General features: G+C 37.1%; 7 protein-coding genes across 11 annotated transcripts; 4 read left to right on the plus strand and 3 right to left on the minus strand.

Annotated features, from left to right (window-relative positions):
* The first annotated feature begins 36,584 nt into the window (after positions 1-36,584).
* LOC134741150 (sodium/hydrogen exchanger 9B2-like) lies at positions 36,585-53,563 on the plus strand. Its single transcript, XM_063673921.1, has 10 exons — positions 36,585-36,652; positions 37,045-37,152; positions 38,192-38,429; positions 38,810-38,979; positions 39,622-39,836; positions 40,732-40,903; positions 46,760-46,914; positions 47,089-47,253; positions 52,987-53,173; positions 53,451-53,563. Exons 2-10 carry the CDS (start codon positions 37,089-37,091, stop codon positions 53,474-53,476), a joined length of 1,392 nt encoding a protein of 463 aa, XP_063529991.1. The 5' UTR covers positions 36,585-36,652; positions 37,045-37,088; the 3' UTR covers positions 53,477-53,563.
* Positions 53,564-69,121: 15,558 nt separating this feature from the next.
* LOC134740909 (sodium/hydrogen exchanger 9B2-like) lies at positions 69,122-88,466 on the plus strand. Its single transcript, XM_063673564.1, has 9 exons — positions 69,122-69,171; positions 69,317-69,453; positions 71,918-72,146; positions 73,098-73,267; positions 75,378-75,589; positions 76,677-76,848; positions 77,290-77,444; positions 86,821-86,979; positions 87,726-88,466. Exons 1-9 carry the CDS (start codon positions 69,122-69,124, stop codon positions 87,936-87,938), a joined length of 1,497 nt encoding a protein of 498 aa, XP_063529634.1. The 3' UTR covers positions 87,939-88,466.
* Positions 88,467-93,792: 5,326 nt separating this feature from the next.
* LOC134740570 (uncharacterized) lies at positions 93,793-99,810 on the minus strand. Its single transcript, XM_063673090.1, has one exon. It carries the CDS (start codon positions 99,395-99,397, stop codon positions 94,010-94,012), a length of 5,388 nt encoding a protein of 1,795 aa, XP_063529160.1. The 5' UTR covers positions 99,398-99,810; the 3' UTR covers positions 93,793-94,009.
* Positions 99,520-106,128, minus strand: LOC134740910 (uncharacterized). Its single transcript, XM_063673565.1, has 2 exons — positions 104,403-106,128; positions 99,520-99,530 (listed from the first exon to the last, which is right to left on the minus strand). Exons 1-2 carry the CDS (start codon positions 106,126-106,128, stop codon positions 99,520-99,522), a joined length of 1,737 nt encoding a protein of 578 aa, XP_063529635.1.
* A 473-nt stretch (positions 106,129-106,601) lies between these two features.
* On the plus strand, positions 106,602-111,171 carry LOC134740911 (uncharacterized). Its single transcript, XM_063673566.1, has 2 exons — positions 106,602-107,696; positions 110,905-111,171. The coding sequence occupies exons 1-2, from the start codon at positions 106,602-106,604 to the stop codon at positions 111,169-111,171; spliced, it is 1,362 nt and encodes a 453-aa protein (XP_063529636.1).
* On the plus strand, positions 111,059-183,690 carry LOC134740963 (sodium/hydrogen exchanger 9B2-like). 4 transcript variants are annotated; one of them, XM_063673638.1, is made up of 13 exons: positions 111,059-111,705; positions 139,569-139,813; positions 166,400-166,491; positions 172,167-172,266; positions 172,767-172,915; positions 173,022-173,253; positions 173,597-173,766; positions 175,796-176,010; positions 178,193-178,364; positions 178,928-179,082; positions 180,377-180,541; positions 180,721-180,931; positions 182,435-183,690. In XM_063673638.1, the coding sequence occupies exons 1-13, from the start codon at positions 111,430-111,432 to the stop codon at positions 182,623-182,625; spliced, it is 2,373 nt and encodes a 790-aa protein (XP_063529708.1). In that variant the 5' UTR covers positions 111,059-111,429; the 3' UTR covers positions 182,626-183,690. The 4 variants fall into 4 exon arrangements, with proteins under 4 accessions (XP_063529708.1, XP_063529709.1, XP_063529710.1 ...); XM_063673639.1 differs by lacking the exon at positions 111,059-111,705 and adding an exon at positions 119,381-119,817; XM_063673640.1 differs by lacking the exon at positions 111,059-111,705 and adding an exon at positions 135,408-135,429.
* A 15,901-nt stretch (positions 183,691-199,591) lies between these two features.
* LOC134740970 (probable G-protein coupled receptor Mth-like 3) lies at positions 199,592-241,632 on the minus strand. Of its 2 annotated transcripts, XM_063673651.1 has the most exons (9): positions 240,175-241,632; positions 239,362-239,615; positions 236,769-236,949; positions 229,467-229,545; positions 211,662-211,846; positions 210,926-211,118; positions 205,591-205,781; positions 202,498-202,524; positions 199,592-201,498 (listed from the first exon to the last, which is right to left on the minus strand). In XM_063673651.1, the coding sequence occupies exons 1-9, from the start codon at positions 241,115-241,117 to the stop codon at positions 201,359-201,361; spliced, it is 2,193 nt and encodes a 730-aa protein (XP_063529721.1). In that variant the 5' UTR covers positions 241,118-241,632; the 3' UTR covers positions 199,592-201,358. The 2 variants fall into 2 exon arrangements, with proteins under 2 accessions (XP_063529721.1, XP_063529722.1); XM_063673652.1 differs by lacking the exon at positions 202,498-202,524.
* Between the last annotated feature and the right edge of the window lie 2,161 nt (positions 241,633-243,793).

Below are 243,793 nucleotides of genomic sequence, written 5' to 3' on the forward strand. Positions count from 1 at the left end.
TCGGGTGAAGTCTCGGTGGCTCAGTTGGCAGAGCGATGGGCTTGTAAACCACAGTTGCGAGTTCGAGCCTCGCCAGAGACAGTGAACTTTTCCACTTTTAATTTATTACTAAGGCCAGGATTACACTTGTAAATTTTACTTACGTAAGTAGGGACAAAGCTATTTGCTAGAATGAGATAACGATATTCATATCTCATTCTGTAGCATAGCTGTGTCCCTACTTACGTAAGTAAAACTTACAAGTGTAATCCTGGTCTAATGTCAAAATTTCTATGGCACTGTCAATATGACGTTTATCCACACTCCCTCACTTGTTCTGTTTAAGTCGGTGCAAAGTTAACTTTGCCGGACTATAATTACTATAATTAGCTAAACGTTTTAAAACGTTTTAACGGTTTCTAAATTATGTACCAGATTCAAAATTTCAACACTTACATTTATCCTTACGACCTTGTGTAAATATATATGTACATAGGTACCGTGGAGCAGAAATAAAATGTTTAAGGTAGCGATCGCCTATAATCGTAAAAGAGTGCTATCGTAAACGATTATTCGTTCACCCCATCGAGTTGGTTATCGCCTGTGGTATCGTTGATCTTCCCAATCCCGCTGCACCGTATTTTTTCAATTTTATTGTAGCTACTGCCCATTCCAACTTCCGAATCATTTTGTTTTCGCACCCAATTAAATAAAATGGCGGTCGAATTAAAATATACAAGTAACCGATAAATATTCAAGTACAGTATCCGAACTGACTATTTACTAAAGATACATTTCAATTACGCCTTACCGTGCGCGTGCTACCAGCGCGCCTTACTGTGCGCGTGCTATCTGCGCGCCTTACCGTGCGCGTGCTCCTGCCTTGCGCGTGCTACTAGCGCGACTACAATCGTATTTATTCTTTTTGTAATTAAACCATTTGTTAGCCTGTCATATTGACACAAAGCCGATAAATAAAGAACCTACCCCTGTTATATCTATCCTTTCCTTTTATACCTCCTCACTCCCTGCTCCGTTTCGCACTCCTCCAATATACGTGGAGGAGGGCGTAACGCGACAACGTGAGTCATTCTTTACCCGAAGGGGTAGGCAGAGACCACGGATTTCCACTTGACGATCCTGGCATACCTCTTTCGCTTCCTACACTTTCATAACATTCCTCATACACGCTCGCCGGTTTAGGGTTAATAATGTCACTTTTTGACTTAAACGCACTTTTTAAATTTTATTACAGGTTGTGCATGTACGATATACAACTGTGTTACAATATCGTGGGAGGCTTATTTTTTGATCAACATGGAAGTATTTTTTAAAGCCAATGTAAAGGCCAGTCCGGACGGGACAATTTTTCGCCAATCTGATTAAATTGTCTGATCAAATCAGGTGGTATGGACGGAAAAATATTCTGATCAAATTGGTAAATGATCCCGTCTGGACTAGCCTTTAACAATAATTTATAGGTAGGTACCTAATGACTGGCTTGTCCTATAGTCCGGTCCGATAAAAACGGTGCAAATAATAGCTCTGCTGTTCTAAGTAACAAAATGAAATAACCGACAAAGTGAGCTATTTGTCGGGGAAATCTAACAATGTGACAGGGATGGCCATAATCCAAGCACTGTGCTTTAGGGATGTGGGGTTTAGTGTAGCCAGCGTTTTGCTGTTTTTTTTTTCAGTCAGTGAGCGCTGTTGCATCCGTGCACTAAACTAAACGACGTGCACTGGCTTCGACAATATTTTGCCCGGGTTCTTCTGACAGCAACAAATGACCCTATTAGAGACGGCACGGCAGTCTGAGCTTAATAATTAGAACCTTATTTCCCGCTGCTTTTAGTTAGTGGAACATAATTATGCCTGAAAATATTAATCTGAGTAGGTATCTCGTTAGTTAATGTACTTTGTCACTGCAACCGCCATTTTAATGGGGAGTTTGCTAAAAACGCCTGTGCAAAAATTTAATATTTTGTACATTAGTGCGGTTTTCATTTCATCGCACATGAACTCCATATAAGATCATCTGTTTATAAAGTTTGTACAAAGAAAAGATGTAATTAAATTAACAAAGTTAACAATAAGTAGGTAGTACAGTGGTGGTGATATAGGTACACAGGCAAATTAATTTTTCGTTTCTCATCATGCTCTGAAAGTGGGTCGTTGTTGTTCTAAAAAGCGGGCAGAAAATGATACGCTTCTGCTGTACTTTCTAAGTATGTTTTTTTTTTCTTTTTTTACTGTAAGTACCGAAAATTTTGGTTTTAAATGGATTTGTTGATTAATTTTCATTCCGATAATTAACTCCCTATTCCACAATATCATTACTATTACTATTATTATTTTTACCTAAATTGTTAATTGAAAGTATCTACCTAACCTCAAGAAACACTGTACTGTGAGCTGTGTTTTTTTAATGCACATGTATTTTACTTCCCTCGTATTCGAAATAAAAAGTAGTGTTTTAACTCGGGTGAAAGGCACCATTTCATCCTCTGGTTAACAATCTACTATTTACAACTCGGGTTTTTTAATTATTACGAAGAGATAGATGTCCTAAAGCTGCCTCTGATTTCTATTATTTAATACTGACTGTTACTTTAAGAATGTATCCAGTCCAGTTTTATCGCGTCACCGCTTTGAGTTGTTGAGCCTTATTTTTAGTTACTCCTTACTTTTAGTGATTTTTCCTCGTTGCTCAATAAGCATACATATGGCTAAAGATAAACTATATATGTATATCAGGAAAACAAATATCATTAAGTAAGACCAGACATGTCGAGAGTTAAATAGAAGGATAAACATATCGTGGAACAAGTTCTGGAGCAATAACGAAGTGCTTAAATCAAATCTTCCTATCAACCTTAAAAAGAAAGTTCTCGATACCTGTATACTACCTACCTTGCCTTTCGTATTCTAGCCAGACATGAATATTCAACCTATGCACAAGGAAGAAAATACAAACGTGCCAAAGATCAATGGAACGGAGTATTCTAAAGCTAAAGCGACTAGATAAGAAACGAAACACTGACATAAGAAAAATCACAAAACTGCACGATGCTTAAGTTTGCCACTTTTGTGCATCAGTTTTTGAAGTATAAAAAGAGTCTTTATTAGCTGGTGTGGTGGAAATAACTTTAATTCGGGTACTAATTCACAATCTAAATTATAAGTTTGTCGAATAATTGCTGCTCTACAGCACTGCAAGAGGCAAAAATGGAAATGGGCAGGTCATGTGGCTCGCATGCAGGAGGACAAATAGACAAAACGAGTCAGGACTTGGAAAGGACCGCCTGGCAGAAGACAACAAGGGAAACCTGTAGAAAGATGGATAGACGAAATAAATAAAATAACAAGCAATAACTGGATGACCACAGCAAACAATAGATCTACATGGAGAAAAATGGAGGAGGCCTTCACTCGCTGAGAGGTCCTTGATAATCCCTACACATTTAAATTTGCATGTACTTTGTTCATCTAACTTATATTATTAAGGAAATAAAAGGCTATATTAGTATTTTTATATATATATATAGATCCAACACGTTGAAGCCCCTTGGAGAGCTTTAATGTCATGTAGAACGCCTGCTGGAACCCGTTCACAGGCGCAACAAGACACCCATTAACCGGTGGCAGCAGGCATTGGGACTATTGTAGAAAAAGTGAACAGTATCTATACCGGTCTATGGATTGAAGTTTGGGTGAACAATGAGACTGGGCTATTGTAAAGAAGCCCGGACACCTGCTATAACAATGCTAACACACGTTATCGAGGCAGGTGGTGACTTGCCGCTGACTAGATGGGCCCCTGAAACTGCCGGCGTGACGACGACCAGGAGCAACACCGGTGTGAGCGGCTCAGGGGTATCGAGAGGTGTGCGCCGCTTTCTACCCAGTGACTGATGTTAACAGCCACTGTGCCAACTCGCGTCTTATGCATCTTTCACTTCCACCCCTGGAGCATATAACTCTAACGACTCCTCTCTGGACGGCCAATGAAGGCAAGCCAGAGCCGAGAGTCCTACGGGTCCTTGTGGTCCACTCCGACCGACGAAGACACGCTGGAGACGGAGACCCTGACCGACTATCGGGAGCACTCGGGTCCGTGGGGTCGTTACTCCCCAACAGCTCGCCACATGCTGCCCTGCCCATTGTTATTATTATTATGGCTCATGTAACGAGGGAAGTCTTTCTATACAAAACTTCTATTTATTATATACCAATATTTCTATACAAAAATTTCATCCCCATTTTTCATGTAGCCACCCTAAAAAAATACTTTTTCTAGTTTTTATTTTACGACTTTGTAAGCGTAACTGCTTTATATATTCGTGCCTTTCAGCTCTCTAGCCATGTTCGTCTGTCTGTCTGTCCGTCTGTCCGTCCACGGCTTTACTGGTCGTTTGTGCTAGAGAGCTGAAATTTGGCACCAATATATAAATCAGTTGCGCGGTTTATATACAACGTGCCCACTGGGAACCCGGGAGATTTTAACAGTATATTCCTGATCATATTTCAAAACTAAAACATCCTAAAAACTTTTTAGAATTCGCCTTGTTTTAGACTTAAAGAAAAACATCTTTTTATTGTTACTTAGTGCAAAGCGCCTTTTTGATGGCGATGCTGCCACTATGGGACCTAGTCCAAATAATCCTTATTGATTGATGTCAAAAAGTGACAATTAGTACCTAGAGCTGCAAAAACTAGGTTTTACAAAAAAAATCGAATTCTTTTTGAGTGACAGTTTTTTAAATACAGTTTGAAAAACTGTCACTCATAAAACGTAAATTAAAAAAATGTAGGCGCGATGGGTTATCGTCCCATAGAATATTTGAATTTCGCGCCGTTTTCTACTGACAACATTTTCTTGACCAACTATAGCATTTACGTTTTACTTACAAATAAAAATAAAATAAAAACATTTTCCTTCTCTTTGCCACCGAAATGCATGGTCAGAATCTCTCGGGTTCCTCGTGGGCACCTTGTATGTTACACAGTTGCTTACTTAACACAATTTGGATCATCTACATTATACAGCCACGTCTTTAACCAGTCTATAGCTAACAACTTCTTAACAACCGCCTCACTTAAACGGTAGAATAATAAATGTTCCATGGAACATACAACTTAGGTGCACATTGCACATGTGTATCATACCGAAGTTAAAAACTCCATTCCCAGACACAGATGTATGAAACTTACTGATACAGGCTTTCAGGTTTATAAAATAGTGTTTTGTTTTTGTTAATATTCGTTGAATCATTATCACAGCAAACTCACAAAAGTTTATAATGCCATCTGGCGCTTAAGTCCTTTAGTCATCGTAACAATTAAAATCAAACAAAGACAGGCAAATGTTACAAGTTACAATTCAATATGTTGAACAGGAATAACAGGATTTCCATTCAATCTGCAATGTTATGATTACTTATGACACGGTTTGCAATCAGAAATTCAGTAATTCAGTATCAGTCCAGTTTAGTCGGCTGTAGTAGTTATAGGTAAAGTTAACAACGGTTAGGTTCATTAAGGAATCCCCCTTTTTGTCCAATTCATTTGCCAATCATCAGCACTACCCAAAAGAGCGAACGAATACTCAAAAACAATAATAAAATAAACTTTACAATAATAAAAGGTTTTCCATAAGGTACGATATTTGTCACAGCCTTAGCTATTTAACAAGTCTAACAACCTACTTCTTAGTAGGTACCTATAAATAAAATACATGTTTGACAATGCTATCACAGTTCCATGTAGCGACACGTTAACAGGTGTACGGAGGCAGGTGGGGCGAAGAAGGCACTTTACGGACGCATCGGTGCCGAAATTAAATTCCGTGCCAACCCTCTCACATTTCTACAAATTCAATTTCACAATATATTTTTAAATAATTCAAATAAAATGGAATACCTACCTAACCGCTCTTTCCGATCGTTGAAACAAAACCCAAAGAACAAGTCGTAATATTGAAACAAAAAAACTTATTATAAACCTATATCCATTTTTTGGAGGAATAGCTTAAGGTAAAATGAAGCGAATTACTAAAGCGCTAGCTAAAATTACTTTTTTAAGACTCAGAGTAGCATTCGAACTTTCAAAATCTGTTTTTTATATGTATCTAATAAAATAATATCGCAGCGCTTCTAAGTCGATCAGAATATTTGTAAAACGAGCGACATGCACGGCTGAATGATTTCAAAATGAAATGAAATTCTTAAACCCGGGAGCCCATTTTTTAATTTCGAGCGCTCGATTTTTCACGCGAAAATCTGTAGAAAATGGCAAAATGCTATTTTTGAAATACGAGCGATAGAAATTGGGAATCTAGTGGTATTAACCACTCGTTATCAATTCTCTACAAAATACACGAAATCGAGTGGCCGAAATTCAAAAATCGGCCCCTTGGGCATTCGGTCAAGTCAAAAACCGGCCAAGTGCGAGTCGCCATTACGCAAAAAACGGCAAGAAATATCACGTTTGTTGTATGGGAGCCCCATTTAAATATTTATTTTATTTTTAGTATTTGTAACAGAAATACATCATCTTTGAATCACGGTCGTCTATCTATCACGGTTCATGAGATACAGCCTTATGACAGACAGACGGACAGACAGACGGACGGACAGCGGAGTCTTAGTAACAGGGTTCCGTTTTTACCCTTTGGGTACTGAACCCTGAAATACACGAATTTTGGAGCAAAGTCGGCACATTTTACGGTACCTATGTGATCCCAATTAAGAGTAACTTATAATTTAAATATAATATGGGGCATTTTTTATGAAAAGGGACCTTATTGTCGATGGCGCTTACGCCGCACAGCGTCGCGCGGCATTGTATTTATATCGGAGCATCGTTTATAATGGCGTAAGCGCCATCGACAATAAAGTCCCTTTTTATAGAAAATACCACATATTATACAATACCACTAAAATCTACCTCTGGTTAACATTCGATCGTATTGGATTTCCACACGTCACACGGATTTCGTCTCGAATATTCCAACGACAGATCAATAACACAAGTAAGTTCCTAAACAAGGAATATAACTTATTTAAGCACGGAGTATCATTTTGCAAAGAGCGAAGATTAGAACAAAATAATTCGCCATGAGTTAATTCGGCATCTACTAGTTCTACAAACGATATGAGACGAAAAATGACGTTTCTTTAACCAAAAACGTCTTTTTTGACACTGACATCTAATCCATATCGTTTGTAGAACTAGTAAATGTCGTATCTCATTGTTCGAATTAGCCTGTTAGTTACAGGAGCGGACGTTAATAAAAACCAATGCCTTTTCCGTTTAGGCGACCATTTTACCATCTCTGATGTTTCTTGACAGTTTCATAACGGGCAGTCGAATTAGATTAAATCAAACTTAATCCATATTTTATGGAAACTTTCAGCAGAAATGGAAATGGTAAATCACAATTCATAAAACTATTACGAGTAGGTAGGTACGTATACCTACTACTTTTTTGACGAAGAATAATGTTTGTAGATTATATTAAGTGTCAGTTAGGTATATATTTTTAGATCAATCTACTATAGACACTTGAATCTAATCTACCGAGAAAATGAATAGTTACAAGATTTTTGATATGATTATAATTTAGTTAACACAGTGTAACACATCGTAATGAAACATAGTAAAATCGCTCCTTAATTTAAATTATATAGCACTATCGACCCCACTTTAGACCGGTATTAGACATTATCACCGACTATCAGCAAAATTAATAAAAAATGTTTTGTCACAGTTATTAAAACATTTCAACTTCATAAATTTAAAGATTTGCAGTAGAGTGGTGCCTTGTAATATTTTTTGTTGCTAAAAACCCTTCATTACACAATCATTACGAATCTAATTTTCCTAAAAAAAGCTATACAAATGTCAAAAACACACTTCAAAAATTGACCCATAAATTTTTTAAAAGAGGTATCATAAACGTTAGACCCAAGAAGATCTTACGAATTTTGTATGTAGTCTCCTTGGGACAGAAAGTTTGCGTACATAACGCAGCTTGGCTCTTCCAATGCACTTTGGAGTTGAATAGAGAATCCTAGTGCAATGCATATTGTGAATGCAGCCAGTTCGCCTTCAGCGTAGTGTGCTGAGAGGATGCGATGATTAGAATGACTTTACAATTCGCTATACCCGTACCTGAATTTGAATAATAGGCTCCGCAACTATTTGGATAGTGTAGGTACTTATTAAGATTGAAATAGCAACTTAGGATACTATTTTAGTGTTCCCAAGTTCAAAAGTAAAAGGGACTAAGTTCATGTCGTCACTTACGCCCTTTCATTTAGTTGGTGACCAACGATTCAAAATCAAAATATAAATTTTTATTATGAAACTTTTATGATAACTAATACAAGACGTAGAATAAACACAGAATAGGCCTACAAGAAACAGTCATCATGCTCGAATTATTGTCAGTTTAAATTGTTGACGACAAAATAAGATAATAAGTTCATATAAAATTAACAAGTTTTTTTAACTTGGAGACGTCAATTCCCGTCCTCTATTTCGCAAATAAACGACTATATAAATATACCGGTAGTTAGGGGCATGGCACACTGCGTCCGATTGACACGGCGCTCCGAAGATTGAACGAAACAACGCTATGCGCGTAATATAGCGACAATCGTGCGACGTGCGAATCGGACGCAGTGTGCCATGCCGAGGGCCGCCTTTTAAGTCTTGTCGTTTGCAAATCTCTCACAATTATTAAGTAAAAACGGGCCAAGTGCGAGTCGGACTCGCGCACGAAGGGTTCCGTATCATTACGCAAAAAACGGCAAAAATCACCCACTTAAATATTTATTTTACTCTGTTTTTAGTATTTGTTGTTATAGCGGCAACAGTTCAGTCAGGTCAGTATGCACATAAATCAATCTATATCAAAGGTTTCCATTTATTGTACAGAACATGTCGCAACATTTTTTTACTCTCAGGAGTCTAAGGTATTATTATTTGGAGTCAACTATGTAACTTACTTCAGCAACATAGTTTTTTAGGTGGCTAAAGTTTAAACGTCTCTGTTGTAAAGTTGCTCATATTACAACGTTTTCCCTATACTAAAGAGGGGTTTTCAGGGTACATTACTAATGGTATATGTAATATAAACATGTATCTATTACTATTAGTCTATTACATTACTGTGTATTTTTTGTGTAAACATGTTTATGCGAAATAAAGTGACATAAGTACATACATATTAATGATACTACGTTCTAATTCAATTCTCATTGCGGTCAAATAATAATTGTTTACGTGTAACTAGTGCCAGCTGCCACTCCTCTTCATTTGAAGTTTGCTTCCACTAGCGCTATTACTGCCGTAGAATTCTCACCAGGAAACACAATTCAGTTAGGGTGGTTAGGGAAGTTGCTCACCTGCAATCTGAGCCATGGTCCGTAAACTAGTGCAGACAAAGCTGAAAGGTTTAGTCTTTACCTAGTCAAGTACAGCGCACATTACATTATTAAGCTCCGAACGGAACTAATAAAAACGAATAATAAAGTGTTTATACAGGAAAGTGCTTTAAATTGTATTAGGGTGAATGTTTAACAAGTGCTTCCAGCAAAACTTATTTATTTCATTAAAATTACTCATGCTAAGGTATTGTACGAGAGACATTAAGCCAGCAAAAATTTGAAAATTGTTAAATATCGTCTGTTGTATAGCTATAATATTACTATTCCAGGCATATATTTTTCTGACGTTACTATAATAAACATCTGGACGAAATAAATTGTTTCTAGTCTTCTAGTCTAGTCTTTCAAATTCATTGGCTAGTCTAGAACATATGGTTAAACTTCAGTTGTTTTAGTACCGAAGTACAGATAGCAGTTTTTTCTATCTGATATAGATACTAATGCATTAGTTATATTTTTATTTATTTCAGTTAACCTAATTTATAATTATGAACCTTCAGGGGCCCGTTTCTCAAAAGCTTGTGACTTGTAATACAAGTGGAAGTCCCTTTCTAACAAAAGCTGTCAAAATTGATACCAATATAACTTATATTTATATTTAAATGTATGTTTAGATTGATACTGATACTATTGTATACTGACTTATAACGATGTGTTATTAATAAATTTTCATTTTCATTATTACAAGCTACAAGCTTTTGATAACGGGCCCCTGTGCCCTGTTTATCACAAGGTTGTAGCTTGTAATACAAGTGGAAGTCCCTTTCTAATAGAAGCTGTCAAAAAGTGAGTTCCGCTTGTATTACAAGCTACAAGCTTTTGATAAACAGGGCACTTGTTTTTTTTTGTTGTATTTTTCTTTTGTTGCGGTAAGTATGTACATCTTTTGTACATTGCATTTTTAATATGTTTACATGACTGTTTGGTTTTCTAAATAAATGAAAAGCTATTAATTAAACCCGACCATGTCGGTTTTAATGTTGACATTAAGTTAAAATATATTGATAAGAATGATTATTAAAACCCGTCACAATAAAATGGAATTTATCTGTAGAAAACTTCGCGAATATTTTATTTGTCGATCAAGCGTACTCCAATTTCAGTTATCGCAAAGAAAATTGTGTATTTATCTAACAGTGATATATATTGGCTTTACTTGAATGACAGCACGGGAGGCTCAATAACCGTCCAATTTGCATAACCTAATTTCTTGTGGCTGCGTCAAATTGCTGACAGATCTCGTAGCCCGCACTTGCCCGTAATGAATGGCTTGTCGATCCCGATAAGACGGTAAATTGACGGGAATTAATGTAATCGCTAATGTTAATAAAAGTTGTGACTACGACGAATGCGAGTTAAGTTTGGGCTTAATGGGGCTGTAAAAACAACCCAAATAAGAAACTATAATCATGAATACGGAGTTTAAATTATTAAATGTTTATTATAATGTTAGGCCTCAACGGTAGGCCTAACATTATAGTAAATAGTAGTAGTAGTAGTGTTCTCTTTATTGTACAAATATACATATTAAAAATTACATGGTACAAATAATAAGATGTACAAAGGCGAACTTATCCCTTTGAGGGATCTCTTCCAGTTAACCTTTGAGTAGATGAGAGGAGAAAGTGAAAAGAGGATGTATAATAAACATTTAATAATTTAAACTCGTTGGCCTCAATTATGCTCTAAAAATCAGAGAATCTTAATGAGTATCCTTTTTCCTTTCATTTCCTTTCCACAAAATTAGTATCCAACAGCTCGTTTAATCACCGCCCCAAGAAAATCACCGCCAGGTAATTGTGCTGTGAAAGCAAATTTCCCGCAAATAGCTTCGGAACTAAGTAAAACTTAACCAAGTAATTTCCGTATCGTACCTTTACAGGTGAACTGTGTTTGTATTCGGAGTTGATTGTAAGTAGATGAGCACAGCAAATGCAAAGTTTAACTAGGTATGTACTCACAAATTAACGTTTCTATAGTTACTGTGTTTACTATTTAATAAGAGTACGTTCAAATTTCATCTAACGAAATTATAAATAATTATCAAGTATGTAGATATGTAAGTTATCTACTCATATTGGTGTTTGCTTTTAGTGATTAAGTCATCTCATAATTATTATGACATAATTGTCCTAAATAAAGTTAAGACAATTAATTAATTAGTAATCTTTGTTAGAAGCACTTAAAGTAGAACAAGGCCATACAAGAGCAAAAAACAAAACTTCTTTCTTCTGTTTTTCGTCATCTCTAATTTGTATAAGTAGGTATACAGATGTCTTTATTCATGATAGACTTTGTACACACAATTTATAGTTGGTAATGTGGTAGGTCCCACAATAAAATAGAAAAAATCAATGTGTATATTAAAAAAATATTGAGTTTTAATAGTATTAAGATGATGTTGTGACTTTTATTAATTAAATTGTAGACGTTCGTTTTATTATGTTTAACTTTAAGTTCCCTACAGATAATAAAACAGAAACTAAAGGTGATATTCGGATGATGACTGCATCAGCATTGCTGTTGCATCATTGCAGCAGATGAAAATGTGCGATGCCACTGTCAATTTCCTTTAAAAAAATGAGTGACGAATTGAACGTTTTAGTTGTGACAGCAATACGGTAACGGCAGCAACGCAATTTATCAAGGAAATTGGCAGTGCCATTGCCTGCGTTACGTAGTAAAGGTGACGTTCAGATGGCAACTGCATTACTGTGGTAGCAGCACTGCTGCGGCCTTGACGCGAGGACTGTCACTGTCAATTGCCTAGATAAAATGAATGACGGATTGAACGTTCGAATCGTGACAGTAATGCGGCGCCGAACGTTACTAATTTTTTCAAGGAAATTGGCAGTTACAGCGGCCGCGTCCATGCCGCAGCACTCATGCCGCCACAGTGATGCAGCTGCACTTGCCATCAGAACGTCAACATACGTACGGCGCAATAACATGAACGTTAAGAGTAAGCTCGCTTTATGTAATAGTACATTACGATACAAGTGCGAAAAGTAGGAAATTCGCAACGAGTGGCGATAAATTAAAACACAACCAAAGGGAGTCTTTTAAATCGACACGAGTTGCGAATTACTTTTTCGTACTTGTATTGCACAACGTTTTACAGTACATATGGTTATTTAAACTTTCGACATATGCTCGAAAAGTGCTCTTTTACGCACTAGTGCGAGAAAGTAGCACCATATGTACTGTAAAATACATTACCTTTATGGGGAACGGTGATAAATTTAATCATAGTATGACCCGTTTAATTAGGTACTTGTAGGTAAGTAGGTACTTTTCAGGTATTAACAGTGTGTCTAGTTAGTATTAATAGGGTAAATTTAATGTTTGTAGCTTTTGTACCGAACACAAGTAAACAAAATCCTAACTGCTACCTAGTACAAACTAGCTATGTATGTACTTAGTCATTATAATTGTCGTAACGTCTATATCTATGCAAGGCTGGCAACTAGAGTAATATTCTTCATTACCCTAATATCAAATCATGCCCGAGTTCTAACAAGACATAACGATTCTGATTGTTTGGCGGAGATTCTTTCTCCGCCGCGGGCCTCCACAACTCCCCTTATATAGCCCGACCCTGTCCACTCACAACCATTTGGCTTATTCTTGGCTGTTTCTGTTCTAATTCTCATTCTTCATTCTTGGATATCCCTTCATCTCTCTAGTACAAACAATAATGAAACAACTATATTTCTAACACACACCAACTAAAACCCGCAGGTCTTCTTTCTTTCTACACAACTTACTTCCCGCCACGCTAACATTGTTCCGTTGGAAAAAAACGTTTCTACCTCCTACTGTCAAAGATTTGTTAAACCTTTTAATATTCTTTCAGTGCTGCCAGTATAAACAATTAAAACTGTTTAAGGCATACACTTACCTGCTATTTTGTTGAGGATCGTGTTCGACACGACAATAATATGGCTGTATTATAAAACGCATTTAGTCTTCTGACTGCTGTTGACACAACACATTATACGATTATAATAATCGTATAGTCGTCTAATAATTTGAGTACAACACATCTATACGTGTGTGCGTAGGTATATAAATTCAAATTAACTACCTACGAGAGTACACATAACGGGATTAACCAATAGATTAAATTGGCAATAAACCTGTCTCATGTAAACGGCTGAGTAAGTAGGTACTCGCGATATTGATACGAGTATTTCAGTTCAGTCAGTACCAGCTTATCACATACGTAATGTTAAATACCTACGTGTCTGTACGTGTTTTTCTAATGGTAGATATTTAGGTTAGAGTATATTTTAAATATGATGTCCAAATACATAATAAGACATACTTGCTGATAAATTAAATTTGATTAAATTAAGTACCGTAAGGTCGGGGTCCTTTAGCCCTCCAATCCAAGGTTGCATTGCACACCCATGAAAACCATTTTTATTGAATTGATACATTCTTAACAACGACATTGTGTAATTAATCTGTTTTCGTGTAATCGTTTAGTGTCATTTATAAGAATTTATTAATTCAATAAATGAATTTTCATGAATGGACAAAGTAACCTTGTAAACGTGTACCCCGACCTTACTACATATGACTTACAAAAATATCGCGCCGTTGATGAGCTTTTTACATATTAAGAACAAGGCATTAATCGAAATTCTACGCCTCGTACAAAGGCGGTTTGATAATTGCACAAGTACCTACTTCAACCTCAAGCTCTGTAATATTTACTAGCTTTCACTACTATTCTTCAGGTTAGAAAGCTGCCGACTTTCAACTCCTTTACCCGCGCGCTGTCTGTAGCGGTGGGCGTGGCGCTTGCGCATCACGCGCCTCGCATCCGATGCGCGTCCGCTGTCTGTGTGATATTGCTCATTTACTGCTAGGTAGATAAACAGGACCACCACACCTAAGAGATACATTATAGTGGTAATTTTTCCGTACAAACGTTCTCGACATTTTCCTCTCTGGATTTTGGCCCTAGATGAGTATTTTTTTATGTGAGTTCAATATTACCAGTATCGGTCTTTTTTTAAATATATTTATTTTTATAAGAACTAGGCTACTTCATAGCGCTAAAAACGGCCAAATAAATGCGCCGTAAACAGAAGCCTAGCATACAAAACCGGCAACAATAAACGCAAAAATCAAAACGGTCAGACACTGATAAATTCTTTCTCATTCCGTTTCCAAAACTTCGTTACGATTGGTTAAGTTTTGGAGGAGGAAAATGTCGAGAACGAAACCTCGATTTCTGAGATTTTTACGCAGGATTTTTCGCCTAGGTCTGCTGCAGTTAAGTTGTCCTTATCGCACTAATTGTAGGAGCCGTCCCCGCCAGGGCGAAGGAGATATTTACCTAAAATTATCAAATCTGAAAAGGGGCTCGGCTAATATATCCTCCTAATTACCTACGGGACGACCCGCTCCCGGCCCGCGATCGTCATATGTATGGTTTACGCTTTACTGCTCGGGACAAGCCGAGCGCACCCGAAAATTGAGTGATACACCACTGATGTCACGATATGTTTAGTGTAGGATTCCGTAGTTGCCCGTCTGTCACATAGGCATAGGGGTAGGTATTTTGTCTTTAATTATATGTAAATATTGTTTAATTATATTGTTGTAGGCTAACTTAAAATGACTGGCTTTTTGTAGATTGCATATGGACCTAAGTAACAGGCAAGTTTAATTATTTATTTGTACTAACTAGATCTTCTCTTCTTCAGTCGGTCCCTCAATACTGAGGATCGTGACATCATGTCCTTCTGCTGAAGACCAGGTTCCTCCATAGGGTTCTGTTCCTCGCCAAGCGCATGGCCTCGTGCAGTTTTAATTGCACGTTTGTACTAGATACAAAGACGTAAATGGAAACTTTTTGCGAAAACTCAAAAACGACTTAACCGATCGACACAGTTTTTATTGGCATTTTACTTATGTAATTGCTATGGTTACATTTAAATTCATTTTGCGGTTTTAATTATTGTTTAAGCGCGAGCATCAGATTCACTAGCTCTGTGGTCAGTGCGTGGAGCAACACAATACGTCTAGTTGCCCTGATGATAGCCTATTGATAAACTAACGATAGGCACTGATTTCGTGGTTTCACAAATGTGATGAATTAGTAGAGATCTTTCTCGTATGAGGAAACGTAGCACGTTCACGCATGTTTACTAGAGTAATCATCTATTTTATTTGTTATTTTTTGTAAAATAAAACTATGAAAACGGATTATATCGCGTATATTGAATTTATAATACATCCCGACGTTTTTTTTTTTGTATTTAATCACTGAGTCGTACGAACGAACCAAGAAGATTATAAGTATATCATTTATTTTAAATCAAGCTATACATATATTTAACTTACTTAAAATACAATACAATAAAATACTATTGACTGCATACCGGAATAAAAGAAAACATTACAGAAAAAAAGCAGGAACCAAAGTAGAGGTAAACAACAGGCGGTCTTATCGCTTTCGTGAACATCTGTTATTGGCTATGTTTTCTGTTCACTGTTCTTTTGTATTACTTTTTGTATTGCTGTTGATGCCCCAAATAAATAAAATAAAATAAAAGAATAGCGATCTCTTCCAGACAGCCTTAAGGTAGCGGAAATAAATGAATTTAAAAATATATATATTTGTTTTAACACATAGTTTTTATACAATAAATTAATCTGACAGCGGTCTGCAGTAAATTCCGGTTGTCTAGAAAAATCTGATTATGAGCAGAAAGCCATTTGGTAAGCGCATTCTACTATTTGGTGTTCGACGCTATTGGTACTTTTAATAAAAGTGGAATCAAATCGCTCAGTTTGGATCCATAGATTGTCCACCACAAAATGAAGCAGATGGAATAAGATTAAAATACTGATATTTGAGGCACCACTTACGTACAGAAAAGTATATGCAATAAATTATAAAGCGACTGTACTGTACTAAGACTAGATAAGAATAGTTTGTATCCAGGTAATAGTTTTCTAGACACATGATGTAGCTAAAAAAGCAAGAATGGGAGGAAATTAAATGCAGCGAGTGTCAGGTTGTTGGCATGTCTCGGAAAAATTAAATTCCTCTAAAACACTCCCCGTCTCGACGCCAAGTAGGTATTCCCGCGTTTGCTGCATGATAAGCCCACAATCTTTGCTTGCACTTAAGTTATCAAGTTTATAATAGCTTAGGAGGGACGGTGTTCGTATTTCAAATAAAAATGTATATAAGGTATTTACATATCTAATCCAAAATAAGTCCCCATCACTTTAATCATATTGTCACGACTACATATTTATATTTCAAAAAAAAATATGGGAAATCGATCCTTCGCGCCTTCATTTTTCAAATTTGCTGCCTTTTTGGTTGTGGTATGGCTTTAAAAAGGGACAAAAAATGAAACCATACATTATGCAGATATATTCAAATGTTTATCATGCTATGCTTTTCTAAGCATTTCCCTCTTCGAATCTCAAAACAATAACATGTAATTTATGAAAAGAAAAGTCGTAATCGTAATTATAACGTGGTGTCAATAAGATAAATGACTATAATATTATACATATACAACATTTAATTGTCCGCACCTTTTAGCAAGATGCGTGTTACGTAATCTACTAAAGTTTTTACGTGAATTATTGACATTGACATGGTAGTAAGCTTAGAGGATATAACCAAACGGAGACGCCATGTCTGTAATTTTCTGTACATAACAGTCTGCCGATTTTTGCGGGGGAGAGGCACGTCAAATGTAAACGTAACGTAAAAATAGCCATGTCAGACAAACGTCAGTCCATACATTGTGTATGACCATTGGCCGCCTATTTTCGACAGAGGGGAACGCCTGTTAATGGCTACTCCGTTTGGTTATATCCTCTAAGGTAGTAAGGGATATTCTTTCATCAGACACTACATTGTGAGCTATTGTGCTGAACTGTAATCCGACTTCGGCTACTGAATATACTTTTTCCAACCCGGTAAGGCAAGCAGCTTAGCGCCCGTTTGTAAGTAGTGAGGCGTTGAACAAAATTAATGGGTTTCCAGGAAAGTCCTTCTCACCGAGCACGCCTCGCCTCCTGCTTTAATCTCGCTAAACGTGATGCACTGCCCGCATCCAGTATGTATTACGAGAACTACAATAGAACGAAACTTTTTAACTGCATCTCGATGTCGTATCCAGTGCCATATGACTACAAAGGTATGAAACCAGTATTTGTAGAATTTGCGATGAATCATGTTGTTGGTTGAAAAGTTAAAGGGGGAAAAGGGAAGGCCTATGAAGTGACGTAGGGTAAAGGCACCAGTGCTCAGCCATGCACCAGTGGTCAGCCTTTCTTGCTTATTTTTGGCTGTAATTATCAAACCTTTTCTAATTTTCATGTCTACAGTAGGTGATATTATAGATTGATAAACTATTAATTGAAAAATAGTTTAATTTTTAAAATAATTGTCTGGCATGAACCACAACACTACTTCTTTTGAAGAAGTGCTGTCTTCTGAGATGAAGGATCGTGTGATATGCGCCATTTTTTTGGAGTGTCACATGGTATTTTGATAAGTCGTTAACAGCCGAATTATGATTTCTTGTTAAAAGAATGTAAACTGTATCACATGATTAATACTTATTCTATCTGAATAAAGTGAAAAAAGAATATAAATCCATATAAAAGTATTTTTAAGGCGGCTGACTATTGGGAACTACTTTTTGTGTACGAAATCCAATAGTCAGCAGCCCTTGGCTGACTACTGGGTTTATGGCAGTAATTTTGAAAAGGTCGTACACCCAGAAGTCAGCCGGGGAGGGCTGACCATAGGAATCAGAACTTTTTTATATTTTCTAATGAAATCTAAGTCTTTAAGCCAAGCACCTTTAAATATTTACATTATTATGACTTTATTTGATTGAAATAAGTAACTACCCAGTAGTCAGCCCGTGGCTGACCAGTGGACATTGACATCGCGGAACTCAGAACCCACTAATCAGCCGTTAAAACGGGATGGCTGGGCGCTGGGTACTTAAAGGCTGACATATTGGTACACAGGGGGCTGATTACTGGCAAAAACGCACTTTCATTATATTTAATGAAATATTTCCAAAAGCAACATTTAAAAACTTTTTATTCTTTACAAAAATTAAACTATATGAAATTCTTTAACTGTAAAAACTTTCATAATTCTTATAGGTCAATTAGTAAGCAAATTAAACGATCTTGAACATAGAAATTTCGTAAAAAGGCTGACTACTGGTGCCTTTACCCTATAGGGGATCCCTGCAATTTGTTTTAGATTATAATTATTTTACTACTTTCTCGGTGGGTTTAATATATGTAATATTTTAACTGTTACTGAATGCCCAAGACGGATAGACAGCCAGGTATGGCGAAACTATATGGGTCCCTAGTTGAATATGGAACCATAAAACTCACGCTTATTGGTTTTTGTAGATTTATTTTTAAGTTACGGCGCAGATTATATTATACATTAGTTCTTACGTTACGGTACCGTACAAGCAAGGTGTATTTCTAAATAAATATATATATCTGTAATACGACGACTGGTCTGGCCTAGTTGGTAGTGACCCTGCCTGTGAAACCGATGGTCCTGGGTTCGAATCCCGGTAAGGGCATTTATTTGTGTGATGAGCACAGATATGTTCCTGAGTCTTGGGTGTTTTCTATGTATTTGTATATTATATATATCGTTGTCTGAGTACTCACAACACAAGCCTTCTTGAGCTTACTGTGGGACTTAGTCAATCTGTGTAAAAATGTCCTATAATATTAATACGATTATATGTAGGTATATACATATACCTGTTATCGTTAAACGGAGACGCTTAACTCATCAAAATTGCAAGCCCAATTAGGAAAGGTCCATTTAATTCGAACCCATCCTTTTACCTTCTTTCGTGCGCTGTAAGAAGATTGTGTATTTTACCTGCTTTCATTTTCTCCGGAAGAAATTAGAATTTTCAATGTTTTCTATAAACTTTGTCTGTTACAGTGTTCCTATTATGTTCATTTTATACCTAGGTTTAAACAATAAAGTAAATTTCAGGGTTCTGTGCCCGAAGGATGTCAATAGGAAGCCTATTACTAAGCTAACGCTATCCGTCCGTCTGTCTATCTGTCAACGGGCAAGAGTGTGTTTTTCTATTGCCGCTATAATTACAATATTTATTGTAATACCACAATTATTATTAATTGTGGTATTACGATAAACTTGAAATACCTAATTGTGGAAAAAATACATTGGTAGGTATAGATATTTATGTGTACGGACCTGGGACTCCTATGTAAAGTAAATAGTAGGTAAACTAAGTAGTTACTTTTGGCTTTACATTCGTGTAAATATTACTTTAGAGTTTCTGATGACCCGGATGGTATTGGTTTTTTAACCAACTTTAAGAATTCAAAAGGAGGAGGTTCTCAATTCGGTTGTATGTTTTTTTAAATTTTGTTTCTTTTATATTTGTTACTCCATAACTCCGTCATTTCTGGACCAATTTTGAAAATTATTTTTTTGATTGTAAGTACATACAGATTGGTCCCGTTTTTGTCAAAACGCAGTTCTGATGATGGGATCCATGAAGAATCAAGGGAACTCCTCAAATGTTAAAGGCATACATATAATGATTTTAGTATTTTCATCAACAAATCAATCATTTACATTTAAAAAAGTGACATTTGATGAAGTGGAACTGCTGATGATGAACAGAATGGAACTCTTCAATGACGCATAGTTCACGTTTGGCGATTTGTCCTCTTCGTTATGTTTGTTAAGCAAGTTCAGTTTTTAAGACACGTTTTTGTCAAGCTAGAGTTCTGATGATGGGATCCATGAGGAATCAACGGAACTCCTCAAATGTTAAAGGCATACGTATAGAGATTTTTGTATTTTCATCAGAAAATGAAGCATTTATACATAAAAAACTGTCGCATTTGATGAAGTGGAGCTGCTGCTGATGATCAGAATGGAACTCTTCAACGACGCATAGTACTTGTTTGGCGATGTCGATTTACAGTACAAAGCCTGCACCAACAAACGTCTCTTTTTGGCCCAGTGGTTGACTGGTAGAGAATGCCTTAAGGCATTAAGTCCACCATTTGTACTTATTTTATGTGCAATAAAGTATAAATAAATAAATAAATTTGGACTTGGACTCGGACCCGGACCCGGTTCGGACCCGGACCCGAACCTGGACTCGGACCCGGAGAGTTAGAACTGCGCCCCTTACAGAAACGAAATGCTACTAGATAAGTGGGTTAGGTTACGTTTGAACTGTGATTCTCACAGAACCAAACTGCTATCAGAAATTTGGGTTAGGTTAGAGTTAGAACTGCGATCCTCACAGAAACGTAATGCTTCTAGAAAAGTGGGTGGTTTTACCTCCTTTTCTACATAATTAGGCAAAAGATGTTGTCTTTTTAATTTCATTGAATGGAATCTAAGAGTGCACCATCAACAATATCTTTCACCTGCATCCCTCATTAAAGTTGGGTTTTTTTTTTAATTTATTATTTAGATGCCACTTTTTAATAAGTACTGATCGTACTGATCTATTTACTGCGACGATCAGCCACAACCGAATCAAGCCTATCCGCCTTCAAGCCCTTTTCCATGTAACAATTCATCAGTTTATGAAAAATAAAGAGAGCCTTTACGAGCTGGTGTGGCGAAACATATTTTATTGTGTTTTCGTTTATGACTAGGCTTTTTTCAATTATTATTATATACGTTTGTGTAGGTACACAATTCTCTTCGAAAACGTACCTAATAAAAATATACAAGACCTAGAAAAACGATATAACACGTCACATGATAGAAAATCAATAAACGAAATCTTGGCATGGTAAGTCATTCCGGATACTCACCAGCTTATGTAATAAAAAATGTAAATAACTCTTTCACACTTATGCCGTCACAATGCTGCGGTTCAAGTTTTAAGTCTCGTTTATAAAGTTGAATTCTAGCTCACGTATTTAGCTGCACTGCGGGTTTCAAACAGCTTTCAAGTTAGATAGCTCTTATTCTAAAATTAGAGTGAAGGCTCTTAGGCGTGGTGGGTCTTGGTTTAGACCGCTGTTTGAGACTTGTTTGAATTTAATGCCTTATTCATCCTTGAACTTCAAATAAGTTTTAGGCGTTACCTATGACGGAGATCGTAGGCATATAACATCATCATAAACAAAGATATATGTAACTCCGTATAAAATAAATAAAATCTAAGGAAAAAACGGAAATGAAGAAAAAGTCATTCTCGAATAGATGGCGCCACACCTTTGCCCTACACTCGGCTAGATGGCGTTGACGACATTGTTTGATATTTAACAATTTTAACACATCAGTGAAAGAGGTCAGTCATTTGGCGTTCTAAAAAAAATAAAAAAAACATTTATCCATATACCATATCCAATGTATGTAGAATTTTTTTGATATTTTTATACATTTTTATTTTAGTTTTATTCGTGTGTCGATAGATGACAGTAAATTTACTGTGACTTCAAAATTTACTATGACAATAACCCTCTATGCTATGTATTCTCTTTGCATGTAATGACAGCAGGATTTAAAAAAATAAGTGTCCTTTTTTTCATAGACAGTTCAAACAGCCAACTTTAAGATTGGCAAAATACTTTTAAGGTATATTTATTTATTTATTTTAAACTTTATTGCACAAGAACAAGTACAAAAGGCGGACTTAATGCCTTGAGGCATTCTCTACCAGTCAACCACTGGGCCAAACAGAAATTGTTATTGTTAGGTTGTGTATGTATATTGAGCTTAAAAATATCGTGCGCTTGAATCAGATTCACTTATTACTCTCATTAGTTAAATCACTCAGTACCTACCTTGCAATTATTACCTATTTTATTTATGTACGAGTAGTTGTGTATACTGTATATAATCGTTCACCTAAACTCTCCTTTTTGCTTTTACTCAAAAACAGAAAATGGCTTATTGATAAAACTTGTTGTTATGTAATACTTCCACATTGACAAATGCGTCAAACTCAAAACCATGTTCAGGTCTTTCCTGTGGACATACCTAAAAGTTAAGGGCTATAAAGGTTATTTTTTTATTTAACCCTTATCCACATGAAAGGGTAGGTACTCCTTTTTTTGGATAGGTATGATAAAATCATTACCTGCATGTCCACAAGCTGTTAACTATTGGGCACAGGAGAGAAAACTTGTGTGTTCGTCCGAACTGTAATGTTTATTCATTATCGAAATTAAAATATCGTGAGGCATATTTACCGTACTGATCTAAATGTTTATTCATTATATTCTTTAAATATTACATGTCAACATTACAAAATAAAATAATATCGATACATAACATTTGGGTTACACTCAAAACAAAGAGGGATATAATAAGATAGAGCGGTACTGTCATAGTAAATTTTGTAACTACTGTAAATTCACTGCCATCTATCGACATACTTTAAAACTAAAAATGAAGATTTATAAAAATACGTTAAAACGTATTTAAATATGGATAAATGATTTTTTATTTGCATTAATTATTTTTATATGATTTTGACCCATGTTCTTTAACGGATATGCGTTAAAATTATAAATAACAAACGAAACCGTCAACACCATCTATACGAGAGTAGGCCAAAGCTAGTGGCGCCATCTGATCGAGAATCAAATTTTCGTGATTTTCGAGGCACGTTTTATCCTTAGACTGTATCCATCTATTACGGAGTTATATCTAACTTTGCTCAAAACCATGTTCAGGTCTTTCCTGTGGACATACGCAAAAGTTAAGGGAACAAGTATTCTACTCGTATATTCAATGCCGATGCCTTTCTAAAAAGTAAAAAAAATAGGCGAATTTAAAAATTATTATGCTAAAATGATAAAGTAAATATTTACGAAAATATTCATTCCGAAAATAAAGAAAAAGGTAAATAATCTGGCACACGATAATGTATGACGACATCATCATTAATCGGACACTTTATTACTCTAACTGTGACAGTCAATTTAGTGTCTTTGAAAACGATACTTAGTTGATTTTAATTAGAAATAATTGGTGGTATGGCCTAAAGAAACAATTATCTTTGAACTACAAACGCTTGAATAATTGTTACTGCTAATATACCTAGGTACTTTAGAATAATTCTTAAAGGCTAGTTAACGTTTATAGATTATTTTAACTAAGTATACAAGGAAATATCTTAGTTACACGCAAATCTTTTAAGAAAATCACATTGATATTAGGTATAATCGGGTGCGTAGACAAAATGTCAATCGTTCACTCTCCCTAGCGTAGCGTAGTTATCTCTCTCTATCACTCTTCTATATTAGTGCAACAGAGACAGATGCGCTTCGTTCGCTACGGAGCGTTAACGACTGGTATCTTGTCTACGCACCCAGTACGTTACGAGTAGTATATCAAGACATAAAAAAACACTTTAATAAGTACTGATCGTACTGATCTATTTACTGTGACGATCAGCCACAACCGAATCAAGCCGATCCGCAGTACGTTACGAGTAGTATATCAAGACATAAAAAAAAAACCGACCAAGTGCGAGTCGGACTCGCGCACCGAGGGTTCCGTACTTTTTAGTATTTGTTTTTATAGCGGCAACAGAAATACATCATCTAAATACATAGCTATCACGGTTCATGAGATACAGCCTGGTGACAGACAGACAGACGGACAGCGGAGTCTTAGTAATAGGGTCCGTTTTTACCCTTTGGGTGCGAACCCTAAAAATTAGTACATTATTGTTCGGTATATTCTAAGCTGGAAGTACCAATTCAAAAAGTCAACCTGTTCCTTACATTCTGTTCTAAAAAGGCCAGTGTTTGCTTACGTGAAAGCGAGCTCTGAATAATCCACGAATTTAGTATGTTTGCCGGTTCGGATGCTGCGACTCTAGACGGCACGTTCCGAGCGCCACGATTTACAGCTGGCCTGATCCAAAATATCGTAACCTTCACTTAGATTAACGACCATTGTACACCATCAATAGTTTCCCTTTTTTACTTGACCTATTTTACGTTAATATGATATTCTTATTATGTAAGCACCATATAGTATTACGCAAATTTATCAATAAATTAAAAAGCACCTACCCATTCAAACATTGTAAATTAGAATAGGTAATACTTACCATTTTCCTGAAATTAGTTATTTAACATAAATACTCTAGTATTTAACATAAATTTCTCTAAAATAAACGAAATCCAAAAACGCACTTCGACATATTACAGCTCTTTATGATCATTTCGATAGGTTTTTGTAATAGAGAATAGACGCAATAAAAGCAAAAAATCACATTTCTTTGTAAAAACAGATTTAATTTATTTCTTTTTAATTGTATGACATATGTTCTACAAGATTCTTCCCGCGACTTCATCTGCGTGGCATGATGATAAAAACCGGCCAAGTGCGAGTCGGGCTCGCGCACGAAGGGTTCCGTACCATTACGCAAATGAAACAGCAAAAAATCACGTTTGTTGTATGGGAGCCCCACTTAAACATTAATTTTATTATCTTTTTAGAATTTGTTGTTATAGCGGCAACAGAAATACATCATCTGTGAAAATTTCAACTATCTAGCTATCAAGGTTCGTGAGATACAGCCTGGTGACAAACGGACAGACAGACAGACAGACAGCGGAGTCTTAGTAATATAACAGTCTTATAAGGGTCCCGTTTTTACCCTTTGGGTACGGAACCCTAAAATCTATCCCATGTCCTTTCCCGGACCTCAAACTACCTATCTCTATAACAAATTTCATCTAAATCGGGTCAGAGGTAACCGACAGACAGTTACTTTCGCATTTATAATATTAGTACCTAATAGGGATTGTGTCGAAACTTGTTACTCATACCTATTAATTTGAAAAGTATTTTAGCATTAAATATAATTTTTATATTCATTAAAGGTAGTAAGTAGACCTTTTCCAAATAGTTTTAATCTACCTAACGAAACCAGGAATGTGAAAAATGATGAGGCTCTTATATGAATGCCTTTTACCCAACCCCTGGCGGTCCTCACCTGCGAGTCGCCGATGCCCCGAAGGATTTTTGCGAATATTTATAAGCTGTAATATAAATGCTTCTATTCATATTCGATCTATAACCCCAAGAGGTACGTTCACATTACGAAAAATTTCAAATTAATACAGCCAAGGTATATTTGGTTAACACGCATGTATATTTAGTTAATATCTTTGATAAAAAATGGAGGAATGAAGATTTTTAAGTCGTTTCTTTATTTATTCACTTTGATATGTTTGCGGATAAATATATCCCATCAAAAACATTACATGTAAAAAGATGCCAATCTCGCAACGCAATTCTTCTACTAATAAAAAGTTTTGAGATAATATGTAATGTGATACCAAGTCGGTTATATTAGTTAGTGCCAGGGGGTGTTAAAACCGTATCATTATTAGATATCTCTAATTTTTAGGGTTCCGTACCTCAAAAGGAAAAAACGGAACCCTTATAGGATCACTCGTGCGTCTGTCTGTCCGTCTGTCACAGCCTATTTTCTCCGAAACTACTAGACCAATTAAGTTGAAATTTGATACCCAATTGTAAGTTTGTGACCCAAAGACGGACATGTAACGTAAACAAATTAATTTTAAACATAGGGGCCACTTTGGGGGGGGGGGGGGGGGGGTAAATGAGAAAATTAAAAAAAATACTTTCAAACTATATCGAGTTACATATCAAATGAAAGAGCTCATTGTGCGGATCTCCAATATATTTTTTAAATAATTTTTAGACAAACAACTTAGAAGTTTTTCAAGAAAATAGGCAAAAAATTACCATTCCCCCCCTTTATCTCCGAAACTACTGGGTCTAAACTTAAAAAAAAATACACTAAATAGATCTTTACCTATACATTACAGGAAAACCTATTAAAAATGCACAGTCAAGCGTGAGTCGGACTTAATTACTTAGTTTTTAATCTGACCCCTACGGGTTTTTTAAAGACATTTCACTCACGTTTCACATAAAAAATACATTGTTTGAATTGTGTAATGTACGGAACCCTTGGAACGCGAGTCCGACTCGCACTTGGCCGGTTTTTTAATACGTATAGTGACTTGGCCATCGCATGGCTGCATAATGAAATGACATAAGGATCATCGTCAACTATTAACAATAAATCTACTTAATTGAACATAAAGCGCTTGCGCTAATCCCATGCAGTTTGAGCATTATACATAATTACGAGTACGGTACGAGTAAAGCATTATGTGCGAATGCCAAGTCATTATATGTATTAAAAATAAGAGACATCTAATATTGATACCGTTTTATTTTAACACCCCCTGGCACTGACTAAAATAACCGATTTGGTTTCAAATTACATCTCAAAACTTTTTTTAGGAGAAGAATTGCGTTGCGAGCCTTGCATCTTATTACATATATATAATGATTTTGATGGGATCTCATCTATTTTTTTTTTGTAGGTAGGTAAGTAGTCCTTCTTTTCGGGTACTACTTCTTATACTGTACGTCAGCTACCACTTTTCCCAAAGCTCATACCTATCCCACACTATACTCGTACTCAAACCTATACAATACTCATGGCCATACCAAACTCTACTTGTATTCATACAATACTCATACCCAAGTACCCATCTCACACCATACCCACGCTCATACCTATAGTATATATTCATATCCTTACCATACTCATACTATACAATACCTACATATCTTCATACTCACATACTACATCTTAGACCTTTACCTACTATTTGTAGGAACTGCAAAAGTAACTTTGTAATAGCATATATTTATATGGGACTACCAACTTACTTCTGCAGTGCTTAAATCTTTAAAAAGCGTGTCTGATATTGCAATTTTTTTAGGTTTTTTATGGCTTGATAAGCTAAAAACTACTTATGTTTAAAATTTGAAGCTTGTGGGTCTGCTAAAAGTACCTTAGAATGACGATGATCGGTGAGTGAGTGAGTGTGTCAGTGACAAAACTAACGAACTTTGACGAGCAATAATTCTTAAACTACAAGTTCAAATTGAATGTTCTTGGGAATATATCTAATACATATTATGCCCTTTATGTCACTGAAAATTCAGGGTTCTAGCTTTAGCCAGAACAAAATTACAGGACGTCAAAAATAGCCTGAATGGCTTTGAGAAAAGGACGGTACGACCGTGCCTCTTTTTTTGCTTGACTTGGCGGGGGTACTGCCATGCCCCCAGATATTTGGTGATCAAATTTTGTTTTCATAAATTACATTTACAATCGAGTCTATCGCGAATTTATTTTGTTACCTTTATTTACCGACGTTTCGACACAGGTTTCACTGGTCAAGACGACAACCCAGGACAGGATAGACCCGATTGTAAATGTGATTTAATGTGTTAAAAACGCGAAAGTTATAATGTAAAATTTTGGTTTAAGTACTTGAAAATTTCGGTAACTATTTATTCGACTGAATTCGCCGCAATACCGCTGGTCGTTATTTATTTACTGTCGAGTAATGCTTTACCGCAGTGAGTATGAAAACTAATTTTTAGCTTTCCCCCTAAACTTAGCTAGCTTAGGTAGTACACTTGTCTCTAATATGTGTGTGTGAACATTAAAAATACATTAACTGTACTTAGTACCATTTTTGCTCGGGTTTAAAATTATGCTCATTCTGGACAACTATGAAATATAAACGGAATTATTTGAATTACTTTAGCATGCTTTGCTTATTTGCTTAACGTTGTATAAAATGTAAGCATAAATGTTTTTGAGAAGATTTTTTTTGTTATTATTTTAAACAGTAAGGTGTACCTAAATGAATAAAAAAGTAGATATCAAAAGCGGGATATAAACACGGCTGACATTATTTAGCAACTTATTATTCGGGATTGAACCAAAGGTAAATAGGGCGAAGCCGCGTCAGGTGAAACCAACCGATGTTAATGCTCGTAGCGTAGCCTCAAATTTGCCCCTCATCACTTTGCATTTCTTTAACTCAGCAAAACGCGGTGACGCCAAATTTGCATAGTTTTGATTTAAGGGCTCACACTCGGAGTGTACCTTAGAAATACTTTCACATAAGTATATTTTAATTCATAATTAAGTACTTACCTAATGTGTCTAGGTTCCTATTTAAAAAAAATATTCAGTATGTTCAAGTAAAATGGCGTCTGATTGGCGCCATATTTTTTTTAGTGTTACTGTCATACCTTTAGTGACACTTGGACAATTAATACCAATCGATTAACGTAAGAATCATCAAAATCGGCTCACGTGTTTGGTCTCTAGAGTTATAACGGAATAAACATATACACAAACTGTAAATAAGACACATTACCTACCTTTGCATGGCAATGTTGGGTAAATAACATCATGTTGCTTAATTGTGATTTTCTCGCAAATGCATTAAATAATGTAGTATGATGTACGAGCCCAAGTCATAACCGACTTGCAAAAAGGAGGTTATCAATTTTTTTACAGCTACTCATCCCGTGCCTTTCATTCGCCTATATCTCATGACATCTTGGAACTCGTACCTAATAATGTCATAGGTACCTTGCGCGCTTGCATCAATATGTACTTATTCTACCTATACTCATCAGTAAAAATAAACGTCACGAACACGACAAGTGAGTAGGTTTTTTATATTACTTTTTTAACAGAAGAGTTATTTATTAGACCCGCCAAATTGTCCCGTAGTTCAATGGATGCTAACGATATAGGTAATTCATCACAATTGACCAAAATCAGGCGTAATAGGTCATTTTCTAGGTACAGATACAATGAATATTGTGATTTTCATTACTATGCCTTTGTAATATAAATCATAACTAGCCAAGCATCGGTGAAAATAAGATGTGTTTATTCTAGTAGTAATTTTCTAAGGCTTATTTTTATTTTCCCACGATAAGGTAAATAAACATTTCTGGGCTATTTTGTGTACTCGACGCAACTGAGGATCGAAAACAATGAGCGACCACCGGACGCACCTTTAATTGGCGGTTCCGTTCTCACTGAGCCTGCGACAAACATTACCCGCAGCCTGCCATTAACAGGTACCTAGTTATGAAGTAAAATTGCCGCCAGTAGGAGTAAGAGAAAAGCACTTATCGTGCACAAATTTTTTCATGGAATTTAATTGAAAATACGTATTTATTGAATATGATTTTCCTAACTGCGTATATATGTATACTTTATGCAAAATTATTAATTATTAAATTAAAAGGCGAGACGTTTTAAATGAACATTGCATACTTATTATAGTCACTTACTGCTTTTCTACTTTGTACCTGGTATTTTTATAACATAACGCTTAAATTAATATTTATAAGCATGAATTATAATATTAAACTATTTTTTATATGTAAATATAGTTAATGTTTTACAATATTTTATACACTTACATCAGGAATTTTAGTTTAGGAGTTTCAATATTTATATACTCGGTTTTAATTTCATGTAAATTTCCATGAAATGACGGGTGTGTCAATTTCCACCTGATGGCAGAAAATTTAATAAAATTTTGAGCTCTTGTACGGTTTCAAGAAAGGATACGGCAAACAACTCTCGTGCCGAATGAAACACATCATAGTTCATCCCATTGGTGCCAGAAAGTTACTAGATAATATATTTTAATTTATTAATCTCTCCCATTCGGAAAGTTATATTTCCCGGCCCGGCCGGGCTGAAAACAGCTTTTACCACTGCCAAGGATACATTCAAAATGATCTTTTTTGTGACTTCTAGTATTAGAAACATGCATTCGATTTAAGATATTTATTATACATTTCTAAAACTCCATAAATTACGATCCATTACTTTTATTATACCTACAATAAAAGATCCATAATGCAACTCACTTAATTTATTACATTTCTTATATTATACCTATAGAATGTACATAGGCATTCTACTTTCCTAAATAGTACCTAATTGAAATTAAAAGGAGCATTCCCTGAAATTGTCTACCGTTGTCCCGTACAAACGCTAATTTTCTGAAGATTTGCAGGTATAAGATTCCCTTTTCTATGGCAAATGGTCAAAAATATGCACAGAAAAATAATCAAGTCGCAACACAGCAAATAAAAGGACAGTCCGTGGAATGCTCCAAAAGTAGTTTCACCCTTCGTTCGGGCACCAAAATATTTTGTGCGCAATAGGGCACTTTCAATTGAGTTATGTATTAGAACTAAATAGGTATTTAAATATTACGCGCGTCACATGTTGATCCAGTATTTACATTAAATAAACCTTAGTTAACCTTAGTTAGTCTGTGAGCATGTCATGGATAAAGCCAATCACTCAATCAAGTTTGATAAGCCTCTGGTTCTTGCCAAGGAGAAGCGTTACATACCCAGAATGCTGCGCGAGGCCATTGAGATTAAGAAATATCCAAACTTTAATAGGGAAGATGGCTTTTCTCTACCACCAGCTTGGGATCCTGTAGTCCACCTGATAAAGGAGCAAGCGAGACATAGACTGTGAGACCGTAGTGTTGGATGATGCTGGACATTCTGATGTTTTGAAAAGATGTGTCCCGCCGAGTTTGTTGCCGGTCCCATATTGGGATACCCTCCTACAATTTAGGAGGGAATTAAATCTTCTCGGGTCCGTGGTGTAGGGTTGGAGCCGGCATAGTTTTTTATCGCGTATATATATATATCTTTACTTGAAAAATAATTATAGTGTATAACTAGCCTTATGAACCGATTTTGCATGTACAACCAGCCTTAAAGTTTGTAGTCTATGATTGTTCATTATTTTAGTATGTGGGTATTTTTGCATTTTGTAATTTTTCCTCAGTCACCCGTTGACCACGAACGCTGTAAAGAGTTCGAAACGTCGGGATGTATTATAAATTCAATATACGCGATATAATCCGTTTTCATAGTTTTATTTCATAAACCTTAGTTATTTTAGAGTCCTTATATACTTATTGATTAACCAGGCCAAAGCAAAATAAATACTCACAGGTCAGGTAAACACTCAAAGTTTATCAATATCACAGATGTTATCGCTCGTTGATCATAGAGGACGCACCTCAACAAGGCTTACAAAAGTTTCACGAAGTACAGGGCAAACTACTTTCGAAATCAATAACATTACATTATGCTCCACTTTGTCGCCTATGTAAATACCCGCCGGAGGACTCTTTGGGTACTTTTGATCAATCAGAATACGTTCAAAGATGATGCCGGGTTGTCTATATAACATAAATTCTGTTATTCAGCTCAGATTATTTAAATATTTGTACTTGACGGTACATTCTTGCGATATTATGCAAGGGAACTGGATTTTAAATTCACTTTGTACCTACGTCTTGTTTCATGAGGATATGATTAAAAATTCCCTACAGTGACTCCGACAGCTCATAAATGATCTCATAATTCATGACTTATTTTCACTCTAAAATGCTTTAGAAAAAAATAACTAGTTACATCTCCGCCTTTCTTTTTATTCCGTTTAAAGTGCTTGCGGATTCTAAAGTGCCCATAGCTTGTCTTTCAAAAGTTTACCCCGGCGTCCCTTTTCATATCTCTGCTTCAATTTCGCAGTGCAATTTATATGCACTTTGTAGCGGTGGGCGTTCAAAAGCACCTCGCAGCCGGAGCGTTTATTCGAGGAGAGTGCTACTGTTAAACGCCGTTTTTTTTTGCTGAAGAAGCATCTTGATGACGGCGTTCATAGTTAATGAGCAGCCAGTATCCGGCGGTGTTACAGCGCAAATTGCCCGCTCTTTAGAGGCTCGCGTTTGCCAACTTGGTTGAAGCCGGCCTAGCGTGAAAGACGCTTCCGACCGTGCGTTATTGTTTACTGCCGGAATGACTTCCTTTTGCTGGTGCACCTAGAGACCGCCAAGTTGTTGCACTGCTGAAAGCTATCTTTTACCCTAGGCGAACAAATATCCATTAATACAGAGCGAAATGGCATATCGCTTTATAAGTTATCTACGTTCTCGGCCTAGCTTACAACTGTTTGCATTGAATGCACCGTATCCACAAGTTTATAGTACTTACCTATGTTCGTTTATAGTTAGTTACGATATGCAACAGTCATATAATCGTTAAACTTGTACTCGAAAAAAATATATAATTATCGTGGTATCATTAAGATATAGAACGATGTTTAAAGTAAGTATGTCCGTAGGTCCGTACCTAAAAGGCATAATACTGTAAGTGCACTTTGAGTAATTTTACACCAGAAGCGGTTTTGTGTCAAAATTTTCAAATACGATTGCAAATGCGTTTATTTCATTACTTTTTACAATATAGTTGTTCTTAGGTGTACATATATAAGGTACGGTTAGGTAGGCTTAGGCATTTGTCATTACCTACAACGTTTTTCAAGCAAATGAAATTATATGATATACAAGAGGTTTCAGTTATTGTTTTTTTATTAATCAACAGTAAATATATTTGACATTATTATTTGTTAATTATTGAGATATCATTTAGTAGTGACAGGTGATAAAAATGCAACTATGCTACAACCGCTGGATTTGTTGGTTTTTTATTTGTGATAAAATGCCCTCTGTGATAAAAAATATCAACATCGTACTAATGGCTACAAAACCCTTTCTAGTATAACAAGCATTACCATCTATTAGTCTGTATTTTTCAAAGCTGTCATCTTTATAATTGTACAACCTAATATGTTATTGCTCGATTTACCTACGTAAGTTGAATAGAACAAATCGATACTTAGCTAATATTACACAAAATTAGGCCTGAAATTAATGTTAAAATGCTACTTATATTTATTTCAAGCAATCATCAATATTATAAACTGAAGAAGAAAGTTTATTTATTTTTATTTATTTATTTTATTTTTATTTTATTTTTATTTTAAAATTTGATTCAGGCAACAAGGGGCTTATTACATATACCTGATATACCTTATAACCTAGCATACATATAAATTTAATAAACTTAAAAACTAAACACTATTTTGGCGCCAATACGGGGTGGCTCCGTCGAATCGTCTGGTCTTTTGTCGGATTCGGCAGTTTGCCTCAATATCTTTAGGCAACTGTCGCGACTGCAGAGGACGCTGGTTCGTATCCAGCGTTGGGCACTGGAGGCCTTGGTCAGGTTTTCTTTCGTATATGACATTTATTTCAGTTCTTAATTTAAGCAAATTAGTATTTCTACTTAACAAAAATTAAAATATTTTCATTAAAATAATTATATTTGTGTCGTCACATTTATCATCAATATTATATTTATTTATTAATAGTTAGGTATGTTTTGTATGCAGTGTTGCATTAATCTGTCATAGAAGGCAACATCATATGTCAACCTTGCGCCTTCCGTGTCGTTACACTGCATGTTGAATAACTTTCTTTGCTGTTTTCAAAACTACTTCAATTGTATTGCCTCACTTGATGACTTCGACATCAAGTGATTAATGTATTTTCAATTATGGCAATTGAACACAGTGCGCATGCGACGAAATTTATTATTAGAAGGACGTTAAACGAGATCACACGGCTATACTGACCGCTTAGAGACGGACAATACGGAGTTGAGTTGTTGTGATCTTGAGTGATTAATAAGTATTATACTAAGTACTTATTAGTGTGTGTGACGCCAAAGTGATAGAGTATGTACGATACGGTTCATAGTTGTGCTATGGAACGATGAGTGGCAACAGTCGTAAAACTGGCAAGTATCTCTTTTACGTTATTTATTTATTGCGAATAGGACCCGTAAAATAATTGGCATCTTCCATTGAAGAGATTTAAGTTAAAGCATTTTCATAAAGCCACTAATATCGTGTGTGTTTTGTTAAGTATATTTTATTGCTCTGATTTGAAACAAACAAATGAGAAAAAAAATTTTTTTTTTAATATATAAACGGTGGTTTACAAATATATTATTTTATGACCACTTTATGCGAATTTGCGATATCCCCAGTGAATTGCCAATCGATGTCGATATGATTAAGACATCGAGATATCGCATGATTTTAATACGTGATAGGTACTTTTATTTGTTCACATGTCACATACATGAAGCTATTATAGCATTTAACCCAAGAAAATTAAAGAAATCTGCGGAAATAATTCGTGTAGTTTTGAAAATTGGTATAGTTGTACCTTGTGGTGTCCAGATGAACATACTAAAAGTCCTCGGGGGTGGGGGGCTAGCTAAGGGTGTAGGGGGGGTTGAAGGTATATTTAACAAATTCCAAATAAACGTTTTATCTATCTATCTATCTATCATTTTTTCATATTTTTGCTCGTATCTCGAATATCTGTACGAATAGCATTATAATTACTTCGAGGAAAAGTTTCTACATAAAATTTTCTACAAATTAGGTTATATTTATTTTTACTCTACGATTAATACTTTAGGAGCTACAGGGTGTTTAAGTTAACAAAGAGATGAAAAATAGACGACATAAGAAAACGTCGTTTTTTCGTAGTTGTTCATCATAACTGAAATTTTTAGTATAGAATAAGCAAGTTGAGTCACCTGCTGATCAAAAATAAAAATAAACCGGCCAAGAGCATGTCAGGTCATGCTCAGTGTATGGTTTCGTACTTCCGTAGTTACAAAATATACTTTTTGCAAAAACTCAAAAATGGCTTAACCGATCAGGTTTGCTATAGTTTTCCTTGAAATTCTTTAATAAGCTTTACTTTCACGATTTTTTTCACATTTTTTGGACCCATGGTTCAAAAGTTAGACCATGGTCGAGAAGTGGGGATGAATTTTTGTTTTCGCTCAACCCTATATTGGGGGCATTGAATAGGTTTTTTAAAATAAATATGAGTCTTTAAGAATATTTTTTGATAAACGTGATATTTCCGGAAATATTCGCTTTGAAAAAAAAAAAGTTTGTGAGTAACTTTTGAACCACGAGTCCAAAAAATATGGAAAAAATCGTGAAAGTAGAGCTTAGTAAAGAATTTAATGGAAAACTATAGCGAATCTGATCGGTTAAGCCGTTTTTGAGTTTTTGCAAAAAGTATATTTTGACGGATGGGTAACTACGGAACTCTACACTGAGCATGGCCCGACATGATGTTGGCCGTTTATTTCTATAATTGATCAGCAGGTGACTAAGCTTGCTTATTCTGAACTAAACATTTGAGTTATGATGAACAACGACGAAAAAACGACGTTTTTCTTAAATCGTCTATTTTTTATCTCTTTGTTAATTTAAACAACCTGTAGCTCGTAAAGTATTGACCGTAGAGTATAAATGAATATGACCTAATTTGTAGAAAATTTTATGTAGAATCTTTTGTCCAAAGTAATTATAATGCTATTCGTACAGATATTCGAGATATAAGCAAAAATCTGAAAAAGGTACCTTCAACCCCCCCCCATACACCCTTAGCTAACCCCCCACCCCCGAGGACTTTTAGTATGTTCATCTGTACACCACAAGGTATAACTGTACCAATTTTCAAAACTACACGAATTATTTCCGCAGATCACCAATTTTCGGCTTAATTTGACGTAGCTAATTACAGATATTTCTTGATTAACTACTTAGTAACCGAAAGTTCCTTGACTCTTGGGTAAGCTTTATTGTAAGCAGGACTTAAACCCTCACGAGTAGAGCAAGCACAAGTTTCCAAGATATTTATTAACGTTATTATGCACATCTGCCAACGAATATCCATTAGAAACCCGGTTTAGTTAATGGAGTAAATTACGTTTAACGTTTAATTGAGGTGCTATTATAATTTCAGAATCTATATTCTGTATCACAAGAACTTACCCTATTTAAGTGTGTCTGGAATGTTCAATTTTCGTATAAGCCAATGCTTAGTTAGACAACAATATATACAAAATATAATTAATATAGACAAGTAATTTTCGGTTCCTATATAAGCCTACACAAGTAATTTTTTACTAGCTGTTTGTGAAGTCAACAAACAACACATAACGATCACACGATCGTCCCGGTGACGGGCGCACATCTTACGCACGACTTTCACTTCATTTTACATACACCAATCAGCGTGAGTGATCTTCAAGGTCGTATCAAAATGCGACCAAAACTGTAACAGGTTGTTGAATCTGAATCGGACTCCTTAGCATTATGTACTAAATGGAACATACATAAACAACTCTTTCATTTCTTTCTTTTAAGAGAGTATACAAAATATTATTGGATCACTTAGATATAAATATAGATCAAATAACTAGAATAACTTGCAGGAGTTGCAGGCAAACGAAACTTCAATGTAACGCGGAGTAATAAAGCAACATGTTTTGAGATGGAACGCTCCAAAACGTGAGTAAGTATTAATCTATAATATATTTACAAATTTAAATACTAGTAATAACAGATTTAGTTCCATATGACAGCAAAAATGATAATTATACGCTGAACTTTTTTCTCAATTTTAAGTATGGTACATTTTAAACTTATACTAGGTTCGCCAAACTTACGTTTAACGGCGAAATGATGTACTCATTATCAAGGTTAGTCCCTAATCTAAATTTAATGAATTACTTATATTACTAAGAATAATACATACTTTTATATCACATTAACACAGTATAAGTTGTATATATGCAATATTTACCTATCTTATCTATTTAGTCATGCGTTGTACCTATTTCTTGTGGTGTATCTTGATGTAGGTAATAGACATTGCATATTTATTTGTATGAAGTTATAAGTACATTTTAGGATTATTAATAATGCAAGTAAAGGAGGATCTGGAATGCTAGTCAATGCGGCCCCTTCTGTGACGGAGTTGAAACAATACCTGGGTGTTTTCATATGCGGTAAGTACCTACTTAAATTGTAACAGAAGAATCTTTTGTCCTGAAATTGTAAACAGTTGAAAGCTATACGCCTTCCTTTCAATTTTTTCATTTTTGTAACTGATACGCTGTAAAAATATAATATAGTAGCAAATTTGTATAAATGTTAGTATAATGGGATTTTAAAACCGTGATTGATCAGACGAGATTAGGATCGATTGATAATCAACTTGTTATAATGAATTATAAAACAGTTAATACCCTGTGTTGTTAGACCTCTGTAGGAATGGCTAAACCTAGTGCAGTGTAGCAAGTGTAACTCCAGCGACGGCGTAGAGCCCGGTAAGGCCGGTAACGATTTTGGAGCAAAAATGTAAAATTTATAGATTTAGTCGTTGAAATTATACACGTTTTGTTACGTAATATCTAAATAACAAGTATTGGTTTCTATTAGCACGTCTTCTCATCTTGTCTTTTAATAATGAGGTCGCGAGCGTGCGTCGCCGGTAATATATGAAGAGAAGGGGCAGTTTTTAAAAATTCATCAAAAAATTATGGTGGTAAATTATACAAATTGATGCATGATTGAGAATAGTTTCAGCAAATGTTGTAGATTGTATAAGTATCAAAATTACCTTGAAATTAAGTCGATTATCAAAGAAATTGTCACTTGTTTTGAAGTAATTTTTGAAGAGAATTGATTTTATCTAACTTTCATTCACACTACTTCAAAGTCATATAATAAAAATGTAGTCTGTAAAAGGTGGAGTACAGGATATGTACAATACAAAATACAAAATTACCATTTTTAGCTGTCCAAACTTTACAAAATTTACAAATAAGAGCGACAAAATCAGTGCTCTAAACGCCCATCAGAAAAAAAAACTAATTTAGTGAGTCTGTTTTCAAAAAACGGCAAAATGAGAAGACGTGCTAATAAAAACCAGTACTTGTTATTACTTTTACGTATCAAAAAGTGTACAATTTCAGCGACTAAACCTATCAATTTTACATATTTGCAACTAAAATCAATAACGGGCTCTTAAATGAAATATTTCAGGAGTGACATTGTGGGGGAGCTCGTGGTTTTTATTGCGAGATGCCGTGCTCCCGAGCGGGTATCTGTTCAAGATGGCTGGCGTGGTGGCGGCGGGGTACATCACTGGCCACACTCTGGAGAGATACACCACCCTGAACCCCGTCGTAGGAATGACATTAATCGGCGCATTGTGTAGAAACTTGGGAATGGAAAACTATTTACAAAATCCTGCCGCGGATGCATTGGATTATCATTTAAGGTTAGGTTGAAGAAATAATTATCTACTTAAGAATGAAAATGATAAACTTATTAATGAACTACAAAAAGAATCGAATAAAAAAATACCTACTAATAGACACAGCTTACTTATCCCGACATTATTATTCATCCCCAATTATATTTTCTTCGGATTTGTTTACGGCAGGAAAACAATTCCACTTTAGGGAATAGGTACTTAACAGCGCTAATTAAAATTCCAATCATCAAAAGTACTTTTCATTTCCCCATAAAAGAATAGAAAAGGTTCAATTTTCTCGAATGCTTAAACAATTAATTTGGATCTCGATAACCGCCGGTTGGAATCAATTTTCGGGGTTTATGCTGCAAATAGGAGTGCTTCAGGAGATTCTTTTGTTTCAGGCGGATTTATCCTGTGATTATCTTGTCGAAGGGGCCTTTCAGCTGGAACTGGGAATATATTAAATATAATTCGGTAAAAGTTTTCTCATTGGCAACCCTGCCCTGGATCGTGGAGTGTTTGTCTACGGCCGTCTTTGCCCATGTGCTTCTCAAATATCCTTGGTATTGGGGTGAGTTCGTGTGTAAAGGAAATACAAACAATTTTTCAAATACAAATTTTTATTGTTTGAATGTGAGTGGTTATAAATGGTGGTAGGGTTAGTATTTGGTTACATCATTTAGCTACTTAATACGTATACTATATGTTGTATGTATCTAAATATATATGACAAATTGTCCTGTGTTAAAACTAGTTCATATAAGGGCAACCTTCAAACTCAAGGTGATAGTAAACATAGTCGTTTTTACTTTTAGTAGGTCATAATTAAAATATTTATCAGTACGGTTTTTACTCACTATTATTTTTAGTCGCTTTTGGCGACATGTTTCGGATTCTTCTGATAAATATTTTGAAATATGTCTCACGATAGTTTAAGTGCGATTAGGTCATAATTAATATAATACATCTTGATTGACTTGATTGATTGTTTGCGTCCTCAATCGGAATGGTCGCATAGGGACCTCAAAGTTTAATCGAAAGTTATATTAAGTATCTACCTACAGTGGCATGTTGCACACAATAATTTTAACCTCGACGTGAACGATTTTTAAAGACTTTAACAGAAGTCGAATATCGACTATTCGTCAATCGAATGCCTATCTGGAATATTTATAAAAAAAAACATCAAATTAAATCAAATGCTCCCTTCCAGGTCTACACCTAGGTGCCATATTGTCGTCTGTATCTCCAGCTGTAATAGTACCCACTGCCATGGCATTTCACGGGCGAGGCTTAGGCAATAAGAACCAGGTGGCGAGTCTCGTGGCCAACGCGGGTGGACTGGACACCGCTGTCACTGAAGGACTCTTTGGCGTCATAAATAGTGCCATATTCGTCGCATCCCCTCTGGCATACAAAGTTGTAAAGGTGATGAAAGGAGTGAAAGGAAGTTATTATTAACTCAATGATTTAAATAAGGAATGAATGAATTAGTCCGGCTCATTTCCCTAACAAATTTCTAAAGTATAGTCCCATCCAGAAGAAAGCATGAAACTTCCCATGCATATTAGCTTATGTAGGTTCTAAACATACGCAATTGTATTTTTGATCGAACTCATCCATTATATTTTTTGATAAAACTAACTCATTTGTGATAGTCGAAAATAATATAACTAATCTGTATATGTTTTCGGTTTAAACCAAAACTACAATAATAAGAATACAAAACAACACCGATTAAAAAATTGCATTTGGTGTATAAACAATTATAATATTTATTTATGATGCAATAAAGCACTCTATATTTATCTTGATTATTTTCGAATTTAACCGCTATTACAATAAATAAACACACACAATATACAATACACACAGTTTACAATAAATAAATTACTTACTTACTATTATATTGCATGTATTTCTTTTTCTTGACATTTTCTATAAGATCCTGTTGGAAGTTTTATGACAAATAAAATAAAAGTTTTGCATTGTATGAAAAATGAAAAATGAAAAAAAAATGAAAAATATATTTATTTTGCACACAAAAATGGGAATTTGCAGATTTAGTATACATGAGGTCCAGGTTGCGCGCATACAGCGGTACATTTAAAACAGTATGAACAGGGGTCCCCAAACTAGGCATAGCCTGTATCTTGGGCGACCAGTTAGTGAATTAAAAACTAGATTGAAAAAAAAAAGACAGTATGTCTAAAGATGAAGATAGGTGCTAGTGCTAATAACCTTAGCTACTAGGGATTTACGTTGGTCAGTCTGTCAGTCAAGTCTCTTACATGGTATGGTTAAGAACTTTCGTTTGTTTCAGGCGCTCCTAGCCATATTCGTCGGTATCGGACTAGGGGTATTGTGGGGTATTTTGGTGGATTGGCTGCCGGACCAGAAAGATGTTTACGCACCAACCATTCGAAGTATGTTAATTTTCACAGGAGGTCTTCTACTCAGCTACGTAGGAGGATATATTGGATGGGGCGGCACATGTAAGTATATGCGGATATTCATATATATTAACCGAGTTATAAGAAAGACAAGGTAAAGTCCAACATTTTTGTTTGGGGACCAATTTAAACCTTGGCATATTTAGTTTTTATTAGCATTAAAAGACATGAAACAATCGATAAATACGAATGTACCTAACTGTGATAAAAGTATAAAAATGGTTCATAAATTAGAATCCTTAATCGCACGTGGGCACTTCAATTAAATGTATTTCTTTGTCAAGCTTTACAGCCTAGCAAATGACATCATCGTGTTGTTAAAGCCTGACCAGTAATATATGATCATTGTCAAGAGGGCGCTGTTATTCTCATGTATAGGGTGACAGTTCAGTTTAGTATGAAAACATTAGTTCCAGTGAAATTCCGCAACATGGCGCGTGATCATATATTACTGGTCAGGCTTTAAATTCATATTCATTCTCCTGCGTTGAATAATGGTCTCTATGAAAACTATTTTTAAAGTAAAATGTTTGTAAATATTTTTTGGAAGTTTAGCACGTATTATACGGTAAAAATATATTTCTTCATTTTTAGGGTTCCATATAGAATCCCTTATAGAATCACTCGTGCGGCTGTCTGTCTGTCTGTCTGTCTGTCCGTCTGTCCGTCTGTCCGTCTGTCCGTCTGTCCGTCTGTCCGTCTGTCCGTCTGTCACAGCCCATTTTCTTCAAAATTATATACTGGGCCAATTTAGTTGAAATTTGGTACACATATGTAAGTTTGTAACCCAAAGACGGACATGTAACGTAAACAAATGAATTTTTAACATGGGGGCCAGTTTTGGGGGGTAAATGGGAAAATTAAAAAATAAAGTTTTTCAAACCATATCGTGTTACATATGAAATAAAAGAGCTCATTTTGAGAATCTCAAATATATTTGAAATCCCTTTATCCCGAAAATACTGGGTCTAAAATTAAAAAAAAATAATACAAAATAGTTCTTTACCTATAGATGATAGGAAAACCTATTAGAATTGTGCAGTCAAGCGTGAGTCGGACTTAATTACTTATTTTTTGATTGTTTTTAGACTCACGTTTCACATAAAAAAATACATAAAAATTGTGTACAGAACCCTTGGAACGCGAGTCCGACTCGCACTTGATTTAGATTAGATTTAGATTTATTTATTTCATAATACAGATTACATTATAAATTGCAGGCATGTCAATCTACAAGAATTTTTATTATGATCATCAAAATAGATTTTAAAATAATTTCAAGATCAGTAGAGGATCTCCTATAGAGGATCGTCAAAATCTATACATCGTTCATAAATTCTCTAACAGAAAACAACGGTCTATCCAACAAAAAATCTCTTAATCGGCGTTTGAATATTTGATCACACAGTTCACCTCTTATAACACCGGTTTTTTTTTTAAATATAAATTAAGCCCAACCGAAAGAGATTTGAACGAACTGTCATAGGGAACATTATTCGAATAGGGAATATTACGCGAAACTGCGTAGGGGGCGCCACTACCACAATCTGAGGGTCTATCGCGAAACAAGAAAATCGAAACTTCGTTATCTAACATCTCTGTCACTCTTGCATATTCGAGCAATAAAGAGGCAGATAGCGAAATTTCGGATTCGCGTTTCCCGGTACGTCCTCTGTAAACAAACCGCTTTGATAGTCATATTTTATTATCTCTGAAAACTTGCCAAAAACCTGTTAAAGGTACAGTATGTATAAGTTACTCTATGGTTTACTAAAAAGGCTAGTGTTGCACTCTGGTAACAGAACATTGCAGTAATATCCCCTATTTATAAAATTAATACCGTAAGTAGTACATACCTACAAATAAACCTAACGTTACCTACTTACTTGCTCTATGATACCTACATATATAAAGTATGTTGTTTATGTAGGTACCTTAAGTGCGTACCTACTCAATAATATTTTTATTTACGTTATCTTTTTTTTTCATATATACGCAGAGGTATTTTTGACGATTTGCCTACGCAGAACTGCATGTCTAAGTAGTTAGGTATTATAGTTAGGTATCAAATCAATATTGATTGTTAAAATAGATTTGTAAAACTCATAAATTCGGGCTTTGAATTAACCAGTTAATGTAGATGGCGCTGTGCGGTTCCGTTTATTATGCGGTAACTTAAGCTTGACGGTTGACAATTCAGTGACAATGACATCAGCCACCCACAGAGCAATACACCCAGATTTGAATACCCTCAATTTTAGTAGAATACTACGTTCCTATAATTATATCTTACATAAAATATAATGGTGTTGTGAAACGTCAAAATTGTTACATAAGGACAATCGTGCTATCGCACGAAGAGCCACTTTAATACGAGTAATTAGTCAACCTTCATTTCAATCAAATTCAATCAAGAGTATTACGCCAGGAATGAAGCGTTATAACACTTATAACCACGTTCTGCCCAAGAAAAAAATGCAAGATAAGCTAAACGCCTAGTAAGGTGATGTATGTAACGGCCCACGCATATTAATAGTTTTTTAAGAGTTACAAGAACATAGTCGCCAACATACAATCGAATACGCTCCCACGCTCCCACTTTAAAATGATATGCTGAACCTTGACATGAACATTAAAGTAAAAGTTGCGAATTACCTATTCGCACGTGTATCGTACAACGTTTTACATTACATATGGCCCTTTAAATTCGACATAGACACGAAAAGTGCACGAAAAATTATCTGCTATGATGACGGTATTTAACATTGAGACGTTACGTTAACGATCTCCTAGCCTAGTTGGTAATTAACCTGTTTACGAAGCAGGAACCTCGAGGTCCCAGGTTCGAATCCTGGTAAGGGCATTTATTTGTGTGTTAATCAGAAATATTTGTTCCTGAGTTATTGATGTTTTCTACGTATATATGTATTTATATACCTATATAACTGTGTATTATACTAGTGACTGTAAGCTGTAGGTAGACCTCTTGAACCCCCATGGCACCACCATTTTGATATAATCCCCAAGCCTAAATCGACAAAATAATTCTATATAATTATCGAACCTGCACACCAAGTTTCACGAGACTCGGTTCAAACATACAACCAGGAGAGGAGAACATCCGGACATACGAAATAATTTTTCTTCAAGTTGAAACTAAGATCTACGCTTTCGCTCGGTCAATAATACCCACAACATAAGCCTTTTTGAGCTTGGACAAGGTCGATCTGTGTAAAAAATATATCTTTTTAATACAGTTGCTCAAAAAGTGCTACTTTTCGTGACTGTTTAGCGTGCGGAAAGTTGGTTTTTGCGAACTAGTGCTTTTTACTTTTCCAATTTTTTTAAATTTTTACTCGTTCCAATTCATGACTACTTATTGATGAGTGTTAATATTAGTTTCCTTTGGCCGGCACTGAGACGGCTGCAGTCCGTGCAATGAACACGTGTTGAGTTATTCACTATTTTGTATTTGCAAAGGTCTGAGAGACCTTGCGTAGGAGGTTAAGGATTAATATTTACAATTGTTTCTGTCTTATAGAACATGCATTTGAAAAAAAAACTTACATTGAAGTGGGTTCAATAATAATAACAAAATCTATTCTAGTCGAATAAAAGCTAGAAAACCACTTCTTCATAATGTCAATGTCAATGATGTCACAGAATTAATAATATAAAAGTTTCGAATTCCATTCCTTACTTGTTGCTTTTCTTATTTTTTCGCAACTTTATTAAAAAACGTCGTTCGATACACGTGCGGAAATGTCATTCTTCACATCTCATATCTCGGTACTCGTGGAGTAATGACATACTTTCCGCACTAGCATCAAAATGTACTATTATTAAATGCGTGCTCAAAGTTCCTTTCAATTGGGTCTCTATTGTTTGACATAATTATTGAAAGTCATAATGTCAGAGTCAGAAACGTGTAACTTTTCAGGATTGCCCTAAAACAAACCTTACCTAACCTATCTATATGATAACCCGAAGAAAATCCTGAAAAGTTAACGGTTTCAGAATTATGACTAAGGATAATATGACAATCATTACATTATGACTTTCAATAATTATGTCAAACAAAGGGACCCTTTCAATAATTTGCGCCTATTACAACTACTGACTTAATACACCTACGTTATCCGCAAGATAACTGCATCTCCACTTTCCTTGCGCCCCAGGGCTAAAAGGATACCGACGTCGCAGTCATCTTACTAGGAATAAAAAGAAAAAGGCCGCCCCAAGTTACTATCTACTTAAACGTATTAGATAGCACTGATATCAGTATGTAATACTGTGTGCTCTCTTATTTTGTTTTGCAAGAAGATAATAATAAAAACTAGTATTATTTTTGTGTACTATTTTTTGCCTTATACATACAGATTAGGTACCACATAAAATTCGCGCCTATAAATTTACATTTGTATAAGGTAGTGGAACATCCTAAATAATTAAGCCTTTATTGTATGGTTTACTTCAGTGTACGCGAGATGCACAATAGCACAGCGCGTAAATAAATGCTTTCGTTTGTCCGGATGTTCTCCTCTGCAGCCATATTTTGACCAGTTGTTGATCTGATTATTCTCTGGAGTTGCAGGCGCGTCCATAAGCTACAGTGACTGCTTACCATCAGGCGGACCGTATGCATGTTTGCCACCGACGTCGTATTAAAAAAAATTGGCATATACTTACGTAAGTGTAGAAATAATAATGCAATATTATGATATAATTTATTGTCAATAAAAAAAACCGGCCAAGTGCGAGTCGGACTCGCGTTCCAAGGGTTCCGTACATAACACAATTTAAACAATGTATTTTTTATGTGAAATGTCTTTAAAAAACCCGTAGGGGTCGGATCAAAAACTAAGTAATTAAGTCCGACTCACGCTTGACTGCACATTTCTAATAGGTTTTCTGGTGATCTATAGGTAAAGATCTATTGTGTGTATTTTTATTTTTATTTTGACCCAGTAGTTTCGGAGATAAAGGGGGGGAATAGTTATTTTTTGCCTATTTTCTTAAATAACTTCTAAACTATTTACCATACAATTATAAAAAAAAATATATTTGAGATTCTCACAATAAGCTCTTTCATTTGATATGTAACACGATATAGTTTGACATACTTTATTTTTTAATTTTCTCATTTACCCCCAAAAGTGGCCCCCGTGGGTGGTGGGTGGGGTGGTATTTGTTTACGTTACATATCCATCTTTGGGTCACAAACTTACATATGTGTACCAAATTTTTTTCCTTTTGAGGTACGGAACCCTAAAAATACTACTGACAGACAAAGTACAAACTCAAACGTTCAAGATAGGGCCCTGCAATTTAAAGCTCCAATGGGGGTAAAAATTCGGTGAAAATGAAAGTTTTTAACGAACGACTAGTACGGTTGTTAGTTACATTATTAACTTTCTTCGACTTTCTCTTTACGTCATACTTTTCTTCTCTCCCTGTGCCTAGACGCAACACGATCTTAAATTTTTTTGCCATTAGTAGTCAATGTACTCTAGAAGTAATAAAAAAATGAGACTTTCGTGTACGTTAGTTTTTTTTAGATCTAGGTAATTCAAAAGATTTTCTTTGAGCTATTACTGCAGTTTGAATCATTAATATCACCAAGATACATGCATATTGAGAAATGCATTTGCCATTACTATTGTATGTGGCGCTGCAGTGTTTTCTTGCAAATCTGGCCTTTACGAGGAATTATTAACAGAAATTTAAATTGAAATGCATGAGAACTAGTGATGACTTAGCACTTCGAGCAAAGTTTCGGAATTTGTACAAGTTACATCAAACGTTCGTTTAAACAAGATTTACAAAGTTTTTTTTGTGTTAAGGATGATTTAAATCAGCTATTTTTAGAAATAAATTTCACTTACAAATATTCTACAGCTGGAGTGGCTATCATGGTATGCGCCGTCACCGCAGCAACACGGTGGAATCGGCGCGGCTGGCCAATCAACAACAACCCCGTATCAGAAGTATACAAGCTCCTCTGGCGAATCCTCGAGCCAATGCTCTTCACTCTCAGTGGCTACTATTTAGAGGTAATAATATTCTTTACTAATTATATCTTTTCTAATTTTACATATCCCCTAGATGGATTGACGCTCTTGGTGTTTATTGTTTAGGTATAGGGTTCCGTACCCGAAATACCTATGATGTTAATTTAACAAAATCCTAAAATAATTATGTGGTTGATCTAATTAAATTTGATGCAGGTATCACAAATAACCTTAGAAGAATTCGGGCGTATAGTTACCTGCATCTTCCTGGCTCTGTTTTTGCGCTTGCTGACTGCATTCCTGGTAGCCCTTGCCGGAGAGCTGTCAGTGAAGGAGAGCCTATTCGTGGTGGTCACTTGGATACCCAAAGCTATCGTTGAGGTGACATATTCATTAATATATTACTATGAAATAATTATCGTACTTATTACTAACCGCTCCACCATAAATGTTGAATTATATATTTATTACATTTATTTGTTGTTATACGAATTAAGAGATAGGAATAGGACAGGATCTTTGCTTTCTCATGTTTGATCTACTTTGCAGACACATTTGCCATATGATTTTAAAGTTGTACAGTTTCTTTAGTTTTAAATGGATTTATATAACTCCCGATGTGATGAGATGAAACTAGGACCTAGTTTCATCTGTACAATACCTATTGCTTTAACACCCCTGACCTCTGTTTAGTTACAAATTTACAAGGAAGTAGGTACAAAGTAACCGTCGTCGTCGAGTTTACAAACATCTTGACAAGCCAACGTCCCAAAAATGTATTTACATGACCTTATTGTCAGTGCCTTAGAGGCGTGTACATATACTTTTGGAGTTTAGTATCAGTGCAAGACTGTTTTTTTTTTTTAAATGTTGTTGATCTATTTAAAGGCGGCTATGATATAATCACATAATAGACACAAAAAGTATAGTTGCTTTCACTTTCCATCTAAAACATGACGGCATAATGTTCCTATAAATATTTAACTATAATCGGGTGTTTTCAGGAAAGCGATCTTCCAATATTTACATGGTAAACGGTCCGTTAGTTACATGTGCAAGTCATTAATCATAGTCAAGTGATGCCCCGCCCGCTCCCGCCGCAGCCGCGCCGGCCTTGTCACCGTCCTAATATAACTTTTGAACGATATTTTTCATTAACTAGTGCGGGATAAACCGCCGAGCATCCAACCGACTTCAACTTCAAACTTCCTTCTGCCGAGTTTTACCTACTTTTAACCAACTTTCCTAATTTTTAAAACTTACTAGTACGTAGATACCATAGAGAAATGTAAGTAAAGAAACAGTAGTAACTCCATACATCAGTTTTCTTACCAAAACGCGAGTTATTTCGTAGTCGACACCTAGCGTAGCGGAATTTATCACTGGAGTCTTAGCACGGTACGCTTATCACCATGCCTGTCACGTTCTAACAAGTATGTGAGTGCGAAAGTGACGGACTTAGTGATAGGGGAAACCATGCTGCGCGGGCAGCACTGCTAGTTAACAATAGATGTCGCGACGAACGTAAACTCCAATGCTCAAGAATTTTCAGCTAACCACCCGGATTAACCGAATTAACCGGAACTATCTTCAACTCCTTCTGCTTGTAATATTAGTTGTAAATTGTTTTAGTAGTACATTTTTCGTGAGTAGCGACACTTGTGGCATCTGGTGCCAAGTGTCAAGTAGCGATACTGATAATTCCACTATTTGACATTAGATGTTGCTTGCGTTTTGCTAAGAAAACTGATGTATGGAACTACCATAACAATCATTCTTTACTTATAATATAATAAAATAATAATTATTTCTCTATGGTAGTACGTACGTAGTACAGTACGTATCTAACAAGAAATTAAAAACATAAAAAAAGGCTTTCAAATTGTCTGTTATCATTTAATGTATAGTGATTAATAAGATTCAGCTCATAATGTATCAGTATAATACATTTTTATCGTTTTTTGTTTTGTAAGTAATTATTAGTAGCAGTAAATTTAGTAAGGTTTTTTTGTTGATTGGTCAAGAAGTAGTAGTACTGCATGCAGCAAATAACATCTTTCGTTTTCTCGCTCAAACTATTTAAGTAAACCAATTTTATATAAAATACCTCAACTGTAACTTGTGTAAGTAAAGATGAGGACGAGTAACTTCAACCGCATTGCGCAGGGTTGAGTACGGACTTAAGCCTTGGCGTTATCGTCGCGGTACCCTAAATGCAGCACTCGCTTCTTACTTACAGCTCAGCCATTTATAAAACGTTTTACGATAATGCTTATCTGCAAGTACGTTCATATTACATATATTTGACCTTTAAATCCATAACAACTATGCGGCATTAGAGGCCTGAGACATATACCTACTGATTTACTTGTGGTAAAGAACGCTTCACTTGCAAAGACCATTAACAGTTAGCTCTGCACTGGTTATATTATATCTAGATTTTTGTTCACGTATTTATGAACCCTTCGATAACTCAGCTGGTCCTAGGTTCCCTAGCGTATTAAAAACTTTGGGCAGGCATTGCAATCAACCAATATGGGATAGCCACTAACCTTGAGCCCACGCCGATGATTTTCGGGGATCCTGGTCCTTCTTCAGCTAGCTAGCACTTCCAGGGCCTTGAGAGGTCGTTACACACGCCTTGTAAACTGATTGTTCGCAAACACCACCGAAATACCGAATTTTGGAAATATTAACACACAGAGGAACATACGTTGCAGGCCGCGCCCGAGCCGAAGTCATTGACAATCCGAGGTGTTGAATCTACCTCCGAATTTGCTCCGAAACGGCGTACCCTTATATTAATAATTTTTAAGAAAAAAAACGACTTCAATGGGGGATGCCGTTGAAAGGTTACTTATTGTTGATGGTGCACTCCAGACAATTAAATGAAAAAGACAGGATCTTTTTTCTACCTAAAAGGAGGTAAAACCACCCACTTTTCTAGTAGCATTTCGTTTCTGTAAGGGTCACATTTCTAACCTAACCTAACCCAATGTTCTGATAGCATTTCGTTTCTGTAAGGGTCACAGTTCTAACCTAACCTAACCGACTTTTCTGATAGCAGTTCGGTTCTGTGAGGATCGCAGTTCAAACAAAATTCCAGGTCCAAGTTTGGGTCTGGGTCTATAACGAAGAGAATAAATCGCCAAACGTGAACTATGTGTCGTTGAAGAGTTCCATTCTGATCATCATCAGCAGTTCCACTTCATCAAATGTTACTTTTTTATGTAAATGCGGAATTTGTTGATGAAAATACAAAAATCACTATATGTATACCTTTCACATTTGAGGAGTTCCCTCGGTTCCTTATGGATCCCATCATCAGAACTGGAGCTTGACAAAAATGTGTCGTGAAAACTTAACTTGCTTAACAAACATAAAAAAGAAGACAAATCGCCAAACGTGAACTATGCGCCATTAAAGAGTTCCATTCTGATATTTCTGATTATCATCAGCAGCTCCACTTCATCAAATGTCCACTTTTTTAAATAAAAATGCTGGCTTTGTTGATGAAAATACAAAAATCACTATATGTATGCCTTTCACATTTGAGGAGTTCCCTCGATTCCTCATGGATCCCATCATCAGAACTCGAGCTTGACAAACATGTTTCTTGAAAACCTAACTTGCTTAACAAACATAACGAAGAGGACAAATCGCCAAACGTGAACTATGCGTCATGAAAGAGTTCCGTTCTGATCATCATCAGCAGTTCCACTTCATCAAATGTCACTTTTTTAAATGTAAGCGCTTGATTTGTTGATGAAAATACTAAAATCACTATATGTATGCCTTTAACATTTGAGGAGTTCCCTCGATTCCTCATGGATCCAATTATCAGAACTGCTTTTTGACAAAAATGGGACCAATCTGTATGTATATACTTATAATCAAAAAAAGAATTTTCAAAATCGGTCCAGAAATGACGGAGTTATGGAGTAACAAACATAAAAAAAAACAAAAAAAAAACCATACAACCGAATTAAGAACCTCCTCCTTTGAAATCTTGAAGTCGGTTAAAAATAGGTTTAAATAGATTTTTTTTAATTTGTAAAACATTGACAGATAATGTATAAGAGACTTTTTGTCTGCCGTCACTATTTATTTATTTAAATTTTAAATCAGGCAACAAGGCCCATATTACAAATACCTTACAGACTAACATACATATGTATTTTATACACTTAAAACTAAACAATGCGAATTATTTATTATTCTATGAGGGGGTTCTACAGTACCATGAAATGTAGATACACCGTTATTTTACTTAGGGAAGACACTAATAGGCAGTTATGCAGTTGTGTGAATCAACTTTTAGAACACTTGATTTCGTGTCCCTACTGTCCCTAGACTCCCTAAAAAAATAGACTTTTCAAAAACATCTTGTTTTTTTTTTGTTTACACGGGCATTATTAGATCCATAAGCATTAATTTACACATTAAAATTAACAACTTGATCAGATAAAAGTTACATTTTGTACGGTAACGCAGCAGAAAAAAGTTTCCTCCCATACAAAAATCAGGGACACACCATTTTTATATTTTTTTGCTGCTTTACTGTAAAAAATGTAGCATTTATCAATATGTTAATTTTAATGTGTGAATTAACTACTTATGTATCTAATAACGCCTGTGTAAACAAAAAAAGTACAAAAATCAACATGATTTTTGAAAAATCGATTTTTCTTTACTAGGGAGTCTAAGAACACGAAATCAAGTGTTTTAAAAGTTGATTCACACAACTGCATAACTGCCAATTAGTAAGTATTCCCTAAGTAAAATAACGGTGTACATTTTGATGGTACTGTAAAATGATAAAAAATGGATTCGCAATTCTAAAACACGAAATCAGTGTTCTAAAAGTTGATTCACCCAGTTAACAATTTTATGATGCATTTGAATAGGAAGAAGAAGAAGATTGAAGTGTAGGTCGCTTAAAAAAACTAATCTTATTCTTAAACTACACACTTACATCAGAGTTTTAAAAGGCCTTTACTAGTCCGCCATAACATGACCAATAAACCTTAGTAAAGTTACGACTACCTAATCTAGAATCGACACCGATAATGCATATTTATTTAGCGAAATAAGGCAATTATGATTATCTGCACTTTTAAAGAAAGAACATGATCCCATATCAACATATTGTCTTTTACATTTTTCTTTATTTAATCTGTAAATATTTTTTTCATACTTCACTTAAAACCCGTATCTTTTAAGAGAAACAAACATCTTAGTAATTGTGTAAAACACCAAGACAGCATATAATAACCATTTCAAAAGGTTTTTAGGGTTCCGTAGCCAAATGGCAAAAAACGGAACCCTTATAGATTCGTCATGTCTGTCTGTCTGTCTGTCTGTCTGTCCGTCCGTCCGTATGTCACAACCACTTTTTTCCGAAACTATAAGAACTATACTGTTGAAACTTGGTAAGTAGATGCATTCTGTGAACCGCATTAAGATTTTCACACAAAAAGAGAAAAAATAACAATAATTTTTGGGGTTCCCCATACATAGAACTGAAACTCAAAAATTTTTTTTCCATCAAATCCATACGTGTGGGGTATCTATGGATAGGTCTTTAAAAATGATATTGAGGTTTCTAATATCATTTTTTTCTAAACTGAATAGTTTGCGCGAGAGATACTTCCAAAGTGGTAAAATGTGTGTCGCCGTCCTCCCCCCTCCCCGTAACTTCTAAATTAAGAGAATGATAAAACTAAAAAAATATATGATGCTCATTACCATGCACTTCCACCGAAAATTGGTTTGAACGAGATCTAGTAAGTAGTTTTTTTTTAATACGTCATAAATCGTAAACCGCAATTTACCTTTCACTCACGTTTCACATAAAAAATACATTGTTTAAATTGTGTAATGTACGGAACCCTCGGTGCGCGAGTCCGATTCGCACTTGGCCGGTTTTTACTCTTAAATTTAATAATATGTCAGAATGATTCATTGACTTCCGTATTTATCAATAATACAAAGTATACAGAAATCGGCCGTAAAAACTCGTTGTATTCTTCCGTTTCCGTGCCTTCTAAAACTCAGATTCAAATATATATTATTGTAAATAATGATATGCCCTGAACGATAATATTTTTTCAGGCTGTATTGGTTCGCGTGGCTACAGATTCTCTATGGGAGGATAGCAGCGCCCAAGACAAGAAGATTGCGGAGCAACATTCAAATATCATCGTTATTGCAATACTAATAACGTCGACTTTAGGGTCGGGGCTAACGACTCTCTTAGGACCAATTCTACTTTCACAGGACGCGAGGGTTGCTCCTGAGGGTATCTATTAATTTTAACTGACTAATGTACCATCTCTATCAACTAACTCCACACGTATAAATATGGTATTCTTTAATAAAACATTCAGTCTATGGATATTGACTAATAGTTTTGTCAGTTTTTTTATTAAGAGATCATAAGTCGTATAACTAGTAATAGAATTGTTGTAAAGACAGAATGAAAAAAATATGTAATAAGTTATTTAGGGTAAGGTAATATAAAACATTCCATTGGTTATCTATGTAAAGGTATTAAAATTACTAACCCGTTGTTTCAGAGTTACATCACGCAGACAATCCCTGACGCCGTTTCGGTCCTCGGATCTTATTACAAGAAATACCTCTCCTCTTAATTATCAAATTTATCAAACAACCATAGACGTGTCATTTACTAGGATTGAATATAATATGATTATTATAAAACAAGGTCACTATTATAAAGAACTAGGGGTAAGACAGTTCTTTAATAGTGACCTTCTAAATATACATCTAATATAAATTTAAAAATTACTTTCGATATTACGTGTAACATTTGTGTTACGTCCAAGGGCGAATCCAGCTTTATGGTCAGTTATTATGGACTACTACTATATGGACGGTTATTTTTTCGCAAATAAATATTGAAACTTATTTATTGTAGACCCAGCCCAGGGCCCAAGATCCGCCTATGGTTACGTCCACGTGGTTATAGTTAATATTGTATAAAAATTGAGAGTTTTTAATCGCAAGCGTTTTTAATGATATATATTTTTATTTATATGGCGAAAAATTTTTTTTTATACTACGTCGGTGGCAAACAAGCATACGGCCCGCCTGATGTTAAGCAGTCTCCATAGCCTATGTACGCCTGCAACTCCAAAGGAGTGGCTAAGACCATAAAATTAAGTAAGATGTTTTTTTTATATGAAAAAGTTCATCACAATCTGCCGAGATCCACATAGATTACTCTATCTGGATTGAATGGCGTAATTTTTAATATTACAAAGAATAAACAGTACCTACCTACGGGAACACCCAATAATTCCCAAATATGTTTTTCCGAATTTCATAAGCACGATTTTCATAATCTCGATTTTTTACAAGTCCGAAATATCAAAATTAAGTACGATTTTTAAAAACACGATGGAAGAAAATCACGAATGTTATATTTCCGAAAATTTAAAATCCGATTGTCATTTTACCGAAAGCTTAAAGTTCCGATTTAATACTTTTCCGAAAAATGTTTTTCCGAATTCTTAAATTCCGAAAAACCATTGTCCGATCGGAAATAAAATAATTCGGAATTCAGAAATTCGGTCTTTTGTAAGGTCGGAAATATGAAATTCGTGATATTCAAATGAAGACACGTTTCGTTTGAGTAATTCGGTATTCAGAAATTCGGTTTTTGGTGCCTGTTGTGCCGCATCACGTTAAATTCGGCATTCTTAAATTCGGCATAAAATATTTTTGGCATAAAAATTCGGCATAAATAAATTCGGATTCGGAGATTCGACTTCCAAGAAAACGAACTGTTGCCAGAAAAGTGGGTTAGGTTAGGTTATAACTGCGACCCCGAAATAAACGAACTCTTGCCAGAAGTGGATTATGTTAGGTTAGAACTGTTACCCCCAAGTAAACGAACTGTTGCCAGAAGTGGGTTAGGTTAGGTTTGAACTGCGACCCCCTAGAAAACGAACTGTTGTCAGAAGTGGGTTAGGTTAGGTTAGAACTGCGACCCCCAAGTAAACAAACTGTTGCCAGAAAAGTGGGTTAGGTTAAGTTAGAACTGCGACCCTCAAGAAAAAGAACTTTAACAATATATTCAGGATATCGTTATTCGGAAATTTAAAAATTGGGATATTTAAAAAAGGAATAACGTCAATTCGGAATTAAAAAATTCGGAATAATGGCAATTCTGAACTCGTGATTTCAAAAATCGTAAATTTAATTAATTTCGGCTTTTTTCACTGTCGGAATTATGTGGTTCGGAATTTAAAATTTCGGAATAATGGCAATACGGAATTCGTGATTTCAAAATTCGTAATTGTTAAATTCGGTGTTTGTCACCATCGGAATTGTTATAATCGGAATTATGTGGTTCGGAATTTACAAAATTCAGCTTTTCGGCTTTTCGGAAATATAAATCTTCGTGATTTTCATCATTCGTAATTACGACAGTCGGAATTTTGATAGGTCGAGCATTTAAAATCGGAATAATAAAATTCGGTATTTTGAAATTAGGCATAACATTTTTCGGAATTATGTAGTGTACCCCCTACCTACCTATGCCTAAGAGGCTAAGTAGTAACAAAAAGTAGGTATTACACCTACTTACATTGAACTTTACGACCATAAAAAGTGAAAAAGCATTTTTTGTACCTTTTCACCACCTCTGTTAAACCATGTTTTTTTTTAACAAAATAAGTGCAAAATTAGGTTAGAATTACAAAACCATTCGCAGACAAACCGTAAGGTTAGAGTATCCTTCCACTGCCATCTGCGACTGCCATCTAACCTTCCAACCCACAGGGGAAACTAGGCCTTAGTGGGATTAGTCCGGTTTCCTCATGATGCTTTCATTCACCGAAAAGCAACTGGTAAATGGGTTAATCAACCTTTAGAACACTGATTTCGTGTTTTAGACTCCCTGACAAAGAAAAAACTAACTTTCAAAAACCATGTTGTTTTTTTTTTTGTATACACGGGCATTATTAGATACATAAGTATTTAATTAACACATTAAAATGAACAACTTGAACAGATAAGTTATATTTTGTACGGTACAGCAGCAGAAAAATACAAAAATGGTGTATCCCTGATTTTTGTATGGGAGAAAACTTTTTTCTTAGATAAAGACTTAACAGACATTGACAGAAAATCGGGAAAACCCGGCCAGGTGCGTCGGACCACGCAAAATGGAGGAGGATTCCATACCATGTATATCCATATGAATTTCAAGCCGGGCGACGCACAGAACTCGACGCTAAGCGTGACGTGCTAAAGGCCAGACCACTTGTGGCCATCACATATAATTACATCGGAGGGGTGCTGATCTGCAGCGAGTGTGACCGCACATTTGCTGCAAAGATTGGCTATGTCAGTCACCTGAGAGCACACCAGCGACACTCAGCGGTAGAAAGCAGTCGCTGTGGCCGAAAACGGCTAGGAGATGATGATGATGATATCCATATGACAAACAAAGCAACAAAAAAGCCGAACAAAAATACCGTTTCTTCGCAGCATACACTTCAGTCCTTTTTATTAGAAAAGTAATATGTTTAGGTACCTAAAATGGTGTATCCCTGATTTTTGTATGGGAGAAAACTTTTTTCTTAGATAAAGACTTAACAGACATTGACAGAAAATCGGGAAAACCCGGCCAGGTGCGTCGGACCACGCAAAATGGAGGAGGATTCCATACCATGTATATCCATATGAATTTCAAGCCGGGCGACGCACAGAACTCGACGCTAAGCGTGACGTGCTAAAGGCCAGACCACTTGTGGCCATCACATATAATTACATCGGAGGGGTGCTGATCTGCAGCGAGTGTGACCGCACATTTGCTGCAAAGATTGGCTATGTCAGTCACCTGAGAGCACACCAGCGACACTCAGCGGTAGAAAGCAGTCGCTGTGGCCGAAAACGGCTAGGAGATGATGATGATGATATCCATATGACAAACAAAGCAACAAAAAAGCCGAACAAAAATACCGTTTCTTCGCAGCATACACTTCAGTCCTTTTTATTAGAAAAGTAATATGTTTAGGTACCTATATGTAAGTAATTTTGTTCTGTGAAACTTATAAGTATGTTGTGTTACGAGATTTACGAGTAGGTAACTTTGGCACAATGAAGCCTAGATCCCAATGAGGCCTATTAGTTTACCAGATCCTACCAACCAGGCCTACCAATTCCTCTGGGTTGGAAGGTCAGATGGCATTCGCTTTCGTAAAAAAATAGTGCCTGCGCCAATTCTTGGGATTGGTTGTCAAGCGGATCCCAGGCTCTCATAAGCAGTGGCAAAATGCTGGGATAACGCGAGGAAGGAGACTTTGGCACAATAAAGAATATTTGGCTAAATAAATCCTTATTTTATTACTCTCGTGTATTTAACCTACTCGACGAGTAGTATTTGAGTTGAATTGAGTCGTATTTTGCCACCTAGTAGCATCGAATTGGTTGTTTTATGTGGCTTTCCACAAAAGAAGGGTCCTTATGCTTTAAGTGCAATAAGGACGTTTTCATCTGAAATTCCAATATAAATTGGAAATTGAAAAGCCACATTTTTACAAGCTTTTATTTAGTTTCACCTGTCTCGTTGTCCATCTCTACCAATCAAATCTTGCAAGTTATATTGCTATATGAAGCTGAAAATTTGTATACATGTAATTTGGGTGACGATACAATATTGTTATGGTACCATCGAGCTGATCTGATGATAGAGACAGGAGGTGGTCATTGGAACCTTGTGATAAAACAATGCAACCTAATTGTGTTTGAAAAAATTGAAAGAAAAATACAGTCAGCGATAAAAGTTTGACCAACTCTATAATAAATAATAAATAAGTTTTTTTTTGACATCGTTCTGTTCACAATATGGAGAACTGGCCCCGTAGCCAATATGCCAATCGCTAACGCTACGTAGAGATCGAAACGCAACTGTCACTGTCACACTAATATGGAAGAGTGATAGAGAGACACAAAGCGATTCGATGGCGAAGCGATAGCGATTGTCACTTTATCTAGGCCGGCTGAAAATATCGCGTTATTTACGAATACGACAATACGAGTTCCACCGTGGCACCAGTGCTAAAGAAACGGCTCGCAGGATTAATGATGTGTATGGGGCAGGCACTGTAAAAGAAAATACGGTACGTTTGGTTTGGAACAAAATAGTACAGCGGTGTCAGCATGACCGCCTCTTTATCACCTGTCGCGTCATGCGTCACTTTCGCATTTACCTACTTGTTAGAACGAGACAATTATGTTGACAGACGATTAAGAGGCGGCTATGCTGACATAATAATAAAAATATTTTTTAACCCTTTGAACGCCAAGAATACCTAAATCTAATACCCAGAGCGCCAAGGACAATTGTATGTGTCATGGTGGTCGCTGTCAAAGTAACTATGATTACATAAAAAAAAGCTCGTTGCGACCGGAACCTTGGCTTTTGAGTGATGTTTAGGGATTGGATGGAAGAGTGAAAATGACATGAGGAACAGGACTTATGCCTTGGAGTAGCTATCAGTGTAACATATTTTAAAATACAGTCGATAAATTTGTGACATTTTCAACCAAAAGGTACCACATTATCGCTAGTCAATAAGGTTGATTTCAAATTGAAGCTATACGGAAATAGCGCCTTATTGACAACCGACAATAAGTACCCTTTTGATTGAAAATGGCACATTTTTCGATGTCCTCGTAGATACAATTTTTACATAATTATTTTATCGTTATCAATGGTGATAAATTTCTTCTATAAAAAGTGGGTACAATTTTTTTTTGATATATTGGGTTCTGTATCCACTTTAGTAGGAATAAAGTTTATACCGACTTTTTATAGAAAAAATGTATTTCCAATTCCATTGATAACGATAAAATAATTACGTTGACATTTTATCTACGACGTCATCAACAAATTTATCGACTGTATAAAATATGTTACACTGATAGTTACTCCATTATGAAATAAGTCCTGTTCCTTGTGTCATTTGCACTCATCCGTCCGATCCCTAGTGATGTTTATGGTTATGATTTTGACAAAGCGTTTTAAAAGTTGAACCGTTTAGGATCGATAGTTGGTTAACAAAAACCATTCTCACCTGAGAATGATGAATGATGGTTTTTGATAACCAACTATCACAACAAGGTTTTTGGTAGTAATAATGTAGTTGCTAGGATTTTTTAAAGATTTTTCATTACTTGTTTAAATAAACTTTGAAAAAGCCTGTTCAGATCTTTTATTAGTCATATTTTTATTACAATCTGCATCAAATACATAGTAATTATAGCCAAAATAGCCAAATATAACAGCAAATGGTACAAATAGTGAACGCGGAATACGGTCTCCATATTAATAGAACCAAGACCAAGCTAATGTTTGTGCAAAGGACAAGCCCGTTAATCCGAACTGGAGAACTGTCAGACCTGACACTGTACAGGATTTCATCTACCTCGGTTCACTGATCACCGCGGACGGCGATTGTGAGCGAGAGGTGATCAGAAGAGCTCAGATCGCAAAATCTGCGGTCGCGGTCTGCGGTCTGGGAGGAACAGAGGACTCAGCAAAGCAACTAAAACCAAGCTAATGCGCACCCTGGTCTTCTCTATATGGTTCGGAAACCTGGACTCTGAAAGCGAGTACTCGGAGTAAAATTGACGCATTTGAGATGTGGTGTTGGCGCAAGATATTGGGTATTCCTTGGACGGCGCGCCACACTAATGTGTTAATCCTGACGGAATTGAAAATCCAGTGCTGTTGATCAGCCATTTGCCTCCAGCGGATCCTTAGCTACTTTGGACACGTGGCCAGATGGGAGCCGGGCAACCTTCAAAAGCGTATTATGGTTGGCATGGTGGATGGAGGACGGGGTAGTGGACATCCACCAACCCACTGGGTAACGCTGTAAAGAAGGCCTGCCAGGGATCTACACAGGCGCCTATTATCAGGAAGGCGGAAAATCGTGCAGAATGGATAGCCTTGGGGTGCTCATGTGGTCGTGACCCTCAGCCATGGGGAACCGAGGAAAAAGAAGCCAAATATAACAGGTACTTATTGTATATTTAGAAGTACCTACGCAAAAAAGTTTCAACCTAATATGATCTGTCATTGAAATTAAAATACTGGCATAATAAGTAAAATAAGTACCTAATGAATGCCTAGCATTTGGCGAATGATTTCGATTTGGACGACAGCCTTTTAAAATATAACCCTGAAACTAATAGGATGCAGCTATCTCTTTGCCGCTGGCCGAGGCGCTCGTAAGTATTTAAACACACTTATTGCCAAGGCGTTATAGAGTGCGTGCTCAAATACTTTTGAGCACCTTGGCTGTTTCGATATAATATCTGATGGCGACTGTACAATCGGGTCGCGTATACACCTATAAAGAACTTTAAAATAGTTGGTGACAGGCATAGTTGGTGAAGAACTCTTCGACCTGTGTATACTGCCTATCCTAACATACGGTGCCCAAACTTGGTCATTTACAGAAGCTCAATAGTCCCGACTCAAGATTTGCCAGCGAGCAATAGATCGCAGCATGCTCGGAGTCCGTAGAACCGATCGGATAAGGAACACAAAGCTGCGGCGCTCCAAAACTGGTATCGCAGTTGTGGTTGTGAAGGCCACCAAGCTCAGGAGGGATTGGGCGGAACACATCTGTCACATGCACCCGAACAGGTGGACCAAAATAGCGACCGAATAGGTACCACAGATCACCCGAGGCAGAGGCAGTGCAAAAGGAGATGGCGAGACAACCTGGACTCATTTTGTGACGAATAGCGGGAGCAAGCACAAAGCCGTGGCGAAGACAGGGGAGGTTTTTGCCCAACAGTGGGACTCAATATAGGCCATTTATAAAAAACTTGAAATTATAACGATCGATTCCACAATATCCGTCCGTATAGGTCCGATACCTGAAATGTTCTTTCAGCAGAACTAACTGAAGGATGAATGAATGAATGATTTCATTTGATTTGAATGATTTGATTGATTTCATGGAAGATGCTCAGGTGGGCGGGAGGTGTAACCCGGTTAGACAGAATTCGTAATGCATATATACGTCGTAGCTTCAAGGTTGCACCAATCGCAGAAAAACTTACCAAAAACTGCCTTCGTTGGTATGGCCACGTTAAACGACGGGAAAACGATCCCGTAGTACAAGTAGCCCTCAATCTACCAGAGACCGCAAGAGGCCGCGGCCGCTCGCCATATACCTGGTAGACAAGTATAGAAAGAGACCTCAAGAAAGCCCAGGTGCCCCAACAGACAACCCAAGATCGTAGGACTTGGCGATGGACAGTGAGGAGACCCGACCCCAAATAATGGATCAGGAGAGGAAGAAGAAGAAGACATGTATACGTCCGATTTCATACAGGGGGCCCTAGCGCTTAAGAAAAACCGACTACATAATTATATCCTTCTTTATCTGCCTCTCTATCGCTCTAATATGCAATACGCACGCACCAGTTATTAGGGGGTATTACTGCAATGTTCTGCCGCCAGAGTGCAGTACTAGCACTTATCGCAAATCATAGGGTAACAGTTTTTGACAAGTTTTCACAGATAATTTGTGCCAAATAAATATAACATTAATGGATCAAGGCGGTTTGTTTACACAGCGTCTTACGTAAGCGAACAAATAGGTTTTTGAGAAGTTTTCACACATAATTTGAGCCGAATAAATATGACATTGATAGATTAAGGCGGTTTTTTTAACGCAGCGTCTACGGCGCGGGGCGGCGGGCTCACGGCGTTCGCGTTCGCAACGAGATCGCCCACGTAAGACACTTCTATAGGTATCAAAGGATTGATTTACCCCGCGCCGCATCGCTTCGCTTCGCGTTCGCGTGTTGTTCGCCTACGTAGTACGCTGCGTTACAGAGCCGCCTGCCGCTAAACCCGAAAGTCGAAATTTCGTTATCTGCCACTCTATCGCTCGGATATGCAAGAGTGATCGAGAGGCAGATAACGAAATTTCGAATTTCGTGTTTCACGGTAGGCCCTTTGTTTGTGCTAGTGGCGCCCCCTACGCAGTACGCGTAATAATTACCGTGCACGACGACAGCGCCATATAGCGGTTTCTATTTTTTCCGGAAAGACTGAGTACACACGATAAAGACCAAAAAGTTAGTATTTAAATGTTTACCATATTAATCTAAATCGTCGTAGCCTTCGAGCAACATCGGCTAGCACAATGCCACTATGTAAACTGTGAGGTAGTTCGCTGTATTGCGGACTCAAGTAACGAAAATAATAAACACGTCACACAATGTTATATCCAAAAAAAATTTGCAAAATAGGTATATGTTTTTTTTTTTACTAGCCTAATTTAGTGTCCCACTGCTGGGCAAAGGCCTCCCCTCGTTTCCTCCACTCGACCCTATCGTTTGTAGTGTCCCGCCAATCCGGATAAAATGCGTCTCAGTCGTCCCGCCATCTCCTTTCCGGCCTGCCTGCACCCCGGCCAGCACCATCTATGGTGTTCCGTGGGTCCCGCTCGGTAACCATTTTGGCCCACCTTTCAGGGTGAATGCGGCAGACATGCCCAGCCCAGTCCCACTTAAGCTAGTCTGGACACCTACATCTACAACTCGAGTTCTGGAGCGCAGTTCCGTGTTTCTGATTCTATCAGTTCTGCGAACACCTAGTATACTGCGCTCTATCGCTCGCTGGCAAACCTTGAGTTTGAACTTTAACGCCTCAGTTAATGACCATGTTTGAGCACTGTAGGTTAGGATAGGCAGGATACACATGTCGATGAGTTTGCGCTTGAGACACAGGGGAAGGTCGCCCTTCAATAGCGCCTTCATGGACCAGAAGCTCTTCCAGGCGTTGTCAATACGTCTATTGACCTCTATGGTTTGCCTGTTTTCGAAGGAGGCTATCTGGCCCAAGTAAATGTACTCATCAAAATACTGTATATCCTGCCCATCTACCGTGACCCTGTGTTTTGCTCCATTGGTCATCAACTGAGTTTTCGCTCTGTTCATTGTGAGTCCAACCTCAAGGCTCGCTGTGCTGAGATCTTGTAGCATGTGTTGTAGTTGAGATGCCGTGTGGGAGAAAAGGACGATGTCGTCGGCAAGGTATATGATAAATATGTAAAACATCATTAATTACCGAATTAAAAAAATTATAACTACGAGTTAAAAAAATTCAGGCAAATTATACAGTCCGGTTAAACGGGCTACATTTAAAAAAAAAAGATGATTATCTTGGAAAGAGTAAATATAGACAGGTGAACAAAGGTAGGTACATATAGTAAAATAGGCTCACGCATGCTGTACCTACCACGACCACGGCCCGGCCGTCTCCTAATGCTAACTTTATGCTAATATAATGAGAGCACTCTATCCAGAGTTTTGGTGTGGGGCCGGGAAAATTTAGTCGGATTCAACCCCACCAAGACACAAGTTTGCGGATTTACCGCTAAGAAAACCCCATTCGCTGTGGTCCCACAGTTCGAAGGCACAGCCCTTACCATGTCAGGGAGTATTAGGATCCTCGGTGTCGACATCTCCAGTGACGTCCAATGAGGGCTACCGTTTTTGTGGTCACCAGTTGGCGCCACTGTAGATGTAGGTCCAGAAAAACAGATACCAAAATTCTTCTATGCTTATTTTTATAAAATCAGCGAAGTCTTAGTAATAGGGTACCGTTTTTACCCTTTGGGTACGGAACCATAAAAAGGAAAAAATGGAAAAAAAAAAGAAAAATCTTTATAAGGCTGTATCTCATGAACACACCCGTCACCCGTTATCTTTATCTCCTAAACCGCGCGTAGTAGCGCAAAAATTATAAAATGTTCATTCCGTTTAATACCCCACGCACTGAATAACCTATTACATTAAATTCATTAAAACATGAAACAATCATCATCATCATCATATTTGTATTATTATTTCATAGCATATTTTCGAAAAGCACTATACATACATCGGCGTAAAAAGGGGTTGCCGGCCTCATAACTATCCGGCCTCATAACTATCCGGCCTCACTACGTTCGGCCATATATTCTGTTCGGCCGGCGGCCCCTTCCCGGCCTCTATAGTAATGTATTATTATTAGCCAAAACTTTAAGTAGTACTTTTCAGTTTTGGGGAACAAACAGATGTTAAAGTACTACTAAGTGTAAGTACTGTACTTAGACAGAGGCGGATATACAATTCGGTCCATGACACTCCTGTCGGCCGAAGGCCATGCGCAGTCGTCGTCTTGCGCTCGAGTGTCAACTGACCTCTCGTAGATCGGTAGCACCATGTTCTTTCAAAAAATTAATATTTAATTTGATTTATTTATTATAGTTCAATACTGTGTATTAATTAAAAAAAAAGTGAAAATGGATAGTGGTAAGCAATACCCATTTATTTATATTATTCCTTTTATTCATATTTGTTGTTAGAATAATATGTATATAAAAATAAAATACAAACATGTAACCTATGTAAAAGTGGCGTATATTTTACATCTGTTTATTGGTAAAGATAAGATATGAAATTTAAATCATAAAATTTAAATTTAATTTAGGGCCATGAGTGTTACAGTGATACATTTAAAAAAATGTCCCCTTATTTTTATCAATTTCTTTTGCGGCTACAGCCGTAACAATACAAGTAAAACGTCGAACAAAAAATTATTATGTGTACGCGATACAGTGTATTAATTAAAAAGAAAATTTAAGAAAAGTTTATACCTAAATATATATTTTTTTCATTTATGGAAGAAAAAGGTATAAACTTTATATCAGAAACGCTACAAAACTATAATTAAAAAGGCAGTTTAGTAGTAGACCGTTAGGGTTTTTCACAAGTCCATTAAAACATAGGAACATGGAAAGGAAATGAAAAATACATAGTAACATTTTGTAAATCTTTTCTTGCCACATAATAATTATGTTCTTTCATTGCAAATCAATGAGAATACTTATGACATAAGACTGCAATTTTAAACTGCAATATACATAGGTAGTATGCCTAAATTGTACTTAAGTATATTAACAATCTTTATTGCACCATTAAGTGAGCAATTATATCCAATCAGTTAATAAATTATGCCGGTAACAAAATATGGCTTTACCGATACTCGAAACCTAAAACTAGCTAATCTATTTAATGAAACAATAAATTTATGTCACAAATTAGTCTGAATGAATAGGTACTAAGTAATCAGTTAATCCGGAACACAGGATTTACACTTACCTATAGGTAAATGTAAAGAAGCGAAATATGAGTCGGTATGTATATTTCTTGTGAAATATGAGATAATTCGTGTCTAATGTTTGTAAGTACCTAGTTTATAAATCATGTCTCCCTTCCAGACCAAACTCATAAGAATTATAGTAGGTATAGGTATTTTTCAAACAGCTTGGGTAAGGTGACAGATTTCAATACAATATTCCGTGATTTTGCGTTTTAAGGCATTTATAAATTGTATGGAGATGACAGCTGTCACCGCCCCCAAGTTGTTTGAAAAATACTATAGTATGAAAATGCAGTCTTATTTATATGATTGTCAATTTGAAATTTGAAATTAAAATCATTAATATCATTATTACATCAGTTTCATTTACATATACCATTAATCATTAACCAAAACAAACGAAGACAAGATTTTATTAGAACAATATAACCATTCTGTTCGTGTTTATCTTTTTGACGAGTATCTGTTATAATATGATACTGGGTAGTAAATGTTTCCCAGAGTTGTGGATATCCGACTACCAATTTACCCGTGCGGGTCGTATTTTTCGACAAACCATTCCGCACGAAATAATCCACGCTCCGGTACCCCTCGTGATCATGCAAAAATACTGCTTATAGGATCGTGCGGCGACATAATATATAAAACGTCAATAAGGTCCCTTACACCTGATAAAGTCACATATCTTAATAATCATCTTGAAAAAAATCACCTCAACAGCAAATGCGCCATGCAGTTAAATCGTACTCGTAACTTAGGTTATTGACATTAAGAGTAAATTCCAAAATAAAGGACCACATGCATATATCCTTGTCAAAGCGGACCAGTAGTAACTATTACGCTTACGCAAATTAAACAGTTCAGTACAACTTTCACATTTTTACTGTGCAATCACAAGGATTTTACTACCTAAGTCCCTATATTATAATATATTTAAGAGCGTTCACGCCTGTAATTATTACTGTTTTTGCGGCTTGTCTATATTCCGCAATTATAAGAGAAAATGTTTTCGTAGAAATAGCAACATGCATGATTTTTTGGAAGATGTCAACCGATTCTACTTCCCCTGAAATTGAAATGTTACTAAACTGCTACCCCAGGAACTTCCAAAATTAGAGAAAAAAAAAGTGGCATGTGCACCGTTGATCTGTGGCATCACAGGCCACGCGGCTGCGCCAGATTGTATGGAAGAATCCGTGAAAAATAAGTTTTTCTTTATTTTCGCCTCCAAAAATTCATTTAGGTATGTATATAATTGCAATATATATATTTCTCATTATAACACAAGGAATTTAATAAAATTGTTTAATATACATTTGAGCCAAACAAATTATGTTACAATTTTACGTTTTTAAACTTGAATGTCTTCACGTAGCAAATCAATTGCTAATTTCACATTTTTGCATTCAACTGGTGTTGTTGAACATGTTTGTTAGACAAACATAATACAAATATACAAAAGATAATCACGGTCAATATAAGTCTAGTGAAACTAACCGTGAATCATTCAAAACTCTAAACATAATGATAGTTTAAAATTTGTTTTACAAGGGGGTAAACTTGTTGTTAAACCCTTCGTGCTATAATACTGAAACACGAGCAAGCGAAAGTTTCCTAGAAAAAACCACGAACATAGCAAGAGTGGAATGTGGAATCTTGAGCGTGGCGAGGGTTCGAGGCATGAGGTTTACCACTTCACGTTTAAACCCCTGAACCGATTTAGTAAAAATTTGGTATAGAGATAGTTTGAGTCCCAGGGAAGGACATAGGGTAGTTTTTATCCCAGAAGTCATTTTTTAAAGGGGGCGAAACGGGGGGGGGGGTGGAAGTTTGTATGGGGAATCGATAAAAAGCAGATTGCATAAAAAATAAGCTATCCAAATTACTAACCACGCAGACGATGTCGCGGGCAAAAACTAGTAAAAAATAATTACAAACCCCGAAAAAAACGTTCGAAATTACATACTAAAAATCACCAAATTTTGGATTTCATGGAAATCTACATTAATACGAAGTAGTTATAAATACAAGTTAGTAAACTTGCTTGCTCTGGGATGCAACCTGCGTGAGTACGTTTGCGCCTACTCATATTGCTCCTGCTAGCAGGTTGGCAGGTGCAGCCGCGGAAAATGCAGCGAGGCTCAAACGCTTAAAGTACGCCAACCTGGAACCAGCGTACGATTTTGTTCCGGTCGCGGTGGAAACGGCTGGGCCGAGTGGGCCGTGGTGTTCGGAGGCAAAGAGGTTGGTTAGAGACTTGGGGCGGCGTCTACGTGACAGAGGGTGCGATCCCCGTTCAGGCTCCTACTTGGTCCAATAGATATCGCTTGCCATCCAGCGCGGTAATGCCGCTAGCATATTTGGCACTTTTGGGCTGGGTGGGGGTCGGAATGGGGTTGATAGTATAAGTAGGATAGTATATCAGTAATGTGCTTATTTTTAGTTAGTTAGTTTTAGTGTATTTTTATGTGCATACGTTTGTGTTTTAGGTTTTAAGGTTTGACGTATATTTTGATCTTTGTAACTTGATTTGAAATAAATAGTGTACTTACACTTATCGTTAATACTTATATACTACTTACTTACGGCTATTTGACATATACTCTAATATTAAAACTTCTAGCAGTTAGTAAAACCTAATATACCACTAGTGACATTCAAATGACTTTTTCTCCTCTAGTATAGTGCCAAATAAACGTATAACAGATTATTTAACTCTTATATAGCAATTTATGCTGTAAAACAAAAATTGTGATGTTTAATATATCACAAATTGAAATCTTTAGCTTCAAGCCAATATCCAAAATTTGCAGGATGGTTCCGTAGGTAGGTACATAAAAAATTACAAGAACCTTGTTCTAGCAACAATGACGATGTGTTTGTGAACTATAATGCAATCCATATCCATTAATATCACCATTTTTTCACGCAATTAAGCTAAAAAAATATCAAAGATATTTTTAATGCCTATAGTCCTACACCGGCAATTATGATTAGAGGTTTTACTTAAGATTTCTTGAGGAACTAAAGATTTATGATGGCGACAGAAAACTGTATATCCGTGATATATCAGTAACCATAACACGCTTTAGATATAAATATTTCAATAAATGTCATATATTTAACTAAATATTTAAAATTCAGAGGGGGCATGAAAATAACACAAATAATATGATATGAGTTAATTAATATTTAATGCGCAAGGTAAAATACCCGTTATATGCACGTACATACAACGTTAAACCATCAAAAAGCATTATATCAGCATCGCGGTTGCTACTATATCATTATTTAGTGCTATAGTGGTCTGGACATCATTGATATACCACCAAACATAACACAACATAACATTGAAACATCGCGGATATACCTACATCCAAATAGTGATAACCGCTACCGAAATACACATGATATACCATGACATAGTGTAAAACTGTGGCCTTTTTCCAGTGATAGAAACATTTATTTTTATGGAATATCTATTTATTATTTATTTTAAACTTAATTGCACATCAAAAAAAACAATATAAAAGTTTTTGAGGCAGTTATAATATTTAATACTCGAGGGTTCCATTTTCATGTAAAGTTTGGAGAACATAAAATTAATGAAGGTAATAAAACCCCCCGTAGAAACGTAAGAGATGACTAAATTTCTATAGTTTAATTTTAAATTGTTGGAAATCCATTATCAAACTGCGCAAATTAAGCAAATGAAAGAGCTTCTATGAACGCGAGGACAATTTATCTTCTTAATAGGCTACTGATTCAAAGATGCTGTGATGTAAATACAATGACCCGCTCAGATTTGATAATGTTTACCTAGCTTAATTACTCTAGATAAGGAGACAGCAGCAGTCATCGATAACGGTATCTACACAGTATGCCTGAATGAGGAAGTTGAAACGTGAGTAAGTATATGTACCATGTATCTACCTGTTCTCAATACGATCCCAAATGGCTGGTTGAGTGATTGTTTGTTAGCGAGATAGCTCCGAGCAATTAAAACTGATGAATGAAGACAAGCGATTATTAGTAATAATGGCAGCCAGGCCAAGGGAAGGCGATGCTTCGAGTACAAGCCAATCATAGTAAGAAGTTTCTTGATACTAGTTTTTCAAAGTGATGGTTCCTAGCTGACTGAGGGGGACGTTAAGAATTATATATTATTTAACTTATACATTTTATTTAAAAAGTAATTATTTATTTTGAATGTTTTGTTATTTTCTTTTTCAGTGGACCGCAATTTCCAATAAAAAATTTAGACAGAATAAATAAAATTGACAGTGTAGAAACTGTGGAAACCAAACCGAACACTAACCAGCCAACAACAGCATCATTATGTATTCAATTATTCACTCTAATAATACTTGGTAAGTAATTATTTCATATTGCCAACTTCATTATTTATAATCAAGGAGCGGAATTCTCATAGCAGAAATCAAACTTCAAGAGGGATTGACCATTGTGTTTCATCGACAATTCCAGTTATCGATGTTATCGAATCTTTTCGCATATTACCGATCACCACCTTTTTACATTATTCTGTAACATTTAAACTCTTTGCATCTCCATATTAAAATAAATCACGTCAACGTTACATCAAGTGATTATATGCTCTTTGGGCTTGAGTTTTCATAAGCCATCCCGGTGCCGTGTTACTAAAATGGTTAATCCTCAAAGAAAAACAATAAAGAAATATCTAAGTTACAATGCAGATTCTTCCACTATATTAAGAGTATATTGCTCCAATTGTGGAGTTCATTTAAAATAACTAAAGAAGCATAAAATAAATATATTTCTATTTTATCCATTATTTTATTAATCCAAAAGTCTAATTTCATTACTTAAACGATGTCGTGTTGTGACAAATATTTATCGATAGTCGATAGTCAATTCCTTACACAGTAGGTAGTCAATTCCTCTTGACATTCTGCTATGAGAATTCCGCTCCTAGTATAATAGTGTTAAATAGTGTTAAAAATGCCAATAAGGTAAGGTACGAGTATTTGTAAGTTGTAAATGTTGCTAATTATTATATGTAAAAGTGTTCCCCCCCTACCCCCCCCCCCCCCCCTTTCTATAAGTCTAATATAGATAATTAAAACCTGATACGACTTAAACTAACGTACCCGTTATATAATGGCCTCCAACCGAATGTGGAAACCAATATTTTTTTAATTTTACTAATTACAAAGTTCCCTATTTGAAATTGCTGAAGATTTCAGATTACAGTTTGATAAATAAATATATATCTACCGCGATTCAGACACGGATTTTTCCTGCAAATATTTATGAGAAGCAGAAGAACCATCAAAAATTTAAGTGAAATATATATTAGACGTATATACCTAGGCTGGTGTGGTGATATAGTTTTCATAATGGATTATTTAGAAAATTTCTAACATTGTTATAGGGAGATTAAAATTTTATATTTCCAATATGCATGAAAATTTTCCAGAATTTTCTAGAAACTCACGCTTTGCTTAGTTTGGGGAGATGGATCTGTGTCAGTTTGAGTGTGTGTATTTATAATAATAGATACTTACCTAACATTTCACAAAAGTAAGTATGAAATGAAATTAAATATCTACGACCGGTAATAGCTTCTTATTCTTATGATTGCTATTACCGATTCCTATGAGTCGGTGATAAAATATGTAAGTACGAACATAAAATGCATTAAAGACTCATCAAAAATATCATTTTTGTTGACTCGTAGAAAAAGAATTGTAAACAATAGTGATATAATCCAGCTTTTCAATCTCGTACCTCAGCCAGCTTCGTTGCCTTAACACGGTACTCGACTGTAAAGCTCTCCATTATATTACGATTGTATAAAATACTATAATTTAATTGGCCTTGTGACTACAAACCAGGTTGTAATTATATAACATAGAAAATATAAGCACAGCAGTTTCAAGTAATAAAAAGTTGTACACGATTGTTGTTACTGCACAACATCGGTCCTTCAAACATACCTATCATAGCTGTGGGTAATTTTACAACGCTAAAATTAGAAAACTAGATAATAACGTGTATGTCGGTAATAGATTTTTTAAAAGACTAATTGTTTGAGTTTAAACGGGTCATAAAAATACTTGTGTAACTATGTTATAATAATATAAAATAATGGAAAACTAAACATTACGTTGTAGCCGTTACCGACTTACAGATCGTTCTATTTTAATTTAAAGTTTTATGGTTTTAAAATGTCTTTTTTTAGATACATTGTGATGTAAAAAGTAAAAACAAGAACTCACAATTGAATTAATACATTTAGTAATTAAAAGTAAAGTAACGTAGCCAATTATTAAGTAAAGTAGCTAAATGTCTGACGTAGCCTGCTTCCACGCCACCCGCGTCGTGATTTGCGTATTTTATCTTTTTTTCGACCACACAAAATAACGTTATGCTACCCGATACCCAAGGAACAAACGCTTGTGGAAGTTTACCTATCTACCGCTGAAATGGTTCTGGCAACGAAAACATATCTAATTACTTGAATAGATCGGTAATACCTGCAGATTTTTGATGGATCGTTGATAGCTGCGTTTATCTTAATTACTAACTTTTAATTAACCATCCTATATAAATTGCAATAAAGATTTTTTCTTATCTTCGCCGAGGTCTTTTCAGATTTAAAAAAATACCTAGGTACTTTACCTATGTGTTTAAATAAATAACAGTAATTATTTTATTTTAGCTAAGGATTTATTCCTTCCATTTACATTTTTTCATTACTGCTGCTCTGTTGCTCGTCCTTTTATAATCAGATCCTTGACCCCTAAAAGTGCACACTATTTGATGAAGATAATAACATGGCACTGTTTACAGGGTTAATGACATGGGGTCTGGTCTGGAGCCAGTGGGGCGACGGCTGGGGGTGGGGCGGGAAGTGGTTCCGGATTGGCCTCGTGGCAGCGGTAGCCTGGGGCAGTGGGCAAGCCCTTCAAGCCCTTACAACTATGCCTGGGATGTTGGCTGCCCTGTTAACTGGCATCCTTGCTCAAAATATCGGTTTTCTTGATATGCGCGATTACATTGAAATAGATGGATTTTTAAGGTTAGTGGCAATAATGTTTCAGTTTATTGCAGTGGATTTATAGTTAACGATGAGCACCTAAGAGCAATGAACAGTGGTTATTTCGTTCGGCAAAAACCCTTATAGTAGACTTATTCATTGCTTCTATTTTATGTAGTCGGTAAGATAAGTAAGTGCATTAGAAATACAGGGTAACCTTAGGCATTGGACAAACTCTGAAATCCCACGTAGGGTTACTTCTCAGGAATGCTCTAACTTCAATAAGAACAAAAAATAAAAAAATATTTTTTCAAACAAGTTATTTCCAATAATCGACAACAAAAAGAAACATACTGTATTAATCATTGGCAGCACTGGCGTTTGACAATTTGTTTGAAAACATGCGGCAATAATGACATTTGTTAAAGGTCAGAATCTTATCAGTGTCATAAATAAAAAATAAAAATAAAATGATAGAAAAGCAATTGTCACAAGCATTCAGATAAAGAAAATGTGCTTGCAATGGAAGTGCATCTAACCTTGGCCATCTATTTGTATTTGTAGAGTCGGTGCATTATTAGTTTCAATTGACCCACTGATGTTATGTTCTCTTTTATTAATTATCTCAGCCCCCAGAAATTGTGTCTCGCCGAATTAAAATAATAACGACGGCCAGTAATTGACGCGAGACCCTTGAGTTAAATTCGTAAGTGTTACGTAGTTTCGTCATACCTAAAAGTAAATATTGTTTGTTTTGGTACGGTATTAATTACCTACGGTAGAAAATAAGTTGAAGGGCATACTTTTGACATACAGGTAATAAATTTGACACGTCAAATCGAAACAAAGTGGTAACATCACAGACCTAAAATTTATGCTTGTGGGTAACATGCATAACAAAATGTTTAATGAGTAGGTACTTACATGTTTTTATATAAGCGTTAAATATTGTTGCCCTATCGAAAATAAAATAACTTACAATGCATGTTGCAGGAAAATATATCCAGTAGTGGTTCTTGGGAAAGGTTCACTGGGATGGAATGTGGACTACATGCGCAGCAACTGGCAACGGGTGGCCACGCTCGGCGGCGGTCCGTGGCTCGTGGAGGTGGTGGCGGTGGCGACGTGTTCGCACTTCCTGCTAAACTTTCCGTGGATTTGGGGTAAGTTTTTGAAGTATAACTTCTTTAGGCGCGACTAGAGGGTAACTCAGTTCCTTTTTTGGCGGAAGTAAGGCTCAGTAGTGACACACGCACAATAGGACACATGTCAAAGTGCTTACATATATAGCGATAAACGTCATCGTCAAAGAAGTTTTACTTCAATCGCGCGTAAAGATTACACGCACACACTTTTTTTAATACCACGTCGGTGGCAAACAAGCATACGGCCCGTCTGGTGGTAAGCAGTCACCGTAGCGTATGGACGCCTGCAACTCCAGAAGTGTTACATGCGCCTTGCCCTTTAGTCTGCTTTCTCAAGCTGGTCCAATTAAATAACTATATTTTTTAATGAGAGCCTACAATTTATTGCACAAAAGTATAAAAGATCGTAACAAAGGCATGCTCTGGTAAGTCAACCTTCGGGCAAAGCAGATAAGTTGTAGCCGGTGCATCATCATGTTATGTATTATATATTGTATTGGTATGAACAACACAATTAGGTACAACTATAAAATATTATTATGATAGGTATACTTATAATGAATTCCGCAGAAAGCTCGGAAGAATTTCACCTTCCCATACAAATGGAATGCCTTATTGTTGTTTGGCCTTGTTGTATTGTATTGTAAATATTGTAATAAAACTTTGCACATACAATGACATGAGGTATATCTATGCCTGTAATTAGTTTATGTAGCTACAGCTTATAAAGCAAACGAAATAGAGCAAAAACAAGTTTTGTATGAAAAACTTAAATTGGCTGTATTTTTTTAACTATGGTATCTGAAGCGACGTAAACTAAGTACAGCCATAGATAATTAGATATACCTTATCCTATTGTAAATACAAAGTTTCAGAGCAATCTAGCTAGTCGTTTTAAAATGAGAACGTAACTCCGTTTGCATGGAGAATCGAGCCTACTGCGGACTCTTAATACCAATAGGTACACACGGACTCAGATGAACCATGTAGATAACATTATTATAAGTAATCAAGATTTCTCCTGTGCAAAATTTCCAATATAAAGTTCCGATTTGCGATCGTTAGTGAATGTCACGCTCCATATACCCAGAGTAATAAAATAAAATTTGTCACGGCCGCAGAACACAATGGGGAGCGTAGTGTGCGGTACAAAGCCAATTCAATAAAATCTGCAGCGGGACTCGTATTGCAAGGGGTTTGAATGCATTTTCACCGCATGGCGTGAATTATTGAAAGCGGCAGAAGCGCTGCTGGCATTCAGGCTCGCTTTGCGCTCGCTCTTTGTACTCAGGACTCACTTCTACAACCTAATTCACAAGAAACTTAGTCTCAACTGTTAGTTCTTCCCTGTTTAACTTGATATCTAGCGCCGTGATAACAATTTGTAATCAGACATTGCGTTTATTGTGGCTTGACGATAAGCGTTGCGAATAACATCCCTGAAGCGCTCACGTTTAACTCATACCTGTCGTTGCTGCCTCAATTACAGCCCTGATTTACAAACAAAACCTCAAAGTGGAAACAGCATTCAATACTCGTTTCGTTTATTATTTTCACATTTAAGTCTTCCTTCAATTTGTTTTGTGGATTTTAAACTGTCGCAAGCAAATAGCCCGTTGAATACTGCGCAGACAATTAAATTGTAGTAGCGTAATGAATGAATTTTCAGGTTCCAGTTTGTTTATCCGTGTTTGTTAAATTGATTTATTCAGTTTTGGAATACCTACATACATACATAGCATGAAGATATCGTAACTTTATTATTTTCCAATGTTTAAAAACAATGAAATGTAGCTTGTTAATTTATGTATACATGTGCTATAGTATACAAAATTGAAGTGGACTTAGATATGGCTAACTATATGTATAATAGTTGCCATAACACAACTCTTTTGAAGTCAGAAGCATCCTAAATACTTAATTTTTAAGAGTTACATATAATAATTCAGTAATACACTCAAGTCAAGGGAAAACAATAAACTATTTAGTGTACATGAATATTAAGCGAAATGCATTGAAGATTAGGAAAATGCAACTAAAAAGGCAAATTATATACAAAGGGGCCCATTTTCAGTTTCGTTTTCTTTATTTATAGGTAGTTAATATAAAGTTAAGAACTATTTTCCAGGTTTCCTACTTGGTTCAGTATACTGCTCGTTGTCGTGGGCGGTGGTGATGCCCGGCGTCGCGAGTCTAAGCGCCGCCAGCGGCTCCGCTCGCAACTGGGCGCAGCTGGTGAGCACCGCGGGCGGCACCGACACCGCGCTCAGCGTCGGCGTCTACGGACTCATCTTCAGCTTTATATTCACGGAAGAAACCGAATTGTATAAATATATCAAGGTATTTTACGCTATGTTGATGACAAATAATGGCACGAACTTTTGTTACTCCTGTACAGCACATCTTGTTTTGTCTTGTGCAATTTCATTTATAAAGCATTAAGCGCAACTTGACGTACAAAGTCTTTTGCGACAAGGCAAGACGTGCTTGCTAGGCTTGCAAGAGTTCTATATGCACGTCAGTGCCTTCTGTATTCCTCTGGGATTTCCCGGAATTGGCAAGCAGCTCATTCCTCATTCGTATTTCGTTTACAATGATACTTATTATGACTATGAATGCTACTCATGCAGCGCGCATATTTTCCACGTGCATGCTTCTGCCTATGTACCTACAACATCAAACTTGCATGCCAGTGACCTTTTAAAAATATCTACCGTACCCCATACCGTACCGTACCGCATTCTACCATATACATGTCGAATCGATAGACTATTTATTTTAAGCCGTTTTATAACTGCAGGCGGTTAGCCACAGCGTTAAACGAACTGTGTCGGTTGGTCTACGAATAATAATTCTCCATCGTCTCCACTCTGCAGTTGAATGCAATTCCAGGAAAATAATTTAGGTAATAAATTAACAATATTATTTTATACCGTTTCTGGTTTTTACTTAAATGTTACAATCTCAAAATATCTACTGAGTTAAAAGACACTCAAGAGCAATGGAAACTGGTCACTTTTCATTGAAATTTCGATACAAAATGTGTTTAATTAGAGCACCAAAATTTCTGTTTATTTTATTTACGTTTGCTTAAATATTATGGTAGGTGAAGTTTCATAACTATCTGCTAAAATACGTCGATGAGTCCGTCGGTTGTACTAAGTTCATAGACAAAAATATCTTAGTCTAAAAACTTGATTCCTTTGTATATTTATTTTCCATATAGATTTTATTTCTATAAGTAAATTTTTAGGACTGTTTTAATGTACCTGCGGATTAAGTCGTAACTTAGAAGAATCGTGAAATGTTAACAGATTAAAATAAATGAATGTAAAGTGGGAGATTAGTCAAATGAATCAGTATGACAAAAATAAAATATACCTCACTAGCCTGTAAATCATGCAGTGTGTTATTTTGTTGTTATCAGGCTGGATCGACTCTGTTCGTGGGCGTGATACTGGGGGTCGCGTGGGGCATCCTGGCAGGGCTAGCACCACACTCGCGGGACTATTACGTCGTGGAGCTCCGGGTTCTGTTTGTGGTGGTCGGTGGACTCTTCGCCAACTTTATCCTCGTGCGCTTAGGATGGGCTGGAACCGGTATGTAGGTACTTCTTAAACCGTCAAAACTTTTTAATTAACGTTTAATTCTAAAATTTTAATTTATTTGCAACTAATATAAAATTTGGATAATGTGAAAGTGAAAGTTATCAGTAAATATGGTTTCCGATAGAACGAAATTCAGAACAATTTTACAATTATGAAGACTAAATTAGACACTTACCTACTAAAAGAGACAACAGCCCGCGACTCCACCGATAGAAAGCAAATTATTGTCTAATGCCTAATTGCACTTTGAGAGAATTACCTGAAGCGTTACGTTACAATAAATATTTTATTTATTTATTTGTACCAAAAGAAAGAATATCACAAGTAGAGCAATGCTTACTTAACTTAAGCTTATATATCTACATCATCCAGCATAACTAGATTTACTAAGTTGTACTCAAGTTAGAAATAATGTTTGATTTGAATGTTTAGCTGGAGTCGCTGTGTTAGCCTGCAACGCAACAGCCGCGATGTTCTGGGCGCGAGACGGGTGGAAACTCAACAACAACTCCGCGTCTACAGCTTACCGGGTGTTTTGGGCTGCCTGTGAGCCTGCTGTGTTTGCTTATACGGGCACTTTCTTTGTGGTAAGTTTCTCTTTAATAGTAAACAGTTTATGTGACTGCTACATCAATACTGCTACAAAATTATGTACAGTCAGATACACTACTTTGTCTACACACATATTATAAGCTCTCTAAGATGTGTTCAGGAACCGCATGCTACGACCGGCATTGCGGCATCGTTGCTCTGTTGCGGAAATCAGGTAGCGTCTCTAAAATATCGCTCACTTATGATCGCTGATTGATCGAACGGTTAACGCACATTTTACACGAAACAAACTATTTTTGCGACGATTCAAACTAAAGGTCACTTGGCGGTAAATGAAAACATTTGTCACGCATGTCGTAGTTCGTTTCGTCGTAGTTTTTTTTTTCAGACATAAACTAGAGTCGGCCCCAATAGCCATATCGTTCGATACCGAGGAACATGCGAGATTTTTCAAAATTGTTTCTTTTGAATAAAACATCTTCACGACTGATGTTGGGATAGAGAGGATAGATGTTTGGAATTTAATAGTAATTGTAAAATCGAATTTAAACAAAACTATTTATCTTTATGCCGGCGCCTGGCCGTAGTTTGCGGTTTTTGAACTTGTCTTAGAATGTAATAGGGTATATGATATAATTATGTATAGATAAAATAAATAAACACACTGCCTTACTATGGCGGCATCATATATCATCATCATCATCAAACATAGCATATTCGTACCTAGACAGGTTTCTGTAAATGGACTTTCGCACCTTGGGGCAACACATAACAACTCAACACGAACAAACAATACAGTTACCGTAAAATGGGGTGAGTAGGAGCAAATCTGACATTCAAACCTCGATAACATTTTATTTTTACATATGCAAACTGAATGGTGTATATATATAATAAGTGTTCCGGACGTTTGTATTTTAGTTTTTATTTTATTTTGGGTAGTTCCATTTCATAACTTTTACGATAAACAGGAAAAACCACCTCACCCCGTAGTCCCTCGTAATTGGGGTGAGATGGGTTTTCATACAATGGTGATTTTGGAAGATTGTTGGATCGATTTTTTTTATATTATGAGTATTACTATAGCTCCATTTTAAATTGGAATACATTATGTTTGTAGCAGTAGCCCTAAAAACCCATCTCACCCCCCTTTAATACCTTCTCTCCCCATTCATAACCCAACTCTCCACGCGAACCCTACTCACCCCATTTTACGGTACTCGTAAATGCCACAAAATGGTCCTCAATTTAGCAAATATACTTGTGTACAACATTATTTTTTATAACAACAAATACGAAAAAAGCAGAATTTGTTCAAGCTCACTCATAGTACTATACAAATATAAATAAACAAAATGGGCAAAAAATTTCAAGAAATGCTCCTAAATTGGACAAGGACGTTTCTAATTGAGTACTTTTTGTGGGTGTTACCCTACAACGGCTACAACGCACATAGCTCGGGTTCTTTTTTTTTGCGAAATGAATTCAACTTCGTTATTAGTTCCCGAAGCTTTCCATACTTTGCAGCATCCGTGGTCTCCGGTAAACTTTGGTGTTTGTCTGATATGAATATAAAATGGTTTAACCGGTATTTTTAAATTCATGCGGCATCTGCATCTTCCAGGCTCCTCCAAGTAGTGTGTCTGACATGCTCAGGTGCATAATAGAGAACTTTCAAGGAATTGCTTAAGTAGGCATGTACCTATTAGGTAATATTCAAGGTGTTAGAGCCAGAGAGCCACTCAAAATGATCAGGTAATTTATTTACTTGGAATCATCTTTAAATATTGTTATGGTAGGTCATCAAAAAGTACCTATTTTATTTTATAGAAAATATGTGGCTTCTATCAAAGAAGAGTTCTTATGCACATAAGTAGGTATAAGGGCCCTTTTCTGTGATGGAAAGCTACATACGGCCTTATTCTGACATGTCAGTGTCAAGGTGACGTTTCTTCAAACAAAAACGTAACTTTTGACACTCACATATGTGGACGGTATAGAAAGGACGACAATCTCTTATGGCAGAATTATGCAAAAGTGACCAGCTTTAGGTAGCTTAGGTAGTAGTTTAGGTAGCGCTAGGTAGGCTCTGGGACATGAGTATGACATGTACCATAGAAGGCAACAAATAACCCGACCAAATTACGTAGGTGGTTTTTGGTATTATTTCGGTGTATGGTGGCGCCGCCTAATTACTGTTTTTTTATCGACACTTTTCATACATAGAGATTTTGCTCCTTTATATAGTTTCCATGCTCAGATATCGTAAAGTTAGAATCAGGCGTTAATAATCGGTGTTAATAAAACTGCTGGTTTATTGAAGACTCCGTTTACCGCCTCTGCATGTTTTGGACTCTGAAGAAACAAAACTACATTGAACACAAAGATTTTTCTTTGTTTTTTTCTTCAATTTCGCTTGTCTAAAAATATTCTTGAGTACTAAATATTCGATTTTATGGATATTTTGTACGACAGACGAGTGTAAGACCTAAAAAAGTTTCCTGAAGAAATGTTATATTAACATTTACTGTATCGACTAGTAGAAAAAAATTGCGTGTTTATTTATTTTTTTGTAATTTTAGTCGGTTCGATTCCCGGGCAAGGCAAGCGAATTTAAAAAACTGAATGCAGTTTTGTTTCTTTTTAGAAACTATATAGTTAAATTATGAAAACAACTGTATGATTATAGGATAGGTTATTTTTGTTTTATTACTTATTCAATTTCAATTGAGTGTCTCGGCAAGTAATCTTCGAATAGGTACAGGAAACACCTAAAGTGGAGGACCCGCGCGAAATCGCCTTTCCATACAAACGTAGTCCTCATTCTCCTCTCTGGATATTGACATTATTGAAAATATTTTAACACAATTTGTTGTATATCAACCACAGCTATTAGATTCTTTCGAATTTTAAATTATTATAAGTTTATAAGCAAAAAATCGAAAAAAGTCAAACATAGGGGCATAGCTATGGTTAATATACCTACATTAAATTATGAAAAAATATTGTACATAATGTCCAGAGAAGAAAATGGGGACTACGTTTGTATGGTGACGCGGCCGTCCACTTTCTTCTTAAAGATAGCTCGGCAAAGGCCATGTCGAGAAAACGTTATTGAACAAGCGGCCACAGCTAATTGAGCGCCGCCACGCGTAATAATCACCAATCACGGCAATCACGCAGTAATCCACCCGTTTACAACATTGACACACAAAGCAATGAATGAACAATCGAAGAATTGAATGAACGAAAAACCACACCGGTTATTATTTTGTTACCCACGCGTGCTTTTTGTTTTGTTGTATTTTTATAATGTGGAAACAAATCAATCAAGGTTTGTTTAACACTGATTTAAACTTTCACGATTTTTACTCATTATTATTCAACGACGGGACTTACTTACGCGATTAAGTCCCGTCGTTGTTGAATAATAACAAAGTTTGTTTAATTGACCACTTTTCCTTGAATATTTGAGAAAACGAAGGGACTTTTGAGCCGGGTACGATGTGGGGTTTTAAGCGCATATTAGACGTTTATAGCGTGTGACAGAGACGGGATGCCTAAGCGTGCGTTAGTACGAGATAGCACGCCTAGTGGGCATCTTCCCAATAGAGCTAATCTAAGTAGACCCCGGCTCGCGTATTAACAGACTAAGCCGCGGGTCAATTTATAGTAGTCGCGTGCGCGGCCATGTTTGAGCATCGCGCGGATGGCAACAGCGCTGCGCGCGAGTTTAGTTCGGTAGCCGGTACCTTTGTGTATAGACGTGTGCGCGTATCCGACCCTACGACTGATCACGAGTATCATAGCATTGAATTGTAATAGTTTTAGTAATTTTAACGTATAGTGGACTGTATTGTATCATAAACCGTGTTCTTTAAGTATAATAAACTGTTTAACTTCAGTGCCGGTTATTATTATACCTACACCCGCTATACGTTTAGTTTATTATTAGTTTTAATTCTTATGTTATTTATTATTAATGTTTGTTTACATACTTCTTATACATTTACTATATCATATAAAATTGGTTATATGATTATAATAGGCTACTTTCTTATAGACAGCTTCAATATTTCATAATAAGTAATGATAGGATTAAACGAACTTACCTGAAGTGAAGTTCAATCCTGATTATATGAAGTATTTAGTCCTGGATAATTTTAACAGTGTAGTAGTCTCGATCGCTGGCCAATCTGACGCGAATTTAGAGTCGCCGAGATGAAAGAAAAAATTACCAACTGTCACGATGACATTCATATAGTTTAGAGTATTCATGCACTAAATGGGAAGTAACCATGGATTCAAGGTTACTCGAGGAGGGTGGGGATACCCCTTATCCAGGACTAAATACTTCATATAATCAGGATTGAACTTCACTTCAGGTAAGTTCGTTTAATCCTATCATTATATTCGTATTTAGTCCTGGATAATTTTAACAGTGTAGATGTTTAGAGAAGATAATTAAATAATTTGTAAAAATAAATGTCTCAAAAATCTACCCAAAAACAAGCACTTGTATTTTTGGCAAGAATATGTATATCTATATATTATCTATCATGGAAACCTATACCTATCTCTATATTTCATAAAAAAATTAAAATTAAGGCAAAATAAACAAGTCGCTATGAGAAATCTCAAAATATCAAAATCGGCTTTTGAGTTTCCTGGCAAAAAGCAGAGAAATTTTAAAAAATTCTCCGACCAATTACATGAGAATTACCAATAATAAAATTAGGTTTTGAACTTATACTACTTTAATGGGTAAATACTCTGAGAATCAGAGATTTACTTACTGCGTTCAAAGTTTTGAACATGTAAAGATAAGAGTTTTGAGTTATGATGTAAAGATAATTCATATCTAACAAGAGCAGCAGACAGTAACAGAGTAGTTATCTGGAGCATCCCTTTATGCTTAAAACATTATGTTCACTGGTGAGACCTACCCATATACTATGATCTTTATCTTGACCAATGTGAGACATCATAATTAGAAAATGTAAAGAAAATATGTAATAATGTACCTATATTGCGGTATATAAATATAAAGCCTCCATAAAAGAAAGAAGACATGAGAACTGTCAAAGATAAAGATAAAAGATATTTATTCGTTACTATTTATCTACCCTTTATTTTCTTGTTGCTTGTCTAAGACACATCAGACAAGGTTTTAAGACATTATGATGTTATAGTTTTCTCTTATATTATATTTGTTTATTCCAATAAATACATATTTCATTTCATTTATTTATTCATAAACAATAATAAATTGAGTCTAGACAGTCATATTTTCGGGGCATTACCCAGTAAAGGAAAAACGTGGCGTGGCAGTCTTTATTATTAATTTCTCTTCTCTAAAGATTTTAAAGAGTATTGCTGTTTTAAATAAACATAAAAATAAAAGGAACTGTATTATTTGTTGAAACATGAAATATCTAAGACTGTAATTTTACTTTCAAAATCTCAAGTTGATTTATTATTTGTAACATACACCCTTAAGAAGACACTCATTGCTTCACATTCACGCAATTAAGCGTAATAGATTGTATCATGTCCATATTTTAAAGTCTGAATACCACTCTTCTTTTCCCAGACCTGGTGTATCTTGGGAGATTAGGACATGCTCGGAGTTGTTTAAACAACTTTCAACAATAGTACTAATAAATGTACATGGTGATTAAACATTAGATAGTTTATGTTGGAAGGGATTTAAGCACCCTTATTTAAAAAGTTGTTAAGTAACCACTTAACTAAGCTAAGTAAGTAATAGTCAATTACTATGCTATAAGGGGTAATATAAATAATACATCCTACACTTAAAATATTCTAAATTGCTTCCCTATCTAAAACAAGCTTCACGTTGTCTTTTAATATATTTTATTTAATGTCTATATACATCTAGGAATATAAAAAGGTGATGCTGTTAGAGATAAAGAATCATATCTTTCAATTATTTGTTCTAGTATTTCTCAACCACTACCTACTGAATCTGACAAAAGATTCTAAATGAGTTAGTAAGTAAGCAATTTGAACCGAAACAACCTATAATTTGGTTCAGATAATATAAATTCTTATTATATTGAAAATGTGTGAAATTACCACCACATATGTATGTGGATCGGTCTGTGGCGTTTCCTGCATAATTCCATAATAAAAACCATGAATCAATTACAACATAAGCATTAGCCTTGAGAATCCGAAATACAATGAAAAACAGAAAATGACTATTCTCATTACATCATAATTATGAGTTATTATGAACAGAAAGTTTGTCTCAAATGCTCTGTTAAATGCCACAAATAACTTCATAGATCAGTTTGGACAGTCTTACTGCTAAAAGGTCTTTCCAACTTCTGTTTTATCTATACTGAACATATTCATACAGAAAGTATATAAAAAACGATATAAATGAAATGCAACAATATGATCTGTTGTGAATTTTATTGTATTTGTGAAATTATTTCAATTCACTACTGATTATATAAATATAATCGATTAATTATATCATTACAAATAAAATAAAAATATATAGGAATTGCTCATTATGGCATAAAGCATATTTTTCTTTTTGGAATCCAATTCTTTTTTCCATTTCAGCTCTATTATCGATAATTGTCTTCATCAGGTCCATCATCATCATCATCCCCCAACCGTTTAAAGTAATTTTACAGTACCAAGAGGTATCAAACATTCGAACACTGGATAAGAATCTTTCTAGTACATACCTAACTAATAATGTTGTTTTATTTAATGTCTTAGGCTTAAAGTTAGTAGACCCTTCAAAACCAAACAATACCAGGTAACGGGGACACTAATGTTTAAATGTTGGGAAATGTGATATGACTATTGCATAATACCTATAAACCTACATTATTATCTACCTACCTACCTACTTATATAACCTACCTACCTATTTAATATTACTTACATATCCATTAAATTTCTATTTCCTTATCACAAATGTATCGAAATCTGAGCTCGTGCTAAATTGAACCCTACCATCTTGTGAAAGGGTTCCAAGCAATTGTAGGAAAAATGTTGCCACAATTTGCCTTGCCTTTATAAAAGGCCCAAAAGTTTGGTAAATAATTTTAATAAATGAGAGTTTGGAGCTTTGGACTTGCTCAGAATTTATAATTTATTGATATTAGACATCCATCCAATGGCTGACTGATTAAAATTTTCTATGTATAGTCTTTGGTATTGTAAGTACCCTTGTTCACCTACAGTTTTGTATTTTATACAACTTACTGTTCATTATCTGTAATTTGAAGGAGGAATAAACTCTTGATTTAATTCAATATATAATTCATATTTCTGGAGGAAATGGTATTGTTTGATTATTTTCACCAAAGGCAATTGGGCTTTGAGAACTTAAAAATTTTAATGCACAACTGACTGGGCTATCCGGGAACATATCAAGAATAAGAATAAGAAATATTATCATAATTTGTTGTGATATTTATGTTTCTTGTGAGAGTGGCTAAAATAAATTAGTATTTATATTTATAATTGAATTGAATTGAGTAACCCTTGAAGGGTTATTTTTCCTTATGATATTAGAAGGAATGTATTAGTCAACATGTATGGCAATTTACCAAACTGCCTGCAAAAGGAAAAAAAATTCGTTCTAACAATATGATATTATGAAATTTATGAAACAAGCTTAAGCTATAGGAAGCTTGTAAGAAGTGTTAATGAAAATAGTATATGCCATGAACCCCCAGATTTGATCTTCATAATAAGGCAGCTGTCTGGATCTTGTCCTTATAAAGGCTGATAGCATTCTTTTGCATATTAGTATAATATGAGTAGGTATGAAGACTATGAAGTGCACTACTGAGTCACTTATTTATTTTATTGTATTAATGCAGCTAGCAGACTGACTGCCTCTCTTCTGGATAAGGCTACAGAATTTTTGATTAGCAAAGGAATAATAAAAATGACATGCCTCAAAAGGATTCAGCATATATTATAAGTGTTTGGTACAGACCTTAATCCAAATATTTTATTCCAGCAGCTTCCAGAATAATGTTATTATTTGTAAACAATAAGTCAGCACTTAATTAGCATACAATACTAGAATAAGCTAGTTGATATTTATGTACATGACACAGGACCCCGTCCATGACTGTGACAAGATGCGCTAAATTTGATCCAGATATTTGGGTTTCTTGTTAGGTCAATCTCAGCTGCTAGTGTCATTATAAGAAATTAATTAGCTATTAAAAGACATTTCGTGTATTATCATCCCACGGATGACGTGTTTCTGGTCATATATTTAATTTTTATTATTGAATAGTCGGTTCTCTTACTTGTCCCACGGACGAAGGGTTTCTTGCTATGCAATGAGCATAGTAATTGAAGTCATTTTAAAAAGATCTGACCCTCGTTCCACGAACGAGGCACAATGTCGCCACGCGACATGTGGATATTTTTAAGCCAACATCTCCCAGAATGTCCCACGGACAAAGATAACATAACACCATGTCGCCACGCGACATATGGGTATTTTCAAGTCAACCCTTAAACAATGTCCCACAAGGACATAGACAAACTCGTCACACGAGAATGTATAAGAACTAGATACAAAATTGTATAGGTATTTTATAATAAAGTGAGGATAAGTACATAAACTATTGTATCACACCTCCAAGTTTCCCCACGGGAACACTTTTAGCACCTTATAGTAGCAAGAATTTGGAAAATGAAGACTGCTTCAATTATCTTGTACTTACGTTCCGATATTTTATAACTTTCACTTTCCATGTGCACTTTGCACCGCATATCGTCTTTTTAGGTATAACTGCATTGATTATTACGGGAAAAACTAAGAATTACTCAATAAAACATAAATTGTTCATAAAGCGACATGTGCGTTATATGGCGCGCGAAAAAGATATGAATGTCATCGTGACAGTTGGTAATTTTTTCTTTCATCTCGGCGACTCTAAATTCGCGTCAGATTGGCCAGCGATCGAGACTACTACACTGTTAAAATTATCCAGGACTAAATACGAATATAATCAAACGTTGTGAGGTTACGTAGGCGTAAACGTATACGAAAACAAGGTCACGCTTATTTTTGCTCTTTCAATTACGAGTAAATATATTTAGAGTAATAAAAACTTAACTTAAAAAGCGCTTTTATCTCAAAAAAATGTAGGTATGTAGTACATACTACGTACATACAATTAAAGATACGAAATCTACTAGTCTGTTTATCTGCCTGTGTTTTGACTTTTCACGGCATGTAGACACTAATCCACAGCTAATCCCTAAAGATTATATATTTTTCGAAACCCACACCAATAACATGTCCGGTTAGTTCTTACCACGTTCTTACGTAAAAAAATCAAAGAAAAATAATTACATTAAATTGACTGAGTTTCATGTTGTTTTTTTTTTCAGATTGACAATCATCTGTGGGATGTTATGTTAATTGGGTTAGCAATTCTACTGATCTGTTTGACTGTGAGACTAACGACGGCAGCGCTCGTCTGCTGGGACATGACCCTCAAGGAAAGACTCTTCGTTTGCTGCACCTGGGTACCCAAATCCATAGTCGAGGTAGATTTGACTGTTTTGATCAATTTATGAAGACATACATATTCATAATACGGACAAGATGTTTTTTTTTTATCTGCCTACCCGCTGACGCTGAAATGACACAGGCTGGGATTCGGCTAAGTGGGCGAAGTGAGGTGTACAACATAAGTAGGTATGCTATATAATCACGTAGATACGCACCGTACCTACCTACTTACGTACAAAATCCTACTAAAAAATGGCTGTTATCAATCTTTAGGGCAGGTTATTATTTTATAGACTAAAATGGAAACAATAAAATAAAATAACAAGCTAGTTACTATTTTACAATATCATATGTACCTTCGGATTGTTTTGAAATTTTACACAAAATATCCAGACAGTAACTGTTGGAATTTTCTAAAATATGAAGTATCCATCTACACTTGTTCTGCACCAACATGGCAGTGACAATGGTCGCGCTGTACTACTTAGGTAACCAAGGATGGTGTGCTGTGTTAGCGTACACGGACTTTATTTCAATGATAATACTTAATATGTCAATACATTTTAATAAATATATTAATTTTCCTTTTTTATTGTGGGTACGTACCATATTGCAATATATAGATTGTATATACAGATGTCAATCACAATGAAAAAAATATACTGTGATCAACTCTGGCCAACTTGGGGATGGGAACGTTGGCCACCGTTGATCACTGTTCACTTTTTCATTGCGACATACAATTTATGGACTCTATTTTTATCTCACAAACTGCTTCCAGGCTGTTTTGGCGCCAACGGCTCTAACGGCGGTCATCTCCCGGGGGCCCCACCAGAATTACGAAAACGATTTGGCGTGCGCAGTCAACATACTGCGACTCCTGGTTCAAGCCATAATCATCACCACCCCCATAGGATACCTACTTACTAATCATTTAGGACCAAAATTACTTAAAGTACCAAAGAAATCCTGTGACGATAAAAACTTAGCATAATCCTAAAGACAATCTACTCTTTATATCTAATATTATATAGGTTGTATTTCTGTTCTCGAGATGTACAGAACATTGACTTTACTCTAACAGTACCGGCCAATAATATATCACCTCCATGTTTTTACGGTATAACTTTATTTATTTATTTATGAGAGACTTCCACCTCACTGTTTTGGAAAATTAGCCTCGTGTAATGGTTTTTTTCATAGAGGTTTTTTTTAATGTATGTGTTAATTTCATTATTTTACTAGAGGTTTTTTAGTAATATGCTGGGTACATATCCTATTGTAATTCACAGTATTTCATTGCAATATTCATTTTATATTTGTATAAAATGACTAGTAAATGAGCAATCTACAAACTAACCTATATTGTTTACTCTATACAAGCTCATACAAAAACACTCAAAGGTGATATATTATTGGCCGGTACGTATATCGTTTTGGGTTGTTTTACAGATACGTGAATTCGAAGTAATCGAATTGACATTTTAATTTAAATACAAGGGTATAGGTACATAAAACTTACATAAAATTGAGTTTATTTTTATTTTAATAGGCAGAACTTATTAGATATGAAGAAAGGAATTAATAAATTTACTATGTATGAATTAACAAAATGTCCATGTAAAATTATCGTTTAAACATTCTGGAGCTATATATGACTTTATATATCTCTATATTGATTTCAACATAATTAAAATAATTGAAGTTTCTACTCGGCCTTAGTCTAGACCTATTCGGGTAGACCTTGCAGAAGTGTTCCTTAAAACCTTACTTTGCTTCACAATCTCAACGAAGAAGACAAATCGCCAAACGACGTCTGATCTTCGTCAGCAGTTCCACTTTAACAAAGGGCACTTTTTGAATGCAAATGATTTTGTATGTTGATAAAAATACAAAAATCGCTATGTAGAGCCTATAATATTTGAGGAGTTCTTTCAATTCCTTATGGATCCCATCATCAGAACTGTCATCAATCTGGAACTATATATATACTTTTATCTACACACATATCATAAACCCTCTATGATGCCTTCAAAATCCGTAAATAATGGCCAACATTAAGATAAACTGTTTTGTTACAGCAAATTTTTTATCTGTGAAAATGTTTGTATTGCTAAATAATAACATCGATTTCGATAATATTATTTTATTCAAATTTCGAACATCTCTGAAAAACAAAGAAATTTGATTTGACCTCTATTCTAATATCAGTCGTGATGACGTTTTATTCGAAATGAAATGTCAATTGCATACAAATTTGACAAATCTCGCTTGTTAGTTGGTATCGAACGATATGGCAATCGACCCCCACTCTAGTTTGTCTGAATAAAAAAAAACTACGGATGCGTGACATGCGTTAAAAAAGTTTTCTTTGCCGCCATTTGACGTGCAGTTTATTTTTTAATTAGTTTGTAGGTAGAAAATAATTTGTTATGTTGTTTTTAAAGTAACTCTAGCAAAAATTTCCTGTAAAATGTGCGATAAAGATATTTCGGAGACGCCACCTCATATCCGCGAATTCCGCCAGAGAGCAACTATGCCCCAATATCGGCTGTAATATGAGGTAAGTGAATATATCATAGAAAGTTTATAATATGTGTGTAGATAAAGCAGTGTATGTAACTGTACATAATAAGGCATTAAAACACTCGTGTGATTCTATTATGAAACTCACTACGTTCGTTTCATAAACCCACACTCGAGTTTTAATGCCTTTCATTATGTAGCAGCCACATAAACTACTATTAATGACGGTGTTCTGACGTAACCTTTATTTTAAAGTCGGGTTATAAAGTAATACATACATTATGGTAATTCCTTTCAAAAGTTCTATTCACCGTTCTGCAATTACGTGAGCTGAAACACCTAATTCAACACTGCTTTACTTGTGTATTTTGGTAATATTTATACCTATATACTCTATGTACACATTTTTATTAATTAATTTAATCAATTCTCCAAATAGGTTAACCATCTTAGGCAGGGGGTAAATAGCAACTAAGCACTAGCACTAAGTAAACGATTTAGAATATAAATATATCAAGTTATTGATTCTTGAGTAATGTAACTGCTACTTAATTAGACGTTAGGATTTATTTAGTCATTAAGATAAACATTATTGTAAGCTCGTAGGTAAGACATTTAATTTGCACTTTTTTATGTAAGTAAGTATTATTTTATTAGACTAAATTTTGTCGAGTACTTATTAGTTTTTGCTGTTTTATAATAATCATCATTATTAAGGTCACTACGGGTAAGCATAATTTAGGGGTAAATGCCCCTTGCAAGGGGTAAATAACTCTCTTGACATTACATACACCTGCAGTCGAGGTCATAGATATAGTCTGTTAAACAACTTTGTCAATATAAAAAGGCGCGAAATTTAAATTTTCTGTGACGATAACACTTCGTGCCAATATTTTTTTAAATTTGCCGCTCTTTTCTACTGACGGAAATGGCTTGATAGACTATATGTATAAGTACCTACGCCTCTTCAACTTACTGAATTAAAATAAATTGAAAAATTGCTACATATTTATGATCTTAATGTACAGTCACCATCAGATATATCGGAACGACCAAGGCGCTCACAAATATCTGAACACGCCTCTATTTGTCAAGGAGATAGAGTGCGCGTTCAGATATTGTGAACACCGTGGCCGCTCCGATATATCTGATGGCGACTCGACTGTACATGATGACTACGGTTTTAAATATGTTTAGATACGTGTGATTTTCTAATATGTAATCACTCTCACCACTATATTACTCGTATATTCGTAATATAATACGATATACCAATTATTACCTATATTGGTACAAGTATGTTGTGTTTATTTATTTAAGCTTATAGCAATAAATCAGTTACTTTACACTTATCTAGTTTTATTTATGGCAACTAATGAAACCGTTGACTTAGTACTTCTATTTCTATTGTGCTGATAAGCTGTGTGTTTAGGGATGTTACATGTAGATAGCACAACATGAGCTTTGTATAGGAAACCATACAAATTATTATGTTTACAGGCTACATTGTAAATTGTATTCTAGTTAGCAGATCCTAGTTAACTATATATTAAGGCGAAAATCTGCATGCACGTGGGTGGTTCATAACATTTGAGCAAGCATATTATAACAGCAAAGCTGAGGAATAGCAACATTTCAAAAAACAAGAAATTATTTTGAGGTAAACCTACGTTGTCATCCGAGTTCATTCTGATATAAATCAGTAATTGTAATTGACAATTGTTTTTAATGGTATCAGTTGATCAGGTTTTTTTTTTTTTATGATGAATAGGCGGGCGTTTGACCACGATCCCACCTGATGGTAAGTGATGATGTGGTCTACGGTGGAGCACGCTTACCTATGAGATACCTATTAACTCTTGCCTTGAAGAGCTCCAAATTGTACTCATGCGGAAACACAGACTCGGGCAGGGCGTTCCACTCCTTGGCAGTTCGCATGAGAAATGTGGAAGCAAAACGCTTCGTGCGTATTTTTGGAGTTCCTACCATGAAGCGATGCCGGAGTGCCGTTTGTCGTGTGGTCCGATGGTAAAAATGGGACGGAGGAATAAGGTTGTGCAGTTCCTCGGCACACTCTCCGAAATGTATCCTATAAAAGATCGACAGGCTGGCAACCTTGCGACTATGCTCCAGACTTTGGAGTCGAGCATTCGTCAGATTGCTGTCATTTATGATTCTCTTGGCCCTCCTCTCAACTGACTCGAGCGCCTCAAGCTGGTACTTTGCAGAGCCATCCCACAGATGAGAACAGTATTCTACACAAGATCGGACTTGTGCTTGGTAAAGATCGAGCAGCTGCCTAGGTGTAAAATACTGCCTCACCTTGTTGAGGATGCCTAGCTTTTTTGCCGCTAACTGTGCTTTCGACTCGAGATTCTCTCGAGACAGCGAGATTCCGAGCAGCTCAAGATGGTCGGTTAACGGAAGGGATACATCTCGGAATGTAGGAGTGAGATGGAATGGACTCCGTTTAGCGGAGATAAGACACGCCTGAGTCTTACTAGCATTGAACGCAACCAGATTGGCTTCGCCCCAATCGGAGACTGCCTTCAGTGACACGTTCATGCGTTCGACCATTGCCTCCCTGCTTTAAGGATCAAATGTCTGTAGGGGACCCATTGTCTTTCAGCAATACAAAAGTCACAAATGATGGTCAAAGTTTGGCACCCGCACTTTACTGACGAAACGCTCTAACAAAATGGCAACACATCGTGACGTCACTGTGTCACTTTGCTTAGAAGCCGCTTTGCTTAGAAATGTGAAATGTTGCGTTTATGTATATTGTTGCTATACAATTAATAAGTATAGCTGTTAACATATTAATCGCATTCCTCATTTTGATATCTAATGGATGAAGTAATTAACGATCAATTGGATAGGGGCATATTATTTAATAACATCGAATTAAATTGTATATACAGATGTCAATCACAATGAAAAAATCAACGAAGATCAATAATAATAATAATATTGATAATGTGGTCCGTCCCACAATAAAAAAGGAAACATATATTAACATTTGACATCGAATTAAATTCAATTGGTACATTTAAAATAAACTCAACGGCTGGGTGTAATTACATGATTTTTTGTGACGTTTTCAACCAAAAGGTACCTACCACATTGTCGCTAGTCGATAAGCTATATGGAAATAGCGCCTTATTGACAACCGACCCTTTTGGTTGAGAATGGCACATTTGCTATATAAGTTATATACTCCTTTTGTTTGCCGAAGAAAGTAAATGGCAAAGATTAGTTTGTTTTGAAGATAGAGAGAGGGAGAGAGAGATCTGTTGAATGTTTGTACGGAACCCTCGGTGCGCGAGTTAAACGAACTCTCACGACCGGTTTTTTATTTTTCTAAGATACGAACCACAGCAGGCATGCATTTAGGCACATACAACCTATATTCCCAGTAACTGACATATTAAAAACAACGCCATCTACATCAGCCTTGTATAACTACATAGCGCCAAGGATGGCACCGCAGTAGCAAAGAGAATATAATACTCGTAGGATAGAGCGGTACTGTGATACTGTCGTTGTAAATTTTGTAGCCACTATAAATTCACTGCCATCTATCGACACACGATTAGAACTAAAAATAAAAATATAAAAAATGTGTTTATATAATGGATAAATGTTTTTTTTTATTTGCTGTATTTGCATTGATTATTTTTATATTTTTTTGACCCAAATTCTTTCACTGATATGCGTTAAAATTGTTAAATTACAAACGAAACCCTCAACGCCATCTATACGAGAGTAGGAAAAAGGTAGTGGCGCCATCTGATCGAGAATTAAATTTTCTTGATTTTCGAGGCACGTTTTTTCCTTAGACTGTATCCATCTATTACGGAGTTATATCTATCTTTAGCAGTAGAAATCAACGCCATCTATTAATTCGAGTAAAAATTAGAAAGAACGAATGAATAGCTTCCTCACTCGAATCAAATAAGCTAGCTTTCAAAGAACGCGTTGTCATTCATTTATGAGAGAGGTTGTTGTTAACTACATTTTTAATACAGGTGCTTAAAAAGTGCTACTTTACGTAGTTGTTTAGCGTTCTCAAAGTTGGTTTTTGCGAACTGTGCTTTTTACTTTTCCAGCTTTTTTAAATTAGTTAACCCTTATATATATACATTTTTTTTTGCCATTAGACATGTATTACGTACAAAAAGTATTGTTACAAGATATAACGTTATAAAATACGATATTTCACTAAAAACTGTGTTCGTGACTAGGCGCTGCGTATTTTGAAAATTCGACTTATTCTTGGATGGTGAAATAAAATCCGAAATTTAACGTGCTTACTCTTATAATTCTAAATGCTTAATCTACTTGTACATGATTCGAGGATATTGGGGTAGAGGGGAACAATATGTCGTGACGTAGGGTGACGAAAGCGTATCTCGGGCTCCGTATTGGCCGCGATAGGTATCACGCGACATACGCAACTGCGTCTCTCCGACAAGGCGACAAGAGATGTCGCTGTGAGTCTCGTACGGAACATGCCCCCGGCCTTGAAAGATCTGGCTTTCAAGAGGATTCTTGAGCGTCTCTCCTCTCTTCATCTGGCTGAGACACCAAGGGGCAGATTTTGGTGTAAGCGCGTCTTATGGTGCCTGATGCAGTATGGATGTCTGCCACTCTTGACACTCCGTCTCGCCCAGGGATAGTCTTGACGACACGTCCTAAATGCCATTTTAGCGGAGGCAGATTGTCGTCCTTTATGAGAACCAGTGTGTTCGGCTTCAGGTCTTCGCAGTGGCTCCTCCACTTGGATCGCGTCTGTAATTCGGAGACGTACTCCTTGGACCAGCGGGCCCAGAAATGCTGCCTAATCTTCTCCACCATCTGGTACCGGTTGAGTCGATGAGCAGGCGCGTGCTGAAGGTCCTCTGAGGCGGGCGACGTCAAAGTGCGCCCGACGAGAAAGTGCGCAGGGCTCAGAGGAAGAAGATCGTGCGGATCCGATGACATGGCGTATAAAGGACGGGAATTTAGGGCCGCCTCAATTTGATTTAATGCCGTGCTAAATTCCTCGAACGTGAGGTGAGCGTTACCAATAACACGGCGTAAATGAAACTTACATGATTTTACTCCAGCTTCCCATAGGGAACCAAAATGGGGTGCGTAAGGTGGAATAAAATGAAATTTAATATTACAACTAGTAGCGTAATCTGTGATGTCGGGACTACATTGCGATAAAAACTTGGCAAAGTCGTGCATCAAACCCACAAAGTTCCTGCCATTATCTGAGTATATTTCGTTAGGCTTTCCGCGTCTCGCTATAAAGCGTTTGAGAGCTAGAAGGTAAGCATCAGTAGTCAGATCGCTGACAAGCTCTAAGTGGATAGCTCGCGTGACGAAACATACAAACAAGCAAATATATGCCTTCACAGTTTGAGCACCTCTGCCTTTGCGGTTCAATATGAAAACTGGCCCTGCATAGTCCACGCCGCAAGTTAAAAAAGGATATGTAGGCGTAATTCTCTCTTCGGGTAGGTTTCCCATAAAAGGAGTAAGGGTTTTCCCTCTTAATCGCTTACAAACAACACAGTCATAAAAAATCTTTCGCGCTAGATTCCTACCACCTAGTGGCCACCAAGCATCATGCAGTTCAAAAAGAAGGGCTTGAGGCGCAGCGTGTAGAAGTTTTTTATGTTCGTGGCGAAATAATAAAAGCGCAAAGTGATGTTTGCTTGTTATTAAAATCGGGTGCCTTTTTTCGTAAGCAAAGTATAGCGAATAACCAATGCGACCGCCGACTCGCATAACGCGATCTTCATCGATAAACAAGTTTAATTTACTTAAATTATGCTTAGTTTTAATTGTTTGTTTATTAGTCAATAGCTTGTACTCATCTGGAAACGATTCCAGTTGAGACAGCCTGACTAATAAATTTGTTGATTCCCGCAGTTCCTCGACGCTAATACTGCCCGTACGCTTATTATTCTTATTGCGCGCGTTATGAATAAAACGTAAAACATAAGCAGCGGTGTGTATCATGCGCGAGAACTGAGAAAACCGCTCGAAAGGAAATAATGCCGCTTGTGTGGTAGCGGTAAGCGCTAAATCTATGTTAGATTTAACCTCCGGCAGTATGTCGTGCGCATCATTCGAACTTGGTAATTTTGGCATGTTTTTAGGGTCAAAATTAACATCCTGCAGAAATTCAGGTCCTTCCCACCATAAACTGGATCCAGCTAGGTCTTCCAATCGAACGCCTCTCGAAACTAAGTCGGCTGGATTAATTTTACCGCTGACGTGGCGCCATGGAAGCCCTTTGGTTAGTTCATGGATCTCAGTGACTCGATTCTGCACAAAAGTTTTTAATAAGTTAGGTGCCATGCGCAACCACCCTAAAACGCAAGTCGAATCGGAATAAAAAACGACGTCATCAAACTTGCAATGAAAACTATTTATGACCTTGTCATATAATTTAGCGCCTAGAAGTGCGCTGCAAAGTTCCAGACGGGGCGTACTAAGGGATTTAATTGGACTTAATTTCCCTTTCGAACATAACAATCGTGAGCATACTTCATCATCATCATTTATTGTGCGAATATAAATGCAAGTGCCGTAAGCAACCTGTGACGCGTCTGTAAAGATATGCATTTCTATGCGCGTATAATTACTGCTACCTATTACATAACGCGGCACTCGGATAGTACTTAGAGCAACTGATAACGATTTAGTAAAATCATTCCAGGTGCGCATGACGTCAGAAGGTACTTCATCGTCCCAATCGAGTTTAAGAAGCCATAAACGCTTGAGTAAGACCTTGGCGAGCATAATTGTTGGACTTAATAAACCTAAGGGATCATAAATTTGCGAGATATGTGATAAAATAATACGTTTGGTTACTTTATCATTGGGTTTCATTAAATCAAGTTGCGAGTTAAAATAAAATTGATCATAGTAATTATTCCAACCTATGCCCAACGTCTTTGAATTGCAGTCTTTATCGAACGTTAGTTTAGTTTGCGCGTCAGACAGTAGTGCGAAATTAGACTCTAACGACGGTTCGCTAAAGTTGAATACCCGCTTTCGTAACGGAAAACAACCCGATTGCAATGTTCGCGCGGTTTCATTGCATAATCGTAACAATTGAAGTTTATCCTGTGACCCAGTTATCATGTCGTCTACGTAAAAATCTTCGTTAATTATTCTTTTAATGTCGGGATCGGTGCATTCAGTGGCTAACTGTTTTAAACAACGGACACTTAAGAAAGCCGCCGACGCCATACCGTAAGTGACACGATTTAAGCGATAAATTTGTATCGGTTCGTCGGGGCTGTCGCGCCAAAGGATCAGTTGAAGGTCACGTTGATTTTCTGCCATTAGTACCTGACGATACATTTTAGCTACGTCCGCGCATGCCACGTAACGATGCTGCCTAAAGCGTAAAAGAATCGACAGAAGGTCGCCCTGGATCGCGGGACCTACCATTTGAATGTCGTTCAAAGACGTACCCGTACTAGATGCCGCACTAGCATCGAAAACTGCCCTTAAACGTGTGGTTGTAGATTCACGAAAAATTCCATGATGTGGCAAAAAGAAATGCGGTGAGTTATATGACGTCACTTTACTCATGTGCCCTAAATCGAGGTACTCATGCATAAAGTCTGTATATAATTTTTTAAACGTTTCTGAACGCTGTAATCGTTTTTCCAGCGCCAGTAAACGACGTTCAGCTTGAGGATACGTTTCTCCTAGCATTTCGGGTGGCTGCTTGAGTGGCATGCTAACACAGAACCTTCCTTCGCTGTCGCGCGTAGTGGTGCGAACGAAATGCTCCTCGCAAGCCTTCTCCTCGTCAGACAATGCGTCCCGAGTGGTAGGTACCTCCTCAATCTCCCAGAACCGCCGTAATAACGAATCTGTTGTTTGCGTAAAATTACATTGGATGTGGCCTTCAATGCGTGCGTTTAAATTGATAGGACCTGCTACTACCCATCCAAATTCGGTATTTAATAAGTAGGGACCGTTACGTAATTTTATTTTTTCCATCGTAAACAAATCCCAGAACTTATCACCACCTATTAAGATATCGAAATCTTTGTAATCTAAAAATTGCGGATCTGCCAGTTGTATATTATCTGGAATATCGAATTTTGCGCAATGTTTATATACAACTGGCATTGCTGTGTTTATTTCCGATAAAACAAAACAATGCAAATTTGTTGTGTAGGCATTAATGCGCGATTTTACTTGGACATTGCAGGTTTGCGTACACTGCGTCACAGTACGACCTACACCGCTTATTTCGTGAGTGGACTGTACTAATCGTGCGCCTAATAAATCACGTAAGGATTCTTTTATAAAACATCGTTGCGAGCCATCATCAAGCAGAGCAACGACCGTATGCGGTTTATTATTTTTATCAATCACGTCGATAAGCGCAGTTGACAACAAGACCGGCTCCAAGATCGGGTACTGCGAAGGAATTCGCTGACAATGCACATTGACCGACACGGCGGCGGCCGAACTAGATGCAGCTGCGGCCGAAGTGGATGCAGCGGGGGTTGTGACGTCAGCGGGGGCAGGGACGCGAGCGCACTCATCACTAGGAGGATGGATAATTGAATTATGTTTATTATTACACTTGCGACACGGGCCGAATACGCATGACTCCACGGAATGTCCCGCTCGGAGGCAGTTAGTGCATAACTTGTTGTCGGCTACAAACTTAAGTTTAGATTCGTAGTTAGTATCGAGAAATTTGACACAAGAATAAAGTGGATGATTTAAGTTACACATAGGACACGCGAATTTTGATTTGTGCTGTGATTTTTGTGGTTTGCTGTTGGTAGAAACATTGCAATTTACTTTGTTATTGTTGTAGTTGTGAGTGGAGCTAGGAGTGATATATTTTTTGTTCACTTCGTGCTTATCGCGTACACTCGTACTTTGTGAATGTGATGCCTGCAATGTTTCTAACATATCAGCACGGTTTCGTAAAAATTGCAATAAATCATCCAATTTAATCTTCATCTGAGTGTCGCCGCTCGTAAGGCTACTTTTATGTTGTTCCCACTCGCGTTCAGTGGTTTTATCGAGCTTTGACACTAAGATGTAAATAATTAGGGTATCCCATGACGATACAGGTTCGCCTAGGACCTTCAAAGCGCGTAAATTCTTTAGTGTTGTGTCAATTAACTTTCGAAGAAGTATGTGTGATTCTTTAGGCAGAGACTGAAGCGTAAATAGTGCCTTGACGTGATTGTGGATTAATAACCTATTGTTATTGTAGCGATTAAGAAGGAGCTCCCATGCCACCGCGTAGTTACTTGACGTTAGTTCGAGCGCTTCTATTACTAACAAAGCACTACCTGTCAGCGATGACTTTAGGTAGTGGAACCTTTGGATGTCACAGAGATCCTTCGCATTGTGAACTAGTGATAAATAAATATCTCTAAAAGCGAGCCAGTTTTCATACGTGCCGTCGAAAGAGGGAAGTGATAAAACTGGCAGTTTAATTGCCTTCATTGTTGTGTTTTGCGAAACAGTGGGACTTTGGCTTTCAGTACTATTAAATTTATTTAGTATAGATTTGGCGAGGGACTGCGCACTGAAATAACTATCCTCAAACTGATCTCGTTGCGTTAACTGATCATCGAGATTTGATTCGTACACATTCGCTTCTATTTGAGTTTGAATATCGTTAAATTCAGTGTACAGGCTCTCTGCTCCTTGTATGCGTAATTTTAAATTGATTCTACAAGGCTCAGTTAAATCGTTTAAATTATCGCTACAGCTTTGAATGTGGGTTGCGAACTTTGTGAGTCTAGCCTTTATAATGCCACGTTTTTTAACCAATTCGCGAACGTGAGGTTCAATCGCGGCGTCACAGATGGCCCTAGATGGCGATTTATCGCGTGATTTACCATCAGTTGGTACCACAATATCATCTTTTCCCATTTTGATTAGGTTTAGTATAGAAAGCTGGAGTACTCACGTGTGGACTTTGGACCCTGATGCAACTCCGCGTTGTGTGGCTGCAAAAAGGAGTCCGAGGGTACCGGTCACGCAATGATTACTCGTCACAGGCTCACTGGAATTGATTAAGCACGGCATTAAGCAACTGAAGACAAAGGGTTAGGTATAGGGTGGCTGGATGTCCGTACCGAAATATGCGCGTTTAAATCGTTGGATGTCCAGTTCTCGTCCTATAGGTATCCGCAGTTTCCCAAATTAGCGCGTCCTTGGGTGTCTTCGTGCTGCATACGCGCCTTCCGTCCAAGAAGAAATGTCGATGTGCGCTTTCTCTTCCAAAGGTGCTGGTTCTCAATGGCCTCTCATTTCGTACTCGACGATTGGCGAAGAAACCTTTGATATATCCGGTTCGAAGGACCAATATGTTCGTGACTAGGCGCTGCGTATTTTGAAAATTCGACTTATTCTTGGATGGTGAAATAAAATCCGAAATTTAACGTGCTTACTCTTATAATTCTAAATGCTTAATCTACTTGTACATGATTCGAGGATATTGGGGTAGAGGGGAACAATATGTCGTGACGTAGGGTGACGAAAGCGTATCTCGGGCTCCGTATTGGCCGCGATAGGTATCACGCGACATACGCAACTGCGTCTCTCCGACAAGGCGACAAGAGATGTCGCTGTGAGTCTCGTACGGAACAAACTGTTTTATTATTTGGCTAAATGAAACTATCATTGGTTGGCTCTGTCGTTAACAGAAAAGTTTAAAAAGTAAAAATTTAAAAATAGAGTTTTGAATGATTCACGGTTTGTTTCACTAGACTTACATTGACCGGGATATAGACCGTGATTACCTTTTGTATTATTCACGGTCTATATCCCGGTCAATGTGTCTAGTGTATCAAAATAATTAACAAATTGCAACTGTTCGCCTGGCTCTTAAGAATAACATTTTATTCAGTAAACGATTACTTCTGCGAAAACCACGATGAAGCATGAAAATAGTACATTTCGATGCTAGTGCGGAAAGTATGTCATTACGTCACGAGTACCGAGATATCTTGCCACGAGCCGTAGGCGAATGGCAAGACTCGGGACGAGTGAAGAATGACATTTCCGCACGTGTATCGAACGACGTTTTTTAATACAGTTGCGAAAAAATAAGAAAAACCAAGTAAGGAATTCGAAACTTTTATATTATTAATTCTGTGACATTATTGACATTGACATTATGAAGAGGTGTTTTTTTAGCTTTTATTCGACTAGAATGGATTTTGTTATTATTATTGAACCCACTTCATACAACATTGTACACATTGTATTGTTTTACAAATATAAAACATTGTACTATTATTACCTAAATATCGTTATTAACGATTATTTGAATATCGTATATTTATAAAAACAATATCGAATGTTGCCTTTGGAAACTTCAAACATTCTTGCAGTAAGAAAAAACGCCTCTTCTTTGACAGGCGTTCCGTTCCATTCCGACAACTTATTAAGAACGGGTTTTCAACGTTTAAAAAATAAACGTGTTATAATACTTATAATGATGAAGAGGTAAGTAATAAAATATGAAATATGCATATTTTTCGTATTCTTACATTAACAGTAGGTTTTTATGTTGATTACGACGTTTAAAGGAAACTAATATTAACACTCATCAATAAGTTAGTCATGAATTGGAACAAATATAAATTTAAAAAAATTGGAAAAGTAAAAAGCACTAGTTCGCGAAAACCAACTTTCGGCACGCTAAACAGCCACGAAAAGTAGCACTTTTTGAGCAACTGTATTAAAAAATATATTTTTGTATAAATTAACGCATGTTAGATTGTAAGTAGAAACTATTAATTTGACATTATTTTTGTATAAACTTTACTGACAATAGAAAACCTACAAACTACAACACTTAAATTATACGAGTATACACATATGTCAACGACTCGGGCAAGTTGAAATATCCAATAAAATTTATATAATTAACATGTTTCACATAAAACATAACTAAAAAAAAATGACAATTAAATTTAAAATACAATAGATAACATTACACATTACACCTACAAAATTTACTTAATACACTCAATATTAATTTAATATAGCATGTCAATCATTTGCACTAGTCATAAATTGCTCTACTGAATTAAGCACTGGTGTAGCAAGATTTTCTTAAGTTTATTAGAAAATATGTATGAATTTACTTCAGACTTTAGACTTATCGGCGGCTGGTAGCCAGCCTTATATCCCTTTCCCCAGGAGATTCTATTTTCTCCTACGGCTCATAAAAGACATCTCGGGACTCGTAAATAATAAAATAACACATTCTCCACACTTGCACTGAAATGTACTATTATGCCGGGGCCAAACTAACAGGAAACGACTTTGATTATCGCGATAATGGACGTTTTATGAGTACATACGGCCACACTGGGATTATCGCGATAGATAATCAACGGCGTTTCCTGTTAGTGTAGCCCAGGCATTAAAATATTTGTAAACCTTAATAACAGCAGCATCGCGATGTCACAAATAAACAAAAACTGTGGTGTGGTGGTGTTTGTATTAGGTAGTTACATATCTAGCCTCCGTAAGTACGATCAAATTTCTGAATTCCGCTCTAAGCTCGTGTGGTTACCGATAATACCGATCCGCCGACGCCGAAACGTGCGTGTCCTGTCGTTGCTTTTCAACGTACTCTATAACCCCTTTTCTCCATCCTACCTAACAGAGAAGATATAAATATCCGGCTGAAGGCAGTGAACACCGCTTACGTTCAAGTGCTGATCTTACGCTTGCTATTCCTTCGAATAAGACACGAACGTATGCGAAATCGTTCACGGTACGCGCTGTGAAGTTGTGAAACGAGTTGCCCCTGTCACAGTCTGTAGCGTAGCGTCACTCGAGGCTAATCTTAAGAAGCTTTGGCTTTCCTACCAAGCGTGATTTAGTTAAGTACCTACTGATGTCTATTTTATTTTTTGTTGACACTATTTTTTTATGTTTGTAATATATGTTCAGTATTTATTTGTTTATGTACGTTAGTATGTATTTTATTTTATTATTTTATTTGTATTTTATTTACTTTTGGAAATTTTGGTTAGTTTACTTTTAAAGTGTTATTGTGCATTCCGTAAGTTTGTCTACCTAATTTGAATTCTCCCCTCATCTACTCGCAGGTTAGCTGAAAGAGATCCCTTATAGGGATAAGTTCGCCGTTGTACCTCTATTTTTGTAAATTGTATGATGTAAGGGTGTGGTTGTGTACAATAAAGTGATTACTACTACTCGTACTAAAACCGGCCAAGTGGGTGTCAGGCCACGGATAATGGAGGTACCTGTACCTTTATACGATATTAAAAGCCATACTAGCATTTTCCCGGCACTTACGTGCTTTTAATAAGAAAATACGTTTTTTGGAATAAACTCATTAATATGTCTACCGGTCATGTTCAAAATAATGTTCGTGGAACGCTTTATTTTCTTGGCTATTTTTTAACCGACTTCAAGATTTCAAAAGGAGGTTCTCTATTCGGTTGTTTTTTTTTTTAATGTTTGTTACTCCATAACCGTCATTTCTGGACCGATTTTGAAAATTCTTTTTTTGATTGTAAGTATATACATACAGATTGGTCCCGTTTTTGTCAAAACGCAGTTCTGATGATGAGATCCATGAGGAATGGAGGGAACTCCTCAAATGTCAAAGGCATACATATAGTGATTTTAGTATTTTCATCAACAAATCAAGCATTTACATTTAAAAAAGTGACATTTGATGAAGTGGAACTGCTGATGATGATCAGAACGGAACTCTTCAATGACGCATAGTTCACGTTTGGCGATTTGTCCTCTTCGTTATGTTTGTTAAGCAAGTTAGGTTTTCAACACATTTTTGTCGAGCTCGAGTTCTGATGATGGGATCCATGAATCGAGGGAACTCCTCAAATGTGAAAGGCATACATATAGTGATTTTTGTATTTTCATCAACAAATCCAGCATTTCCATTTAAAAAAGTGACATTTGATGAAGTGGAACTGCTGATGATCATCAGAACGAAACTCTTCAATGACGCATAGTTCACGTTTGGCGATTTGTCCTCTTCGTTATGTTTGTTAAGCAACTTAAGTTTTCAAGACACATTTTTATCAAGCTCGAGTTCTGATGATGGGATCCATGAGAAACTGAGGGAACTCTTCAAATGTGAAAGGCATACATATCGATACCTCCTAAGTATACTATGACAAGTGACATTTTTGAGAAAATCGTTTTTTTGCATATTTATGTTTAAAATACTTATATTTATCTTCCATAAAATTTTTGAGCTGAAATTCCTGTTAGTTTCGAAAATAAAACTACGCATATGAATACAACTGACACCATCGCACTTAAACTATCGTGAGACATATTTCAAAATATTTATCAGTACGGTTTTTTACTCACTATTATTTTTAGTCGCTTTTGGCGACATGTTTCGGATTCTTTGGGAATCCATCCTCAGGCACGAGTGTCCGCGGCGGTTGTTCGTCGTGCACTGCCCGCGCCGCCCGCCTCGTCGCTCGTTGCGCACGCGCTGATGGGGCGGGGGCGGGGGGCGCGGGGCAGTCCGCAGATGGAGTCGTCAAGTGAAGGTCTGGTAGGGCGGCTGTATCGAACGAAGTCAAGCACACTGCACTCACTATGTCCCCGCGATCGTCACAACACACTTGCCGCTTGACCCTAGGTATTATAGGCTTCCATGCAGGTGGCAACATCCAGCCTCCGTCCCGATTGAAATTAGGGCGGCGTGAAATTTCAATCGCCTCGCGAATCTTACGCGGCACAAAACATTTCTCCCGTACCAGTAATCTCGCTTTATCGAAACGAATGAAATGGGACGCGCCTATATCGTTCGCATGCTCTGCCACAGCTGAGTTCCTGGTGTCCATGTTCTTTACGCTGCGTATGTGTTCCGACAACCTAGTGGAGACATTCCTTCCGGTCTCACCGACATACGCCCTACCACAATCGCAAGGTATCTCGTATACCCCCGGGCTCCCCAGCGGGTCCTTGTCCTTTGGAGAGCGCAGCAACTGCCTGACTTTGGTATGGGGTCGGAAGATTGTCCTAATGCTCAAACTTCGGCGTAATAGGCGTCCAATTCTATCCGTTATCCCCTTAATAAAAGGCAAGACGACAGGTGCTCTCTCGACCGTTTGTACTTGCCTTAATGTACCCGTACTTGCTGCTCGCTGACTCTGTCTCCAATTGTACCCATTGCTCTCTAATACCTGCCTTACATGCTGCAGCTCCTCTTGCACGTACTGCGGGTCACATAGCCGTAAAGCCCTATTGATGAGCGCGCGTGGAACCGAAGACAAATGTGCGGGGTGATGGTGTGAGTCAGCTTGCAGGTACCGCTCAGTGTGTGTGGGCTTCCGATACACTTTATGAGTCAACCGGCCATGCTCGTCCCGCTGCACCAAGACATCCAGAAACGGGAGTGCCCCATTGCACTCCCTCTCAATGGTGAACTTAATCTTGGCATGCCGCGCGTTCAGATGTTCGAGTAACGGGTCCAGATCCTTGTGTGGCACCACAGCAAACACGTCGTCCACATATCGCAGCCACAGTCTGGGTCTATGTGGGCAACTCTCCAAAGCCCTTTGCTCAAAATCCTCCATAAAAATATTGGCCACCACTGGTGCTATCGGAGAACCCATTGCTACCCCTTCTATTTGCAGGTAGTGTTCCCCCCGCCACACAAAGTATCCACTGGTGAGGCAAAACTCGATCAGCCTCATGTACTCGGCGAGTGAGTCGTCGCGGCTTGCCATTCGTTTTATAATCTCAATCGTTTCCGCTACCGGCACATTCGTAAATAAGGAGGCTACATCGAAACTCACCATCAACTCGTCCTCTTGCAACGTAACGCCTTCAAGTAGCTGCACAAAATGTGTAGAGTTTCGTACGAAACTGGACGTTTTACCCGTTAGAGGTTGCAAGAGTCCCGACAAGAAACGGGACGCCTTGTACGTGGGTGAATCTATCTGGCTCACAATGGGTCTCAGGGGCCAGTCGTTTTTATGGATCTTAGGTAGCCCATAAATCTTTGGGGTGGTGGGGTTTAACTGACGCAGCATTTTAGTCTGATCCTTGGCCGATATCGCACCGACTAAACTGTTGAGCCTCGATGTTACACGCGCTGTAGGGTTATACGATACTTTCTTATAAGTGTTTGGATCTCCTACTAGCTGTGTAACCTTCTCCTCGTAGACCACTGTGTCCACGACTACAGTAGCATTCCCCTTATCCGCCGGCAACACCAGAATATCCTCATTCTTTCGCAGTACTGAGAGTGCTAATTTCTCTTGCTTACTGATGTTGGGCTTAGGCAGCTTACTTCGTCGCAACAGCGAAGATACATCCTGTCGGAGGCACTCAGCTTCCCTATTCGGCACTCTATTGCGTATGATAGCGTCCTCTATGCTGGCCACGATGGTCTCAACAGGAAGAGACGACGGAGTCAAAGCGAAATTTAGGCCTTTGGACAACACACTACACATATCGGCCGTTAATGATTGTTGCGACAGGTTAACAACACTCCTGCCACTAGCCTCATTTGTCCGCGACGTATTCTCGAATTTGCTCTGTGTTTTGATCAGGCGCTCGAATTTACTACGGTGTGTGTTTATCGTATTTGCTCTGACGTACTCCGCCCTGCTGAATGTCATAGCGTCAATTTTCTCCCATATATCCGCACGTAAACACTGAGACAGGCCGATATGTAAACCGAACAGCTCCTTGTTTACGTTCGATATTTTACGACGATAATCCCGAACTACCCTCACCATGAGTTTATAATTCGTTGTTTTGAAGAACGTTTCGTAATCCCGGATGCACTTCACAACTTGGATACGCGCAAATTTCGGTATAACATCATGATCCCGGCACTGTATCACATATTGTAGACCACACTCGAGTTTGTTACGTTTTATTCTTAGAGCCGCGAACCGTTTCACTCGCGTTTGCCATACCTCACCGTAAAGGTTTGCAATAATCGCACTTAAACTATCGTGAGACATATTTCAAAATATTTATCAGTACGGTTTTTTACTCACTATTATTTTTAGTCGCTTTTGGCGACATGTTTCGGATTCTTTGGGAATCCATCCTCAGGCACGAGTGTCCGCGGCGGTGCGTCAAAATGCTGCGTCAGTTAAACCCCACCACCCCAAAGATTTATGGGCTACCTAAGATCCATAAAAACGACTGGCCCCTGAGACCCATTGTGAGCCAGATAGATTCACCCACGTACAAGGCGTCCCGTTTCTTGTCGGGACTCTTGCAACCTCTAACGGGTAAAACGTCCAGTTTCGTACGAAACTCTACACATTTTGTGCAGCTACTTGAAGGCGTTACGTTGCAAGAGGACGAGTTGATGGTGAGTTTCGATGTAGCCTCCTTATTTACGAATGTGCCGGTAGCGGAAACGATTGAGATTATAAAACGAATGGCAAGCCGCGACGACTCACTCGCCGAGTACATGAGGCTGATCGAGTTTTGCCTCACCAGTGGATACTTTGTGTGGCGGGGGGAACACTACCTGCAAATAGAAGGGGTAGCAATGGGTTCTCCGATAGCACCAGTGGTGGCCAATATTTTTATGGAGGATTTTGAGCAAAGGGCTTTGGAGAGTTGCCCACATAGACCCAGACTGTGGCTGCGATATGTGGACGACGTGTTTGCTGTGGTGCCACACAAGGATCTGGACCCGTTACTCGAACATCTGAACGCGCGGCATGCCAAGATTAAGTTCACCATTGAGAGGGAGTGCAATGGGGCACTCCCGTTTCTGGATGTCTTGGTGCAGCGGGACGAGCATGGCCGGTTGACTCATAAAGTGTATCGGAAGCCCACACACACTGAGCGGTACCTGCAAGCTGACTCACACCATCACCCCGCACATTTGTCTTCGGTTCCACGCGCGCTCATCAATAGGGCTTTACGGCTATGTGACCCGCAGTACGTGCAAGAGGAGCTGCAGCATGTAAGGCAGGTATTAGAGAGCAATGGGTACAATTGGAGACAGAGTCAGCGAGCAGCAAGTACGGGTACATTAAGGCAAGTACAAACGGTCGAGAGAGCACCTGTCGTCTTGCCTTTTATTAAGGGGATAACGGATAGAATTGGACGCCTATTACGCCGAAGTTTGAGCATTAGGACAATCTTCCGACCCCATACCAAAGTCAGGCAGTTGCTGCGCTCTCCAAAGGACAAGGACCCGCTGGGGAGCCCGGGGGTATACGAGATACCTTGCGATTGTGGTAGGGCGTATGTCGGTGAGACCGGAAGGAATGTCTCCACTAGGTTGTCGGAACACATACGCAGCGTAAAGAACATGGACACCAGGAACTCAGCTGTGGCAGAGCATGCGAACGATATAGGCGCGTCCCATTTCATTCGTTTCGATAAAGCGAGATTACTGGTACGGGAGAAATGTTTTGTGCCGCGTAAGATTCGCGAGGCGATTGAAATTTCACGCCGCCCTAATTTCAATCGGGACGGAGGCTGGATGTTGCCACCTGCATGGAAGCCTATAATACCTAGGGTCAAGCGGCAAGTGTGTTGTGACGATCGCGGGGACATAGTGAGTGCAGTGTGCTTGACTTCGTTCGATACAGCCGCCCTACCAGACCTTCACTTGACGACTCCATCTGCGGACTGCCCCGCGCCCCCCGCCCCCGCCCCATCAGCGCGTGCGCAACGAGCGACGAGGCGGGCGGCGCGGGCAGTGCACGACGAACAACCGCCGCGGACACTCGTGCCTGAGGATGGATTCCCAAAGAATCCGAAACATGTCGCCAAAAGCGACTAAAAATAATAGTGAGTAAAAAACCGTACTGATAAATATTTTGACAACTGACACCATTTTTATAAACAAGAACTTTGTATACTGAGGTAAGTCACTTGCTTCATTGTACGCGGCACAAGTATCGAGCAGTGGCGGCGCAGGAGTGGTGCAACTTGCAGTTGTCACAGTATGCTCGCTTCTCGTCATTGCGTGTGCACGTTGCAACAGTATGCTTGTTGACGCCGCATACGTTTTATATACTTATTACGTACAAAATTAAGCTTATTTATTCAAGCCCACGCCAATAAATTTATTCGACGATTATTTTAAAGATTGTTAATAATTGGAAATAGGGTACCGACTACCGACGGAGAAACTGTAAAGTGGAGTAAATGTGTGAAGTACCTACACGTATCACCTGAAGAGCCATTTACAATAAAATACAAATATACATTTGAAGAGGAAACGCATCGATCAATTGAATGTTTTTCAAGTAAAAACACAAAAAGGCTGAACGTGATCTCTTTTGTGATTTTTAATTAAAAATAACTTAAATAAAACTAGTGAGATACCTATGAATTCCTACATATTAGTCATTAATCAATTTTTTTTTCCTTATAAATCAATTATATTGTATTGACACTCAGGTAATGTGTCATATTTAGTATGCTTAAACAATTTATTGAGACAGATATACAGTTAACATGTACAATTTAACCTTATGCTAACAAAACCCAATCTAACCATTCTATACATAAAATACATACAAAAATTATCTTAACAGACTACAGGTATAAGTCATGCAGTATATTGTTGCACGTAATAAATCCATAGAGATATTACGGATAAAGAGCAAACAAAACAATTTAATTTTTTATGGTACCCTGTTACCCATTCTATATACAAAAAATAATTTTATATTAAACATATACTAAAATTCGTCTTATACCGAGTCACGACGTATATTGGAGCAAGTGGTAGTTGCTCCAGTTTACCAAAAATTACAACACTCCGAGTACACGTAAACTAGTGTATTCTACAGATATTTCAAAAACTACCACTTTTATCAAAATTCTATTTATGCAGTCTGAAGCAAAATATATTCATATAAAATACTTATAAGTTTCATTAAGTTATCTTTACGCATAATTTAGTTACGTCAAATTATACCTTTGCACGGCTCTTCTGTAAAGTTGTGATTTTGTAGTTGTCTGATATAGGGAACGTGGATATCCTAAGGCACGAAAAACAGCCTTATTTTAATAAATCTAACAACATTAAACAATAATACGTTATATTCAGTTATACGTACCCTGTACCTTTTTTCTGATCATATCTGAGAAGTCATAGGAGATGGGGTAAGATAGTAGATCGTTGCGTAGTATATGACGTCGTATTTCATCGGCTGCTACGACCAAGCCTTTCGTCCAGAAGTTGTTATACATTTATATGTTTTATTAATAAAAGATAAAGCTCAGATCAAATCCAGCCTGAAGTGTCACAATATGGAACCATGCAGATTCGAGTAAACCCTTTTCAAGGTTTTTCCTTCTATACAGCCTGTTAAAGAAATATACTAAAAAAGGCCCGCAATACCCTGCGTGTCTAATAAAACAATAGTTTCCGCATGTTGATGACACTGCTACATTATTGTATATTCTCAGGCGAGTTTGCATAGACTAGAGTAGACAGTCTCAGTGCGATATTTCACAATTGCAATACTACTTACTTCATGCGCCGAACGCGTGATAGTTCCAAGTGTTCTAAAAGCCTACTTCATATTAGGTAAGTATCTGAGAGAATCCCACATACACATATATTATAGACATTGTGTATGACATTATATAATTAATAAATCATCAATATTTTTAATAATATGTCGGGTGAGAATACGTTTGTGCCATACGCCGCTTACATTAGTAGCAGAGCGAAAAGAAGTAAAAAAAATATTTTTCGAAAAGTTTTACATTTAGGAAATATTGAACGTATTTGTCATTTAGGCACATATGTTTACTATTTATTGTACCATACAAATATTTTGAATATAGTGGTAATCATGAAATAAAAGCGTTTTTATTATTGCCATATCCGTTTTTAATAAGTAAATTTTAAACGAACAATGTATGACATGACACAGTGTTGTATATGTCACACTCAAAAACCGATTAGTGTCAATAGCATACATATTTTTTTTATTGTTATTTTAGGAATCATTAAAAACGATTTTGCTCAAAAATGGATATGGCACAAACGTATTCTCAGCCGACGAATAACTAGTTTTTTTTAATACATATTAGTTAGGCAGGTATAATCCGTTTTCATAGTTTTATTTCATGAGTGACTATCGTGGTAACTGAAGACAATATTAGGTATAATAAATAAAATTTTATTGGATTGACATTAATTTTACATTTTTGTAATATATCACTATATTATCTCTTTTTTCATACATATAAGTATTTATTATGGACATTACAGTCTAATATATAGGTACGTTTTTGAACCCCAACTCTATATTCATTGCGATAAATAAAATACAGTTACACCTGTGTAACCAGGACTGACCTAGGCCCTAGGCATGTGCACAATATTCTAATAAACATTAGTGTTAATGATCTTGACACAGTGAATCATAATGTACTTCTTCTATCACAAGATTCCTTCAATTAATGCGAGTACGAAGCGATGGCTGCCGCGTGCCGCTTACGGAGCGCGCGCGCGGCAGTTCGATCGGTCCCCGACGCTCGATTGCACACTCGCGTGTATCACACAGAGTCTCAACCGACCTGCAGCCGTAAATAGTGCTCGTGTAAGATCTACTGAAACGCGGATCCTTCGTGTCAGTGGCACGGAGCCGTCCGCCCTCGAGCCGCCGTACCGTGCGTGCGACAACTCGCGACCACCTCGCAGCCGCCTGCGCTGAGGTACCTACTTGGCCCAACTTCGGTTGAAGGCCTTAACGTGACCGCGACGAGGTGCTAACATAAAGACTCTACAGAGTCACGTACTACAAGCAGCTGTGTTATTTTTTATCACTTCGCATTCACCTTCGACGCAAATCTTATCTAAATAAAATACAAGAAGTACTTTTATTCTCATGTTGTTTTTCTATATTTACAGTAAGTAAATATATGACGAGATATTTGAATGGATCTGTTATATATTTTCAAATAATCTAACAATGAAGACGAGAGATCGTCGATTAAAGTACGACTCTCGGGGAGCAAAACAAGAGGTCAAAGGGATTAAGCAAGAAGTGCAAGGATCAAAACAATACAATTATGGAGTGAGTGCAGAGAACCGTGGAAAGAAGCCGGATGTTCGAGGGGACAAACGTTCAGCGAATACTGAAAACTCAGCTGCTTGGACACGTGCCAAGCGGTCTGGGGTGGAAGCTGTCAAATTGCACCTGCAGGCTACTGGGAGCACGGGCCGATCATCCCGCTCGGCTACCTCGGTAAATTTGTTATATTATTATTATTTTCAATTAAGCACTTAAAATGTTCTTGCAAAGTTCGAGAGCAAAGTCATTACAACATTATGTTTTCACAGCCACATCAACAAATAATTTAAGTACTTAGTCACATTTTGCGAGGAGGTGTAATCTATTTGTATAGGTACTGTATATTGATGCAGGTGCTGTATTCGTGATACCTACCCACAGATCTCATGATGCTATAGAAAGATATCCTCTCAGATCACATCACATGATTCACTTATCTTATTTCTCGAGATAGTGCCAAATAATAAATAATCACCATTTCTAAGTGAGTAGCCCATTGTAATCGGATAGTTTTTTTAAAAACATTTCCATAGATTGAATTTTAAATAAGAATAATTCAAGAGCGATATATCTTTAGGTATAACTTTTACGTAACGTTTTGAGAACTTGTATTGTTTATTTTGAGATTTGTCAAAAACCTTTGGGATATTGGAATTTACCTGTAAGTACATAAGTAATAAAAACATATCTGCACAATAAGCCACCGTCTTATACTGGTCTGTCTGTCCAATTACTTTGCAGCTTGTAAAATATATCTCATATGTACTTACTTACTGGTAATTTTGTCAGTAGATTTCTTTGTTTATATCCTCATTGACTTCGAAAGAGTGTGATCCCTTTGTTTACATAACATCGGCAAAGAAGCGCATGTCCGAATTGTCCGACTTGTTGAAAATACGTACTATATACGTAACCTAACCAAACGTACCAAGACTAATCAAGACAAATAAAATGTCTATTATTACTTACGATACCCAACACTACTTGTCAGATATTATTAAACAAGCATTATTTTCATAAGCATTTAGTGATCGATCGTTAGCGTAGGTTTCCATTTCAGCTTGGGCAAAAATGCTTTCTCGTGTCCGGTCCGGGGTCCCGGTGTTCTCCTCCACAGGTCGCAATCCTTAAACGATTCTCGGGAAACGTCTATGGAAATGTTGATACTGATTTTAGCATTACAACAGCAATCTTAATTTTCGAGTAATAGTTGTACTAATTACATTTAGTTTCACAATGTATCACCGAAAAATACTAAGAAATTGAGGGCTAAGTATCTAGTTCAAACGGCCGGCCTTTAATTACGGAAATAGAAGAAATTTTTTGTAGTGCTCTATGGTGCATCTTATGACAACATCAGTGTATCTTGAGCATTTGGGTGAAATGGATTTTAACTCGGCCGTCATGGAAATAAATAAGCTTAGTTAGAGTGCGCACTCCATACATCAGTTTCGTTATTCAATAAATAATAAGTCGTATGGGATGGGATAACAAGTTGTTTATAGAAACATCGACTTCTGAGTGTTGTCTAAGGTCAATTTACACAAATTCTTATGACGATTTTTAAAGACGTCGTTCACGTGATACAAGGAGAACATAAGTAGTCTTACTGTGTGGTCATAGATACTTCATATACCTACTATGATTTTCTGCAATCATCTTCTTGTTGCATGTGATCAAATTGTATGGTTCTGCAACGCCAATACATATACGAACAAGTACAGTCAAGTGTAAAATATGGGTACATATAACTTGCTACAAGCTATGGGACATGTGCACCCATATTTTTACACTTGACTGTACGATCGAATGCAGCGAGAATGATATCATTTTGAAAAAATAATAAAAATGTAATTAGAGTTTTGAATGATTCACGGTTAGTTTCACTAGACAAAAGGTAATCACGGTCTATATCCCGGTCAATATAAGTCTAATAAAAATGTAATTTCGAACGGCATCCAGAAATTGACTTTAATTTTTAAGAAAAAGTATATTGATTGACAAACTGACATAGAAGTGACTATGGATGGTATAGAAAGGATGCCAATCTCTTATGGCAGAATTGTTGCAAAAGTGACCGCTTTCAGCTTTAAATAACAGTTCCTAATCTCTCCGGTGGCGCTAGTTAGGCTCTGGGACATGAGTATAACATGAACCATATAAGGCAACAAATAACCCGACCAAATAACGTAGGTTGTTTTTTGTAGTATTTCAGTGTATGATGGCGCCGCCTAATTACTGTTTTCTGATGGACACTTTTCATACATAGAGATTTGGCTCCTTTATACAGTCTCCATGGAAGTGACCCTATTCTTTTGAAATACTACACAGAGAATCATGACAACAGAATATAAATTAAACGTATACCTTTCTGTTCTGGGAAATAAAATACTTAAGTTATAGTGGATACTTGTAACTAACACCAACCTTCCTATTACCAAAGATTTATATAACTCCGTATAAGATGGATACAGTCTAAGGAAAAAACGTGCCTCTGGAATCAAGAAAATTTGATTCTCGAACAGATGGCGCCACCACGTTTTACCACCTTTGGCCTATTCTCGTTTCGTTTGTTATTTAACAATTTCAACGCAGGCTGATTCATGAGACGTGAGCAGGACTAATCCTGCACACTTAGTAACTTGATTAATCGATCACCGTCGTATTTAGTTGAAACATAGACATCGTATATACAAGTAGTTATAGGCATGAAACCGAGTGACCAGGGGTAAGAGAACGACATATTCATGTATTGATAGTTTCATGTATGGCAGCATTAGCCTTTTTCTCTTTCACTCTTATAAATTTCAGTATTTCGCCATCGCCTCCTTGCTATGATGGTATAACCCGACCATGAAAAAATGCCCGGTCGGTGATAAAGACAAAGCATGGCACTATTTTCTCTTTCCTCTTAAAGGAATCGCAATAAGACTATCTATCCCGGTCAATATAAGTCTAGTGAAGACTATCTTTCTCTATCAAAGACTGTCAGACCCTTGAGTTGAAACACTTTTTTCCAATTTTTTTACTGTTTGGTGAGGACAAATTTAATTCTCTACAATCATGGTTACCCTACAACGCCTAATTAATAAACATAAAACCTATTTAACCGTAATGACAGCATTTTGATTATGAAAAAAATAAACTGTCAAACTTGAGTGAGATACGAGTTTTCGAAAGTAACCAGACTCTGACGACAGTGATGAAATGGTGATGACCATGGAGACTACATAAAGGAGCCAAATCTCTATGTATGAAAAGTGTCCATCAAAAAACAGTAATTAGGCGGCGCCACCATATACCGAAATACTACCAAAAACAACCTACGTAATTTGGTCGGGTTATTTGTTGCCTTATATGGTTCATGTTATACTCATGTCCCAGAGCCTAACTAGCGCTACCGGAGAGATTAGGAACTATTATTTACAGCTGAAAGCTGGTCACTTTTGCAATAGTTCTGCCATAAGAGATTGTCGTCCTTTCTATACCGTCCATAGTGATGACACTCAATTTGACACAGAATATCGGTAGTTTAGTACGTATTCTAATTGTAGGGCGACCATGCATGTCATAAACAAATTAATAACTTTTTTTTAACACGACTAAAAAATTAACGAAACAGTTGCTCATAATACTTATACGAAATGCGCAGTGTTGATCCTGATCGCGTCTTCTGAATCATCTTGTATAAATACATTTTATGGTATTTTTAACCATCTTCATTTTTAGTTTTAATCGTGTGTATATAAATGGCAGTGAATTTACTGTGGCTATAAAATGTACTATGACAGTACTCCTCTATCCTATTCCTTGCTTTTACCAAGTATTCATCAAGTATTACTTATTATGTACTGCTGGCGAGTTTGTGTGGTTGAAAAACTTTCCAAGTAGGTACCGCATCTGGTTTACAAAACCCGAACCAGCATGTATCTCATACCCATACAAAATCGAATCCCATCTGAAATCCTTTGTTATGACGACTTTCACCTCCTTACATAATGATTTCCGATAAACAAGGGTGACTGCTATACGTAGTTATTGGCCCCTCCATTGTTATTGTCTACTCATGGTGGCCCTATATATCTTAATCCAAAGTTATAACTATCAGTCTGCCAAATCTTCCAAACGGGTTTACTCGTATTTACATGACTGAGTAATAAACATTTAAACACATTTACAATTACATACTTACATAAGTCTTGATTTGTGTCAGCAATGGTTACAACCACTTTAAATTTAATATACATACCTACCGAAGGTTTGAGTAGGATATACTCGTAGTTTCTATTGGATTATCCTATTATATATCAGAATTTACGAGTATCATACAAACTGTCAGCAGATAAGGTAAATATGTGACAGCCGGTATAATCCATAACATGTACAATCGCTCGTGGTCGTGACGTAAGATGCATAACGAAACTCATTTCCTCGTCACGTAGTTTTCGTCATTTCCCTACTTGACACCAAACAAGCAGCTCATAATGTACTTATGTACCTAATGTACCTACCAGTTTGACAAACATTTTTACTGTGTAGTCATACCAACAATGTACCACAAGGTAAGTCATGTATCCGATTGAATGAACGTAACTGAATTATTTAAAATTAATGTGTAACTAAAAATACATTTTGAAGAACTTTTAGATACGATAAAGATAAAAGAAATCTATCGTGACGATCACAACACAAGTACGAACATGTACAGACAACAACAGCAAGAAAAGAAAAAATCATCAAGTGTGCATCACAAAATGGACCTAACTAGGCATAATGCTAGCTATAAAGCCAGCGCTGGTCTTCCGTAGGGCCCATTCGGTGATGCCACGACAGATAACACACAAAAATACATATTAAAACATTACAAAAATACACGCAAGGAATAATTACGAACATATTACACAACCAAACCAAAAAATACATTAATAACACAAACAAAAAAAAACAAGTATTCAAGAAAAAAAGAAAAACATTAAGAAACAAACAAATCCATAGAAGCATTTTGAAGCATTAGAAAGTTATTATAAATAACGTTGCTGTCAATGAAATCACTTATTTCAATTCAAATAGATAAGGTAGAGTCGGCTATATTGTACCGCCGGTTAGATCGTACCCCGTCTAAGTATCCCATTAAACGACCTAATTATTTGTACGTGAGGCACCATACAATGCTCCAATGTCAGCACCAAACATTACCCTCAATAATATGTCCAGAAATGGCATAGGGCCATAAACAAATGAAAGAGAGATAAAAATGTGACTTTTAGTCCTATTTTATCTAAGTTTTGATGTGGGTTTGTCATAACATAACTTATGATCTAGATAAGTTCAGATATGATACTGATCTGTCAGTCAGATCCGTCACTTTTGACATTGACAGATCAGTGTATATCATTTCGGAAAGAGATCGAATAACTTAAAATAAAATTCGAATACAACTGAGTCGTTTAAATTGTACTATGAGTTCCTGCGGTGGCAGCATGGTTCCATTTTATCGCCTGTCACTATGCCTGTCACTTTCGCACTTACATACTTGTTAGAACGTGACAGGCATGGTGACAGGTGATAAAAATGCGACCGTGCTACGGCTGCTGGTATAGGTACGATTTAAACGACTGTATTTTATCGGTAATTTCGGTGTTTGGTAATAAATATTTGATATTTAAACCTACAGTAAGCAATACCTAAACATGCAAATATTTTATTGGATAATATATACTACTGTTGCGACGTTACCGGTGCAGCACGACTGCAGCAGCGTGCTGCACCGGCGACTGCGGCTGTTGCGGCGTGCAGTCGCAACAGCGTTCGTTGGTGGCTTTGTCAATGTCAAGTCATAAATAATGTCAGACGTATAAATAAAAATACTAATTTACTTTTGTATTTTTTACGAGAAAAAGCAAGTGACGATAATGCTACATGCTACAGGAAAAAGAAGACCAATTTGACTTTGTACAAGTCAGTCAGTCGAAGACAGCTACGCAATATTAATAAAAAACCTGATATTGAATGGTGATCGTTTATTTAGGAAATGTTGCCGACATTTTGTTTTCTTTTGCACCTGACTGCGACTTGTTTGCCGTATATATAAATATATCATAAACTTTTTAAAGATGTTTTATATTTTTGTGAATCAACATAGGTGGCTTATTAATTACTGTCATATTTCTCGTATAATTTTATTACCTATAGCTTTAATTACTTAATTTTACAGCGCATTGGCGTTAGCTATAATGCTGTAAAATTTTATTTCAATAAATATAAATATCAATTAAATGAAAAGCATGAAACGTTGTATGAGGCTTAATAATTGACGAAATACAACCAAACTACTCAAATGAATTTAATGCAGAGGAAAAATTATTATTAACATTAGGGTAAGTTCACATTTTGAAATTTTCTTTCCAATACAATACAATACTCATGTAGCTCGTACTAACGGGGTGCGCACTTGATCCACCTGCATCACGTGTACAGGTATTCGGCCGTCAGAAACGTGCGGATTTAGAAGTCTGCGATAAACGTCCCCTCAAAACCATAGGTCAGGTAGGCTCTTTTATCAGGTCTTTCATTGATTTCTGTAAAGTGATTCGTGGGTTCCAGAGATTTTAATTCTATAAATAAAGACTTGTTCAATTAATCGTGTTGTGTTGGAATCTCGATCTAATACGGCGGAATTACGGAGTTAAAAAAAATAAGCTAATAATCATAAAAAACAATATACCGTATAATTTTTTCTATATCTATAGTTTTTCTTTTTTTAACACACTGTGTGCCTGCCTAAAAAGTAATAAAAACCGGCCAAGTGCGAGTCGGACTCGCGCACCGAGGGTTCCGTACTTTTTAGTATTTGTTGTTATAGCGGCAACAGAAATACATCATCTGTGAAAATTTCAACTGTCTAGCTATCACGGTTCATGAGATACAGCCTGGTGACAGACATACGAACAGACGGACAGCAAAGTCTTAGTAATAGGGTCCCGTTTTTACCCTTTGGGTACGGAACCCTAAAAACTGGTACGATATAACCGACTTTAACAGACGTAAGGATATTAACTAAGTCAATTGTACTAGTAAATCAACTAGAACATCTGACTGTACTGCATGAAATTGTTGCTAACTATGTCATAAGAACTTTAGCGCACATTATTATTTTATCGTAGACGTCGCCTCATTTCCAAGTTACGGAATTTCATATCCCTGAAATGTCTCTTCATTATATGTTCCTCGGATTCATGTCACACTGGTGTCATTCTAAACACTCGTGATGTTAATATTATACACATACATATCTTTATCTATACCTATTCGTTGTCCACTTTTGAACAACAGTAGGTAAGTTGACTATCGGGTAATCTATCCAATTTGACCTAGCCCATTAGAGACTCGATCCATTGCAAACAATTTAGGGCCAAGGACTTCTTGAAATAAGTGTGTATTCTTTATAAATTGTTCTCTCATTTTTTTTTGTTCTGGTTTTAACTGCCATCAGTCGGCAGCCGGTAACGACTATAATCAGTTTTGCTTTATGTAGATATAATTTATTTGGGTTTTGGAGACCATCGTTCCACTTAACCACTGCTTTCATTTTGCAAAAATAAGACGGAAAAATTGCAAACATACTAGTTTCCTCCATCAAACATATGCAGTCCGAGCATTGGATTTGTTTTAAACACAAACTGGCGGATTCAGTCCCGTGGCGGAGGGTTCATTAACGCTATCGGTATAATCAACGAAACAAAGAGAATTCCTTATTTGCTACATCTTGACGTCATTTCTACTATCGGTAGCCATTCCATATTTGAGTAGAAGGGTGTTTTATGAAAAAAATTGGAGGTCGGCGAATGAATAGTTACGTGAATTATTGTTAAATGCCCTTAGTCGGTTGGTCACGTAGATGACAGACAAGTCAGATTCCGCAGCCGCCACCCGCCGCAATATCGCCAGTCGCCGCCGTCCGCAGCCGCGTGGCGCTCTCATCTTGCCCTTATCCCCTATCAAGAGAAACGGTGGCCACTTGAACCGCGTGACTAGACCATCCTCGATACCTACCACTTTCGGTCGGTAACCGGGCTATCACAATCAGCGATAGTTGAGATACTGCCTTTATTGTGTTGTGACGGTTTTATGTTTTATGTTTTTCGCATTAAAAATGTCATTTTCGACTTCAACTGATGTTATATAGTCGAAAACGCAAATAATATCCGCACTGTGGCTTACGCGGTACGCAGGTTTATAGGTATTGATGTGATCGATAAAACAAAACATTGGAACGTCCACTAATCGGTAAGTGAGCTGCTACAACAGCTATGTTTTTATCTATTTAATATTTTGTTTTTTATATAAGGGCGTTTAGTTAACCGAAATCAAATTTTGATTGTTTTGAATATCATATGCGTTCTTTACAAGGCAGTAATAGCTAAATGTAATCTAAAGGTTTATACATTTATTTTTAATTGCTTCATTGCTGAGGTTACTAGTCGCATATTTTTGTTTTTGTATAACGAACTGTAAGGTCTATAAGAGACAGACAGACGGACATGGCAAAACTACCTAGTTCTATCCTAGTTGACTACGGAACCTTAAATACCATGATACTATTGCTAAACTGCTACCTTAAAGTAGAAACTTGAAACTTCGTAACAAGACATTTTCATAAAATAGAAGTGATTTCAACGTTTTTGAAAATTCATCCATTAATAGGGTTAATAAGGAGTTGAAAGTTTGAGTAGGGACTTGAAATTAGTAGGAAGAGAAAATATTAGAAAACACGAAAAATTATTTTAGTGCTGTTGAAAATTCAGCCCCTAATAGGGTTAAAAAGGGGTTGAAAGTATGTTTCGGGAAATAAATCTACGCGGACGAAGTTTTGGACAACAGCTAGTACTTAAATAAGATCATGCTTTTGATCACAATGGATGCAGCAGGCAACAAAAAATATTAGTCTTCATAAATTGTATTTTACAATATTTTTAGTTAAATGTTAGTTAGTTTTTTATGTCAAATGCTAATAGAACTAAATAATATTTGTCGACTTTTTCTTACTTTACAACTCTACACTATTTACCTCTACACTACTCTGTTCTGCTTTTCTCGTATCGATAGAGCTAGAACAGATTTAGGTACCAAAGTTATTTGAATGAACGCATAATACACTTGTCGCGGTGAGTTTTCCATGTTCAAATAAGTTAATTACTTCATTGTGTCGAATAATTTCAAAAATGGATTCAGTAGGCCGAGCACATGATTGGCGCGACAGTATCTCGCCGTCTTTTGCTAACTGTATGAATTAAAGAGGGACGGGTAGTCTATGTCGCGGCGAGATACTCTCGCGCCAATCATGTGCTAGCCCGGCTGTACTTATACCTATAATATCAAAGTATTTAGAATAAATTTAAAAGTGACAGAATTACTGCCTTGGGTGAGACTAGAACTCACGGCCTCTGGATCGATACTCTAGCGCCCTGCCAGCTGAGCTACGTCTTACCCAAGGCAGTAATTTTTCCACTTTTAAATTTATTCTAAGCTTAATAGCATCAGTCGCAGACGTAAAAATCAAAGTACTTATTCACTTGTGTTTTATTATGATATTCAAAGTACCTACTTATTTACAACGAAGTGATCGTGACGAAGTGAGTGAAAAAAGAATTTACGTTGTAATTATAAACAGCAACTTATTTTCTTATTCCTATTTAAGACACTTTATTCGGATAACAAACACTTGATAAGAAATTATTCTTGATATCCTTGTCTCGTAAGCATTGGTCTTACCGATATGGACTGAACACGAGATAACTATCTATCATGTGACAGTATCCTCTTAAGTTTGATCAAGGGCACTTCCCCCTCAAGGGTTTTGATGACCTCCGCATTTATCACTAGTCTCACAAGATATATTTGGAAAAAAACAAATAAGTAGATGAATAGAAAAGTACGCACTTGGGCCAATCAACTTTTCGATCTACATTTTTACACTGAGCGTTAGCGTGAGCGAGACGGATGCGCGTGCTAATGCTAGGGACCGCGGATATCATGTTTTTAAATTTTAATTTGTTGTAAGTTTTAACAAAAAAAGTAATCGATGTGTTCCCTCAAAAATAAAATTGCGCATTTTTAGAAGCGTGTCATCTTTTTTTCATATCTCATGCTCTGAAAGTGGGTCGTTGTTGTTCTAAAAACTATGCAGAAAGTTATACGTTTCTGCTCTAGTGCAGAAAAGTGGTGTAATCCTGTGCCTCACCGTCCCACGAGCAACTGGGTGGAAACAAAATTGAAAAATATTGTCTTTATTTCTCCGCCTGGAACAATTGGTAATTGTTCTAATTTTACTCGATTTATTTAATCGATTTCATAAGGCGGGAACCAAAAGGAATACACCAAAAATGTATTATAAGATAGAATCTTGTACAACCACAGCTAAACTTTATTACGATATTAAATGGGTTTTTAAAGTTACTGTATACATGAAAATGAAATAAAAAATAAGATAAAAATTACTTATTTTATTCATTAAATTTTTACATTTTTTTAATTTATTTTGCAAACCTGCCTTGTCTTGTTTAGTTTCCTCGCATTCGATATGAAAAGTAGTGTTTAGCTGTAGGCACCATTTCCGTGTCGAACTAACTCGAAACTACCTCGACAGAAGTGGTTGCCTTTCAACCCTTGGTTAACGATCTACTACAGCTTTTGAGCGTAAATTGTTACAAATTGCGCGTTTTTTAACCTATGTTCGTGATTTTTTCTATCAAGTGAAAGTCAATAAATCAGGATTCGAATCGATGAAAAGAGAATCCTCAAGATTGAATTTTTATTTTAAACTCCGCTCTCTGAATCTACGGCACCTTAAATACTATAAAACCAGGATTTTAAAATTGACCAGGAGACCGTAACCATGGCAACGAGTGACATGAAAAAGTTGATTCACCCGTACATATGTATTGGGTATGTAACATAATTTCTAAAATCAAATATCCAAAGTACGAAATTCCTAAAGATGCATCTCCTAATACAGTTTTAATCGAACGATCTCATTTTCTTTGTACCAAATGCCTAATGACAATACTTTGGAAGTTAATATGTCTAGTGCTCAAAATAGCTACGTATAAAAAGCCTAATGGCAGTACTTTGAAACTCAATATTTCCGAGAACATTTCCTTCTTACCCTGAGTCGACGGAGCCCCGCGTAGCTGTATATTTCGTGGTTGGTCCCATAGTAAAAGTTGCTCAGTATAATCCCAAAACCTCCCTGGCAATGGGAATGCACTTATTTTTTAGCCACCCTGTAAATCCTTAAAAAAGTTCAAACGATAACAAAAACGATATCGAAATCTAAACAACTTAATTGACAGTGCTTATCAATGATTTACTTATACAATAAAAAATACTAATTCGAATATTAAATTTTACGATTATTGATATTATACTGTAAAATATTATCCGTAAGTATTAACATTTCTAATCGCCTTGAAAACGTCACTGCGACTGTGACATCAGCACGGTACAGGAATATTAATTAGAGAGGAAAATTATAATAGCGCCTCACGCATCCTAAGTAGATAAACAGGACTTGCATACTGAAGGCCAATTCTACTGGTGGCTCAAACATGTCTCTCCTCTAAATAAAACAAAAAACCTAAATAGCGGTTGTACTTGTTCTTCTTTGTTATGCGAGCCCCCAGTCGCCTTTCTCATTCTCCTTCATTTTCTCAATGTATTTTTAACCCATGTTCGGCAGTGTGTTAATCACATGTTTGCGGTATTGATTAGAAGTACTCACGATAATTTACAGTTCTGAGATGTCGTATTCTAATTGACATTGTCATAGTCACCAGGCTACGCGTGACGTTGAGTAGGTGCCACTTACGCAGGGACGTCGCGCCGGCCAGTGCAGCACACTATCCTTTTAGTATCATAGTTATTATCAATATAACAACAGTAGCACACGCACGACAAAGAAAGCCACTTAGAGTGGCCACAGTTCTACTAGTGACAGTGACTATATAAGGAAGAAAACTACGTGCTTGCATAATGGTCAGTTTTGTTTTGTTTACTTTGACGCTTGTATACATTTTCTGTATGTGTTTTCTATGTTCGGCATATTTATGTAACACGCATACATCAGTTACATTTGACGTGCTATCCATAAAACATTGATTGTGATGTAGTTCAATTGTAAACATTATTTTGTATATAGTTAAACACAGTATTAATACCTTAGCGTTTACTTATAATACGTATGTCGTATCGTATGTGTAATCACATGTGCCGCATGTGCGTACATAGTAGGTTCAGCGTACTCGTTTATTAATCTGGTAAATAATGCAGATCTGTTTTACTTGAAAAAGGCATTAGCTTTTTTTAGACTATCTTTATCGCGTATTTTTATGATTTTTGTAACTGAATTAAAACGCGTTAATTTACATAGGTATACCTATATAAGGACAAATTTTGTATCTTTCTGCAGACATAGTTATATTCGACATATTGTTTTACTAATACTGTACTGTGACATAGTTGCCCTATTCTGCGACCAGCTTTTCAATTAACTAATCTGGCAAAGACTAATATAAAAAAACCGGCCAAGTGCGAGTCGGACTCGCGCACCGAGGGTTCCGTACTTTTTAGTATTTGTTGTTATGGCGGCAACTGAAATACATCATCTGTGAAAATTTCAACTCTCTAGCTATCACGGTTAATGAGATACAGCCTGGTGACAGACGGACAGACGGAGAGGGGACTCTGTAGAAATAGGGTCCCGTTTTTACCCTTTGGGTACGGAACCCTAAAAACTGTAGATTTTATTAAAATTATTAGAACCACACAATAAAGTATACGTAAGTATAAAATGGCACCTATTATTATTATTATTTTATTAGCCTATAAGAGTATCCCGGCTATTATATAAATCAGGTTATTGTTAGAGCTTTTCGAATACTTCATTAGTTTCATTACCGTGATCGCGCTTACAAGTTTAAACTGAATTTTTAAATATTGCTGTATTTTGATGTAAGAAACCATCGGAAGTACAAACTTGTGAAAACAAAATGTTTGTTCAACTCGGTCTCTTTAATGAAGTAGTCACAGTTAGTCACGTTGGTAAAGCTCGAAAAATAATCAAATTTGCTTCCGAGTGCTCCACTTGTGAAAGTTGTGATATATTATCGACCGGTCTGGCCTAGTGGGTATAATGACCCTGCCTGTGAAGCCAATGGTCCTGTGTTCGAATCCCGGTAAGAGCATTTATTTGTGTGATGAACACCAATATTTGTTCCTGAGTCATGGTTGTTTTCTATGTATATAGGTATATAATTGTCTATAGACAGTACAAGCTTTGCTTACTTTGGGGCTAGGTTGATCTGTGTAAGATGTCCTCTAATATTTATTTATTATACGAAGAACCAACAGGAATTCTCAAGACTCGTGATAACTGTGCTAAACACGTGTGCGTGTAACATTGATTCGCCTGTAGTGAGGCGTTCATATTAACTATAAAGCGATACGAATAATAACAATGTTTATAGTAAATTAATCGATGGATTATTGTTTATAGTAAATTAATCGATGAATTCGCATAGATAAATTCGCTTAATACTACTGTAATTACGCTTGATACTGCTGTAATTTAAGCTTGTACCTACTACTGTTTTTTTTTAATATATACTGCGACAATAAATGACTTTTTTAATCAAAAACCGACTGCTTAAAATGAGTTCGTAAGTACCATAGAGTAACTTATACTAGAGCGGTACTGTCATAGTAAATTTTGTAAATTCACTGCCATCTGTCGAGACACTTTAAAACTAAAAATAAATATTTATAAAAATACGATAAAATGTATTTAAATATGGATAAATGATTTTTTTTATTTGCATTAATTATTTTTATGATTTTGACCCATGTTCTTTCACTGATATGCGTTAAAATTATAAATAACAAACGAAACCGTCAACGCCCTCTATACGAGTGTAGGCCAAAACTAGTGGCGCCCTCTGATCGAGAATCAAATTTTCGTGGATTTTCGAGGCACGTTTTTTCCTTAGACTGTATCCATCTATTACGGAGTTATATCTATCTTTGGTAAGTACGTAACATATTTAACATAACATACTGTTACAGTATTTGGTCCACCAGGTAAGTACTGTTTAGCATGGACCGCGCGGGTGCCTCTAGACTAGATACTGGTACACCGTATAATGTGAGTAACAGCCGTTATCGTTATACACTCTAAACAGTAGCTTGCCGGAACAGGCTTTAGGTTACTTTACGCTCATGTCGTCGCAGACATGGGTATATTTGGTATCAGTGCATTCAGTGTGATGTCCTGAACACAAATATATGAGATGACAAGCGCGAAAGTCTAACAAATTATTAGAAAACGATCAAAAATTTTTCAACCCACAGTTGACTTTGAACTGCTCTAAATTGAAAATGACTGAATGAATCAAACCAAAATATATACCAAGTGACTGTAAATATCCTCTATATGTTAAAAACATGTGTGTCTCTCTTTATGTTAAAAAATAATTAACCAGAAAAATAAGAAAAGTACATTAAAAAAAGGATAATTTGCTGTTACATTAAACTGCAACTATTATTAAAACAAACAGAAAACCAGACTGTTTACATATATTTTTGAAATGGTCTTTTCACTAGCTTTTATTTGGTACCCATATTGCTATAGTAAGAAAAACACACAATCCCCCCCTCCTTTTTTTCATTAGCGGGCGCGCTTTCAAAATGTATATAGCCTATGTCACTACCATAATTCTAACAAATTTAACCACACCTCATGTCAAAAACCGTCCAGCCGTTTGGGCTGTAGGGCGTGCCAAATAAATGAACTTAAATACATACCCACGCTCGAAAAACATTACCCTCTTTCTGATTCAGTCGGGTAAAAATACCATTTTATACTATTTTTACTGGAAACGTATTTTTAAGAAAGAAGGAGGAGGAGGGTAATGTTTTTCGAGCATGAGCATGTATTTATTTATCACGCCTAATCGATTTCTAGAATACTGCTAGACCAAAAACCGTCCCTCTAAAAGCTACAGCCCCTATATATACCTCCCTAGAGCTGAACAAGAATATTCTTGTAATTGACTGAAAATAAAAAACTTATACTTATAAGCTTAATGCTTGTGAAAGTACTCAAATGAAAAGCATTTTTATGCAAAATATACTTTGCTTTCAAATTAAAACTGAATCCAATTTTACAACACTTTTTGAAGCAAATATAAAATACTTAACAAAAAGATAAATGCACTTGCACCATTCCACTAACCCGGGTTAACCGGTTAAGCCTGGAGTTACCACGGGTATCAGTACAGTTTGACATATTGTTTCTTCGGCTTCACCTTAGATAATATTATGATTTTAACGCATTTAGTATATTTTCTGACTAGAAATACATACCGGTACGGTGTATATACTATAGCAAATTTTTAACATTTTTAAGTAAGATCCAGTAACACCTTGTATCCACAGACAATGTTGACATGAAAATCTCGTGACGACGCAGTTAGATGCTGGGCGCACGAATGACTTTATGATGGCTCCAGCGCATCAATACCTGGGATCAATTGGTCGAATGTTAAAAACTACTTGCATTAGACATACACCCTATCGATTTTAAAGCTTATTTACTCCCACAAATATGCGCTATTGTTTATTGACGGCCACGGCTGAAAGATATTAACGCCGTGCTGAACGACTAAATGTTACATTAGTACGTTGTTCATAACACACGACTAATAACGACAGCAATTAATGCTTAGGTGTTAATATCACGTTTGAAAGTATTGATGAAACAATTAGTACCTAAAAGAAATACTAATGAGACCTAATGGCGAATGAGTAGGCGATAAATAACATTATTTTATATTTTGTCGTGCAAACGTGGAAACGCTTTGTACGTCCATTCTGCCAAAAGAATGCGTATCCAAAGCAACATACATAGCCAAATTATAAGGTACACTAATTAAAATGTTCAGTCAGCAAAACTATTAGCTTACAGACCCTCAAAGAAAAATATATAATACATAGTTTATTCTATACGCTCTTTTTAGGCCAATAATTTCTGTAAGAGTTAAGGATGATAACACTGTATGAAGACATTAAATTGAGAGCATTAGAGAAGTCGGAAAACTGAACAGATAGGGCTGAATGACAGAAATGTATGGAATATAAAAAATGTTCGTTTTTCGATAGGTATTTCTAGGCATTTAGGTAGGGAAATTGTGATGTATCCATACAGTGTTTTGGCCCTTAAGCCTAATAGAACTGATTGGCGTGAAAAAAGAGCATGTGACAAATTCAACTTATTTTCATACTATATATTATATTACTAGCCTATATGGTGTCCCACTGCTGTGCAAAGGCCTCCCTCCTCGATCTTCATCCGTCTCGGTTTTAATCTCTGGCCAGGTGTTGAGATATGTGTCCAGGTCATCCCACCATCGCCGCCTGGGCCTGCCAGATCCTCGCCCATCTTGTTGTACCCACACCGTGGCTATTTTTGCCCACCTCTGTGGGTGCATGTGGCAGACATGGCCGGCCCAGTCCCATTTCAGCTTGGCAGTCTTAGCTCCAACATCAGTAATGCGCGTTTTTGAGCGCAGCGTAGAGTTGCGGACTCGGTCAATCCGTTTTACTCCTAGCATGCTGCGCTCCATAGCTCTTTGGCAAACCTTCAATATGGCCTTGTGCGCCTCGGTGAGTGACCAGTGACCACATTTGTGCACCATAGGTTAGGACAGGCAGAATGCACATGTCGACGAGTTTCCGCTTTAGGAGGATACATTATTAGTGGCCATTTTTCCACACAAACGTTCTCGACATTTTCCTCAGAATTTTGGCCCTAAATGAGTAATTTTCATACGAGTTCAATTACCAGTATCTGTCTGTACATTTTGATTTTTTGATATTCTTGTTTTTATAAGAACTAGGTTACTTTAAATAGCGCTAGCAAGGGCCAAATAATGCGCTGTAAACAGGCGCCTAACATACAAAATCGGTAGAAATAAACGCATAAATCAAAGCGGTCAGACACAGATAATTTCTTTCTCCTTCCGTTACCAGAAATTCGTTACGATTGGTTAAGTTTTGGAGGAGGAAAATGACGAGAACAAAACCTCGATTTCTGAGATTTTTACGCAGGATTTTTCGCCTAAGCTGCAGTTGTTCTTATCGCACTAATTTTAGGAGCCGTCCCCGTCAGCGCGACGGAGATATTTACCTAAAATCTGAGAAGGGGCTCAGCTAATATATCCTCTCAAGGTTAACGGAAGGTCGCCCTTTATCAGCTCCTTCATACACCAATAGCTTCTCCATGAGTTTTTGATCCGTCGTTCGACTTCTTTATCCTGTCTTCTGCAGATTTCTAATATTTTTTCCTGTGATCTATGGTAAAGAGCAATTTTGTATATTTTTTTCAAAATTTTTGTCCCATTAGTTTCGGAGATAAAGGGGAGGGGGAATATTCATTTTTTGGGTATTTTATTAAATAACTTCTAAACTATTTACATAACGAGCTTTTTCAACAGACAGACAGACAGATGCACGAGTGATCCTATAAAGGTTCCGTTTTTTCCTTTTGAGGTACGGAACCCTAAAAATTCCAATAGTTATTTGTTTTACAATGGGGCAAAGTTGTTGTTTAACCATATTGATACCCGAGCCAGCGAAAGAATCCAAAATTGGAATCTTGAGCGTTACGAGGGTTTCAAGGCACGAGGGATAGAACAAATTTTGCCACCGAGTGAAACACAAAAATTTTCACCACACCAAGACAATGAAAATACCATCTGTAAAATATGAAACAAAATCAAAGCAATTGACCCAAAATAAATGTTATTAGGTATTTATCATTCAAAATCATCATTTAAAAGTAAATTCTACCAGCAAACAACTTGCAAAATTTGCATTTGATTACTTTGCCTCACATGTGGATAAAATGAAACTTTCTTATCAGTTTTTAAACAATCAAGAGAGCCTTTACCAGCTGGTGTGGTGAATTTTTTTTTAACCAAATTTGTAAATTTTGTCGCTGACTGTACTTTCTCCAAAATCATTAAATGTCAACCATAATTTATTAAAACGTTAGGAAAGCTCGTCTAAACCCCATTTCCGTTCATAAATAAACTATAACAGGCTGATAATAGGTAACTGACTTTTAATAAGAAAAAAGGTAAAAAGTAAGTTGTTTGTTGTTTTTGTTTGTTTTTAGTTACTTTCACAAGTTATTAAAACTTATTTTTAGTGTATCCAGACTTCCTAATCCTAGTCAGTGTACACTTCAATTCAAGTCGACCTTGGGTTTAGAAGCAAGTTCATCGTTAATGAATTCAAGAAGTTTTCCGGTCGGAGTAATATAAACAACCTTGTCCATTGTTTAACAACTCTTTTTGAATAAAAAACAAAATAATACCGCCATGTTTGGGTTTCATACTTATAGATACTTATATAATTTCGCTCGGATTGCCCCTGAAAGTTACGTTAAATACGAATCTGAAAAATACTGATACTTACAAACACTTGACTTACTGACACTAACAAACGTATAACATAATAAAGTCAACACTAACCTTGGCCTTTATTTCGATCAGACTCCGACAGAATTTCATCGATCCAAACTGCAATCTGGGAATAAGGAGAATTATTTTAATTGTTATCACAAAATTATGAATTACAATAGTACCTACGAATAAATATGATTGGTGATCGGGAGTATCGGCCCCTGGGCTCCGAAGTACTAGCTGAGCTGAGATAATAGCTTTGGCGGGAATACACATGCCTGTAAAATGGAGCTGTAACGTGCATACTAGTAAACGGCATGTGGAAGCAATGCTTCAAGCAACTGGCACACACACAGTATTCACATTTGCAAGTAAACTTGCATGCAATTTGCGTCTTTGTATCAATGGAAAACATTCGAAATGAATTAAAATAGTATCGTAAATTATAGCTACTAAAAATTAATTATTATAAAAAAACAAAAAAACCCGACTGCACACTAAAAAGACAAAGATTGAAAACTACGAAGCAAGACTGTACATGTCTGCTTTGAGAAATGCGACAAGAAGATGTAGTATAACGAACACAAAACCAACCAAAAAAATGTGCATGCGCTCACCAACAATTGCCACGCGTCACGCTTATATGCAAGTTTGCTAGCTAAAGGCTCGTGTATTCCCTGCTGCTCGTAGCATAGGCAGTTTTAAGTATTTAGTTTCGGAACCCTCCGTGTTCATGTTTATGAGACTTCTCCCAACTAGTAAAATGTATGATTCCATACACTGTAGGTATAGGTACTCGATAGGTAGATCGGGAAGGGAAGTATATGTCAAGCCATGTTGTATGTCAAGCCATTTTTGTCAGTAGAAAAAAGCGGCAAATTTAAAAAATGTAGGCGCAAAGCGTTATCGTCCCATAGAAAATTTGACTTTTGTGCCTTTTTCTACTGACAAAGTTGTTTAACAGACTATAAACACATTGATGTGTAAAGTGTTTTTTTTAATAAATAATAATCCTACTGTTGCATAGTTAGTAAAATAAAAGCATGCACATGTACAACAAAGAAGACACACATGGTACTCATAAGTAAGTAATGGTTAGCATTCTCCTAGAACCATTAACTAAATGTACGGTTGAAGTAGGTAATGTTATTATGTAAAGTGATACATATATTCTTTCATTGGCGGCTAAATATTGTAATTAAAAACAATGTGCCGCCATCAGGTTAAGGATGACTCACGTTAGACTGGGCCGGGTCCGGCCCGGAGCTTCCAGCGCTTCGTTTTCCATGGAAAGCATCACGTGATCATCTGCCACCTGTCATAGAAAATAAGCGCCGGAAGCTCCGGCCCGGACCCGGCCCGGTCTAACGTGAGTCATCCTTTACAATAACTGAGTTAATGTTATTTTGTAGTTCTTTAACTTGAGAACATTGTAACATTTTCAGCCCGTTTATAGGTAGGTAGAATTGATAGGTAGGTAGGTAAACAGCTATCTATGCCTACGGTTATTACAAAAAAAACATTGCCTGGGTCTTACAAATTTTTCGTCAAGTCAATGAGACAGATGTGTGCATACCGTCCGACATAAAACTAAATTATTTAACTCAAAACCGACTGGACCGATGTTAGCTATAGTTTTTATTGAAAGTATTTATTTAGCTTTTATTTTACGATTTTTTCATATTTTTCTAGACCCGTGATTCAAAAGTTAGACGGGGAAGGGGACATTTTTTTTTTCTTTCGAAGCGATGATTTCCGAAAATATTCACTTTATCTAAAAATGTTCTTTAAAGACACTCATTCGTTTTGAAAGACCTATCCAACTATACCCCACACCATTGGATTAAAGCAAAAAAAAAACATCCAAAAAATCAATTTGTTGGGTACCCTATTTTTTTTAGTTTTCTTGGGTTCCTAGTTGACTACGGAACCCTAAAAAGATGTTTTAGCTTTAATACATTTCTATTCATAAATTCTTAAGAGATAACAAGGTATTCGAGTTCCGATACTTGTTCTTTTGTGGAGGCCATTATCCTTTTACGTTTAAATTGGAGTGTCACAACAAGTAAACGGTCACAACTAGCTTCGGGTGTGCAATCCAATTAATGTCGTTTTGGAGCGATAAGCGTGGCGCGGCCGATTGACGGCGCGGGCGCATGTACACAACGCAGCCGATGGGACTCGTAGTCGGATCCTCGTGAGCGATCACATGACTGTGATGAGACCACTTAAGCAAATAAATTACTGGAGTGCTACACAACAAACACTTCTGTCAATAGCTTCATACATTTACTTTTACAATTTAATGCCGATCGTTAAAAGAAACAACTTATAAGCTGTCGTTGCACAGTACTTTGAGATTTTGGACTAAACCAAGCTTATGGTGATCTGAGTATTCTGAGTGTTTAACTGTTTTCGTTTTCGGACTTCGGTAAATGCATTGTTATTAGAATATAAATTATAATACTGGTTCAGTAATTAAGTGATAGTGGATGTGACATTTAGAAATAGTTTGGCCAGTTATCTTAAAACATGCTTAAAAATCAAGTCCATTCATAAAGACTGTATTACACGATAACACGATAAAATCAGATCAGGTATATATTTTTACCGATTGGACATTCAAACAGTTCTTTTATTTTAATAATCTGTGTATATAGTACTATATAATTTAAATACAATCATATTACAATGTATGCGTGTGTGTGAGTTTTCGTCGAATATATTCCATCATATTTTGAATTTTTTGTCCAGGGTTTTTTGACAATGTTCACTCGCTTCCTGCTATATACAAAGCCACAATTGTGTTTATATTTCTACAAGCTGTTTTATGCACATTAAGATGTCGTCTTACAAAAAAAATACTTTTTGAAACTCTTTGCTACTTGAGGTAGTCAGGAAGACGTTCTACTCCAAGCACTGAAAATCGTTTTTGTATGGGAGGCAGTTTTTTGTCAAAAAGTCGAATTCACCAAAGTTAAAACACAGAACTATCTCAATCTGAATACAATTAGAAATATGTTAGCTATTGTGAAAAGATAATTTAATAAGGTATAATTTGGCTTATCTAATTAAAAATAATAAAATGTTATTAACAGGAGAATTTGGTAAAGACTGTCAGAAGACCGTGGACAAAAAAATGTAGGTACTTGTGGAATACATATATAATGCTCAAAGTCACAGACAACCTAATGTTATATGTGTTTGTAATTCTATTGTGAAGTTAATTACTACAAATTATGAAAAAAAAGTGGTGCTTGAAAATGCACATTCTTTTAAAAGATTAACCATATCATGCGTGGCCGGGTTTTATCGTGTACAGTCTTTAGTTCGTGAGCAATGCAGGCTTCGTCAAGTGCTTACAAAAACAAATCACCTACAGGCTTTGTCACCTACTAACAAATGATATAATCCGCAACACACAAAATTAAACTAAGCCAAGCCTCCCCCTCCGGACCGTAGCTGGCCCAAAAGTCCCCAAAAATTGGCGTTTCCCCGTTGAATTGCCAAGGAGATCTGTTGGACCAGATACCATCCAGAGCGAGGATCGCAACCTCTTTCCTTCCCTTTAGTATACTTATTACTTTAATAATAGCATAATTTTATTTTTTAATTTATGTTTATGGCTAAAACGTGCAGCGCTTAATAAGTATTTAACGTTTATTTTAATTATGCTTCAATATCTACATAATTCTTTCTAGTGGCCTGTTAATACATTGATTACTGATTGATTAGTGTTTAGAGCGAGTTTATACACTTGCTAATAAACGCAAGTAGCCAATGGTACCTATAAACTCAAACTAAGCACTTAGTAATGAATGTGTAAACAGGCCCTTATATTAATTCTAAAAACCTTACATGTATTGTATTGAACGTTTTGCTTTTCTTCTACTCATTTTTGCAGTTATGAATTTGGAACTGCGATTATGAATTTGAATCGGGACTTAGGTTATGGGTTTGAAATTCAAAGTCACTTTGAATCGGGATTTGGTTACATGGCCATACGTTTCTTGATCGATCATCAAAAGCAAATCATACCGATGGGTCGTCGTAGAAGCACGTAATACAAAGTTAGTTAGCAACACATTAACGTTGCACATTCATGTTGTGTGAGGAAAATAACACACAACGTGTGTTAACTACGTAAAATGAATATAAACTAGACCAATAATTAAACATATAATTAACTACTAACACTTGTCTTGTCCCAATGTGAGAGATAGCTGCAGTATACAATCTGTATCATTTATTATTAAAGAAATGAAATAAAACACTAGGTACAAAATAGGTGTGGGCAGGAATGAAAATAGATACCTATATATATGTTAAACGCGATTATTCTAAATTTACGATAATCCCATTTACATTGTTCATTTCTTTTATTATTATTATTTTAGGAGTTTGGTAAAACATACTTTTTAATACAGTTGCTCAAAAAGTGCCACTTTTCGTGGCTGTTTAGCGTGCGGAAAGTTGGTTTTCGCGAACTAGTGCTTTTTACTTTTCCATTTTTTTTAAATTTATACTTGTTCCAATTCATGACTACTTATTGATGAGTGTTAATATAGTTTCCTTTAAACGTTGAAATCAACATAAAACCCTACTGTAAATGTAAGAATACGAAAAATATGCATATTTCATATTTTATTACTTACCTCTTCATCATTACAAGTATTATAACACGTTTATTTTTTAACGTTGAAAAACCGTTCTTAATAAGTTGTCTGATTGGAACGGAACATTTGTAAAACAATACAATGTGTACAATGTTGTATGAAGTGGGTTCAATAATAATAACAAAATCCATTCTAGTCGAATAAAAGCTAAAAAAACACCTCTTCATAATGTCAATGTCAATAATGTCACAGAATTAATAATATAAAAGTTTCAAATTCCTTACTTGTTGTTTTTCTTATTTTTTCGCAACTGTATTAAAAAACGTCGTTCGATACACGTGCGGAAATGTCATTCTTAATTCGTAATGACATACTTTCCGCACTAGCATCGAAATGTACTATATCAGTAGTGTCGAATTTTGTTAGATAAAGAATGTATACCAATCAGTCGAAACCGAAAAGTAATAAGCGAGCTTGTATATACAACGTTATTATGCAGACACATAAAACATTATTTGTTTATGAGACGGTCAAGGCGTGTCATGACTTAGTCAAAGCCTTCAGGCAGTTCAGGATTCATGGCTGAAAGCGTGATGCGAATTCAGTCGCAAGACAGTTGTGTCTGTAACTAGACACCGCGTGTGGCCGCGGCGCGCGCAGCTTTTTGAAACCTTCTGCGTTCGCGCATCACCGGCGGGTAGTGATTCATTTTACACCTAATCGATTTGAAAAAATGCTTGTAAAATGGGTAGAAATGGAATGAGGTGCGTAATAAACAACAACAAATAATAATCATACACGGTGATTTATGAATCGTATTTAAATATTTTTTGTGGGACAAACACATTCGCTACTCGTATGTTTTCGTTCGTTCTCTCCAACCATCGTAGTTATTTTTGACGATATGATATATTTCTCTTATTCGATTAATAAAATCAAATCAAGAATCCGCATTACATACGCATGTGTGCCTAAAATATACTAAACACAAATAAATTCGTGATCAGTTAATTTAATTACCCAGCAAAAATGATGAATGAATTTAGTTGTTAAGTTTTTACATACTAAGAAATCGTAGAAACTTACTTAGTATTTATATGTACAAAAACGTAGGTACAGCTGTTGATACAATTTGATTATATAAGGATTGTAAAATGTTATATCCAAATAAGTTCCTAGTAAAAATATTAGTACTCATAAATTACATAGTAACCAGATATATTAACTAAAATCAATTTTCAAATAAAAAATAATTACACATGTTTTTTGTGTCTTACGTGTGGTAGGTTTTTTTGGAGAATTTTCTTAGAATGAAACTGAATGTGTGTAAATCGAGAAGGCTTTTATCACACCTGATTGAAACGATACATTTACAAGGAATCCGGAATGTATGTACTCTCGTAGCTTTTTAAAACGTGTCACATTTATCATAAGTAGGTTCACGGTTCACGTATCAAAGTTGCTCTTGTGGGTGTTGTATGTGCATAATTATTTTGATTCTCAGTCGTGTATATATTTAGCAGAATTATCGGGCACAAAAATTTTTTTTTTTTTTATAGGACATTCTTACACAGATTGAGTAAGTCCCACGGTAAGCCCAAGGCGGCTTGTGTTATGGGTACTCAGAAAACGATATACATAATATATAAATACTTAAATACATAAGAAAACACCCATGACTCAGGAACAAATATCTGTGCTCATCACACAAATAAATGCCCTTACCGGGATTTGAACCCAGGATCATCGGCTTCACAGGCAGGGTCACAACCCACTAGGCCAAACCGGTCGTCGTATATTAACTATCCTGAAAGTGATGAATAACGCTGTTCACGTGTTTATAACACAATCTACAGTGCTGTTGTACAATAACTAAAATTATATTGCTTTACGGTTCAACGATTATTAGTGACCACACTAATCGTGTTTGCATTGTAGTCAACGTAATAAAATAGCGTAAAATGTAGTTAATGTTTGGTATTGGTCATTGGTCAACATGATTTAACATTCAAAAATACGCAAGAAATAAGTATAACTTATTTTTACTAATAGACCGGGATGTTATTATTTATTTAAAACGTAAAATAATAATAATTTTGTAAATTTCCCTGTCTTTCCGCTCCTCCGCAAAGCGACGCCTGATTCAATTTATTACTAATACAGTTGATAAACCCATTTCACAACATCCACTTGACTGTATTCTTGCAAATAAATGATTATTTTTATTTGATATTTAACAATTGCTTATAAAATATAAAAGATAAAACAGAGCTGAGTTTAGAATTCTCCATAAGTACATCATGTACTTATAAAGAATTCTTACATAGTAGGTATTTGGTCCATCTTGGGCCAAATTAAAATGGCAGATGGGTTGGGTGGGCACAAAAATTATTTGGAGGTCTGAGAAAAGATACCTAAAGACCAAACCTATCTGACATTTTAATTTTATTTGTCAAGCGATTAACCAAACAGTCTATTATACAATGTTGTGGACTGTAATAGGAGCAAAAAATTAAACTGTAGGCTTATACTCCTCAAACTGACCAACATTTGTTCAGCGACTTTTAAAAATAATGAAGACTTTAGACTTCGTATTTTTCATACAAAATAAATATTATCTTCAATGTACGCCATTATCATTGTGATTGACGTTGCCTGTCACACCTTAAATATAACAAAATTCGCAATACAAAAAACTTTAAAGTGTATTAAAAATCAAAACACAAGTTATTTTTAAAAGTCGCTGAACAAATGTTGGTCAGTATGAGGAGTACATCCTACAATTTAATTTTTTGCTCCATTACAGGCCACACATTGTATAAATATCATCAGTTCGTTAATCTAAGGTGCATCCTTGTTTTACAATCCTTGGTTCAGTCGAGACGCCAACTTATCGCGAGACTTCATGAAATGTCAATGTCAGCTCTCAGAACAATCGATTAGACATCATCTCTATTGAGGCCAGGAATTAGCGCATAACTACTGCATTTTCAGGGTTCCGTAGTCAACTACGAACCCTTATAGTTTCGCTTCGCCATATCCAAATATATCTCCATATGCCAATATCGAGACTACATGAAATGTCAATGTCAGCTTTCAGAACAATCGATTAGACAGCATCTCTATTGAGACCTGGGGGCCTAGCCAAGAAGACAATCGTTTGCAGAAAACGAAACAAAACGCTATTGTCTCTCTAATCACTCTTCCTTTCTTCCTTCATATTAACTCAATAATCACGAGGATTGTTTAAAAAAATCAGCACTTTATTTTTATGACTTTTTAAAGCATATTAGCAAAGCATAAGCATGCACTATTTGCGATTTTAAATTTTTAGGGTTCCGTACCAAAAAGGTACAAAAGGAACCCTTATGGTGCGACTCTGTCCGTCTGTCTGTCTGTCACATTGCTAAATATCTCGAGAACTACTTAAGCTATCGATTTCAAATTTGGAATAGCCATGAAGAACGCTAATCCAAACACATAGAAAGTGTAAATTTTTAATATTTCTTTTGTTAATTATGGAAAATGCCTAATATAAAGAGGGGGCACAATTTCAAAGTCTAGTTGCTAGGTCGAGTGGGATATCATTTGAAAGAGCTCAAACTGAATATTACAAAACAATTTTTTATTTCTTTTTCATAGTGAAAAAAAAAATACTTATGAAGGGAACTGTAAAAAAAATACCACCCCCCCCCCCCTTATCTCCGAAGTTTACAAACCAAATATTATGAAATTTTTACACAATAATAACATTATCATAAATATTACAGGAAAAATATCACACCTCTTATCTTAATTACTTTTTTTTAATTATCAAAGCACATTTTGTAATTTAATTTGCAATTTAAGCCCCGTTGCGGGTGTTTATTATAGTTGCAATATCTATGAGATTACACTAAAACCAGCTTCTTTCAAATTAAACAAAATTTGTTGTAATCGGTTCACTACAGAAAAACCAACATACATATAGGTCGCGCAAATTAGTTAGCCAATTTGCCGATAGATGGAGCTATACACAATTACGCTTATTCCTTATGATTCTGGTCAAGTCTTTCGTGATTATAGTTACATGAGAAAATTTAAAGTTTGTACGGAAGCCTCGGTGCGCGAGTTAAACGTACTCGCATTTGACCGGTTTTTTTATATGCACTTAAACATGAAATGAACATATTACAGGGGGCCGATTTTTAAATTTCGATCTCTTGTGGCTTCCTTCAATCAAAGATAGATATAACTCCGTAATAGATGGATACAGTCTAAGGAAAAAACGTGCCTCGAAAATCAAGAAAATTTGATTCGAGCTCAGAGGGCGCTACTAGTTTTGGCCTACAGTCGTATAGATGGCGTTGACGGTTTCGTTTGTTATTTAACAATTTTAACGCATATCAGTGAAAGAACATGGGTCAAAATCATAAAAATAATTAATGCAAATAAAAAAAATCATTTATCTATATTTAAATACATTTTATCGTATTTTTATAAATCTTCATTTTTAGTTTTAAAGTGTGTCGACAGATGGCAGTGAATTTACTGGGGTTACAAAATGTTCTATGACAGTACCGCTCTAGTATAAGTTACTCTATGCTTCAATGTATCTCCACTACTAGGCATTTAAATTCTACTAATAAAATTGAAAACGAATGTCAATACCACTGGATTCCCAATTTCTGTTGCCCGTATTTCAAAAATATATATTCGCCGTTTTCCACAATGATATTATATAACTATAGATAGGTTATATGAGTCATATGCTACGTTTTTGCTAGCTTCGTTGCGGGGTTTGCTCATAATAAATGCGCCATAATCTCCGTGGGATTGATCCCCAGGTCTACTGTGAAAATAAAATCAATACGAAAGTGTAGTCGAAAGTGTGGCAATATATTTTTTTCACTGTCACTTCCAGGTTCGAAAAACAAGCATCCGAATGACTGCTATCAAAGAGTATCCATTCGACCTGAGCGACCTACAGAATCAAGAGGCCAACCCTCCCCCGCCGGTGTCCGAGCGCCCAAAACAGCAGGCAGCCCCACTGCCGCTGCGGCCGTCTCTCGTGACTAATCCACACACTTCAAACCCGGACAACAAAAGAAAAGTCTCAATTATGGCCGATGAAAACAGCAAAGACAGAGAAAATGCACCTTCCGAAAGGTAACACGTAACAGCATATTTTTTATATGTAAGGTCAACCGGGGCAAATGCGTTACTATTTTAATATTTTTTTACTCGTCTTTAACCCCATATAATGAAATATTTAATAAGTGTATTGAAATATTGTTTTACTGTGTGCTTTCTACAACTCTTTGCCAAGATAATTCGTGTAGTAACTTTTTCGTTGCACTATAATTTGTTTTTTTTTTTTTTTTTTTTTAACGGAAATTTAGACGCCTTCGACCCAGTTGGGCAAATTGCTGAGTCTTCTTAAAATAATTTATAAACAATTACGATAAGACTTTTCATACCTCATGAAACGTGTTCATAATACAGTATTTTGGATGGTATCATCAAAGACCTATGTAACTCCGTATAAGATGAATAAAGTCTAGGGAAAAAAGTGCCTTGGAAATCAAGAAAAATTGATTCTCGCATAGATTACGCTACCGACTTTGGCCTATTCTCGGCTAAATGGCGTTGACGATTTCGCTTGTTATTGAACAATTTTAACACATATCAGTGAAAGAACATGGGTCAAAATTATATAAAAATGATAAATACAAATAAATAAATCATTTATCCATGTAAAATTTGTATCTTTATACTGTTTTTTTTTTAGTTTTAGTCGTGTGTCGATAGATAGCAGTAAATTTACAGTGACTACAAAATATACTATGACAGTAACCCTCTATCCTATATATTATCTTTGGTATAATCAATACAAGGGGCCAAGAACAGTAATTAACAACATCAAGTAGAAAATAGTATAATTTGGGTAAACGTGTTCCTAATTTGTAGACGCATTTATCCAAACCTAATTTCCAGATGTTGTATACCTTTTTAGTCGATTAAAATACAAATATACAAAATGTTAAAAAGGTGTTACTTAAGTATGGGCGAAAGTTTTTCTGGTAAAAAAAACTGGAAAATGTATTAAAGCCTGACCAGTAATAAATGAGCTTTTTAACCGTTACTGATTTAAGTTTGGTTTTTCTTTCTGATTTTAATAAACCTCAGTTTATCTTTCCTTTGGATGAATAGGATGCATGTTTCCATGTTGTGTTGGCATATATTTTCGGGATAGTTGTAACAATTTAAGATCGCTATATCCAATATTATCCAGCTATTATCTAATTGAACAACAAGTTTACTTTTATATTAAAGGAAAAAATGGAAAAAGTTACACTTCCTATAAAATAATAAAATTTGGAGTATCGCTCGCAGACGTATCTGCATGTTAAAAAATTGAAGTTTACTTTTGTCTAAATTGCTTTTATCAAAACCACAGGCGTTTGCTTTACTGTGCGTTCCTACGTGAAAACTGGAAAAAATGTTAGTATTTAAGTATAGCGAGTTTTAGATTGTTTTAGCGAGTAGACATTTTAAACTGACTATAGCTAAATCGATATTTTCTTAGTAAGATAGGGACATTATTCACCGTAAATATCATCAAAATCATTTGGGCCGTTTTTTGACCACTGGCTTATAATTAAGATATTATGTAAGTACCTACTCTGATAATTCCTAATGTCTTATTATGTGTTGTATAAGGGTTACTATTTGTAATTTTCATTATTATGTACCCAATTACTTACTAGTTACTTATACTTTACTAGCGACCACCGGCTTCGCACGGGTGCAATGCTGATGTATTATACATATAAACCTACCTCTTGAATCACTTTATCTATTTAAAGAAAACCGCATCAAAATCCGTTGCGTAGTTTTAAAGATCTAAGCATACAGCAGACAGACAGACAGCAGGAAGCGACTTTGTTTTATACTATGTAGTGATACACAACGTAGATAGATACCTATCAATCGACAGTGTGGTATTTTTTTTTGTAGAAAGTACTTAAATATAGAAAATAGACGAAACGTGTATGGATCACTTTTAAAGAATTTACTTAATGACCAATTTATCACAAATCATGGCTTCACATTAACGTAGATCATAGTTTTAATAACAACCAAGAACTTCACTGATATTAGTTCATTTTGATACCTATATCTAGATTCTAGGTAATACAAATACAAAATAGTTTATTTGGTTTTAACACATAATACACAAAACATAAATGGCTGGAATCTCCCATTAAGTATGAAGATACTTGTGTCGGGAGACACCGCTCTTCCATTGAAAAATAGGGCACAAACCAACAAACTGAGGTAAGGTAAAGGTTATGTCTTGCAGGAGTAGGGAGGCGTTTTAGTTCTCCGTTGCGTTACTCAATAAAAGAAATACGCACCCAGAGTGCCGTGCCGTCTACGAGTATATAATAGCGTACATTTCACTAGCAAGTCATGCACCGTTCGCAGTAAATTAGTCATCCGTTTCTTGCACACATCACGTGACTACCTTGGGTAAACACTAAGGACCACTTAAAGGAGACCTCTCTCAATACTAAAACAACCTTTATTAAACAAAATAATATGCCTGTCATCGAGGATCTAAGCGAACTATTTAATTTTAATTTCAATTCTTTATTGATAAAATAAAATTCTACTTGTCAGATACAATGCTTCCAATTATAATGAGGTTGAAAAGGATTGTGGACGTTGTGCACCAAAACAGGCATCGTCGAGGTTGGGGTCAAAACCGCCAGGCTAAAGTGGGACTGGGCAGGCCATGTACGACATATGCACCCACAGAGGTGGGCTAAACTGGCTGGTGGGGGTAACGGCACCACTTTTCAGCCTGGCAACATCGGGTTTCTAGGAGCCTATAGGAACCCCACTACAAGGATCAGAAGTCAAACTGCGGTCTTATAGTTCATTAATTATGCATACGACACAGTTCAAGAGATCCTGGTCTATAGTGACACATGTTTATATTTATTTATCAACTAGCGACCCGCCCCGGCTTCGCACGGATAGTTGAACTAATATATACACAAAACGTTTACAAATTATACATATAAACCTTCCTCTTGAATCACTATCTATTTAAAATAAATTGGCCAAGCCCGCAGTCATAACTGCGGTAGCAAGTGTCCCGTGCGTAGGTAATCCATCCAATATCGTACGCATAGTTATGACGGATTAAATTTTAGGCATATCTCAAACACTATGAAATGCAGGGCCTTATTAGCTATAAAGCTTTTATCATTGCTGAAAGGTATTTCGAACAGGTTTTAACACGATAGTGGACGACTGGGTAATTACGACGTATTGGGTTTAATAGAGCTATTAAGTTACAAAAAAATCTTCTAATCAAGCGAGACCAATACAGTGACAGCATTATTCTAGACACCTATGATTATGACTTTCCACTGCCGTTTACTCCTATAATTACTACACCTTATAAAACAAAGTCCCCTGTTTGTGTGTACATACTTATGTTCGCGATAACAAACACTACTGAACGGATTTTCATGCGGTTTTCACCTATCAATAGTGATTCTTGAGGAAGGTTTAAGTGCATAATTTGTTATGGTTTAGTGTAGTGTGTGGCCGTGTGGTGTCGGGCGAGAATAGCACCACCCCCTTTCTTCTCGTGGGTGTCGTAAGAGGCGACTAAGGGATTACGGCTGAAGTGTGTCTTACGAAACACTAAGCCCCGAGACGCTGACACCTAGTCTCAAAAAAGAAGGAAAACTAATAATAAACCCGGATCTGGAGCCACCGTTTAGGCGCAAGCCAGGCACCTGCGGCCAAACCGGCACCACACGTACTGACTTGTCATTCCTGTGGAACATGTCGGGGAGGAGAGAGAGGGTGGTGCGGGTTCTGGGCAAGCCCGTGTTGCCATAAAGTCGTCTGTCCCAGGCGCAGCAGCATCCGCGGAGAGGGCACTTCGCCCACCTGCCTTGCAGGGGGGAAACAACACGGGGAGTGGCAGTTACCGGTTATAAGTCCGCACGAATAGGCGTCGCATGTGCGGGCGCCAGGGGCCACTCCCTACAGTAGGAGGATCCATCGAAGATCCACTGATCAGTTACCGCCTGCTTTAAGTCGGGCAATCCTCGACCAATAAGGTACTGATCCGCCTCAGCGTTAATTTGTCCTGTCTGGGTGAACGGGACACAAGCTTTACGGCTGGACGTTGACGCTGTAACACCAACCACCTGCTCAGAATGGAAACAAAACTTTCAAAAGCGACAAAAATTCTTCCTTCATGCGCTACGCGACATGGAATGTCCGAACAATGAGGACAGGTTTTCCGAACACCTGCGAAAACTTTGATTGCGCGCAAGATCTGCGCAAAACTTACAATATTGACGCGGAACTCAACAGGTTAAACGTCGATATTGCAGCTTTACAGGAAACCAGGATTGAAGATGAGGGCTCTTTGCGCGAAGCTAATTACACTTTTTACTGGAAGGGCAAGAGTTCTTCGGAAACACGGGAGCATGGGGTAGGATTTGCGGTCCGTAATCATCTTCTTGATGCAATAGAGACACCTGTAGGTGTGTCTGAGCGCATCATGGTCTTGCGTCTTAATACGAAAAGCGGCTACGTCACTTTGATCTCCGCTTACGCACCGACGCTCAACTCCCAACCCGAGGCCAAGGACCGATTTTATGACCAGCTCGATGAACTAGTTCGCGGGGTGCGTTCATCCGATAGGCTTCACATTATGGGCGACTTTAACGCTAGGGTCGGCCAGGATAATACTGACTGGCCCGATTGCCTAGGTGCGCATGGTATAGGTAAGCTAAACGACAACGGACAACGACTGCTGGAGTTCTGCTCAAAATATCAGCTGTGCGTCACCAACACATTTTTCAAAGGAAAATTAATGCGAAAAGTCTCCTGGATGCACCCTCGCTCAAAACACTGGCATCAGTTAGACCTTGCTCTTACCAGAAGGAGGGACCTGCGGGAAACGCTCCATACACGGACGTTCCATAGCGCCGATTGCGACACTGACCATAGTCTTGTTTCCACCAAGGTCCGATTAGTCCCAAAAAAGATTCATTCGTCTAAGCCTCTTGGTCGAAGGAAGATCAATCTTTTTAAGACCCGGGACTTGGAGGCATTGGAGTTGTTTGGGGCTACGGTCCGCGACGAAATATCGGCATGGGACAGTTCCGTATCAGCGCAAGTCGAATGGGAAAAAATAAAGTCCCTTCTCACAGACACCGCAGGGAAAGTTTTTGGGTACCAGAAGGCAAAGTCACACGACTGGTTACTTGAAAATGAGGAGCACTTACTACCCCTTATTGACTTAAAACGGCAGGCTTTCTTAAACTTCCGTCTTAATCCTTGCGATGCTGCACGGGCAGAGCTCAAAAAGACGAAAGCCTCACTCCAGCGTAGCTCTCGCTTCTATGCAAACGCATATTGGACAGAACTCTGTCAAGTAATTCAGACGTGTGCAGACGCAGGAAACATAGGCGGTGTAAGGCATTAAGCGAGCTCTTGGCCCTATTATAAAAAAGACGGCCCCTCTAAAGGAAGCTGACGGCTCTGTCATAACAAACAGCAGTCGCCAGATGGCAAGATGGGTGGAACATTACACCGGGCTCTACTCCTGTCCAGTCGACATTCAACCAGAAACTATGGGACTACTCCCGGTCCTGGATACTTGGCACGAGTTGGACTCCGCACCTACCATAGAGGAACTCCACCTGGCCGTCAAACAGCTTAAAAACGGTAAAAGTCCGGGCAAGGACGAAGTGTACACCGAAATCGTCAAGATTAAGTGCATCCTTCCCGTCCTTCACAACAACCTGACCAAATGTTGGGAACAGGGCTGCGTGCCTCAAGACATGCGCGACGCTAATATCGTCACTCTTTACAAAGGCAAAGGCGACCGCGGTGATTGCAATAATTACCGTGGAATATCCCTGCTTAGCATCGTCGGCAAAGCTTTTGCTAGGGCCACCTTGGCTAAACTACAAAAGCTAGCTGACCGCGTATATCCAGAGGCACAATGCGGCTTTCGGGCCCAACGGTCAACTGTCGATATGATATTTTCGCTTAGACAGTTACAGGAAAAGTGTAGGGAGCAAAAGAGTCCTGTAGTCGTAGCTTTTGTCGACCTTAACAAGGCCTTTGACACTGTGAGCAGAGAGGGGCTATACTCGGTTCTTGTCAGTATTGGTTGCCCTCCAAAGCTCCTGAAGATAGTAAAATCATTCCACGAGGGTATGGAAGCCACAATCCTACACAACGGTGAAACATCTGCTCCCTTCGACGTCCGCCGAGGCGTTCGACAAGGTTGTGTATTGGCACCTACTCTCTTCGGAATATTCTTTTCTGTACTCTTGAAGGTTGCTTTTGGAGACGACCTACAGGGCATACACCTGTACACAAGATCCGACGGTCAGATGTATAACTTAACGAGGCTTAAGTCCAAACGCCATAGAGCGGACTTATTTGTAGACAGCCTTCTCTTCGCTGACGATGCTGCTTTCGTCGCTCACAGTGAGTCTCAGCTGCAGACAATCATGGACAAATTTTCAAAAGCCTGTGACCTCTTTTCCATGTCCATTAATGCCAAGAAAACCGTCATACTAGCGCAAGGGTGTTCAGCACAGCCAAAGATCATGCTTAACGGCGCGCCTCTCGAGGTGGTCAGCAAGTTTTGTTACCTTGGCTCGCTTGTATCGAGCAATCTCTCGCTTGACGCGGAGATCGACTCTCGCATCGGCAGAGCAGCCACTACGTTCGGGAGGCTCCGTGCAAGGGCTTGGGACAACAATCATCTCACGGTAAAAACGAAAATGCTTATTTACCAAGCGTGTGTCCTAAGCACACTTCTGTACGGAGCGGAATCCTGGACAACTTACGCAAAACAAGAACGCCGGCTGAACACCTTTCACATGCGCTGTCTGCGGAGCATACTTGGCATCACATGGAAGGATCGCGTGACAAACGAGTCTGTTCTAGGCCAGGCGCAGCTCCCTAGTATCACAGCCATACTAAAGAAGAGACGACTGAGGTGGCTTGGGCATGTGCATCGTATGGAACGGACTCGTTTACCACGTCAAATCCTGCTAGGAGAGATCGCAGACGCAAAAAGACCGGTCGGGCGGCCAATGCTGCGCTTTAAAGATTGTGTCAAGCGTGATATGGTTGCCTTTAATATCCCATGCAACCAATGGCAGAAACTGGCCGAAGACCGACCCATGTGGCGTCGTGTTGTCCATGATGGCCAATCCAAGCACGACGATGCCTGGTTTACCTACTTGAAAGAAAAACGCTTGGGGCGCCACGAGCAGGCCTCCAACCCCCGCCCACCTGGGGGAGCATACACCTGCCGCGTGTGTGGACGAGGGATCCTCTCCCGCATAGGGCTACACAGCCATGAACGCAAGTGTCGTTACCGGGATGCTGCTTAAAACATCTGGCACAGATGAAAAGGCCTATTATTAGTGTAACCCGTGCGAAGCCGGGGCGGGTTGCTATAGTCCCTTAGTTACCTTGGAATCCAGTCTTGCTTTGCTTTGGGCTTTGTAGACTGGTTGCCACTTGCCTGATTGTTCACCCTCATTCACACCACCAACTCACATTGATATAAATCTAGTTATTACGGTCCATATTTGGTTTATGTAAGCATAAAGATAATATATATATATTTACGAAACTCTCTCTTTCCATCTTTATTTACCAAACACCAAAATGACAAATAACAACTTCGTACGTGAAAAACTAAATACGTCAAAAACAGTAAGTAGGTATAAAACCTCATGTTATGATAACAGCCTATGACAATTATTAATATAGTATTTGAAACTTGTAGACTGGACGCGACACAAAATGGAAAGTCAGTTTTTGTCACTTAGGTTCGTTTCTTACAAATACTTCTTTAACGAAATTTTTAATAAGAGGTATATAAAAGTAGCAATAAGAAAAAATACATTTTATCTAGGAGGTAAGACTTGAGACATTTAGGTACGTATATGATTTGAGTTTGCCTGTAGCCGCCAACGTAATGTAACGTTCAAAACGTCAGGCTAAAATGATAAAATAGAGTGCATTCTATTAAATCCCGTTTTAGTATTAATTTTGGGACATTTAATTCTCGCCAGATTTCTGCCAGAATACCTACCGTGAAAACTAGTTTCACCTCGTGAAAATGCGTTTTCCCGAAAAGTCAAAACTAAAAAAGAAAAAAAGTTTTCACCAATGTACTTTTGCGACAACTAGTTTTGAAAAATCCGAGTTACGACTAGTGAAAATGCGGTTTGGAAAACTAGTTTTACTCGTGAAAATGGGTTTTCACTGGGGTGTTACATAAAATTCGTTTTAGTAAGTAAGTAAGTAAGTTTTTATTGTATATAAGAGTCAGGTTGCATTGCAGGTCGAATATACAATTACACGTTCAGTTACACTGAGACTTTACCTTTTCAGGTGTACATATATTTGCAACATATATATTTACATATTTATCTAAATACTGCACATACTTATGACTATTTTAAATATACATTAACACAGTAAAAATATTTTTCTATAAGCCACATTTATGTGTTTGACTTGAGTTTAAGATCCATGTCTTTAAAACGATCCGGTAAGTTGTTATAAATTGTGATACACATAATATAGGCGTTTTTTGCAGTGAGTGACAAGTTTACATATGGCTTAGGCAATCTATGTTCGTATTTAGGTCTAGTTACGCGTTATTTATATTTGTGGACAAAAACAGAAACTTCATAAATATAGAGACTTCGAAAAGTAAGAATGTTATGTTTTATAAAATATGGACGGCATGAATCTCTAGGATGAACTGAAAATATGGCTCTAATGCAGCGCTTTTGGACAATGAATACGTTATCAGTGCAGTATCCCCAGATTGTTATGCCATATCTTAAAATCGAATGTATGTACATTAATGTATGTATCCATGTATGGATATGTATCCATGATATGCTATTAACGCTGCTTGAATGGAGACAGTTTGACCGACTCTTCTCAGAGCCAATACAAACCTATTTACTTTGTAACATAATGTGTCTACGTGTTCTCTCCAGTTTAGTTGATTGTCTATATGAATACCTAAAAATCGTGCATGCTGTACTTCTTTTATGGAAATGTCGTCATATTGTATGTCTAACTGTTGTGAGTTGCTTTTATTAGTGGGTGATTATCTCAACGATTTTTTTTTTGCGGCGGAGCTGATAATTACAGTGTGGACTAATTGTTTCAGAATGGTATTTTTTTTCTGAAAACTTTACACAAATTATTATCTTAAGCCAAATCGCAAAATGTTAAAAAAGTTATTGATATTTATTAAAAAAAATTTTTTCGCCGCAATTATAATTTTGATGTAGTGTCCGTAATCCAATTTTCTTCAATAATTTCTATGGTAGAACCATAACATCCATTGATTTAACTAAAACTTCACAAACTTTTACTCGTTATTAGTCTACGTATATTATAAGAAAATAAAAGTAAAGGTTAGTACATGAATCGATACTCTAAACTAAGCATTAATAGTTGTCCGGGTAAAATTGAAAATTTTGGTGGTAAATATTGAAAATGATTTTATGGTCGAACGAAACGCAACAAGGCTAACAAAGGTGTAGTAACCTGTTAATTTAGTTCCGCTCCGGCACTGAGCGATCACGCACCTCGTTAGATCTGTCCAGGAAACGCCGAAGTATCTAATTTTGGTGGTGTATCTAACTAGTGACCGAAAAGTAGTAGTTTCTGTGTGAACTGTTTTTAGCATGTTTATAGTTTCGTTTTTAAAATATAAACTTGAAACTGAAGTGAATGATACGGTTTACTTTTAAATATACTTTTATGCAATGGTTCTAATTTTGGTGCATCAATTTTGGTGGTTTTGGTGGTAATTTACATTGCTTAATGCCACCAAAATTGACATATCTAATTTTGATGTGGATATACAATTTAGGTGGCAAAATCAATCTAATTTCGGTGGGTAGACGCAGTTTTAGTGGAAACCAAATAATTAAAATCATAATTTAACTAAAACTACTAAACATTCGTCTTCGTTTCATTTTCAGTTGATAACTAGTTAAATTTACTTTTAATTTGCAGAAATATCTAATTTTGGTGTGGATATACAAGTTTGGTGGCCAGTGAATCTAATTTTGGTGGCAACCAAATTATTCAAATCATAATATCTCTAAAACTACTATGTATAATTAAAGGCCATTGCTACACAATATCGTGATTGTGACTAGTTACCTATTATCGATACATAACTTATACATAAACTACAAAAATAAAAAATCCCACCAAAATTAGCTAAATTTTGAACCTGTTGAAATTCACCCTAGTATGGAACTAGGTAAAACGCCTTTTATAGTAGCACAGTCATACATTATTGCCATGAAACTGTGTTGTGTACCATATTGTATAAATAACCATTCATTTCTATCAGTTCTATTTCAGTTTCTATCTGTGGAAACTTGTAATTGGCTCACTGCTTCTATGTTATTACCTAACGTGTTACTTCAGCTGTAAGTTTTCCTAATAAATAAAATAAAATAAATAAATAAAATAAATTTGTAATATGTATAAGGTTCCTATCTGTCCATCACACAACCCTTATCCAGGTTTACTTGACAGTAATTTGACTAATCAAGTGAACTGTCAGTCATAGTCAAAACTAGAAATCAAATCATCAACATCTACGATTTAGTAACTCTATGCACGTATAATTTCCATAAACAAAACTAAATGACTTATTTATGTAAAAAATCCCGTTCCAAATTTGAACTTATTTCTATTCGAATAAGGTTGTTTTTTTAAAGGTTTAGGTCAACCATTGTAAAGTACAGAATTACCAAGTACTGATTCCCTAAGTAACCTAAGATCAGGCTGCAGTCAAAAAACTAGTAAAGATAATATTATCTTGATAAATTTCCCCGCGTCTTCATGCTCGTTTTAGTTGGTTATTGTCTGGTTAGCTGCCTGTTAGCTATAGTTTTTCCGAAAATTTCCAGGACAGATGCGAATCATTTTGTATGAAAACTTGCAACTTTAAATGCATTTTTTATCGAAACTACTGCAGTCTAAAATGAAGTCAAAATCAGTCCATCGACTTAATTTTTTGCAAGCTTTCTAAAAATTGGTTACCCCTCTCAACCCCCTAAATTTCCCCCTTAAATAAGAAATAAGCGGTTTTGACTTATTTACGATATAAGTGATGGTAATTGCTATAACTGTTTCAAATTTTAGGTATCTACCTCAAACGGTCTCTGAGAAAAACGCATTTAACTGATTTGCAAGACCGAAGTGATCCAATAAGTGTTCCATTTGTCAAAACAAAGTTTTGCACGGAACACTAGAAACCGCATCAAAATACGTTGCGTAGTTTTAAAGATCTAAGCATACATAGGGACAGACATACAGACAGCGGAAAGCGACTTTGTTTTATACTATGTAGTGATACGGACACTTCATTATGTATTAAGGTTCCTACAATGACTCATTGTTTGTTCAGAGAGTAATTGATTTTGTTTATTGTAGCAATGTCCACAGCAAGACATTACACGTCTCGATTAATTTGCTGAAGATTCTTCTGTAAATCCATGGTAACAAACGCATTTATTTTCGTATTATTTCCTTGTCGTTTACAGTATTGAAAATGTTATAGATGCCTAATACCACAGAATAAGTAATAGAACTACCGTACAGAAAGGACACTTCCTACAAACCCGAAGTTTGAGAGCGATTCAGGGTCGAATCATGCTGTCCCTTTCTAATGTATGGCACTATCCCTTTCGGCTATTTAGGGTTGTCAAAATTCAAGTCATTATCTTATCTCTGGTCGTGCACGCAAAAGGACGTCACGTCAAGTCGTGTCAACCCTAATAATTGCTCGGAGCAATGCTGAATGCTGAGCAGAGCGAAGCAGAGTTTGCCCAAAATGAGGAGTGGGACCACCAACGGCTGTAACAGTTGCTGGTCAGATGTGCAGCGTTTCCTCTCGTAGTGTTGAGAAGCCGGCTACCATTACATAAGCTCCGCGAACATCCCCGGAGCACTACTATAAAACGAATAGTTCTTTCTTTACCTAGGTACCTCTAACTTGAAAGAACATGCATTTACTTTTCATGACATTGTATGAATGACCGTGACTGATGAGTGCATATTTTTCAAAAATATTTACTGTTTTTTAACAGACCACAGGGACTCGGCAAGAGCACCATGTCATCCGCATCAGTGCTGCTAAGCTCCTCCAAATGTGCGTTCATATTATAGGTTTTTTAAAGAGCTTTGGCGAGGTGACCCAAAAATATGATTTCAATACTAGAATACTGATACACACTGATATTGAATTGAAATATTTTCTTTAGGACGGGCAATAACAACAAGGGGGGTGAGGGGGGCTGACCAAGAATACAATCGTTTGCAGAAAACGAAGAGAAACGCTATCATTTCCATATATGAATATTTTCGTTTACCTTAGCGTTCCGTTTTCTGCCCACGATTGTCATGTTGGCTAAGCCCGGTTTAAGTTTATTTCTAAAAATCTAAATAGCTGCTTCAAGCGCCTACTTTTCACGCCGCGAGTCATTCATTGCTTTGCCTAATGAAAATGTGGATGATAGTAAATTCGCAGGCGCATGCCAATATTTAAAAATACGAATTGATATACATTAACTCATTAGTCTAATCAAATAGGTATTAAATACATACTTATCGACGTTAATTGATGCAAGTGTTCCGTAATATTTATTTATCTCATATTTGATAAATTATAATATTTATAATTACTCATCTATTGTAGCGATGACAGCGATGTGGTACAGAACCTACAGACACGGACACCCTTTAAGGTCAATGCGGCGAAGACCGAGACATCAGGCAAGTCCGTCTACTCACTAATCTCACTATAACTTTTATGTTTGTATACGTACGCCACTTACAACTCGGTTGGTATAGCGGGTTTCATCCTAAATCCATTGCTCTCCAATAGATATCGCTAGGACGAACACTACTCAATGTTTCGCCTTGAACTACGAGTGCAGCGTGGTTTCGCAAAAAAATTCGATATAAAATAGAAGCAGTCGGAATATTTGTGTATGAACTGTATGAAGTGTGTAACGTAGTAATTTAATAACCGTTTTTCCTGTCTAGTTCTATTAATGCACTTTATAGTTTTAAGTTTTGAAATATCTAAACCTCAAAATTGTGCCTAGTCGGAAAGTCCGTCATATAAGTTTAAGGCAAGACCGTCATATGATATGACGGTCTTGCCTTAAACCAGAAGTTGCCAACCTTTTGACGTAGTTTTGGAGGTAGGTACCTCTTATAGTGAAGAATATTTTATGCTGAGTATAAACATCCTACTTGTGACAGTATTTGGCTGATGATTTTTTCAATCTTTAGGGCTCCGTACCTCAAAAGGAAAAAATGGAACCCTTATGACATATTTCATTTCAATTTATTATTTTTTGGAGTTGGGACCCATTATCACAAGATATCGCAATGTAAGAGCGCGCGAGGCGCGCTGAATGTCGGGTTTCGCCCGACCTGTAAGTGTGGAGGGTTTGCTGAATGTCGGGCTTCGCCCGACCTTTAAGTGTACAGCCCTGTATGTAAATAGCGCGCTTCGCTGAATGTCGAGCTTCGCCTGACCTTTAAGTGTGAGGGGCGCCGCAGGCGCCCTGTATGTAAGAGCGCGCGAAGGGCGCTGAATAACTGTGAGGGACGCCGCAGGAGCCCTGCATGTAAGATAAGGGGCTTACATACAGGGGCACCCTGTATGTAAGAGCACGCGAAGGGCGCTGAATAACTGTGAGGGACGCCGCAGGAGCCCTGCATGTAAGATAAGGGACTTACATACAGGGGTGTCCTGTATGTAAGAAAGCGCGCTGAATGTCGGGCATCGCCCGACTTATTAGTGTGAGGGGCGCCGTCGGGTCCATAGAACTTGGTATTCATCTGCTTGCCTATTGAAATATAATTTAGGACCACATTCTAGAGACAGATCTCCAAAAAAATATAACCCAAATTGACGCCGGGTTGCCCTACGGGTATGTTGAATGCCCAATGGAAATGAATTATTTTATGAGGTTCGCATTTCACGGGATAAATATATTGGTAAAGAGACAATGCACTAATACACGAACAACCTTATGACACATTTCCAAATTGTATCTAGCATCAGACTATAAATAATCAAGCGCTAAGACGAAAGTGGAGGACCCGTGCGAAATCGCCTTTTCATACAAATGTAGTCCTATTTTCCTCTTTTAATATCCAGATTAACATTACCTATATTGAAATTGTATTGACACAAATTTTTGTATATCAACCACAAATAGACTTTTTAATTATTAAGATTTCGAAGCATTTAACTGTTTATATGAAATCTGTTTTGGCTCCAAATTTTTAAAATAATCAAAAAATCTAAAAGAGCCAAACGTAGGGGCATAGGTACATAGGGGGTACTTAATGTACATCAAATCATGTAAAAATATTTTCCATAACTGAATATCCAGAGAGAAGAATGGCGCTACGTTTGTATGGAGAAGCGCCGTCCCCTTTTCTCTTAACGGGTACCTGAGCATCATCTATTTATACCTGGTTTGGTAGGTAAGTGCTTCACTTTCATGATCTTGTTTTATATGTATTCCGATCGCGAGCTGGCGGCAGCGTAGGTAAATGAGCTCACCAGTAACCAGTCAAACTGAAAGTATATAATATCACGTACTAAGCTGTGGATCTCGCGGTCAAAAATACACTGGTTTTTTCCGAGGCAAATGAGACGAGTAAGCAAGGAATGAGAATTCAGATTCTGCATTTATCATGACCAGTTTTTTGTGTACGAGTATCAGTCACATGATTTCAAGCGTGATAATTGTCAAGTGAATATTCGTACAAAGCAAAATTGTAATAACAAAAAAACTGCACACGCTCTATTCAGTCTATTTCGTCACGGGCACTTTAGTTATTTCGTCATGGAGACGATTGATTTATTACTAATATCGGTATTCAAGCATTATGACACCTACGTATTTCTTTAGTTAACGTATGCAATATAGTTATATATTTATTACTGGAGGTATATTCCAATTTTTAAATATAATATTGGTTTGATAAGACATTGGGAAAAAATGTACTCTCCCATACAAAATATCAACATCAGCCAGCCAAAATGTATGAGTGAGTCAAATTTTTCTCGATTTGGGGGTTGACCTATATACATTCTGTATACCTATATACTCATTATTTAAAATAATGTTCAACACGCGATGAAGTTCTCACATCTATAAAAATACTTCCTCACTCCTATCTCCTCTTTTGCTAGTTACTAAGAAGGCATAAACATTCAACACAAAACATTATTCTTTAAAGTAGTACCTATATTGTTTTGCATTCAGTTGGCAAACGTATGTATCAATTATTTGCACTAAGCAGAACCGTCTGGTAAAAATTATAATTCTAAATTTAATTTAGGTCCGAACATTATTTTCTTATGTTCGTCCGACATTTTTTAAGCAATGTTCTAATATATTTTGCGTCCTAACTCTACCCTTTCTCAAAACACCAATTGATTTAATTCCATCAACTAGTATCTAGGTTCCTAGTTGTCTATGTAACTTAAAATCTCTTTTTGTATGTAATTTTCTTTCTTGTTTTTCTTTTCATGTACAACTAGTATTTGGCGGGTTGAGTTTGTTTAATTAATAACTTAATTAGTGTTGAATGGACCTAAAAATATTCCATTGGTTAATGTTAAATTCCTGGAATAAAAGTGACTTTTCGGATTAAATATCTTATAATAACTACTCGCCTCCGCAAGTCCGCGTGGAATATTTTATATTCTGACAGCTAAAGAGGTTTAACAAGATGTTTGTAACGATTGAGTACACATTACGGTAAAAACCTATTAGAAACATAAAGTAATAAATTGTAACCGTAACGTATGATTCATAGCACTAAAACACCGCATGTCCTGTCAGAGGGCGCGAGGTTGCGAACGTGCTCGGGTGTAGGTAGTGAGTACCTCGCCGAAGCGGCGCGGGAGCCTCTGCTGTAGGTACTTACGAGCGTTGTTTGGAACTCTCGTATCAACATATAGCAGACTTCCGCCGCGTATCGGCCAACAATCGAAGTATTTAGTCGTCGTCCTCGTATCGGCATAGAGGCTGCTGTAGCCGCGGGCTGCGTGCGCGAATTTCTATGCTACAGGGCTCACTGTTGTTCATAAGTGAGTTTTTTACGTGTCGGCCAATGACCGGTCCGCCGGCCGGTGAAATTCAGCTGCGCTCGGCAGTCACGTGCCCGGGGTGAGGCGCGGTGGGCGGCTCAACCGCAGCCGAACCTTCGCTTATTATAAGATGCACATTCGCTGCGCCATAGGTATGAAGCGCGCTGGGCTCCACAGTATGCCTCCGCGCACGCGACACTACCGCTAACCTCACGTCTATAGAACAATCCCCGAGTGCCATGTAGGATGTCTCACAGCAGTCTTAGTAATTGTCACTACGACAGCTACTTACCATCTGATTCATCCCTTGAGACAGAAGCTCTCACTAACCGGCATTGGTAAGTTTTATCAAAATAAGCGTTTTATAAAAAGCTTTTCGATTTTATAACCACAAACAAATTTAATTATTTAATCATTTAAATTATGAAATTAATAAATCATACCTGTGTTATAAACGCTTTAATATTCAGGAAAGCATAGCGGGTGGTATTTATTTATTACGAAAAAGTATTGTATATTATTCAATTACCTCAAGAATAAGAATGTCCAAAAAAAACAAAAAAAAACTACCATTGAACCTGATCACGAATTATAACATAATTATATTACATCTTTAATACGCTTGATATTTAAGAAAGCATAATAGCGGGTGGAATTTATTTATTACGAAAAAGTATTGTATGTATATTATTCTATTGCCTACCGATCATGAATTATACCGCCTACCCGTTTTCTTTTTTCTTAATTATCTTATTTGTTTTATTTTTATCTATCCGTCTAAATAATTAAGTACAGGTGGCATATATAATAAGAGTTAAATTGGTACATGCAGGTGGTGTTAAAATATGAGTACGTCTTTATTTATAATATGATAAATGAGACTATGATCAGTTCACCCGAACATTACAAATTAAATAATTACATTAATAAAAATAATAAATTAATTAATTAACAACATTTATAATGTACGTGCATTTTTAGCAAATAAAATTTTTAATCTTGAAGTTTTAATTTGAAATTCTATCAGTAAGTAATTAGACGACACCGCCACTCACTTGGTCTAGTGTTTAAAATCCGATTTGCGATGATAATCTGAAATTGATTTTATTAACAAAACATCAAGTTGTTTAGAGTTACGATTACATTACTTGTAGACATATATTAAATACATTTTTCCCCTCACTAGCTCGGAAAGTTGTCGTTTATCCTTCAATACAAGCGGGGAAAAACGCGTTTTATCCACTAGTGGGGAAAGTAATTTGACCTTGGATGGAGCGTGTTTAAGTAGCTTGACAGATAACAAAACGTAAAACGCTCATGATAATGGTTCGTTCGATATTAATTATCATTAAATAAATGGTTTGAGAATCTAATAAAAAATACCAAATTTAGCTTTATTTAATGATTTTAAGTCAAAAAACCTTAAAATTCCATAAGAAACGTTTGTTTTTTTTATAATGATGTTAAATATAATTCTGAACGCACATGTTGAGTCGATGCAATTTCAAAACGCATCGTTGACATTTCATACATCAGAAATGTCAACATTGTCAACAATTTTTTTACTTAAAACCTTTTCTTACCGACTCGCGTAAAAATACACAACTTCCAGAGTTTTCTGTTATAATATCGTAAAGAAATGAGTGATTCCAGTGATGAAGATGATCTAACACCTGTGGATGTTGCACTTTCCTCGCTATAGTGAGGTGAAAAGTTTTGTGTTACACACGGGCGCAAATGTATTTTACTTCTCGTGTGTTGAAACACTCGCGGGTAAAATACAACTTTGCACCCTTGTATAACAAATAACTATTTACAAATGAGCATAAAAAAATAATTCAATTAGTGTAAACTTAATAAGATATGTTTTACAAGGTGGCAAAGTTGTTGTTTAACCTGTCGTGCTAATATTGATACCCGAGCAAGCGAAAGATTCTAAATTGGAATTTCTGCGATAGAATCCGAAACGAGAAGATCCGGCGACGGACCAAAGTATTAGACATCGGCCGACGGATTGCTACTCTGAAATGGGCCTGGGCCGGACACGTATGTCGCAGAGATGATAGGAGATGGAGCAAGCGTGTCCTAGCGTGGAGGCCTCGTTCAAAAAGACCAGATCTCAGACCTCCAACAAGATGGGAGGATGACATCAAAAATATTGCAGGCCCACCCTGGAGGGGAGAAGCAGCACATCGGGCATCGAGGAGATTTGGAGAGGCGTATGCCCAACAGTGGGCGCATACTCGCTGAGGAAGAAGAAAAAGAGATCAAGCAAAATCAAAGCAAATCGAGTCAAAATGAATGTTATTAAATATTTATCATTCAAAATCATTATTTAAAAGTAAATTCTACCAGCCAACATAAGGGAACAACTCAAAATTTGCATTTGATTAATTTGGCCCCACATATGGATAAAATGCAACTTTCTCATCAGTTTTTAAACAATCAATATAGAGCCTTTACCAGCTGATGTGGTGATTTTTTTTTTTATTAGCACAAAGACTTACTTCTAGCATAACAATACAAAACCGACTATAACTAAATATAAATAAAACTAAACCTACTTAAACTAAACTATGAAATCTACTTATCTAATCGAACAACCCACCCTGCATCGCTCCCGACAGTCGCGACTCAAAGGTGCCCATCAGGCTTGCTGCGGTTCCGCGTTGAACCGCGATGGACAACCTCTACGCCAGGAACGACCCGGACCGAGGTCGAGGCCCCTCTCCTGCAGGCGACGCCCTAGCTCCCCAAGAATAATATTTAATTACTTTAATCAGATGACAATCTGTGGTCATTGTTCGTTCACTGGCCTACGAGTACCATCTAATAGGGATGATGACACATGTTGAATTTTATAACAAAATCTAGTAACATAGCAAATGAGCAATTTATCACAATAATGTAGATATTAAAATAATATATGGAAATAATACAGTAATACAGGACTTCAAAGGTTCAAAATTTAAGTAATTTTTCAACTTCCAAAAACGAAAAAAGTAAGGGTGCCATTCGACTCCTTACATTTTATCAAAAAAAAATATTGTACGGCAACTATATACATAAACGCAATATTTCACCGACAAAAACGCAATTTTCTTATTTTGTCCATACATTCAAAAAATGGGCTCTCAGGAACTTGACGTCACGTTCTCTTATCGTTTTGTTAGAAGCGTTTCGCGAGTGAAGTACGACTGTCGGGCTTTGACTATCATTTCTGACTTTTGTATTGCTTTAATGCAATGGGTCCCATATAGACCTTTGATCCTATACACTGGGGCAATGCTGCTGATTGTGATATCATGCCTTTATTTAAAGCCCAAAAGAAAATTGTACGAGCTATGTTTAAAGTTCACCAAATGACAAGCTGTAGACCTTTGTTTAAGAAATTAGGCCTGTTACCACTCCATTCTATGTATATTTACGAAGCATGTGTATTTGTAAAACAATATATGGACCGATTCACTGTACATGTAAATACTCATCCTCGCCCAGCTACAAATACGCTAAAAATTCTTCCCCCAGGAAATTGTATTTCAAAAACAAGCTTTTATACAAATACCATCTACACAATGGCCCCTAAATTGTTTAACAAATTACCGGATCTGCTCAGAAATGAACAGCTGTCGACATTTAAGATTAGGTTAAAAAAATTATTAAAAGATAAATGTTATTACAATATTGATGAATTTCTAATGGACACTTTGACAAATGAATGATTGACTTATATAATTACCCATTAATCATTATTTATTTTAAATTATTAATTACAACTTATTGATTATTTTTATTTTAAATAAAGTGACATTTCTAATAATATTGCATGCGCTAGGTAACCAAAATCATTGTACGTCGCAAGACATATTACAGAGAACAAATTGTTTATAACACCTGTATTCATTACCTGTAATGCACAATTGATGAATAAATGATTCTAAATGATTCTAAATGATTCTAAATGATTCTAAAAATAAAACTGATCGATTGATACCATTAATAAAAAATTGTCATCTAGCCTTTGTTCCGTAAAACTCTAATTACTTTAATTGCACAGAGCGTAACACAGCAATCTCAGCATTGACCAGAGCTTATAAATTAAATGCCGTATTTCTGGTGTTGGCCAAATTCTGTTGAAACTGACCGGGTATGTAAAATCTTGATTTCGATTTTGTAATTAGGTAACTGCCAAAAACTAGGTGTATTATTTACAAAACGTTTACTTCTCAAACGCAACACAAGGGACCAGTATAATTTGATTTCATAGATTGTGACATCGGAGGTCTTATAATATTAGTCTTATTACTAGCGAAGCGGTCGACGAGGCGCTCTGTTAGTTGTTAGGTTAGGTTCAGGTTACAACCCAATTCCCGGGACTTCAATGAGCATACACTGAACACGTGTAGGACGACAACTACTCATCATCTTCCTCGCGTTGTCCCGGCATTTTGCCACGGCTCCATGGGAGCCTGGGGTCTGCTTGGCAACTAATCCCAAGAATTGGCGTAGGCACTAGTTTTTACGAAAGCGACTGCCATCTGACCGTCCAACCCAGAGGGGAAACTAGGCCTTGTCGGGATTAGTCCGGTTTCCTCACGATGTTTTCCTTCACCGAAAAGCGACTGGTAAATATCAAATGATATTTCGTACATAAGTTCCGAAAAACTCATCGGTACGAGCCGGAGTTTGAACCCGGATTGCAAGTCGCACGCTCTTATTGTACCTACTTATTCTTTGCAAATAAATACTTACTTACTTACTTACCGCTAGGCCACCAGCAAATCCACCATCCAAAAATAAATAAACTCGGTTAAAAAAGGAAAGACCTACGTCAAGTAAATGCGCATTTCACTTTGTAGGTATGGCATTGTATGTGTCACGCATAACTATTACCATAGAGTAACTTATACTAGAGCGGTACTGTCTTAGTAAATTTTGTAACCCCAGTAGATTCACTGCCATCTGTCGACACACTTTAAAACTAAAAATAAATATTTATAAAAATACGATAAAATGTATTTAAATATGGATAAATGATTTTTTTATTTGCATTAATTATTTTTATATGATTTTGACCCATGTTCTTTCACTGGTATGCGTTAAAATTATAAATAACAAACGAAACAGTCAACGCCCTCTATACGAGTGTAGGCCAAAACTAGTGGCGCCATCTGATCGAGAATCAAATTTTCGTGATTTTCGAGGCACGTTTTTTCCTTAGACTGTATCCATCTATTACGGAGTTATATCTATCTTTGCTATTACAAACACTTTATGTTATGGCCTTATGGGAAATTAAAATAAGTATTAGTTCCATATCGTATTAAAGTTTATGACGAGTGACTCGCAACCCACATTTCATAAATCACGAATGATATGTATTTCCTAGTTACCTTATCGTCTCGCACCATGTTCGCACCTTTTTCGCACGCACATTCAATTGTTAAATAAAACATAGACGCGTTTGACTATTGCGTCATCTTGGTAATCAAACTTTCCTATGCCAATATGCCTATATTTTAACACTCACGTGGTATGCTCAATTGATGTATTTTAAAAGTATTTTCCTGTAATGATTATGCGAATAATACGCAACTATTAATCGTTCGCACAACCATGACATTTATTGACTTACGAGTATAATGGCGCGACAAACGATAATCTAAGCCATAACAGAAGCTTTTTAAAGGTGTATATGGTGTGGTCGTGTTCATAGATATAAGTACGTAGTGCCTTGGTAATGCCCAATGTGACCCACATAGGATCAACAATTCACAAGCGAGCACATGACGTCTCGCGGAGGCCTGCCGGCTGCCGCGGCCCGCGACGATCGCAAAACATAAGATCCCCGTACACGATCATACTTTTTGTGCAGTAGGTATCGTTTTCCATCCCGTGTAATTTTTTTTACAAAATATATTTATTGCAATGGAAATAAATAATAATAATAATATTTTTAACCGACTTCAATTTCATAGGTCTTAACCCAAGAAAATTAAACAAATCTGCGGAAATAATTCGTGTAGTTTTGAAAACTGCTATAGTTATACCTTGTGGTGTCTAGATGAACATACTAAAAGTTCTCGGGGGTGGGGGTTGAGCTGAAGGTGTAGGAGGGGGTTGAAGGTACTTTTTTTCAGATTTTTGCTCATATCTCGAATATCTGTACGAATAGCATTATAATTACTTGTAACAAAAGTTTCTACATAAAATTTTCTACAAATTAGGTTATGTTTATTTTTACTCTACGATCAATATTTTAGGAGCTACAGGCTGTTTAAGATAACAAAGAGATAAAAAATAGAGATATAAGAAAACGTCGTTTTTTCGTAGTTGTTCATCATAACTGAAATTTTTAGTATAGAATAAGCAAGTTGAGTCACCTGCTGACCAAAAATAAAAATAAACCGGCCAAGAGCATGTCGGGCCATGCTCAGTGTATGGTTTCGTACTTCCGTAGTTACCCGCCCGGCAAAATATACTTTTTGCAAAAACTCAAAAATGGCTTAACCGATCAGGTTTGCTATAGTTTTCCTTGAAAGTCTTTAATAAGCTTTACTTTCACGATTTTTTTCATATTTTTTGGACTCATGGTTCAAAAGTTAGAGGGGGACTCACAAACATAATTTTTTCTTTCAGATCGAATATTTCCGGAAATATTACGTTTATCAACAAAATGTTCCTACACAAGCTTTAATAGCTGACTATATTTTTCCATCAACTGTCATCTGCTGCATCACTAAATATCTGCCTCGACGTACTTTCACCCTGAAGAGTGAAGAACAATATAATACTCTTATTCTCAATTCCCAACTACGGAATAAGGAAGAAGTCTATTACTGACTTACAACTAAGCCAATTCCAACGTGCACTGACATCAAACCGGTATTGGAATCATATCACTAATATTTGTTAGCTGTCATTCGCGCGTTCATTTTAGTCAAGGGTCTGACACTCTTTGATAGAGAAAGATAGTCTTATTGCGGTTCCTATAAGAGGAAAGAGAAAATAGTGCCATGCTTTGTCCTTATCACCGACCGGGTTTTTTTTCATGGTCGGGTTATGGCAGCATAGGTAGGAGGCGATGGCGAAATACCAAAATTTATAAGAGTGTAAGAGAAAAAGGATTATGCTGCCATACATTAATCTGTCAATACATGAATATGTCTTTTTCTTAGCCCTGGTCACTCGGTTTCATGTCTATAACTACTATACTATGTCTATGATTTTAGTGCATGCGAGGGAGACGCCCGCGCGGATGACAGCCGATTCCAATATCACTCTATGTCGGTTTGATTGATGTCAGTGCATGTCTGAATTAGCCTGTTAATTCGATAAACCTACTGATTTAAAAAGCAGTGTCTTTGTAATTTATCACGCAAAAAAACGAATTCATCTGCGGGAAGCCTAAAACAAGCATTCCGCCATCATTGCGGCCAACTCATTCCTCTCTACGCGACTGTACTAAGGTCGATATAACAACTTGATAGCGAATAAATCCGCGAACTTTATAATTATGTACCTGCGAGTACATACTCATTTGCTCAAAGTGTTAGTAAAGTAAGTACATAGTTAGTACTTCTCAAACTAGATAGAACGACAATATATTGAAAGTTTTAATAGTGTGCATATAAATATATACATATATATACATGTAACTTCAGAGGTATCTGAGAGGTTTATTTCTTATTTTGTATCATCATTATGTATTCACTGGCTCTTTATTCGTCTTGTTCGTTTTTCGTCAAATTCTTCCTTAGTCTCACGTCTTCGTTCATCTCTTTCGTTTTTTATCTCATTTACTTATTCGCCCTGCGCCCAAAAATCTTTGACACGTTCGGTTCTTGTTACATTTGTAATTACTCTTCCGTTTTTGGTCGCACTCTGAGTTTTTCACGTTCGCTTTTCGTGTCCGTCGCTATTCTTGATTATTGAGTCATATCAAACCTTAAAGTAGGTATCATTATCCTAAAGAAGAACGTGACGAAGACCGAATAAGACATATTATAATTTGAAGAAAAAAAACGACTTCAATGGGGGATGCCGTTGAAAGTTTACTTATTGTTGATGGTGCACTCGATTCCAGACAATGAAATGAAAAAGACAGCATCTTTTGCCTAATTATGTGGAAAAGGAGGTAAAACTTTCATAATCGGTCAAGAAATGACGGAGATATGAAGTACCAAACATTAAAAAAACAACCGAATTGATAACCTCCTTTTGAGATTTGAAAGTCGCTTAAAAAACACAAACGAGTTTTATGTATCAAACTTATCTGGCATTTTATATACAAATTCAACCAAAATATTATATGGATTCGAACAGTGCAACCATTTTACGTGAGAAATTTTAGATCGTGAATAATACAAATTTACAAAATAAATTAATTTATTATTAACTACGCACGTGCCTTAATATCTATGTTAAGTATATTGGATGAATTTAATTAAAACTTGGACATTAATACCTACCTACTGGCAGCGTATTGTAACTAATTTAATTATTACTATTCGACGTCAATAATCCGATTAAGGATGACTCACGTTAGACCGGGCCGTGACCGGGCCGGAGCTTCCGGCGCTTACTTTTCTATGAGGTGATCACGTGATGCTTTCCATAGAAAACGAAGCGCCGGAAGCTCCGGCCCGGTCACGGCCCGGTCTAACTTGAGTCATCTTTTAACCTGCCAATGTAAAATGGGCTTCTTTCGAGAGTTTTATCATATTAATTGTAGTGACAAGCAAGAACCTAATTAAATAAAGCTATTGTGTGGTTTTATGAAACCACGATGCAAGTTAATTTTTTTTTTCGAATTGTAGCAGCTAAGAGAAAATTTTCGGAAAACTATTGGATTTAGGGTACCTATTAAAATCGCGTTTTTAATCTTAACTTAATAAATATCCTCTTTAATTATCTTACAAAAGCTCGCCCAACGCTAATGTAATTCAGCTACTCAACACACAATGGCGCTGTAATTAATTATTAATATCGCTTACTTATCATACGCGAGCCAAGGACTAAAAAAACCGGTATAATGTCTCCTCTACACGATGGCCCAGAATTTTAATTAATTAATTTTGTGGTTTTAGGAAACCACGATGCAAGTGAAACTTTTTTCAGATTGTAGGCATTTAACTGAATTTTTTCGAATTTTTTTAATTTAAATCTATTATACTATTAGATAACATTTTTTTTTGGAAAATTTGCATGTCTATGCGATACCATATTTTAACAAAACAACACCTGTATTTTAGAATTAAGTATTCTTGCAAATAAAAAGCGTGTTAAGAATCTTTATCTTATCTTTATCTTCAAATATCAGCCTTCGTGAATTAAGTATTGTAACATTAGTCCCATAATGAAGCTTCTTTTAAAGACTATGAACTAAGTACTAGAAATAAAGTACAATTTTTCTTGTGCTGTAATTCTGTAATGCGACATGCTAAAGACGGACCAAATAATTTACGCGATATCAGCATCGCTCGTCTCATTAGTTTTTTGTTTATTTCTTATTTCGTATCATTCTGTATTCGTCACTCGTTCTTTATTCGTCTTGTTCGTTTTTTATCATTATAAATTCTTAAGTCAAGTCTACATGTAACGACTATAAATAGTCTCTCTCTTAAGATGTCTTATTCATTTTTCGTCACGGTCTTCCTAGGTCACATTCGTTTTTTGTCACTCTCGTTTTTGCTCTCATGGGCAATTCGTCTCATTCTTTTTTGGGTGCATTTGATACTCGTCTCGTTCTCGGTCGTGTAATTTTTCGTAAAAGTCATTATTGTATTCGTTTTGGACCCATTTCCAGGTAATATTATGCAGTAAATAGGTATTGAACACGATATTTGCAATAGTTTAATGATTATTTATGTTTCAAATGAAACAATAGTAAAAAACTAAATTTGTGAATTTCATTTTAACCATTTTTTTGTACAATAAAGTGATTTACTGCTACTACTACTACAATAGTCACAAAACTCACAAATAGCGATTGAGACGAAAAACTAATGTGACGAACTCGGAATGCAATCAGAAATAAAAGAGACTAATTACGAATGTGTCGAGAACCGAACTTGTCAAATTATTTTCGGCGAAAACGTCAATGAGATAAAAAACGACACCGACAAATGACGAATGAAACTAAAGAAGACCGTGACGATAAACGAATAAGACAAGTTACAGAAGATAGTGACAAAGAGCGAACAAGACGAGTAAAGAACGAGTGACGAATAGAATGATACGAAATAAGAAATAAACGAAAAACTAATGAGACGGGCGATGCTGATACCAAAAAAACACACTTAAATACGAAGACTTGTTTTACCTAATATGAACACAATAGGAGCTGAATTTCCGCTTCAGTAAAATAACCTAACTTTAAATTTATTTTGTTGAAGTTTATTGATTCTTGTCATTTTCAAACAAAATATTAAATTAAAACTAGTACCTAGTTGTTTAGTACGTACTTTATTCAACTAGAAATGTAATGTTTTCTAAAGGAATGGCCGCGTGTCAAGTCAAGCGGAGGGGCCATCGCGGCGAAAGAGCAACCTCCACAATGCTATGGCAGGAGACTTGGATACATCTTGGGGTAAGTAATGTGCTTTTTAATGATAATTGAAACTTACTTGCTGCCTTAATCATGTTATCAGATGCCAAAATATTGAAGATAAATAATTGCATCTTTTGATTGCAATTTTTATACACGCTAACGTGAATGAAAGGCAAAGAGAGAAAGAGAGAGATGAACAAGTTAGGACATATAATGTAAAAAAGTTAGCTGAAGCCCCTCTTGCATGTAACTGTGTACAGTTTACAAAAAACACGTTAAGAGTCCCCGGCAAACGGCCGAATTTCACCTTCCGATACAAACGGAGTTTCGTTCTCATTTTAAAACTTCGTGTTGGATTGTAATAAAACTTTGCACATACAATGAAATGAAGTATGTATGTTGTACAGTTCCAGATTATAAAACAAACGAAATAGAGAAAAAACAAGTTTGATATGAAAAACTTAAATTCGCTGTATTTTTTTACTAAGGTATCTGAAGCTATATAGATAGCCAATTAATTACAGACATAGATATACCTTATCCTATTGTAAGTACTAAGTTTTAGAGCAAACTAGCTACTCGTTTTAAAATGGGAGCGTAACTAGGTTTGTATGGAGAACCGAACTTGCCGCCCTTGCCGGGGACTCTTGAATAGATTACTTAGCATTGACAACTATTTCGAACTCTTTAATTTATGAAAAATAAATTTATTAATGTTGGAATTTATTGAAAATAAGGGTTGGCAAAACTAGATAGTTTTGATAGAGATACCGTAGGGAACACTAACTTCACCAATATTTATGTGCCCAACTTCGCCCAAGTAAAATATTAAAATAATAATTTTACCAAAAAAAATACTCAATGGATTCACAATAAATAAGAGCTGCGTAAAATAAGTTTATCCAAAAATAAAAATTGTAAAATAACCTGACTTCTTCACCCGTCCCCAACTTCGCCTAAAACTTTTTCTAACTCCTAAATGTTGAATTAAATAAGTACAAACGGCCATGCCATGATACTAGTTATACCGAAATTATGTTTTTTTTATGTTAGCGAAGTTATGTACTAAAGGCGAATTTAGAGTATGTATCTTTGCCAACATGCTACAGACTTATTTTCAATGAACTGCAACAATGATAACGAGGTTTGTTCAAAAAAACTTCTTAGCCAGGTAAATTATGAATCTGCAAACCTTACGTCATAATTCAAATAAGGAACGTCTATCAAACACACATTACTTACACAAGCAACAGGGCCTTTAGCTAAGTTTTTAGGGTTCCGTACCTCAAAAGGAAAAAAACGGAACCCTTATAGGATCACTCGTGCGTCTGTCTGTCTGTCCGTCTGTCACAGCCTATTTTTTCCGAAACTACTGGACCAATTAAGTTGAAATTTGGTATACATATGTAAGTTTGTGACCCAAAGACGGACATGTAACGGAAACAAATTAATTTTAAACATGGGGGCCACTTTTGGGGGGTAAATGAGAAAATTAAAAAATAAAGTTTTTCAAACTATATTGTGTTACATATCAAGTAAAAGAGCTCATTGTTTGGATCTAAAATATATTTTTTTATTATTTTAGGATAAATAATTTGGAAGTTACTCAAGAAAATAGGCAAAAAATTACCATTCCCCCCTTTATCTCCGAAACTACTGGGTCTAAAATGTTGAAAAAATACACAAAATAGATTACGGGAAAACCTATTAGAAATGTGCAGTCAAGCGTGAGTCGGACTTAATTAGCTAGTTTTTGATCCGACCCCTACGGGTATTTTAAAGACATTTCACTCACGTTTCACATAAAAAAATACATTGTTTAAATTGTGTAATGTACGGAACCCTTGGAACGCGAGTTCGACTCGCACTTGGCCGGTTTTTACCTATACTTGACTTCTAAACGTTATATGAAAATTGGAAATAAATCTTACGACATCCTAATTGATGTATTTATTCTGATTATTAGAAATGGGCAAATATTAAAAACCGTTTGAATTTGTCACAAGTCCGATATTTTTAAAACATAGAAATAAAACCCATTTCTAGAAACCCATATCCAATGAAGCTGAACATAACAAACATAACAGCGGAAACAATGCGTACTTATACTGGCTGACCGCAGCCTCTGAACAGTAATTATTTATGTTATTGAAGTCTTTCAATAACATGTAACTAGATTTACTTTTGTGGAATGCTTTAATATATTTTTCACCATACTAGTTCGGAAAGGCTCTTTTTATTCCTCAATAAACCTATTAAAAAAACGCCTAAAAAAGGATATAATAAAAAATGTTTTTCCTTTTACATATATGCGCTAGCAACTGATATGCTTAAAATCGGTGCCGAACCAAAAGTTAAAAACATTTGTTAGCATAGCAATTCCAACCCTGGTGCGATTCGATAAGAAAGAAAGAAAGAAAGCTAGGTACATTCTTTGCTTGGGAGTATTATTGACCGGTATTGTAACCATGCTTGGCACCGACCTTAAACATAAATATCAGTTGCTAGCACACATAAAATTGATAATATGAAGTTGGTCAAACCAAATTGTCACATTGTCATTAGATAAGAACAAAAAAACTATACTCATCCTTTTCTTTTGGATGCTAGTACTAGTGTAAGACAAAGATAGTATGATTCTCTCTGTCTATGTTTGAAATCGCCCTGGTCATACGCAGAGAACGAACGAGTTGCACGATCTGGAGGTTGTACACAAGTTTGTGTACCTGGGATCCCAAATAAGCGACGATGGTGAATGCGGCCAAGAGGTGGTTAGAAGAGCACAGATGGCCAAAGGTGCGGTGAAAAGACTCGAGAAAATATGGGAGAACAGAAGCATAAACCGCAAAACAAAGGTCAGACTCATGCGGACCCTTGTTTTCTCGACCTTGTGCCCCGAAGCCTTTTTGGCACAGACATCAGCTGAGCCACCTTCCCTTTCAATTAGTTTGTAAGCATTATCGTGTACTTTTATTATGTACCTATGTTACAACTTCTTGAATAAACGTCTTTTATTATTATTATTATTATTTGTATCTCGTATAAACTCACGGGTATATACATCCCGGTCATTTGATAGGCGTGCGTGGGGATACAGATCCAACACGTAGAGGCCCTTTGGAGAAGTTTGCTGTTATGTAATACACCTGCTAGAACTCATTCACGGGTACAAATAGATACCCGTAAATCGGTCCCAACAGGCGTAAGGGCTATTATATAGGTAAATACAGTGGAAAAGAGTGCCGGTTATGGTATTGAAGTTTGGCTGGTTAAAAGATTGGGCTATTGCTGAGAGGTCCGGACACCTGCCATAACAATGTATGTACACGTTATCGAGGCAGGTGGTGACTCGCCGCCGACTAGATGGGCCCCTGAAACTGCCGTCGTGAAGACGACCAGGAGCAACACCAGTGTGAGCGGCTCAGGGGTGTCGAGAAGTGTGCGCCGCTTTCTACCCAGTAGCTGTTACCAGCCACTGGGCCAACTCGCATCTTATGCATCTTTCACTTCCACCCCTGGAGCATATAGCTCTAGCGACTCCTCTCTGGACGGCCAATGAAGGCAAGCCAGAGCTGAGAGTCCTGCAGGTCCCCTGGGGTCCACTCCGACCGATGAAGACACGCCGGAGACGGAGACCCTGACCGACTCTCGGGAGCACTCGGGTCCGTGGGGTCGTTACTCCCCAACAGCTCGCCACAAGCTGCCCTAATTATTATTATTATTATTATCTTTTTGTACGCGTCCGAAACCTGGACCATCAAAACCGATACCCGTTCCAGGATAGATGCGTTCGAGATGTGGTGCTGGCGGAGAATGCTCCGGATTTCATGGACTGAACGCCGTACAAATGCGTCTATTCTCGACGAACTTAACGTTACAACGAGGCTCTCCACTGTTTGCTCCCAACGTGTACTTGGTTTCTTCGGTCATCTGAGCAGGACAAGGCCAGATAGCCTGGAAAGGCTCATAATTACTGGCCGCATGGCAAGGAAGCGTAAGGATGGACGTATGGCCACGCGTTGGGCGGACAGAATAACATCAGTGACAAACGCCACACTGCAGGCTAGCATGCACTGGGCCCAAGACAGAGCGGCCTGGAGAGCACTGGTGAAGAGTGTCCACACTTGTCACGTCCCTCAGCCATGAGGTTACGACAAAGAAGAAGAAGAAGAATGTTTGAAATGAGACAGTCCTTTGACAAACTATAATTTGATTATTTTATCATTTTTGAAGTCGGTTTATTTAAAAAAAAAATGTTTTTAGGTTTAAGTTTCCGACCGACCTACCGGTCTACGTTTTAAGTTTCAAGGTCTGGGTTATGGTCTGGGATAGTTACACAAATCTCTGTTTTGACATTTTGCTGGGACATCAGTTAGCCGCGACCACGACCAGTCAAACCTGTGTCAAAAGCTGAGGTAACAAACACAAAAAATACGGGCGAATTAATAACCTCTTCCTTTTTTGAAGTCTGTTAAAAAATAGATGCATTTTATCTACAACAGTGGTAAAGTAATTTTATGCAAATTTAGAGTTATTTCCTCATGTTGGCCGATAAAATGGAATTTCAAGTGAATACTTTGAATGATAAATATTTAATAGCATTCATTTGATCCATCAAATCCAAATGAACGCTATTAAATAGTTATCATCATTCAAAATCATCACTCAAAAATCAATTCCACCAGCCAACATAAGGAAACAACTCAAAATTTGCATCGCATTACTTTGTCGCTCTTGTGGAAAAAATGCAACTTTTTCATCAGTTATATTTAGGCCTCATCATCGCTTTCAATAATGACCCTAAATAATAAACCATTATGGACGTTATCTCTCGTGAGCCCTAATATCCAGTATCCTTAACTTTCAGAAACAGAAGAGCTTTAGCTTCTAATGAGTTTAGGTACTTTATTTTCAATAAATCAACATACATATATAATATACATATATGCATTATTATTATTAATTTGTTGCATTGTTCTTTACTTCGGATTCTTACAATAAGTATTTTGTACAATATACAATACAAATACAAAATACAAGATAGTTTTTATTGTTTTTACACATAATGCACAAAACATAATTGGCTGTGTGTGTGTGTGTGTGTGTGTGTGTGTGTGTGTGTGTGTGTGTGTGTAGGATTCATAATAGTGCCTCTGCTTCTTCGTAATCTAGTGTCAGCCATGATCTTACACTATCTCTACACCTGAAGTGTGGCATTGGGTAGATGTTAAGTATTTTATTAACTGCGTTATATATCTTAGCCGATTGAGTCGGAAATTGGCGTTGGGTGAATTTTGATTTGGTGGACGGAATAGTAACTACATTGGGTATTCTCCAAGTATTGGGTATTGCACAGTATCATTCATAAAATCCCTAGTCAAAACCTGTCCAAAATATCCAAAGGCCAGGTACAACCTGTATGTATAATACTCCTAAAACTTACTGAATGTACTTATCCGATTACTTAATCGAAAGTTGAGTGAACGTAACTCTTGCATGCTAAGTTTTAGTCGTTCTTAAAATAAACAACGGGTTCCGAGTAACGGAGAATTACTAGAGTTAATAACGGCTGCGGGTGTAGGAACGAGCAGATGTCTTTGACGACACTTGACGGTTCACATGACATGAACAATACGACAATACTACATTAACTGTATCGATTGCCATCACTGTATTCGCTTTAGTCTCGAGTAACGCTTGTGTCTGCTCCTTAGATCGACCAACGCACATCGAAGGAAGATACAAGAAATATTCAACGACATCCTCTATTTATTCCAAAAAAGCATTATCGCAGCAAAGTGAACACATAGAAAGGTGAGCATACGTACCGTAAAATGGGGTGAGTAGGAGCAAAACTGACATACAAACCTCGATAACATTTTATTTTTACATATGCAAACTGAATGGTGTATAAAATAATTGGTCCGGACGTTTGTATTTTAGTTTTTATTTTATTTTGGGTAGTTCCATTTTATAACTTTGACGATAAACAGGAAAAACCACCTCACCCCGTAGTCCCTCGTAATTGAGGTGAGATGGGTTTTCATACAAAGGTGATTTTGGAAGATTGTTGGATCGATTTTTTTTAATTATGAGTATAGCTCCATTTTAAATTGGAATACATTATTTTTGTAGCAGTAGCCCTAAAAACCCATCTCACCCCCCTTTCAAACCTTCTCTTCCCATTCATAGCCCAACTCTACCCGCGAAACCTATTCACCCCATTTTACGGTATTTTCAAATGAATATTAACAGTGACTCATACTCACTCACTCAGTTTTGATTCTAGGCTACAACGTTATGATTGCTTTTAGGTCGTGGTGGTACGCTTGTTGTGCAAAGTGCCATCAAGAAGACTCCGGCATTCCCTCGTGGGAACCTCCTCATTGGCAGAAGATATGTCCATATCCGCTATGTCCATCTTACCGGCAGTTCGCGCAGACCTTATCAGTATTCATCATTGGTAAATTAAACCTTTACAATTTTTATGATTCGATCGATTAATACTACTTAGAAAGTTGTGTGTGTGTGGGGTATTTGTAGGTGGTAATATAAGTGTTTTGGTGCAGGCATATTGGTGTGGGCGGGTGTATGGATCATCATGGGCGACACCGTGGCGCCCGGCGGGCAGCTTTTCACGCTGACAGTGCTCACCATCGCGGCCTACTTCGGCGGCTGGCTGATGGTCAAGATAACCACGCTCCCGGCGCTCATAGGAATGCTTATCGTAGGAATTATTATGAAAAATGTTGGTTTTGTCCACTTTGATGAAGAATACCAAAAAGTCTGCTCGTATATAAGGTTCGTCAAATGTTCCTTACCTACCATTAGTGTTGATAGTCTTAGCAAGCAACAATCTTTTTGCTACATTGGTAACATTATGCAATAAACTTGGTAATCATTCCAGTGCAAAAAGATATTGACCTGCAGGCGTATTTTTTGGTCCTGCTTATCGCGTCCGTAACATAGAGCGCTCGTCTCTTAAATACTATCACGCAGTGTCAGAAAGTAACGTTTTCTTTGTCTTTGTCCATATTGCATAACCATTATCATGTTGCATAATCGTCAATCAAATTTATCTTAAAAATATACATACGCGTTAGAGACAAATTATTATAACTTATTCCATGTTTATCTATTGCAGGAAAATAGCTTTAACGATAATTTTAACACGAGCCGGCCTGGATCTGGATCCCGTTGCCATGAAAAAGTTCTTCTTTACTGTAATTAAACTGGCTTTGATACCGTGGACCTTCGAGTGTGTTCTGTGCGCAGTGTTGGTGCACTTCTTGCTGGGGCTACCTTGGGATTGGGGTACGTCGGTCATGATTTCATGATTACTCCTAATAATCTTACCTGATATTTGCACGATTGTATAAAAACTTCCTAGATCCTTTACACATGGCCTATAACCAAGACAATCCACTGAACCAAGACATGAAGCAAAATTTGAATTGTTATACATATTTAAATGGACTGGGTCTTTAATAGAATTATCTTTATTTAAACGATGCCAATGTTAAATTGGCTTAAGTAAATTTTCTTAGTAACTGACCTTGTGTAAACACTGTATTACTTTCAGGGCAAAGAGAAAGCCTGATTCCACATATAGACTTGATTTGTAATTGAAGGGTTGTAATTATGTACCTATAGATGTAATTAATACTCGTAGTCAGAAACAACCATCGTTTACTTGCCTCATTGATTTATTATTATTTATTATTTACAAAAAAATAATTGACATGCTTAACGCATACATAAGTAATATACGTGGGCTATGGTCCCATTTAATATGATAATATTAGGTAAGTAATGAATTGCCTCACGCTCTTCTGGACTTGAAAAAGAGAAAAAATGTTTTAAATACTTTAATCTAAGTAAATAAAAGCAACAATCACATTCACATCATTGATAGTTGTTTATGAATAAAAGATTTGATATGCGATTGATTTTACATTACAAAATAAGATACATGAACCTTAGCAAATTCTGAATGGAATTTCATCTATTTATACAATTCTAATTTTGTTTAGGATAACATTCTCAACCAAATGTAATCTATGAAGGTTTTTTGATATTATTTCATTTTCATGTATTATCTTAATACCTATATACTCGTACCTCCCGGCATTTCTTGTATGCCTACTACGTATAAATCAATTTGAGACCTACGTAGTTTTAATTTGGAAACTGTTTTTTACTCAATAGAACTAATAGATTGAAACTGGGAAACTCCTTTTTTTTAAAGACGGTGAAAATTTGTAGAATCCATACTTCCATTGTTCCTTCAGTGATCCTTAGTGCAAAGAGATAAGTTTTAGGTACTAAATGGTCAGTTTAAAATGTAGCTATTTGTGACGTTTCAGCCAAAAGGTAACACATTGTCGCTTGTCGATAAGGTTGATTTCTAATTGAAGCTATATGGAAATAGCGCCTTACTGACAAGCGTCAATAAGTACCCTTTTGGTTGAAAATGGCACATTTATATTTTTTATATATGTTACCAGCCAAACCCGGTTTTAGGACAAACTAGTTATTCCTAGGTCAAACCAGTTCATCCTTTATGCGATGGATAAACCGGTACAGACTAGGCTAAACTGATCCGTCCTAAGGCCGATAGGAGAAACTAAATAGTTTAACCAAAGGCTGAATTAGTTGAGCCTAATATGAATAAATACACTTCAGGATAAACTGGTTTGGCCTAGTCTATACTAATTTTGCCTAGTCAAAAATGTTAAAGCGAGTAATAGGTCTTGATGTCGGCGGCTGATCGTAAGATCAGGTAGAACGTAATCTGTATTATGTTTTAACGGTAGTCACATTAAACCAATAGAAAGGTAGAATAGGTTCGTTAGGTTGTTTCAGATTTAAAAAAAAGGCTTCAGATGCCCGAAGGACAAACTGTTCAGAAATAGGAGCCCCGCGTAGCGGAATGAGACAAAGATTTTCAAATTTCACGATCTGCCTGATCTTACGATCGGCCGCCGACATCGAGACCTGTGCATGCGGGAAATCCCCATTCGTATAATTCCCTATTAGTATAGACTAGGCCAAACCAGTTTATCCTCAAGTGTACTTATTAATATTAGGCTCAACCAGTTCAGCCTAGATTAAACTAGTTTCTCCTATCGGCCTTTGGACGGACCAGTTTAGCCTAGTCTGTATCGGTTTATCCTATCGCATAAAGGATGAACTGGTTCGGCCTTGGAAAATCTAGTTTGTCCTAAAATCGGATTTGGGCAGCCATCGGATTGGGCATTTTGCATATACCTACATAGAATAAATCCACTGTACAAAATCAAACTAAACAGCTTATTTTCATAGACTGATGTTTCTATTGCAGCATTCCTTTTAGGATCGGTAGTAGCCGCCGTGTCACCCGCCGTGATTGTGCCTTGCCTATTCCGACTCAGAAACAAAGGCTACGGAGTATCTAAGGGCATCCCGACTTTGGTCCTCGCCGTGTCCGGAGTCGATGACGCTGCCAGTGTAGCCGTGTTCGGAATTGTCTCCTCCATCATGTTCTCTAGTTCCTCCATGACTATGAATATTATCCAAGTAAGTATCCCTTCAAGACTAATTTATTAGTAACTATTGACATGTTCATCATTATGTAGGTGTATTTTCTAACGACAGCCAATAATTACAGGTATACTATACCATCATCGAAGTTTGAATTAAGTATGTGACAAAGTTTTTCTATTCTCGCCCATAACCCATAAGTCCTAAGGTCCTATAACATAAACCTTCGATCGCCTATTCGAAGTTTACGAGCAATAATCGTTTAAATAGCACTTTAGGGGCTTAGCCGCGTCACAATCGTTCATAGAAAACGCCAAAAGAAATTTAAATAGGTACTGTATGGACAGTCAAGTCAAGAGCATAAATATATTTCCAAAGTTTCAAAAATATGTGTTCGCTCTTACACCTTAGACAATAATGTCGTGTTCACATATTTTTGCGATATTTTGGCCTTCGACTGGACAGGATCACGTGATTTTTTATTGCTTCTGACATCCAGATACGTTTTTACTTTTCGATCGACGTTTGTCGATATATTTATAATATAATTGACATCGTGGCTATACGACCCGGCCTCAGGTGCTTTTAGGGTTTCGTAGCCAAAATCAAAAAATCGCAAACATGTCACAGATAATAAAATTTACTCAGTAATTACGAGGGGCACACCGAAATTATGACCATAAACAAAACAGCATAACCTGGGGTTAACCGGTTAAACCTGGAGTTACCATGGTTACCAGTACAATTTGACACTGGGTTAACGGTTTAACCGCTTAACCCCGGGTTAGTGGCATGGTGCAAGTGGCGCTAAGTATATAGTTCTTGTTTTTCGAATTATTCTCTCGAAATTTTACATTGTTTCGAAATTACATTTTTTAAATTTTACGGTATTTACCAAAAATAATAAAATTATAATCTTAACTATACATTCTATATAGCCTGTCTACACTATCGCATTGGTAAACTGTAAAGATAGGTAGCTGTAAGATTTATTAAATAAATAAAATATATATACGTCCCACGCCCATGCCACATGAAGGGAAAGTACCTTAAATATTGTAGATAGAACATTTTACTGAAAGAAGACATTATTTTAATTTTAAAAACAATTTTAACTGCGTTCATAGATTTTTGAATAATTATACGTTTGAACCGGGAATCGAACCCGCTACACGAGAAAAAAATCATCCTGTAGCTTTATCATACCGATCGAAAGGGTTCATCAGAAGGATTATTTTTTGCTAAATAACATAGTGTCAGATATAAAAGGAAGATATATATGTAACCCGATTTGTAAGCTTCAAAGACGACTCAAAACTGTCAAATTAAATGCACGTTACGCTTTTTTACTCCACTCACATAACTTTGATCAAATTATATGCGATTAACATGTAAAATGTTTTTTAATACAGTTGCTCAAAAAGTGCTACTTTTCGTGGCTGTTTAGCGTGCGGAAAGTTGGTTTTCGCGAACTAGTGCTTTTTACTTTTCCAATTTTTTTTAATTTTTACTTGTTCCAATTCATAACTACTTATTGATGAGTGTTAATATTAGTTTCCTTTAAACGTCGTAATCGACATAAAACCTACTGTTAATGTAAGAAAACGAAAAATATGCATATTTCATATTTTATTACTTACCTCTTCATCATTATAAGTATTTTTAATGTTGAAAAACCGTTCTTAATAAGTTGTCTGAATGGAACGGAACGCCTGTCAAAGAAGAGGCGTATTTTCTTACTACAAGAATGTTTTAAGTTTCCAAAGGCAACATTCGATATTGTTTTTATAAATATACGATACACAAATAATCGTTAATGATGATATTTAGGTAGGTAATAATAGTACAATGTTTTAATATTTACAATTGTTTCTGTCTTATAGAACATGCATTTGAAAAAAAAACTTTCATTTAAGTGGGTTCAATAAAAAAATATTCTAGTCGAATAAAAGCTAGAAAAACACCACTTCATAATGTCAATGTCAATGATGTCACAGAATTAATAATATAAAAGTTTCGAATTCCATTCCTTACTTGTTGCTTTCTTATTTTTTCGCAACTGTATTAAAAAACGTCGTTCGATACACGTGCGGAAATGTCATTCTTCACTCGTCCCAAGTCTTGCCACTCACCTACGGCTTGTGGCAAGATATCTCGGTACTCGTGAAGTAATGACATACTTTCCGCACTAGCATCGAAATGTACTATTACTTTCCAGGGCCCCTTGAGTATAATTGTTGGAATCGTGTTCGGTGGAGCTTGCGGCTACTTGGTGAAGGTAGTGCCAGAAAAGAGCGATGCCTTTGTGGTGCCTCTTCGAGTGCTGATGTTGTTGGCGGGCGGGATAGTCTCGGTGATTGGTTCGGAAGAAATCGGATGGGGTGGCGCAGGTCAGTATTGCGTCACAATCAGAAGCACAATTTTTTTACTTGAAAAATTATTAGTTCGAAATTGTTTGGCGAGGCGCAAATCCGTACTTTTTTTTAGAAAAATACAAAAAACTTGAAAAAATATGTTTTTTGAAGTGAAGCCTTAAGAATAATGCTGTGTGAAGATATAAGTATGTAACTACTCGTATGTACCCAACGAGTAAAATCTATTAGAAACAAATTTTCTAAAATATGTTAAAAATGGCTCGTTAATACCTTTTTTATTTGTTTGAAACTTTGTAGTAAGTAATTAGTGGAGATAATACACGAAACGAGTAAATATATTTTTTCTCACCTCGCCAACTAGGAAAAGCGCTTTTTTCATTGCGCACAAATATGAAATAACCGCTTATACTCGTAAAACACAGAATTTAATGTTACCTAAGAATTAAAATCAATTTGGCTATGATACGCTAAGATTAATGCGCAAAATAATATTTGGATGTAACTTTATTTCATTTATAGCTGATAATTATTTTTTTAATCGATTTGTTGTATTACGTAATAACTTCGTTAAATTGCAGGACCCCTAGCGGTGATCGCTTTTGCCTTCTTCGCCGGTAAGAACTGGTCGGAGCAGGGCTGGGAGATGGAAGACAACCCTGTGGCGACCGCCTTCGAAATATTCTGGATGTTCTTCGAGCCCATGCTGTTCTCCATTACTGGCGCTCAAGTTGTGGTATGTGTCATTCAGGTCTTTGACGTACGCCTTGTGGCATCCTCAGTTACCACATTGGTATGTGTCATTCAGATCTTTGACCTACTCCCTGTGGCATCCTCAGCTACCACATTGGTATGTGTCATTCAGATCTTTGACATACTTCCTGTGGCATCCTCAGCTACCACATTGGTATGTGTCATTCAGATCTTTGACCTACTCCCTGTGGCATCCTCAGCTACCACATTGGTATGTGTCATTCAGATCTTTGACCTACTCCCTGTGGCATCCTCAGCTACCACATTGGTATGTGTCATTCAGATCTTTGACATACTCCCTGTGGCATCCTCAGCTACCAATGCTATAGTAATGGGTATGGAAACCTATCCTATACCCATTACTATATATATTATATTATATTTACAACCGCGAACGCTTAATGCACTTACACCGACAGGAAAAAAAAACCATTAGAACTCTCAATACTTGTAATGTTTAGTTTTAGTTATAATATTGTCAAACCTATTTTTTAAATATTTTACACCATTGTATGAAAGAGCGAATACACAAGTGTCAAACTTTATAGGAGGATTCGACACCCAGGATAAACCTTGTTAAAAAATAAACGAATTTTGATTTTTTTTTAATTACTCGGCTATCTTATTTGAAAAACTATGAAATCCTGTTCCGGCTCTGACTGCTCTGGCCCTCGAACCTAAAAGAAAAAGTAGACTCAATAATTGTGCTAGGGAAGGGAGACAATGTCCTCTAGGGAATCTCGCGCTTTTTCGATCTATATTCAAATATCGCGCGCAGCGTTTACCGCTTTTTAAACACTGACATATTAACTTTCTGTTTGCAAACAATAACTTAAATAATTATTAATAACAACGTGAAAGGTAGAGGGACTAGAGGGGGGTGTCTTTGCATATATGTACATATGTGTGGTCACCGAGATGGAGAGGGGGGTAAAAAGTTGTAAAAAATGGGTCACGTAGTATGGGTATGTTCCCCATCACTGCTGCCGTACAACTACTTATCCCACTACTGGGATAACCGTTAAAATCCTTTTATCAAAAAAGACCTTTTGTTAACAACATTGGTTACCTATGCAAGTACTTAAAAGTGTTCTAGGGAGTGGAGCAGATTCACTCGCATATTAGTTAATTAATTTAATATCTTTAACTCAACTCCAATTAACGCAATCGCCATATATGATAGAAAGCGAAAAGGAAATCATCAAATTAACTTCCAAAACAAACGCGCTTATAAGTCAGTAATAGTAATTACTCAAATTTCGTTTACAAATTTACAGATCGCAGACCTGGAACTGGACTTGGTGTTCGTCGGTGGAGGTATTTTAACTGGATGCATGATTCTTCGCGCCATACTTACTAGCACCTGCGCAGTGAGAAGTAACCTCAACATGAAAGAAAAAATATTCGTCGGTCTTTCTTGGATGGCCAAAGCCACCGTACAGGTACAACGTCAACTCAACGTACCTACTATTTTATGAAATTTTTAAATACTGGATCTCAGGTTTACAATTGGACCCTGTAGGTAGCGCTAAATCGCGTTTTCGATAATTTGAGTGGGAACATAAATAATAAATTCTGGAAAACAAACTAATATAAGATCCTATGTGTTTATCCTTAACAGGCTGCGCTCGGACCAGTTGCTATGGATTCTGTAAAAAAGATGGCGGAACTCGCGGGTACGCCCATCGATCCCACGTTGGAGAGATACGCGGACATTGTCCTGAATATCTGCATTCTGTCGATCGTGATCACCGCTCCTCTCGGGGCAATCGTCATCACACTCACTGGCCCTCGACTACTCACCAAGACCACTAAACCGCCTGTATTAGAAGGTAAGCCGCGCTTATCATTCTGTTTTGTTATACGAATACCAAGTGGACGGCCATTCTATGCCTCTCGTGATAACATTATTCGATTTCTTTGCATAACATACTTCTATCACATGCATCTCGTTAATTTTTAATTAGTTTAATTATCCTTAAAATATATGAACTTATCATAGACCACGAAGGAACAAAATTTTCTACATTACTTAAGTAGGTACTTATAATTCACAGAAATTCGGGTTGGGGGGTATGAATACGAAATGCTGTTTTGGGCTGTTATAAAAAACAACCCAGCAGGTAGAGATATATTATTTCAAGTAAAACGGGACGAATGCCAATTGCCATTTTCATGGTTTATCGAATTTACGAACTACCTCGAAGGTAGCAAATACCTATAATATCTATTTTACTCAAATTTCAATATTCTACTATCCTCTTAAATAATACATGGATACTGACATCCTCGTCTATTCTTGGGCAAGGCTTACCGCAGCCAGATTAAAATTCAGGACTGATAATAAATTCTGAAACAATGAAATATAATCTGGTCACGGATTAATAAATCTGCCAGATCAAACTGAATAGGATCTAAAATATTTACGTTCATTGGATCTAAATATATCAGAGTTAATATATAAATCAGACAATCATGCTTTGAATTCACGCGTGTCTGCAGTGGCCCTAAGAATGGAACAAATATGAATTTTAATGTTTGTCACAGAACGGGGGTCCTGGCGCGCTTAGGGTTACCAGATGACAGGAATTTTCCTGACTTGTCACGAATTTTCGCTTTTTGTCAGGAATGCGGACGGGGCACGAAAATGTCAGGATTTTTTTTTAATTAAGAGACTTTTTTTATAAAGTACCTTTTTATTTACGTTAATTAATCCAAAACAAGTGATAAATGAGATCCACTCAATTTAATCAATATCTTCGTAATTATTAATTAACAAATCTTTGTAGGTAGACACTAGTCCCCCACCGTCGTCATCAGTGTCAGGAAAAATATTCGCAATTAAGGAATTTTCTCAGGAAAATCTTCGCCAAACTGCGAAACAGTTTGTTGACTAATGAAATACACCCAATTTATAATTTTATGCTTCTACTACACTAACCTAATTACTTATGTATTCCAAGCACCGTAAAAACAGGTCTCCTGTATGGATATTTGTATGACCCATCTTAACTGCTCCAGAGTGCATACTAATCTCTGTACATTAGCAGATGTGGAAGTATATAAAAACCAGCAGGTGACCTAATACATTTTTGTTTCTTAAAACAAAACTCTGCAATGAGCTTTATTTACCTTAACAGGATAGAGGGGGTCTGTGGTGGTGGTTGTAATCAAAATTAAAGTTTGACCTTATAGCTAAAAAGTTAGAAAAACATACTTATTTCTATTCGTCAATATTGTATAAAAGGATGCGATATCTCCTTTGGGTTTTTTTTCCGGAGTCCGGTAATTTAACTTTGAACACCGGCTAAAGTAAGTTTTTAATCGATCAACAGGCTGGCGTCGATCGCACCGTCCGTCGATCCGTGACATTTCCATCATCGACGAAGAAGAAGTGGCGGAGCGCGACGCGGAGGCCGACGCGCCGGAGTCGCCGGAGCCGCCGGCGCCCGCGTCCGCCTCGCCCGCCCCCGCGGCCGCCAGCACTCCCGCGCCCATCACCGTCCAGCCCAACAACCGCACATGACCGATCGACTCACTCTCTAATTAGCTACTAGAACATTGCTACTTTTTCGAACGATCGATATCGGAGGTCACATTAGTGATGAAATGTAGGTATAACGATGGATTATTTGCATCCTTTACCACCCCGACTCTTGCATTCGCCGGTTTCACCGCCGGCAGAGATTGGTAAGGACTGGAAATACCCACATGATGATATATCTAATTATCTACGAAACATATTTTTGAAATTTTACACTTGTTATATCATCAAGTACTTATTCCTATAATTCGCTACTTGTAAACAAAAACAATAATTCATGTTGTATATTTTATAAGATAAAACAGAGATTTTAATATTTTTAATTGCAACTATTTCTGAAGTTATCATACGTATATGTGTGAGCTATTATAGTGTATTACATATATTTAGAAGTGTGTTAAATCTTTATTTTTGTAACAAGATAAAGATATTTATTTCATTATTTTTTTAATATAGGCCTCGCTTTTAACAATATGTAGCAGGTACTGTAATTCTCTGTTTATTTTGTTTAAAAATAAAGTAGTTATAATATTACCTATTTATTACATAGATTCAAGTATAGGTACACTTTTAAATATGTAATCACCTGCGTAGGTGCCAATGAAGAAGTATTTTCACAGTATTCATAATGTATTGTAGATGAAAAAGTAATGTAGGTAGATTATTTGATTATGTACAAAGTACCGTTTAAGTGTAGAAATATTTCATCACGCTCTGAAAACCTGTAATGTATAATTTAGTGAGTATTAAAATGTGATTTGAGAAATGGCTTCAAAAACCGACTTGTAAATAAACTACCATTAAAGTCGTAATTATTTTGATGCATTTGGTACCAAATTACCAATACGTGTCGTAGGTACTCCTTAAATTATAGTGATATAGAATAGAAGATTTATGGTAATACCAATTATGAATTGTTATGGGACCATATTGTACTTATTTATATAATTCGTATTATTCGTTTTTGTAGGTAAGTATTATTGGAACTGTTACCTACGGAAACATTACAGTGATAATAACTAATTAGAATTATATTTATTGAAAACAGTTTTTGAGTTTAATTTTTTGGTAGATAAGGTGGTAATGAAACAAGGTATTGCTGATCTTAAAGCTACCATTTTATATCTTACTATTAGACTCAGTTTAAAGGTGTATTAAAATAAATACATATTTTTTTTCTATTTAAAGCTTTATTGTGGTTTCGTTACATATAATTGATATAATAGTGCGGTATAGTTATTGCACTTAGGCACTATGCTCCTAGATGGATAAACTTTTTCTCGTTACTCGTTGCCATAGTAATATTTTCCTAGATCACTTTTTCAAATCATAGTCTTAAAGAATTTATATTTCAATACATACATTTAGCGGTTTCCATAAACAATACGATAAAAATACGCAAATAATTGTCATCGCATATATTTATATAGGATTACAAACTTACTTGTGCAGTTATTAAATCTTTAAAACGTGACTGATATTGCAGTATTTTTAAGTTTTTATTGGCTTATAATACGCTAAAAACTAATTACCTTTCAAATTTGGAGCTTGTGGGTCTGCTCGAAGTACCTTAGAATTATGATGATCGTGAGTGAGTGTGTCAGTGAGAAAACTAAGGAACTTTGACATGCAATAATTCTTAAACTACATGTTAAAATTACATGTTATTGAGAATATATCTAAATCATGTTATGGTTCAAATTCAGGGTTCTAGCTTAAACTATGATAAAATTACAGAACGTTGAAAATGGCCTGAGTGGCTTCGAGAAAAGGATGGTACGGCCGTGCCTCTTTGTTTTGCTCGACTTGGCGGGGGCACTGTCGTGCCCACAGATGCATCCGGTCTTGTATCACATCCGATCTTAGGCGACCCTACCTTACCTTCTCAAGACTTTTTTAAAGACATTTAAAACTTTCGCGTTTTGAACACATATTAAAATTTAATTTAAATCACATTTAAAATCGGATCTTCACTGGTCGTGGTCGCGGCTAACTGATGTCCCAGCAAAATGTCAAAAAAGGGATTTGTGTGACTACCCGACGAAAAGTGTATTTAAAGTTTGGGGATGTCTACATCACATTTTTAAACCACCCACTACAATGTTAATTATTGTCAATGGTCCGACACGCAACACTCACAACATCCTCGCACACATCCGAAAATAGATCCCTTGGCTTTAACTTTTGGATCACTGGTCCCCAAGTTGCCGATAATTTAAAACCATCTTCTTCTTGATTTCAATCGCTTCTCGCACAACTCGAGGATAATTTTAAAGTAGACTAAATTTGCTACAATACGAGACCGAATTGTCTGTAGTTTCCGAGATAAAATTGGCATGTATAAGAACTCCTATTTAATGAGAAATGATTCCCAAATTTGTACCATATTTTTATCCTTTTAAAACAAATAACACCAAAATAATCATTTTTAACCCAAAAATTGTAAACGATCACCAAACTTAGAAGTCCATTTTAATGTGAAATTATAACCAATTTTTTTTATTTTGCTATCCTATTAAAGCAAATTACTGGAAGTCGGTTAAAAATGTGCAAATATTTATCATCTTGTTATTCCATTAAATTAATTAATCCACTTCGTCACTTTTTTCTAGTAGCATTTCGTTTCTTTTTTTTTTGTTTAGGTGGGGAAAAATGCAATTACGCATACCACTCGGGCACGGGGACGAACCTGAGTGGTTATGTGGGACTCCTTGTTTTGGGCTAATGGGCCCCCAAGTCTACCCACTAAACAACCCCCCCCCGTCTGCCGCCATTGTGCTGTAGCGGTGGGCTGTAGGAACGCTCGCGCTTTACTTCTACAGCACCACCAGCACCAGTCCGTGTTTGCCTCCGGAGGCCCTTGATGGCCTCGTTTCCTTATGGACCGTACCCAGTACGGTCGCCCTCTCAGGGACCTCGTGTGTGAAGGATGGCAGGCGTCCCCGTGCCATTCATCCTGAGGTCAACCTACGGAGGCAGGCGGCGGTCATGTGCGACCCGTCTGCGTCGAGCACGCTTGCGGCGCCGTGGGTCGGCCGTTGGATCGATCTCCCTGGCCCGTTCCGCCATTTCCTTCTGCTGTATTACGTCCTCGCAGAAGGTCTTTACAGCTTGCCACGACCTGTCACTGTCGACCATGGACTTGACCACGGCCGGCAGCGACAGGTCCGGCCCCACTATGGCTATCATGTCAGCCCGCTCTGGCCCCCACACTGGGCACTCTTCCAAGGTGTGTTGTGCGGTATCGACTGCCGCGCCGCATTCGTGGCACTCCTCAGTTGGCTCTCTGCCGGCAATTTTGTGCAGATATCTCCCGAAGCAGCCGTGCCCCGAGAGAATCTGCACGAGCCGGTAGGTGAGGGCGCCGTGTGGTCGTTCCAGCCACTGGAACATGACTGGACGAATCGCCGAAATAGTCCGGACGCCCGCGCTCGGTCGTTCCAGCCGGTCCACCCACTCATCAGTCGCCTCGCGAGAGAGCTCTTCACGTTTGGCCTCGATCTCGCGCGGTGCTGGCCAGAAATCTTGGCCCCGCGCCTCCTCACGCCAGAAGAAAACTGACGCAAGTGCTCTCGCGTCCAAATCCCACGGCAGAGATCCAGCCAGCACGCATGCAGCCTCGCCAGAAATTGTACTGTAACCCCGTATTGCCCGTTGCGCTTGACGCAGTTGGGTGACGTTCTTCGCAGTTCTAACCTAACCTAACCCACTTTTCTTGTAGCACTTAGTTTCTGTAAGGGTCGCAGTTCTAACCTAACCCACTTTTTTTGTAGCATTTCGTTTCTGTAAGGGAAGCAGTTCCAACCTAACATAACCCAATTTTATATTAGAATTTCGTTTCTGTAAGGGTCGCAGTTCTAACCTAACCTAACCCGAGTGGGTTAGGTTAGGTTAGAACTGCGACCCTTACAGAAACGAAATTCTAATATAAAATTGGGTTATGGGATTAGAATTTCGTTTCTGTAAGGGTCGCAGTTCTAACCTAACCTAACCCGAGTGGGTTAGGTTAGGTTAGAACTGCGACCCTTACAGAAACGAAATTCTAATATAAAATTGGGTTATGTTAGGTTGGAACTGCTTCCCTTACAGAAACGAAATGCTACAAAAAAAGTGGGTTAGGTTAGAACTGCGACCCTTACAGAAACTAAGTGCTACAAGAAAAGTGGGTTAGGTTAGGTTAGAACTGCGAAGAACTTGTAGCACTTCGTTTCTGTAAGGGTCGCAGTTCTAACCTAACCTAACCCACTTTTATAGTAGCATTTCGTTTCTGTAAGGGTCGCAGTTCTAATCTAACCTAACCCACTTATCTGGTAGCATTTCGTTTCCATGACGATCGCAGTTCTAACCTAACCTTAGGACTTCTCTAGTAGCATTTCTTTTATGTAAGCGTGGCGCGTGACTGAATTGAGGATTGGGTCAGGCGAGCGCGTCGCGTGCGGTCGCAGTTCTAACCTAACCCACTTATCTGGTAGCAGTTCGATTCTGTGAGGATCGCAGTTCTAACCTAGGTTAGGTTAGGTTAGGTTAGGTTATCTTCACATACTTATCCTATAGCAGTTCGGTTCTGTGAGGATCGCAGTTCTAACCTTACCTAACCCACTTTTCTTGTAGCACTTCGTTACTGTAAGGGTCGCAGTTCTAACCTAACCTAACCTACTTATCTGGTAGCATTTCGTTTCTGTGACGATCACAGTTCTAACCTAACCTTACCCACTTCTCTAGTAGCATTTATTTTCTATAAGCGTGGCGCGTGACTGAATTGAGGATTGGGTCAGGCGAGCGCGGCGCGTTCGGTGCGGGGTGCGGTGTACGGGGGATTGAGCGGGAGGGGCTACTAATTTTGGCATCATTTTACTTTATTTGGTAATATGTATACATTTTTTGGTAATCATAGTGGTTTATTTAAGTGAAAATATGGCATTAATTTGCTCTTCAAGATTTGGTGATCATTAATTTTATTTGGTGATCATTCATGGTGTTTGAATACAATTTGAAGTGCAGTCGTTATTTAAACAGGTGGTAGTTTTGTAATTTTAGACCTTATTTTTTTGGGGTTTAGTATTTTTTTTGGTGAAAGCGATTTCTTTATTTAGGGTACCAGAGTATTATTTGGTGGTCAATATATTTGGTGCCGATAAAATTTATAATTTTTTTGAACTTGAGTTCCTAGGCTATGTGAATGCAATGAGTATGAACTTTAGTCTCATGCCGCTTGGCACGATTGTTCCTAAGGTCAAACAAAGCTGCTTAGGTCCGGTATCCACGAGATCGTACCGTGCCTACCCCCCAAAAAGGTGGGGGAAAGGGTCGGCTCCCCAGGTCCAATCTATGCTATAGGTATATTTCTTCCTGCTCTTAGCAACTAGGGCAAGTTATATATCATTTTCATATAATTTAGGAACGAGCAATATATTTTCGAAATAGTCGTTATACCTTTTCATACAAAAAAATAACTGATTATTACACATTGAAATGAAAATTGTGTATATGTATGTATTTGTGACAATTTTGGCCTTTACAATCACAGCGTGGCGATTTGCACTATATAAAAAATTGGACAATTTAGCCCATTTATTCCTTATTTTATAAAGTATCAATTTAAAGCAGGAAGACATACATAAATATGTAGCGGACGGCAGTGACGATTTCCATAGAAATTGAATTATGGCCAAAGTCAAAAATTAAAAATGTTAGAAAACCGTACTCGCCCACCGAGGGTTCCGTACTTTTTAGTATTTAGTTTTTAAAAGAGTCTATCTATGTTGTTATTAAAACAATTTTTGTTACTTGGTTGGAATTGTAATTTAGAAAATTAGTATTTAATACAAATAAGTAGTATAATATATCATAGTGAATAACATGTTTTTGCTATACCCTTCCCGAGTCCATTATGTAAACATACTGGTATGCAAATAAAGATCTCTATATCTATCTCTATCTCTATTTGTTGTTATAGCGGCAACAGAATACATCATCTGTGAAAATTTCAACTGTCTAGCTATCACGGTTCATGAAATACAGCCTGGTGACAGACAGACGGACAGACGGACGGAGGAGCCTTAGTTAGGGTCCCGTTTTTACCCTTTGGGTACGGAACCCTAAAAACACTTAACTTGGCGTTTTAAAAGCATGAATATAATGTTTTGTTCCTAAATTGTATGAAAAATTATGAAAATGTTATATAACTTTCCCAGTTGCTAAGAGTAGGAAGAAATATAGCATAGATTGGACCTGGGGAGCTGACCCTACTCCCCCCTATTTAGGGGGTAGGTACGGTACGATCTCGTGGCTACCGGACTAAATCAGCTTTGTTTGACCTTAGGAACAATCGTGCCAAGCAGCATCGCCTGAGACAAAAGTGCATACTCACTGCACTCAACTCACTTAGCCTACGAATTCAACTTCGAAATTTTTTAAAATTTTGTAAGGTTGTATCTCGGAATCTATTAAACCTACAGAGACAATTCTAGTCTCGTATTGTAGCAAATTTAGTCTACTTTAAAAACGGCCTGAGAAGGTACTATCAAAAACTAATCCTTTAGGGCTATAATCGCCTAAATCTAAAAAAAATCAGAAATTTTCGCGGTTTTATTGATTTTTGACAAAGTTGCGTTCGGCGCTCGAGGTCGCAAACTTGGATTATTCATTTAGCCAACACTATAACGACTACCATAGGCTCAAAGGGCTTAAGGGACAAAACACGATTTTTCAGGAGAGCCAAAAAACAGTTTTTTTTTTTGAAAAAATTATAACTTTTTAGTGTCTTTAGTTTTATTTTAGTTCATCTTTGATTTATTCTTATCGTTCGAGCTTTTTTAATTAAATAATTGATTTTACGCTACCATGCTTAATTATGGAGATAGCATGTCCTAATGGAAAAAGAAAAGTTTTTGGAAAGAGTTGTCACTTGAGCCAAATTACCTACTTGTCACTTGTATTAACATAGAGGCGTATTGGGAGAAAAAACTTACTTTTGTAGTTCCAATGGGCGTAAGTGACGTAACTCGTACTACCTCCACTAAAATTTTGCGTTTTCCAAACACAACCAAGTAATAATTTGTTGTTTTTATAAGTGCTACTGAGAAATTGCAATAAAAATACAGATTTTATATTAAAAGTATTTATTGAGATCAACTGAGATCAACATGTATACGGAATCGTGCGTTAAATTAACTGAAACATAATACTCATAATTCTTTTTAAAATCAACAAAATTATCGAAAACTAAATGTCGCATACATAAAAATAACTAATTATTATGTTTGTATACCTATACAATATTCGCTCTTACAATTAGGCTAAAACAACACTTATTAAAAACTTATAAATAAAAATTTTGCCCTAAATCGTAGTTGCTCGGTAGGGTGCCCAGAAGGTTGGCCGCGTTGCCCCGCTGGATGGCAATGCTGATTCGATCTTCGCTCTTTATATTTATTGAAATAAATGTAATTTAAAACAAAAACCGCCATTTTAACGGCACTAAAAAATTAAACTTTCTTAAGTTGAAATAAAATTCACTTGGCAAAACATTTTGCCACACAGTTAACAAAAACAATGACATTAAAATAGAAAACATTAAGTTTACATAATAAAATAATTATTCGTCATCCTTATCGCTGTCCTCATCTTCGTCATCTGTTTCCGCTAAAGTAGCCATGATTTTTTCGGAATAAGGTAGACTTAAGTATTTCTTATGATAACGTTTGGACGGCTATTGTACCGTTATCACATAACTTCTTTAGATCGTTGAATTTTTGAAAAGCAATTGTGAGCTTTTGTTTATATACTTAGTGGCTTTAAGTTACCATCATTATTAGTCAACGTAGACGGCTTCATTATTTTCAGTATTATCTATAAATTTTCCTCTTACTTGGCTATTTCAGACTGCTTTCCTTTACCTTTTCCTTTTACAGATTGCGCTCTTATAGTCGTCGACGCGAGGCATGCTCATTTTCTTTTATTTTCATAATACTTTGCACTGCCTTTTTTCTTAACCCTTTCCTTTTACAGATTGCTCTTTTATATTCGTCCACGAGGCATGCTCATTCTTTTTCTTTTTATTTGGGACTGTTTTTTTTTCCTTTCCCCTTTCCTTTTACAGATTTCTGTATATTAATCGTCGATGCACGCTGAAGTCCTTCGTCTGATTTTGATTTTTTGCTGGAGCTTGGTACTTTTTCCTTCTTCTTTATCGATGTTTTTTTTTTCAAAGGACCTAAATTTAAATTCACATTTACCGACTTGCAGTCTGCAGGCCTGCAGACAGGATCCAATGTCATTACTTCCTCTTTTGCCATCACTCTCCCCCCATACATAACAATAACCATTTTGTGTAACGCTTTCATAGACAGTAAAACAGTAAACTGCGTATTTTAGTATAGTAACATGCTTTCTCCATATGGAGTATTAAGCACTTTTTGTAAATCGAAACTCGCCACCACTGTCTTGTTGCCTGTTACACGTAATTCCTGGTGGTATTTAAATCTGGCTTCCATATCTTCTTTCCTGCCATGTGGTCACTGAGTCTTTTAGCACTTACGTCGTCTGGGTTATTTTCAAACTGTGTACAAGTTTTACATTTGTCCTTTTAAGGAACGTGAAAGCTGTAGTTGTAGTTATCATGGAACATGTTTATAAATAGACGTTCACTGAGGAAGAGTTTATTATCATCTGTATGTTCTTTTATAAATTGAGTGTGTTAGTGACATTTTTTAACTCTTGATCAAGATACAGACGTTTTGATTTTTTTCTGCAGTAATGAGAAATAGGGGACTGATGCAAGATTTTCCAAGAAGTGTCTTGCAGATTTTCTAGTCTTATCGTCGTATTTGGGCTTCACATTTGGTTTTCTATCATCTATTTTAGCTAGTCCGTCTTGTTCTGCATTGCTGAGGGTATAGCGTAAGAATTTTTGGGAGATATCAAGAGTTTTCAGTAAAAACTTCTAGCATACTATTCTGTGTCCTTCGCCTTCATTTACGGAATATACACGCGTTACAATCCTTCTGCTTTGAGCGTTCTTTGTCTTTTTTCGCTTAAAGATAGAACTTTTACTATTAAAAATTGTCCAATCTCTTTTTCTCTGGTTATCTAATGTCCAAAAATAATTGAATATGGACTGTCTTCTTTCTTCAGTAATTTCATAGCATTTTCTGCGGCACTTACCAATGACACAATCCTTTAATAAATTGGCATTTTTAATGACGTCTGTTGATGTTTCGTAGCCCGATCCTTTTTCTTTCAATTGTTTTCGCTCTTTTCTTTTATTGATTTTTCGTTCTTTCTTGATTAGCTTATTCTCTTGGTTTGGTAACTTGGTGGTATCTATTTTCCATTTGTGTTATTTGATGGTTTTTTTTCTTCTTGTTTTGAACGTTTTCTTCGTCACAAGAGGAATCTGCGTCGGACTCATTGTTTTCCCAGTTATCCTAACTCCCCGCAGAAAAATCACCGTTCGAAGAAAAACCTTCATTTTCGGAAACGAAGAGTCCAAACAGGATTTTTTTAACTTTTGCGTAGTTTTACGTTTTCGTTTGCATCCTGTTTGTACATTACTAGAATTGGCTTCCTTTAAAGTGCCTGGCAATGGCGTCATTTGTATGTTACGATCTCCTTCTTTAATTACGCACGGTGATGGAATTTTTATAAGGGGACTTGAGCAATCAATGTATTTTCTTTCTTCTTTCTTTCTTCTTCTTTCAATCAGTAGCCTCATTATCTATTTTTGATTTAAAGTTGATTGGTGGTGACTCAAGTTGCTGGTCTATGGGTATATAATATGTGAGATTTCTTTGACATCATTATTTGTACATATGTACAGTCAGCTGCAGAGAGAGGTGACCCCCCTGCAAAGACTGATTGTATGCAGGGGGGTCACCTCTCTCTGCAACTGACTGTACATATAGGTATATATCATTTCTTTGAAGATCGGGTGTTGGTGACGGGTTGTTGGTTTGAGAGTGAAATTGTATAATTACCTGTTTCGTCGTTTTAGACTTAATAAAAATGTTATTTTCCTTGTCGACTTCAACATTAACGGTTATGTCTGACAGGACTTGTACTTTGGGATGATTGGATTGATTGGTTTCTACTTCTGGGAATTCAAAAATTGTATTTTCAACCGTTGAATTTCTTCCGGTGAAATAAGCATGATTTCTTGGCAACTGACCATAAATGAACATTTAATTAAATTGAATTGAACAAGCTTGGGAAAAAATCATATTATTTTATTAAATATTTTGATGTTTTTTTTTAAGTAGTCACACTACTATATATAAATTAAAAACTGTAATAGATGTCATATATTAAAGAAAAAGTGACGAAGCCCTCCAGTGGTGAAGGCCGGATTCGAACCGGCGTCTTTAGCTATCGCGGCTAACGCCATGAACCCCTAGGCCACCCCGCCACGGCGGTGCCCGTCCGAATTTCTCGACTATATGCCATCTTAGTAAGACTAGGCGTCTTTGACCAGCTCTAAGGGCAAGCAGTGCGCGCTTGCACCTCCTAAACGAACTCCTTACGGATTTACGTTGTAGCGAGAGAGACTGGTGCTGCCATCTATGAACAAGTTTGGGAACAAATCAAATTATTTTATTAAATATTTTGATTTGTGTTTTTTTTTTGTATTGGTAAAGACGCCGGTTCGAATCCGGCCTTCACCACTGGAGGGCTTCGTCACTTTTTCTTTAATATATGACATCTATTACAGTTTTTAATTTAATTAAATTGTTTTATGATACATTAAACTATGGAACCCCAAAAAACTTAATCCAGATTTCATCCAAAAACCATGCCTTTTGTTTGCATTTTTGACCAAAGAGCATCCAAAAATCAAACATTTAAGCATAAACTTTCACCTTTATAATAATGTATTGTTTAATTAGTAGGATTAGTAGCAAGAAATTAATTAGTACGTGAAGTGACGATCCCCAAATAGTTTTATCTCTCCGCGGAGACCGCAGGCTGCCGGAAGAAACTTTAAATAGCGCCGTCGATGACCCGGCCCGATGACTTGACAAGCTGTCAACACCGTTGTCATGTCACAGACCTAGAATGTTTATGCTTACGCATAAAGACAGCTGAAGTGTGGGAAAGGGAGCCATCACGTATATGAACATCCCATGAGTGCGAAAGAGTCAAACTACAAATGAGAAAACGTGACCATTTTTGAGTGACAGGGGAGGCTCTCGACGACCCGGAGCGCATTGCCGTATTTTTTAAACTTGAAAATAAAAAGAAATCGGGAAGAAAACGTTCAATAAAGTAATGTAGTGAAGATGGTGTCGTGTAGTGTGCCGGATTGTTGTATCACAGGGCGAAATAACCCAGGCAAACATTCATTTCACAGGTAATTATGAAATTCCGAGCGAAGTTTTCATAACGATATTTTGTCAAATTAACAGCATAAAAAGTGTAAAAAGCCGGTTTATACAATTAATTATAAGTTTTTCTTCAGTTGTGTGCTAATATTTTATCATATTAGTCAACAATTTCGAATATTTTGTGTAAAAACTTAAACTGTTACTATACGCTAGGGCTTGACAAAATGTTCATATGACTGTATCGATAACTTGTCGGTATAATAGGTACAATATATATTTAACTATTTTTTACATCATTAAGATATTAGCCTTTATAACCGAGTTAAAATAATAACGATTGTTATAATACCTTTTTTGAAGGTGCACATGTTTAGCGGTAAATTTAAACTTCACTTTCCAACACAGTAGGTACTTACTTACATTTTAGCCACTTTTCTACGACTTTGCCGCCAACACAAGGAAACACAAGACAGCGTATACTTGCACACAGCGTATACACACCCAATCCAACTTGTCAGTAGAAAAAGGCGCGATCTCAGGGGTGCGAAACTCCTAGCTTCGGGCAAACTCGGCTCTGTTCGGCTCAGCATTGCTCCGAGCACTTATTAGGGTTGGCACAACTTGACGTCCCTTTGCGTGCACGGTCGTGCACACAGTGGTCACAGATAAGATAATGATCTGAATTTTGCCAACCCTAAATAGCCTAAAGGGATAGTGCCATATATTAAAAAGGGACATCATGATTCGACCCTGAACCGCTGTCAAACTTCGGTTTTGTAGGAAGTTTCCTTTCTGTACGGTAGTACTATTATTTATTGTGGCGAAATTAATATTTTCTGTGGTAAGTCAACTATTTGCGCCTACTGTTGGCATGTGTTTGTGTTAACGACGTTGCACCACACACACGCATACGACGAGAAACCTGCTTTAAAGCTGTAACGGTGCGGTGCGGTAGTATGTTATGGCTATTATCAACGCTTGCTTAAGTAGCACCATATGTAGGTACTGTAGAATATACTAAGGATATACATAATTTGACCACTTTGATGCTGACTGTACACTCGGTTATTAGTTTTGTTATTTACTTTGCGTCCGCTATAAAAGAAAATTGAATATAGGCGCTAATAGGATCTAATAATAGTAATAGTTGAGACATTTTATTTTAATAAAAAAGAAACATTGAAAGAGTAGTCGATAAAGCAGTCAAACACCGATAGATTATTAATATGCTGTAACTTGACATCACTGGTTTTGATCTCACATAGACAATTTACGCACACACTTGCATTTCATTTTTGGTCGCACTTTTAAAGCCTGACAGTTGTTCTTTGTCATCCTAGTTCTGTGTGTCATGTAATATTTTGCTTAGGCATTCTTCCACTGCAACTTTATAGATGAAATTTGATTGTATTGGCACGTATTGGTAAAGATAAAGTAAATAGAAATGTTGTCGTGGAAAACAATATTAAAGGATTGATCCTAATAATACTTGCTTAAAATCGAAATCACCGAAAAAAACCGGAAACCTGGTTTTGCAGTTTCACAAAACCCGAAAAACCGTTTTTCTGAAATACGCAAGGTTTTGTGATCCCTAGGCGTAACGTATACGACGTTGGAAGACTTGGAAGTTAAGCCAAAACGTATTAGATTATTTCGATACTAAAGGGCTTAACGTCCTCGAAGTTTGGAGTTACGTCCAAACTTCTTATGCGTACGGTTAGTTAAACCTTTGCCCGTAATACAGTAAAATTTGGTACCAAAAGCGGCAAAAATATATATTTTCAATACATTGTAGCAGTTATTTTTTTTTATCAATAACTGGACAACCTTAACCACCCCCTTAACCCACCCCCTTACTTAATTACCTAACATGAATATAATAACTGAAACTTACCTTAACAACATGTCACGTTCTCGTAATAATTGGTTTCTTCGTGCAATAATCACAGAACTAGGATGACAAAGAACAACTGTCAGGCTTTAAAAGTGCGACCAAAAATGAAATGCAAGTGTGTGCGTAAATTGTCTATGTGAGATCAAAACCAGTGATGTCAAGTTACAGCATATTAATAATCTATCGGTGTTTGACTGCTTTATCGACTACTCTTTCAATGTTTCTTTTTTATTAAAATAAAATGTCTCAACTATTACTATTATTAGATCCTATTAGCGCCTATATTCAATTTTCTTTTATAGCGGACGCAAAGTAAATAACAAAACTAATAACCGAGTGTACAGTCAGCATCAAAGTGGTCAAATTATGTATATCCTTAGTATATTCTACAGTACCTACATATGGTGCTACTTAAGCAAGCGTTGATAATAGCCATAACATACTACCGCACCGCACCGTTACAGCTTTAAAGCAGGTTTCTCGTCGTATGCGTGTGTGTGGTGCAACGTCGTTAACACAAACACATGCCAACAGTAGGCGCAAATAGTTGACTTACCACAGAAAATATTAATTTCGCCACAATAAATAATAGTACTACCGTACAGAAAGGAAACTTCCTACAAAACCGAAGTTTGACAGCGGTTCAGGGTCGAATCATGATGTCCCTTTTTAATATATGGCACTATCCCTTTAGGCTATTTAGGGTTGGCAAAATTCAGATCATTATCTTATCTGTGACCACTGTGTGCACGACCGTGCACGCAAAGGGACGTCAAGTTGTGCCAACCCTAATAAGTGCTCGGAGCAATGCTGAGCCGAACAGAGCCGAGTTTGCCCGAAGCTAGGAGTTTCGCACCCCTGAGATCGCGCCTTTTTCTACTGACAAGTTGGATTGGGTGTGTATACGCTGTGTGCAAGTATACGCTGTCTTGTGTTTCCTTGTGTTGGCGGCAAAGTCGTAGAAAAGTGGCTAAAATGTAAGTAAGTACCTACTGTGTTGGAAAGTGAAGTTTAAATTTACCGCTAAACATGTGCACCTTCAAAAAAGGTATTATAACAATCGTTATTATTTTAACTCGGTTATAAAGGCTAATATCTTAATGATGTAAAAAATAGTTAAATATATATTGTACCTATTATACCGACAAGTTATCGATACAGTCATATGAACATTTTGTCAAGCCCTAGCGTATAGTAACAGTTTAAGTTTTTACACAAAATATTCGAAATTGTTGACTAATATGATAAAATATTAGCACACAACTGAAGAAAAACTTATAATTAATTGTATAAACCGGCTTTTTACACTTTTTATGCTGTTAATTTGACAAAATATCGTTATGAAAACTTCGCTCGGAATTTCATAATTACCTGTGAAATGAATGTTTGCCTGGGTTATTTCGCCCTGTGATACAACAATCCGGCACACTACACGACACCATCTTCACTACATTACTTTATTGAACGTTTTCTTCCCGATTTCTTTTTATTTTCAAGTTTAAAAAATACGGCAATGCGCTCCGGGTCGTCGAGAGCCTCCCCTGTCACTCAAAAATGGTCACGTTTTCTCATTTGTAGTTTGACTCTTTCGCACTCATGGGATGTTCATATACGTGATGGCTCCCTTTCCCACACTTCAGCTGTCTTTATGCGTAAGCATAAACATTCTAGGTCTGTGGCAATAATAGACTTCAAATTGTCCCTGTTATTATTCATTGTCTTTGATTAAACTTATTTTTTCGTGCGACTATTTAAATTGAGCTTCAGCGTAGAAACCTTACGTCTGAACTTAGCGGTGATCGAATGTGTCTTCTCACCCGCCCCGCGCCCGCGCAACGTACCCGCGCTTTGAGCCTAGCAAGAGTGTTGTCTCTTTCGTTGCAATTATGCTGTAACGTGCGTTAGAGTAAGTCAACCGATGAAAGTAAAGTTTTTGCTTTATAGTTGTAAGATTTGATCGTAATATTTTGGCGTAACGGGTAGTTCATCGAAATTTGTCGATGGCAAAAGAGGCGTAACGTTCAATCAGTTTAAAGCAGAAGGGCTTATCGGACATGTCGTATAAATTAGAGTCTAATTGGTCTAATTATTAGACCAATGCATAAGGGCGTAACGTATATGAATGACGTTGGAAGTTACGCCAAAACGTATTAGATTATTGCGATACCAAAGGGCTTAACGTCCTCGAAGTTTGGAATTACGCCCAATCGTCTTAGAATTTTACTGAAGTAAAACGGCGTAATGTACACGAGGTGAGGAGTTACGCCAAAACGACTTAGATTTTTTTTGCTTTGGTGAATACGGCAAATTGCGTTGGAAAATTGTGTGCAAGCATAGTTTTTTTATAGGGCTTAACGGATTTTTTTTCAAGTTGTCGAGAAGTTAAATATACCATTCGATAAAGAAAAAATACTGAGTATAACTGCATTCATAACTCATTTTCGCCATTTTGTCCCTTACGCCCTTTGAGCCTACAGAACTATCGGATTTGAGGCTAACGAAAGTTAGGTACATGATTACAAGTGTCACGTAAAATGTTAGTAGATATTTTTCGAAAGTAAGTATAGCACATTAATTTATTTAGAAAAAATGTTACATTTAAGTGATATAAAATAAAATTAAGCCTATCCAAAAGCGACTTGGGGGAACTGTCATAGGGATCATCATTCGATGCGTGAAACATGAAGTATAAAGACGTCTAGTCTTGCCGCCACTCACGCGAGTTCATGCATCAAGCATTTCACATAAAATATATGTAGTCATGTCATAAAATCGATAAGTATTTAAAAGCAAAAGTGTTACCTACTTAATTGGCTACAGTCGCCATCAACTAAAATATTGGTGCGGTGTCCACAAATATACGAGTACATTTGAACATTACTATCAACGCAGATACCTTTAGGCATGATACGATTTATCTATAGAATTTCAACTTTAGCAGTTCGATTTAAGGTTCAAATTAGATTGCACTTTCAGGAAATGTGTCTTGTCTTCAAATGAATCATCAATTAATTGGAATATATAAGGATTTTTTTGGAAAAACCTTGTAGATTGGTGTGGCCTGGAAAAGGGTCACTTAAAACTTTTCTACCCCACCACTCAACAACCATAATTATTATGTAACATTGAACAAGATACTTTACTTTTATTTGATAACACACAATTTTATTGCTGACTGTACTTCTCCTCATTTGTATGACTAATATGTAGGTAAGTACTCGAAGCCATGTTAAAGAACCTAAACTTGACGTGTTTGTGTTTTTTCCCCTCACTAGCTCGGAAAGTTGTCGTTTATCCTTCAATACAAGCGGGGAAAAACGTGTTTTATCCACTAGTGGGGAAAGTAATTTGACCTTGGATGGAGCGTGTTTAAGTAGCTTGACAGATAACAAAACGTAAAACGCTCATGATAATGGTTCGTTCGATATTAATTATCATTAAATAAATGGTTTGAGAATCTAATAAAAAATACCAAATTTAGCTTTATTTAATGATTTTAAGTCATAAACCTTAAAATTCCATAAGAAACGTTTGTTTTTTTTATAATGATGTTAAATATAATTCTGAACACACAAGTTGAGTCGATGCAATTTCAAAACGCATCGTTGACATTTCATACATCAGAAATGTCAACATTGTCAACAATTTTTTTACTTAAAACCTTTTCTCACCGACTCGCGTAAAAATACACAACTTCCAGAGTTTTCTGTTATAATATCGTAAAGAAATGAGTGATTCCAGTGATGAAGATGATCTAACGCCTGTGGATGTTGCACTTTCCTCGCTATAGTGAGGTGAAAAGTTTTGTGTTACACACGGGCGCAAATGTATTTTACTTCTCGTGTGTTGAAACACTCGCGGGTAAAATACAACTTTGCACCCTTGTATAACAAATAACTATTCCATCGAGGAGTTCGGTTTACTACCTTCCGATTGTTGAATTGTCATGGGAATTAAGGTAGGTAATCCAAATCCATCAAAATCACCAGGAAGTGATTCATATTTTAGTTACAAGATTTGAAGGTAAATAAAATTTTGTAAAACCAATTTGAACTTGTAACTACACAAGAATACAGTAGAAAATTTGTCGACTTTTCGAGTGTAACATATCTCCTGTTTTATGCATGATAGGGCAATGTTTTAGAGCACTGTGTATAGTTCAGTTATTTTGGATGGCAACTGCGTATCTCATAATGGTTTATATTATAGCATAACTGACAACACAAGTACTACATAAACACTCAATTAATTGAATAGGTACATATAATTGCTAGACAATAATCACTTACATGTGAACTACTTAAATTATGACTAGAGTAAACGCTAAGGTTATACTTAGATTTTATAGATACAAATTTAATCTGCCTAAGCAATTGTGGAAAAATATAGTCAAACCCATAATTATTAAACGGCCAACATACTGAAGTGTACTTAGGTAGGTACTAACACTAACTATATGCAAAAGCTTATAGTTATATATTTATCAGTCGGGGATTTTTTAACTTCTTTAATTCAGATTTTTGTAGTATGATTATTTGTACCCAGGTGCAATTTTTATATTTGTTTAAGTAGCATTACATTAATTGTAACAAGCCTATGTGATATATCTTTAACTTCGTCCAAAGTACCTACGTAGGTACTGCAAAGCCGCAAGACGTGAAATGCTAAGTCCGCTTTACGTATTATATCTATCTTTGCGTATATCTAGTGTTCTCACTGAACGAAGTTGTTTATAGGTTTGATTATAATTTGTCTGTTTATTTAAATTAGTAAAATTTAAGTTAAATGCAGAAGTTTACACATTACGTAGGTCATACACGCAAAAAATAACAAAATTTAAACAACTGTATTTCCGAAAATTATGGAGTTACGAGTACATTTCTGGCTATATAGCTGAATATCGCCTTGGAAAAATCAAAATTGCACATATTTTTCTATATAATAAATCGGAAAGAACTACGATGAGAAAATTTTATTCATTTGGAAAAAATAATCTGGTATGAATAACAAAAACAACATCAACATTCCTATAGCGCATATTTGTTTTACCAATCAATGTTCTTAACTCATAGAAGAGAAAATGTTCGAACAAAAAAATGTGTATGACCCACCCTACGTTATGCGCGCAAAGCCGCAGACAAAAGCTAGTAGGTAAGTACTTATTAAATATCACAAATAATCAAATAAGCGGCATTACAGAAATGTATATAGATTTAAGACTTACGTAAAGTTTAGAGCCACTTAACATTGTATGCCAGACAACCAGGCAGACATACTTTGCAAATTAAATTTGGTTTTAACTTCAAAGCAGGTAGAAGTGTGCCGGTGTCGGCTCGACATACAAATACAATTCAGATTTCTACTGTCTGGCAGACATCATCTCTGTTATCATAGAGTAATTACGGAGTTATATCTATCTTTGCTGTTATAAACATCAGTCAAGTTAATATGCGCAAAAATACTAATGTTCGTAATTTACACATTCGGTGAGTGTGGCAAACTAGTCTTTTTTAGCACAAACGGGCAGTGAAGTCCTCAAGTTAGTGCGCTCATCGGTGCTGATGGTCCGTGAGAGGAAGGTGGATGACGTGCGACCGGAAGACGAGGTGCCGTTTTTCAACCCGACGGGTTTCTCCAGTCCTGTTAATATTCGTGCCGGTTAGAAAATGATGATGTAATCTCAGGTGCTAAATACACAACAACAGTTATGTTAAATAGACATGTGAATAGCACATAATTAAAGTTTTTAGTGGTGTCAAAGAGAATTGATTGTGATAGAGAGATAGTCTAAAAAAGTGATCAAAAAAGCGTAAGCGTTTTTTTTTTAAAGTTATTTTGGTTTGGATATGGGCCTATATTGACTCCCATAAAAATAAAGGTATCGACTTTGTTTACCCAAGATCTAATGGGATAACTAAGTGTATACTAGTAATGCAGGTAGAATGGCAACTTAATCACACAATAATAAGTTAATAACATTATATTTCAAATAGTGATGTTAATTGGACATAAATAAAGCGTTCATCACTGACACTAGGTACGTTTTCTTGAATGTAGATCTACATATATAGGTACACGGTGGCTAAACAATAAGTGCATTCCCGTTGCCAACGTTGGTTTTGGGGATTATACTGAGCAACTTTTACTATGGGACCAACCCCGAAATCGCGAAAAAAAAATTGGCTGTTTCATTCATTTTGGCTGGTCCACTTTCTATGGGAGGGTAAATTTTTTTTTCGCGATTTCGTGGTTGGTCCCATAGTAAAAGTTGTTCAGTTTAATCCCAAAACCTCCCTGGCAACGATAATGCACTTATTTTTTAGCCACCCTGTATATGTATAAATGGACAAAGTTCTGAGAAGATCTCTCTTTTAACAAAAAAAAATCTTCCTAACTCCGGCTATTATGACGGACAAGCAACGACGGAACCCTACACTAAGCTTGGCCCGACATGCTCTTGGCCGCTTTAATTTTCTGAATTCTAAGCAATAGTTTTATGGGAGTCAAAGAAATCGCGTTAGTTTGTTATAGCATCATATTACTTGAATCCTTAGTTAAAAGCTACGATTATGGTAGCGTTATTAACATAACGAAAATGAAAATACGAGTAAGAAAATCGACAATAAATTCAATATATACTTGTATCAATCGGTATCCGTGAGCAACCTGAAAAAACAATATGTCCTGTTTTATTTATAATTAAGCATATATACAGGGTGACCTTAGCCATTGGACAAACCCTGAAATCCCACGTAGGGTTACTTCTTAGGAATGCTCTAACGTTAATATTTTTTTAATTAAAACAAGTTAAAAAAAATTTTTTTCAAACAAAAGTTATTTCCAATAATCGACAACAAAAAGAAACATACTGTATTAATCATTAGCAATTCGACAATTTGTTCGAAAATGTTCCGCAATGATGACATTTGAGAATCGTATTAGTGTCATAAATAAAAAAACCGGCCAATTGCGAGTCGGACTCGCGCACCGAGGGTTCCGTACTTTTTAGTATTTGTTGTTATAGCGGCAACAGAAATACATCATCTGTGAAAATTTCAACTGTCTAGCTATCACGGTTCATGAGATACAGCCTGGTGACAGACAGACAGACGGACAGACGGACAGCGGAGTCTTAGTAATAGGGTCCCGTTTTTACCCTTTGGGTACGGAACCCTAAGAAGATAATCAAAAAGGTTGAAGAAGGTACTATTTATTATCTTTATTATTTTATTATCTCAGGAGCATACAAGCTGCTCCAAAGTAAAAAATCGTAATTTGTTAATTTCATCGTAACCGCTACACCGGTTGTTATGATACTTTGTACACTGGTTCTAAATACCCTAATAGCTAGCCATACATGCACGGATTTGCCCGTCGGATCTGCCTGAAAGATGTGTCTGGCAGACACATCCGTCAATGTGTGGCGAGAAATAGACAGATTTGTCCGCCGGATGCCCGGTCCGCTGCCCATCTGTGTCTATTTCTCGCCACACATTGACGGATGTATCTGCCAGACACATCTTTCAGGCAGATCCGACGGGCAAATCCGTGCGTGTATGGCCAGCTAATGCATATGTACATTTCGGCTGTGTCCAATGTTTAGGGACACCCTGTATAATTAGTATAATCACTGCGTAGGTACACTTATGTACATATCCGATTCATTTGTCGATTAAGGCACTTCAAACCAGCGCCGAATAGGTACGTGGTATAAATCATATCATCGACAATATTTTGATAACCAGATAGAATATCGCTAAACCAATACATTCTGACATTCATTCATCTATAGTCTGTTTTTCTTCTTCTTCTTCTTCTTTTAAAATTATGGCTTCAGCCCAGTGGGACTATTTCGCCAGTATCAAGGTATTGAGAGGTTTACAAACGACAAAAATTGTACGGTTGTACAAGACAGTGTACGGTGATTTGTTAGCTCTTGTAAATCGATAGCTAGTCTTTACAAGAAGCACGTGGACTACCGGCCGTTGACTCCAAGATGGTGGTTAAACGCGCTTCAAAATTAATTCTCCATTCACTGCACACTACCACATTAGTTTACTGTATAATAAGCTATCGATATTACACTTTAAACAATATTAATAAGCAAAAAACAAAGTAATTAATCACGATGCTAACTATCAAGATGGCGCTCGAACCGGAAGTCGTCTGTTTTTTAATCCGTAGACTAAAATGACAATCACAAATGTCAAACGTAGAAATACCTATAATGTGACCAGCTTAAAACAAACAGTGCAGATTTTTTATTTCGGTTTGGGAATAACCGATAAATATTCAATTAATTTTAGATTCAAAATAAACAATAAATGAAATCTACTCTCAACATGATAGGAAATAAACAATAAATAAAATCTACTCACTACTAATCTACTCAAACATTAAAAAAATGACATTGACGAATCGCCGACCTGACGCAACGCCATTTTGGTATTTTTAGTTTACGTATTCGACATTCGTTACTTTACTCGTATAGTGATCGGATTTATTCAGTGCGTTTTCTCTCGTCTTCATCAACAAATATAAGTACCTCCCAATAGTTTATTTTCGGTTAGTACCCGTTGTGTTGTAGCACATCACTATTTATAACACGTAAAAAACTAGCAACACATAAAATGTCATTTTAGTCCACGGAATAAAAAAACAGACTTTACATAAAGTGGTATTTCTTTTGTTTCATTGTTTTATAAAACAAACGAAAGTCACCCTTATCTATTATACAACAAGGTTCACATTATAAATAGGGAAACCGTGTATGGTGGGCCTTACTTAATAAGAGGCGTGTGGTAGGTAGAGAGAAGTAATAGAGTACTCTCTCCAGGCGGGTGTTATGCCTGGGGACCGAAGTCCACTGAGAGGTAGTCAGAAGGAATATAGTAACTGATCTTTGAAACTCCGTAAGCGCGATGTACTTAGGTTTCTAGCTAATTGCATTCTAGCTCGCTAACGCCATCTGTTAGAATCTAGTGGCACGATGTCGACACTGACAAGCTAGGGGAGAAGCCAAATCAGCGCCCCTTTGAGCGGAAGAACCCAGGGGTATGCTCGAGCCAGTGTAGCGAGCGAAGATGCTCAGTCACAAGCGAGCGGAGCTGCTCAGAGCCAGTGTGAGGAGCGCAGCTGCTCAGAGCCAGAGCGGCGAGCGGAGAGAGAGAGAGAGAGAGAAGTTGAGGAACCAGGCATGAATATTTTTACAAGGTATTTACAGGATATATACATATGTACAGACTGTACAGAGGCATGCTAGGTGGCACATTTAGAAAGGGGAACTGGCATGTTGCGAGGCGGGGTCATCAGGATCTTGAGGTCTTCATGGCTGTCCAATTTCGCAAGGTCACCAATGTGGTAAGTAGAGAGAGGGCAATTGAGAGTACTCTCTCCAGGCGGGTGTTATGCCTGGGGACCGAAGTCCACTGAGGTAGTCAGAAGGAGTATATAATTATAGTAAGTGATCTTTGAAACTCCGTAAGCGCGATGTAGGTTTCTAGCTAATTGCGTTCTAGCTCCCTAACGCGATCTGTTAGAATCTAGTGGCACGATGTCGACACTGACAGCTTGGGGAGACGCCACAGGCGTATGAACAATTACCTACTGGTGCAGACTGAGATCTTAGAAAGACTGCCAACTTTTTTTGTGCACTAATATTGAGACATACCATAGATTGTCTTAGATGTAAGAGACCATTGCTATCAGCCCTTTTAATTTGGCGACCCTTACCTAATCTCTTCCTGATCAAGTAATAAAGCTTCGGCTTCATGATGAGGATGAAGAATATGAAGACTCCCTGGAGCTCATTAATACGATCGATGATTTCCCAAAACCACCTCGGGTTCGAGGTTAGGGTTGACAGCATCTCGACCAACCAGCCGGCGCCCATCACAACCCACAGTTTTCCAGTCAATATGTATCTGTAACAATTAACGTATCAACTAAATCTTAACATGAAACGTACGTAAACGTATTTGTATTGTAATGTACCACAGTTGACATTTCAGTTTTTTTTTTTTTTGCAAAACTCATTCATTGATTCATTATTTTTTTTATAATTTTAGGATAGTTTTTGCTCCTTATTTTTTTCTTGCTGTGCATGCTTACTTTGGATGGCATTCTTATGTAATACCTACCACTCATGTACTCTTTGTAACAATGTTGAATGTTGTCTGTTTAGTGTGCCTTTTAAATAAAATAAAATAAAAATAAAATTAGATTATTATAGTGAGTAAAGTGTGTATCAAGTTAAGAATCATAAAGAGAGTATATACCCATATCCCGTTTGGATGCTTGTGCTACTACAACTCAGACACTCCGTCGGAAGTAATTTAAAACACAGATTCATTGACATCCTCTAGTTTGCTATATGAAGCAGTATTTATTAACAAAAAGTTTATATGTATTGTTTACTATATAAACGATTATGTTCGGATGAATAGACATTCATCACCCAAATGGTTCTCGTAATCGGATCTGGATCTGGATCGTAAATGAATATACATGTAGGTAAAGGTAAGTATTGTCGTTGTCTGAATGATTCTGGTAGGATCACGAATGAATAGACATGCCATTCTGGTAGAATCGCAAATGTATAGTTATGAATTGTCTAAACGATCCTGGTGGGATCACAATAAAGGATGACTCACGTTAGACCGGGCCGTGTCCGGGCCGGAGCTTCCGGCGCTTCGTTTTCTATGGAAAGCATCACGTGATCACCTGTCATGTCATAGAAAAGTAAGCGCCAGAAGCTCCGGCCCGGACACGGTCCGGTCTAACGTGAGTCATCCTTAGTCTGAATGATTCTGGTAGAATCACAACGAATACGCATGTAATGTCTGATCGATCCTGGTAGGATCACAATGAATGGACTCGTTATTTTCTGAACGTATTGTTAGAATCGCAACGGATACGAAATGTTATGTCTGGACGATTCTGGTAAGATCACAAATGAATAGACTAGGGGACCCTAGCGACATCTACCGTAAGAGCGTTACACTTCTTTAACGGCCACCGGAATTCCAAGTCATATAGGAAATTCACCAGTTACGATGTGCTACCCATTCTAAATTAATTTTTAACAAGCAGAAACGCTCAAGTCTCACCCAAGGTAGTAATTTTCCCACTTTTAAATTTATTCTAAGCTCGATCGCAAACGTTTCTGCTTGTTAAAAATTATTTTGATATTTTTCCTGTTACTAAAAAAGTTATCAGCAATTTAGAATCAGACCACTTAGGCCAATTAATGCTATTTGAGGCATTAAGGAAAAATACATTGAGAAAACAAATAACTTTTGTACCAGTTGAGTAACCTCGGACCGCGTGGAAAGAATGAAGCAAAGTCTAGTTCAGGCGCTACCCTTTTTGTCTTCCGATATGAGTCCTAATAGTATGGATAATTCGTCCTTTCATACTTTTATTGAACATTATAATGCGATATTTACTTCAAAATCGGTCGTAGTTAGTGGTGCATCAGTTTTTACTGTTTTTAGTGAGTGGGCTACTGCGGACAGTGCGGACTTAGGTACATCAACGAAGACGTGAACTGTATGCCTTGTATGAGAAACGGCGGATTAATACGAGTGATGAATTTAAAGAACATGTCAAGCAAGTTTTGAAGAAGTTTAAAATAGATTGTCATATAGCTAAGCGAAATTATCTATCTCAGAAAATAAATAAAAAATCCGACATTATTAAAGCAACCTGGAAAGTAATAAATGTAGAGACTGGTCGCTCGAAACAAAAAATCTTGATAACAAAATTATAGATTCCAATTTAGAAGTATCTACCGAATTTGAAAAATTCTTCACCGAGGTACCAGTATCCACAACTAAGGATTTAAATTCATCACCCTCATCTGCTGTTACATTGTTAAAAGATACCGCTCCTGAGTGGCTCCAGACCTTCATTTTGAACATGTTTGTACCTCAGATGTAGTAAAGGCGTTTAAATCAATTAATGTCAAAGAAACTAATAACCTATGGGGAGTCTCTGTCCATGCTGTCAAATCCTTAGTAGAAATGGTAGCGCCTACCTTGGTAGTTATATTTAACAACAGTGTTGACTGCGGCGACTTTCCTGATCTAATGAAACATAGTAAAATAAGTCCTTTATTTAAATCGGGTAGCAACTCTGACCCCTTTAGACCGATATAGATCTGTGCTAGGTACCAACATTCAGCAAGATCTTTGAAAAATTAGATCTTTCTCAATTTTACCGTCAATAATTTAATGCATAATAAGCAGTTTGGTTTTACACGGGGTCGCTGAACAACTGATAATGCTGGTGTTGAGCTAATTAAGCATATTTTCGATGCCTGGGAGGAGTCACGAGATGCTTTAGGTATCTTCTGTGATTTATCTAAAGCCTTCGACTGCGTTTGTTTTGAAACATTAATCAGGAAACTACACTATTATAGAGTTAGAGGATCGGAACTGAATTTACTTAAGTCTTAATACTTAAATAGTAGACTACAAAGAATCGATGTAAGTGGACAGCGAACACCGGGGTCATTGGTCTCCACAGGGGTCAATATTGGGGCCTTTCCTGTTCCTTATCTACTATAAATGACTTGCTATTCCTTGTAAAGACCCACCATGATATAGTATTGTTTGCAGATGACACCTTACTTATTTTCAAAGTCAAACGACAGCAACAAGCTTACAGTGATGTAAACAATGCTATTTCAAACGTAGTAAATTGGTTAAATGTTAATAATTTATTGTTAAATGACAAAATTACTAAATGTTTTAAGTTTGTCACTAGTAGTAACGTAAGGAATGTGCAGACAAGTGTCATTGTGAAGGATGAGGAATTGGAATTAGTTGATAGTACAGGTTTTCTTGGTATAACTTTACATTCTAAACTCCAGTGGGGTCCCCATATTGCTACTCTTTCGAATAGACTTGAGTTCTGCAGCTTTTGCAGTGAGCAAAATCCGTCAGTTAACTGATGTGAAAACAGCTCGCTTAGTATATTTTAGTTACTTCCATATTCCATCCATAATGTCATATGATATTATACTGTGGGGTGGTACTTCAGAGATAAATACCATTTTTGTTCTGCAGAAGAGGGCTATTAGAGCAATATATAAAATGAACCATAGAGACTCACTTAGAAGTAAATTAAAGGACATTGACATAATGACAGTGCACTGTCAATTGTCAATATATTTATGAGAATATTGAGTATAAAGCGAGGTTTAGACTAGAGTACTAAGGCAAACTGCATTCAAAATGTTTAGAATATCAGATACCGCAATATAATGAAAAGCACATGCAAGTGCTTGCTAGTCTAAACCTCGCTTAATAATAATATTCAGTACCGTAAAATGGGGTGAATAGGAGCAAAACTGACATTCAAACCTCGATAATATTTTATTTTTACATATGCAAACTGAATGGTGTATATAATAAATGTTCCGGAGGTTTGTATTTTAGTTTTTATTTTATTTTTGGTAGTTCCATTTCATAACTTTGACGATAAACAGGAAAAACCACCTCACCCCGTAGTCCCTCGTAATTGGGGTGAGATGGGTTTTCAACTTTTCATACAAAGGTGATTTTGGAAGATTGTTGGATCGTTTTCTTTTATTATGAGTATAGCTCCATTTTAAATTGGAATACATTATTTTTGTAGCAGTAGCCCTAAATGCCCATTTATCCCCCTTTCAAACCTTCTTTCCCCATTCATAACCCAACTCTCCCCTCGAAACGTACTCACCCCATTTTATGGTATATAAAAATATTGTCAATCTTAGAAAAAAATCTGACATTCATAATATAAATACTAGAAATAAACATAAGCTCGCAGTGCCCTTCACTCGGCTCCATAAAATTAAATAATCACTCATGGGTAATTGTGTAAGATTTTATAATAAACTTCCAAACCATATAACTGAATTATCAACAAATAAATTTAAGAATGATGTAAAGCGGAAACTTATTTCTAAAACTTATTATACCACACAAGACTACATGAATGATAAAACAACGTGGGATTGATTTTGATTCGAAATGATTAATTATTTATTAGGTATAATTGATTAATGATGAGGAAATGGGTAATCCAATGTATCTAAATACTTCTTTTGCTGTGATTTTTTTAACATTTAGATTTTATTCTAGAAACATTCTAGACAAATATTTATTATAAAAAAATTTTTTGATCTGTATAATCATTTAATAATTCAATATTATTATGGAATAATATTAACATCAATAAATTGCTCTAATAATTAGCTTAAGATGATATATGTGTACATATTTTTTACCATTCATTAGTGCTTGTTGCTAGGCCTACATGAATAATAGTACATTGTGATACAAGTGTGCTAAGTTGGTCATTACACACGAGGCGATATTGTGCGAATAAGAAAGCCGATGTGTGTAATGACCAATGCACATGCGTTTCATACGACGTTTTTCAACACACTTACGAGGAAAAATAAAAGAAACTTCATATTAATCAAATTTTAATTTTTAAAACAGTTAGTAAAAGTCTTGCATCTGTCATACTGCCGGCTGCCCCTCGCCCCGGCCGCGGGCGGACCGGCCGGGCCGCGGCAGGCGGTCGAGAGGCGCCGGTGCCCGCCAGTCCGACCAATTAAAGAAGGCTCCGTTTCCATGCATATTATTAGCAATCAGTTACCTTCTTAACTCAGTCGGATAATATAATGAAAAAGCACGAGTGTAATAATATACTGAAAAAGCACGCGTGTTTAATATCTAGGATTATGAGCCAAAAATCGGTGGAATAAAAACGTCGTTTTGAGCAAGTGTGTTAAAATGTATGTTTGAACTTAAGTAAGCTTAAGCGCTCAGCGTCCTTAATGCAACGAGCGAGAAGCAGTCCTAATCCCAACAGCGTTCTGAAAGTATTATCCGATAGATACGACTGTCGAATATGGAGGCACCCTGGGCGACCTTAGTTCGTTTTTAGTTGTAGGTTAATTAGTAACAATAGTTATTAGGTACTTATTTTGAGATAAACTAACGAAATCTACGGATTGTTATGATCTGAAATAAATGAGTAAATATTTTATTTTATTTGATTGAATACTGACTTGGCTCTATCACCGCGAAAACGGCGCTTGGCGCGGTCGCCGACGGAGCCCGCCTGCAGTCGGTGCACCTCAGACTTGACGCGCGCGCAGTGTCGTGCCGTCAACACCCACAGCACGAAGTTTATGCACGTCACCAGGCCCATAGGGATCACGAAGAAAATGTAGTGTGGCCAGTCCAAGTTAGAATTTTGTACTGAAAAAGTAACAATAATTTAAAGATTATAGCCCAAGCACTCTGTTACGGAGATTTGCTACTAAGCTACGCCATGATTGAATTAAGATTTCGTATAACAAACTATAATTGCTTATTTTTGACCAATCACGTGCCACCGCGCTTCCATAGAAAAGACATAAACGCGCGACTATTTTTGTCTACTGAGATACTTACCAATTTTCATTAATTATTTAGGTTTTCTAGTAAAAAAGTATTATTTTATATAAGTCGTAGAAAAAGCATTGTATACAATAGTGATATAATCGAGGCTTTTCAATCTCGTACCTTACTTAGGCAACTCAGCAAGCTCCGTTACCTAAACACGGTACTCAACTGAAAAGCTCTCTATTATATCACGATTGTATAAAATACTATTAGAATTAAGTATTGTTGCCGAGTAAAATATTTACGAGTATCTTTACTATATCATAAAAATCTGAAAGTATCTCCTCTTCTTTGTTAAGTTAAATAAATTTGCACTACTACCTATAACAGAATTTTAAGTTTTGTTTAAAGACTTACGTGTGCCAAACCAGCAAATGTCTACTCCCATGTCCGCATCCAAGACTCCAGCCACGGGATACTTGTCCAGCAGGAACATGGTCAGCGTCAGAATGATAGCAAAGCTCCACGCGTACAAGGAATACCATAGGAACCGGCGACGGTCCGCTCCAGACTTACGCAGTGGATGCACGGTGCGGACATTCCTGCAGACAAAGTAAAATACAAATAGGAACAGAAAGTGTTTACCTTTTAGGCTATTATGTAATTTCACGCATTATGTGTATTTTTTAATTTATTTGGTTACCTACGAGACAGGCAAAGCCTAGTGTTCCTGCTCCAGCTCTGTAATGTAGAATAATGTTGTTTAAATATAATCTTCAAACTTAATGCTTAATTTACAGATGTAGATCAGTACCCGTACCACGAGTCACTGACAGTGTCAACACTGACATATACGCCAACGTCTACGTAATTTACTTTCAATACATCTCGCTCGCACTAATATGTCAGTACGAGCGAGATGCATAGAAATAAGTTACGTTCAAGCTAGCCAGTAGCCACACCGGTTCGAAGGACCATTACATTCAGCACTACTTGCTAAGCGTAAAATAATTTATTTGCGTATATTAGGTAGGGTTTTTTTTAAACTTGACAAAGTTTACTTACTACTCTTACCATAATGTACATAGTTATATTAAATATAGGAGATCACAATCGGTGGCAACCATCGGGTTGCTAACCAAATATGCTGGTTCACTCAAACTGTAAGTAATTTTCTGGTTAGGGGATCCCATGACCTTCGTTCTGAATCCCTTAGTTTTCTAATGTTTTTTGTAGCTTGTCATATTAACAGCAACGGCTTTAAGCAATATATTGTATCCCATATTTGCTTCAAAGTTTGTCTTGTCTTGTCTTTTGCCGTGTCTTCGAGATATTTGGCATCAAAGTTTTGTTTTTTTAGACAATTTTTAAAAAAATCATAAAAAAAGAAGTATTAATTTCTTTCAAAATCCGGTAGACAAAAATGGAGATCAAAAATTGAAGGACCAATATTTTTTATTGTCTTAATTCTATCTGTAGTGCAAAAGTAGGAGATACGATTCAAAACGGATTTGGATTACATTTGGCATGCATGCAGATTATAATCTCAAAAGTAGCATAGGGTAAGGGTTTTTTTCATTCCAGAATGGAGAAATAGGCTTCTGAAATTAGCAACGGGAGTACTAAGCGGGTTTAGGTTTATCAGTTTTACGACTGTTAGTTACGCAAGTCGCGGGCAGAGGAAAGTATTAATATTTGGGTCATTCTCTGAGAATATTTCTGCGGTTGCGTCTAATTACCACACCACTTTTCTTACATTTTGTATGGGTCGTAGACTACAATTAGGCCGTAGACATATTTTTTGAGAATGACCCATTTATATATATCTGTATAACATAGAAATTAATTTCATTCACTAAACATTAACACGGCAATAACATTTAGGTATGTATGAAGAATACGACGCCATTAATAAAACTTTACTGCCTCCAGTGCCTCCCATTAGTGTTCAGGGCACGGGGTATTGAGCCGCTAATGGTGGATAAACTTCGGTGACGTATTATCAGATAATGCCAGTAATTAAGCGATAACAAAGTCACGATAAAACAAAGGACAAGTATGTTGACAAACAAAGCAACCCTACATTACATAATAAGTATTACTCTAGTTTAAGTTATAATCGTTAATGATGGACAAATCGGATTTTTTTAGGAGAACGTTTTAAAAATTATAAGGAAAATATTTGATATTTTCTTAATACAGCGTTTGAATGTCGAGTAAGTATGCAATCATAAACCATTTATTACTTATGGAGCATAAATCATGAAAAAAAAAACTTCAGCAGAGGCATAGAAAGAATGACAGGCCCCGTATAGTAGACAACATGCCAATCGCTAACGCTCCGTAGCGAACGAAACGCAACTGTCATTGTCACACTAATATGGAAGAGTGGTAGAGAGACACAAAGCGATTCGATGGCGAAGCACAAGCGATCGTCACCTTGGCTAGGCCGTCAGGAATCACTAACACTAATCGAAAACATGTACCTACTCGTATCTAATGTAAGGATTTTCTCAGCTTTACTTTTAGTTTGGAGTTAACGATTATATGTACACTAGCTTTTGCCCGCGACTTCGTCTGCGTGGAATTAGTAATTTGGGTACCTTAATTCTTAAACAAATCTGCTTTTTAATACACCCTTTTTTCACCCCCGCATTGGTCCACACTATACATTTCCACCCGATTTTTTACACCCTTAATGGATGATTTCGGGGATAAAATTATTCTATATCCTTTCCCACAGCTCAAACTATCCCCATACCAAGTTTCATCTAAATCGGTTCAGCGGTTATTGATTTCCCATACAAATTTCCACCCCCCTTTTCACCCCCTTGAGGGGTGAGTTCTGGGATAAAAAGTATCCTATGTCCTTCCCCGGGACTCAAACTATCTGTATACCAAATTTCAACTAAATCGGTTCAGCGGTTTAAGCGTGAAGAGGTAACACACAGACAGACAGACAGACTTTCGCATTTATAATATTAGTATGGAAGTATGGACTAGTATGGATTAGCTACCCCTCCAGGTAACTTCGAAGGCGGTCAACATACTGGCGCGAAACATCATTGTGTGATCAAAATCAGTGCTAGCCTCCTTATTTGTTATTTAGAGTGATACCTAGTTCATATTTCACAGTTTTTGGCAGTACTTAAAATACCCGCATAATTGTCATGTCATAATTATAACAGTTGAAAATTTAAATAAATGTAGGTATAGTAAGCAAAATTACGAAATCTCGATAAGCAAGTGCGAATTTCACTTGACCGATTTTTTACTGTAAACAATAGTTATTTTTAATACAGTTGCTCAAAAAGTGCTTTACGTAGCTGTTTAGCGTGCGGAAAGTTGGTATTCGCGAATTAGTGCTTTTTACTTTTCCAATTTTTTTAAATTTATACTTGTTCCAATTCATGCCAATTCATGACTACTTATTGATGCGTGTTAATATTAGTTTCCTTTAAACGCCGTAACCAACATAAAAGCCTAGATAATGTAAGAATAGGAAAAATATACATATTTCATATTTTAATACTTACCTCTTCATCATTATAACATATTTATTTTTTAATATTGAAGATTGAACCGTTCTTAATAAGTTGTCTGAATGAGACGGAATAGCTATGGAAGGTAGAGGTAGTAATAGCTGCCGAAACGCCTGTCAAAGAAGAGGCGTTTTTTCTTACTGCAAGCTAAGTTTCCAAAGGCAACATTCGATATTGTTTTTATTTTTTACTTGTTGTTTTTCATATTTTTTCGCAACAGTATTAAAAAACGTCGTTCTATACACGTGCGGAAATGTCATTCTTCACTCGTCCCGATATCTCGGTACTCGTGAAGTATAATGACATACTTTCCGCACTAGCATCGAAATGTACTATTGTTTTACAAGGGGCAAAGTTGTTGTTTAACCGCTCGTGCTAATATTGATACCGGAGCAAGCGAAAGATTCCAAAATTGAACTTCTTGAACAAATTTTGCCACAGAGTGAAACACAAAGTTTTTCACCTCACCAACACAAGGAAAATACTAACTGTAAAATTATATCAAACAAAATTAAAGCAAATCGATTCAAAATGAATGTTAGTAAATATTTTTCATTTAAAATCATCATTTAAAGGTCAATTCTACCAGCAAACATAAGAAAACCACTCAAAACTTGCATTTGATTACTTTCCCTCACATGTGAATAAAATGCAACTTTCTTATCAGTTTTTGAACAATCAAGAGGAGAGCCTTTACCAGCTGGTGTAGTGAAAAGACTTTTTCAATATGAAATACACAAACGGAAAAGTGACATGTTACTAATTAAATAAGATACTGAGTCAGCAGTGCCCAACCTTTAATGGATATTATGAAAACACGTACCTACGTACCTACATAACATTAACTAACGCAATACAAAAGTAACGCGTCTGACCAAACTGACACAACTCACACATTCGTGCCCCACTGAGACTGATATATGGGAGGTCTAATTAGGGCCTCGCCCTGGCCTGCGATGACTCTATTAACTGCGAAGCGCAACTTATACTGGTAATTTGATTTTCATTAAAAGTCAATTTAGACAATGCTACGTTTATGTCGGCCTTGTCCATTAAAATTAGCGAAACCATCACTTGGAGTTTAGGTACCTGTGCAAATTACTGATATTTATTTTAATCCACCTACAGTTATATTTAGAAAAAATACATAAATAAAACAGACGTATGCAGGCGTGAATTTAATGAAATGTTTATTGGTTTAGTTTAAGTACATAATTACCTTTGAAAATAATGGCTTCGAATGTCCAAAAAATTGTGTCGTTCTATTCTAAAGTAGCTGCTATTTATGCTGTCATTTTACACCATGTAATTCTGTGTAAGTAATGAAATGTATACGCCAAACTACGCTGCTCTAGGGAAATAGTTTCCTACTTAACTAGTTAATTAACTACAGACTGATTAAGAGAGAATTAATATTTTTAAATAAAGAATTGAAGTATAAAACATCCATGTAAAGAGTTCTAAAAAAATAGGTACATGTGTGTATTCGAAACAAAACCAATAATAAATATAATTAAAGATAAAACGCGATATTTGTCTAGATAGTGCTTGCTAATAATGCTATCGGCCCTGTTAAGTCAACAATACAAATGTTTACCCCAATTAGATCAGATAGGCGCGGGGAGACAACGGAGAAATGGCGATATACATGTGGCGCAAAGTAATCAAATGCAAATTTTGAGTAGTTGTTTGCTTATGTGGAACAATAGAATTGACTTTTAAATGATGATTTTGAATGATAAATATTTAAGTTATTATAAACAAAATTCTCGAGATATGATTTTAATAGTGGACTTATTAAACATATTATAATTATAAAATTTCAATTGCATACCTTTTTTTTTCTTTTTACTAGCCTATTATGGTGTGCTGGGCAAAGGCCTCTCCCCTTGTCTTCCACTTCCCCTTGTCGACAATTCTAGCTTTTAATATACTTTAAATTTTATTGATATCTAAGAAAACTCCGATTTCGTCACTGACTCACTCACTCACTCACTCATTGATCACTGATGATCATCAAAAATTCTAGGGTACGGCCTAGCCACATATTTTTAGGTGTAAGGTTTGTGAGGTTAGCGCTTGTAGAGTTAGAAGCTTGGCTCTACTCTACATGAGATCTGATAACTTTTTGACAGTGCGAGCCTTATGGTTTCGTCTTGACAATATTTAACATGAAAATGTTTTTGGTGGAATTCTATCTTTCACTTGCACGGGACTCAAAATAAGCACTTGAAGAAAAATCGAACTTTGCTGTCTTGTTGTACAAATGCTCTATTGTTTTACAAGCGGGGAAAGCTGTAGTTTAACTCTTCGTGCTGATATTGATACCTGAGTAAGCGAAAGATTCTAAATTTGAACCACGGTTTGAAAAATGGAATCTATAGCGTTGGGAGGGTTTCAATCAAGTTAAACAAACTTTACTACCTTAGTAAAACACAGCATTTTTCACCACACCAACGCGAGGAAAATACGTTAGTTGTAATCCAAATCCAAATTATACATTTATTATTCAAAATAAAATTAGGTATCACTTAAAAGACAATTCCACCAGCCAACATAAGGAAACAGCTCAAAATTAACGGTACGTAATACAAAATTGCAAATACAATCATTCAAAGTGGATTATGTACATATAGTTGGTCAAGCAAATCTTGCCAGTAGATAAAGGCGGCAAATTTAATAGAAAATTTGAATTACACGCCTTTTTCTACTGGCAAGATTTGCTTGACCAACTATATTTATTGTTTTAAGTAAAGGATGAGCCGTCGCACACACTCCGGACGTAGAGGGCAAATAGTTTAGTAAAGTAAACAGATTGATACCAGTAATACTTGCATAACTAATATTTATCACCATTGCCACAAAGATTTGACTAACATAGATTTATAACAAGGCATGCGGGTTTCATCGAGGCAATTCATAAATAAATATAAAATATTATAAATTGAGAACGTAAGAAAACATACCTCCCAGCCTCCCACTAGCGTTGGTGTTTATTCGATATTCCGAGACGAACATTAGTCACATCACACCGAACCGAATGTAGTTATTATTATTTTTAAAATGGAAACTTCAAAGTCTGCTATTACGCCTCTTACAGATTGAATATGTTTACTCAGACATCTGATTAATCAGATCATGTATATGTATATTATGTTACGCCTCTTACAGATTAAATATTTTTACTCAGACATCATTTGATTTGAGATTCGACATTTTTAATCGACTTCAAAATTCCAAAAGAAGCAAGTTCTCATGTTCTCAGTTCGGTTGTACATTTTTTTTTTTTTTGGTTAAAATTTCTTACTTCAGACCAGATCTACATCATTTCTCAACCGATTTGGAGAATTATATTCTTATTTGACGTGTACAGATTGGGCTCATTCTTGTACGCATTTACTTATAGTTCTGGTGATGGGATCCATGAAGAATCGAGGGAACTCCTCAAATCACATAGGCATATAGACAGTGTTTTTTTTTTTCGTCAACAAATCAAGCCAAGCATTTTCATTCAAAAAAGTGACATTTAATGAAATGAAATTGCTGTTGAAGACGAACGGAAGTTCTTAACGACAAGTACCTAAGTAGTAAATTAATTTTTAACAAGCAGAAACGTCTGCGATCGATGCTATTAAGCTTAGAATAAATTTAAAAGTGGAAAAATTACTGCCTTGGGTGAGACTTGAACTCACGGCCTCTGGATCGATATTCCAGCGCTCTGCCAACTGAGCCACCAAGACCTCATCCATAGTCAGCAAATCTTCCCACTATATGGGACCCTAGCGACATCTACCGTAAGAGTGTTACACTTCTTAAACGGCCACCGGAGTTCCAAGTCATATTGGAAATTCACCAGTTACGATGTGCTACCCATTCTAAATTAATTTTTAACAAGCAGAAACGTCTGCGATCGATGCTATTAAGCTTAGAATAAATTTAAAAGTGGAAAAAATACTGCCTTGGGTGAGACTTGAACTCACGGCCTCTGGATCGATACTCCAGCGCTCTGCCAACTAAGCCACCAAGACCTCATCCATAGTCAGCAAATCTTCCCACTATATGGGTCTAGGGGACCCTAGCGACATCTACCGTAAGAGTGTTACACTTCTTAAACGGCCACCGGAGTTCCAAGCAGGGACCGGACAACCCTTTCCGCGATAAAACCCTTTCAATGGGCGACACTTAAACACGGCTAACACATTGAAAGACTTTCCCTTTTGAACTGCAAGCCCATTCATACCCTTACCTTTGACTAACCCTTACCGAAAAGCTAACCAAAAATAAGGCTAGCTCTTAATAAGGGTTACCCTTATCTTTAAGCGCTTTTTATAAAGGTTTCCCTTTGCGTGAAAGAGACAGGATTAGTATATATCTACGGTAGTGTATGAAAAGGAAAGAAAATACGTGCCTAGTCAAAGAACGCCGCCGTCGCCGCCGACGATCGCTCGGATTCGAAGTAATGTGTGCTTTATGAACAAGGTAGACGACTTAAATTAGCACGCTTATATGCTAAAAGGGAAGCCCTTTATAAAGCTAACCCTTATAAGCAATATGCAAGGTGTTGGTGAGCGGATGATAAGGGTTTTGTAAGGGTATTTGGGCTACCGATTACTCAAATGTGGTAGCTTTATATAAGGGTTTTTAAAACCAAAACAAAGGGTTTCGTCTGGCAAAGGGTATGGTGAGTTAAGCCTTATGCAATACCCTTATAAAACCCCGATAAGGGATAGCGGGCCGGTCCCTGGTTCCAAGTCATATTGGAAATTCACCAGTTACGATGTGCTACCCATTCTAAATTAATTTTTAACAAGCAGAAACGTCTGCGATCGATGCTATTAAGCTTAGAATAAATTTAAAAGTGGACTTCAAGTCTCACCCAAGGCAGTAATTTTTCCACTTTTAAATTTATTCTACGTAGTATTTGTGAAGTCGGTTTTTTTAATTAAAGATTATTATAATTAGATCCCAACCACCCAATGTTGGCCGTAATTGTTAATTTTAATTAACCATTGATCAATTGCATTAACCATTAGTTCCGCCATTAACCAATTGCATTACGCACCAATTGCATTAAAGTTAATTCGGATTAAATTTTTGAGACGTTAATGGCCATTGAAGTTAATGGCCATTAACTTTAATTCGGATAAACTTCAATAGCCATTAAAGTTTCAAAAAATTAATTAGAATTACTCTCAATTGCATTAACGTCTAATAAAATTAAATTCGTGATATTTTAAAATGAAACAGCAAAATGACCCTGACTGAACCCTGGCAGTAGTAGCAGTACCTACTACCTAGTGGAATTCAGGTTTGGTGCAACCATGGTGCAACATAGACATACGCAGTTTTGGTCATTTGAATCGTCTTGATGAGCACTTCGGAGAGCCGTACCAATGATAGAACTGATGCTGAACCCTGGCAGTACATAGTGGAACTAAGGTTTGGTGCAACATAGGCACGCGCTGTTTAGGTCATCCGACTCGTCTTGATGAGCACTTAGGAGAGCAGTATCCATGATAGAGCTGATGCTGAACCCTGGCAGTACCTAGTGGATCTAAGGTTTGGTGCAACATAGGCACACGCTGTTTTAGTCATCCGACTCGTCTTGATGAGCACTTAGGAGAGCAGTACCCATGATAGAGCTGATGCTGAACCCTGGCAGTACCTAGTGGAACTTAGGTTTGGTGCAACATAGGCACACGCTGTTTTAGTAATCCGACTTCATGATGAGCACTTAGGAGAGCATTACCTATGATAGAGCTGATGCTGAACCCTGGCAGTACCTAGTGGATCTAAAGTTTGGTGCAACATAGGCACACGCTGTTTTAGTCACCCGACTCGTCTTGATGAGCACTTAGGAGAGCGGTACCCATGATAGAACTGATGCTGAACCCTGGCAGTACCTAGTGAAACTAAGGTTTGGTTGACATATCAGTCAAATTTGACAGATTGACAGTTTTTGTCATTTTCAGTGAAAATTATCTTTTTGGGATAGAATTTAGCACCAAGTAACATTATTAACTGTAGTTTTATACTATCTGTCAAAATTGACATTTTGTAACATTTTTGACAGTTTTGGATCCCAGATCGAAACGGCTTGTCCAATTTTGATAGGACCTTCAACATTAGTCATGGGATGGAAAATGTATTATGACACATCTGTCAAAACTGTCAAAATTGACAGTTTGACAGTTTTTGTAATTTTTAGTGAAAATTAACATGTTTTGTTAAAGTTTGGTACTAACTGACAAAGTTTAGTGTTAACTTTAGCCAGTCTTCTCCGAGACCACGGGGACAACGCCGTCCTCGAAACGTCGGAGGTAAATTTAATACTTATTTTACGCGATTAAGTCCCGTCGTTGTAAATAATAAAAAGTTTAGTGTTGTTTGACATATCAGTCAAATTTGACAGATTGACAGTTTTTGTCATTTTCAGTGAAAATTTTCTTTTTGGGATAGAATTTAGCACCCAGTGACATTGTTAAGTGTAGATTTATACTATCTGTCAAAATTGACAGTTTGTGACATTGTGACAGTTTTGGATCCCAAATCGAAACGGCTTGTCCAATTTTGATAGGACCTTCAACATTAGTCATGGGATGGAAAATGTATTATGACACATCTGTCAAAACTGTCAAAATTGACAGTTTGACAGTTTTTGACATTTTTAGTGAAAATTAACATGTTTTGTTAAAGTTTGGTACTAACTGACATAGTTTAGTGTTGTTTGACATATCAGTCTGACAGATTGACAGTTTTTGTCATTTTCAGTGAAAATTTTCTTTTTGGGATAGAATTTAGCACCCAGTGGGGGGGAGGGGGTAGTAGGTACGCCAGGTATGCGACGCTGAGCCATTGGCCAACACCCCAAGTCCATCATACGCGTCCCAGTCGTCCCCCCTGGGCAATGCTAGTGGTTAGTACGGGCGTCGCCATGTTTACCAACATACCCCGGACCACTAGTAGCAGAGTATGAGGGCCTCGCCTGGTGTGGGCCACGCCAAGAGATGTGGCATCCCCACCCGCCAGGTGTTCCTTCCTTACCCTAGAATTCCCGTCTTTAACCTCTCGAACGCCGGAACGTGGAACCGCGCAGTGGGTATTGAAATTCTAATTAGTTGATAATTAGAGTTCAATGCCTGCTAGTGGGTCCGCGTTCCGGCTTTCGAGAGGTTAATCCCATGTTCCAAACTATCATTTCCTGTCTTAGCCTCTCGAACGCCGGAGCGTGGACCCGCGCAGTAGGTATTGAATTCTAATTAATTAACAATTGGAGTTCAGTGCCTGCTAGCTTGGGTCCGCGTTCCGGCTTTCAAGAGGTTAAATTCCCGTGTCAACCCTCCTTCCCTCTCTTCCCTTCTCCTAACCTTCTAACCCCTTTCCAATTTCCAATCCCCTAATCCAAGGTGTAACTGATCGTGCCGATGGATGCATGGCTGAGAGGGAGCTCAGTCGCGAACGATAGGCCTCGGGTACCGGGCGACACCCGTTGTATAAAGCCTTGTCTACGCAAGCGGGGCTCTGCGTAGTACTGACCTTTTACATCCCTAGCTACTCGTGGGAACTGAATGGAAGAGACTTTAAATAAAAATCAAAATAAAAAATACAAACAGAAACAAACGACCTCCTTAGCTGAGACGGCGAAAGCTGAAGCACTAAGGGGGGCGAAACAGATAGTGAGTGGTAAAGCCGAGGAGAAGCCATTGAAGCTAGATAGGCCGCTGAAAGCCGGGGTACCTACCGGAACCCCAGCCCAGGTGACTGAACTAGAGACGATGGAGCCTCCGACAGCTAGACCCTCCACAAGCAAACCGATGACGGCGGCGAGTGGGACAACACCTGTTGAACCCTCAAAGCAGATCATAGATCCCGGCTGGGAGATCAAGTGCAAACCAAGAGGGAAGCCTGCCCAGACTGAAGAAAACGCACCACTGCGGAAGAAAGTCTCGCAGAGGCAGAGGCAGCGGCTCCAAAAGCGCAGAGAGGCAAACAGCCGCACCTCTGGGAACAAGCAGGAGGTTGACGCCCAGAAGGGACAGGGTGAGGGAGTGACGACCACTGCAGAACAAAACCAGGCAAAGAAACCGGAGGGAAAAGCCAAGAGGGCGCGCCTGGATGAAACCATATCCCCCAGAGGCGACTACAAAAAACGCAAGACAGACGCCATGGGGAACGAGATACAACCCTCCTCCTATGCAGCGGAGGCAGCGACGGACCTGACGGTTGCGATCACCAACGACCGCACGGGCAGGCTGACGCAGCAGGACGCTGAAACGGTGGAGAGGAAGATCGGGGACGCCATCTTCCAGGCGGCCATAGAGACCGATCTGGATACCGTAGCGGAGGCCCCAGCGTTCTCGGGTAGACCCAGTTTTGTGGATGGGTACCTGAAGCTGTGGTGCCAGGACGCAAAAACCAAAGAGTGGCTGATGAAGTGGCTGGAGTCGGCCACCCTCGAGAACGGAGACCGTCTAGTCGGGAAGAGGGAGGACGAGATGGTCCGTAACACAAGGTGCGGTATTTTGATCCCGGCCCTGGAAGAAAACCTTACCAAGGTGGGAAGGGTCCTAAACTTCCAGAACCCGTGGGCCATGGTGAGAAAGTGGACTCTCAACCAGGCGATCCCCCTTAAGAAGAGATCCTGCACCCTACTCCTTGTGGGAATACCTGAGGACGTCGTTCCTACTGTGATGGAAAAAGGGAGGAGACTGAACTACTTATGTGGGACAGTCTACATCCGTTTCCAGCACGGCGGAGGGCGCTTCAGGGATTCTCCACCGGAGAAAAACACAACAGAGGAGAACATAAACAAAGGGGAGGACAAGACCGCGGAAAAAACATCCACACCCGATACCCCCTCTGCTATGGACACGGACAGCGCGGAAAAACAAGAAGACTTTGACCTCGAGGAAGGCATATTGCTGGACTCTGAGGACGAAGACGGGCTACCTAAGGGGATAAGTCTCCTGGACCTGAAGGGAAAAGCGGCAGAAGGGACACCCTCCGATGGCGCCTTCCCACTGTAAGGTCCTCCAGGTTAACCTCCAGCACAGCGAATCTGCAACGGCTCAACTTCGAAAATGGCTGGAGGTTAACCCAACATCCATAGCCCTGATCCAGGAGCCGTGGATCAGGAACACGCATAAACGGCCTTTGTAACACCGGAGGTAATTTATTTTATAACACACAATACAAACCCAGAACTTGCATATACATATCTCGTAACATAATGGCACAACCACTAACTCAATTCTGTTCCAGAGACGTGTGTGCCATAAAACTCCTCAGAACACAAAACTCAAATCTACCGGAGATAGTCCTGGCGTCCACCTACATGGCGGCCGAGGACGAACCACCTCCAGTGGAGATGAACAACCTCATACGCTACTGCGAACGAGAAAGGCTCGAGCTGGTCATATCTGCAGACTGCAACGGCCATCACAACCTATGGGGAATGGAAACCAACAACAAAAGAGGTAACGATATTGTTGAATACCTTATGTCAACTAACCTAGATATATTAAACACAGGATCCAAACCAACCTTTGTCACTCGTAGATGTAATACTATAATTGACATTACTCTAAGCACAGGACTGGCAGCTCAACACATATCCAACTGGCACGTGTCGGACGAGCTATCCTGCTCCGACCACAGATGGATTCGGTACGACCTAACAGCCGACACACAGACACCCACACCTAGAAGAAACCCGAGACGCACGGACATACCGGCGTACAAGGAACTTCTGGAAGGTAAACTAGACAATAACACACACACAGACAGACCTAGCAATACAAAGGAGTTGGAGGAACAGGTAAACTTACTTATTAAGAACATTACCGACAGCTACGAAAACACATGTCCACTATCGACCTCATCAGCTAGAGGGAAAAGCAGTAACAACAACAGCTGGTGGGGACCGGAGTTGGACCGAATGAGAACAAAAATGAGAAGGTTACTTAACAGAGCAATGAACACAAGAGCTGAAGAGGACTGGGATAAGTACAAAACAGCTAAAACAGACTATAAGAAAAGACTGAGATACAGAAAATCAGCCACATGGCGGAATTTCTGCGATAACATATCCACTGTAACACAGGCAAACAGAACAAGGAAAATCCTTGCAGACCAACCAAGGCAACTACTGGGCACCCTGAGGAGACAGGATAATAGCACCACCAGTAGCCCAGCAGAGACAGAAAGGCTACTGGTTGAGACCCACTTCCCAGGATGCAAGGTAGTAAATGAGCAAGACCCGGAACAACACATAACGAACTACAATCCAACTGAAAGAGAATGGAAGACAGCAGAACGCATAACAGAACATAGCAAAACGACCTGGGCGGTAAATAGTTTTGATGACTTTAAATCGCCGGGAACAGACGGAATCTACCCAGCCCTACTAAAGTGGGGAGGACACATACTAATAAAACATCTATCCAATCTACTGTGCAGCTGTATAGCCTTTAGGTATATACCACAGAAATGGAGGGAAGTGAAAGTGATTTTCCTACCAAAACCAGGAAAAACCGATTATTCGGATCCTAAGTCTTTCAGACCAATCAGCCTAACGTCCTTCATGCTAAAAACACTAGAAAGATTATGTGACAGAGAACTGAAGGACACGGCTCTAAAAAACATAGCAATCCATCCAAACCAACACGCCTACAGTCAAGGTAAATCAACTGACTCAGCTCTCCATGCTGTAGTAAGCAACATAGAGAATGCGTTAGCGAGGAAAAACTCCTGTCTAGGCACCTTCATCGACATAGAGGGAGCCTTTGACAAGACCAATTTCAGCAGCATTCAACAAGCATTACATAGACATGGAACCAATCCGCTCATAATCGAATGGATAATGAATATGCTAAGACAGAGAATAATAAGACTAACCGAAAATCAAAATCACCAGGCACTAGTCATGAGAGGATGCCCCCAGGGAGGAGTACTCTCACCATTGCTTTGGAACCTGGTTGTAAACGATTTGATAACAAAACTAAACAACAAACACTTTATGACTATAAGGTACGCAGATGACTTAGTAATACTAATCAGCGGCCTAGTAATAAGCACACTGTGCGATCTCACACAGACAGCACTGAGAATAGTAGAGAAATGGTGCAAGGAGAATGACCTATCGGTAAACCCAAAAAAGACCGACACAATTCTCTTCACACACAAACGAAAACTGGGTACATATGCAATGCCAACACTTTTTGGCACAAAACTGACACTTTCAAAGGACGTAAAGTATCTAGGCATAATCCTGGACGATAAACTGAACTGGAACAAACACCTGGACAATAAACTGAACAAAGCAACAGTAGCCTTTTGGCAATGCCGGAGGATGGTGGGAAAAAGATGGGGACTTGCCCCTCACATTATACTGTGGCTGTACAAAATGGTAATAATGCCAATGATCAGCTACGGCGCGGTGGTATGGTGGCCCCGCACCCAGCTAACTACAGTAATAGACAAACTAAATAAAACACAAAGACTAGCATGTGTGGCTGCAACGGGCTGCATGAGAACTACTCCGACTGCGGCTCTAGAAATAATGCTAGGACTCCTGCCACTACACATATACATACAGAAAGAAGCGGCTGCCACAGCTCTTCGTTTGAAAAATCTAAACCTATGGACATCTTTCAGCTCATCGCACAAAAAGATCTATGAAAATACGATCTTAAAACTGCCCATGCTGGAAGCGCCCATCGACAAAATACCAAAAACTATGATCTTCTGGAAAGATTACGCCATATCGTTAACAGAAGATCCGAAAGAAGGACTAAACCAAATAAACCTAAGAATATTCACAGATGGCTCAAAGACAAACAAAGGGACAGGATGTGGTGTCTTCTCAGAGGACCTGAACATACACATCACAAAGTCCCTTGGTGAACACAATACGGTATTCCAAGCTGAATGTTTAGGAATAATAAAAGCTTGCAATGCTATTACAAGACGACAAGTGAAACACGAAACCATACTAATACTGTCAGACAGTAAATCGGTACTACAAGCGCTATGCAGCGACAAACTTACTTCAGAGCTTATACTTGAATGTCATCGAAGCCTCACTGAAGTGAGCAAAGAAGGCAACAAAGTAACAGTACAATGGATAAAGGGGCATAGTGGATCAAGAGGAAACGATGCAGCGGATGAACTGGCCAGGAAAGGTTCAGAAACACCGGCATATGGACCCGAGCCAATCATGCCCCTACCAATATCCTACATACACAACCAGCTAGAACAACATCACAGACAACTGCACAACAAGTACTGGAATGAAATGAAGACATGCAGGCAAACCAAAGAAATTCTACCGGAACTGAACCACAAACTTACCAAAATATTACTGAAAACACCAAGAAGCCAACTACGTAAAATAGTAGGATTAATAACAGGACATAACACACTAAACAAACACCTACATATTATGGGTAAAACGGACAGCCCCATGTGCAGAGCGTGCATGGCAGAAGAAGAAACAACAAAACATATTCTCCTAGACTGTAAACAGGTAGAAGTATATAGGAGCAAATACCTAGGGAATCCATGCACACTAAAGGAAGCAACTAGCAACCTGAAGACCTTGCTAGGCTTCGTGGAGGAGCTGGGGTGGTTAGAGTAGCGCTACCTCGTTTCACGCAAAATAGGCACATTGGATGTCGAGTTGCGGAAAATGCCCAGCAAAACTAACTAACTAACTAACATATCAGTCTGACAGATTGACAGTTTTTGTCATTTTCAGTGAAAATTTTCTTTTTGGGATAGAATTTAGCACCCAGTGACATTGTTAAGTGTAGTATATTATCTGTCAAAATTGACAGTTTGTGACATATTGACAGTTTTGGATCCCAAATCGAAACAGCTTGTCCGATTTTGATAGGACCGTCAACATTAGTCATGGGATGGAAAAATGTAGTTTGACAAATCTGTCAAAACTGTCAAAATTGACAGTTTGACAGTTTTTGTCTTTTTAGTGAAAATTAACACGGTTTGTTAACTAAATTATATCCCAAAAAGATAATTTTCACTGAAAATGACAAAAACTGTCAATTTGGCAAACTTGACTGATATGTCAAACAACACTAAACTATGTCACTTAGTACCAAACTTTAACAAAGCGTTAATTGTCACTAAAAATTGCAAAAACTGTCAAACTATCAATTTTGACAGTTTTGACAGATGTGTCTAACTACATTTTCCATCCCATGACTCCTACCTACTCCACGACCGACGTCGCCAGTTTCAAACCGTTTTAATAGTGATATTATCAGTATTATTACGAATAAACGAATAAATTCTGTGTTCGCGAAGCGGCAATATGTTTCACAAGCAGCCTATTTGTATAATTTAGTTGATGCCACACTGTCTATCTATCCATTGCAGACATTTAAATGTAAAAGAGTAGTCCGGGAATGGTTACATACATTAAACTATGAGCAAACAGAGTTATTATTACATTCTAATGCTACGTCATAAATATATATAAATTCAAATCAGCATATAAACGTATTAAAGATTAATCTGCATCTATACATCTATCTTTATTGTACGGTCTCGCAAAAGCATACAAACACACACAATATATAAATATAATTTAACATTTACACCTAATTTAACATAACCTATTATTATCCTAATATTAAAACCTTCATGCTAATATATACTTAAATACTTATTTCCTCTGTACCTACTCTCAGATTAAATATTGCATTGCATTGAACTGTTATCTTAACTATAACTTTAGTTTAGTTTAATTATAATTCAATTTGTTACTTTCTGTACCTACATAATTAACTATTATTGTATTGGTTGTACCCTTAACTTGCTGCTGGAAAAGCGGGGTCTCCTGTCACAAGTATTGATATACTTACTAGGAGGTCCTTCCCTTTCTCAATTTATAACACAATGATTGTGACCAATAAACGACCTTTCATTTTTTTTTCAAACAAAATCTTAGCCCGATTCCGTGATTACATTAGGTTTTTAAGACAGAAAGCACTAGACTTGGAAAGTAACGTAACCTACTCGTATTAACTTATTTATCTTATTTTCACAATTGCTTGGGAAACCACCTACGCATGCAGTTTATTTATTTAATGACCAGAAACATTCCTCTCTAAATTCGTAAAGATTGAGATACGAGAAGTGTGAGTCACCTACAGGTATCAAAATAAGAACTTCATTATCAATTTCATCATGAATTGTAATCAATTCTTATGAATTTGCTATCATATGAAACTAGATTGTATTGTATTATTATCGTCGATTGAAACGAACGAGTCGGTGTCGGTGTGTGTACAACAAACAAATTGAAAATGACTGTCACGTCAAATATAGATAAAATAAAATAAATAAAAATAATATCACTTTATTTCAGACAAAAGTCCATATACGCGGGTCAATTTTCAAATGGGCATTTTTTGCTGTCCCAAGGCTATAATTCCAAATACATTGAACGAACAGTATTGCTATGGGTGTATTTTCATTATACAGGTGGCCAAAAAATAAATGCATCGGTCGAATTAGAGAGGTATTATCCTCCTCCTTTTTTGAAGTCGGTTAAAAATAAGGTGTAACGGATTTTGATAAAATCGAGCCTAACAAAAATCTTTTTTACAGTCTATACTGTTTTCGCATATGATGTAAAATATAAACATAGCCTTACCCAAATGTCCACCAGATGTCCACACACATGACGTTTAGCCAAGCGAACGCAGCCACGAACCCGAAGTAGATCATGTAACCTGAACAAAAATCAAATAATACTTGTGCACATAGTCGTTTGCTAAAGGATATCGTCGTTTCGTTCATAAAACTTTACGGGCCTGATTTAGTTAAGTTATGTTACAAATACATAAGCCAAAATGACCGATAAAGACAAACGATTCTTAGCTAATTCAGGCCAGTAACGCGTTTACGATTAACGCCATTAGTACATCTCTCAGTAACGATTCTACATATATTTCGTAAATATATATAAACTACCTACTTTGAATTAATTATTATACCTAACAATTAGGTTTTGATAGCGCCACTGTGGCTTATTTGCTAAATAAACTTTGAAGATGTTTAGATTGTAGCATATATACATATTGCCCAGTAGGATAACCAATCGTTTCGTAAATCCGACATTTTCGTGTTCCCGAACTACAATGTCGGTTTGAAAATGTAGTTGAACGAATTCCTAAGAATTAAACTTTTTAAGTTTTAATTTCAGGTGCTTTTATTAACCGACTGCTGCTGCGGCTGAATTTCAAAACGAGGAGGTTCTCAATTCGGTTGTGTTTTTTTAATGTTTGTTACCTAAGAACTCCGTCCTTTCTCAACCGATATGAATATTATTTTTGGGAACACCCAATAATTCCGAAATATGTTTTTCCGAATTTCATAAGCACGATTTTCATAATCCCGATTTTTTATAAGTCCGAAATATCAAACTTACGATTTTTAAAAACACGATGGAAGAAAATCACGAATGTTATATTTCCGAAAATTTAAAATCCGATTGTCATTTTATCGAAAGCTTAAAGTTCCGATTTAACACTTTTCCGAAAAAATGTTTTTCCGAATTATTAAATTCCGAAAAACCATTGTCCGATCGGAAATAAAATAATTCAGAATTCAGAAATTCGGTCTTTTGTAAGGTCGGAAATATGAAATTCGTGATATTCAAATGAAGACACGTTTCGTTTGAGTAATTCGGTATTCAGAAATTCGGTTTTTTGTAAGGTCGGAAAAATGAAATTCGTGATTTTCAAATGAAGACTCACGTTTTAGTAATTATTACGGGTGCCTGTCGTGTCGCATCATGTTAAATTCGGCATAAAATATTTTTGGTATAAAAATTCGGCATACATAAATTCGGATTCGGAGATTCGACCTCCAAGAAAACGGACTGTTGCCAGAATAGTGGGTTAGGTTAGGTTATAACTGCGACCCCGAAATAAACGAACTCTTGCCAGAAGTGGGTTAGGTTAGGTTAGAACTGTTACCCCCAAGTAAACGAACTGTTGCCAGAAGTGGGTTAGGTTAGGTTTGAACTGCGACCCCCCGCGGGTTGCTCACCTTGTCATGGTGGAGGGGCTTAGTAACCGTAACCTATGCTTGGTCACCCACGGTGAAGCGAAGAGGCAACCAGGGCCGGCCTGTTTGGGTCGCGGGCTGGCCCGAGGAGGACGCTCCAAGTGGGCTTAGCCCGCCTGTGATGCGCCGAAGGTGGACCGTCGAGGAAGAGGAGTGTCGGTATTGCGGAAAGCCGTTCTCCCTATCCTCGGCGGCCGAGGTGGGATCGCAGGGGAAGAGGAGTGATGGTATTTCGATGCGCCACTCTCCCTATCCCCTGCGAACTTGGCGGGGCCGTTCCGCTGTAGCGGCGTTGTTGGGGCTGCAGAGGAAGAGGAGTGTCGGTGTTACGATGTGCCGTTCTCCCTGTCCTCTGCAGCCGAGATGTGGTTTTGCAGCAGAACCATAGACCTGATCTGTCGCCGGACGCCGGGGAAATTCCTGGCGCCCGTGGCTTCCTTGTGGCGGGCTCGGGGGGGTCCGCTACAATACAGAATGGAAGCCGAGGAGGAAGGCGCGTCTTACCATCTGGCGCGCCTAGCGTGAAGGGCCTTCGGGCATTCGCGAAGGAGCCGCGCTCGTGGGCGGCTGCCGCCGGTGGGGTCGCAGATGACAAGCGCAAGCGTTCCTGTAACCCCACCAATAGGGCGGCGAGGCGGCATATGGGGGGTTTTTTAGTGGGTACACCGTGGGCCTCATTAGCCTAGACGGGAGTCCCACATAACCACTCGGGTCACCCCCCGCACCCGGGTGGTATGCGTAATGCATTTTTCCCTCCTAACAAAAAAAAAAAAAGGGTTTGAACTGCGACCCCCAAGAAAACGAACTGTTGTCAGAAATGGGTTAGGTTAGGTTAGGATACAACTGCGACCCCCAAGAAAACAGACTGTTGCCAGAAAAGTGGGTTAGGTTAAGTTAGAACTGCGACCCTCAAGAAAACGAACTTCAACAATATATTCGGAATATCGTTATTCGGAAATTTAAAAATTGGGGTATTTAAAATAGGAATAACGTCAATTCGGAATTAAAAAATTTAGAATAATGGCAATTCGGAATTCGTGATTTCAGAAATCGTAAATTTAATTAATTTCGGCGTTTTTCACTGTCGGAATTGTTATAATCGGAATTATGTGGTTCGGAATTTAAAATTTCGGAATAATGGCAATTCGGAATTCGTGATTTCAAAAATCGTAATTGTTAAATACGGTGTTTGTCACTATCGGAATTGTTATAATCGGAATTATGTGGTTCGGAATTTACAAAATTGAGCTTTTCGGCTTTTCGGGAATATAAATCTTCGTGATTTTCATCATTCGTAATTACGACAGACGGAATTTTGAAAGGTCGAGAATTTAAAAATCGGAAAAATAAAATTCGGTATTCTGAAATTCGGCATAACATTTTTCGGAATTACCTTTTTTTTTTATTAAAAGTATTTTTTTGTCAATTTTTGTCTAAATTCAGATGGTGTGATCTATGAAGAATGGAGGGAACTCCTCAAGTCTATAGCGAACATGCACATGCATGTATAGCGAACGCTCGTCACGCTATCGAATGAAATTTACCTACACTAGGGGTGCAATTGTTGAAGTTGTTCAGCAACTTAACTTTTAAGCAACATTTTTGTCGAAGGTCGAGTTCAGATGATAGATTCCATGAAGAATTGAGGGAACCCTTCAAATCTTAACAGCATTATAGCGTTTTTGTCTTATAACTAAGCATTTGCATTTAAACAGTGCTATTTAGTGAAATGGAACATCTCATGAAAACCAGAAAGGAAATCCTCCACGACAAGTATTTAACGTCGTGGGGCTAATTGTAGGTAATTGTTATTGGATGCATTTTGTTTGTAAATAATTTAAATGGCATTTCAAACTGTTTTATGAAGTCTGGTTTATTCTTGGTATAAATTAATCTTTACTTATCTATACATTAATAAATGTCGTACTACACCTAGTACGATATTTAATGTATTTATGTGGACAACTTTTATTGGCTTTCTGTGTTGTATCTTTTAGTTTAGCAATTTTTGTTTGTATTGATGTTGATGCCCCAAATAAACGAAAATAAAATAATGTTTTTTTTTACTTATTATTTTACAGGACCTTTATACAAATAACGATAATTTTTTCATGGTTTTACTCTATTTCATAAAAGGCAACAATTATAATGACCACCAAAAAATACTTTTAATTCCCTAAACCACAGAATACCTACACTCTCTTACCAAAAATATATTTAACTCCAAAAAAAATATACTAAACACCAACAAAACAAAGCCTAAAATTACACTTGTTCTAGCTAACGAAATGCTACTAGAAAAGAGGGTTAGGTTAGGTTAGAACTGCAATCCGTACAGAACCGCACTGCTATCAGAAAAGTGGGTAGGATAACGAGATATTAAATATTTGCTTGACATTCTTAATTAAAATGTGGTTAAACTTTTAGTGGTCATTAACTATTTTTGGGTTAACAATCATACTTTGGAGTCATTTGCTTTAATTTAAGTCTAACCTTAAATCATTTGGAAATATGACGTGTAAAAAATTGTATTCTTTTTACCAATAAATAATCTGAATCTGAATAGGATAGCAAGATTTAAAATTTTGGTTATAATTTCACATTAAAATGGAGTTTAAATTTTGGTGATCATTTACTATTTCTGCATGGAGTGAGCACTCTAACTATGCTTACTAATTCTCTGTTCTGGGTTAACAATGATTATTATGGCGTCATTTGCTTTAGTAGGATGGATAGCAAGATGTCATCATTTTGGTTACAATTTCACATAAAAAAATGGAGTTTTAATTTTGGTGATCATTTACTTATTTTGGCAGTAAAAAGGTTTTTTTTTTGACGTAATTTTTTAGGTGGACCACCCCAGGAGTCAAGACACATCTGTGATCGGTGCGGCAAGAAATGCCGATCAGCCATTGGTCTTTACAGTCACCGCAGTCGATGTAGACTGTAGACATCTCCTCAAATACCTCTAGTCGCTGCAACTATCATCTGTAAAGATTTTTTAGGTGATCAGTTAAATTCTAGCCTGTCATAAACATGTGGCATTAGCTTGGATCGCCAAATATTTTTTCAATAGTACTGTCCATTTAAAGTAGATAAATCTTTATCTATTATCGAATATCACCATAGATCGATTCTTCGTCTTAGTTAGCCTTTTTTTTCATACTGTTCGAGATTTTTTCCGAGAATTCATTATATACAAATGGGTGTATATGTAGCTACACGTGTGAAATATATATGTAGCTAGACATTGTATTTATTCAAATAAATATTGTTTGCATTATTGTATAGGATGATCGAAAACCAAAACTCTATACGATGAATAATTGTAAACATGAACAGCTGGGGATTCCAATTACACACATACGCACCCTGCTATATATCCATAAACTAATATACATATTATACGAGCCCTTGAACTATTAACAGATCCTGTTTATTTTTTTCATGAAGCTACGAACTAGAACGTTATGAATGATTGTTGAACATTCCGGATGAGGTAAGTGTGAGCTATTTTTTGCATGCTCCTACTTCCTACCGGTTAATAATAAAACCTTCATGTTTTTACGGTATAACTTTTTTTTTAATATTTGTGAGTGACTTCCACCTCACTGCTTTAGGTAGTCTAGTAGTATTCCTTTGTACTGGCGATGAGAAAAATTGGTCTCATGTAATGATTTTTTCATAGAGGTTTTTTTTAATGTATTGATATCTTCATTTTTTTTACTAGAGGTTTTTTAATAATATGCTGAGTATCCTATTGTAATTCACAGTATTTCATTGCAATATTCATCATATATTTGTATGCAATCTACAAACTAACCTATATTGTTTACTATACAAGCTCATACAAAAACACTCAAAGGTGATATATTATTGGGCGGTACTCTAGCTATTAGATATGCAATTTTATAGCAAATAAGTGTACATGATATTCTGAATAAATTAGCTTATGTACTACGGTACGTCACTGTAAATGAAATGCTTCATTAGAAGTTAGTAGAACTATTCTAAATGCATTTGTTAGAACAATGATCAATAAATTAGTTATACTTAACACGGTCGAGGACTTATATTTATGATCGATCCATCCTGCTTTCCGTATTAATCATTATAGTACCTTGTACCCTGTACTTTGTATATTCACTGTCTTTACTGGCTTAGATTAGGAGCTGTATACTGTTTACAAGAACGCATCAAATATATTACATTAACATTGACAAGTACTTATTCCTGTGGAATATTTATGGTATAACAAACTGCGAATACGGAAACACTGTCTGAACATTTTACCACCACATACAAAAGGAGCTTTAATAAAAGTCTACAACGATTTTGGTAGCATACGCAGTGCAAGTGTTATTTATACGTTATAATTCCATAGCGAGAAACAGATTTCATACAATTTTTTAAATGCTTCTAACTTATAATAATTAAAGAATCGAAAATCAAACAGGGACATAGTTGTGGATGATATACAACAAACTATATCAAAATATTTTTAATTCATGTTAATATCCAGAGAGGAAAATGAGGACTACGTTTGTATGAAAAGGCGATTTCGCACTGCCGCGGTGTATCCTCTTAAGACTTTTGTCTTAAGGGGCCCACTCATTACCAATCCGCCGGACGATATCGGCCTGTCAGTTGTCCGGAACTGTCAAATTTTTGTTCTAACGACAGGCAGATATCGTCCGGTCCGGCGGACTGGTAATCTTTGGGCCCCATAAAGTTGTGTGTAAGTTCTACTTCGTTGTGTGTAAGTGTCTGTTACAAGTTACAAAGAAGGTGCTAGGTACACTGATAAGACTGACCAAGCGTGTTAAACACACACGTTACCAGAATTGAAAGGCTCTTTAAGAATTATTGTAAGATTTTTTATTTCTCTATTTATACCGGGTGTTTCCTGTAACAGGAGCATTAAATTAAACTGGAGGCTGTACGCCTCAAACTGACCAACATTTATTCAGCAATTTTTTAAAATTATGAAATTTTTAGATTATACCTTTTTCATACTAATTAAATATTATTTTCAATGTACGCTGCCATCTGTGTGTTTGACGTTGCTTGTCACCCTTTAAAGATAACAAATTTAGCAATACATTGCGTCTTAGAATAAACTTTAAAATGTAATGAAAATCAAAACGTTATTTTTAAAAGTTGCTGAACAAATGTTGGTCAGCTTGAGGAGTACAGCCTCCAGTTTAATTTAATGCTCCTGTGGAAACACCCGGTATATATCGGATGGAAAATTTATTTAAGGTGTTATTAATACAATACAACTAATATATAAATTTAAAAGGAAGTATGCTATCTAATCTACTCTGCCAGTCTGCCACTGACATACTTGATGTGTCTATACAATATATAATCATCAGGCATCGTAAACTACGAGCGAAATCCATTGAAATGACGTACTTTGACTTGACTTGACAAGTAACAACCCTAGTACTTCAATGGATTTCGCTCGCAGTTCACGATGCCTGATAATCATATAGGTAGTTAATTATCTTAATATTGTATAGTTAATTAATTTGATTAATTAATATTTAATGTCTTAACCTACGTACGTAATACTCGTCACGTCACTTAAAAAAACCCTGCTTTAAAACCGCTGGCAACTTTCGTTTCACCAATGACATCATTATTTTAATGTTCATAACAACTGTCAGGAAAAGAAAAGAAATATACACTATGATATCAATACCTACATTTTTTTCTTTTAATTAATGGACGTGTGTGTAGTTTAGTTTTAGGTTTAATTAGTTTTATATAGGTGTGTGTGTGTGTTTTTTTTTGTATGTTTTTGACATGTACGTTTACACCGTAATAAACGATTCGAAATGAATAGCATTGAATATTATGAATCAATACTTCAACTTACCAAAGACGACACAAAGATGGTTCTCCACCTTGTCGTATTGGACCCTGGCGAGGAACGAGAATGCCAGCAGCATGGTGCCGGTGTGGCAGATCAGGGTCCGTCCGTGTAGGTTGCGCAGCTCTGGCAGCGAGACGTACACCAGAAATGTCAGACCCAAGCATACCGCGGATATGGTATTCAGCTGTTGATAAATTCAATTAGGGTAAACAGGGGTCAAGTGAAACATTTATGTGTGTGTGTGAAATAACATCTTATGAATCAGAATTTTAAGATACCAAGTTAAATTGTATTCATCCATTAAGGTCCGCCCCGGTCTCTCCTACCTAGGTGAGGTAGGAGAGACCGGGGAGACTAGAGCCTAGGGGAGAGTTGGTTACCTAAATTACGAAACCATAATTAATTGCCAATATGTTTCAAGTTCTGATGTTCGTGAGAAAAAACTTGTCTATGTTCAAAAGTGTCGAAGTCATGGGCAAACAAATCAGATCGACGGGAAGACTGGGAACAGTGCCGCGTCGCATCGCATGGCACTTTCACGTAAGAATCCGCGAGTAATTGGCCCAACTTATTACGAACAGAACTGACGAAGCATTTGAACAAAGACTGAGGAAGTTTTTATTGAATAACCCTTTATATTCAGTAGATAAAATTTAAATAACTGTTTGGCATTATAGTTTATGTAAAATAGATTTTATTTGACATTACTTCTGAACTGTTATTATTACTGCTCTTAGTTTTAGTGTGACGATCATTACGAGATACATTTTTGTTTGACATGTATTCCATTATTTATTTAGTTTTAATTTGACGGTAATTTTCCAATACCTTTTTAACTTATAATTGTTAGTTTTCATAATTTGTATTGTTTTTGATTATCATTGTTGACATTTTATAATTATATGTTTGCATGGCAAATAATTGACGATCATAATATAAATTTATATAGATTAGTGTAAGAATATATTTATATTGTAATTTATCATTATGAAATGAATAAACTAAACTAAACTAATAATGACGACCGGTCTGGCCTAGTGGGTAGTGACCCTGCCTGTGAAGCCGATGGTCCTGGGTTCGAATCCCGGTAAGGGCATTTATTTGTGTGATGAACACAAATATTTGTTCCTGAGTCATGGGTAAGTATGTATTTATCTATATAAGTATGTATATCGTCGCCTAGCACCCATCGCCAAGCTTTGCTTAGTTTGGGGCTAGGTTGATGTGTGTAAGATGTCCCCAAAAAAGCCCTAAAAGGAACCAATCGCTTTAATATTCTGATTTTAACAACGTAGTAGTCAGACTGATATTTCAGATCCATTTAAAATTTAATATTATAACTTCATAATTTAGGGGACCATGTTTCCATTAGGATCATGTTTTCCCTGCAGTGTCCCCTAATCAATATTTTTTTTTTCAATTATATCATAAAGCCATATACGTAAATATGTATATAATAGATAGTTTATATAAATCAATTAAACTGATAAAGTTTTACTTTAGGATATATTATGTACTAAACAAATACTAAGAACAGCACTATTTTTTATTACATTTATTTGCAAACTTTTACACCATTTTCATCGGATGCCAAATGGGCCTCTGCTTTCAAAACTCGTTGATTACTTATATTTTTTGGTGTAAGTACATATTATTTGCCTTCAGACAAGTAGGCAAGTGGGTACTTGACTGTCATCTTCGATCCAGCCCAGAAATAAACATCATTTATAATTTTTTTCCATCTATTTCTATATTTATTTTCAACGTTTTTTACTCCATTTCATCCGCTATGTTGCTTGCCATAACAGTCTGTCATCCGCCTTCCACTCTTTTTCATGTTGGTACTATGTGAATTGTGTCATGTCATTTGTTTGTCTGTGATGTCCATAATATCTGTGTGTTTGTCTGTTTGTTGTAGGTTCCCAGCCAAGGGCCTGACACTCTTTAATAGAAAAAGATAGGTCTTATTGCGATACCTATAAGAGGAAAGAGAAAATAGTGCCAAATACCAATTACCATTTTCAAACAAATATTCCCTTACCAACTACCTTTTCCCACAAATATTTTACACTTAAAAGCAAGAACAACACACAATATAATTATGGGTTGTTCATTGTTTTTAATTGAATATATGTAGATTGTAGAAGAATAAGAGGACAATAAGGAAAAACTAACACAAACTTAAATCTACGACGCTGCTTAAGATACGTAAATCAGATACTTCACGTCTATATAAAAACCGGCCAAGTGCGAGTCGGACTCGCGCACCGAGGGTTCCGTACTTTTCAGTATTTGTTGTTATAGCAACAGAAATACATCGTCTGTGAAAATTTCAACTGTATAGCTATCACCGTTCATGAGATACAGCCTGGTGTCAGACAGACGGACAGCGGAGTCTTAGTAATAGGGTCCCGTTTTTACCCTTTGGGTACGGAACCCTAAAAACTTAAGCAGAATGAGGAAAATGTTTTCAGAAACACAGTTGATAAAAAAGATCCAGCCAAGCACATTAGGAATCATTGGATCTTGTGTAGTACGTACATAATACATGTCCACAGGATGGTAGAATTATAGGTATTAAATAAAGGTATCTTACCACAAATGACAAGTAGAAGTTTTTCTCAAGTTCAGGCGCGCCTAAGAAGCAAAAAACGGCTGCGACCTCGATAGGGTTGTCATCGTGGCAGTGTCGTCTGTCGAACTCCTCTACGCAATAATTGTCTTCCGCACTGTTTCCTATTTGTTGCATAGTACCGTCCAGGTTCAAGCTGTGCTGGTCCTGCCAATTTTCTTTATTGGTCACATATTTCCCTATCTGACATCGAATTAATGTACGAATTCCCAGCAAATCTAATGAAAGAGAAAAACAATATGGTTATTTATAATATATAAATAAATTGTAGTAGTAGGAGTTTCCTGAAGGTATATATATATATATATAACCATACCTACGAAATATCATTGCTTTTCGGTGAAGGAAAACATCGTGCGACAACTGGAGGAATTCCAATTTATAAGAAACCCGGAAAGGAAACTAGGCCGTAGTTTCCTTTCCGGGTTTCTTATAAATGATTAGGTTGCTCTGGCGGACTCCGGGCTCCTTTAGAATGCAGCCCGAAAAACGCTGAGGCAAAAGATAAAGAGATATAATAGTAAGTAAATCCTATATGTACATATAAACGAGCAATTCTAGTATAATAGGTATATATTTTATATATTTCGGGGATCTCGGAAACGGCTCTAACGATTTCGATGAAATTTGCTCTATGGGGATTTTCGAAGGCGAAGGCAGAGGGCCTACCGCGAACACCGAAGTTCGCAAATTGCGAGCATCATTCTCTGTTACTCTAAGCAACATCACAACATTACGATGATGAATATGATGATACAGCGGTAGAAATTTACTTACCAGGAAAATCTTTATACTCTTCTCTCAAAGGATCCAGGTATATTGACATATTGAATGTTATTTCGTGATCGGTATTAGGCACACATTCGCTCCTTGTAGATTTGCAGTCTCTGACCTTATAGTGCTCGCCTACTGGACAACACTTTCTGATAGGGTATGCCCCGAAGAGCGTTGCATCGTCAGTACAAACTCTAGCAACTAAACCAGTGTTATCTTTTCTACGATCCATACACCATTCTCCTTCTCCTACTCGTTGTTCTTTGGTCATCGTTTTTCTTAAAGCAAACAAACTGCTGCCATAAACATGCAAAGAAAATTCTTCGGACATAAGGTCTATCGAAAACTGTGTCACTTTGCAGTGAATTCCAGTGTCAACTTCAAATATACGAGAGTCTGTGCTTTTCATTTCTCTTACTAACCATTTCTCATCAATATCTTCATTAGTACGTGTACAAACATTATTGATGGTGTCATAAGCATGATTTTCTGGACAACATTTTCTAATGCGATCGATATGTAACACAGATTCTGTCGTGTTTTCAGTTGCATTAAAATTACATTTTAAGACTACTGTTTTTGGAATGTTGCTTGTTAATTCGCCATTTCGTATTTCTAAAACGATTCTATCATAACATGAATTGTTTTGGGAAGTTGACACTACCGTGCCCTCCGTTTTAAGTTCCTCTATATCTTCTTCTTCACATTCAGCAGGCATGCCGTAACTTACTTCTATGTCATGAGAGATAATTAATGGTGAGGTAGATATTTCATATTTTAAATTAGTGGATTCACGACTTTCACACTGGAAAATTGAAGATTCATTTACATTAGTAATTTTCACGAGACTTTGATTCTCCGGACAACACTTATGAAATACCGTTAATTCACTTGAAACACGTTTTACACTTATTAATGCGAATAAACACATAATGGAGAGCCACATTTTTGTGTCTGCAATCCTTTAAAATATATTAAAGAATAAAGTTCACAGCAGGTGGTTGGTGTCGATCGTATTCGTGGGCAATGTTTACATTATAAATCGAGTTTGCCGGGCGGAGCGACGCGTTGCGAACGCGGCACGGCGGCGGCGGCGTAGACTGGAGTGGCCCGGAGCAGTGTCGGCGGGATGCCTCTGACCAACACTGGAGGCTGTTACCCTTGAAAGTAACCGCGCGACCGGCCTTTTCGTGTCTGCCTCGCAAAACACCCACCACTTTTGTGCTTTTAAACTTAACAAGAACCACGCGGTTCGGGGAAGCGAATAACAATGGACTGAGCAGTTTTTGACGGCACTGAATCAAATTATTCATCGACACCATTTACGTTCACAACATTGAGTCAACTTAAGATTGTCCGATTACTACAAAGACATCGATTCAGGAGTTTTTATCAGCAGCTGATAACAAACACGACAGTGGAAATCATTTTATCATTAACGCAGAAGTTATATTTAAATCTACTTTTTTATCAAATCAATGTTTATGTGCTACGCTGAATCGCTGATCATTACAGTAGGTACCGTAAAACGGGGTGGCTTTAGGAAAATTCGGGGGGTTACATTGATAGTTTTAAAACGGCCATAAAATTACCTTTATTCATTATTTACTGGAACTGTTCGCGTAACTAGTTAGATTACTTTATATTGATGTCCGCCTACTGTAAAAATATCCCATTAAAATACATAGTCAATTAAAAGGTACCACATTGTCGCTTATGGATTCCGAGATATTAATGATTTTGTAAATCAAGTCGAAATTGTCGAAATTTTGTTTTGTTCAGAAACAGTTTCTAGACAATCATGTGTAAAAGTTGCAAATTCCAGCGATAACTTGGAAAAAACCACGCTTAAAGTTTAACGACTAGGGTAAGTACTTCATTGTCGGTCGTCCTTACGATAATATATATAGATAGATAATTACGATAGTCGTTAATTTTTTTTCTTTAGAAGGCACGATATAAATAAATGTGATGTTTGGATTCCGGCTGCACGAGCATTACTGCTGCAGTATTGCAGCGCGACATTACTGCCGACTGCATTGCTGCTGCAAATGTCGAAAACTAACAATTGCGGCAGTAATGTCGCGCTGCAATACTGCAGCAGTAATGCTGTGAGGTTATTGATATAACGCGAGTAGTAAGATTAGCTCATGGCATGTCTCTGGGGAGATTTCTTTATCGGACCATAGATACATATGCTTTAGGTATAAGACTAAAATTCAATTTGAAACTATACGCAAACGGAATCCCAGAAACACCGACTGGTTAGCGTTCAAAAGCGACTTGAAGGCGGAACTGTGAGACCTTAAAGGCAAGCTAAACTCTATCAGTGACATAGAACTTGAATCAGACCGAATGGTACAAGCTGTATATACAGCCTGGACAAACAACTGCCCGGAAAAGAAAATCCTGGCGAAGAAAGTGCCCTGGTGGAACCTGGAGATTGCAAAACTCCGGAAGGAAACCAGGGCTGTCTTCAACGATGCTAAAAGGACTAAGGACTTTCAGCATTATGCGCAGAAACTCACTGAATACAGCAGAGCGGTGAGGAAAGCAAAAAGGAAGGCATGGATGAACCATTGCGATCAAATCAGGTCCATACCGGAAGGCATGAGACTTACAAAAGCACTAGCCACAACGAAGTCAGTTCCGCTCACTTCAATTAGAAGAAGTGATGGAGGAATGACTGAAACGGGGTTGGAAACCCAAGAAGTCATGTGTAACACACACTTCCCAGGCTCGATAATACACCAGAGCGCAACGGACGATATAGTAACTAGTGCAGTGGAACAACCCACTAGCACTACCAGGTACAACTGGGACACGTCTAAAAAGGTAGTAGATCACGATAAGATAAAATGGGCACTATCAACATTTCAGCCATACAAAGCCCCGGGGCCAGATGGAATCTACCCCATACTACTACAAGAGGGCGCCAATGTACTAATACCACACTTAGGTAGACTGTACAGAGCGTGCATAGCCTTCGGACACGTGCCACGTGTGTGGAGGATGGTACAAGTACCATACCTGCCTAAACCAGGCAAAGCAGATTACACAGAAGCCAAATCGTACAGGCCGAGGCAGACGGGTCTTAAGCACTCAAAGCTCTTTATACAAGGGGTAGACTCTGGTTGGAGCAAAAAGCTTTGGAAACTTAGCAAACGGCAACTCCAAATAATAACGGGGGTGTTTACTGGCCATTACTGGGTCAAGGGAATCCTGGCCAAGATGGGGCACGCTGACAACACCGATTGTCGTATGTGTGGCGAAGAGGAAGAGACAATAGAGCACCTTATGTGTGAATGTCACGCCCTCGCCAGACAAAGAATGAAGGACTTTGGAACAGGCTATCTGGAACCAAAGGAATTCAAAACGCTACCCATAAGGTCCATCATCCGGCTTATGGAGATGGTGGGGAAAGCTCTTGAGTAGCGGACGGAGCTTTCCTAGGGGGTAACTGCACAAAAGATCCCTATGGGTCGAAGTGTATCCGCAAGGGCCCCCGAAATTATAAGATAAGATGTAGGTACTGGTCAAAATATTTTTAAGCATAAGTAAGTATGTACCTACATCGTTCTACCTACACAACTTGTCGGGGCGGCGGCGCGGTCAATGCTTT

This window comes from Cydia strobilella, chromosome 4, assembly GCF_947568885.1.
Source record: "Cydia strobilella chromosome 4, ilCydStro3.1, whole genome shotgun sequence".
Taxonomy (NCBI): domain Eukaryota; kingdom Metazoa; phylum Arthropoda; class Insecta; order Lepidoptera; family Tortricidae; genus Cydia; species Cydia strobilella.

Excerpts from the sequence above, each read along its gene's own strand:
- LOC134741150 (XM_063673921.1), top strand. The coding sequence starts at position 37,089 with ATGCTAGTCAATGCGGCCCCTTCTGTGACGGAGTTGAAACAATACCTG. Across the intron at positions 39,837-40,731 it reads TGGCATACAAAGTTGTAAAG|GCGCTCCTAGCCATATTCGT; the intron begins GTGATGAAAGGA and ends CGTTTGTTTCAG. Across the intron at positions 47,254-52,986 it reads TACCCAAAGCTATCGTTGAG|GCTGTATTGGTTCGCGTGGC; the intron begins GTGACATATTCA and ends ATATTTTTTCAG.
- LOC134740909 (XM_063673564.1), top strand. The coding sequence starts at position 69,122 with ATGGCAGCCAGGCCAAGGGAAGGCGATGCTTCGAGTACAAGCCAATCA. Across the intron at positions 72,147-73,097 it reads GAAATAGATGGATTTTTAAG|GAAAATATATCCAGTAGTGG; the intron begins GTTAGTGGCAAT and ends TGCATGTTGCAG. Across the intron at positions 77,445-86,820 it reads ATACGGGCACTTTCTTTGTG|ATTGACAATCATCTGTGGGA; the intron begins GTAAGTTTCTCT and ends TTTTTTTTTCAG.
- LOC134740570 (XM_063673090.1), bottom strand. The coding sequence starts at position 99,397 with ATGGGAAAAGATGATATTGTGGTACCAACTGATGGTAAATCACGCGAT.
- LOC134740910 (XM_063673565.1), bottom strand. The coding sequence starts at position 106,128 with ATGACATTCAGCAGGGCGGAGTACGTCAGAGCAAATACGATAAACACA.
- LOC134740911 (XM_063673566.1), top strand. The coding sequence starts at position 106,602 with ATGCTGCGTCAGTTAAACCCCACCACCCCAAAGATTTATGGGCTACCT. Across the intron at positions 107,697-110,904 it reads ACCCGCTGGGGAGCCCGGGG|ATTCCTTCAATTAATGCGAG; the intron begins GTATACGAGATA and ends TTCTATCACAAG.
- LOC134740963 (XM_063673638.1), top strand. The coding sequence starts at position 111,430 with ATGAAGACGAGAGATCGTCGATTAAAGTACGACTCTCGGGGAGCAAAA. Across the intron at positions 172,267-172,766 it reads CAAAGTGAACACATAGAAAG|GTCGTGGTGGTACGCTTGTT; the intron begins GTGAGCATACGT and ends GATTGCTTTTAG. Across the intron at positions 172,916-173,021 it reads CTTATCAGTATTCATCATTG|GCATATTGGTGTGGGCGGGT; the intron begins GTAAATTAAACC and ends GTTTTGGTGCAG.
- LOC134740970 (XM_063673651.1), bottom strand. The coding sequence starts at position 241,117 with ATGTGGCTCTCCATTATGTGTTTATTCGCATTAATAAGTGTAAAACGT. Across the intron at positions 211,119-211,661 it reads CATTTGCTGGTTTGGCACAC|TACAAAATTCTAACTTGGAC; the intron begins GTAAGTCTTTAA and ends TTACTTTTTCAG. Across the intron at positions 201,499-202,497 it reads ACGGATACCGATTGATACAA|GACTGGAGAAACCCGTCGGG; the intron begins GTATATATTGAA and ends GAATATTAACAG.